Source organism: Scyliorhinus canicula, chromosome 25, assembly GCF_902713615.1.
Source record: "Scyliorhinus canicula chromosome 25, sScyCan1.1, whole genome shotgun sequence".
Taxonomy (NCBI): Eukaryota; Metazoa; Chordata; class Chondrichthyes; order Carcharhiniformes; family Scyliorhinidae; genus Scyliorhinus; species Scyliorhinus canicula.
This window is the reverse complement of record NC_052170.1, coordinates 2464303-2738560: the sequence shown is the minus strand read 5'-3', so window position 1 is coordinate 2738560 and position 274258 is coordinate 2464303. Positions and strand designations below refer to the sequence as shown.

Here is a 274258-nt window from a genome sequence, read left to right as displayed (position 1 = left end):
TTGCTAAAATTAAAACATTGCTAATGCAGAAACACATTTGTAGATAACAGAAATAACACCAACATAAATCAATGACGATAGAAATCCTCCTATCTTGGTCAGTCTATACTGCAGGCTCATGCAATAACCTCACAGAAGTCATTGGATGCCCTTGCAAACAGAAAGTTGTTTCAAGTGGTGTTCCACAGGGCTCTGTATTGGGACCCTTACTGTTTGTGTTATATATTAACGATTTGGGCGTGAACGTGGGGAGCACGATTGGGAAATTTGCAGAGTATGAAGGTTGGCTGTGTAGTGGACAGTTGGAGGATAGCTATAATCTCCAAAAAGATATAGATGGATTGGTGGAGTGGGCAGTAAAGGTGGCAGATGGAATTTAACCTAAGTGTGAGATCATGCTTTTAGGGAGGTTGGACAGTTGGGAGTACACAATAAATGGGGTCGGGGAAGTGCATAATCTTGGCGTAGAGGTACATGGGTCCCCAAAGGCAGCAGTTCACATAGACAAGGTTGTAAAAAAAGCATATGGAATGCTGTCCTTTGTTGGCAGAGGTATAGAATATAAAAGTAAGGATGTAATGTTGGAATTGTATAAAACACTGGTGAGGCTACAACTGGAGTATTGTGTGTAGTTCTGGTCACCACATTAGGTGCTGGAGGTGATTACTCTGGGGTGAGTGCAGAGGAGGTTTACAAGACTATTGCCAGGGCTAGAAAAGTGTAGCTACGAGGAGAGATTGGATCGGTTGGGATTATTTTCCTTGGTACAAAGATGGTTGAGAGATGATTTGATTGTGGTGTGCAAAATTATGAGGGGGAGATATAGAGTGGACAGGATAAAATTGTTTTTCTTGGCAGAGAATTCTGGAATCAGGGGACATAGGTTCAAGTTAAGTGGCAGAAGGTGTAGAGGGGACAGGAAGAAAAACATTTTTACACCGAGGGTAGTGGGTGTCTGGAATTCAGTGCCCGAGTTGGTGGAGGCAAGGATCCTAAATTCTTTTTTAAAATACCTGGATCTGCACCTTGGGTACTCCAAGCAACAGGGCTACGGACCAGGTGCAGGAAGGTGGGATTCGAAAGGGCACCTGGGTGTCCTCGGGCTGGCATAGACAAGATGGGCCAAATGGCCTCCTTCAAAGAAAGAAGAAAAGTACAGCAGAGGAACAGGCCCGTTGGCCCTCCAAGCCTGTGCCGACCATGATTTACTAACTAAAACAAAACCTTAAACCTTCTGTGCTGTAACTCTTCAGTGGTTCTAGGTCTAAGCCATTGATGTGATACTGAATAAAATTTGTTTGTGTATGGTCCCTGTGCAAATTGTTATGGGTCAGGGTTTAGAGAACTCCAAAGTATATCATGGAGATCACCTGGCCCACAACGTTTACTAGATTGTGGTATGGGGAACACACAACCCACTCTACAGGTGTGGTACAGCAGAATTCAAGAAGTATTTTTAAAGCAAAACAATGTTTATTCAATGAACTCAGTTAACCTTTTTAAAACATACACAGAACATCTTGGCAACCATCAATTCAAATACAACTCCCAAAGAATACAACACTCTTAAGTAATCCTTAAACTTTCCTTTTAACACCCATAAGACAAAAAAACCCACATCAGATTTAAATTCTCTACTGAGAGCAGTTATCACTCTGAATTCACCAAATTATCTAGAGATGGTCTTTAGATTGCAGAGAGATCAAAATTACACCTTCTTTGGCTGGCTGCAGCTCCAACTCTAAAACGAAACTAAAAAACAGACACACCCAAGGTTTTTCTCAAAGCTCTGACATCACTGCAGCACTTGAGCAGACGTGATGTGGAGATGCCAGCGTTGGACTGGGGTGAGCACAGTAAGAAGTCTTACAACACCAGGTTAAAGTCCAACAGGTTTGTTTCAAATCACTGGCTTTCGGAGCACTGCTCCTTCCTCAGGTGAATGGCGAGGTACGTTCCAGAAATATTTATATAGATTACATAGATTTATATATTGTGTTTGAAACAAACCTGTTGGACTTTAACCTGGTGTTGTAAGACTTCTTATTTGATCAGACAGACATTACTTAAAGGTGACATTCCCATGACAAAATAATCTCTCACTGTCGCAGTCCCTGCACAGTTATTCTGGTGCCTGTGCAAAGGCCTCTTGGTAATATTGCAAATATTCACACACTTCATTTTTTTTTTAAACATCTAAAGAACTGTTGACAAACAAATTTATGATAAAACTAGGGTTTGCTCATTAAAATATTGTAATATCCTGACAGACTACCAAGTTGATTAACGAGTAAGAGTTTAATGAAGTAATGACTGCACAGACAGTGAAATGTAAGGCATCCACGTTCTAAGCTCCTAATTGACTGGGAAAACCATGCTCAGCCCCCAGAGTTTACCTGCTCCAGCCATGTGACACTCCAGGAAATCACCCTGATGGAGGGGCACACTGCCACATCCCTCTCCCTTTACCATCCTGATTAATTACATTCCTCAATTTGCAAAGAAACTATTTACAAAAATACCCAGTCTCTCAAAACTCATTTTTTTATATGTGCCCAAATCTTTATTTTCCCCAGTTAAGGGGCACTTTAGCGTGGCCAATCCACCTATCCTGCACATCTTTGGGATGTGGGGATGAAACCCACGCAGACACTGGGAGAATGTGCAAACTCCACACGGACAGTGACCCAGAGCCGAGATTGAACCCGGGTCCTCGGCGTTGTGAGGCAGCAGTGCTACCCACTGTACCGCCCCTTCATTACTGTCTCTTATGAGGTAAGTCGGTCAGGGGACTTGTTGATCCTTTAAGAGCGATGCAATTCACTAACGGGTGCTTCAGCAGTAGAGGTAACTTCAGTTTGAACCTCAATGGAATGACGCTCTATTGACGAAGGTGTAGCCATACAGATAGCTTCTTCGGTTCCCCTGGAACTTTACTGTGTTCATCCTCTGGGTAGTTTGCTGTGGCATCACTTTCATTCGTAGCCATATCAGTAACAAGCCGACCCCGGCCAGGTTGTCCCATTGGTTCGGAGTGCATCAGATCCTCCTCAGTTCACATGTTTTTTTTTAAACCTTCGTTCAACATCCACCCGGTCCGACGCTGGACCTGTTTTTGCCAGCACCAAAATTCTTCCCCTAAACCAAATCATCCAGCTCAGACATCCTTTGAGCTTCCTTCATATTTATGGTGCCTTTTCTGTGCATTCTGTTTAACCTCCACTCTCTGACAAGTTGGGAAATATAAGATCCAATTGCGTTCTGCTCATTAGTGGGTGCTACGGTCGCGCAGTGGTTAGCACTGCTGCTTCACAGCGCCAGGGTCCCAGGTTCGATTCCTGGCTTGGATCACTGCCTGTGCAGAGTCTGCACATTCTCCCCGTGGCTGCGTGGGTTTCCTCCGGGTGCTCCGGTTTCCTCCCAAAAGTCCCGAAAGAGGTGCTGTTGGGTGAATTGGACATTCTGAATTCTCCCTCGGTGTACCCGAACAGGCGCCGGAATGTGGCGACTAGGGGCTTTTCACAGTAACTTCATTGCAGTTTTAATGTGAGCCTACTTGTGACAATAAAGATTATTATTATCGTAACGCGATGGGTGTTAACACCTGTGATGACATGAGGTGCAGTTCGACAGGTGAGCAGGAACCTGTTGAATGTTTGGACAACTCTCCCAGCCAGACCATTTGAAGCTGGGTTGGAGGGAGAAATTCAAATATGTTGACTGCTGCTCGTTCTTGTAATTCTTCACAAGTAATTCCATTATCTGAGACCAGAACCTCTCGGAAACTCATAAAGTGGCGAATGTCACTCACAATTTCACAGATTGCCCCTTTTGGAAATTTTTCTTTAAAGTGAACAAACATTATCGAAGGTGATAGCGTGCCTTGACTGATTCCACCAGCTCCTGAAAAGGTTTTGAGTCGGGGGCATCTGTGCAAATCAGACTCCTCATCAGGTTATATGTGAGGAGACCTGCTGGCTGCTGCTTTTATTTCGTCGCTACTGGTGACCACCAAGTTGATTACCGAATAACGGTTTATTAAAGTAATAACAATGCACAGAGAGTGGGATCAAAGCTGCCATGTTCCAAGATTCCTAACTGACTGGGAATCCACACTCCGCCCCCAGCGTTTGTGCGCTCCAGCCCCATTGACCAACTGGATCAGATGACCCTCTGGAAATTGTCCCCTTCCTTAAAATGGCACACTGTGACTGGTATTAAACATGTCAAATTAAATAATTGCCCCTTTGAAACTGAGAATGGTAAGGTAAAGGCTCAATGGTGTAAAAAATGCGGCGGAGGTGCAATGGTTGAATGGTGGAACAGGTTGGAGGGCCAGAATGGCCTCCAGTTGGTTCGAGGAAAGGTTAATCCTGCCAATGGAGGAGTTCAGGAGGTCAGTCTCCGAGTCAGATTTGAATATTTATTTATTTCTGTTTGATATGAGAAACTGGGAAGAGAATCTTAGCTATTTACAAACAATTAGAACCGTTTCAGATCAGACCATTTGAGAATTTCCCTCGGCGTTTGGAAATTCCTTCCCCTTTCAGAGAGTAGGGCGACCTCCCCTTTAAGCGGCGGCGCTGACGTCAGTGGCGGGTCAGCTGACCACGCGGCTGTCATGGCGGCGGCCAGTCTGCGGCGGGGCCTCTGTTGGGCCCTGAGGCTCAGAGCGGCTCCCCGGGGGCCCGGGCCGGGGTCCCCGCTGGGACATCGCCAGGACAGGCGGTTCAGGGCCCCGGCCCGGGATCTCCAAACAGGCCCGGGTGAGAGAGAGAGAGAGAGAGGGGGAACCCCCATTTCTCCCCCCACCCCTCCTCTCCCTCCACCAGGCCGGCACTCCTCCAGCGGGCAGTGCCCATAAAGGAAGGTGGGGAGTGGGGGGGTTGGGGAGTGGGGGAGTGGGGGGGTTGGGGAGTGGGGGAGTGGGGGTTGGGGAGTGGGGGTTGGGGAGTGGGGGTTGGGGAGTGGGGGTTGGGGAGTGGGGGGTTGGGGAGTGGGGGTAGGGGAGTGGGGGTAGGGGGGTTGGGGAGTGGGGGTAGGGGGGTTGGGGAGTGGGGGTAGGGGAGTGGGGTAGGGGGGTTGGGGAGTGGGGTAGGGGGGTTGGGGAGTGGGGGTAGGGGGGTTGGGGAGTGGGGTAGGGGGGTTGGGGAGTGGGGTAGGGGGGTTTGGGGAGTGGGGGTAGGGGGGTTGGGTGAGTGGGGTAGGGGGGTTGGGGAGCCGGTAGGGGGGTTGGGGAGCCGGTAGTGGGGTTGGGGAGTGGGGTAGGGGGGTGGGGAGTGGGGTTAGGGGGGTTGGGGAGTGGTGTTGGGAGTGGGGTTGGGGGGTTGGTTGGGGATGGGGGGTTGGTTGGGGGGGGGGTTGGTTGGGGGAGGGGGGGGGGGGGTTGGTTGGGGGAGGGGGGAGGGGGGTGGTTGGGGGAGGGGGGGTGGGGGTGGGGGAGGGGGGGTGGGGTGGGGGAGGGGAGTGGGGGTTGGGGGGGGGTTAGGGTAGGGGGAGGGGTTTTGGGGGTAGGGGGTTGGGGAGGGTTAGGGGAGTGGGGGTAGGGGGTTGGTTGGGGGGGGGTAGGGGGTTGGTTGGGGGGGGGGAGGGGGGTTGGGGTAGGAGGGGAGGGGGGTTGGGTAGGAGGGGAGGGGGGTTGGGGAGTGGGGTAGGGGGGTTGGGGAGTGGGTTGGGGGTGGGGGGTTGGTTGGGGGTGGGGGGTTGGTTGGGGGTGGGGGGTTGGTTGGGGGAGGGGGGTTGGTTGGGGGAGGGGGGTGGGGGGTTGGTTGGGGGGGGGGGGTGGGGGGTGGTTGGGGGGGGGGGGGGTGGGGGGTTGGTTGGGGGAGGGGGGGAGGGGGGTGGGGGAGGGGAGTGGGGGTTGTGGGGGTAGGGGGTTGGGGGGGTTAGGGTAGGGGGTTGGGGGGGTTAGGGGGTTGGGGGGGTTAGGGTAGGGGGTTGGGGGGGTTGGGGGGGAGGGGGTTGGGGAGGGGGGTTGGGGTAGGAGGGGAGGGGGGTTGGGGAGGGGGGTTGGGGTAGGAGGGGAGGGGGGTTGGGGTATGGGGGGAGGGGGTATGGGGGGAGGGGGGTTGGGGTATGGGGGGGAGGGGGTTGGGGTATGGGGGGGAGGGGGGGGGGAGGGGGGTAGGGGAGTTGGGGTAGGGGTTGGGGGGAGGGGGGTTGGGGGGGAGGGGGGTTGGGGGAGGGGGGTTGAGGGGGAGGGGGGTTGGGGGGGAGGGGGGTTGGGGGGAGGGGGGTTGAGGGGAGGGGGGTTGGGGGAGGGGAGGGGGGTAGGGGGGGGGGGGGTTGGGGGAGGGGGGGAGGGGGGGAGGGGGGTTGGGGGGAGGGGAGGGGGGTAGGGGGGGAGGGGGTTGGGGTTGGGGTTGGGGTAGGGGGGAGGGGGAGGGGGGTTGGGGTAGGGGTGGAGGGGGGTTGGGGGAGGGGTGGAGGGGGGTTGGGGGAGGGGGGTTGGGGTAGGGGGGTAGGGGAGGGGGGTTGGGGTAGGGGAGGGGGGGAGAGGGAGGGGGGTGGTGGAGGATGGGAGTGGGAGAGGAAGGTGGATCTGACCCGGTGGGGGGGGGGGGGGGGGGGGGGCTCTGACCCCGGCGAGGCACCAAAGTTGCAGGTTCCCTCCCCAGGAGCCACGGTCTGACTCTGATATCACCCAGACGATGAGCACTTGCTTCGAGTTGTGCCTGTGGCTGACTTTGACCATTGGTTCTAGTCTCAAACACTGCTCCATTTAGAATGCAGTGAAATATTTCTCTTTGTTTCTGGCCATTCAAATTTACCCAGGCAAAGTATTTAATTCGCTTGTTAAATGTCCGAGTTGAACCGTCACCTGTTGTACAAGTCACTTGTGGCCTGATTCATCTTGGATGTGACTTCAAGCTGCCCTCATTAGAATGCTGACCACATGTATTTGTTGCAGATACCGATCAGTGTGACGACACAAGCCAGAAATCTGAGAATCTGACGGATGTGTAAGTACAGATAGCTAACCTTTGGAGGCTTCCCTCCTGAATATGCTGACTCATGCTGAGATATGATCCCTCCTTTCTTACCTTATGACCTTATTTGCTCTTGGTGGAGAGATCTGATGAGAAATCTGCTTCAATTGATATTGTACATTACTTAATCAAAGGTTCGGAGTTCACAGGGTGGGATCTTGCCGATAGAAGTGATGGTTGAAATGAAGTATCTGAAGGAAGCTTAAATTATTACAGCAAATGTCCCAATCATGGCTGGTGGATAAGTTAGAATATCAACACTTTCAGGAATAAAACTCATTGATTTTTACAAACAACCTTTAATAAATGCATCAAATGATTGTGTTACAGACAATATTTTCCATTGTTTCAGTGTAAATGTAACCTTTATTGACCGATCAGGGCGTCGGATTCCTGTGAAGGGGAAGGTGGGTGACAATATACTGCACTTGGCTCATGAAAATGGGATTGATCTGGAGGGTGAGTACCGATGGAGCAAAATTTTTACCTTAAAGAAAAAGAACAGGTTGGCTTAGAGATGTTAATTATGGGATAAATATTTGACAGGCAGCTCGGTAAAACTCCTCCTGCTGTTCTGTGAATGAGATCTTACCAGAGAAGGAAGATTGTGCCTTGGTAAGAAGCCTCTAATCTGAATTGCAGTATCTTGCAAATCATATTCCACAATTTTGAGAAAGCATATCAGCCTGTCAGCTGTGTATTCCTAATTTTTTTATATCATAAGGGTGTAAATAATGGGGACGGACAGCCTACATGTCTGGTACCTCATGTGGTAAATACACTGCCTGGTGCAATGCTGAACAACACCACAAAGAGACTCCAGGGTTCATCTTTGCTCATCTGGCGGGCAGTAGTTGATCCGAGGGACACTGACAAAATTGATCATTAGCCATTATTCCCTCCCATAGTGTGTGTCCAAAGCCGAAGCATATGCCTGTGCTCTGTGTGGGCAGACACTGAGTCTGCAAGTGTGAGTTGTGCGTGTGTGTATGTCCCTGTTCTTACACCCTAGACCAGACCTCAACTGTTGCTAGGAAACCTGACAGATAGCTTAATATTTCATTTAATTTGTATACTGTGAGGAAAGGATACTTCATTTCAGGAGTGACTCCCCGCACAAAGCAGAAATAGGGATATATGGTGTATTAAAACAAACTTTATTATTATAAATAAAAATTAGAGTGCCCAATTATTTTTTTTCCAATTAAGGGGTAATTTATCGTGGCCAATCCACCTAACTTGCACATCTTTGGGTTGTGGGGGTGAATCCACGCAGACAGTGGGAGAATGTGCAAACTCCACACGGACAGTGACCCAGGGCCGGGATCAAACCTGGGACCTCGGCGCCGTGAGGCAGCGGTGCTAACCACTGCGCCAACCAAAACAAATTTTATTACTAACACATTATTATTAACTTTCATATGAAATGGCTTTCAGTTATCATTAAAACCAATCTTAACAATAACGAGAAACACGAAATCCTAACTGCTAATTTTTTTATCTCCACTCGAGCAAAATCCACCTCCAGTCCAAATCCACTTTTAAATACAGTCAGCCAACCCAAGAATACCTGCTGCAAAGAGATGTCTTGGCTAAACCACTTTGAGCGAGAAATCCTTCTGGAACCAGCTTGGAGATTCTTGCCTGTGTCAACTACTGTTTAACGTGCCAGCCTTTTAGAAACTGTGTTATGTTCACAGGCAAAATCCTTTTCACTAAATTTGTTTGAGAAAAGCTGCTGGTCTGTACACAGTCAAATCTTTAACTGAATTGAAACCCAAAACTTAAACTCAACATCGGACTGCTTCAACCCCTGGATCCTGACATTAACTGTATCATACGAAAGCTAAACACACTAGGGCCAGTTAGCAATGCTGCCTCGAGGCACTGAAGTCCCAGATTCGATCCCGGCTCTGGGTCACTGTCCGTGTGGAGTTTGCACATTCCCCCTGTGTCTGCGTGGGTCTCACCCCCACAAACTGTGGCCAATGTATGTAAAATAACATTTCTTTTTAATGTCCAGGTGCATGTGAAGCCTCACTCGCCTGTTCAACCTGCCACGTGTATGTGGATGAAGAGCATTTCGATAAACTGCCTGAAGCCGTTGAAAGGTACAGAAATGTTTCGACATTCGTGTGTCGGGTTAGAATTCAGGCCCTCTCCCGCTTCGGGTTAGAATTCAGGCCCTCAGCGCTAGTAACGGCGCCGTTGCCGCTCCCTCCACCGAGGTATACCACGAGCCCGGTGGTGGCGGCTACCCTCAAAATTTGGGGGCAGTGGAGACGGCACAGGGGAGAAATGGGGGGCTCGATGGAGGCCCCGATACGGGGGAACCATCGGTTTGTCCCAGGGAGCATTGATGGCGGATTTCTGAGCTGGCACAGGGCAGGGGTTAGGAGGTTGAGGGACCTGTTTGTGGACGGGAGGTTCGCGAGCTTGGGGGAGTTGGAGGGGAAGTTTGGGCTCCCCCCGGGGAGCATGTTTAGGTACATCCAGGTGAGGGCGTTTGCCAGGCAGCGGGTGGAGGGGTTCCCCTTGATGCCCCCACGAGGGGTGCGGGATAGGGTGCTCTCGGGGGTGTGGGTCGGAGGAGGGAGGATCTCGGACATATACCGGGTAATGCAGGAGGTAGACGAGGCCTCGGTGGAGGAACTGAAGGGGAAGTGGGAAGAGGAGCTGGGGGAGGAGATTGAGGAGGGGGCGTGGGCGGATGCCCTGGAGAGAGTGAATTCCTCCTCTTCCTGTGCGAGGCTTAGCCTCATACAGTTCAAGGTGCTGCATAGGGCCCAAATGACTGGGACGAGGATGAGCAGGTTTTTCGGGTGCGAAGACAGGTGTGCTAGGTGCTCGGGGAGCCCAGCGAACCACGCCCATATGTTTTGGGCGTGCCCAGCGTTGGGGGAGTTTTGGGAGGGGGTAGCAAAGACGGTGTCGAGGGTGGTGGGATCCGGGGTCAAGTCAGGCTGGGGACTCGCAATTTTTGGGGTTGCAGTGGAGCCGGGAGTGCAGGAGGCGATAGAGGCCGGTGTTCTGGCCTTTGCGTCCCTAGTAGCCCGGCGGAGGATCTTGCTCCAATGGAAGGATGCGAGACCCCCAAGCGTGGAGGCCTGGATCTCGGATATGGCGGGGTTCATCAAATTGGAGAGGGTGAAATTTGCCCTGAGGGGATCAGCACAGGGGTTTTTCAGGTGGTGGCAGCCTTTTCTGGACTTCCTGGCGGAACGGTAGGGAAATAGGCCCGGGGGGGGGGGGGGGGGGAGAACTGTGCACATGGGTTTGTGGAGGGTGCTATCTCTCTCTCTTTTTTTTTCTCTTTTGTTTTTCTCTTCTTTTTCCTCTTTGTTTTTGTTCTTTCCTTTTGTTTGAAGTTGCTCTTGAAGCTGGGGGGGAACTGTTCATGGGGGGTTACCGCGGTTGTATGTTAACAAAGTTAAGATGTTTATATTTTGTATTTTGTAAAAATTTCAATAAAAATTATTTATAAAATAAAAAGAATTCAGGCCCTCTCTCGTGTGAAACTAATGGATGCTGTGGTGTGAAGAGACAAAAGTCCAGCTCCTTTTCACAAACACCTTTATTTCACTTTAACAGACTCTGCACTAAACTGTATCATCACATCACCAGCTCCAGAGTCCACCTGAAGCCCTTTACATATCAGTGTCAGTCATTGAACACTTAACATAAATGAGACAACTAATTGCAATGTCTCTTAACCCATTACTTAACATCTCGCTTCAGGTTAGAATCCAGACCCTCTCCCTCTTCAGGTTAGAATCCAGACCCTCTCCCGCTTTGGGTTAGAATCCAGACCCTCTCCCGCTTTGGGTTAGAATCCAGACCCTCTCCCTCTTCAGGTTAGAATCCAGACCCTCTCTCGCTTTGGGTTAGAATCCAGACCCTCTCTCGCTTTGGGTTAGAATCCAGACCCTCTCTCGCTTTGGGTTAGAATCCAGACCCTCTCTCGCTTTGGGTTAGAATCCAGACCCTCTCTCGCTTTGGGTTAGAATCCAGACCCTCTCCCGCTTTGGGTTAGAATCCAGACCCTCTCCCGCTTTGGGTTAGAATTCAGGCCCTCTCCCTCTTCAGGTTAGAATCCAGACCCTCTCCCTCTTCAGGTTAGAATCCAGACCCCTCTCCCGCTTTGGGTTAGAATCCAGACCCTCTCCCTCTTTAGGTTAGAGTCCAGACCCTCTCTCGCTTTGGGTTAGAATCCAGACCCTCTCCCGCTTTGGGTTAGAATCCAGACCCTCTCCCTCTTCAGGTTAGAATCCAGACCCTCTCTCGCTTTGGGTTAGAATCCAGACCCTCTCTCGCTTTGGGTTAGAATCCAGACCCTCTCCCGCTTTGGGTTAGAATCCAGACCCCCTCTCGCTTTGGGTTAGAATCCAGACCCTCTCCCGCTTTGGGTTAGAATCCAGACCCTCTCTCGCTTTGGGTTAGAATCCAGACCCTCTCTCGCTTTGGGTTAGAATCCAGACCCTCTCCCGCTTTGGGTTAGAATCCAGACCCTCTCTCGCTTTGGGTTAGAATCCAGACCCTCTCCCGCTTTGGGTTAGAATTCAGGCCCTCTCCCTCTTCAGGTTAGAATCCAGACCCTCTCCCTCTTCAGGTTAGAATCCAGACCCTCTCTCACTTGGTGCCGCAGATGTACCATTGAAAGCATTTCTTTTGGATGTATCACAGCTTGATATGGTTCCTGCTCTTCCCAAGACCACAGGAAACTACAAAAGGTTGTGAATGTAGTCCAGTCCACCACGCAAACCAGCCTCCCATCCATTGACTCTATCTATAATTCCCACTGCCTCAGAAAGGCAGCCAGCATAATTAAGGACCCCACGGACCCCGGACATACTCTCTTCCACCTTCTTCCGTCAGGAAAAAGTTACAAAAGTTTGAGGTCACGTACCAACCGACTCGAGAACAGCTTCTTCCCTACTGCCATCAGACTTTTGAATGGATCTGCCTCGTATTAAGTTGATCTTTTCTCTGCACCCTTGCTATGACTGTAACATTACATTCTGTAGTCTCTCCTTCCCTATGTACGGTATGCATTGTTTGTACAGCATGCAAGAAACAATACTTTTCACTGTATACTAATACATGTGACAATAATAAATCGAATCAAAAGCTTTGGGTTAGAATTCAGGCCCTCTCCCATTTCCTAATTCATGCTAAACCTGATGATATTTTCCATTTGCTGAACTGTATTCTCAAATACTTGCAGTGTAAGGTGAATGTGAGTATAATCGGCATTTATTATGAAAACAAGCATCCACTAATGTGGCAAAGTTTTTAATATTTTATCCACAGATACATGTGTCAGAGTTTGCTAAGGTGAGAGCTACCTGCAGATGAAGATGTGTATGTCTGATTAAATGCAAGTGAATTGTTTTTCCAGGGAGGAAGACATGTTGGACATGGCACCAGTCCTGCAGCTCAACTCCCGGCTGGGGTGTCAGGTCATCCTCACCAAAGAGTTAGAAGGCATGGAGCTGACGCTGCCGAAAATCACCAGGAACTTCTATGTTGATGGGCATGTGCCAAAGCCCCATTGATGGCTAATTGCTGGGACGTGTGGTGTATCGGGAAAATCGCATCATTCCAGTAATGTTTTGAATGTGACGGAGCAGCACCTAATGGGCAGTCAGTTTTACCTCGAGGCGGGGGCAGAGAGGGACAGTGCAATCAATTTGTTAGTGTGCAGTTGGAGAGAAGACGGGCAGCAAGAAATGCAAGGGCAAAAGTCACTCCCAGTATTCCCCCTTCGTTCCCTCCAGTCTCACTCCCCGTCTTACTCCCTCCCACAACCTCTCTGAGGATTTCCAAGCCGTGTGTCTTCTCCTGTCTCACCCCTGTTCTAACCACTGCTATTAGCACCATTAATGTGGCATCCATCAGATGGGACTAAGTTTTGCGATTTGGGAAAGTGCCGTTTGTTCACTTGAGCTTTGTAAAGCCACGAGCAGCAGTACTGGAATCTGGAATGCTGTAAATTGACTCCTTTATGGTGAAGGGGCCAATGGTTCCTGAGCATAAATGCACAAATTAACTTAGAAAGCAGGTGGCTGCAGTGGTTTCTTGAGAAATTTCTTGACACAGCAAAAAGAGTTTTGAGGTCAAAGTTTTTCAGAAGGATAGGGATTGAGCTCTGCTGTCAGAGAGTACAGATCTCTGCAGGGTATCCCAGTGAACTTGTGTGAGTTACGATGCACAGAATGGATTCACTAGGTTCTCTGGGATTTTGGTACCAGACAGTTCAAGGCCGAGACTCGGAATAATTCATCAACGTCCCAAAGTGTGATCCCTCCTCTCCCACTGACCTGTGAACCCAGAAGTGGCCAATATCTCACCCAGGTTGAGCTTTGTAACCCTCTGCAGACTCCTCCAGAGACCAGCTTATCCAAGTCACACTGGGTGTGTGGATAGCCAGCGGAAAGACCTCTCAAACAGCAATGTCCTGACAACGCACACAATTAACAAACTGCTCCAACAGAAATGTTTCAAAACTAAATATATATCTTATAGCAAATGCTGTACTTTTTTTTGCATTACGGTTAGTAAATATGACTGTATTTTAAACATTTGGAATTTATTTAAATTCTTTTACATTAAAATATTGATGCACATAATCTACAATAAAGCCAGAAACATATTTTGACACCCCATGTCTCGCTGTTTTCCTGAAATCGGTGTCTATTTCCTCTGTAGAGCTGTCTAAACAAACACTCCACCCTGTCTGTCTCTGTGTGAAAAGTCTGACCTGTCGTCTATTCCGATGGCGTTTATTCCTGTGGTGGGTCAGGGAAACTCAGTGTGCCGGGAGGCCGGGAGGGGGCAGTGTGCCAGGAGGCCGGGCCGGGAGGGGGCGGTGTGCCGGGAGGCCGGGCCGGGAGGGGGCAGTGTGCCGGGAGGCCGGAGGGGGCAGTGTGCCGGGAGGGGGCGGTGCAGCGGGAGGCCGGGCCGGGAGGGGGCAGTGTGCCGGGAGGCCGGAGGGGGCAGTGTGCCGGGGGCAGTGTGCCGGGAGGGGGCGGTGTAGCGGGAGGCCGGGCCGGGAGGGGGCGGTGCAGCGGGAGGCCGGGAGGGGGCGGTGTTGCGGGAGGCCGGGAGGGGGCGGTGTAGCGGGAGGCCGGGCCGGGAGGGGGCGGTGCAGCAGGAGGCCGGGAGGGGGCGGTGTAGCGGGAGGCCGGGAGGGGGCGGTGTAGCGGGAGGCCGGGAGGAGGCGGTGTAGCGGGAGGCCGGGAGGGGGCGGGAGGCCGGGAGGGGGCGGTTTAGCGGGAGGCCGGGCCGGGAGGGGGCGGTGCAGCGGGAGGCCGGGAGGGAGCGGTGTAGCGGGAGGCCGGGAGGGGGCGGGGTAGCGGGAGGCCGGGCCGGGAGGGGGCGGTGTAGCGGGAGGCCGGGAGGGGGCAGTGTGCCGGGAGGCCGGGCCGGGAGGGGGCGGTGCAGCAGAAGGCCGGGAGGGGGCAGTGTAGCGGGAGGCCTGGGGGAAGGGAGGGGGCGGTGCAGCAGGAGGCCGGGAGGGGGCAGTGTAGCGGGAGGCCGGGCCGGGAGGGGGCAGTGTGCCGGGAGGCCGGGAGGGGGCAGTGTGCCGGATGCGGGCCGGGGGGGGGCGGTGTAGCGGGAGGACGGGCCGGGAGGGGGCGGTGTAGCGGGAGGCCGGGCCGGGAGGGGGCAGTGTAGCGGGAGGCCGGCCGGGAGGGGGGCAGTGTAGCGGGAGGCCGGGAGGGGACGGTGCAGCAGGAGGCCGGGAGGGGGCGGTGTAGCGGGAGGCCGGGCCGGGAGGGGGCAGTGTGCCGGGAGGCCGGGCCGGGAGGGGGCAGTGTGCCGGGAGGCCGGGCCGGAAGGGGGCGGTGTAGCGGGAGGCCGGGAGGGGGCGGTGTAGCGGGAGGCCGGGAGGGGGCGGTGTAGCGGGAGGCCGGGCCGGGAGGGGGCGGTGCAGCGGGAGGCCGGGAGGGGGCAGTGTAGCGGGATGCCGGGCCGGGAGGGGGCAGTGTGCCAGGAGGCCGGGCCGGGAGGCGGATGTTGTGGTTTTGCTGCCGTCAAAATGGCCTCAGTTTCGGGGGAAGCGGCGACGCTGAACTCGCTGCCGGAGAACGTGTTGGTGGAAATCCTGAAATATCTCCCAACCCGGCAACTGCTCCGGATCAGCAGGTACCCGACCCCGGGGAGCGGGCCCAGGTCCCGGGTCTCTCTCTCCCCCAACCCAGGGGGGGAGGCCTGGGCCCGGAGAACTGTACCTCAGGGAGAGTCAGGAGGGAGACTGTACCCCAGGGAGAGGGGGAACTGTACCCCAGGGAGAGTCAGGAGGGGAGGGGGGGGGGGGGGGGGAACTGTACCCCAGGGAGAGTCAGGAGGGGATGGGGGGGAACTGTACCCCAGGGAGAGTCAGGAGGAGGGGGGGGACTCTACCCCAGGGGGAGTGGGGGGGGGGACTCTACCCCAGGGGGAGTGGGGGGGAGGACTCTACCCCAGGGGGAGTGGGGGGGAGGACTCTACCCCAGGGGGAGTGGGGGGGGAGGACTCTACCCCAGGGGGAGTGGGGGGGGAGGACTCTACCCCAGGGGAGTGGGGGGGGGAGGACTCTACCCCAGGGGAGTGGGGGGGGGGAGGACTCTACCCCACCCCAGGGGAGTGGGGGGGGAGGACTCTACCCCACCCCAGGGGGAGTGGGGGGGAGGACTCTACCCCACCCCAGGGGGAGGGGGGGGGGGGGGGAGGACTCTACCCCACCCCAGGGGGAGTGGGGGGGGGGAGGACTCTACCCCACCCCAGGGGGAGTGGGGGGGGGGGGGACTCTACCCCACCCCAGGGGGAGTGGGGGGGGGAGGACTCTACCCCACCCCAGGGGGAGTGGGGGGGGGAGGACTCTACCCCACCCCAGGGGGAGTGGGGGGGGGGGGAGGGCTGTACCCCAGGGGGAGTGGGGGGGGAGGACTGTACCCCAGGGGGAGTGGGGGGGGGACTGTACCCCAGGGGGAGTCAGGGTGGGGGGGGGACTGTACCCCAGGGGGAGTCAGGAGGGGGTGGGAGGGAACTGTACCCCGGGGGGGGGGACTGTACCCCGGGGGGGGGGGACTGTACCCCAGGGGGAGTCAGGAGGTGGGGGAGAAACTGTACCCCAGGGGGAGTCGGGGGGGGGGGAACTGTACCCCAGGGGGAGTCAGGAGGAGGGGAACTGTACCCCAGGGGGAGTCAGGAGGAGGGGAACTGTACCCCAGGGAGAGTCAGGGGGAACTGTACCCCAGGGAGTGTCAGGAGGGGGGGGAGAAACTGTACCCCAGGGGGAGTCAGGAGGGGGGGGGGAACTGTACCCCAGGGGGAGTCAGGAGGAGGGGAACTGTACCCCAGGGAGAGTCAGGGGGAACTGTACCCCAGGGGGAGTCAGGAGGGGGGGGGGAAACGGTACCCCAGGGGGAGTCAGGAGGGGGGGAGAAACTGTACCCCAGGGGGAGTCAGGAGGGGGGGAGAAACTGTACCCCAGGGGGAGTCAGGAGGGGGGGGGGGGGAAACTGTACCCCAGGGGGAGTCAGGAGGAGGGGAACTGTACCCCAGGGAGAGTCAGGGAGAACTGTACCCCAGGGAGAGTCAGGGGGAACTGTACCTCAGGGAGAGTCAGCACATTCAGGAGAGAGCTGGTCTGTATTTTGAAAAGATTATACGTTATGCGAGTTAGTACTGTCAAAATTTTGGAAATGTATTTATCCACATGGTTTGAGAGGGGGCAAAGGAACAATGGCCAGCTCTCTTCACTGCCCCCCTGGAACTTTCATTTCTAGTACATTGTTCACATCAAAGTATCTCCGAATAGTTGAAGCTGAATTATTGTGAAAGGCAGTGAGATATGTATACATGTCGCAGGCCTCTATGGATAACTGAACTGAGAGAATTTTGCCCCTAGGATTGCAGAGTCATTAACAACTGAGATTAATTGGGGTAAATCTATCGAGCGATGTGGAGCTGAGACACAGATCGACTGTAATCTGAACGGTGGAGGAGCCTGAGCGAGCCGAGTGGCCTCCTTCTGTTCCTGTGGACTACTGAAACTCTGGGTGTGGAGGAAGTATCCTCTTTTTGGGGGTGGGGTGGGAGGGCAGGGGCTTGTAATGTGGGAGGGGGTTTGGCTTCAGAAGACTTGTACTCTGAGGGGGGTTTGGGGGGTGGGACAAGTGGTACGTACTCTGGGAGGGAGTTTGCTGTGAGGTTTACATTCTGAATGTTCTGACCCTGAGGCAGGTACGTCATTAAACTGAGGTTTGAGTTTGTGGATACAGCAGCAAGGGTACGCGGGAAATCAGTGGGGAAGCCCAGCAGATCTGACCGTATCTGTGAAGAGAGGAAAAAACAAACAACAATTAGTGGTTCCAGTGCAATATGACCTCTACAGAACCAAAGTTCCATGCGTGAGTCGTCCAGACTCGAAGCGTTAACTCTGTTTCTCTCTCCACAGACGCTGCCAGACCTGTTGAGGCTTTCCTGCATTTTCTATTTTTATTATCTCACATTTGCAGGAAATGCGTTGTTGAGCTAACACATTCATATTTTATGTTTCCACAGAGTTTGCAAAAGATGGAGGAGGTTAGCTTATGACAAAGGCCTCTGGAAAGATGTTAATTTAACTCCATACAAGGTACAGAATACTGACATGGTGGTTAGCATTCTGTTGAATACAGAATACTGACATGGTGGTTAGCATTCTGTTGAAAGATTTTAGATTCTTACAAAAAGGGCATCTTGGCTGCAGTTTAAAATCTGATGTTTCTAAAGATTCCAAACTTCACAATTAAGGATATTAATTCACTATGTGCGTACACAGTCAATAACGAAAAGTTAATACTTTTGTACGGTCTATTCTGTGAGGATGTTTAGAGCCACGATCAGCTTAGCTTTGATTTTAATGTCCAACCCCCGGTTTCTGAACGTTGCCCGATAAATAGTTTTTCTCTCCTATTCCCCATCGCACGGCAGCCCCTGTGATCTACCCCGTAAACATTGCCAATATGTTGTGTTCCTCAGCTCAGAATTTTCAGCTGTTTCTCAAACTAACTCAGTATCTTATTTGAAGGTTTCCCGTGTGAATCACTAATGGTTTGATGCTACTGTTTCAGGTAAACTCACGGATACTCTGGCACCTGGTCAGGCATTATCTTGGCGGCACTCTGAGGACCCTAAGGGTTAAAGGTGTCCTTCATTCTGTCAAGAAGAATGAATCACTGACCGAAGCCTTGCTGTTGGAGATTGGGAAGCGCTGTCCGAACTTGAGCGAGCTGCGGCTGATTGAGATGAATCTGCGAGGTATTAGTTACGAGTGTTTGCCTCCGTCATTGCTCAGTCTGGAGTTAACGCACTGTGAGATTCCCTTGCAATGGTTCAGAGTGGCAGCCGTGTCCAACAGGACTCGTGTCCCACCTCAGATCAAGAATCTGGAGGTGGACAATGTGCCAAACTTCTCGGACCAGCACCTCCAGAACCTGGCGTCACGCACGACCTTGAAGGTGCTGATCCTCTCCGGCACGTACAGGGTAACCGACTCTGGGATTGAGAAATCGGCCGAGTCTCTCTCGGAAGTCGTCCACCTCAAGCTGCACGGCTGCAACATCTCGGACGACTCGCTACGTCACATTGCCCGGCACCTGACTCAGCTCCGCACGTTAGACCTCACAAACTTCTGCTCCATGACTGATGCAGGTCTGACCTGCCTCGGAGGTCTGCGCTCCCTCCAGTCCCTGTGCTTCGAGTATTGTGACCAGATTACCGTCGAGAAACTCCTGGCTGTCTGCACCGGCCTACCATCGCTGAACAAACTCAACCTGAATGGGAATCTATACTCCGAGGGAGACCTGCGCAGAATCCGGCAGAGTTTACCCAACTGCACTGTCACCAACGATTTCCCTGACATGGATTCGATGGCTACATTTTAATAGTGGATTGCTGGCATCCACGATCACGGCACTGGTTTGACTTGTGGCCGGGGAGGTTTTGCTTATACTGATTCCATGTGGTTGGTCAGGGCCCTGGAATATTGTGTTTTAATAGCCCCCTTCGGCCACCAGGTAAATTAACACCCCAAAATCAATGTGTGTACTCTCAACCTTAGCGAGAGAGGATTATGGGTGGCAAGCACATAGAATTACTACCGTGACTAATGAGGTTGAGTTTGGAGTGTATTCAGACCAGGCTCGTGAGCAGTTTCCCAAACAGAGGTGAAACAGGACGAAGGTGATCTACTTTGCCCCCCCCCCCCTACAGATTGGATCCTGGGATCGTTGGCACTCTGTATTATTGTATCTCACTCATTTTCAGGTGGAAGAATATGGTAGGTTGGCTTTCAGCAATTTGTTTGAGGAAAACCGTTTTGAAATATTTCCAATTTCAACTTGCCGCACATTGTAAGATTGGTAACCAGCATGACTGAGATCACAAGAGTGAGTTCACTAGTGTGGCTAACCAATGGTTTACATTTCTAGTTCCTGACAGTCTATGAACAACGCTTAAACTCTTCAGTGATCATTATACAATTAAGCTCAGTAATTTTATTTGGCAGCTTTGTTTCATTGCTATTGAAAATAAACTTTTATCATTTGTAATAATTCATATCTCTATTTCCTCTATTTATTGTAACGGTAGCGACGTCCTTTTATGAACAACCTGATTGGCCAATTGTGGCCATGTGACTTTGAATATTGATGCTTTGAATGAATCCCATTGGCCAATAGTCATCACATGCCCATTGATCCTGTTGCACCTATCCCAGAGCACAACCCAATCTTCACTACTACTATCCCAGCTGCCACGTCATCGTGCCGGTCCCATTCTGTCCAGTCACAGCCAGGGAATCACCGGAAATGGCTTCTCTTCCAGGCCCTGTGCTGTCTCCCAAGTCTTGGCTGCCCCCCCCCCCCCCCCCCCCCCAGCGGATGCCCTTGAACACATCAGAAACGCATATCCGGTTCCACCATGCATGTTCTCCCTCACCACCACTCGTCACCTCGATCCGATTTGCGATTGTTTATCCAGTAACGGATTCGCAGAAATTATCTTCCAATTAAATATTTCCAAGAGTGACTGTCACAAACCTCATCCTCAACTTGGCAACAGTCTGAGGCTCCACCACACTCCTCACAGCCTGTGGCGGAGCTTCTGACCACGTCATCAACTCCACCATGGAGGCCACCTTGGTGATCTAACCTGACTCCACCACCCCCTCAATTCATCTCCTGCAGGAACCCTCACCCATACCTCCTTTACCTTCAAATGTAATTGTACCAACGTTCTCCTGAGCAACTTCCCACTTTGCAGCCTCGAGCGAAAACCCTGTTGTACTGTACCAAGTTCTATTCACTTTATCACACCCCATGTTTGTTGTTCTCCGGGCAGCACGGTGGCACAGTGGTTAGCTCTGCTGCCTCACGGCGCCGAGGTCCCAGGTTCAATCCCAGCCCTGGGTCACTGTCTGTGTGGAGTTTGCACATTCGCCCCGTGGCTGTGTGGGCCTCACCCTCACAACCCAAAGATGTGCAGGGTAGATTGATTGGCCACACTACATTGCCCCTTAATTGGAAAAGCTGAATTGGGTCCTCTAAATTTATAAAGAAAACAATGTTTGTTGATCTCCATCGGCACTATTTCTGATAAAATATTGATGTAAAAGATATGATCCTTGTTTGCAAATTCATTTGTGGCGTCCCCTCCTCTCTACATCAACTCCCCCAACCATCACCACCCTCTCAGCCTCTGCACTGCCCAACCTGCCCTTCAGCACAACCCCAAATTTAACCCTCCCACTACCACCCAAATGGTATCTGTGCGCTTGGTGCTGCAACCCAAGGTGTGGAATCCTCAGTAAACCCCTACCCCTCAACGCACCCCCAACTCAGTAATCCCCTAACCCCCTTCACACACCCCAACCCGGTAAACCCCTACCCCCTCCACACCCCAACCCAGTAATCCCCTAACCCCCCCCCCCCCACGCACCCCAACCCAGTAATCCTCTAACCCCCTCCACACACCCCAACCCGGTAATCCTCTAACCCCCTCCACACACCCCAACCCTGTAATCCCCTAACCCCCCCCACACACCCCAACCCAGTAATCCCCTAACCCCCTCCACACACCCCGACCCAGTAATCCCCTAACCCCCTCCACACCCTGACCCAGTAATCCCCTACCCCCTCCACACCCCAACCCAGTAATCCTCTAACCCCCTCCACACACCCCAACCCAGTAATCCCCTAACCCCCTCCACACACCCCAACCCGGTAATCCTCTAACCCCCTCCACACACCCCAACCCAGTAATCCCCTAACCCTCTCCACGCACCCCGACCCAGTAATCCCCTAACCCCCTCCACACCCCAACCCAGTAATCCCCTACCCCCTCCACACCCCAACCCAGTAATCCTCTAACCCCCTCCACACACCCCAACCCTGTAATCCCCTAACCCTCTCCACACACCCCAACCCAGTAATCCTCTAACCCCCTCCACACACCCCAACCCTGTAATCCCCTAACCCCCCCACACACCCCAACCCAGTAATCCCCTAACCCCCTCCACACACCCCGACCCAGTAATCCCCTAACCCCCTCCATACCCTGACCCAGTAATCCCCTACCCCCTCCACACCCCAACCCAGTAATCCCCTAACCCCCTCCACACACCCCAACCCAGTAATCCCCTAACCCCCTCCACGCACCCCGACCCAGTAATCCCCTAACCCCCTCCACGCACCCCGACCCAGTAATCCCCTAACCCCCTCCACACCCAACCCCAGTATCCCCGACCCCCCCACCCCCAGTAATCCTCCAACCCCCTCCACACACCCCAACCCAGTAATCCCCTAACCCCCTCCACACACCGCAACCCGGTAATCCTCTAACCCCCTCCACACCCCAACCCAGTAATCCCCTAACCCTCTCCACACACCCCAACCCAGTAAACCCCTACCCCCACACACCCCAACCCAGTAAACCCCTACCCCCACACACCCCAACCCAGTAAACCTCTACAACCCCACCACCCCACCCAATAAACACCTTCACCCCCCCCCCCCACCGCACCACCCAACCCAGTAAACCTCTACCCCCCCACCACATTCCCAACCTAGTAAATCCCAAACCCCAACCCCCCCCCCCCACCGCACCCTCCAACATAGTAAACCCCTACCCCCCCTCCACACACCCCAACCCAGTAAACCCCTACCCCCCCCCCCCCCCCACTGCACCCCAACCCTCCAACATAGTAAACCCCTACCCCCCCCACCATGTCACCCAGTAAACCTGACACCAGTCATGGACACATCAAATTGTAATTGTAATTTGACCTTCCTGTGATGTTGGATGTGGTTGATCGCTGCCATGGAACATCCTTTGACCGTTTCTGTACCCAGTGCCTGTTTGGTGATTGAATCCTCAGAGGCTCTGGGCAGCACATTGGTTAGCACTGCTGCCTCACAGCGCTGAGGTCCTGGTTTCGATCCCAGCCCCGGGTCACAGTCCGTGTGGAGTTTACACATTCTCCCCGTGTCTGCGTGGGTCTCACCCCCACAACCCAAAAGATGTGCAGGGTAGGTGGATTGGCCATGCTAAATTGCCCCTTAATTGGGAAAAAAAAAGAATTGGATTGTCTAAATTTATAAAGAGAATCCTCAGAGGCTGGAGCTTGTTCTAACTGAACGTTTGAGAAGATTGAAACCTGGAGTTCTCTCAATACCTGCTGCTTATATACGGGGGGGGGGGGGGGGGGGGGGGAGTTCCTTCTCCCTCCCTCGCCTCACAATCAAACTGTTCATAATCTTAGCCCGTGCTCAATCCAAACAAAGAAGAACGATGAAAGCTACAAAAGGAATCCATTCAGTGATGAGGTGAATAAATCAGAAAGAGACAGAAAAAGAAACAAAAAGGTACGAGGAATAAAGAAAAAGATGTTGAGAGCAATTTCTGAAAAATTGACTTCCAGGTGCATTCCCAAAGGACAGCCATTCGCTCATTTTCACTGGGATTTAATTCCCGGGCTCTCCATATCGGGATGGTTTTGTTTTGAAGACTCTTAACATCAAACTCTTCAGTGACATTTACACATTTTTGACACAGTTAAATCTTGTGCAATGTTACGTCGTTGTAGCTTTTAGTTGTTTTTTGATAGTTGCAATCTGCTCTGATTAAAGCGCCAGAGGAGAAATAAAAATATTTCAATACCAGCCCTTGTCTGGCTTTTCTTTAATGTTATATATTTTTTTTGTTTGTTTTTGGGAAGTGTTGTAACCTCCAAATACCGAGGACAGGGATTCATCAAATCAAATTTATCCTCCTTACACCGAATGTGGCAACTGGGCAGCACGGTAGCATTGTGGATAGCATAATCGCTTCACAGCTCCAGGGTCCCAGGTTCGATTCTGGCTTGGGTTACTGTCTGTGGAGTCTGCACATCCTCACCGTGTCTGCGTGGGTTTCCTCCGGGTGCTCCGGTTTCCTCCCACAGTCCAAAGATGTGAGGTTAGGTGGATTGGCCATGATAAATTGCCCTTAGTGTCCAAAATTGTCCTTAGTGTTGGGTGGGGTTATGGGGATGGGGTGGAGGTGTTGACCTTGGTTAGGGTGCTCTTTCCAAGAGCCAGTGCAGACTCGATGGGCCGAATGGCCTCCTTCTGCACTGTAAATTCTATGAATTGCGTTCTGAGATAATTTTACAGTTTATTGTCACTGAATTGGAATCCCATTTGAATGTAGAACTTGCTGACTGAGGATTGATAACCTGTCCGCTGAGGCAAAACGGAGACTGCAGAAGCTCAAACCACCTGCTGTTGCAAATTTGGAAGACTTCCTAACTGTTGTGCTTTAGTAAACATTCTGGTGGTTTGATGTTTGATACAGCACCTGCAACCAGTCACCCAGAGTCACCGTCAGACTTGTAGCAGTTTCTGCCTGCCTCACTCTGGAGTGCTTCGTTCAATTCCCCCAGCCAAATTTCTTAACATTTTCTTTTGAAAGCTGGATGGAAGGCAGCAAAGCTGAGTGTGCTCCCTGTTTATTTTGAGGGCAGGGCTGTTTCCCAGCTGTCCCATGCTATAATCTGGAAAGCTGCACGGCTGCGAGTGTGGGACTCCCCTCGTGTAGTCTGTTAGGATTAGGAGTTTCCAGGAGGTTTTGTTTTGGGATCAGATTTAATTCGTCTTATTTTTAATTTTCAAAAGTCATAAACCTGGTCAAGACCATGAGCATTATTCCGATGTTAAGGGAAAACTAGATGGTTTTAAGAGATTTATATTTGTATTGGTAAACACTAGACATTAAATAATGTTCTGGATTTAATTTAATGTTTCTGTGCTTGGAAGGATAAAATCTGTAGTTGGATTCATGCTGGACAACGGTATTTGTATGAATGGGGGGAGGGTGGGTGTTTGGTAAGTTCCAACTGAGTTTATCTTGTGTTTAGAGCTGGCTACAGCCTGAAGAGTAAATAGAGGGGCGTTGCTTAGCAACTGGAGGACCTTTTAAGACAAAGAAGCTTTTTTTAGTTTTAGCTGGATATATTGCAGTTGGAGACAGGGCACTGGGGGGTGAGCATCTCTTAAAGCTACCAGGAGAAGCTGGACAGGACAAGGGAGGGGGGAGGGGGGGGGGGGGGTTGCAAAGAGGCAAGCTTCCTAAGGAACTTATTACAGTCCAGATAAGCAGGGAATTGGGACAGAAAGACTGGCTAAGATGACTGGAGTTAAAAGAAGAGACCAAGATATTTTAACAGAAGAATTGAAGGAAGAGTGAACAAAGGGTTCTGAGTTAAAGAGCCAATTGCAGTAAGCAGATTTAAAGTGGGACAGCAGACATCAGAGGTAACTCAAAAGTTTGATGCCATTTTCCTTGAGTCCGAGAATTGACAGTTAATGCAACTGTGATCAGTTTGTATATTTAGTAAAGACAAAGAAATCTTAAACGGGTGGTATAAAATCCCGGACTGGACTCAGTTAAAAGTGGAGTGAAAGCTTTGTTTAAAAAGTTTCATTTGGAAAACCTGGTCTGGAATTCAGAATTTCAGGGTGCAAAGAAAGCACAATTACGAGAGCAGATTTTAAAGCCTTTTTTTGGGAGTGGAGTTTGGAATCCCTCGTGACGATCATCTGGGGGGATTCGGAGGAGACATCCACAGACATTCACTTGAGATTCAGTGTGGAGAGTGAATTTGACCACAGTCGTCTTGTGTGCTTAAAAAAGGACTTTGTGTTAATGAGACCATTGTAGCTTCAAATGCACTTTGTAATCTGTGTTAATCTTAAAATCCAAGTGAAATGGTTGAGCTAAAGGGAGAATAGTTTTTTCATGTTTAATAAAGGTTTTTTTCCTTGTTAAAACTAATTAGCGTTCCTGTGATTCTGTTCCTCTACGTTTTATAAAAAACAGTAAAAGTTACAGTCGTTTAAGGCAGGGCTCCATTCTGGGATCTTCCTGACCAGTTATAACACCAACTGGGATCATAGCACAGAACCATCTGAGGAACACAATGCACCATTAGAAATTCCAGATGGTTAAAAGGACAGTCTTGCAGTGAAATCAATCAGATTTCAGTCCGTGTCTGATGTGCTTTTGTTTCTTTAATCCTGGAGTTGTTTTGCTGCTGAACCTAGGTCTACCCACACTGACACCCCAATGTCTGTCTCCAGGGATGGTTTCCTGAGCTTGGGAAGTGAAAGATGGGTCTTGATAATAATCTTTATTAGTGTCACAAGTAGGCTTACATTAACACTGCAATGTAAGTTACTGTGAAAATCCCCTAGTCGCCACATTCCGGCGACTATTCGGGTACGCAGAGGGAGAATTCAGAATATCCCGTTCACCTAACAGCATGTCTTTTGGAGCCCCCGGAGGAAACCCACGCAGACACGGGGAGAACGTGCAGACTCCGCACAGACAGTGACCCAAGCCAGGGAATTGGACCTGGGACCCTGGCTCTGTGAAGCAATAGTGCTAACCACTGCGTTACCGTGCCAATTTGGACACTGGGAGAATTTCTCTGCTCTTCTTTGAATAATCACAGGGAATCTTTTACCTTCAGCTCAGAGGGAGATAGAGCTTCAGTTTATTATCTTATCTGAGAAACAGCATCTCTGGCAAAGCTGCACTGCAGTGCCTGCATGGATTATGTGCTCAGACCCTGGAGTGGAGCTTGAATATAGAACCTGCTGACTGAGGAGTGATAACCTGTCCGCTGAGGCAAAACGGAGACTGCAGAAGCTCAAACCACCTGCTGTTGCAAATTTGAAAGACTTCCTAACTGTTGTGCTTTAGTAAACATTCTGGTGGTTTGATGTTTGATACAGCACCTGCAACCAGTCACCCAGAGTCACTGTCAGACTTGTAGCAGTTTCTGCCTGCCTCACTCTGGAGTGCTTCGTTCAATTCCCCCAGCCAAATTTCTTAACATTTTCTTTTGAAAGCTGGATGGAAGGCAGCAAAGCTGAGTGTGCTCCCTGTTTATTTTGAGGGCAGGGCTGTTTCCCAGCAGTCCCATGCTATAATCTGGAAAACTGCACGGCTGCGAGCGTGGGACTCCCCTCGTCTGGTCTGTGAATCTCAGCCTTTCCTCGTCTTGTCTGCAAGTCTAGCCTCCCCTCGTCTGATGCAGGCTGCCACTCCCAGTGCAATGCTGGCTCTGGAGGGTGGATTGGGTCTGGCTGTGATGCTTGCTTTGGTCTTGTACCCTCTCTGAATAATGGGAAATGTCTAGCTCTGATTTAACGGCCAGTTATTCTCCTGTGAAGCACCTTGAAGCAGATTATTACTTTTGAAGGTGCTATAGAAATGCAGGTTGTTGTGATGGCAGAAACAATGCCTGTGGACTGGGTTGGGGCTGGCTGCAGGATATATCAACTGCTGGGACAAAGGATCCTGAAAACTACAGACTGGCAGAAATATTGGTGAAAATGTATAGTCATTGGGACTATAATTTAGATTTGTTGTTGCTCCTTGCTTCGGGGGCACAGTGTTTAACACTGCTGCCTCACAGCTCCAGGGACCGGCTCGATTCCAGCCTTGGGTCACTGTCTGTGTGGAGTTTGCACTTCTGCCCAATGCATCACACAAGCTTGCCATCCTCCCATTGATTCTGTACACATCCCGCTGCCTCAGGAAGGCAGACAGCATTGGCAGAAACCCCTCACACCCAGGCTTTGCCCCCTCTTCCAGGCCCTTCCATCAGGCAGAAGGTACAGAAGTCTGAAGATCCGCACATCCAGACATAGGAACAGCTTCTTCCCCACAGCTACAAGACTCCTCAACGACTCCCCCTCGGACTGATCGGTTCCTAAAGGAACACTATTCACGATGCCCTATACTGCTCTTGTTTGGCCCTTGCTTCGCACTGTAACCAATCACTATTTTTTGGTATATCATTGTCAATGTACTCTGTTGATTATTTTTTTGTCTATTTTGTACATACTGTGTATGTTCCCTTGGCCGCAGAAAAATACTTTTCACTGTACTTCGGTACATGTGACAATAAATATCAATCAATCAATGTCTGCGTGGGTTTCCTCTGGTTTCCTCCCACAGTCCAAAGATGTGCAGGTTAAGTGGAATGGCCATGCTAAATTGCCCCTAAGAGTCCAAAAAGGTTAGGTGGGGTTACTGGGTTACAGGGATGGTGTGGGCTAAAGTGGGGTGCTCTTTCCAATGGCTGGTGCAGACTTGATGGACCGAATGGCCTCCTTTTCACTGTAAATTCTATGATTCTTCGAGCTCGGCTTGTGAGAGTGCAGTGAATTCGCACTCAACAATGCCAAAATCACAGTACATACCTGTGCATGGAAATGTCCCATTGCCTTCACAGTATAATCTAATGCATCAGATCAACGGGCTGGATGGACATTGGAACCTTCCTTTCTATCTGCCTGTTGGTCTGACTTGTTCCATCATTTAGAGCTCGGCTTGTTTTGAGCTTTAAACCGACGAACATTAAATATGTCTGGACAATGTGAGCATGCATTCTTCGTGAGGGACTGTGAAACACAAAATTACCACTGCAACTTCTCCTGAACACATTTGACTGTTTTTCCTCAAATTACCATGACTGTGGCCAAGCTGACTGGGTCTGTCAGCTACTCTGCCCATGATTGGCCCCTGCCCGCTGTTACATTGTCTGGTGCCAGCTGTTGTAACAGAATTTGAACTGTTAATGCAGTGTTTAAATGCAGCCAGATGCAGAGGATAAGGTTAACCTCTCGCGTGATGATCTAACCTGAAATAGTCTCAATCCAGGCGTGAGAGTCTACAATATTGTTTTGACACTGGGTTAAGGAATCGCAAGCCAGCTGTTTGTTCGGGAAAGACTGTCGGCTGGTCAGATATTATTCTTATCAACAGGAACTACAAGTCAAGGGGAATCCCCTTGTTCATTGTCACTGGTTTCTCCATATTTTGTGTCTGTCACAAGAGGGTCTGCACTATCTTGTAGCTGCTCATGAGAACTGTGGACAAAAATAATTGGGTTCTCTAAATTTATTTTAAAATATATTCCTTGACCCTGCCTCCACCACTCTCCGGGGATTACAGTTCCAAAGATTCACAACCCTTCGAGAGAGAAAAATATTTTCATCTCCGTGTTAAATGGGAGACCCCTTGTTTTTGCACTGTGTACCCTCGTTCTCCCTCACAAGGGCAAATCCAGCCGGCACCCACCCTGTCAAATCCCCTCAGGACCCTATAGTTTCAATATGTTTAGTGATGCATGTGCCAGGAGTCCCAGATCCCTCTGTACCTCAGAGTTCTGCAGTCTCTTTCTATTTAAATAATTTGCTGTTTGTCTAATCTTCCTGCCAAAGTGGACAAGTTCACATTTTCCCACATTTCCCATACCGGCCTCCCCGAACAGGCACCGGAATGTGGCGACTAGGGGCTTTTCACGGTAACTTCATTTGAAGCCTACTCGTGACAATAAGCAATTTTAATTTCATTCATTTTTTCATTATACACCCACCTGCCAAATTTCTGCCCAATCCCGTAACCTATCTGTGTTCCTTTGCAATATGCCCTGTTTTTGGAAAATTACATCCACTACATCTCCGATCACAGCAGCAATTTATTTTAAGATCCTAGGATGAAGTCCATAAGGAACTGGGGACCTGTCATTTCCCTGGACAACCCCGGCATCCAAGGAATAAACCGAGGAACCTTCTCTGAATTGCTTCTAAAATAAAATTATTCCTTTCACAGAGTTCCAAAGCCAATGTGCAAAGCGGACAGGGCAAGCCCTTAATCCACCTCCTTGCTTTGCTCCAAAAAACAATTCAAATTTAAACCAATTTCTGATTTCCACTCCCTCAAATTCTCATCTAGATTGCATTAATTTTTGCTTCATGACAATTATGGTAAATCAAAAGTAATTTAAACATTTTTTTTAAGAGTACCCGATTCTCTTTTTCCAATTAAGGGGCAATTTAGACTATGCAGCGGGCTTGGAGCAGCATCTCCATCACCACCTCCCGCTGGCCCGGGACCCCGGGAGGGCCCTGAGGAGATCCTGACTGTCGATGATACCGGTGACAGGATCAAGGCTGCCCCTGGTTGGTGGGCCTGTAACACCCACCGCACACAGTGTGGTGGAGGATTCGGACTCGGAGAGCGCCCAGTGTCAGGAGCGGAGGGTGCACATGGGGCTCTCTGCAATGGGGTGCAGGACTCACTCATGCCTGACACTGTGTCGCCCCTCTCCCCCTCTGGGGGACTCCTGGAATCTGGCACATCAGAATTGAAGGTTCATTTGTTTTTCTGCCTCTGTAGATAGTTCATAGTAGATAGGGGCTAGTTTAGCACAGTGGGCTAAACAGCTGGCTTGTAATGCAGAACAAGGCCAGCAGCGCGGGTTCAATTCCCGTCCCAGCCTCCCCGAACAGGCGGCGGAATGTGGCGACTAGGGGCTTTTCGCAGTAACTTCATTGAAGCCTACTCCTGACAATAAGCGATTATTATTATTATTAGTTCAGGCAGTGTCCTATTGGGCCCCCTCCCCATCACACTCCTTTCCCCACTCTCTCCCCATCACCATCCCTTCCTTTCCCTTCTGTTGGTACAGAGGTGAGGATATCTGGTCTCTCCAGCGCAAAGTTTAATGTTTGTACTGTTTGTTCTTTTTGTACAACTGTGTTGTGAACCGCTGTGGCGGCGCTCTCCCCGCTCCTCCCGGGCTGCAGGCGGCGCTGTGGCGGCGCTGTCCCCACTCCTCCCGGGCTGCAGGCGGCGCTGTCCCCGCTCCTCCCGGGCTGCAGGCGGCGCTGTCCCCACTCCTCCCGGGCTGCAGGCGGCGCTGTCCCCGCTCCTCCCGGGCTGCAGGCGGCGCTGTCCCTGCTCCTCCCGGGCTGCAGGCGGCGCTGTCCCCACTCCTCCCGGGCTGCAGGCGGCGCTGTCCCTGCTCCTCCCGGGCTGCAGGCGGCGCTGTCCCCACTCCTCCCGGGCTGCAGGCGGCGCTGTCCCCACTCCTCCCGGGCTGCAGGCGGCGCTGTCCCCACTCCTCCCGGGCTGCAGGCGGCGCTGTCCCCACTCCTCCCGGACTGCATGCGGCGCTGTCCCCACTCCTCCCGGGCTGCATGCGGCGCTGTCCCCACTCCTCCCGGGCTGCATGCGGCGCTGTCCCCACTCCTCCCGGGCTGCAGGCGGCGCTGTGGCGGCGCTGTCCCCACTCCTCCCGGGCTGCATGCGGCGCTGTCCCCGCTCCTCCCGGGCTGCATGCGGCGCTGTCCCCGCTCCTCCCGGGCTGCAGGCGGCGCTGTCCCCACTCCTCCCGGGCTGCAGGCGGCGCTGTCCCCACTCCTCCCGGGCTGCAGGCGGCGCTGTCCCCGCTCCTCCCGGGCTGCAGGCGGCGCTGTGCCGGCGCTGTCCCCGCTCCTCCCGGGCTGCAGGCGGCGCTGTCCCCACTCCTCCCGGGCTGCAGGCGGCGCTGTCCCCACTCCTCCCGGGCTGCAGGCGGCGCTGTCCCCACTCCTCCCGGGCTGCAGGCGGCGCTGTGGCGGTGCTGTGGCTGCTCCTCCCGGGCTGCAGGCGGCGCTGTCCCCACTCCTCCCGGGCTGCAGGCGGCGCTGTCCCCACTCCTCCCGGGCTGCAGGCGGCGCTGTGGCGGTGCTGTCCCTGCTCCTCCCGGGCTGCAGGCGGCGCTGTCCCCACTCCTCCCGGGCTGCAGGCGGCGCTGTCCCCACTCCTCCCGGGCTGCAGGCGGCGCTGTCCCCACTCCTCCCGGCTGCAGGCGGCGCTGTGGCGGCGCTGTCCCCACTCCTCCCGGGCTGCAGGCGGCGCTGTGGCGGCACTGTGGCTGCTCCTCCCGGGCTGCAGGCGGCGCTGTCCCCACACCTCCCGGGCTGCAGGCGGCGCTGTGGCGGCACTGTGGCTGCTCCTCCCGGGCTGCAGGCGGCGCTGTCCCTGCTCCTCCCGGCTGCAGGCGGCGCTGTCCCCGCTCCTCCCGGGCTGCAGGCGGCGCTGTCCCTGCTCCTCCCGGGCTGCAGGCGGCGCTGTCCCCGCTCCTCCCGGGCTGCAGGCGGCGCTGTCCCCACTCCTCCCGGGCTGCAGGCGGCGCTGTCCCCGCTCCTCCCGGACTGCAGGCGGCGCTGTCCCCACTCCTCCCGGCCTGCAGGCGGCGCTGTGGCGGCGCTGTCCCCACTCCTCCCGGGCTGCAGGCGGCGCTGTGGCGGTGCTGTCCCCGCTCCTCCCGGGCTGCAGGCGGCGCTGTCCCCACTCCTCCCGGGCTGCAGGCGGCGCTGTGGCGGTGCTGTCCCCACTCCTCCCGGGCTGCAGGCGGCGCTGTCCCCACTCCTCCCGGGCTGCAGGCGGCGCTGTGGCGGCGCTGTCCCCACTCCTCCCGGGCTGCAGGCGGCGCTGTCCCCACTCATCCCGGGCAGCAGGCGGCGCTGTGGCGGCGCTGTCCCCGCTCCTCCCGGGCTGCATGCGGCGCTGTCCCCACTCCTCCCGGGCTGCAGGCGGCGCTGTCCCCACTCCTCCCGGGCTGCAGGCGGCGCTGTCCCCACTCCTCCCGGGCTGCAGGCGGCGCTGTCCCCGCTCCTCCCGGGCTGCAGGCGGCGCTGTCCCCACTCCTCCCGGCCTGCAGGCGGCGCTGTGGCGGCGCTGTCCCCACTCCTCCCGGGCTGCAGGCGGCGCTGTGGCGGTGCTGTCCCCGCTCCTCCCGGGCTGCAGGCGGCGCTGTCCCCACTCCTCCCGGGCTGCAGGCGGCGCTGTGGCGGCGCTGTCCCCACTCCTCCCGGGCTGCAGGCGGCGCTGTGGCGGTGCTGTCCCCGCTCCTCCCGGGCTGCAGGCGGCGCTGTCCCCACTCCTCCCGGGCTGCAGGCGGCGCTGTCCCCACTCCTCCCGGGCTGCAGGCGGCGCTGTCCCCACTCATCCCGGGCAGCAGGCGGCGCTGTCCCCACTCCTCCCGGGCTGCAGGCGGCGCTGTGGCGGTGCTGTCCCCGCTCCTCCCGGGCTGCAGGCGGCGCTGTCCCCACTCCTCCCGGGCTGCAGGCGGCGCTGTCCCCACTCCTCCCGGGCTGCAGGCGGCGCTGTGGCGGCGCTGTCCCCACTCCTCCCGGGCTGCAGGCGGCGCTGTCCCCACTCCTCCCGGGCTGCAGGCCGCGCTGTCCCCACTCCTCCCGGGCTGCAGGCGGCGCTGTCCCCACTCCTCCCGGGCTGCAGGCGGCGCTGTGGCGGCGCTGTCCCCACTCCTCCCGGGCTGCAGGCGGCGCTGTCCCCACTCCTCCCGGGCTGCAGGCGGGCGCTGTCCCCACTCCTCCCGGGCTGCAGGCGGCGCTGTGGCGGCGCTGTCCCCGCTCCTCCCGGGCTGCAGGCGGCGCTGTCCCCACTCCTCCCGGGCTGCAGGCAGCGCTGTGGCGGCGCTGTCCCCACTCCTCCCGGGCTGCAGGCGGCGCTGTCCCCACTCCTCCCGGGCTGCAGGCGGCGCTGTGGCGGCGCTGTCCCCACTCCTCCCGGGCTGCAGGCGGCGCTGTCCCCACTCCTCCCGGGCTGCAGGCGGCGCTGTGGCGGCGCTGTCCCCACTCCTCCCGGGCTGCAGGCGGCGCTGTCCCCACTCCTCCCGGGCTGCAGGCGGCGCTGTCCCCACTCCTCCCGGGCTGCAGGCGACGCTGTGGCGGTGCTGTCCCCGCTCCTCCCGGGCTGCATGCGGCGCTGTCCCCACTCCTCCCGGGCTGCAGGCGGCGCTGTCCCCGCTCCTCCCGGGCTGCAGGCGACGCTGTGGCGGTGCTGTCCCCGCTCCTCCCGGGCTGCAGGCCGCGCTGTCCCCACTCCTCCCGGGCGGCAGGCGGCGCTGTCCCCACTCCTCCCGGGCTGCAGGCGGCACTGTGGCTGCTCCTCCCGGGCTGCAGGCGGCGCTGTGGCGGTGCTGGCCGGGCTTTGAGCTGAGCCGCCGCTCTCTCCGCCAGCGGTGATATCGGCGCTGCGGGCCCGGCTGTCCGCTCAGAGACTTCGAGGCTGGGCAGGGACAGCGGGAAACTCTCGGGGCCACAAACCAACCGGATCGAAGCTGCTTCAAACCGGAGCGCGGGCCGGGGGAATGGGTTAAGGTGAGAATCTGACATGGAGCAGTTACCGTTACCCCCCCGCCCCCCCCCCCCCGAGCCTCCCCCCCCCCCCGAGCCCCCCCCCCCCCGAGCCTCCCCCCCCCCCCGACCCTCCCCCCCCCCCCGACCCTCCCCCCCCCCGACCCTCCCCCCCCCCCCCCGAGCCTCCCCCCCCCCGACCCTCCCCCCCCCCCCCCCGACCCTCCCCCCCCCCGACCCTCCCCCCCCCCCCCCCGACCCTCCCCCCCCCCCGACCCTCCCCCCCCCGAGCCTCCCCCCCCCGAGCCTCCCCCCCCCGAGCCTCCCCCCCCGAGCCTCCCCCCCCCGAGCCTCCCCCCCCCCCGAGCCTCCCCCCCCCCCGAGCCTCCCCCCCCCCCGAGCCTCCCCCCCCCCCCGAGCCTCCCCCCCCCCCCGAGCCTCCCCCCCCCCCGCGCCTCCCCCCCCCCCCCCCGAGCCTCCCCCCCCCCCCCCCGCGCCTCCCCCCCCCCCCCGAGCCTCCCCCCCCCCCCCGAGCCTCCCCCCCCCGCGCCTCCCCCCCCCCCCCGAGGCCCCCCCCCCCCCCCCCGAGGCCCCCCCCCCAAGCCTCTTCCCCCCCCCCCCCCCCCCCCCACCTTTTTTTTGGAAGAAATGAATTGGGTAGTCTACATTAAAAAACAAATTGTTTCTGATCTTCACCCTAAACATTGGTCCCATGTGCTGATGTCCCAGACCAGGACTCTGGACCACCAGGGTTTCTGCCATCAGATTGTTCCTGCTTCCTCATATCCATCACTGGGATTTATTTCCACTGGTGTATGTTCAGCTGATCAACATGTGAACACTTTGTCCTTCACTGGTTGTGAAGCAACTGCTGTAAGCCTGGTTACTGACACATTCCTCAGCAGGGAATGATATTCCGACAGGTAGTTTGTTCATTGCGGAAAGCCGGGTCAGCCTTTGGTTCTGGAGGTGGCTTTCTTGTTACAGTCGGTGAGGAAGTAAAGTTGTAAGAAAGTCAAGTGGCCCAAAGACACTCGAGAGCCAGGAGAACAGTGGGTGAAAAGGGTCAGTGTGGGTGAAAAGGGTCAGTGTGGGTGAAAAGGGTCAGTGTGGGTGAAAAGGGTCAGTGTGGGTGAAAAGGGTCAGTGTGGGTGAAAAGGGACAGTGTGGGTGAAAAGGGACAGTTCTGCCATGATTAAGAAGGAAGGAATTCTGAGAGAAATGTGGAATCCCACAATTAAAAGATCTTGGAATAAATTTGGAATAGGAGATGGTGCATTGGGCCTTGTTTTCCAAACAGTTAGGATTTAGGGCAGTGGAACGATGGGTAAAGTCACATTTGGATTTTGGGAATGTTGGGAAATGAGGTGGAATTACTTTAAACAGGGTGTGTCCTTCCTATGATATACATTTTTTGTGATGTTTCATTGAGCTGTATTTGACGAGTTTATTATTTGCCAAATTAGTTTTGAAGAACATATGCTGGCTTAAATATGATCTTTTCTATGGTGTGAAAGATTTCAGACGCTTCACTGCTTTCACCTAGTTGTAACTCTGAACTCTTGTGCTCAGTCAGCTTCCTAACCATGTGATTTGCTTGTAAAGTAGACCAAAGTATTAACTTCACTTCTAGTGGATAGCACTGCTGCCTCACGGCGCCGAGGTCCCAGGGCGGCACGGTGGCACAGTGGGTTAGCACTGCTGCCTCACGGCGCCGAGGTCCCAGGTTCGATCCCGGCTCTGGGTCACCTTCCGTATGGAGTTTGCACATTCTCCCCATGTTTGCGTGGGATTCTCCCCCACACTCCAAAGATGTGCAGGGTAGGTGTATTGGCCACGCTAAATTGTCCCTTAACTGGAAAAAATGAATTGGGTACTCTAAATTTCCAAAACACTTTTGAAAAATTAAATTTTAAAAAACTTCACTTCTTATTCACCCTGGTTAGTAGGAATGCACACTGCAGGTGAAACTCATTGTTTGGTGTTGTCCCCTTCAGTTTGAGCATTAGTGAAATTGTTGTTAAAGTACTAACTTGTTATCTTGGTGGTTATTAAAGAGTCGTCATAGTCACTATTCGCAGTCAGACGCTAACTTCTCATTGTGTTGACATCAACCACTTTTGTTTATACTTTTAACACAATAAATCATCCGAAGGTGTTTCACAGGAGTGTTATCAGCCAACATTAGACACTGAGCTATAAAAGGTTTTAGGACATGTAGTGAAAAACTTGGTCAAGAGGTGGATTTTAACAAGCGTCCAAAAGAGCGTTTAGAGCCGCAGATATCTTGAAGCATGATTGGATTAGATTTATTGTCACGTGTGCCGAGGTACAGTGAAAAGTATTGTTCTGTGTACAGTCCAGACAGATCGTTCCATACATGAAAAAACACAATGTAAATACTTAGGCACAGGCATTGGGTGAAGCCTATAGAGTGTAGTAGTACTCAGTAGAGAAGACATTTGAAGATACATGCCTATCAGTGATGGAGTGATTAAAATAGGGAATTTTCAAGAGGGGTTGGGCAGGAGGAGATTACAGAACAGGCGGAGCAGGGGGCAGCACGGTGGCGCAGTGGTTAGCATTGCTGCCTACGGCGCTGAGGACCCGGGTTCGAATCCCGGCCCTGGGTCACTGTCCGTGTGGAGTTTTCACATTCTCCCCGTGTCTGCGTGGGTTCCACCTCCACAACCCAAAGATGTGCAGGATAGGTAGATTGGCCATGATAAATTGCCCCTTAATTGGAAAAAATAATTGGGTACTCTAAATTTATTTTAAAAAAGAACAGGCGGAGCAGAGAGATTACAGTACAGGCGGGGCAGAGAGATTACAGTACAGGCGGGGCAGAGAGATGTTGGACGTGTCAGGCTGGAGGAGATTATATTGATTGTAGAGGGACAAAGCAATTGAGAATTTTGATTAAAAAGCTGAGTTTTTTAAAGTTGAGATGTTGGTGGACTGCTGGGAGTCAATGTAACCCAGGCAGTACAGACTCCTCACACTGTCACCCACTGGACTCGTTTGTTTTTTTCTTCAGGATCTCGGATCTGTGAAATATCTATGGCTCCTTTTTTTAAAAATTCATTTACAGGATGTGGCCTCGCTGGCTAGGCCAGTATTTATTGCCCATCCCTAGTTGCCCTTCAGAAGGTGGTGGTGAGCTGCCTTCATAAACCACTACAGTCCTTGAGGTGTAGGTACACCTACTGCACTGTTAGGGAGGGAGTTCCAGGATTTTGCCCCAGCGGCAGTGAGGAACAGCTGATATATTTCCCAGTCAGGATGGTGAGTGACTTGGAGGGGAACCTCCAGGTGGTGGGGTTCCCAGGTATCTGCTGCCCTTGCCCTTCTAGATGGCAGTGGTCATGGGTTTGGAAGGTGCTGCCTAAGGAGCCTTGGTGAGTTACTGCAGTGCATCTTGTAGATGGTACACACTGCTGCCACTGTTCATCGGTGGTGGAGGGTTTGAATATTTGTGGAAGGAGGAGCAATCAAACGGAGCTGCTTTGTCCTGGATGGTGTTGAGTTTCTTCAGTGTTGGTGGAGCTGCACTCATCCAGGCAAGTGGAGAGTATTTCATTACACTCCTGACTTGTGCCTTTTAGATGGTGGACAAGCTTTGGGGGGGTCAGAAGGTGAGTTACTCGCTGTAGGATTCCTAGCCTTTGACCTGCCCTGGTAGCTGAATACAATTCTGTTGCTGCCGATGGCTGGGATATTGTCTGTAAGGGATGATTCTGTGACCGTGTCAGGCTGTTTGACTAGTCTGTGAGATAGCTCTCAACTTTGGCACAAGCCCCCAGATGTCAGGAAGGAGGCCTTTGCAGAGTCGACAGGGCTGGGTTTGCCGTTGTCATTTCCGGTGCCTGGGTCGGTGTGGGTGGTTTTTTGTGTTTTCCGTAGCGGTTGAATACAACCGAGTGGCTTGCGAGGCCATTTCAGAGGGAATTTAAGAGTCAGCTACATTGCTGTGGGTCTGGAGTCACATGTAAGCCAGACCAGGTAAGGGCGGCTTTTTAAGGCCTGAGGTTCGCCTTGTAAATCACAGAAACCTGAATGATTTTGTCATTCTCCAAATGTTTTCAGTTTTACTCCTGTCCTACACACTGGACCTGGTGGAGGTGACTGTGATCTTTGGCATTTTGAAATTGGAGAATTGATACTGTCACAAATCCAAGGTACTCCTCAGCAAAATTAAAATATAGGGAAGTAAAGCTGAGGCCTTCATTCGGCAAGGCTGAGTACTTAGCCCCTACTATACTCCCTATACACACGTGACTCTGTTGCAAAATTTGGCTCCAGCTCCATCTACAAGTTTGCTGATGACATGGCCGTAGTGGGTTGGATCTCGAACAACGATGAGTCAGAGTACAGGAGTGAGATAGAGAACCTAGTGGCATTGTGCAGCGACAACAATCTCTCCCTCATCATCAGCAAAACTAAGGAGCTGGTCATTGACTTCAGGAAGTGAAGTATCGTACACGCCCCTGTCAGCATCAACGGGGCCGAGGTGGAGATGGTCGACAGCTTCAAATTCACCAACAATCTGTCCTGGTCCAACCTCTTTCACCAGGCAATCTGAGAACTCTTAACAGATTCAGAAACAGCTTCTTCCCCGCTGTTACCAGCCTCCTGAATGACCCTCTTATGGACTGAACTGATCCCTTCATACATCCTCTCCACTGAGTAGTACTACACTCCGTATGCTTCACACAATTCCTGTGCCTAAGTATTTACGTGTGTTCTTTTCATGTATGAAATGATCTGTTTGGACTGTACGCAAACAATGCGTTTCACTGAACCTCGGTACTCGTGACAATAAATCATTTCATTGGTACCCACGTCAAATCTGTAGTGGAAGCACTGAAATTAGCTAAAACATTGAAGGTTAATTATGAGAAGATTTATTGACTGTGGCCGTGGCGGCCCTGACCCCGGCCGCGGCGGCCCTGACCCCGGCCGCGGCGGCCCTGACCCCGGCCGCGGCGGACCTGACCCCGGCCGCGGCGGCCCTGACCCCGGCCGCGGCGGCCCTGACCCCGGCCGCGGCGGCCCTGACCCCGGCCGCGGCGGCCCTGACCCCGGCCGCGGCGGCCCTGACCCCGGCCGCGGCGGCCCTGACCCCGGCCGCGGCGGCCCTGACCCCGGCCGCGGCGGCCCTGACCCCGGCCGCGGCGGCCCTGACCCCGGCCGCGGCGGCCCTGACCCCGGCCGCGGCGGCCCTGACCCCGGCCGCGGCGGCCCTGACCCCCGGCCGCGGCGGCCCTGACCCCGGCCGCGGCGGCCCTGACCCCGGCCGCGGCGGCCCTGACCCCGGCCGCGGCGGCCCTGACCCCGGCCGCGGCGGCCCTGACCCCGGCCCCGGCGGCCCTGACCCCGGCCCCGGCGGCCCTGACCCCGACCCCGGCGGCCCTGACCCCGGCGGCCCTGACCCCGGCCGCGGCGGCCCTGACCCCGGCGGCCCTGACCCCGGCGGCCCTGACCCCGGCGGCCCTGACCCCGGCGGCCCTGACCCCGGCGGCCCTGACCCCGGCGGCCCTGACCCCGGCGGCCCTGGCCCCGGCGGCCCTGGCCGTGCCCGTGGCCACACACTTCTAATTTGAAATTTTATCAACCCAGATTGTACCTGCAGATGGGTTTTCTGCTCAGTAATGTGGTATTTATAAGACAAAAAGGGCTAGAAATACGCACAGAAATATCAGCGTCAGAAAACCGATTTTACCGTTGTGTGTGGCAAGTCTATCGAAATTCTGACTTTCACAACCGCAATGCAGTCAAACTCCCAAATGCGACCAATGAAGCTGGCTCAATAGCAAAATAGACTGGAAAACTCTGGAAATATCTAACAAGTGTTTCTTTCTTCCAGCTGTGTCCTAACCACTGACCCCGGGCACCATCCCTGGGTTTTCTAATTCACAACATATCATAGTCTTGCCACCTCAGGCTCATTGGGGATCTGTTGGCAGCATTAACTCAATAGTATACAAACAGATTTTGTACCAAGCAAAATAAATGTGTCTGCAAAATTACCTCAGTCAAATTGGGCTACCCGCTTGTTCCTTCTGTACTTGGTTGGCTGTAAGTCTTTGCGTTTATGAATTTGATGACCACTATACTCTGCTGGATTTTAACTGCTTCATTTGTATGTGTTCTCCCGCTCTCCAGGTGATTCTTGCTCTAACTCAGATGGCCAAGAGGCAAATGAATGAATGCACTGTCCACCAATGCTGTGTCTTATCACAATTAACTCCGTGACCAATGAATTCCGTCTCGCCTTCCTCCGTTCAGTACATCCAAACCCAGGAAGACCTGCGTCCGTCAGACTCGAAGAGACAATTGCTTCCAGGACCCAGCGATCATGAGAATGGCTGGAACAGCCATTGTAATTCGGCAGAGAGGCCTCAGCAGAATGAGCCAGACGAGGTGGACAAGATTAAAGCGAAGCTGATGACAGCGTGGAACAATGTCAAATATGGTGAGACCCTCTGTCTGCAAAGATGGGAATGTTTCCACAACACCCAGACATTTGTTTCTTTCCTCTTTGTTTCCTGGTCCCATCCTGAAAGTCCTGTCACGTTGGCTACATCAACCATCCCTCCTTCATCGCCATGTCTGTTGAGAGACATTATACCCTTGGTTGACTTTCTTATGTATATTTTCGTTGCAGTTACCAGATCTGAAGTTGAGAGCTCGCAAACTCCCTGATCAACTAAGGGAGATCTATAGACTGGGAATTAAAGCCCTTGGTTCCCTTACCCTCAAGCTTGCTTCTTTTACTTTGATTCTAATATTTATATTTGTTTCTTTAAAATGACAGAGTTGATCGGGGAACTTGCGATGATGTACTGATCCGGACAGTATGAGAGCATTGACTATACATTGTGGAATGATTAGTTTTAATACCAAAAGCAAATACCGTGGATGCTGGAATTTTTAACAACTTCACTCGTGAGATGTGGGCATTTATTAACCATCCCTAATTACCCTTGAGAAATCCGAACTAAAAACAGAAAATGCTGGGAAAAGATCTGGCAGCATCTGTGGAGAAGCAAACAGAGTTAATGTTTTGAGTCCGTTTATTTAATATATGTTTCGCTGCTGATGTTAATCCAGTCATCTCACACTTCTAACTATAATCTCTCTCTTCCCTCCCCCCCCCCCCCCCCCCCCCCCCCCCCCTCGCTCAGCCAGTGTCGCTGTCAGCATTTCTTGTGGGAAAGATTTCCTAAGTAGTCAGCTGTGCTAATCTGATTCTATTCTGTGTCTTCATAGGTTGGGTGGTGAAAGGGAGAACCAGCTTCAGCAAGACATCCCCCATTTTTCTTCTGGGACGCTGCTACTGTTTTGAGTCAGAAGGTATTGTGCTCCTCTCTCGGACTGGGACACACTGTGACTTTGTAAGTCACTGACTGTCGGAACTGTTAATAATGTCACCTGCTTCCTTTTCCCAGCAGCTGATTCACCGTCAATCTCAGACTCTAGTTATGAGACAGGCAACAACCAAAATTCCCCTCCTACCTCGGTGGAATTGTTCCGGAAGGACTTTGCCTCACGGATCTGGTTGACATACAGGCGTGAATTTCCTCAGCTGGAGGGTTCTGTGTGGACCACGGACTGTGGCTGGGGTTGCATGTTACGCAGTGGGCAGATGTTACTGGCTCAGGGACTTCTTGTCCATCTTCTGTCTCGAAGTAAGTCTTGCCCCTTTTTGTTTTATGCTTTTTCTTCTCCTCTGCTGAATGCACTGTCTGTCGCTGAGGTACAGCCCACAGTAATAATTGTCCAATTGACCATTTGTAAACCTGGACGTGTGGGGAATCGATGCCACGCTATTTACCCAAGTGAGGCATTGCGGCTGAACACTATCCTGCTTTTTTACGTCATCTACATAGCGGCGCATCTCGCAGGGATCAGCGATGAGCAGTCTGCCATCAGTAATCCTGCCTGATTCTCTCTCCCAATGCCCCACAGAAACCCTCACCTGGGATACCACAAAAAACTTTAGCCTTATTTGCAGCCCAGTTGAGATTCACCTAAGTCAGATCAGATTTGGTCTATAAGGCCAAGAGATGTAGTGAGCAGAACATTTCCCACTAAAGTAAAAGCTTTTACAACATAATAGTGAATGCGTTTGTCAGCATATTGCAACGGGTAGATAGAGGTCTTGGAGTAACTCTAAAACTGGAATCTAATGAAGGATTTAAATACAAAGGACAAGTGTGATGAGCTGGGATGCAATAAACCTCACCACGTCCAACTTTCCTCCCTACATAGAAAATACATTTTAGAATTGAATATTTGTTTCTCTAGTGCAACAAGAGCCTTGCAGATTAGAAGGTTCAAGGCTCAATCTCTGGGCGGTGTGAGGTTTGCAGTAAAAGTTGTAGAATTGACCTATTGTGTCTGTAAAATCTGACACTTTGACCAGTTTATTAATTGAACGTTTTACCCAGGTATCTTTACTGACTAGGCGAACAGAGGACAATGCAAGTGTATAAATCAAACAACTTTATTCAACAAACAGTAAAACAGCGACCCTTAAATTAATCCTTAAATTATCCCACTAATAACAGCCCCAAAGGGCAGCACGGTGGCCTAGTGGTTAGCACAACCGCCTCACGGCGCTGAGGTCCCAGGTTCGATCCCGGCTCTGGGTCACTGTCCGTGTGGAGTTTGCATATTCTCCCCGTGTCTGCGTGGGTTTCGCCCCCACAACCCAAAAATGTGCAGAGTAGGTGGATTGGCCACACTAAATTGCCCCTTAATTGGAAAAAATAATTGGGTAATCTAAATTTATGAAAAAAAAAATAACAGCCCCAAAATTCTTAATCCTACCCGTGCCGATAAACCCGATCGAGCTGCGGGTCCAACCCTCAGACTCGGTTGTCTCCGGGTCCTTTTACGCGAAGGTGGGTCTCACAAGCGGCTTCCTTCCGTCTCTGGTCACTGGTCTTCATTACCTTTGCAGGGAGTCTTTGCTGCTGGGAGGTTCAGGGGTTTGATTCTGATAGCCTGTCCTGCCAGAATGTACTCCGGCCCCCAGCCAATGTGGGTGGAGTTACTAATGGCCACTCGGCAGGGCATCGAGAATCCGTCCACAGCGTTCGTTTCCTGGTGCAGTGTTTGTATATAACCTTGTCTGCTCAAAACAATCGATCCATGAATAGAGCTTGATGGGTGATCGATCGGGCAGGTCCCGATACATCCTGGTGGTTTGTCCCTGTTTATTGTATTCAAACTCGGCCAAGTTTGGAATTCCCTTCAACTTGCCTGGAGCTGACTGCGCCTTGATTTAAAATGTCCAATTTTTAATTTAAAGTGTCCAATTTTATGGGGCCTAAAATCCAGGCTGTTGCCCATATTACCACAGATTTTGTCTTTGAGCGAAGGAGGAAAATATTTTGCTGCTTCTGTTCGCTGTCGAGCCACTGTTGCTGAAACGTGCAACTGTGTTGGGTGAGGGCAAGGTCAGCTTTGGATGTGATATATCTCTGTCACTATTGAATATCCTACTTTTTATACACTCAGCCTATTTAGTAAAACCTGATAACTTACTGTTAGACAACCTGGTACCGAGGGAATCTTGCCTGCTAGAAAGAATTAATGTTATTTGGGTATTGGCAGCTCTGGTTTGTAAATGGCCTTTTTCTTTCCAGACTGGACCTGGCCTGACGTGTTACTGTCTGTTGAATCAGAAGCTGAGCCCAGATCACCATCCAGATCAAACACTTTAAACTGGCCAATTCTCTCTGAGGTCCTTGGCTCACAACTGGACAGAAGTAGAAGCCTCAGGGATACGCAGAGAACCACCACAACGCAAGCACACGTGCGATCATGGAGACGGGCCAAGGTTGACTACACGATGGACAAAGAGGAGCTGGAGCACCGGAGAATCATCTCCTGGTTTGGAGATCACCCCAAGGCTCCGTTTGGAGTGCATCAGTTGGTGGAATATGGGAAGAAATCTGGGAAGAAGGCTGGGGACTGGTATGGCCCATCCATTGTGGCTCACATAATCAAGTGAGTAAAAACCTGCCGGCAACCACACCAAAGAAAGCACTTGTATTAATGAAGTACGGAGTGCCCAACAGCAATCCATTGTCATGAAAGTATAGTCACCATTAAACAAGGAAATGTAGCAGCCACTTTGTGAACTGTAGCAAACGAGATGAATAAGCTGTTTGTCCAGACTCCGAAAGAGTGCAACCACTTAACCATGCTGACGCTCCACTGACTAGCTAGAGGCATGAAGAGTGGATCATAAACGTCGATACTTAAATGTCAGAAATTAGATATAAACTTTGACCCAGGATTGTCGGACGTTTTACCACCCTTTTACTTATTTCCTGCCATGGGGATTAGCTCCTGTTTAGTTTGTGGGTACGGTCATAGTGCAGTGTGCAATAATGTAAACCCATACTCCTTTCTGTTTGTCACTGTCCTGTGATTACTGCTAGACGTTACCTCCGTCCAGGTCCTGGCATAGGACAGGATCAGGCTGGGACTGCAGCGCGTTCCATCGTTGAGTCACTAGCTTCGGCACAGACACAAAGGAACGCCACTTGGCTGAGGTGCTGAATGGCTGCTGGCGGCCAACCCAGGATGGGTCTGAAGAAAGGGAGCTGCAATAGTTTGCAGCTATGTTTTTATCACTGTAGTTGTTTTAATTGACTCCTATTAACCGAGTTCTCCATTTCTTTCAGGAGGGCGGTAGAAAAAGCTGAAGACTCTGAATCTCTGAACATTGCTATCTATGTAGCCCAGGACTGCACAGGTGAGTGTGTACTGTGGCCCTTACAATAATCTTTATTAGTGTCACAAGTAGGCTTACATTAACACCACAATGAACATTCTGTACTACACTACTTATTACTTACTGACTGTAAAGCTCCTTTTATTGTTTTTGTGAGTTACTGTTGGCGGAGTTAAATTCCTTTATAGTTTTATTTGTGGGACATTTGACAGAAGTCTTCAAAGTCATAAAACTGTTTGCAGTGACGGAAAGGTCGCTAACTAAAGGACACAGATTTAAGGTGATTGGGAAGAGACATGAGGAAACTTTGTTTTTACACAGTGAGTTCTTGTGATCTGGAATTCACTGCCAGATTTGATAACATTGAAACATGGATAGATATTTGAAAGCAAGATAGAAGAGCAGAAGTTTGGACAAATCTCACAGAAATCTAAAAATAGTAGAGGATTACAACTTCCCCAATATTAACTGGGATAGTCAAAGTGTGAAAGGCTTAGATGGGGTGGAATTCTTAAAATTCCAGGAGAGCTTTTTACGCCAGTGCATAGCAAGTCCTACAAGAGAGGGGGCGGTGCAGGACCCAGTTTTAGAGAATGAAGCCGGGCAAGTGGTAGAAGCGTCGGTGGGGGAGCATTTTGGTGACAGTGACCATAACGCAGTAGGATTTAAGGTAGTAATAGAAAGGGACAAAGATGATGGACCAGAAACAAAGGTTCTAAATTGGGGGCGGCCAATTTTAACAGGATAAGACAGGATCTGGCAAAAGTCGACTGGGAGCTGCTACTTGTAGGAAAATCTACATTAGTACAGTGGGATTCATTCAAAAAGGAAATAGAGAGAGAACAGGGCCAACGTGTTCCTGTAAAGGTAAAGAACAAAGAAAAGCATAGCACAGGAACAGGCCCTTCGGCCCTCCAAGCCTGTGCCGACCATGCTGCCCGTCTAAACTAAAATCTTCTATACTTCCGGGTTCCGTATCCCTCTATTCCCATCCTATTCATGTATTTGTCAAGATGTCCCTTAAACGTCACTATCGTCCCTGCTTCCACCACCTCCTCCGGCAGCGAGTTCCAGACACCCACTACCCTCTGTATAAAAAAAAAAAAAAAAAAAAAAAATTTGCATCGTACATCTCCTCTAAACCTTGCCCCTCGCACCTTAAACCTATGCCCCCGATTAATTGACCCCTCAACCCTGGGAAAAAGCCTCTGACTATCCACTCTGTCTATGCCCCTCATAATGTTGTAGACCTCTTATCAGGTCCCCCCTCAACTTCCGTCGTTCCAGTGAGGACAAACCGAGTTTATTCAACCTCTCCTCATAGTTAATGCCCTCCATACCAGGCAACATCCTGGCAAATCTCTTCTGCAGCCTCTCTAAAGCCTCCACATCCTTCTGGTAGTGTGGCGACCAGAATTGAACACTATACTCCAAGTGGGGCCTAACTAACAAGTGGGTTCTATACAGCTGCAACATGACTTGCCAATTTTTATACTCAATGCCCCGGCCAATTAAGGCAAGCATGCCGTATGCCTTCTTGATTACCTTCTCTACCTGTGTTGCCCCTTTCAGTGACCTGTGGACCTGTACACTTAGATCTCTCTGACTGTCAATACTCTTGAGGGTTCAACCACTCACTGTATGTTCCCTACCTGTATTAGACCTTCCAAAATGCATTCCCTCACATTTGTCTGGATTAAACTCCATCTGCTTCTTCTCTGCCCAAGTCTCCAAACTATCTAAATCCTGCTGAATCCTCTGACAGTCCTCATCGCTATCCACAATTCCACCAACCTTTGTGCTGTCTGCAAACTTACTAATCAGACCAGTTACATTTTCCTCCAAATCATTTATATATATTACGAACAGCAAAGGTCCCAGCACTGATCCCTGCGGAACACCACTAGTCACAGCCCTCCAATTAGAAAAGCACCCTTCCATTGCTACTCTCTGCCTTCTATGACCTAACCAGTTCTGTATCCACCTTGCCAGCTCACCCCTGATCCCGTGTGACTTCACCTTTTGTACCAGTCTGCCATGAGGGACCTTGTCAAAGGCCTTACTGAAGTCCATGTAGACAACATCCACTGCCCTACCTGCATCAGCATCTTTGTGACCTCCTCGAAAAACTGTCAAGTTAGTGAGACACGACCTCCCCTTCACAAAACCATGCTGCCTCTCGCTAATACGTCCATTTGCTTCCAAATGGGAGTAGATCCTTTCTCAAAGAATTCTCTCCAGTAATTTCCCTACCGCTGACGTAAGGCACACCGGCCTGTAGTTCCCTGGATTATCCTTGCTACCCTTCTTAAACAAAGGAACAACATTGGTTATTCTCCAGTCCTCCGGGACATCACCTGAAGACAGTGAGGATCCAAAGATTTCTGTCAAGGCCTCAGCAATTTCCTCTCTCGCCTCCTTCAGTATTCTGGGGTAGATCCCATCAGGCCCTGGGGACTTATCTACCCTAATATTTTCAAGGCGCCCAACACCATCTTTTTGGATCTCAATGTGACCCAGGCTATCCACACACCCTTCTCCAGACTCCACATCCACCAATTCCTTCTCTTTGGTGAATACTGATGCAAAGTATTCATTTAGTAGCTCGCCCATTTCCTCTGGCTCCACACATAGATTCCCTTGCCTGTCCTTCAGTGGGCCAACCCATTCCCTGGCTACCCTCTTGCTTTTTCTGTACGTGTAAAAAGCCTTGGGATTTTCCATAACCCTATGAAGTGTGGCAACAACAAGTCTAGAGAACCCCTGATGTCAAGGGATACAGAGGACTCAAAACAGCGGAATCCCTCGAGGAATATAGAAAGTGCAGGAGTTACTTAAAAATCAAAATAGGAGAACGACGAGGGGACATGAAAAAATACTGGTGGGTAAAATAAGGAAAAATCAAAGTGTTTTATAAGTATATTAAGGGCAGGAGGATAACCAGGAAAAGAGTAGGAACTAACATGGTAATCTATGTATGGAGCCGGAAGACGTAGGGGAGGTTTTAACGCTTTTAGCAGGCTTAAAAGTGGATAAAGACCCAGATGAGATGTATCCCAGGTTGCTGTGGGAGGTAAAGGAGGAGATTGCCGAGGCTCTGACTATTTTCTCAGGCCACGGGAGCTCCCAGAGGACTGGAGGACAGCTAATGTACCATTGTTCAAGAAGGGTGGTAGCGATAAATCAGGAAATTACAGGCCAGTGAGACTAACTTCAGTGGTAGGGAAATTGTGGGACAAGATTCTGAGGGACAGAATTAAATCTCCACTTGGGAGGCCGAGATTAAGCAAGGATAATCAGCATTGTCAAAGGGAGATCGTGTCTCACAATGTGATTGAATTTTTCGAGGAAGTGACTAGGTCTGTAGATGATGGTGAAGAAGGTACCAGCCCATGGGATCCAGATTAATTTGGCAAATTGGACCCAAAATTGGCTGAGTGGCAGGAGGCAGAGGGTGATGGCTGAAGGTTTTTATGACTGGAAGCCTGTGTCCAGTGGTGTTCCACAGGGATTTGGGTCCCTTGCTGTTTGTAGTGTACATTAATGATCTAGACGTCAATGTAGGAGGTATGATCAGTACGTTCACAGATGACACGAAAATTGGTAGTGTGGTATTTATAGCGAGGAGGAAAGCCTTAGATTACAGGATTATATAGACGGGCTGGTTAAATGGGCAGGACAGTGGCCAATGGAATTTAACCCTGGAAAGTTTGAGGTGATGCATTTGGGAGGACTAACGAGGCAAGTGAATAGACAATGAACGGTAAAAGCTCCGGAAATACAGAGGATCAGAGAGACCTCTGGGTGCACGTCCATAGATCCCTGAGGGCAGCAGGACAGGTAGATCATAAAATCATAGAATTTACAGTGCAGAAGGAGACCATTCAGCCCATCAAGTCTGCACCAGCCCTTAGAAAGAGCACCCTACCTAAGCCCATACCTCCACCCTATCCCCTCACCTCCACCCTATCTACGTAACCCCACCTAACCATTTTTGTTTTTGGACACTAAGGGCAATTTAGCATGGCCAATCCACCTAACCTGCACATCTTTGGACTGCGGGAGGAAACCGGAGCACCCGGAGGAAACCCACGCAGACACGGGGAGAAACTGCAGACTCCGCACAGACAGTGTTGCTCGTTATGCTTTCCCTTAATTTGCTCTGTTTTAATTACCTTTGCTCAAGAGTCGGCAGGTATCTTTCTGATACCACCACAGGGTTCAAAGCCAAATACTGATCAATGACTCAATACACCAGTTAGTAAGTTTGAAATCAATACACATTTATTTACACACACAGTCAATTATTAGTCATGCATAAACTCTGCTCGCTAAACTACAACTACTACTAAAACCTATACTTAGCTTCGAGTGGCCCACAGGGCCAGAGGAACAATGGCCGTTGTCCGGTTCTGATACTGCTGGCTTCGAACTGGTACGGAATAGTAGCTAGGAGCGTCTATCTCGTAGCGTGCGTTGATCTTAGGCTTACTTGTTCTGGTGCAGCTGCTCAGCAGGAGCCAAGAGTTCTTTCAAGAGCTGCCAAGAGAGCGAACTGAACTTAGGGACTCTGCTTTATACCCCAAGGGGTTTCGCGCCCTTCTGGGCGGATACCCCGGACTTGGTCTCAATTAATTGGACCATGTCCCAATCGTTCCTATTGATTTTCTCCAGTACCGGAGTTGTTCCCTGATAGTTGGGCGGGCCCCATGTGGCCGTTGGCCTGCCTTTGTTTTAGCTCCCACTGGCGCCGGGGAGTCTGTCCTGTTCTCGATTGTTTCAATGTTTCCTTTTTGTCTCCGGAGATAGCTCATTAATATGCTAATGGCTATTGGTTTCAGTTCTGTCTGGGTTCTGCAAATCTTAATCCACAGGAAACCTTGCACCTGCTTGTTTTCCTTGTAGCTGGCCAATTTTCCCGGCAATCTTTGCGGGCATCCATTTTGGAATTGGGGCGTGGCAACCCCAGGTGGCTACAACAAACACCCAAGCCGGGAGTCTAACGTGGGACCCTGGAGCTGTGAAGGAACAGTGCTAACCACTGTGCTACCATGCTGCCCAGGAGGTGGTTAAGAAGGCCTAAGGGATACTTAGCTTTATTAACCGAGGCATAGAATACAAGAGAAGGGGGTTATGATGGAGCTGTATAAAATGCTGGTTATGCCACAGCTGGAGTACTGTGTGCAGCTCTGGTCACCTCACTATAAAGGTGACGGTGAAGTCACCATAGTCCCAGATGACCAGCGGGTTATTTTCCCCTTGGAGGAGGAGAGCTGACTGGTGGTGATTTAACCGGAGGGTCACCATACCTCAGACGAGGGGCAAGGTTGAGAAGGCGGAGCCTTCATGAACACGCACACTATAGGAAGGAAGTGATTGCAGTCGAAAGGGCACAGGGGAGATTCACCGGGACGTTAACTGGGCTGGAGTGTTTCGGCTGTGAAGAGAGACTGGTTAGGCAGGGGTTGTTCTCCCTGGAGCTGAAAAGGCTGAGAGGGGAACTTGATTGAGGTGCACAAAATCATGAGGGGCATAGATAGGGTAGATAGTGAAAAAACATTTTCACCTTTGTGGAGAGATCAGTAACCAGGGGGGGCATAGATTTAAGGTGAGGGGATTTGAGGAAAAGCCTTTTCATCCAGACGGTGGTGGGAATCTGGAATTTGCTGCTGAAAGGGTGGTACAGATGGGAACCCTCCAACATTTAAGAAGCATTTAATTACACAGTAATCTTTGAGCCAAACACTCTGGTGTTTGTTGTGGATATTGACACTGTTCAATGTTGCAGCAAGAGCTTTGCCAGCAATAGGGAGGGTGACGTGTGAGGGTGAATTGCTCCTTTAGTCTTTCCTCTGGTTGCAGTGATGATGAACAATATTTTTTTGACTTGTGTGAAAGGATGCTGTAAAAATAGACACAACTATCTGTTCTCACATTCCAGCAGGAAAAGGCTGTAATTGGATTTCCTGGAGAGCCAGTCATCTGACTCTGTTCCTCGTGCTTTGGTAGAGTTTCTCTGAAGCAACATCCTATCCCAATCCTAATTTGGAGAATTTTCTGGATTCCAATCATTTATTTGTTTTTTAAATTATTAATTCTTGGGATGTGGGCATCATTGGCGACCCAGCATTTACGATTTAGCATGGCCAATCCACCTACCCTGCACATCCTTTTGGGTTACATAGAACATAGAACAGTACAGCACAGAACAGGCCCTTCGGCCCTCAATGTTGTGCCGAGCCATGATCACCCTACTCAAACCCACGTATCCACCCTATACCCGTAACCCAACAACCCCCCCCTTAACCTTACTTTTTTATTAGGACACTACGGGCAATTTAGCATGGCCAATCCACCTAACCCGCACATCTTTGGACTGTGGGAGGAAACCGGAGCACCCGGAGGAAACCCACGCACACAGGGGGAGGACGTGCAGACTCCACACAGACAGTGACCCAGCCGGGAATCGAACCTGGGACCCTGGAGCTGTCAAGCATTTATGCTAACCACCATGCTACCCTGCCGGGGGTGAAACCCACGCAAACACGGGGAGAATGTGCAAACTCCACACGGACAGTGATCCAGAGCCGGGATCGAACCTGAGACCTCAGCGCCGTGAGGCAGCAGTGCTAGCCACTGCGCCGCCCCGAAAGTTTTTTTTCACTGAGTTTTGGAAGCTGCAGGTGTGAATCCTGGAAATATTCTGCCAGATGATCACATACGGATATTGGGGTGGTGAATAATCCAGGTTCTGCTCTCTACGTGTTGTATTTTACATGACTCTATGCTGAAAGCTTCTTCTTGTGGCAACGTGGAAGTTTGCAACTGTTCTTTCCTTTTCTGAGACAGTATATAAAGGAGACGTGCTGAATCTGTGTGAGGCCCCGTTGAAGGGGGGAACCGTTTCTGGCTGTGATTGGAAGTCCGTTATGATCCTGGTGCCTGTTCGACTTGGAGGAGAAAATCTCAATCCCGTGTACATGCAGTGTGTGAAGGTAGGCAATAAAGCTGACAATTTACGTTATAAACCTTTCAGTGTGCTCTGTACCTACATCTCCTGCACGTACTAATTCATAGAACAGTACAGCACAGAACAGGCCCTTCGGCCCTCGATGTTGTGCCGAGCATTGTCCGAAACCAAGATCAAGCTATCCCACTCCCTGTCATTCTGGTGTGCTCCATGTGCCCATCCAATAACTGCTTGAAAGTTCCTGAAGTGTCCGACTCCACTATCACAGCAGGCAGTCCATTCCACACCCTAATCACTCTGAGTAAAGAACCTACCTTTTTTGCTAAGGTTTTCGATGTCTTTATAAAACACTACACCATGTATTTAACTGGGTTTGCAATCACGGCACATCCCAAATGCAGCATCAGTCTCTGCTCTGTCCTCTCCTGTTGTTGGCCAGTTCCCAATGGTGTGCCTCCCTGGTTCACCTTTCATGTGACTTTGCTAGACAAATAGCTCGGCAATGTACCAGGAGTCTAACCCTTGTTTGTTTGTAGGAAATTCTGAAGCTTGAATGTTGTATTGGAATCATCGGTGGGAAACCCAAGCACTCACTTTATTTCATTGGCTACCAAGGTAGGTGTTGAAGTAGTGTCAACCTTTTTTTTTTGTTCTGGGCTGTGGCCAAAGGAAAGTGGTGAGAGCAGAGGTGGGAGTCGTTGCTGAATGCGCATCATTGATGATGACGACCCGGCATTGCCGGGCAGCTGGACACTAATGAGATTTTATTGCTCAGACCATTGGGTGCAAAACGAAAATCACTTTTTAGTTTGGAAGCGGAGGGCAGTGGTGAATCTGGAGCACTGAACTTAGTGTTGGTATTTTGTGAAGGAACTAGGACTTTGCAGAGAGTGCAGGGGAGAACTAACTGGGACAAAATTCAATCTCAAAGTTTTTAGTTATGAGGATTTAGGGTATTCTATACTTCCGTATCGGATTTATTTTTAAATGAAGGGAATTAATGTCTCCCCATTCGATTAATTGATTAATTGGATCCTCTTGGCTGCCACTTACATGTAAAAGCAAAAAATTATATTGAATTCCGAGAAATATATCTTTTTAGTCATCGTTCTACAGAACCGATTTCTGTGGCGTTATTGCGCTACAACTGTTTGAAAAGGAACTGATCAAGTTCCTGAGAGAAGAGGATATTGTCAGTTATAGGGTTCTCGTGATGTGTCACGGGGGTGGGGGGGGGGGGGGGATTTCCCCTACACTGGCCACAGCTTTTCTTGTCTGCCTTTTATTTTTGCTTTTTCCAGGAGTCAGCACAAAAAAGGGGTGGACTGGATTGGGGTGGACTGGACTGGATTGGGGTGGACTGGACTGGATTGGGGTGGACTGGACTGGATTGGGGTGGACTGGACTGGATTGGGGTGGACTGGACTGGATTGGGGTGGACTGGACTGGATTGGGGTGGACTGGACTGGATTGGGGTGGACTGGACTGGATTGGGGTGGACTGGACTGGATTGGGGTGGACTGGACTGGATTGGGGTGGACTGGACTGGATTGGGGTGGACTGGACTGGATTGGGGTGGACTGGACTGGATTGGGGTGGACTGGAGTGGATTGGGGTGGACTGGAGTGGATTGGGGTGGACTGGAGTGGATTGGGGTGGACTGGAGTGGATTGGGGTGGACTGGAGTGGATTGGGGTGGACTGGAGTGGATTGGGGTGGACTGGAGTGGATTGGGGTGGACTGGAGTGGATTGGGGTGGACTGGAGTGGATTGGGGTGGACTGGAGTGGATTGGGGTGGACTGGAGTGGATTGGGGTGGACTGGAGTGGATTGGGGTGGACTGGAGTGGATTGGGGTGGACTGGAGTGGATTGGGGTGGACTGGAGTGGATTGGGGTGGACTGGAGTGGATTGGGGTGGACTGGAGTGGATTGGGGTGGACTGGAGTGGATTGGGGTGGACTGGAGTGGATTGGGGTGGACTGGAGTGGATTGGGGTGGATTGGGGTGGACTGGAGTGGATTGGGGTGGACTGGAGTGGATTGGGGTGGACTGGAGTGGATTGGGGTGGACTGGAGTGGATTGGGGTGGACTGGAGTGGATTGGGGTGGACTGGAGTGGATTGGGGTGGACTGGACTGGATTGGATTGGGGTGGACTGGACTGGATTGGATTGGGGTGGACTGGACTGGATTGGATTGGGGTGGACTGGACTGGATTGGGGTGGACTGGACTGGATTGGGGTGGACTGGACTGGACTGGATTGGGGTGGACTGGACTGGACTGGATTGGATTGGGGTGGACTGGACTGGATTGGATTGGGGTGGACTGGACTGGATTGGATTGGGGTGGACTGGACTGGATTGGATTGGGGTGGACTGGACTGGATTGGATTGGGGTGGACTGGACTGGATTGGGGTGGACTGGACTGGATTGGATTGGGGTGGACTGGACTGGATTGGATTGGGGTGGACTGGACTGGATTGGGGTGGACTGGACTGGATTGGGTGGACTGGACTGGATTGGGGTGGACTGGACTGGATTGGGGTGGACTGGACTGGATTGGGGTGGACTGGACTGGATTGGGGTGGACTGGACTGGATTGGGGTGGACTGGACTGGATTGGGGTGGACTGGACTGGATTGGGGTGGACTGGACTGGATTGGGGTGGACTGGACTGGATTGGGGTGGACTGGACTGGATTGGGGTGGACTGGACTGGATTGGGGTGGACTGGACTGGATTGGGGTGGACTGGACTGGATTGGGGTGGACTGGAGTGGATTGGGGTGGACTGGAGTGGATTGGGGTGGACTGGATTGGATTGGGGTGGACTGGACTGGATTGGATTGGGGTGGACTGGACTGGATTGGATTGGGGTGGACTGGACTGGATTGGGGTGGACTGGACTGGATTGGGGTGGACTGGACTGGATTGGATTGGGGTGGACTGGACTGGATTGGATTGGGGTGGACTGGACTGGATTGGGGTGGACTGGACTGGATTGGGGTGGACTGGACTGGATTGGGGTGGACTGGACTGGATTGGGGTGGACTGGACTGGATTGGGGTGGACTGGACTGGATTGGGGTGGACTGGACTGGATTGGGGTGGACTGGACTGGATTGGGGTGGACTGGACTGGATTGGGGTGGACTGGACTGGATTGGGGGGGGGACTGGAGTGGATTGGGGTGGACTGGAGTGGATTGGGGTGGACTGGAGTGGATTGGGGTGGACTGGAGTGGATTGGGGTGGACTGGACTGGATTGGGGTGGACTGGCCTGGATTGGGGTGGACTGGACCGGGGCGGGCCGGACTGGACCGGGGCGGGCCGGACTGGACCGGGGCGGGCCGGACTGGACCGGGGCGGGCCGGACTGGACCGGGGCGGGCCGGACTGGACCGGGGCGGGCCGGACTGGACCGGGGCGGGCCGGACTGGACCGGGGCGGGCCGGACTGGACCGGGGCGGGCCGGACTGGACCGGGGCGGGCCGGACTTGTTGGATCCAATGGATTTGTGTGTCAGCCGGATGAGGAAGCTCCCAGATTAGGTCCTTTGGCTCGGATTTGCGAGACAAAAATCAGTTGTGGCTCCCTTACCAGTGACTCCTTTTCTTTAAATAAATTTACAGTACCCAATTCATTTTTTCCAATTAAGGGGCAATTTAGCGTGGCCAATCCACCTACTCTGCACATCTTTGGGTTGTGGGGGCGAAACCCACGCAGACACAGGGAGAATGTGCAAACTCCACACGGACAGTGACTCAGAGCCGGGAACGAACCTGGGACCTCAGCGCCCCTGCAAGGCGCCACCATGCTGCCCTTTTACCAGTGACCCCTGACCACCCTACTGCCAAATAGCTCATCAATATTCAGTATCTGGGCCCATATAAGCGGAGTGATCTGTTGGTTTGGCACTGCGTTAGGTTGAACGAATGTTCGGAGGGGGGGCGGATGAATTTACACTGACTTAATACTCTTTTATTTAATTCGCCCATGGGATGTGGGCGTCTCTGGCTAGCCTTGCCTTTATTGCCCATCCTTAATTGCCCTTGAGACGGTGTAGGTGAGTTGCTGCCTTGAACCGCTGCAGTCTATGTGGTGTAGGTACGCCCACTGTGCTGTTAGGGAGGGAGTTCCAGGGTTTTGACCCAGCGACAGTGAACGAATTACACTCTATTTCCAAGTCTGGATAGTGAGTGGCCTGGAGGAGAACCTCCAGGTGGTGGGGTTCCCAGGTACCTGCTGCCCTTGTCCTTCTAGTTGGTAGCAGTTGTGGGTTTGGAAGGTGCTGCTGAAAGAGCCTTGGTGAGTTGCTGCAGTGCATCTTGTAGATGGTCCACACAGCTGCCACTGTGCGTCGGTGATGGGGGACTGGATATTTGTGGATGGGATGTTCATCAAGTGGGTTGCTTTTTCCTGAATGGTGTTGAGTTTCTTGAGTGTTGTTGGAGCTGCCCCTGTGCCTCGTAAATAGTGGACTGCCTTGGGGGAGCCAGGAGATGAGCGACTCGCTTATTGTTTCACGTGAGTCAAGAGTGCAGAATCAAAGCCCAACGGTCTATTCTTTTAGAATCAGCTGGCTGAAGACTGATGTTGGATAATTCACTTTCCAGATAGTGAAGAGAGGCACGATAGTATTGTACAGAAGTTCAGTGATTCCAGTGGAAAACAATGTAATTGAGGAGCCAGATATTCAAAAATCGCCACAAAGCTCTTTTCTGCTTTGCTTGCTGGGTGGAAAATGGCAGTCTGCCCTTTTCAGTTCCATGAGGCAATATTACAGGTTCTAGCAGGTTGGAGGGGCTGTGATGGTTGGAGGTGGATTCTTGAGGTGGTTAACATTTCAACCTTTTGTTAATGAGTTGTAAGAGATTTTGGGATCGTTTTGTCCTCGCAGACGGATCGTCTCCATTGACTGGCCTCAAGAAACGTGAAGAGTCTTTGTACGATTCCTTGGGATTTGATGTCTGTAGTCACAGGGGCAGTTGTGCATCTTTAGAATTAACAATGTCGCTGTTAGTCAGAAGGCAGAGATTTGTGTGAGCAATAACCAGTCATGGCTTCAGTCAGCTTAAACCTTTGTCCAATTCTTTAAAATATTTACGAGGCAGGATGTTACACACGTATTTGAAATAAATATAGAATGAGGTTTTACACATGAAATCAGTCATTTTTGACTTCAGCAATGTGACCAATCTTGTGCTGAATGTCCCAGACGTACGTACGTGAGGAGTCACAGGATGATCATCTGGGACATTCTGCTCGTTTTTAATCTCCTGCTCTCCAGGCGTGGGATTACATTTGGCAGAAATATGAGTTATAGTGAAACAGAATATGAAGTAATTGTGCCATCATTTTTCAGATGATTTCTTGCTGTATTTGGACCCTCACTACTGCCAGCCTGTTGTGGATGTCACTAAACCTGACTTTCTGTTGGAGGTGAGCAAAACTACATTGTTGGTACGGGGTGGGCCTGGGGCTTAACGATTGCAGGTCAAGAGAGACGGACGTATATTTTGATGGCTGGAGAGACCGAATTAACTGCACAGCTTTGAGCTGTCTAATTTGACATTCGAAGGATTAACTTCTTGTTGGTAAAACCAGATGTGTCTATGCGATTTTAGTTTTGAAATTTTGTTTCCAATTAAGGGGTAATTTAGCGTGGCCAATCCGCCTACCCTAGGTTGTGGGGGTGAGAGACCCACACAGACATTGTGCACGGTAGCATTGTGGATAGCACAATCGCTTTACAGCTCCAGGGTCCCAGGTTCGATTCTGGCTTGGGTCACTGTTTGTGCGGAGTCTGCACATCCTCCCAGTGTGTCCGTAGGTTTCCTCTGGGTGCTCCGGTTTCCTCCCACAGTCCAAAGATGTGCAGGTTAGGTGGATTGGCCATGATAAATTGCCCTTAGTGTTGGGTGGGGTTACTGGGTTATGGGGATAGGGTGGCGGTGTTAACCTTGGGTAGGGTGCTCTTTCTAGGAGCCGGTGCAGACTCGATGGGCTGAATGGCCTCCTTCTGCACTGTAAATTCTATTCTATTCCACACGGACAGTGACCCGGTGCCGGGATCGAATCAGGGCCCTTGGCACCATGAGGCAACAGTGCTAACCACCGTGCCGCCATGCTGCTCCAGTGTCTATATTATTTAAAACCAGCTGTCAACTCTATTTCAAAATGACCAATAAAGAAAGAGGAACTTGATGCCCATTTATAACCAGTGCACTATGATTACCCCAAAGGAAATAGAGACTGTTGATCTTTCTTGTAAGAGATCAAAGTGCTGCTTGCTCTGGAAATTGTAGACTTGGTATGATGTTGTCTGATGTTGGGGTAGAATAGAGACAGCTTTGTACTTTTACCTGACTGTCAGCCAGGTATGCCATTTTCCCGCACTGCCCACATATCCCTTGGGAAAAGTTTCGTTTTTCAAAGCAATTGCATTTTGCAAATCCTGCCCAAATAATAGTTTTTGCCGACTTAATTTTGTTTTTGATGGACTTATGGGAATCGAGATGGGCTGATGCGGGGGAGCTGGGATGGGCTGGGCTGGGATGGTGCAACCCTGTCATTGACACCAAATCAGGCCCCAGTGAGAGGTGGGAGCTTTCTGTTTTATTTCATTCATGGGATGTGAGTGTTACTATCTTTCGCCCCTTCAGTCAAGATAGAGCAAATTGGAGGAAGATTGAACTAATGTTGTTACGAACTTCATCATCCAGGTGTACACTGGAGGATGGAGGTATTTCACTTGAAAAGGGAGCTCTTTATTAATGGCTGCTTCTTTATTCCCCAGTCATTTCATTGCATCTCTCCAAGGAAGCTGTCCTTCACTAAGATGGATCCCAGCTGCACCATCGGGTTTTATGCACAGACAAAGGAGGATTTTGAAAACTTGTGTAAAAATGTCACAACGGTGAGTGTCCTGTCTTTCTGAGCAGTATTCGCCATTGCTGGCTGAAATTCTGTGTGAGGAAAAGAGACATTCCAAATGCTGCTCCATATTGAACTGAAAATAAACTTCAGCAGCTTGTATCTGTGTTCCTGCCTATCATGCCGGAGATTTCTCGTGGCGTTGGAACAATGGTATTCCAGTCCATTGCTGCACCACATCAGTACAGGGAGAAAGACCAACTCCACTCTGGAATTACGGGAGAGTGTGATGGGTGTGTGGAATCAGCCTCTACTGTTTGATAAAGTTCCACACACAAGTTAAGCTCAAAGTCGCGAGGAGGTGGGGGAAAACTTGAATTGGCTGCAGAATAGGAAATAAATATTTAGAGGTGATGTGTTGGGCTGTGATGGAGTGGAACATTGAATGGGGAGCCTCAGTGACATGCATTCAGAAACTCCAATATGGGTTTATAGACCATACCAAACTTGGATGGGCAGTGATATTGAAATTACTGAATGGGTTAAACAAAATGTGTAAAGGTGGTCTGTGAAATTCAACACAGCAAAGTGTGAGTGGAGTACAATGAGCAATACTCTCATTCAACGGCATGAATGTGGTACAAACAGCAAAGGGTGAAGTCAAAAGAGACTGAGTAGCTTGATCACATGCAACACTCAACAGACCCAACCAAGTCAGAACAGCAATTAATAAACTCATGATGTTGAGCTACTGTCAAAACACATGTCAGAGAAAGTGATGGTCAAACTGCACAGGCATCATTGGGAATAGGAATAGGCGCTGCCAATCAGCTAGATTGTGCGGGAACCTAGATGCCATTTTCCCGCACTGCCCACATATCCCCTTGATATCCTTCTTATCTAGAAATCTGTATGAGCCTCCACTCTGGGGGGCACATTTCATTATATTTTAGGCTGCGAGAGACAGATTTTTGGTGTCTTGAATCGGGGGATATTGGGAGCAGGCACGAAGGTGGAATTGAAATTCATGATATTGAATGGTGGAGCAGGCTTGACAGGCCATCTGGTTTTCTCCAGCTTTTATTTCTTATGGCCACAGGATCTTTAACATCCACCTGAGAGCGGAAAAGGTGTAACAACTCACCCAACACATGGCATCTCTGACAGTCAGCACTCCCTCAGTACTGACCCTCTGACAGTGCGGTACTCCCTCAGTACTGACCCTCTGACAGTGCAGTACTCCCTCAGTACTGACCCTCTGACAGTGCAGTACTCCCTCAGTACTGACCCTCTGACAGTGCAGCCCTCCCTCAGTACTGACCCTCTGACAGTGCAGCAGTCCCTCAGTACTGACCCTCTGACAGTGCAGTACTCCCTCAGTACTGACCCTCTGACAGTGCAGCAGTCCCTCAGTACTGACCCTCTGACAGTGCGGCACTACCTCAGTACTGACCCTCTGACAGTGCGGCACTCCCTCAGTACTAACTCTCTGACAGTGCGGCACTCCCTCAGTACTGACCCTCTGACAATGCAGCACTCCCTCAGTACTGACCCTGACAATGCAGCGCTCCCTCAGTACTGACCCTCTGACAGTGCAGCACTCCCTCAGTACTGACCCTCTGGCAGTGCGGCACTCCCTCAGTACTGACCCACTGACATTGCAGCACTCCCTCAGCGCTGACCCTCTGACCGTGCAGCATTCCCTCAGTATTGACCCTTTGACAGTGCGACACATCCCCTAACACTGAAATCTCCTTGATCCAGCGCCTTTTATATAATGAATCATTGACCCTGATCAGTGACATTCTCTGTGAGTTTGATTCGTGTTTTGAGGACGAGTTTGTGATCGGGTATATTTTGTTTTTCCCCCCTTAGGTATTGAGCTCCTCGTCTTTGAAAGAGAAGTACCCTATTTTCACCTTTGCAGGTGGCTGTGCTCAGGATTATGGTCTGGATGAACTGTGCACTCACAAACCGGATAAAACTGTGCTAATCTCCAAGTCTGGCCGGCCAGGGAGGTCGAGGCAGAGCAGCAGTGATGAGTTTGTCTTTCTGTGATGAGGAAATGGACTCGATGCGATATGTCTACCTGCTATATTTCAGCAGGGAATAAACTAGGAGCCCCTCAAAGTGTTCCTATATTTATATTCTGTCCTTTCTACAAAGGTGGAGATCAGTAAGATACACACCCTCTGCTGTGCTGACTTTTATTTTGACACTGGTGTTCGCTCTCTTCCTTCCTGACCAAGGTGGGATTTTCTCTCACTCGTAGCAGTGCTGGTGTTGCACATTGAATTCAAATATGTTACGTGTACCAGAAAGTGCCCTGGTGTTGCTGGGATATTTGGGGTAAGGTGGTGACTTGCACTGGGATAGGAGCCTACCAGTGACAGCGAGCACCCTGGTAATTTGCCCAGTCTGTGTGGTGGGTGAGCCTGGAGAGAGAGTGGCAGGGATTTTGTTCCTTGCGGGTGGTGGGGATTAGAGGTGGGCCTGGGTTACTGTCCTCCCCGTTGCAGTCCAGGCTGGGAATCCCGACTTGCTCCTCCTCCTTCCCCAGAGTGACTGAGACTGATTAGTCCCACTGCTCCCTTGGCAGATTGACAAATTCAGCACACAATCACGGATATCCACCTCCTAATTTGCATGTTGCTTTTTCCAAAATTTCACCCCGGGGGGGGGGGGGGGGGGGGGGGGGGGAAACAACAAACTTGCCCAAAGGAGAAGGTGACTTGTGTGTCATTTTTCTCCTTTAGCTCCATACAGGCTCGAACCTTGTGCAAATGTGAACTTACCACCTGCCTCTCCAACAGAACAGAGTGGTGGATTCCTTTGGAAGTTCCCCATTCAGACTCCTAACCTGTTTCAAGGGCTGCACGGTAGCACAGTGGTTAGCACAGTTGCTTCACAGCGCCAGGGTCCCAGGTTCGATTCGACAGTGGGTCACTGTCTGTGCGGAGTCTGCACGTTCTCCCCGGGTCTGCGTGGGTTTACCCCCACAGCCCAAAGATGTGCAGGTTAGGTGGATTGGCCATGCTAAATTGCCCATATTGTCCAAAAAAAGGTGAGGTGGGGTTACTGGGTTAAGGGGATAGGGTTGAAGTGTGGGCTTGGATAAGGTGCTCTTTCCAAGGGATGGTGCCGATTCAATGGGCCGAATGGCCACCTTCTGCACTGTAAATTCTATAAGATAAAGACAGTTTTGTAGCCTGAATATTGTTGGTGCCTCTGAAACAGCATTTCCGGGTGGGAAAACCAGGAGCAAAATGTTGAATTCTGAAAATTGGGATTAATACAAAAGGTTTTTACCAATTATTTTTAAATTCTGACATCTGAAGTACAACATTGAACAAGGGAGAGATCAGTACAGAACTGTCCTGTAAAATTTAATGTTACCTCAGTGCCACATCCACATATGTACAGCTCTCGCGCACTGTGAACTTTTTAACTCCTCATTTGTTTGTTTTTTGACAATTTATTACATGGTGCAAGGGAGCATTGGGCGAGGCACCTTTTACCTCTGGGACCTGGGTTCATATTTATCTGCAAAGAAACCAGGTGGAATTGTCGTTACCCTAACATGGACCGTCTCAAACTAGACAGTAGAGAGCAGCACAAAATGTAACACTAATTGGCACCAAAGACTGTCTCTGACCACGGGGTGTTGGTGTGGGAAATGGAAGCTCTGTGTCAGAGGACGGGGCACAACATTAGAATAGGAAAGAGTTTTGTTCAGCACCTACCCATAGTGTACCTGGTGACCATAGGATGGCCCCCAATCGATATTCTGATCTCTGAGAGTCCAGCACTCTTACCTAACCCAAAGCTGCAACACTTAGAGCTACAAAAGCTTCAAGATTGACTACTAATCCGAATGGCACCTCAAGGTGTCATCTTTCTTAACTAATTGATCAAACAGATAAGAGCTGGCTAACTGCATTATTATTTAGGTTGTTATTTATTCCATTAGGTGCCACTGCTGTTTTGTGAGATGTGGTTGTTTGTGTTTCAGAATAAGCTGTGGTTCTGAAGCAGAGTTGTGTTTATGTCCCTTTTGTCTGACTACACCCTCCCCAGCCCCCAGGAGGGGATCTGTTGCGTATGAATGTAGCACTTTTGATTTTTGGACTTGGTCTGACATGCCAGGATGCTGTTAGGAATCCAGGACCAGTGTAGTTTAACAATGAGGCCACAGATCAGAGATCACCAGAAACCGGTGATCACTGTATGAAATTAGTGCAAACAGTACCCAACTGATCCCAAAGTTTATCCAGGAAAAATATTTTCAAATCCATTTCCTTTTTTGGCAGGGGACCTCAATGCAGCAGTTTTAGATTTGTCGCTCTAGCTGTTGGGTTTTGTATGCTGCCGATTACATCCTTGTAAACTCAAGCCAACCCTGACTCGCCAGGTACAGAACTTGACTGGAAGTTTTAGAATTATGTTTGGGAACTTGAGCATTGCTAGACAGATTGCTAAATCACCTTGACAGTGCCTAATTTGTGTTTGCAGCAGACGAAGAGTGACACGTGCATGTTGTTTGTGTCTAGCAACCTTTAAATGTGTTTGACAGATTGGCTTCATTCCGTCTCGACCTGGTTATGATTGAATCTATGTCTGTCCTGCGGCCCAATCCGGCCGCTATAGATTTTGGGGTGCAAGATCTGAAAGCTTTGTTTTAATTATTGATAGTTTTATTTGGAAGTGTTTGTACACCTTAGTGCCTATCTGTAACAAGAAGCCTTTAGGGATATTACTTGGCTGAAATAAGTGAGCTCCTTGGAGAGAGACAGAGGGGGGGATGGAGTGGGGTGTTGACAAGGGCAGGAAAAGCTCAGACTCCCTGGTGATGCGGATATTGGAGATGTTCGAGTTTCCTAAAGCTCACAGTGAAAGCCGATTTGTAGAGACTGCAGTGACGTCGCGCTGTCACCTCCGTGGACGGGCGCTCAGCCCTCCCCACAACATAGAGTTAGCATTGCTGTAGAAAACCCTTCGAGACATCAATACTTTGTAATAATTGTTCCATTTGGGGCTCATGCTGAAAGAAAAACACTGGACAAACCCATCATCAGAACACGATGGGCAGTCTAACCTTCATGTGAATGTTAACCTCAAATTGTTTCTTTTCGAGAGGGGAGGTGTTTCTAATTGTTTGCACAATCATTTGGACTTTACTTTTAGAGAAGTCATTTTATGTTGCATCGTTATTAATTTTTAAAAGTTGGGACAGTAACAGGAAGATTAAAAAAAGCCTATTTAAGTTTTGATGATCCATCTTTCTTTACTTTAGCTGCAAGGTTAGTGCTTGAACTGTAGCCACTCCCAGTCTGATTTACTAATTGGCTTTACTGCGGGGTGTGTAATACTCAATTCCAAATTACTCAAACTGGCAGGAGGAAATGGGAGTGTAGTCAGTTCTGAATGTATTATAAAAATGGTCACACCCAATCTTCCAAATTCAGATATGTAGTTGTTGAATATTTTGCTAATGACTGTAAATGCACATTATTAAAATGTTTTTCTGATTACCTCAACTATTTCCATGACAACATCCAGTCCTGGGGTTTTTTCTCATTGTAAACTATATGTAAACGCTGCTCCCTTACTGAAGCCTTGCTGTCTGAATATATAAAGATGGTAAGCCCCCTTTTCACTGATACACCGACACCGGCCCTATTGCAATTTGTACCTTTGAATTTCAATCCATCCAAAGTAGGTTGCTTCTTTCCTTTTGAACAGGCTGTTTATAACTGAGAAATTATTGCTTTTTTTATCTGTTCCAACATGCCCCAGGTGCCAGTGCTTGCACTGAGTTGAGGTTGGCTGTAGGATGGTGGAGTGGCAGGAGTTGAGGGTTGGCTGTAGGATAGTGGTCTTGGTAGAATCTTTCCTTGATCTCTCTTCCTGGTGTGATGGGAATTCCCTCAGTTCTGTCCTTGTGGTTTTGTTTCTCTTTGCCCACCGTCCCAAACATGGTCTAATTGCTCGGATAAATATGGTTTCCTGCATCTCTTCCCATTCCGGAATCAAACATATGCACCATATTGTTGAGTGCAGCCAGGCTGTTTATCTTTGGAGAACCTCCTCCCTACATTTCCAACAAGGGTCACCGAATAGCAATGGGGGATCAAGAACTATTGGAAATTCCCCTCTCTCCCGGCCATCACCCTAAAATAGGGCGGAGCAGACTGGACCAGATATAGAAACCATTATGTTCCTCACCCAGCAGGTATCTTCATTACCTCGAACCATTCGGGGAGATGTTCCCTATTTTTGTTTGAAGCTTGATTCAGTGAAGTGAAAATTAGAACCGTAACTCTCTCCCCACCCAGGGCTGGCTATTGGCAGAGATGTGTCTCATCCAAATCATATGTAAATCAAATCGTGCAAGATTGATGAGAAAATCAGGTGTATAATCTCTCTTTGGAGCCTTTGCTGTATTTGTACATTTTAATTCCAATGCCCAACTTTGAAATGAAGAATCACATTAACCTGGAATGGGAGAAGTTGGGATCTATCTCCGGAATGGCCAGTGCAATGGTCGTTATTTAGTTTGAGAGAATATTGAACTTTGTATTTAAATTATGTCTGTATTCCCACTGTGTCATTGAAATCTGTTCATTGTTAACACTGTTGTGCATGTACTACTGAAAACAACTGTCCCAACACTGCTGTTTTAGTGGGGCCTGTGTGTCTATTGATGGTGTCCAAATTACTTTATACCTCCCTTAATTGCATAGTGTTGAATTGTGCAGTCCTGTGCTGCTACCTTGTCATGAATGACGAGGAAAACCCCAAGCTCTGTCCCTGGTCTGTGATGAGCTTTCGAATCTCCGTTGGGGATGTGTCACCTCTGAGATAGTCAGGGTTTCTCGTCCTGATTGCTGCACAATAACTCTGCTGAAAACAGCATGCCAAGAGCATCAGTGGCAGCTGATCAGTCCTGCTTGTGGTTCCTGTGCATGGCTAGCACGAGAACCATATCTCAGTGTGGATCAGCATCATCAGAAGAGAAGGGAGGATCAGGGTAAAATTTGCTGTGAATTTCCCCTTCTGCCGGTTGCTGCTGTACGGTCAGACAGTGATGCTCCTGGCTGCATTCAGCCTAATGCAGAGAAGTCCCATCTTCTCAGCAATACAGGCCTCTCTAAAACAGACACTGTACCCTGCAACTAACACAGTACTGCTAAAGCAGACGTTTTTCACTGTGGGACATGAGGGGGTTCCCAGGAAACACTGGGAGCTTTTAACCCTTTGAGGATGTATTTTTGGTGGAGGAGGAGAGCAAGGAAGTGCATCCCTCCTTCTCCCAGCGTCCTTGCACATCTTGCAGCTGGAGTGGAGTGGAGGAAGGTGTAGAAGGTAGAGTACTCTGTACGTGTCCTCCCCATCATGGTTCGAGCTGTGCAGCCGTAGTCCCTTTTCATCCTAATTTTGCATTAAAGGGGTGGGGCAAGCTATTTTAAATACAACTTCCTTTAAAGATTTACTTTCTCTAAATGTATGTGCAGCTCTGCGTAAACATTACGTAATGTGGAACACGAAGGACCTGTGCATGGGCCTCGAGTTTGAAAGCCGGTGAAAATGTCTGAAGTTGCAGTTTTTTCAGATCAGTTGGACAAGGGGTTAACCACACTCCTCAAAGGATTAAAGCCTCAACCTCTTTCTAATTTATTTTGTTCCGAAATAAACTCTTGTTAACTTGAAGCTGTTTGGCAGTTTTAAATAAATGGAAATATCCACAATTGACAATCCCTATACTTCAGCTCGTATTGTTTATTTAACACTTGAGGATCTAACCCACCCAACTACAGACACCAGATGTAAAATGTGAGGGGAGTTGCTGAAGGTTAAAGGGAGTAAAACTAAAATAACATTAAATACACAAGACAACAGAAGAAAGGGAATATTCGATTGTTATTAAACACAACATGTAGAGCAAATGACAGAATGTTTCTGTACACAGTGCTCAGTAGTAAGACTGGGTTAGTAGCGAGGGTAGTTGAGGACCTTCGGGTCATTTACCAAGCAGATGTTCCAGAGGGGAGAGAGTTCAGATGAGATAAAATCAGATGCCACTGCCTTTCACCCTGTGATATTCATGCAATGAAGACTGATTTTCAAACCATTGTTCTTTGTGAGCCCGACGGTTTGTGGACTGTGTTCGAGGAAATCCCAGACCGACCAAGTTTAACGTTTCGAGTCAGTATGACTGCTTCAGAGGGATCTCTCGCTGACATTGGTTAGGTGCACTCTTCACGTTGGGGATTTGGCTTTGAACACATTGTGTACGGGTCTGTTAGCGTTACAACTTTCTGTCACAAACCAGCATCCACAGTGTTTGGCTTTTATATTAAACATTTTGATGCCAGTTCACCTGCCGCCAAATTGTGGCTCCAAAAGTAAAGTCACTTTCCACCAAAATGGTAATTGCAGCCTGGACTCAGCGGGTTGCCCTGGGTGTTGGGAAGGGGTGACTGGGTCAGACAGCTCCAACCCCAGCCTCCACCACCATGGCTGGAGCAGCAGAAAGAGCAGAACTTTCAGTCTTGTGCTCTGACCTGCTGTTTCACCCCTACTGCTAGTAGATGTGCTTGGCTGTGATTTCCCCCTATGGTTAACTAGCTGCCACAACAGTTGTTAAGCTCACATGACGGAGCATTGCTTGGGCAAGCTGTCTGATGTCAGCCAAGCGGTACTGCTGGGGTCTGGTGAGGAACAAAGAACTTGGCTCCAAAGTTGCTTCCTGTCTCTCTTGGTGTCCAAAGCAAAATGAAATGAAATGAAATGAAAATTGCTTATTGTCACGAGTAGGCTTCACTGAAGTTACTGTGAAAAGCCCCTAGTCGCCACATTCCGGCGCCTGTCCGGGGAGGCTGGTACGGGAATCGAACCGTGCTGCTGGCCTGCTTGGTCTGCTTTAAAAGCCAGTGATTTAGCTGAGTGAGCTAAACCAGTCCCAGAGTGATGTAAATTCCCAGGGTGTGTGTGCCCGAGTCCTGAGAGACTAGAAAACATTGACATCTCAATAAATATACGTGATGTGAGTTTGTGTAATTCATTTTATTAAGTTTGAGGCCCCTGGCCTTTTGCACCTGTCTGCGATGCTGTTCCGGCAGCTGGGTCATTGGATTCAGGGCAGTAGCTGTCAAAAGCTTCGACTGTTCTACCATGTGTCAGTCTGGAGGAAAAGCAAAGGATGGGTAAGTCATGAGCCGCATCAGGGTTCTCCAGATGCCAGAGAGGGGGAAGGGCTTTATTCTCCTTGGTTCTAGATTGGTGTGAGCTTGCGAATGGGGAGGGAGGGCTATTACAATGTACAAACATGTCTAGGGTATTTGAGTGTTTCATTGTCCTCTCCTCTTGTTCCCCTGGGACATTCAAACTAATTCCAAAAGGAACCAGATTGCTTTGTGTCGCCCAGGTCTTACGAAGGGAGAAATGTTGGGGTGGGGAATTGACCATAAACATTATTCAAATTATTGCTCTCATCGTGACAATGAGCAAGATGAATTGCAATGATCTCGGAGAGTGGGATGTGGTGTTTTAGCCTAAAATTGTTTATTGGGGATTGCAGTGGTCACAGGGATAGGGTGGGGGAGTAGACATGTCGGAAATCTAGTTATCAAACTCCAGGATCTCCACTGCTGCAGGGACCAGTGAGAAAGGCACTTGTATATTTCCACATGGGGAACTGTCCGTTTCCACTTGGCAAACACCAAATTGCTATGAAATGCTTTGGGATCCTGACATCTTTAAAGATGATATATAAACAAGTCATTTTTTGTTTCGAACATAACAAAGAGCCTTTGACTCTGCAATGCCATCCTCGCCTCTGAGCCAGAAGGTGGAGGGTTTGAATCCAATTCGAAGCAATCCAGGCAAGTGGAGATCAGAGCATCGATTTGGAAGGCTGGATTGACATTGACAGCAGGATACTCGCATCCAGAGATTTTGGCTGTTCCCCTTTTCATCTTATTAGAGCCCAAGATAATTCCCCCCTCATACAGGATTAGCCTGCCTATCCACTGGTTAAAAAATTGCTAATGGCCTGGGACAGATGTTCAGAGTCTGGTGGAAAACTAGATTAGAGAGAGTCATGGTGCTTGAATCAGGACTAAGATTCAAATCTGTAGACATATATTGGGAAATGGAGGCTCTTTTGCACCAGTGTTGATATCTAACCTCGGCTTGAATATTTTTTTCCCACTTAAGGGGCAATTTAGTGTGGCCAATTTACCTACCCTGCTTTGGATTGTGGGGGTGAAAGCAGAGGCCGGTGTGCTATATGGGGTCGTAAAAGCCAAGCAGTATCCATGTTCCATTCCTGGTCTGTACAGAATCAGCTCGGGGCTAGAATGGAGCCTGGAGCCTGGAGCTGTGATGCAACAGTGCTAACCAGTGTGCTACCATGCTGCCCCGGTGGGGCAGCTTATGGTGGGGGGAGGGGGTTGGCAGCAAGGGTTCCTACTCATTAAGTTGCAGCAGGTCGTGTCTGCGTGGCTCTCACCCCCACAGTCCAAAGATTGGCCACACTAAAATTGCACCTTAATTGGACATTTTAAAAAAAAATAGCAGCAGGTGAGGATCTACAGGGGGAAACGCACGAGTCCCCTCTCCTACAGAAGGTGAACATTACATATTTACCATCTGTGGACCAGAAAAACGTTTGCTAGCCTAACCCCATCTTCCAGCTCATGGTGTCGAGCTCTGTCAGTTACAGCATTTCAAGTGCAGGGTTTTTTCCTCTATCACCCTTTCACGCAGTGAGTTCCCGACTCCCATTCTTCAAATTCTCCAGTCCTGGCAATATCCTCGTACTTAGATTGTGCAGGGTTAGGGGATGGGAGAATGGCTCTAACTGCATTGCTCATTCGGAGAGCTGGCACAGACACGATGGGCAGGAAGGCCTCCTCCTGTGCTGTAACAATGCTGATCCTGTCCCTCCTGTCAGGACAGGACTGTACTGAGTACTGTAGCTGCAGTCTAACAAGTGTTTTATACAGTTCCAGCCTCCAATACAAAAGGATTCCATTTACCATCCTGGTAAATGGTGATTGCCAAATTATCTACCCTGCTGGCTTCAGTGATCTGTGGACAGCACTCCAACACTCATATCGCGAGTTCACACTTTTAGGAAAGATGGGGAAACAGTGGGGCAGGGTGAACAGGGCAAGGGGTGGGCATGCGGTTAACCTGATTAACGTCTAACTCACATCAGAATCTGAGGCATTGGACATGTGTTTCACCATCAGCTCTTTCCTTGTACATTCAATACTTCTACCTGTTAAAGAGAAGTAAGGTTTCATTAGTAATGGTCCTGTGTTGGTTCGATGTTATGGTCAGAAAGGCTAATTGACTTGTGCATTTAACTCGACTCTCAAATGATTTGGCAGGAAGGTTATTTCGATAGCCACATAAACAAATGTTGGGCTCCCCTGCTGGCCCGACTGCAATCAGCTAGGCTGCCACATCACATCTAGGATGCAGCCTTAGAGCATCCTGCTACATATGGGTCAGTGCCAACACACCAATTAGTGCCCTCACCAACTGTGCGGTTTTCACATTCTCCCCGTGTCTGCGTGGGTTCCACCCCCGCAACCCAAAGATGTGCGGGTCAGGTGGATTGGCCACGATAAATTGCCCCTTAACTGGGAAAAAAATAATTGGGTACTCTAAATTTAAAAAAAAGTTAACACAGGGCATCATGAGATATCAGTGTCAACACTGGAAACATTTTTTTAAAATTTAGAGTACCCAATTCATTTTTTCCAATTAAATGGCAATTTAGCATAGCCAATCCACCTACTCTGCACATCTTTGGGTTGTGGGGACGAAACCCACGCAAACACGGGGAGAATGTGCAAACTCCACACGGACAGTGACCCGGGGCCCAGGGATTGAACCTGGGACCTCAGCACCGTGAGGCAGCAATGCTAACCCACTGCCCCATCGCGCTGCCCAACATTGGAAATATTGTTGGTTTGGAGCTAGTCTTTGACTTCTCACCCAAATAAAAATGTCTGAATCAAATACTGGGCCACAGAGAGAGGAGATGCTCGTTTGCTCTTACTCCACATTGGCCAGGGATAGTTCATGGCATGGGGATTAGAGTAAGGATTATGGAGCTCACAACCAGTTTAACATTTAAATGACTTGGAAAAATAAATATATTGTGGATGGGTTTGTGTGAGCTCCTGTTTCCCTTTCTAATAACATGAATCTCAAGTTGGCAGTTATTAAAGGGCGGCACGGTGGCACAGTGGTTAGCACAGCTGCCTTACGGCGCCGAGGTCCCTGGTTCAATCCCGGCCCCGGGTCACTGTCCGTGTGGAGTTCGCACATTCTCCCCGTGTCTACGTGGGTCTCACCCCCACAACCCAAAAAGATGTGCAGGGAAGGTGGATTGGCCACGCTAAGTTGATCCTTAATTGGAAAAGAAATGAATTGGGTACTCTAAATATATTTTTTTAAAGTTGGACGCTATTAAAAACAAGTGATTATAAAATCCATGCTGTTCAGACTGACCTCTCTTAATCCTGGCAATGGTATTGTTTTGTTTGTTGGAATAACAAAGATTCTGAATCTGCTCCTGCATATCAATCATTGCTAATCTGTGTGGAAACACAAGTAGGGAATACAAAACGTTTACAAACTTCCTCACACTCGCTCACTCCACCCTCGGGTTCATTTTCTTGTTGGCTGTTTCTGTACCATTGCTAACCCCTAGGGTGTTTCTTCACCAAGAAGCCATTCTGTGTTACCCCAGCCAGTGAGTGGCAGCAGAGCCCAGCCTAATGCTCTCCTCCTGTCCCAGTAAAGATTACTGGATAGCAATCAGGAGCAGGAACCCAAAGTCTGGGGGGTCCTGCTTGGACCCTTGCTGTTCTGTCTGGATCAGTATTACCCAGGCAGTGTATTTATCATTCCATCCCATTCACCCACAATTTCTGCTTTCCACCCAGTTTCTATGCCACCTACTTAATGTCTTTCAGCTCCTGTTCAGGATCCAGTGACTGCACTTGTCTGCATCTTTGTATTAGTCTCTCTAGAATCTGCACAGGAGGGGGGGTAGAGGGCAAAGAACACAAGATGTTACTGGGACATGCGAATGGCAGCCACAAGACCAACACTTAACCTATCATCACTAATGGCACCATCAAATTGTACATTCCACCCTGTACTCTGCTCAGGAAGCCAATTACTGCGGTCAGTTTGTAACTTGACCCAAGACACAATAGTTCACACTCCTGATCACTTCCTCCGCGGCCCCTGGTGGACATCAGGGATGAGGATAAGATCAGGGCAGTTAGTGGAGGTTCTTCCGCTGTTTCTGGAATAGCAGCCCGAGATCAGGAGGAAGCAGTGGAGAATATTTCAGACTGATCCTTCTCAATTGTTTCCATTCCGCCTCATGGCTGCAGGTCTGGCTGGCACACTGATTAATAAACGTCATTAGTCCAAGGGAAATCCTATTCTACTAACTGAGAAACATTGTGTACATAGAACATAGAACAGTACAGCACAGAACAGGCCCTTCGGCCCTCGATGTTGTGCCGAACAATGATCACCCTACTTAAACCCACGTAACCCGTATACCCGTAACCCAACAATCCCCCCATTAACCTTACACTACGGGCAATTTAGCATGGCCAATCCACCTAACCCGCACATCTTTGGACTGTGGGAGGAAACCGGAGCACCCGGAGGAAACCCACGCACACACATGAAATGGTCCAATTTAGTGCCTGGTGTTTTCAGCAGGACATGCATTCAGAGATCCTAGTACCTCAGGGAGACTTGCCTCAGACTTGCATTCAAAGAGAATTGGCAGCTCAGCTGTAGAGCGTTTGATCCTGGTCAATTAGACCCCTTGGTTTGAATTCTTGACTAAAATGGCTCATTATAAACTGCACTGTTTAATTGTTTAGCCTAAAAAAAGAGTATAAACCACACCGTGCATTGGTGTTTCCTGGCAAGTACTGTCCTGTGTGTGTAACCCTGATTCCCAATTCACAGAAACACATGGGGGTTCTTCCTGGGTTAACATTCCCAGTGATAATGGAGAATTAATGGATGGACTAAGCCAGGTATTGAATTGAGCCAAGGAGATGGATAAAGAGAGATTCATGGTGGCAAATGAATAGTTTAATCCATGATAGAAAGTACTGGTGGGTCTAGAACTCAGGGTTACGCATCTTCCTGATGGAAGCTCCTATGAAGCCAGCAGGATGAGATCTGGGATATGGCTATACTACAGCTCCAGTGTTTGACCAGGGATTGGACAAGAAGGACCTGGAGAAAAATCGATGTTAAAATCAGCTAAAGACAAAATAGTTTATTTTGTCGAACTGCAGTAAGTGGGTTTTAGCAGTAACTATTTGATTTGGTCAGTTAGAAAGTTGGTACAGTAGTTGCTAGGCAACCAGATTGCAAGTAACTTTTTTAAAAAAAACAATGAAGAGCACAGTGCGTGATTATCTTGCTGCTGTACCTGATTATATTTCTTTTGGTTTTGTCTGAGTATCTTGCAATCTGTCAAACTGCTCAACAGATCATCCTCTTGAATAGCTGCAATCGAAAAGGTGAGAGAGACGTGAGTGTCTTTTCAATCTCTCTCGGTTAACTTGGGTCACCCATAATCCCCTGTGGGAGGGTAAACCAGAGCTGATTTGCTTTATTTTTGTCCTGGCCTTTACTTCTTTTAAAATTTATTTTTATTTATTTTTTGTTTGTTAAATTTAGACAATTCTTTTTTGTCCAATTAAGAGGCCTATCAGCCTATCCTGCACATCTTTGGGTGAGACCCACGCAGACACGGGGAGAATGTGCAAACTCCACACGGACAGTGACCTGGGGCCGGGATCGAACCTGGGACCTCGGAGCTGTGAGGCAGCAGGGCTAACCACTGTGTCACCCTGCTGTCAGACACGGCAAACTTCATGAAAACTTCAGACTGCATTTAAACTCGAGGCCCTGTGGTGAAGGGACTAATTCCTAATGTCCTTGTGTAAATTTCCCCTCTCCCTGCTGAATACACCGATAGTTTCCAGAGGACACATTTCAAGCAGTGATCAGGACAAAGGGGAATATCAGCATGATGGCACAGTGGGTAGCACTGCAGACTAACAGAGCTAGGAACCCGGGTTCGATCCCAACCTTGCACGACTGTGTGGAGTTTGCACTACCTCCTCGTGTCTGTGTGGGTTCCCTCCGGGTGCTCCGGTTTCCTTCCACAGTCCAAAGCTGTGCAGGTTGAGTGGATTGGACATGCTAAATTGCCCCTTGGTGTCCAATGGTTAGGTGTGGTATGGGTTACAGGGATAGAGCAGGGGAGAGGGCCTAGGTCGGGTGCTCTTTCAGAGGGTCACTTTAGACTCGATGGGCCGAATGGCCTCCTTCTGCACGGTAGGGATTCTATGGTTGATCAAAACCAAACCAATCTCTGTCCGTGTTCAGCCCCCACGAGTGCTATGTGATTTTGGAGGGAGTGGGGCTGTGATTTGGCAGTGGGGCTGTGATTTGGCAGTGGGGCTGTGATTTGGGAGTGGGGCTGTGATTTGGCAGTGGGGCTGTGATTTGGCAGTGGGGCTGTGATTTGGCAGTGGGGCTGTGATTTGGCAGTGGGGCTGTGATTTGGGAGTGGGGCTGTGATTTGGCAGTGGGGCTGTGATTTGGCAGTGGGGCTGTGATTTGGCAGTGGGGCTGTGATTTGGGAGTGGGGCTGTGATTTGGCAGTGGGGCTGTGATTTGGCAGTGGGGCTGTGATTTGGAAGTGGGGCTGTGATTTGGAAGTGGGGCTGTGATTTGGGAGTGGGGCTGTGATTTGGGAGTGGGGCTGTGATTTGGGAGTGGGGCTGTGATTTGGGAGTGGGGCTGTGATTTGGGAGTGGGGCTGTGATTTGGCAGTGGGGCTGTGATTTGGGAGTGGGGCTGTGATTTGGGAGTGGGGCTGTGATTTGGGAGGGAGTGGGGCTGTGATTGGGGAGTGGGCTGTGATTTGGGAGTGGGGCTGTGATTTGGCAGTGGGGCTGTGATTTGGCAGTGGGGCTGTGATTTGGGAGTGGGGCTGTGATTTGGGAGTGGGGCTGTGATTTGGGAGGGAGTGGGGCTGTGATTGGGGAGTGGGCTGTGATTTGGGAGTGGGGCTGTGATTTGGGAGTGGGGCTGTGATTTGGGAGTGGGGCTGTGATTTGGGAGTGGGGCTGTGATTTGGGAGTGGGGCTGTGATTTGGGTGGGAGTGGGGCTGTGATTGGGGAGTGGGGCTGTGATTTGGGAGTGGGGCTGTGATTTGGGAGGGAGTGGGGCTGGATATGGTGTTCCCTTCATCCTCTCTAGCCCAGAGATGCTGCACCCAGCAGGAGGAATGTTCCACCCTGGCTGCACAGGACACCCCCACTCCCCACATCTGTCTGCCTCAGTCCACACCGACTGAGGAAGCAGTGTTGCTGTTTATTTTTCTTCTTAAAGTTAAAAAAAAACTAAATTTAGAGTATTCAATTCTTTTTTTTTCCCAATTAAGGGGAAATTTAGCACGGCCAATTCCCCTAACCTACACATCAATTGGGTTGTGGGAGTGAGACCCACACATACACGGGGAAGAATGTGCAAACTTGGAGCTTTTCACAGTAACTTCATTGCAATGCAAATCTACTTGTGACAGTAAAGATTATTATTATAAAACACCAGTGTGACATTAACCAGCTGATAAACTCCAGTGTATCATTAACCTGCTGATAAACTCCAGTGTATCATTAACCAGCTGATAAACTCCAGTGTATCATTAACCAGCTGATAAACTCCAGCGTATCATTAACCAGCTGATAAACCCCAGTGTATCATTAACCTGATAAACCCCAGTGTATCATTAACCTGCTGATAAACTCCAGTGTATCATTAACCTGATAAACTCCAGTGTATCATTAACCTGCTGATAAACTCCAGTGTATCATTAACCTGATAAACTCCAGCGTATCATTAACATAATAAACCCCAGTGTATCATTAACCTGCTGATAAACTCCAGTGTATCATTAACCTGATAAACTCCAGTGTATCATTAACCTGATAAACTCCAGCGTATCATTAACATAATAAACCCCAGTGTATCATTAACCTGTTGATAAACTCCAGCGTATCATTAACCTGTTGATAAACTCCAGTGTATCATTAACCTGTTGATAAACCCCAGTGTATCATTAACCTGATAAACTCCAGCCTATCATTAACCTGATAAACTCCAGTGTATCATTAACCTGCTGATAAACTCCAGTGTATCATTAACCTGATAAACTCCAGCGTATCATTAACCTGATAAACTCCAGTGTATCATTAACCTGTTGATAAACTCCAGTGTATCATTAACCTGATAATCTCCAGTGTATCATTAACCTGTTGATAAACTCCAGTGTATCATTAACCTGTTGATAAACTCCAGCGTATCATTAACCTGCTGATAAACCCCAGTGTATCATTAACCTGTTGATAAACTCCAGCGTATCATTAACCTGATAAACTCCAGTGTATCATTAACCTGATAAACTCCAGTGTATCATTAACCTGCTGATAAACCCCAGTGTATCATTAACCTGCTGATAAACCCCAGCGTATCATTAACCTGATAAACTCCAGCGTATCATTAACCTGATAAACGCCAGTGTGTCATTAACCTGATAAACCCCAGTGTATCATTAACCTGCTGATAAACTCCAGTGTATCATTAAACTGTTGATAAACTCCAGTGTGTCATTAACCTGATAAACTCCAGTGTATCATTAACCTGCTGATAAACCCCAGTGTATCATTAACCTGCTGATAAACCCCAGTGTATCATTAACCTGCTGATAAACTCCAGCGTATCATTAACCTGATAAACCCCAGTGTATCATTAACCTGCTGATAAACCCCAGTGTATCATTAACCTGCTGATAAACTCCAGCGTATCATTAACCTGATAAACCCCAGTGTATCATTAACCTGCTGATAAACCCCAGTGTATCATTAACCTGCTGATAAACTCCAGCGTATCATTAACCTAATAAACTTCAGTGTATCATTAACCTACTGATAAACTCCAGCGTATCATTAACCTGATAAACGCCAGTGTGTCATTAACCTGATAAACCCCAGTGTATCATTAACCTGTTGATAAACTCCAGTGTATCATTACCCTGTTGATAAACCCCTGTGTATCATTAACCTGCTGATAAACTCCAGTGTATCATTAACCTGCTGATAAACTCCAGTGTATCATTAACCTATTGATAAACTCCAGCGTATCATTAACCTGATAAACTCCAGTGTATCATTAACCTGCTGATAAACTCCAGTGTATCATTAACCTGTTGATAAACTCCAGTGTATCATTACCCTGCTGATAAACTCCAGCGTATCATTAATCTGCTGATAAACTCCAGTGTATCATTAATCTGCTGATAAACTCCAGTGTATCATTAATCTGCTGATAAACTCCAGCGTATCATTAACCAGCTGATAAACTCCAGTGTATCATTAACCAGCTGATAAACTCCAGTGTATCATTAACCTGTTGATAAACTCCAGCGTATCATTAACCTGATAAACCCCAGTGTATCATTAACCTGCTGATAAACTCCAGTGTATCATTAACCAGCTGATAAACTCCAGCGTATCATTAACCTGATAAACCCCAGTGTATCATTAACCTACTGATAAACTCCAGTGTATCATTAATCTGCTGATAAACTCCAGCGTATCATTAACCAGCTGATAAACTCCAGTGTATCATTAACCTGTTGATAAACTCCAGTGTATCATTAATCTGCTGATAAACTCCAGCGTATCATTAACCAGCTGATAAACTCCAGTGTATCATTAACCAGCTGATAAACTCCAGTGTATCATTAACCTGTTGTTAAACTCCAGCGTATCATTAACCTGATAAACCCCAGTGTATCATTAACCTGCTGATAAACTCCAGTGTATCATTAACCTGATAACTCCAGTGTATCATTAACCTGTTGATAAACCCCAGTGTATAATTAACCTGATAAACTCCAGTGTATCATTAACCTGTTGATAAACTCCAGTGTATCATTAACCTGCTGATAAACTCCAGTGTATCATTAACCTGCTGATAAACTCCAGTGTATCATTAACCTGATAAACTCCAGCGTATCATTAACCAGCTGATAAACTCCAGTGTATCATTAACCTGCTGATAAACTCCAGTGTATCATTAACCTGTTGATAAACTCCAGCGTGTCATTAACCTGATAAACTCCAGTGTATCATTAACCTGATAAACTCCAGTGTATCATTAACCTGCTGATAAACTCCAGCGTATCATTAACCTGATAAACTCCAGTGTATCATTAACCTGCTGATAAACTCCAGCGTATCATTAACCTGATAAACTCCAGTGTATCATTAACCTGTTGATAAACTCCAGCGTATCATTAACCTGATAAACTCCAGTGTATCATTAACCTGCTGATAAACTCCAGTGTATCATTAACCTGTTGATAAACTCCAGTGTATCATTAACCAGCTGATAAATTCCAGTGTATCATTAACCTGCTGATAAACTCCAGTGTATCATTAACCTGTTGATAAACTCCAGTGTATCATTAACCTGTTGATAAACTCCAGCGTATCATTAACCTGCTGATAAACTCCAGCGTATCATTAACCTGATAAACTCCAGTGTATCATTAACCTGCTGATAAACTCCAGTGTATCATTAACCTGTTGATAAACTCCAGTGTATCATTAACCTGTTGATAAACTCCAGCGTATCATTAACCTGCTGATAAACTCCAGCGTATCATTAACCTGATAAACTCCAGTGTATCATTAACCAGCTGATAAACTCCAGTGTATCATTAACCTGTTGATAAACTCCAGCGTATCATTAACCTGATAAACCCCAGTGTATCATTAACCTGCTGATAAACTCCAGTGTATCATTAATCTGCTGATAAACTCCAGCGTATCATTAACCAGCTGATAAACTCCAGTGTATCATTAACCAGCTGATAAACTCCAGTGTATCATTAACCTGTTGTTAAACTCCAGCGTATCATTAACCTGATAAACCCCAGTGTATCATTAACCTGCTGATAAACTCCAGTGTATCATTAACCTGATAACTCCAGTGTATCATTAACCTGTTGATAAACCCCAGTGTATCATTAACCTGATAAACTCCAGTGTATCATTAACCTGTTGATAAACTCCAGTGTATCATTAACCTGCTGATAAACTCCAGTGTATCATTAACCTGTTGATAAACTCCAGTGTATCATTAACCTGTTGATAAACTCCAGTGTATCATTAACCTGCTGATAAACTCCAGTGTATCATTAACCTGATAACTCCAGTGTATCATTAACCTGTTGATAAACCCCAGTGTATCATTAACCTGATAAACTCCAGTGTATCATTAACCTGTTGATAAACTCCAGTGTATCATTAACCTGCTGATAAACTCCAGTGTATCATTAACCTGTTGATAAACTCCAGTGTATCATTACCCTGCTGATAAACTCCAGTGTATCATTAACCTGTTGATAAACTCCAGCGTATCATTAACCTGATAAACTCCAGTGTATCATTAACCTGCTGATAAACTCCAGTGTATCATTAACCTGTTGATAAACTCCAGTGTATCATTAACCTGATAAACTCCAGTGTATCATTAACCTGTTGATAAACTCCAGCGTATCATTAACCTGATAAACTCCAGTGTATCATTAACCTGTTGATAAACTCCAGTGTATCATTAACCTGTTGATAAACTCCAGCGTATCATTAACGTGCTGATAAACTCCAGCGTATCATTAACCTGATAAACTCCAGTGTATCATTAACCTGTTGATAAACTCCAGTGTATCATTAACCTGTTGATAAACTCCAGTGTATCATTAACCTGCTGATAAACCCCAGTGTATCATTAACCTGCTGATAAACTCCAGTGTATCATTAACCTGATAAACCCCAGTGTATCATTAACCTGCTGATAAACCCCAGTGTATCATTAACCTGCTGATAAACTCCAGTGTATCATTAACCTGATAAACTCCAGTGTATCATTAACCTGATAAACTCCAGCGTATCATTAACCTTCTGGTACCTCACCCCCAGCCGCGATTCGTCAATTTTACCGTGCGGTACACATCACAATAGGAGTGGGTAAAGAGTACTGACTTAGCTTTCGGTTAATTTGCTCTATTTCCTTCCTCAGTGATTCACATTCTTCCCATAAAAACTTTTTACTGTTAGGAACAAAAATAATTTAGTTAAATGCCTGAATTTGGACAATATCAGGGAAATATTACATTTCTTTACAACGTGTGAAATAGAAACTCTCCCCACTTGGACCCACATCATCCAGATATCACTCTGGTCTATGAGAATTTTATCTCAGATCATGGGCACATCCATTGTTAATGGCTATAAAACCTTCCCCATCCTTTGCCCGAATCTGTGTTATCGATCAGCAGCATTTGAAGTTTATTGCAGTTGAAGAACTTAAAATCCAGAACAACAGGAGGCCATTCAGCCATCAAATGCACGCAATCCAGAATCCTTGATCATTTTTCTGTCATGCAATTTCCCATCTACATTACGTGCTGAACCCTTACTGTAAGGAACACTGACTTCCTCCCCTCACGTTCCTGGAAAAAATATTCAACAGTGCCATTAATAACTTTCTAACTTTGCTCTTTTTTTGCCTCGTCATCAGGTATTATAGAGCTTCATAGAATTTACAGTGCAGAAGGAGGCCATTCGGCCCATTGAGTCTGCACTGGCTCTTGGAAAAAGCACCCTACCCAAAGTCAGCATCTCCACCCTATCCCCATAACCCAGTAACCCCACCCAACACTCAGGGCAATTTTGGACTCTAAAGGCAATTTAGCATGGCCAATCCACCTAACCCGCACATCTTTGGAGGAATCTTTGTGGGAGGAAACCGGAGCACCCGGAGGAAACCCACGCAGACACGGGGAGAACGTGCAGACTCCGCACAGACAGTGACCCAAGCCGGGAATCGAACCTGGGACCCTGCAGCTGTTGAAGCAACTGTGCTAACCGCTGTGCTGCCGGAGACGGAATCAGCGGTGCTGGTCCTCAGAGGGTGTCCAGAACTTTGCATTAATCTCGGTTTGCGTTTCATCAAACCACGCTGCGAATTGGATTGTGGCTCCATCCAGAGGACTGTCGGAATCCATGGCCACTGAGTTGTTGAGGTGGGATAGCCTTTAGGGCAGCACGGTAGCATGGTGGTTAGCATAAATGCTTCACAGCTCCAGGGTCCCAGGTTCGATTCCCGGCTGGGTCACTGTCTGTGTGGAGTCTGCACGTCCTCCCCGTGTCTGCGTGGGTTTCCTCCGGGTGCTCCGGTTTCCTCCCACAGTCCAAAGATGTGCGGGTTAGGTGGATTGGCCATGATAAATTGCCCGTAGTGTCCTAATAAAAGTAAGGTTAAGGGGGGGGTTGTTGGGTTACGGGTATAGGGTGGATACGTGGGTTTGAGTAGGGTGATCATTGCTCAGCACAACATCGAGGGCCGAAGGGCCTGTTCTGTGCTGTACTGTTCTATGTTCTATGTTCTATGATACGGCTCCACAAACACCAGAGGCTCTGTGACAATGAGCGATGGGAGGTTTCGTGACACGGGGGGACATTGACAACCAAATTGTATCGGAATATCTGATATTGATAAAGAATTGAAATCTTCCTGACCCATCTCTGATCACCTGTGCCTCATGGGGATTGGTCTCTGTGAGCAGATCTCACTGAGCCTTGTTAAGTTTTAAATACATTTTTTGGTAATAGAAACCTTCAGTTTCTCTCTCTTTGCTCTGATTACCTCTCATGTATTTCTGCAGCAAGTTCCTCGGCATGGCTGTTACTCTCTGTTGTCTGCACTTGGTTTTCTGTTTGCTGGACTGGTTCTTGGGTTTTGGTCTGGTTGGACGACAGTTCCTTCTTCCAGTCTTCAATCTTTCTGTCTATCATTAAATTAATCCTGTCCTCTTCTATATTGCTGCTCATGCTCAGTCTCCTCACTTCCGCTGCGTAAGACATAAAGAGTTTAGCAGTGTGATCAAAGCGGGCCATTCCGTCTTGCCTGCTGTCGTACTAATCTGCCAGGTGTCAGTCGGGGATGTGTGGGCCCACCATCTCATAGAGGTGGCATTGTGAGTCAGATCACAAACTGGGCTGCATTCTGGCAATGGGGCACGGATACAATCACTCGCTTTAGCTCACACTGAGTTTCCAATCTCAGCCATGGGGGAGGCGATGATGAGAAACCGAGGAGAGAATCGGAAACGAGGTTTTCCCTCTGTTGGGAGGATCTGAGGGCCTGACAGCAGTATTGGGTGTGGGAGCAGGTTAGCGGGTTGCCCTCAGATTGGAGGATGCTATGAAGAAAATCGAGGATTCAGAAGCGAAAATAAATAAACAAACTGTACCATTCTGGATTGGGTTCACTGTTCTCAGTCAATACGAGCCGAGATACAATTGGAAAGCCCTCATGCGTGAGCAGAATTGCAACAGTTATAATTTCTCTTCACGATTGAATAGTATACGGACACCATCAGGCCCCTTGCCTGAGGTCCGGGAGGATGGGGGATGGGTTAACATCTAGTGAGGTTGGGTTAGCCCTGCTGCCTCACGGCGCTGAGGTCCCAGGTTCGATCCCGGATCTGGTTCACTGTCCGTGTGGAGTTTGCACATTCTCCCCGTGTCTGCGTGGGTTTCACCCCCACAACCCAAAGATGTGCAGGGTAGGTCAATTGGCCACATTAAATTGCCCCTTAATTGGAGAAAATGAATTGGGTAATCTAAATTTAAAAAAAAAACATCTAGTGAGGTTAGCAGAACAAAATTAATAAATAGACTCTCATGCCACACTGAGGGAGTGCTGAACATTCGGACCTTCTGGCTGGGATTCTTCAAAACGGAGGCTCGGTGTTAACACCAGTGTAAACACTGGAATGTTTCACGCCGGCATCCAAGGGCCCCTTGGCCCAGCGATTCCACGGCCCACAGGGGGCCAGCATGGCACCGCAGTGCTCCACGCAGCTCCGGCTGCCGTACGCGGCCCTGCACTGTCGTACGCAGCCCTGCACTGCCATACGCGGCCCTGCACTGCCGTACGCAGCCCTGCACTGCCGTACGTGGCCCTGCACTGCCATACGCGGCCCTGCACTGCCATACGCGGCCCTGCACTGCCGTACGCGGCCCTGCACTGCCGTACGCGGCCCTGCACTGCCGTACGCGGCCCTGCACTGCCGTACGCGGCCCTGCACTGCCGTACGCGGCCCTGCACTGCCGTACGCGACCCTGCACTGCCGTACGCGGCCCTGCACTGCCGTACGCTGCCCTGCACTGCCGTACGCGGCCCTGCACTGCCGTACGCGGCCCTGCACTGCCATACGCAGCCCTGCACTGCCGTACGCGCCCCTGCACTGCCGTACGCAGCCCTGCACTGCCGTACGCGGCCCTGCTCTGCCGTACGCGGCCCTGCACTGCCATACGCGGCCCTGCACTGCCATACGCGGCCCTGCACTGCCATACGCGGCCCTGCACTGCCATACGCGGCCCTGCACTGCCATACGCGGCCCTGCACTGCCGTATGCGGCCCTGCACTGCCGTACGCGCCCCTGCACTGCCGTACGCGGCCCTGCACTGCCCTACGCGGCCCTGCACTGCCGTCCGTGGGTCCGCGCTTCCCCGTCGGCCCGCGCAACATGGTGGACCCACACAGTGGGCCGACACAGAAGAAGGTAGGCCCCCTCCAGATCGCGAGCGGCTGCTGATCGGTAGCCCCCGATCGTGGGCCTGGCCATCGCGGAGGCCCCCCGCCCGGTGACTGATCCTACCGCCCCCACCAGGCGCCCACCGCAGCCCCGACGCCGAGATCCAGCCAGGTGGAACCATACGTGAACCACGCCGGCGGGAACTCAGCCAGTCGACCGCGGAGAATCGCCACGGGGGCCTCTTTCAACGACCCCGACTGGCGCAGCGTCAACTGCGTGCAGGTGACTGTCGCCGATTCTCTAGTCGCTGGAGGTTCGCATCCTGGCGTCGAACCCAATTGCGGGTCTGACGCCCCGGTCTCCGCCCCTGCGCCGAGCACGATTTCGGCTCGGAGGGTCCCGGCCCAGGTTATCCAGTCAATGATCTTATTTCTGTTTGTGGGAGTTCGCTGTCGTCGCCACACATAAGCTTTAAGCGTGAGTTGGGACACTGAGTACGGGTGGCTTTTTAACAATGGACAATCCCACAGCACTATCGCCACTATCTTCCACTCCCCCCCCCCCCCCCCCCCCCCCGGGCCACCCTCTCCCCCCCCCCCCCCCCCCCACCCTGCACCCCCACAACCTGAACGGGGTCCTTCCAGATTTTAGTAGATATTTGCCCTATCGTTAAGATCATAAATATTGGGGCCACCTGTTGGCTCCCCTAATGTGCTCGATCTTGGCCTGGATGGTTCATACCATAATTACTGATGCCTCGAACTGCTGATCCACTGGAACCTCATATAACCGAGATTCACAACTGTCCACCCTCAACCCTCACTGTCCCACCTGCCTGGCCAACATCCATTTCCCTGTCCCACATACCCTCCAGTAGTCGGATCTGCTGCTGATGGTGGCTTCGCTCCTTTGCCAGGAGGCTCACTGTTTGATTCAAGGATTCAATAGTCTAGGAATAGAGTAAACTGTGAGAACAGGGGAAACAGCACATCTGACTATCACTGCGCCGTGGAACCAACCACACGGCAATTGCTGTTAGAAATACATAGGGCACACAGACGGACAGGGTAAGATTCATTAGGAACACGTTAAGAGTTTGTTATATAAGGAACTGTGGCTGTGGGGAACACATTAGATAAGCCAACAGGTGGTGCGGGGGGAGAGATGTGAACACACAACAGATAGTGGTGGGGGAGTGAGAGTAACAGATAGCTGAAGGTTCACAGTGTTGCACAGTAGGTGATGGCTTGCAGGGAGTCTTTCCATTTTCTTTGCTGTGCAACACACACAAGACAAACCATTTCTTCCACTTATTTCCATCCAGCAGACCATGCTCTGGGTTATTTCCGTGATAAAGCCCCGTAATTCACATTCTTTTAATTCATTCATGGGATGTGGGTCTGGTTGGCTCGGCCAGCATTTATTGTCCATGCCTTCAGAAGGACGGGCTTGTGCCTGGCTGGGCTCTGGCTGCCGGATGCAATGGGGAGAGGTTCACTGAACCTGGATGCGGACCCAGCAGGAACTCAGAGGCCAGAGTTCAGCTTTCCCACTGGCTCCTCTGGGGTTCCCTGCGAGGTCTCTGCTGTAATGGGCTGTGTTACAGGAGGGGAACGGGGCTGTGTTACAGGAGGGTAACGGGCCTGTGTTACAGGAGGGTAACTGGGCTGTGTTACAGGAGGGTAACGGGGCTGTGTTACAGGAGGGTAACGGGACTGTGTTACAGGAGGGTAACGGGGCTGTGTTACAGGAGGGTAACTGGGCTGTGTTACAGGAGGGTAACTGGACTGTGTTACAGGAGGGTAACGGGACTGTGTTACAGGAGGGTAACGGGGCTGTGTTACAGGAGGGTAACGGGGCTGTGTTACAGGAGGGTAACAGGACTGTGTTACAGGAGGGTAACGGGGCTGTGTTACAGGAGGGCTGTGTTACAGGAGGGTAACTGGGCTGTGTTACAGGAGGGTAACTGGGCTGTGTTACAGGAGGGTAACTGGACTGTGTTACAGGAGGGTAACTGGGCTGTGTTACAGGAGGGTAACGGGGCTGTGTTACAGGAGGGTAACGGGACTGTGTTACAGGAGGGTAACGGGGCTGTGTTACAGGAGGGTAACTGGGCTGTGTTACAGGAGGGTAACGGGGCTGTGTTACAGGAGGGTAACTGGACTGTGTTACAGGAGGGTAACGGGGCTGTGTTACAGGAGGGTAACCATACAGGCAAAAGGAATAACTTGTAAACTGAGAAAAAAACAATTTTTTGCCTGAGCCGTACTCTTGTTTGGACTTCAATGTGGAACTTGATGACCTCAAGCTCATCCATTAGGTGTTTGTTGTCAGCTGGAGATGCCGAGTGTGTGTCAGTGAAGCTCCGAACTTTATTAAATGTATTCTCTGGAAAACAAGAGGAGTTTACTCAGAGACACGGTCAAACCCTGATTCTCTTGTTAATCTGTAAAACGCTCGTGCTAATGGACAGAATCATCAATACATATATCTGTCTCACCTTTCTGATGACAGCCACCAAACTTCAACGTCTGCTGCAATGGAAAAAAATAATATCAGTGATTCAAAAATAACTTCTGTGGAAGTTGCTGACTGGCTCCAACTTGACTCTGTACTCCACACAGGAATTAACCACTTGCTCCACCAGTCAGCAACACTTACTCCATCGCTTTACATTCATAGCTTTTGAAACTCTTGCTTCCAAAATAACTTATTCAGTTTAAACGACTTCATGAATTTTGGAACCATGGTTCGTATCTTTTTAATGATTTCTGAAGTCTCCGGCCACCTCGCAGTGTTGGCCGAAGCCAGACCAGGAGGATCCGAGGGTTACGCTCCTGTTAACCACAGCCCAGCGGTTCTCCTGTTACCTGAAACAGTAATGAGTAACCAACAGAGGCAATCATCGTGGGTCACACTCAGCCACAGGCACTTCACCTGTCTGCCACCTCCTCTGTTGGGCGACAGTTAGAAGGCAGCTCAATTCTGGAGCTATTATCGGGAGGCCCCGCAGGCTGAGCTGGGGCTAGCTTAGCAACAACCTGGATTTATGTGTCAGCTCAGGCAGCATCTGTGGAGAGAAAGAGAGTTAATCTGGTAAAAGGACCTTTCATTAAAACTGGTGAAAGGCCACCTTGACCGGAAAGGTTCAGAAACCGGAGTTTTTCCAGCATTCCCTGTTTTTATTTCAGATTCGCAGGATCCACAGTATTTAGCTTTTAGATAGAGATAGAGAAATACAGCACAGAACAGGCCCTTCGGCCCACGATGTTGCGCCGAACTTTTGTCCTAGGTTAATCATAGAATTTTGGACAATTTTTCATGGCCAATCCACCCAACCTGCACATCTTTGGACTGTGGGAGGAAACCGGAGTACCCAGAGGAAACCCACGCACACACGGGGAGGATGTGCAGACTCCACACAGACAGTGACCCCCGCTGCTGGCCTTGTTCTGCATTACAAGCCAGCTGTTTAGCCCACTGTGCTAAACCAGCTCCTGATGGAGGGAGCGAGGGATTGGAGGAGAGGTTTAGGGAGGCAAGACCAGACTCAGGGCCTGGACCGCTGGTGGGATTGAGGATGCCCAAGAGATTGAAGGAGCGCAGTGATCTCGGAGGGAGCTGGAGGAGGTTACAGCTCCATCATCTGGTTGGAAGAATTCCATACAGGAATACCATACCACAATCTTTTGAAAGGTTTGTTTGGCACAACTGTAAAATATCAGAGATTGTCCCTTCCCCAGTACTGCCTCGACCCGTCATCGCTCTAGGATTCCATTTGCACAGATCTTGCCCGTTGAATCTTATTGCAGGTGAGCTCACAACTCTATTCACAATGGGACCCAACTCGAGATCGCCTGGCTGGCTACCTTCGTATCCTCTTGGTCGCTGCCCCCAGTTAACAAAGTAGCAAATTGTTTGTTTGGGTTGGGGGTGTCTTGGAAGATGTGGTATTATGGAATATAAATAATGAGCTCTGGGTGATTACTGTACCAGAAACTGGAGCTCTTACCATGATGGGAATGTCAAGGTTATGTGTGAGTATAGCTGTGATTACCCAAGGACATTATACTCACAACAAGGTGCTCCAAGTTTTACAGAATTTTACAGAATTTACAGTGCAGAAGGAGGCCGTTCGGCCCATCGAGTCTGCACCGGCTCTTGGAAAGAGCACCCTACCCAAGGTCAACACCTCCACCCTATCCCCATAACCCAGTAACCCCACCCAACACTAAGCGCAATTTTGGACACTAAGGGCAATTTATCATGGCCAATCCACCTAACCTGCACATCTTTGGACTGTGGGAGGAAACCGGAGCACCCGGAGGAAACCCATGCAGACTCTGGGAGAACGTGCAGACTCCGCACAGACAGTGACCCAAGCCGGAGTCGAACCTGGGACCCTGGAGCTGTGAAGCAATTGTGCTATCCACAATGCTATCATGCTGCCCTGAAGTTAAAGCATATAGCTGAGGGACATAGGGAAAGCTTTGGAATAACATCACAGGACTGGTCACTGGTTATACTTGATTCAGCTCTTCCAACTTGTTCTGTTGTGGCACTGGTAGGTACTGTTTGGATCTGGAATGCTCAGTTATAAGAATTGCTTCATGCGCTTCTCTCTACTCATGAATTCAGTAGTTGCCCTTTTGTTTTCCTATAGTTGGGCAGACTGATCCCATTGTTCCACTTAAAGACCTCAGCCCCCAGATCGCAGGGTCCAAGAACAATGGAAAAGAGGAAAAGGGAAGGAAGATTGTCAATTAGGCTGTTGCTATAGTACTGCGTACACCCCTAGTTATCACATTACAAGAAGGATATGATTCTATGGATTCTGTGTTCACACGAGTGAGGGTACGGAGGAGATTGACCAGCATGTTGCCAGGACTGGATAATTTTGGCGACGAGGAAAGATTGGATTGGCCGGATTGAGTTCAACAACTTTAGACTGTGGCCTTTCTCCTCCATTTAAACAACGCCCCCCCCCCCCCCCCCCCCCCCCCCAGCCCAGCCCCGGCCATCTGTCACTTGTTGTTAGGTTTGCTATATCTTTGTTACAATCTCGCCCGCTCTCATCAATCACTGTTCCAGCTGTTTCATCCTCTCTTATACAATATAATATCCTACAAATGTTCACTCTTAGTTCTGAGGAAGAGACAAACAGATTGGAAACGTTGGCTCGGTTTTCTCCCCGTAGTTGCTGCCAGTCACGCTGCGCTTCCATCGTGCTCGATTTTGGTTCAGATTGCAGCATCTGCAGTATTTTGCTTTGATTTTGGATAGGGGTTGTTCTGACTGGAACATCAGTGGCTGAGTACAGATTTAATTGAGGTGTGTAAAGTTATGGGAGGCCGAAGAGAGTAGTTAGGAACGATCTATACTTATGGCACGGTGGTTAGCACTGCTGCCTCGTGGGGCCGAGGTCCCAGGTTCGAATCCCGGCCCTGGGTCACTGCCCGTGTGGAGTTTGCACATTCTCCCCCGTGTCTGCGTGGGTCTCACCCCCACAACCCAAAGATGTGCAGGGTAGGTGAATTGGCCACATTATATTGCCCCTTAATTGGAAAAAAATAATTGGGTACTCCAAATTTATCTTTAAAAAAGGAATGATCTGTTCTTCTGAGCAGAGAGGCCAATAACCAGGAAGAATAGATTTGAAGGCATTGGTAGAACGATTAGAGGGGAGTTGAGGAAAAAATGTTTGCACCCAGAGGGTGACGGGGGTTTGACGATGCAAAAGGAGATAATTCGACCCATTGAGTCTGTTCTGACCCTCCGATAGAGTACGCTCCCTGGGCCCACTCCCAAGCCCTTTCCCCATAGTCCTACCTAACCTTTTGGACACCAAGGGGCAATTTAGCACGGCCACTCCACCCAACCTGCACATCTTTGGGCTGTGGGGGGAAAGTGGGGCACCCGGAGGAAACCACGCGGACACGGGGAGAACATGCGGAGTTTGCACAGTCACCCAAGGTTGGAATTGAACCCGGGCCCCTGCGCTGAGAGGCAGCTGTACTAGCCAGGGTGCCGACATGTTGAAAAGGTACCTGAGGTAATTTACAGATTAGAAGAGGGAATCGGTAGGAGAGTTATTTTCAGCCGGCACTGAGGCATTGGGTTTACTATCCTCATCCTGTGATTTGATTCTGCAATACATCTTACGTTTAGGTAGTGCAAGCGATTAACTAAAATAAAAACTGGAGTGCATTCTGGTGGGATTAGCGTGGTCGTTCCAGCACTAGCCCGCTATCTAACGCACTGTTATTTTTCTGAGCCCCAGCGGGAAGCGACCCACGGAAATACACTTAGCGGCATTCCCTGCACTGAGGGGCTCTGCTCTGTCAGTGCAGGAAGAGATCGCGGTACCATTTTCATCTCTCAAACCCCCCCTCAACGTGGGCCCCCACCCGCATACAGGCAGGCACCCCCCCCCCCCTGGCCTGATCCGGTGCGGGAAAGACATGCCAGCTTGGTCACCCTGCCAGTGCTCTGTTCCAGCCTGTATCCTTATGTAAGATGCTTCACAGGAACATTGCAAAACAGAGTATTAAAAAACTAAGACCATAAGGAGGAATTAGGGTCAGATGCCAAAAACCCGGTCAGAGAGTTTTAAGGATTGTCTTTATGGAGGACAGTGAGGTGGAGCGGTTATAGCGAGCCTGGGGCCTAAAGAACTGAACACATGGCCAATGGTGATGGAGTAATTAGAATTGGGAATACAAGAGGCCTGAATGAGAGCAGAGGATTGTGGGGCTGGGAGGGATTCCAGAGACCGGGAGGGAGCAAGGCCAGGGAGGGATCCGAAAACAAGGATGAGAATTTCAAAATCAAGGCGGTGTTGGACTGGAATCCTGTGTCGACCAGCAAGCACGTGGCTGATAGGGGAATGGTACTTGGTAAGAGTTGAACCGTGAGCAGTAGGGATTTGAATGGCCTCTAAGTTCACGGCGGGTAGAATGGGGGGAGACCAGCCATGAGGAGTTCAGTCTACAGGAGGCCTGGATGAGGGTTTCAGCAGCAGGTGAAACGAGGCAGGGTGAAGTCGTTACTGAGGTGGAAATAGGCGTTCTTAGCGATGGTACAAATATGAGGTCGGAGGTTCACCCTCAGGGTCAAATATGACATCAAGGATGCGAAGAGACTATGACTAGAATCCGTACTCGTTGTCCATTACAGTCCTCGTGACGCTCACAGCTTAGCACTTCTAACCTTGCACGTTGTTGCCTCAAATTGAGGCAAGTGCTCCCAGATTGAGAAGCGCTGACTTACCATAGTATCCCCATCATTATCTGTCACTATCCGAGACATGAGCGAAATATCAGTATTCATCTCTCAAATTTAGCAAAACTGCAAAAGCAAAGCACAAAAATCCGTCACTGCATTTCAGCGATATTTTCACTATAAATCGTTTCTCTCGTTACTACAATCGCACTGATTTTGTGAAGAATTTCTTCTCAGTGAGAGTCACTGGCAGGGTCAGTATTTTATTGCTCATCTCCAGTTGTTCTGGAGGTGGAGGTGGAGAGCTGCCTCTTGAGCTGCTGCAGTCTGTGTGGTGGAGGTGTTCACACGGTTAGGGGGGGGGGAGTGACCCAGCGGTGACACAGCTGAGAAGGGTCCCAGAACCTCGCAAAGCTTCCCAGATCCTCTCAGCAAATGCACTGCCCAGTAATTACTTTCCATTTCTTTAAAATACAATTAACTCTCACTTACCTTGTTCCTGGTCACATCTAATAAATATATTGAGAACGTTGCACGATTTAGTATGAAAAAGTTCGAACAAACTTTCAGTGCTCTGTGCCGTCTTATCGGAGGTTGTAAAATGAAGAGATTTTTTAAAAATTGACTACAGGTGTAAATTCCGCATCCGATTGTAAAGCGGCCTCTGACACATGCTGCCATCATGTGTGATTGAAATCACTGAAGGTGTATTTTCTAATCTAGAGGAAGGATAAACAGCAGAGAGGCGAGGAGCCAAGTCGAATACCTTCCAAGATGGCTGTTGAGAATTTGTATTGGTGAGGAAGATGTCTATGGTATAGAAATCCTTCAGCTTTCCCAGCAATGCAGGGAACTGGTTTATCGTGTGTTGGAGCTGGAAAAGGTGGTTTTCCTAGATGGTCACATGGTCCACGAGGACACGGTTCAGCAGCAATCCATACTAACCAGGAATCGCATCTTCATCCCTGATCTGGCCCAGTTCGTTTTTTTTAAATTAGCATAGCCAATTATTTCTTTTCAATTAAGGGGCAGTTTAGCGTGGCCAATCCACCTAACCTGCACATCTTTGGGTTGTGGGGGTGAAACCCACGCAGACACGGGAGAATGTGCAAACTCCACACAGACAGTGACCCAGGGCCGGGATTCGAACCTGGGACCTCGGCGCCGTGAGGCAGCAGTGCTAACCACTGTGCCACCGTGCTGGCCCTGGGCCCAGTTAGTTTGATCTCAAGTCATAGCCCACAGTGCACCCATCATAATTACTCACAATATGGGGGTGTCTTCTACTGATTGATAAATTATTTCTCAAAAAGATTACAAGATGGCGGCATGATGATGCAGTGGTTAGCCTCAACGGCGCCAAGGACCCGGATTCAATCAGCTCACTGGGCTAAATCGCTGGCTTTTAAAGCAGACCAGCAGGCCAGCAGCACGGTTCGATTCCCGTACCAGCCCTCCCCGGACAGGCGCCGGAATGTGGCGACTAGGGGCTTTTCACAGTAACTTCATTGAAGCCTACTCGTGACAATAAGCGATTTTCATTTTCATTTCATTTCAATCCCGGCCCCCGGTCACTTTTCATTGCGGAATTTGCACATTCTCCCCGTGTCTGTGTGGGTCTCACCCCACAACCCAAGATGTGCAGGGTAGGTGGATTGGCCAGGCTAAATTGCCCTTAAATTGAAAAAAAAAAGAATTGGGTACTCTAAATTTATTTTAAAAAACACAAGATAATTACAGGAGAGAATGTCCTTTCAGCTCATTTTTTTGTCAATCTGGAAGGAACCGCACACTGGCGACCCCAATCCTGATTGTTCGTTGTTTCTTCATGAATTCAGGTTTTCACCTCCACTGTTTGATCTGGAAATTCACGTCCTTCCGGGGAGACAGAAACTTTCAAAGTTTGTTTTCTGTTAATCTAAATCTTCCTTCACAATGTAGTTTGAAGTTATATTCCAAATCTCTCTTTTCTCATATTATTTACATACTTGAATGGAGCATCACTCAGTCATTATTCAAGGCTGCTGCAGTCTTTCTCAATACCACTGCCTCGTGTCTCTTCTCTCAATACCCCCAGTGCTCCAATGTTTCACCATAAATTAGTGAAAGGACTGGACACTCTATTCAAGGTCGTACAAAACTCTGTACAATTCGAGAAAGGTGCGCTCTGGCTTTACATTTTGGTTCAGCATCCTAGTTGCCTTGGTCAGACAATATGAATTTACGAGACTCGTGTGTACTTTGCTGAAAAGAGAGGCATTGCTGAAGTGTTTCATCTTCCACTTGTCAGGACAGACACAGAGTGCCAAATTTCGAACAATCACAACTATTTATACTGCAGAGGAAGAGGGTTCTGATTGGTAAGTTGACTCTCATTGGCTGAGATACAGCCTTGGACAAAGCAACAGAGAACTACAGGCTCACCAAGCTCCTGGGTAATTAAAAAAAAGCTACACAGTTTAAACATATTCCTTTTGTTAGCAAAGTCAATGAAAATATGTCAATTCTAGCAAGCGCAAAGGAGCCACAATACGAGCTCGTATAACTGTGCGAATCCCAAAGAGTATATAGCCGGGAAGATATGTTAGTAATGGAGAGTAGTGGGAGAACCCAAGAGGGGACTTTTCAACGAGCACATTGAGGAAATGGAGCACGTCAACTGCTCCATATCAAAAGTGAATCTGGATGTGGGCTGGAGCATCGGAAAGTCTGAAAGGACGTTTAAAAGTTGTGAATGTATTACCTACATATCAGAAATGTGTACGGGATAGGAGGTTGGGGCTCATTCCACCAAAAACACATCTCGGAAACAAATGAAAATATTAGTGAAGGCGGATCTAGAGGGGATCCCATGGCTACACCATCTGTTGGGGCAAATATGGTGTCATTAAAACTGAACGCGACTAAATGAGTTACTAAGTTCCTAAATTCAATGAATACAGATTCAGCCATGTTGCCGTGTCCAATATTGCTGTGATATAACAAAGCCACAGTAATGTTGATGGCTTCCTTCAGTGGCTCATTCATAAATAAACGTGCAATGTCAAATAAGCTCGAAGACGAGCGTTGTATCGATAGGTAGGTCGAATTAGTGTTTGCATTAGACCTCAAAGGGGAAAGCAACTCATGGTCATACTGGGACCAAGGCAACTTTACTTTACACTCCCGCACATAGAAAACTTAAAAGAACTGGCTGTAATAATTCACTCAACCATTTAGCCAGTTTATGCTGCACAGAACCGGAATATTGATAAAATAGAGAGTAATGGAATATCACTAGCTAAGGTAGACTGGGGAGAAAGACGTTATGGTGGAACAGTGGAGAACCCTCCAAGCGATTTTTCACGGTGCTCAGCAAAGTTTATACCAACAAAAAGGAAGACGGTAGAAAGAGGGAAAATCGACTTGGATATATTCTACATATCTAAGGAAATAAGGGAGAGTATCAAATTGAAGGAAAAAGCATACAAGTGGCAAAGATTAGTGGGAGACTAGAGGACTTAGAAAACTTTAGGGGGCAACAGAAAGCTACTAAAAAAGCTATAAAGAAGAGTAAGATAGATTATGAGAGTAAACTTGCTCAGAATATAAAAACAGATAGTAAAAGTTTCTACAAATATATAAACCAAAAAACAGTGGCTAAGGTAATATTGGTCCTTTAGAGAATGAGAAGGGAGTTTTAATAATGGGAGATGAGGAAATGGCTGAGGAACTGAACAGGTTATTGGGTTAGTCTTCACAGTGGAAGACACAAGTAACATGCCAGTGACTGATAGAAATGAGGCTATGACAGGTGAGCACCTTGAGAGGATTGTTTATCACTAAGGAGGTAGTGATGGGCAAACTATGGGGCTAAAGGTGGACAAGTCTCCTGGCCCTGATGGAATGCATCCCAGAGTGCTAAAGAGATGGCTAGGGAATTGCAAATGCACTAGTGATAATTTACCAAAATTTGCTAGACTCTGGGGTGGTCCCGGTGGATTGGAAATTAGCAAACGTGACACCACTGTTTAAAAAAGAGGTAGGCAGATGAGCGGGTAATTATAGGCCAGTGAGCTTAACTTCGGTAGTAGGGGAGATGCTGGAATCTATCATCAAGGAAGAAATAGCGAGGCATCTGGATAGAATTGTCCCATTGGGCAGACGCAGCATGGGTTCATAAAGGGCAGGTCGTGCCTAACTAATTTAGTGGAATTTTTTGAGGACATTACCATGCAGTAGATAACGGGGAGCCGATGGATGTGGTATATCTGGATTTCCAGAAAGTCTTTGACAAGGTGCCACACAAAAGGTTGCTGCATAAGAAAAGATGCATGGCATTAACGTGGAAAGTAGTGGCATGGATAGAGGATTGGTTAATTAATAGAAAGCAAAGAGTTGGGAATAAATGGGTGTTTCTCTGGTTGGCAATCATAGCTAGTGGTGTCCCTCAGGGATCGTTGTTGGGGCCACAATTGTTCACAATTTACATAGATGATTTGGAGTTGGGGACCAAGGGCAATGTGTCCAAGTTTGCAGATGACACTAAGATAAGTGGTAAAGCGAATAGTGCAGAGGATACTGAAGTCTGCAGAGGGATTTAGATAGGTTAAGGAATGGGCTAGGGTCTGGCAGATGGAATACAATGTTGACAAATGTGAGGTTATCCATTTTGGTAGGAATAATAGCAAACGGGATTATTATTTAAATGATAAAATATTAAAGCATGCTGCTGTGCAGAGAGACCTGGATGTGCTCGTGCATGAGTCGCAAAAATGTTGGTTTACAGGTGCAACAGGTGATTAAGAAGGCAAATGGATTTTGTTGTTCATTGGGGTTGGGGGGGGGTGGGGGATGTGATACATGCGTCGATACGGTCCTGGGGGGTGGTTACAATTATTATGGGTTATTTTGTTGCATTTCATTGTTTGTCGTTATTTTTTATATTTTCTGTAAAAAATTCCAATAAAAATTATTTTTAAAAAAAAAGAAGGCAAATGGAATTTTGTCCTTCATTGCTAGAGGGGTGGAGTTTAAGACTAGGGAGGTTATGCTGGCAATTGTATAAGTTGTTAGTGAGGCCACACCTGGAGTATTGTGTTCAGTTTTGGTCTCCTTACTTGAGAAAGGACGTACTGGCGCTGGAGGGTGTGCAGAGGAGATTCACTAGGTTAATTCCAGAGCTGAATGGGTTGGATTATGAGGAGAGGTTGAATAGACTGGGACTGTACTCGTTGGAATTTAGAAGGATGAGGGGGGATCTTATAGAAACATATAAAATTATGAAGGGAATAGATAGGATAGATGCGGGCAGGTGTTTCCACTGGCGGGTGAAAGCAGAACTAGGGGACATAGCCTCAAAATAAGGGGAAGTAGATTTAGGACCGAGTTTAGGAGGAACTTCTTCATCAAAGGGTTGTGAATCTATGGAATTCCTTGCCCAGTGAAGCAGTTGAGGCTCCTTCATTAAATGTTTTTAAGGTAAAGATAGATAGTTTTTTGAAGAATAAAGGGATTAAGGGTTATGGTGTTCGGCCGGAAAGTGAGCTGAGTCCACAAAAGATCAGCCATGATCTCATTGAATGGCGGAGCAGGCTCGAGGGGCCAGATGGCCTACTCCTGCCTCCTAGTTCTTATGTTCTTATCTTCGAGAGCCCATATGTGTGAAAGTGAAAGTAATCAGAACCCCCAAGGAATTGAACCCACGCTGCTGGCCTCGCTCTGCTTCACGAACCTCCTGTCCAACTGAGCTAACTGACCTCCATGGATATATGAACCATGAGGATGAATCCTAGTGTGTGCATCGCAAAGCAGCTCATTTCTCTTAACCATGTTAAGAAAAGTTTTGGTAGCTTGCTTTCGAGCAAGACTGTGCTGCCATACATGGTGGCAGCTCCAATAGGTTGCAGATTTGCTTGTGTTATTAAGAATGGTGCATAATTTGTCACGGATTTGTCTCTTCAAACTCGCCCTTCATTATTTTAGTCCCAGTCATGGAGTATATTTTAGCTACTTTCCTCTTCCTGTGTAATACATAATCTTCATCTGTGTTAAGTGTTATCTGATATGGTTCTGCTTATTTGCACGTTTTGTTCAATTGTCCTTCACAATTAACTGAAGCTCTAGTTATTCATAGAATTTACAGTGCAGAAGGAGGCCATTCGGCCCATCGACTCTGCACCGGCCCTTGGAAAGAGCACCCCCCACCCGAGCTCACACCTCCAACCCAGTCACCCCACCTAAACCTTTTTTGGGACACTAAGGGGCAATTTAGCATGGCCAGTCCATCTAACCTGCAACACCTTTGGACTGTGGGAGGAAACCAGAGCACCCGGAGGAAACCCACGCAGACACGGGGAGAATGTGCAGACTCCGCACAGACAGTGACCCAGCGGGGAATCGAACCTGGGACCCTGGAGCTGTGAAGCAACTGTGCTAACCACTATGCACGTAGGCTGCTATTGTTTTGATACAATATATAAACTTCACAAATTTGCAATGTGTTCATAGAAAAGTGAAAGACTTGTGCTTCAAATCGAAATCCCCAGAACATGCTACATGGCACTCATTCCTCTACCATCTGGACAATAACATCTTTAATAGATACCTGCTCTTTTCCATGCCTGGAAACAGGCACAAAGCTCTAAGCTCCCCCTCCTCTTGAACTATGGCCCGCAATGACCCTGAGTCCTGGGCAGCATCCGACCCAGCCCTTGCTCTGCTCAACTCCGGGGGAGGAACTTTCCAGTCCCTGCCACCCCCCCCCCCCCCCCCCCCGCCCTACTCCCCAGTGGGTTTGATGGTGGGCAGGGCGGGGCAGGGGAAGCACTGCAGTGGGAGTTGAAAAGTCTGTTTTCCTGCCAGACAGTATGGTTTCAGACGAAGCCCTGACAGGAATTGTAACCCCCCCCCCCCCCCCCCCCCATCCAATCGTACACAGCGCCAGCAGGATTTCATGCCAGTCAGAACGCATCTGGAACAAGACGTGTACAATGTCGACCCTATCCTGAAGGCGGCCCGGACAGCCTGTGGAGATCGAGATGTAGGAACCTGGTGACCACACACCCTGCACAACATCACACACGGCAGTGGGTGGGCGCAGTTTCAACCACCTGCACCTTCTCAGCATAGTGATATCTCCAGAGCTCAGATCTTCCAGAAACATCTCCCAGAGCTCAGATCTTCCAGAAACATCTCCCAGGGTTCGGATCTTCCAGAAACATCTCCCAGGGCTCAGATCTTCCAGAAACATCTCCCAGAGCTCAGATCTTCCAGAAACATCTCCCAGGGTTCAGATCAACCAGAAACAATCTCCCAGGCTCAGATCTTCCAGAAACATCTCCCAGAGCTCAGATCTTCCAGAAACATCTCCCAGAGCTCAGATCTTCCAGAATATCTCCCAGGGTTCGGATCTTCCAGAAACATCTCCCAGGGCTCAGATCTTCCAGAAACATCTCACAGAGCTCAGATCTTCCAGAAACATCTCCCAGAGCTCAGATCTTCCAGAAACATCTCCCAGGGTTCGGATCTTCCAGAAACATCTCCCAGGGCTCAGATCTTCCAGAAACATCTCCCAGAGCTCAGATCTTCCAGAAACATCTCCCAGAGCTCAGATCTTCCAGAAACATCTCCCAGGGCTCAGATCTTCCAGAAACATCTCCCAGAGCTCAGATCTTCCAGAAACATCTCCCAGGGTTCGGATCTTCCAGAAACATCTCCCAGGGCTCAGATCTTCCAGAAACATCTCCCAGGGTTCGGATCTTCCAGAAACATCTCCTAGGGTTCGGATTTTCCGGAGACATCTCCCAAGGCTCAGATCTTCCAGAAACATCTCCCGGACACTGAGACTTTATCCTGTGCCCAGGTTGGTCTGCTGGATCGGCCTGTTCCTCCCATTATCTGGGTCAGGAACGTCGCTCCAGCAGGGCTTCCAGGGAGGCATCACTGAATCTGGGGGCTGGAGCTCCGTGATTGGTGAGTCACCCTCTCCCTGAACAGTAGTTAGGTTGATGTCTGGGCACCTTTCAAATTTGGTGCCCGGTATGACGGTAGGGTGTGCGCCATCCAGCTCACCCCACCAGGCAAACCGTCGGGAACCCCCCCCCCACCTGCATTATTATGCGGCTAGCATCACGCAATATAGCGTAAATTCCAAATGAGGGCAGGGACAGGAATAAAGGGGGAGGTCAATGCTGCTGTTAACTCCCAAGGGCCTAGCAAAGGTTGTCTGACCTCTATGTGGGGCTGCGTGTGTCTGTGTGGCATGTTGGGGGGGGGGGGGGGGGAGGGGAGGGGGGGGGGCGAGAGGCTGCTTTCAGTGTGTCTGTGTGTGAGGAGGAGATGAGGAGAGGGACTGAAATCCTCAGTGAAAAATGTATTTGACTTGTCGCACATTAAAATTATGATGTCAAGATGGCCTTCAGGGAATCATGTTGCTATTGGTCAATAATGCTGAATGGAAATGAAAATGCGAACATAAACAATATTCACTATTTCCTGGCCAGATCCTTGAGCTGGATCAGTTCAGATGAAGTAATGGACTGGTGAGTGCATAAAATAATAATGATTTTTTCCAAAGCGTACCCAATTCATTTTTCCAATTAGGGGCAATTTAGCATGGCCAATCCACCTAACCTGCACATCTTTGGGTTGTGGGGGTGAAACCCATGCAGACACAAAGCGAATGTGTAAACTCCACATGGACAGTGACCCAGGGCCGGGATCAAACGCGGGTCCTCGGCAGCGTGAAGCATCAGTGCTAACCACTGCGCAACCATGACGCCCTATAAAGTAACAACTTTAAAACCAGATTTTCATTGACATCATATATCATATGTACACACAACTTTAATATTTTTATACTGAGTTTTCGTATGCTGTTTTACTGCTGCCTTCTATTTGTTGGGTTCCATTTTAATTGTCCCATGTTAAAATGGGTCACATTCGAAAATAGTTTGCGAAGTACTGCCTGAGCCACAATCTTATCAATTTCCAATTCTTAATCCGGATTCCCACAACTTTGGATTTAGGGACTTTGTCAAATGCCTTTCGCAATCCTCAGAACATCAAGTTGAGGATATTTTTTCCACTCTTCACTGGGAGGCCATGGCGGTTAATCAGAGTAGATACTTCCCTTCTACGCCCATGTTAACTATTGATCATCGAGTCATTATTGTACAAATGCTCCTGAGGTTTATTGCTGATCATTAATTCGATTATATTAAACTATTGAAGAGTGATTGGTCAGTGATTGGGCCAGCTTGTCACTTGGTATCTGATTGGCCGGTTTCCAAACGTTGCCCCATAGCTGGTTCTCACTGACTGTAAAGAAAAGAATATTCCTGGGAGCGGTGATACAGGCACGGTCTCATTTATTCCCATATCTATTTGCGTAGATGCCTTCTTGTTAAACTGCTATATTTGATGAAGGTGATCCCACATTAGGGAATTCCAAGATTGTGGCCCAGCACAATTGGAGCAGCTTCGGATGCGGTGGTCTTTGGAGATTCCCTCATAATAACTATCAATCTTTCAAAAATCAACTCTTGTCATGAAGATGGACAAATATCAAGCCAATGTCAAATTAAAAAGCTTTACCTTCAGTAATTGCTGTGTAAATATAATCCAACTATAAGTATTATTTATCTTGTAATGTTTCAGTTGCTTCAGGTTCTAAATCAATTTTAAGTACCTTCTCTCTTTAAGCAAAATATTCCCAGATCTAACTTTGCTCTCCTGTCTCATTTACCTGCAGTAGCTTTGCACCTGCACCAAACTTCAAAACAGGTGATTAAACACAAGCGCCTGACGTCCCGCCGGCTGTTTGTTACACAGGAGCTTCCGTAACTGCGTCTGAGGGCGGGGCCTCCAAGCTGTCACTCGGTCGGGGGCGGGGCCTCCAGACAGGGGCGGGGCCTCCAGCTTGTCACTCGGCCGGGGGCGGGAACTCCTGCCCCGGGGCGGGGCCTCAGCCTGTCACTCAGACGGCGCTGGTGACCCCCGCCCCGCTCGGGTCACAGGGGTGCTGACGTCTGTGGGAGTGATGGCGGTTTGAGGCCCGCGGCGGCAGGTCAGAGAGGGAGAGCGGTGGCCGGGGGAGCGGGGCCGGGAGGTGCTCGGAGAGGCAGTACGGGAGCGGGGCCGGGGGAGCTGCCAGCTCCGGGCCGCGGTTTGTTGCGCTGAGGGCCCGGCCCTCACATCGATTTTCATTTTGCCGCCCAACGGTCACCAGGCCCCGCCCCTTCCCACCCCGGTTCCCGCCCCCTTCCCACCCCGGTTCCCGCCCCCTTCCCACCCCGGTTCCCGCCCCCTTCCCACCCCGGTTCCCGCCCCCTTCCCACCCCGGTTCCCGCCCCCTTCCCACCCCGGTTCCCGCCCCCTTCCCACCCGGTTCCCGCCCCCTTCCCACCCCGGTTCCCGCCCCCTTCCCTCCCCGGTTCCCGCCCCTTCCCACCCCGGTTCCCGCCCCCTTCCCACCCCGGTTCCCGCCCCCTTCCCACCCCGGTTCCCACCCCGGTTCCCGCCCCTTCCCACCCCGACTCCGCCCCCTTCCACCCCGGGCCCCGCCCCCTTCCCACCCCGGGCCCCGCCCCGGTTCCCGCCCCCTTCCCGCCCCGGTTCCCGCCCCCTTCCCGCCCCGGTTCCCACCCCGGTTCCCGCCCCTTCCCACCCCGACTCCGCCCCCTTCCCACCCCGGGCCCCGCCCCTATCTGGCCATTCGTCCCATCAAGTCTGTGCTGACCCTTTGAAAGAGCAACTTACCCAGGCCGATTCCCCAGAACACGCACAGTGATCACCGAACCGGCACAGCCCTGGACCTGTGGGAGGAAACCGGAGCACCCGGAGGAAAGCCACACGGACACGGGGAGAACGTGCAGACTCCGCACAGACTGTGACCCAAGCCGGGAATCAAACCTGGGATCTTGGAGCTCTGAAGTAACTGTGATAACCACTGTGCCACTCTTCCGACCCAATCCTGCCTCTTCACCACTGACCCCTGCCCCGCACTGACCCCTGCCCCGCACTGACCCCTGCCCCGCACTGACCCCTGCCCCGCACTGACCCCTGCCCCGCACTGACCCCTGCTCCGCACTGACCCCTGCCCCGCACTGACCCCTGCCCCGCACTGACCCTGCCCCGCACTGACCCCTGCCCCGCACTGACCCCTCCCATACACTGACCACGGCCCCCGCACTGACCCCTGCCCCACACTGACCCCTGCCCCACATTGACCCCTCCCCACATTGACCCCTCCCATACACTGACCCACGGCCCCTCACTGACCCCTGACCCCCATTGACCCATGGCCCCTCACTGACCCATGGCCCCTCACTGACCCCTGCCCCGCACTGACTCCTGCCCCACATTGACCCCTCCCATACACTGACCCATGGCCCCTCCCTGACCCCTGCCCCGTACTGACCCCTGCCCCGTACTGACCCCTCCCATACACTGACCCACGGCCCACATTGACCCCTCCCATACACTGACCCACGGCCCACATTGACCCCTCCCATACACTGGCTCCTCCCATACACTGACCCCTGCCCCGCACTGACCCCTGCCCACATTGACCCCTCCCATACACTGACCCGTGGCCCCTCACTGACCCCTGCCCCGCACTGACCCCTGCCCTGCACTGACCCCTGTCCTGTACTGACCCCTGCCCCTCCCTGACCCCTGCCCCTCCCTGACCCCTGCCCCGTACTGACCCCTCCCATACACTGACCCACGGCCCACATTGACCCCTCCCATACACTGACCCACGGCCCACATTGACCCCTCCCATACACTGGCTCCTCCCATACATTGACCCCTGCCCCGCACTGACCCCTGCCCCACATTGACCCCTCCCATACACTGACCCGTGGCCCCTCACTGACCCCTGCCCCGCACTGACCCTCGGCCCCGCACTGACCCCTGCCCCGCACTGACCCCTGTCCTGATCCCTGCCCCGTACTGACCCCTGCCCCACATTGACCCACGGCCCACATTGACCACTCCCATACACTGACCCGTGGCCCACATTGACCCCTCCCATACACTGGCTCCTCCCATACACTGACCCCCGCCCCGTACTGACCCCTGCCGCACACTGGTCCCTGCCCCGCACAGACCCGTCCCATGCACTGGCCCCTCCCATACACCAACCCCTCTTTCTGCAAACTCATCTTCAACCACTGGCTCTAAACAATAAAACACTACCCTGTGTCACGAATATTTTCATAATAATGTCACCTGTAGAGAGCTCACATTATTAGTGGACACAGCAAAAAGATTTGCCAATCTGGACTATCACTCAACAAAGTTAAATACTGTGGAAACTGGGAATCAGAAATCAAAAGCAAAGCTACAGGTCGGGCAACGTCTGGAGAGAAATAGAGTTAACATTTCACAATACTTTCACTGTACCTCGGTACACGTGACAATAAACAAATCCAAACATGGATGAGTTTTCATCAGAACTGCTAACAGAATTCTCAGCTTACAGTCAGAGAGAGTTAAGAGAATGGCTGTTGTCAGGCAGTGCTGTGAACCGTCCTGATGGAGACTCTGGTAGGCATTCCACACCTTCCACAGCACAGAATCACGCAACAACGATGTCCGTAACACTTTCTATAACCCTACCCTCACCCTCCACCTTGATAATCATGTAGATTCAGTGGCTGCTGGTGCAGAGCGGGCTGTGATGTCAATAATGGTCAGATTGATGATGTATATTCACTATCTTTCACAATGACTGGTATTGTGTGGGAGAGGTCTCCATGTGTAGCAGGCGCACTCTGCGGCACCTTCACATGACTGATGGCAGGGGCAGGATATTTCTGAATACAGCAGCCTTTCGATGAGTCAGTGTCAACGGGAGCAGGAGTTGGGGCAGATATTCTGTATTACCTAATTGTCCAATGCCTCCCATCCGTATTTGCTCGCAGTTTGGAATGTAACCGGAGGACAAGTAGGGGAAAATGCAGAGTGCGGTTTGTGCAGTGTGGACCAGACCATTCTTCACCAGGCGAGTGAATAGACCTCAAATAAAATCTGGCTTAAGCCAGTTGAAAGAAAAGAAAGTGTTAGAGTTGGAAAGTTGAGAAATAGGGTTCATAGTTTTGGAATAAGGAGTTGGTTGTTTAGGACAGAGAATGAGCCAATTCTGAATCTTTTAACTTGATTACCCCAGTGAGATGTGAACAATCTCTGAGTTTCTTCAAGACAGATTGGACACAATGAGAACCAAAGATATGCCGGGGGTTAGTGATGGTCACAGTGGCCTGTGAACGGGTAGAAGCACAGAATTGTGCTAATTACCAGTTAATCTCTTTGATATTAGTTCAAGGATAAATACAAGCCAGGACACCAGGGATAAGTCATGTCACCTGCTGTTGTACAAAATCTATCATGACATCTTTTACATCCACAATGAGGGCAAAAGGAGCTTTAATTTAATGTCAGACCTGAAAGATAAAAGCGTCTGAAAATGCAGCACTCCCTCAGTACTGACCCTCTGACAGTGCGGCACTCCCTCAGTACTGACCCTCTGACAGTGCAGCACTCCCTCAGTACTGACCCTCTGACAGTGCGGCACTCCCTCAGTACTGACCCTCTGACAGTGCGGCGCTCCCTCAGTACTGACCCTCTGACAGTGCAGCTCTCCTTCAGTACTGACCCTCTGACAGTGCTGCACTCCCTCAGTACTGACCCTCTGACAGTGTAGCACTCTCTCAGCACTGACCCTCTGACAGTGCTGCATTCACACAGCACTAACCCTCTGACAGTGCGGCGCTCCCTCAGTACTGACCCTCTGACAATGCAGCATTCCCTCAGTACTTACCCTCTGACAGTGCGGCACTCCCTCAGTACTGACCCACTGACAGTGCGGCACTCCTCAGCACTGACCCTCTGACAGTGCAGCATTCCCTCAGTACTGACCCTCTGACAGTGCAGCTCTCCCTCAGTACTGACCCTCTGACAGTGCGGCACTCCCTCAGTACTGACCCTCTGACAGTGCGGCACTCCCTCAGTACTGACCCTCTGACAGTGCAGCACTCCCTCAGTACTGACCTTCTGACTGTGAGGCACTCCCTCAGTCCTGACCCTCTGACAGTGCGGCACTCCCTCAGTACTGACTCTCTGACAGTGCAGCACTCCCTCAATACTGACCCTCTGACAGTGCAGCACTCCCTCAGTACTGACCCTCTGACTGTGAGGCACTCCCTCAGTCCTGACCCTCTGACAGTGCGGCACTCCCTCAGTACTGACCCTCTGACAGTGCAGCACTACCTCATTACTGACCCTCTGACAGTGCAGCACTCCCTCAGTACTGACCCTCTGACAGTGCGGCACTCCCTCAGTACTGACCCTCTGACAGTGCAGCGCTCCCTCAGTACTGACCCTCTGACAGTGCAGCACTCCCTCAGTACTGACCCTCTGACAGTGCGGCACTCCCTCAGTACTGACCCTCCCACAGTGCGGCGCTCCCTCAGTACTGACCCTCTGACAGTGCAGCACTCCCTCAGTGCTGACCCTCTGACAGTGCAGCACTCCCTCAGTGCTGACCCTCTGACAGTGCAGCAGTCCCTCAATACTGACCCTCTGACAGTGCGGCGCTCCCTCAGTACTGACCCTCTGACAGTGCAGCACTCCCTCAGTATTGGCCCTCTGACAGTGCGGCACTCCCTCAGTATTGACCCTCTGACAGTGCAGCGCTCCCTCAGTACTGACCCTTTGACAGTGCAGCGCTCTCTCAGTACTGACCCTCTGACAGTGCAGCACTCCCTCAGTACTGACCCTCTGACAGTGCAGCACTCCCTCAGTACTGACCCTCTGACAGTGCAGCACTCACTCAGTATTGGATTGGATTTGTTTATTGTCACGTATACCGAGGTACAGTGAAAAGTATTTTTCTGCGAGCAGCTCAAACAGATCATTAAGTACATGAAAAGAAAAGAAAATTTAAATTAAATATAAAGTAGGGCAACACAAGGTACACAATGCAAATACATAGACACTGGCATCGGGTGAAGCATACACGAGTGTAGTGTTAATGCGGTCACTCCGTAAGAGGGTCGTTTAGGAGTCGGGTAACAGTGGGGAATAAGCTGTTTTTTTAGTCTGCGCGTGTGTTCTCAGACTTTTATACCTCCTGTCTGATGGAAGAAGTTGGAAGTGAGTAAGCTGGGTGGGAGATGTAGATAGAGTCAGTGGATGGGAGGCAGGTTCGTGTGATGAACTGGGCTGTGTTCATGACTCTCTGAAGTTCCTTGCGGTCCTGGGCTGAGCAGTTGCCATACCAGGCTGTGATGCAGTCAGATAGGATGCTTTCTATGGTGCATCTGTAAAAGTTGGTAAAAGTTAATGTAGACGTGCCAAATTTCCTTAGTTTCCTGAGGAAGTATAGGGGCTGCTGTGCTTTCCAGTTGGTAGCGTCGACGTGGGTGGACCAGGACAGATTTTTGGTGATGTGCACCCCTAGGAATTTGAAGCTGTTAACCATCTCCACCTCAGCCCTCTGACACTGCAGCACCCTGACCCTCTGATACTGCAGCACCCTGACCCTCTGATACTGCAGCACCCTGACCCTCTGATACTGCAGCACCCTGACCCTCTGACACTGCAGCACCCTGACCCTCTGACACTGCAGCACCCTGACCCTCTGACACAGCAGCAGCCTGACCCTCTGACACTGCAGCACCCTGACCCTCTGACACTGCAGCACCCTGACCCTCTGACACTGCAGCACCCTGACCCTCTGACACTGCAGCACCCTAACCCTCTGACACTGCAGCACCCTGACCCTCTGACACTGCAGCACCCTGACCCTCTGACACTGCAGCACCCTGACCCTCTGACACTGCAGCCTGACCCTCTGACACTGCAGCACCCTGACCCTCTGACACTGCAGCACCCTGATACTGCAGCACCCTGACCCTCTGACACTGCAGCACCCTGACCCTCTGACACTGCAGCCTGACCCTCTGACACTGCAGCACCCTGACCCTCTGACACTGCAGCACCCTGACCCTCTGACACTGCAGCACCCTGACCCTCTGACACTGCAGCACCCTGACCCTCTGACACTGCAGCACCCTGACCCTCTGACACTGCAGCACCCTGACCCTCTGACACTGCAGCACCCTGACCCTCTGACACTGCAGCACCCTGATACTGCAGCACCCTGACCCTCTGACACTGCAGCACCCTGACCCTCTGACACTGCAGCACCCTGACCCTCTGACACTGCAGCACCCTGACCCTCTGACACTGCAGCACCCTGATACTGCAGCACCCTGATACTGCAGCACCCTGATACTGCAGCACCCTGACCCTCTGACACTGCAGCACCCTGACCCTCTGACACTGCAGCACCCTGACCCTCTGATACTGCAGCACCCTGATACTGCAGCACCCTGATACTGCAGCACCCTGATACTGCAGCACCCTGATACTGCAGCACCCTGATACTGCAGCACCCTGACCCTCTGATACTGCAGCACCCTGACCCACTGACACTGCAGCACCCTGACCCTCTGACACTGCAGCACCCTGATACTGCAGCACCCTGACCCTCTGATACTGCAGCACCCTGACCCTCTGATACTGCAGCACCCTGACCCTCTGACACTGCAGCACCCTGACCCTCTGACACTGCAGCACCCTGACCCTCTGACACTGCAGCACCCTGACCCTCTGACACTGCAGCACCCTGACCCTCTGACACTGCAGCACCCTGACCCTCTGACACTGCAGCACCCTGACCCTCTGACACTGCAGCACCCTGACCCTCTGACACTGCAGCACCCTGACCCTCTGACACTGCAGCACCCTGACCCTCTGACACTGCAGCACCCTGACCCTCTGATACTGCAGCACCCTGACCCTCTGACACTGCAGCACCCTGGCCCTCTGACACTGCAGCACCCTGACCCTCTGACACTGCAGCACCCTGTCCCTCTGACACTGCAGCACCCTGACCCTCTGACACTGCAGCACCCTGACCCTCTGACACTGCAGCACCCTGACCCTCTGACACTGCAGCACCCTGACCCTCTGACACTGCAGCACCCTGACCCTCTGACACTGCAGCAGCCTGTCCCTCTGACACTGCAGCACCCTGACCCTCTGACACTGCAGCAGCCTGACCCACTGACACTGCAGCACCCTGACCCTCTGACACTGCAGCAGCTTGTCCCTCTGACACTGCAGCACCCTGATACTGCAGCACCCTGACCCTCTGACACTGCAGCACCCTGACCCTCTGACACTGCAGCACCCTGACCCTCTGACACTGCAGCACCCTGATACTGCAGCACCCTGACCCTCTGACACTGCAGCACCCTGATACTGCAGCACCCTGACCCTCTGACACTGCAGCACCCTGATACTGCAGCACCCTGACCCTCTGACACTGCAGCACCCTGACCCTCTGACACTGCAGCACCCTGACCCTCTGACACTGCAGCACCCTGATACTGCAGCACCCTGACCCTCTGACACTGCAGCACCCTGATACTGCAGCACCCTGACCCTCTGACACTGCAGCAGCACCCTGACCCTCTGACACTGCAGCACCCTGATACTGCAGCACCCTGACCCTCTGACACTGCAGCACCCTGACCCTCTGACACTGCAGCACCCTGACCCTCTGACACTGCAGCACCCTGACCCTCTGACACTGCAGCACCCTGATACTGCAGCACCCTGACCCTCTGACACTGCATACCCCATCGAGCACTGCACTGGATTAAGGGTTCCAGGCAACAGAACAGTAAAGGTTTCCTCACACAAAGCTGTGACTGCCTCTATTGTGGGAGTGGTGGCCTAGAAATCAAGGTCAAGGTTCTGGAGTGGGGCATGAATCCAAATCTTCTGTCTCAGGCAAAAGTATCAACAGCAAGTCAAGACTGATACATGAGAAGTAGCACCCGGATGTGCAGAGCGTGATTGAAGGGGTATAAAACCTACATACCAGGTTTAAATAAAACCTCGGGGCTCACATGAGCTCCTGCTTGCAGAGGCTAGTAAGTTTAACAGCAAGCTGTTGCTATGGCATCGGATAAATCTTCCACGGACTTGTAGTTTCGGTAAGGATGCCAGCTCACAGGAAGCTAATTGGTACCAGGCAGTTACTTACCCCTTACGGGATCATCATAGACACTAAGCAATGGGATTGGAGTCTGGGGGGCTCGGACTCAGGTATATACTTAAACTAATAACTGCCTGAAAACTTGTAGATAAGTAGAGGAACTTTACTTGCGTGCTGATATAATAATACTATACGTGCTTTGATTATGATTGAAAACTATACTCAATGTAATGAATTATGGAATCCCAATTATTAAGTGTGAATGGACATAGATAACTTTTGAACAAATGTATTCTTTTGATTGGTATATGTTAATTACCTGAGATAACACAAAAGTATAGTTGCTCACTTTTTGCTGCGATTGGGTAGTGAGCAGGCCATCTAAGGATAGTTTAGTTCCCCTGCTAGCTTGTAATAAAGTTCTGAACTAAAACTCAACTCTTGTGTCATCTAGTCACTTGGAGAGTGAAGTATGCCATAGTTGAATAACTATCGTTGAAGGTCCCGCAACAGTGATAGGGAGACCTTTCTCAGGGTCACAGATTTTCTGGTCCCACCGATGTGAATGAAGGTTACAAAGACTCTGGCCCCATCACTCCTGCTGGGAAATTCCAGCCATTCTCTCTCCACAGACTCTGCCTGACCTGCTGAGTATTTCCAGCATTTTGTTTCAGATTTCCAGCATCTGCAGTATTTTGCTTTTCTAAAAAAAAAGCTTTTCACTTGCGCTCAGTACCGGAGGGGTGCCAGTTCCAGGAAACATACCCCCCCCCCCCCCCCCCCCCCCCCCCAACAACATTTCATGGCTTTAGAGAGATGAAACAGGGATAAGGAAAATAAAACACTTTGAGTGACGCCTTTTTCCTTTATTTCAATAAAACAGAGTCTGACAAGAATCCAGAATGCCAACAGAGGGAGACCCTACTGCCCTGGTTAAAGCAGCCCACCTGATTATACTGTCTACCTCCTGGGGCATGCAGATATGGGTGTCGTTATCGGGTAAGATGCGGGAGAAAGACAGCAGTACAGAGTTAACCAGCTCACAGCTTTCAAAAACTGTGTTCGGAACCTTCTCATCGACAATTTAAACCTTTCAATCGCAGGTTAACGTTTCGCACAAATTAACAGTTTTTAAATTTACATTATTTTAATACCTTCTTTTACATATTCCTTAATGGCATATTTTATTTGTTTTTTAAAAAAAACATATTACAAATAATTCTGGAGTTGATGATCCCCTGTTCTAGTCCTTCCTGGAATCACTTGAAGGAGCTGTGACTGATGTACAAGGTGATGATCACATCAAAGTTTTCCCCTTACGTGATCATCATAGCTCACCCAATAGGGGCTGGTTTAGCACACTGGGCTAAATAGCTGGCTTGTAATGCAGAACAAGGCAGTGGCGCAGGTTCAATTCCCGAACCGGTCTCCCCGTACAGGCGGCGGAATGTGGCAACTAGGGGCTTTTCACAGTAACTTCATTGAAGCCTACTTGTGACGATAAGCGATTATTGTATTATTACAATAATAAGTGAATCACTAGCGATGGGGGGGGGGGGGGAACGGAATATAGTCAACCTAGCCTGGGAGTTGAAAGCTTATAGGTTCTTAAAGTTTGTTTTAATCCTGTACTACATGGGTAGTTGCAAGATAATTAGGTTTAATTTTATCCAAGATTTTTTACAAGGCAGAGTCTGCTGCTGGCCAGAATATGCAACAACATCATTGCAAAGCAACTGCTCATATACAACCTTTCCATGGTAAATCTTTACACAACACTTTTAATATTGAATGTTGACATACAGCGCCATCTGAGCGTGCAGGTTTTTGGTTTCTGGATTGTTGATGGTTTTTCCCACTTCTTAGTGTCAGACTGTTACCTATAGCCGCAGGTTTCAGCCCATATTGTAGCAAGTGTGGACCAACCAGCTCCTAACAGCACAGGAAAGGGAATCAGAGGGAGATTCACAAGGTGATTACAGATGATCAGATTGTTCTGCCCATCAAAAACACTACTCACCACGCCCTCCTGCAGGATTGAGTTATTTTCACCTCTACCTCTCTGCTGGAAATGTGTTCCAAGTGTTAATCACTTTTTGTGTAAAGAAAGATTTCCTCGACATTAGTTCAAAATTTACCATGTACAGTGTGAATCTTTGTCCATGAGGTACTATCAGAATTTTAAAGCTTTGAAACTGTTCTCTCTCCATAGGTTTTGTTCTGATTAACACCGTTAGCAGACATAATTTTGGCTTAGTTCAAAGAAGTTTGTTTCCTTACTATTTCTACACTGTCCTGGGAGGCTCATTTCTCAACCTGGCTCTTTATGCCTTGTATCATCCACACGAGTTACTCAACAATGATGAAGCTGTTCAGGTAACTCCGAAACAACATGCTGCTAATAACGTAACTTTGTGTCAGCATAGAGTAACTTTAAAGATAGCTGTTTATGTTATTCCAATTGTGTCTCCTGCTCTCCCGACTGCGCTCCCGAAGACTTTGACCATTGCTGCAGTGCTAGTCCACGGTCACCGGTCTGACTTTTGCTCATGTGCTAGAAGACTGTGATCACATCACAATTGACGTGGCCTTCTTTTATTGCCCTTGTCCAATAGCCAGCAGAAATCACTGGCAAGTGAACAGGGTGAGATTCCCAAACGGTCACCTCTTCCCTCCCAGTAAATCCAGGAAGGTTTTTAAAAAAAAAAATTTTAGATTAGCCAATTATTTTTTCCAATTAAGGGGCAATTTAGCGTGGCCAATCCACCTACTCTGCACATTTTTGGGTTGTGGGGGCGAAACCCACGCAGACACGGGGATAACGTGCAAACTCCACACGGACAGTGACCCAGAGCCGGGATCGAACCTGGGTCCTCAGCGCCGTGAGGCGGTTGTGCTAACCACTAGGCCACCGTGCTGCCCTTAAATCCAGGAAGGTTGAGGTCAGTTGTAGTGTTCTCACGAGAGAGGGGAGACGGTGGGGGACATTTTCTGCAATTCACTAACTTTAGCAGTAAAGTGAGCACAATACAAGGTAGATGTGCTGACCAATACATAAACTACAGTGGAGGAAGAAGTCTGTGGAGAAGGATTAGTGAGTTGGAACTGAGATGCGTGATGCCACCTGAATGGAGATCGCTCTCCTCACAGAGCAGAGTTACCGATCTCGGCAGGGTGCGACAGACATGTCTCAGCTGTCGTTTACCCCTTGTGGCCGGTGAACTCCTGAGGTAGGCGTCCAAGCTGTCTTGTGAAGGAGATGAGTGGGTCCAGGGAAACAGACAGTGGCTGGAGATACCTAACAGTAATTTTATTGCCCATTCCTGTTTCCCCACAGATAACATCGTTTTTTATCTGCGTGATCCTCTCTGCATTTAATGCCCAATGGTTCAGTGAAACCACGACACAGATTATGTTGGAGATGCACCAGATCGAGAATGAGCACCACTTGGGTCAGGAGGTGGGGTTTGGAAGCCACCGGGAACTCTACAAGAAGCTGAAGAAGAAAGACCCTAAATATCAGAAACTGAGCCAGCGCTTTGTCAAGTACCATGTCCTCTCCATGGTGTGTAACCTGATCTGTGTTTTCTGTAATGGACTCAATCTGCTTTACACTGCAGCCAACCTGAAAACTATCTAGAAATTCTCGGTTACCTTCCTCTTGAGGTCTGCCAAAATATTTCGTTTGGGATTTCACGATACTGTGGACATTGTCATCTCCTGTGTGTTATCTCCATTTTGATAATTGTGTTTTAATTATGCCAATCACTGGTGATCAACAGAAAGCAGTCCAACTCCTGAAAGCTTTTTACTGTGTGGAGCATTGACTTGTTCCAGCCCCCCCCCCCCCCCCCCCCCCCCCCCCCCCCCCGGTCATGTCAAAGGTAGCAAGTCTATCCCTCACTTGTAAGGAGGCTACATGAGCTGGATTTCTGACACTTCAGCTCCTTATGAGGGCGAGTCCACTGCACAGAACCCTAGTTAACGTTGTGTTGATGAAGTTGTCACGCCCCTGACATTGCAATCTTCTCTTGGGAACATTCACTGTAACTTGTTTTGCAATTCCAGCCTTCTTTTATGTGAAGTGTGACTTGATTCACCAGCTTCAGTTTGGCTCAGGATCTGACAGAGATCAGCACTGGGTAGTGATGTAAAACAGGCTGGTAGAACAGCTTGCGACTTCGAAACACCATCAGAAAGTGTATGGGGATGGTTAGTGCAGACAATGGAAACGTGGGGCACATTCCAATGAAGTTACGGTTAATGCACACGATCAGAGAGCTTTACTCTGACTCTAATGTGGTCTGTATCGTACATGGAACTGCTTGATAAAATTGACAAAGTTGAAAAGAGTTATATCCTAAGGTGCTGATATTCCCTCAATTGCCCAGGCGAGTTGCTTTGTTATTAAATGGTTGGATACAGGAGGTGTCATTTCCATATCTAAAAGTAAAATACTACAGATTCTGGAAATCTGAACTATAAGCAGAAAATGCTGGAAATACTCAGCTGGTTTGGTAGCTTCTGGGGAGAGAATTAATGTCCCATCCTTTTATCATAATGGGGAATGTTAGAAATATAACTGCTTTTATGTAGGAGGAACGGGGGTGGTTGGGTAAAAGACCAGGTCTGTGATAGAAATGTTCACCAGTAACCCGTCAGTGCATGCAGACCACTGATTAGTTGACGGCTTTGCAGAATACCACCCCACTAGCATGACGCTTCAAGTCATTTTCATCTCTCACCCTGCTCGCACACTGAAATCGCAGACTTTGACTGCTCTCCCAGTGAAACCCAACGCAAACTGGAGGAACAAAACCTCGCCTTTCCAACAGGCACGTTAAGCAGCTGTTCAGTATCCTCCCATTTGCACCTCCGCTAGAAACCCGTCCCATTAACACCCCCTTTAACACATCACCAGCAACTCTTCTTATTTAATGCTCTTCTGACTTGTCTCCTTTTTCCATGCCCCCCACCATTTGATCCATATAAAAACAATGAGCTTCCTAACTTTCCCGGTTCAGATGAAATGTCACTGACCTGAAACATTTAACTTGCTACCAGACCTGCTGAGTATTTCTATTTAAATAAAAGCAATCTATTGCGGATGCTGGAATCTGAAACAAAAGAGAAAATGCTGGAAAATCTCAGCCGGTCTGGCAGCATCTGTAGGGAGAGAAAAGAGCTAACGTTTCGAGTCCGATGACTCTTTGTCAAAGCTAACAGAGAAAATGGGAAATATTTATGCTGTGGTGTGAGAAAGAAAGATGTGCCATATCCACAGAAACCCAGGGAAACCGGGTGCTAATGGTAACCTCGCCCCCTCCACTCCCTCCCAGAACAAGGATAGAGTCCCCCTCGTTCTCACATTTCATCCCACCAGCCTCCGTATGCAAATCATAATCCTCCGCCATTTTCGCCAACTCCAGCGTGATGCCACCACCAAACACATCTTCCCTTCACTCTCTCTGTCAGCATTCCGCAGAGACCGTTCCCTCCGAGACAATCTAGTCCACTCCTCCACCATACCCAGTACCTTTCCCATCACCCATGGAACCTCCCCATGCAATCGCATAAGGTGTAACACCTGCCCCTTTACCTCTTCCATGCTTAAGTCACTGTGGAGTTTGCACATTCTCCCTGTGTATGAGTGGGTTTCGCCCCCACAACCCAAAGATGTGCAGGTTAGGTAGATTGGCCACGCTAAATTGCCCCATAATTGGAAAAAATGAATCGGGTACTCTAAATTTAAAAAAAAATAATATAAGAAAGAAAGTAGGCCATTGATCTATGACTGCATCCAATTAGAAGATTGGTGAATGGTGGCACAGTGGTTAGCCACATCCCAGGAACAAATAAAAACTCCGCTCGCCCAAGGTCAGAACTGAACCCAGGGCCCTGGCGCAGTGAGGGTTAAGGGTGCTGCAGTGAGGGTTAGCAGTGCTGCAGTGAGGGTTAGCAGTGCTGCAGTGAGGGTTAGCAGTGCTGCAGTGAGGGTTGGCAGTGCTGCAGTGAGGGTTAGCAGTGCTGCAGTGAGGGTTAGCAGTGCTGCAGTGAGGGTTAGCAGTGCTGCAGTGAGGATTAGCAGTGCTGCAGTGAGGGTTAGCAGTGCTGCAGTGAGGGTTAGCAGTGCTGCAGTGAGGGTTAGCAGTGCTGCAGTGAGGGTTAGCAGTGCTGCAGTGAGGGTTAGCGGTGCTGCAGTGAGGGTTAGCGGTGCTGCAGTGAGGGTTAGCAGTGCTGCAGTGAGGGTTAGCAGTGCTGCAGTGAGGGTTAGCAGTGCTGCAGTGAGGGTTGGCAGTGCTGCAGTGAGGGTTGGCGGTGCTGCAGTGAGGGTTAGCGGTGCTGCAGTGAGGGGCTGCAGTGAGGGTTAGCAGTGCTGCAGTGAGGGTTAGCAGTGCTGCAGTGAGGGTTAGCAGTGCTGCAGTGAGGGTTAGCAGTGCTGCAGTGAGGGTTAGCAGTGCTGCAGTGAGGGTTGGCAGTGCTGCAGTGAGGGTTAGCAGTGCTGCAGTGAGGGTTAGCAGTGCTGCAGTGAGGGTTGGCAGTGCTGGAGTGAGGCAGCAGTGCTGCAGTGAGGGTTAGCAGTGCTGCAGTGAGGGTTGGCAGTGCTGCAGTGAGGGTTAGCAGTGCTGCAGTGAGGGTTGGCAGTGCTGCAGTGAGGATTAGCAGTGCTGCAGTGAGGGTTGGCAGTGCTGCAGTGAGGGTTGGCAGTGCTGCAGTGGGGGTTGGCAGTGCTGCAGTGAGGGTTAGCAGTGCTGCAGTGAGGGTTAGCAGTGCTGCAGTGAGGATTAGCAGTGCTGCAGTGAGGGTTAGCAGTGCTGCAGTGAGGGTTAGCAGTGCTGCAGTGCTGCAGTGAGGATTAGCAGTGCTGCAGTGAGGGTTAGCAGTGCTGCAGTGAGGGTTGGCAGTGCTGCAGTGAGGGTTAGCGGTGCTGCAGTGAGGGTTAGCTGTGCTGCAGTGAGGGTTAGCAGTGCTGCAGTGAGGGTTGGCAGTGCTGCAGTGAGGGTTGGCAGTGCTGCAGTGGGGGTTGGCAGTGCTGCAGTGAGGGTTAGCAGTGCTGCAGTGAGGGTTGGCAGTGCTGCAGTGAGGGTTGGCAGTGCTGCAGTGAGGGTTGGCAGGGCTGCAGTGGGGGTTGGCAGTGCTGCAGTGAGGGTTAGCAGTGCTGCAGTGAGGGTTAGCAGTGCTGCAGTGAGGATTAGCAGTGCTGCAGTGAGGGTTAGCAGTGCTGCAGTGAGGGTTAGCAGTGCTGCAGTGAGGGTTAGCAGTGCTGCAGTGAGGGTTGGCAGTGCTGCAGTGAGGGTTGGCAGTGCTGCAGTGAGGGTTGGCAGTGCTGCAGTGAGGGTTAGCAGTGCTGCAGTGAGGATTAGCAGTGCTGCAGTGAGGGTTAGCAGTGCTGCAGTGAGGGTTAGTGCTGCAGTGAGGGTTAGCAGTGCTGCAGTGAGGGTTAGCAGTGCTGCAGTGAGGGTTGGCAGTGCTGCAGTGAGGGTTGGCAGTGCTGCAGTGAGGGTTGGCAGTGCTGCAGTGAGGGTTGGCAGTGCTGCAGTGAGGGTTGGCAGTGCTGCAGTGAGGGTTAGCAGTGCTGCAGTGAGGGTTAGCAGTGCTGCAGTGAGGGTTAGCGGTGCTGCAGTGAGGGTTAGCGGTGCTGCAGTGAGGGTTGGCGGTGCTGCAGTGAGGGTTGGCGGTGCTGCAGTGAGGGTTGGCGGTGCTGCAGTGAGGGTTGGCGGTGCTGCAGTGAGGGTTGGCGGTGCTGCAGTGAGGGTTGGCAGTGCTGCAGTGAGGGTTGGCAGTGCTGCAGTGAGGGTTGGCAGTGCTGCAGTGAGGGTTGGCAGTGCTGCAGTGAGGGTTCGCAGTGCTGCAGTGAGGGTTAGCAGTGCTGCAGTGAGGGTTAGCAGTGCTGCAGTGAGGGTTAGTAGTGCTGCAGTGAGGGTTAGCAGTGCTGCAGTGAGGTTTAGCAGTGCTGCAGTGAGGGTTAGCAGTGCTGCAGTGAGGGTTGGCAGTGCTGCAGTGAGGGTTGGCAGTGCTGCAGTGAGGGTTGGCAGTGCTGCAGTGAGGGTTGGCAGTGCTGCAGTGAGGGTTGGCAGTGCTGCAGTGAGGGTTGGCAGTGCTGCAGTGAGGGTTGGCAGTGCTGCAGTGAGGGTTGGCAGTGCTGCAGTGAGGGTTGGCGGTGCTGCAGTGAGGGTTGGCAGTGCTGCAGTGAGGGTTGGCAGTGCTGCAGTGAGGGTTAGCAGTGCTGCAGTGAGGGTTAGCAGTGCTGCAGTGAGGGTTAGCAGTGCTGCAGTGAGGGTTAGCAGTGCTGCAGTGAGGGTTAGCAGTGCTGCAGTGAGGTTTAGCAGTGCTGCAGTGAGGGTTAGCAGTGCTGCAGTGAGGGTTGGCAGTGCTGCAGTGAGGGTTGGCAGTGCTGCAGTGAGGGTTGGCAGTGCTGCAGTGAGGGTTGGCAGTGCTGCAGTGAGGGTTAGCAGTGCTGCAGTGAGGGTTGGCAGTGCTGCAGTGAGGGTTGGCAGTGCTGCAGTGAGGGTTGGCAGTGCTGCAGTGAGGGTTGGCAGTGCTGCAGTGAGGGTTGGCAGTGCTGCAGTGAGGGTTGGCAGTGCTGCAGTGAGGGTTGGCAGTGCTGCAGTGAGGGTTAGCAGTGAGGCAGCAGTGCTGCAGTGAGGGTTAGCAGTGCTGCAGTGAGGGTTAGCAGTGCTGCAGTGAGGGTTGGCAGTGCTGCAGTGAGGGTTAGCAGTGAGGCAGCAGTGCTGCAGTGAGGGTTAGCAGTGCTGCAGTGAGGGTTGGCAGTGCTGCAGTGAGGGTTGGCAGTGCTGCAGTGAGGGTTGGCAGTGCTGCAGTGAGGGTTGGCAGTGCTGCAGTGAGGGTTGGCAGTGCTGCAGTGAGGGTTGGCAGTGCTGCAGTGAGGGTTAGCAGTGCTGCAGTGAGGGTTAGCAGTGCTGCAGTGAGGGTTAGCAGTGCTGCAGTGAGGGTTGGCAGTGCTGCAGTGAGGGTTGGCAGTGCTGCAGTGAGGGTTAGCAGTGAGGCAGCAGTGCTGCAGTGAGGGTTAGCAGTGCTGCAGTGAGTGTTAGCAGTGCTGCCTCACTGCGCCAGGGTCCTGGGTTCAGTTTTTATTTGTTCCTGGGATGCGGGCGCCGCTGGCTGGGTCAGCATTTATTGCCCATCCCTGATAAGACCCGGGTAAGGATGGCAGATTTCCATTCCTGAAGGACATTAGTGAACCGGAAGTGTTTTTACAACAATCGACAATGGTTTCATGGTCATCATTAGACTTTTATTGAATTCAAATTTCACCATCTGCAGTGGTGGGATTTGAACTCGGGTCCTGAGATCATTACTCTGGATTACTAGTCCAGTGACAATACCACTACACCACGTTCTCCTTGTCTGTGTGGGTTTCCTCCTGCATTGTAGGGATTCTATGGTTCTATGAATGTCCGCAGGTTTAATGTTATCACACTGAGTCTGGCAACTTCCACAAGACAGGAGTGAAAATCACGGGAAAATGGAAGTGACCTTCCGATGTCTTGTATGAGCGAGTGCCTTTTGGCAGAGTCACTGCTCAGTCCTGTTCCCTTCATCGTAAATCAATGGCATTTCCATACAAGGCACAATGGTTTCACACTGTAGCAGTAAAGCTGTAGCAGATACGAGGTATGTAAGTGCCTTATGTTAGGTGCCTTAAGTGCCATGAGAGGTGATGTACACTGTTAATTTTTCCAGTTCTAAGCTAGAAAGTGGTCACCGTAAATCTGATCTGCCTGTCTGAAGCCAGCAAAGAAGTATAGGTGAGTGTATCCATCTAGTACCTGAAGTATAGGAGAGAGAATATGTACAGGAGAGAGTCTATAGGAGAGTATTGTAGCCATCTGGGATGGCCACTTACAACTAGGAACACAGAAACTCGCAAAGCCCAGTGGGTAGAATGGAGAGAAGGCAAGGCTCAGAGCCTGGCATGTATATTTGTCAGCAAGAAGTCCAGACGGTATCGAAACTCTGACCAATGGGGCCGATTAGCATGTTAATAGGGCCGATTAGCATGTTAATGGGGCCGATTAGCATTTGATGGCCCATCTCCACCAAGACCAAGGACTGGTACTCGAGCGACCGGTACAGTCCCAGACATTTCGGCGCCACTCCCTGTTCTAGGGAAATGTAAACAGGGTCAGTGACTGCTTGAGACACGCCCAGCCATCCAGGCCCCCGCCCATTTATTGGTTAGGAATCGAACAGAGTGATCAGGGATCACCCAATTAGTGGGGTCCAAACTGAAGGACTGCCCAAAAGAGTGCGAAAACCCCCAAGTATAAGAAGAAGAGTTCGCCATGTGTTCATTCTCTCTTGGACCTGGCGCCCTGGTCACGACCATCTCCAATTGCAGCAACACCAGAAGCAAGTCCAAGTTCAACGCTTGCTACCAGACGGATGAGCCTAGCTGAGCAGTAGTTACTTCTCCAGACTTGATAGATCCAGAATTGGACAGCGGCCACTGTTCCTCTGACCTAAGCCGGGTGCCTGAAGTTAAGTACAGGTTGTCTTGGTCGATAGGTGTAGTTAACTAGTAGTGTTTATGTTGCATGACTAATTGTGTGTAAATAAAGTACCCTTGAACTAACTAACTGGTGTTTGGCTCTTTGAACGATAGCCGGTTGAACCGTGTGGTGGTATCATTTGATACCTGCCGATTCTGAGCATTAGAACCTAGATATCAAAAGAAAGGAGGGCAAACTCACATAGCCATAATTGGAACAGAGCCATAGGAAAAGACAGAGGAAAAGAAAGCACAACAGTATGGAAGTGAGTATGTATAGGCAAGTATGGGAGAGTATGTATAGCAGAGAGCCTATAGGAGAGTGTATCTACGGGCGAGTGGGGAATAGACGGGCGGTTCTGCGGGCGTAATCGAGACTCAGGATGGTATGTTGCCTCCCTGGTGCAAGGGTCAAGGATGTCTCGGAGCGGCTGCAGGACATACTGAGGGGGGGGGGGCGAGGGTGAACAACCAGCTGTCGTGGTGCACATAGGCACCAACGATATAGGTAAAAAACAGGATGAGGTCCTACAAGCTGAATTCAAGGAGTTAGGAGTTAAACTAAAAAGTAGGACCTCAAAGGTAGTCATCTCAGGATTGCTACCTGTGCCACAAGCTAGTCAGAGTAGGAATGTCAGGATAGATAGGATGAATGCGTGGCTTAGGAGATGGTCCAAGAGAGAGGGATTCAAATTTCTGGGGCATTGGAACCGGCTCTGGGGGAGGTGGGACCAGTACAAACTGGACGGTCTGCACCTGGGCAGGACTGGAACCGATGTCCTAGGGGGGGGGGAGGGGGGGGGGGGTTTGCTAGAGCTGTTGGGGAGGGTGTGGCAGGGGGATGGGAACCAATGCAGGAAGTCGGATGGTAGTAAACAAAAGGCAGTAAGGGGGAAAGTGTAAGGCAAAGAAGCCATAATCAAAAAGAGCGACAGTACAAGGTACAGTGACTGAGGGGAGCTCAGTGAATAGGCCCAGTAATACTAAAAGGAATAAAACGGGAAGTAAAAAACATAAATGGTAAGCGATGCGGCAGGTTGTTACATGAAGACGTGTTCAACAACAAGGAAAATTAGGAGAAAAGTTAAGAGGAAATATAACTTAGGAGAGGTTACGATCGAGGTGTTAAGATTCAAAACAGAGGTATAAAAGCCAACATAAGTGTACTTTACCTGAATGCTCGTAGTATTCGGAATAAGGTAAATGAGTTGATGGCGCAAATGACTATGATTTAGTGGCCATTACTGAAACATGGTTAAAGGATGGTCACGACTGGGAGTTAAATATCCGAGGGTATCAAACTATTCGGAAGGACAGAGTGGATGGTAAGGGAGGTGGTGTTGCTCTGTTATTTAAGGATGACATCCGGGCAATAGTAAGGGATGACATCAGTGCTATGGAAGATAAGGTTGAATCCATTTGGGTGGAAATCAGGAATACTAAGGCGAAAAAGTCACTGATAGGAGTAGTCTATCGGCCACCAAATAGTAACATTATGGTAGGGCAGGCAATAAACAAAGAAATAACTGACGCATGTATAAATGGTACAGCAGTTATCATGGGGGATTTTTTTTTTTGTTTTTGTTTTTTTGACCCAAGTATTTTTTTTTAAATATAATTTTTATTGGAATTTTTTTTTTTTTTTTTTTTTTTTTTTTTTTTTTTTTTTTTATAAATTTAGATTACCCAATTATTTTTTCCAATTAAGGGGCAATTTAGCGTGGCCAATCCACCTACTCTGCACATTTTGTTTTTGGGTTGTGGGGGCGAAACCCACGCAGACACGGGGAGAATGTGCAAACTCCACACGGACAGTGACCCAGAGCCGGGATCGAACCTGGGACCTCAGCGCCGTGAGGCGGTTGTGCTAACCACTAGGCCACCGTGCTGCCCTATTGGAATTTTTTACCGAAAATATAAAACGTAACGACAAACAATGAAATGCAACAAAATAACCCATAATAACTGTAACACCCCCAGACCGTATCGACGCATGTATCCCATCCCCCACCCCCCAACCCCAATGAACAACAGAAGAACTTAAAAATAAATTTAAATAAACAAACATAGTCATCGTCCGCCCCCCCCCCCCCCCGACCTTTTCCCTCCCCCTTCCCCCTCCCACCCCTCCGGGTTGCTGCTGCTACTGTCCCCGTACCCTATCGTTGAGCCAGAAAGTCGAGAAAAGGTTGCCACCGCCTAAAGAACCCTTGTACCGACCCTCTCAGGGCGAATTTGATCTTCTCTAGCTTAATGAAACCTGCCATGTCATTGATCCAGGTCTCCACGCTTGGGGGCCTCGCATCCTTCCATTGTAGCAAGATCCTTCGCCGGGCTACTAGGGACGCAAAGGCCAGCACACCGGCCTCTTTCGCCTCCTGCACTCCCGGCTCCACCCCAACCCCAAAAATCACGAGTCCCCATCGTGGCTTGACCCTGGATCCCACCACCCTCGACACCGTCCTCGCCACCCCCTTCCAGAACGCCTCCAGTGCCGGGCATGCCCAGAACATATGGGCATGGTTCGCTGGACTCCCCGAGCACCTGACACACCTGTCTTCACCCCCAAAGAACCTACTCATCCTCGTCCCAGTCATGTGGGCCCGGTGCAGCACCTTGAATTGGATGAGGCTAAGCCGCGCACACGAGGAGGAAGAATTAACCCTCTCCAGGGCATCAGCCCATGTCCCGTCTTCGATCTGTTCCCCCAGTTCCCCCTCCCACTTAGCTTTCAGCTCCTCTACTGACGCCTCCTCCGCCTCCTGCATAACCTTGTAGGTATCAGATATCTTCCCATCCCCGACCCAGACCCCCGAAAGCACCCTGTCGCTCACCCCCCTTGCGGGAAGCGAAGGGAATCCCTCCACCTGCCACCTAGCAAATGCCTTATCATGGGGGATTTTAATCTACATGTCAATTGGTTTAACCAGATCGGTCAAGGCAGCCTTGAGGAGGAGTTTATAGAATGTATCGGCGGTAATTTCCTAGACCAGTATGTAATGGAACCTACGAGGGAACAAGCGGTCCTAGATCTGGTCCTGTGTAATGAGACAGGATTGATTCATGATCTCATAGTTAGGGATCCTCTCGGGAGGAGCGATCACAATATGGTGGAATTTAAAATACAGATGGAGGGTGAGAAGGTAAAATCAAACACTAGTGTTTTGTGCTTAAACAAAGAAGATTACAATGCGATGAGAGAAGAGCTAGCTAAGGTAGACTGGGAGCAAATACTTTATGGTGAAACAGTGGAGAACCTTCCAAACGATTTTTCACAGTGCTCAGCAAAGGTTTATACCAACAAAAAGGAAGGACGGTAGAAAGAGGGAAAATCGACCTTGGCTATCTAAGGAAATGAGGGAGAGTATCAAATTGAAGGAAAAAGCATACAAAGTGGCAAAGATTAGTAGGAGACTAGAGGACTGGGAAATCTTTAGAAGGGAACAGAAAGCTACTAAAAAAAGCTATAAAGAAGAGTAAGATAGATTATGAGAGTAATCTTGCTCAGAATATAAAAACATCACTAAATTTCTACAAATATATAAAACAAAAAAGAGTGGCTAAGGTAAATATTGGTCCTTTGGAGGATGAGAAGGGAGATTTAATAATGGGAGATGAAGAAATGGCTGAGGAACTGAACAGGTTTTTTGGGTCGCTCTTCACAGTGGAAGACACAAATAACAAGCCAGTGACTGATAGAAATTAGGCTATGACAGATGAGGACCTTGAGATGATTGCTATCACTAAGGAGTTAGTGATGGGCAAGCTAATGGGGCTAAAGGTAGACAAGTCTCCTGGCCCTGGTCCCGGCGGATTGGAAATTGGCAAACGTGACACCACTGTTTAAAAAAGGAGGTAGGCAGAAAGCGGGTAATTATAGGCCAGTGAGCTTAACTTTGGTAGTAGGGAAGATGCTGGAATCTATCATCAAGGAAGAAATAGCGAGGCATCTGGATGGAAATTGTCCCATTGGGCAGACGCAGTATGAGTTCATAAAGGGCAGGTCATGCCTAACTAATTTACTAGAATTTTTTGAGGACATTACCAGTGCGGTAGACAATGGGGAACCAATGGATGTGGTATATCTGGATTTCCAGAAAGTCTTTGACAAGGTGCCACACAAAAGGTTGCTGCATAAGATAAAGATGCATGGCATTAAGGGTAAAGTAGTAGCATGGATAGAGGATTGGTTAATTAATAGAAAGCAAAGAGTGGGGATTAATGGGTGTTTCTCTGGTTGGCAATCAGTAGCTAGTGGTGTCCCTCAGGGATCAGTGTTGGGCCCACAATTGTTCACAATTTACATAGATGATTTGGAGTTGGGGACCAAGTGCAATGTGTCAAGTTTGCAGATGACACTAAGATGAGTGGTAAAGCAAAAAGTGCAGAGGATACTGGAAGTCAGCAGAGGGATTTAGATAGGTTAAGTGAATGGGCTAGGGTCTGGCAGATGGAATACAATGTTGACAAATGTGAGGTTATCCATTTTGGTCGGAATAACAGCAAAAGGGATTATTATTTAAATGATAAAATATTAAAACATGCTGCTGTGCAGAGAGACCTGGATGTGCTAGTGCATGAGTCACAGAAGGTTGGTTTACAGGTGCAACAGGTGATTAAGAAGGCAAATGGAATTTTGTCCTTCATTGCTAGAGGGATGGAGTTTAAGACTAGGGAGGTTATGCTGCAATTGTATAAGGTGTTAGTGAGGCCACACCTGGAGTATTGTGTTCAGTTTTGGTCTCCTTACCTGAGAAAGAACGTACTGGCGCTGGAGGGTGTGCAGAGGAGATTCACTAGGTTAATCCCAGAGCTGAAGGGGTTGATTACGAGGAGAGGTTGAGTAGACTGGGACTGTACTTGGGGGATCTTATAGAAACATATAATATTATGAAGGGAATAGATAGGATAGATGTGGGCAGGTTGTTTCCATTGGCGGGTGAAAGCAGAACTTGGGGGCATAGCCACAAAATAAGGGGAAGTAGATTTAGGACTGAGTTGAGGAGGAACCTCTTCACCCAAAGGGTTGTGAATCTATGGAATTCCTTGCCCAGTGAAGCAGTTGAGGCTCCTTCATTAAATGTTTTTAAGATATAGATAGATAGTTTTTTGAAGAATTAAGGGTTATGGTGTTCGGGTCAGAAAGTGGAGCTGAGTCCACAAAAGATCAGCCATGATCTCATTGAATGGCGGAGCAGGCTCGAGGGGCCAGATGGCCGACTCCTGCTCCTAGTTCTTATGTACCTGTGGGAGAGTGTACCTGTGGGAGAGTGTACCTGTGGGAGAGTGTACCTATGGGAGAGTGCATCTATGGGAGAGTGCATCTATGGGAGAGTGCATCTATGGGAGAGCACCTATAGGAGAGTATTTATGGGAGAGTGTACCTATGGGAGAGAGTATGGGACAGAGTATCTATCTGGCTGATCTGTTCTGACATGGCAGTCTTTGCTGAACATGCTATCTTCAGACTTGCTACGTGTCAGTGACAGTCATTGATTTCTTGCTGAAATGTTTTTACTTTTTTTCTGTCACAAGAAAGTCACAAGAAAACGCTCAATTTCTCATCTCTTCCCACTGATGTGATCTGCAGAATTGTGAATTAAATGGCTAATTGAAAATCTTGAAGCTGACACATTTGATGAGGAATTTTTGATTTATTCTGTGCAGCAACAATAATTCTGCTTAATCACAGATTGTCCAGTCACAGCTTTTCACATATTGTCCTTCACTATTACCACACTTTCTTAATGGGATTAGACAGAGAGTGGGTGAGGCAGAAAAGCCCAGGTTAGTGCTGCTGTCAGTCAGGAGAGAGCTGGGACTATAGCTGATCTCAGTGCTAGTGGGTGAGAGCAGAGATGTCAAACACATTTTCTGTTGCTTGTCCGAAGTCAAACACATTTTCTGTTGCTTGTCCAAATGAATCAATATATATGTTTTGGTGTTTTGAAGGCATCACACATGATGACAAGGTGATTAAGTGAAGTTAGACCTGAATGCGGGGAGGTGTCAGAGGGTTGGCGGATGAGGGGGTTGGGTGAGTGGGTGAGGGGATTGGTGAGGGTGGGGTTGAGTGAAGTTGGGTGCAGTGAGAGGAGAGTTTTGTGGATGAGGGTGGGGTTGAGTGTGGGTGAGGGGATTGGTGAGGGTGGGGCTGACTGAGGGTGAGAGGAGGGTTTGGTGGGTGAGGGGATTATGATAAGGTGGAGAATAGCCCCTATCCATTCCCCAGTCGCATGTTCCGCTCAGTCGGAAAACTACAGAAATGTGTGTACATTGAGCCAATAAGTCTGTGTGTCGGAGTCAATCACTGAGTTTATGTTTGTGGTTACAGCTGTCAATATTGGACAAACCCTGTGGGTAAGAATTTTAGGCATGTTGTATTTAGCTGAGGTAGTTCCACAATCTGCACAAAGGACAAACAACTGGTACCTTGCCCAACTGATGAACCATCAATCGAATGCGAGACGAGTTGCTGTACAAAAGTTAAGCTTTAATAAGCTAGAAGTTAGCCCCGCAGTCGACTACAGTAAATGGACGACCGCTGGGCGTTCTGGGTATTTATACCTCGCTCTGGAGGCGGGATTAACTCAGCCTCTCGACCAATCGGGGAGCTGTCACATGACTGGTCTCAACCAATCGGTCGAGAGGCACATGACCGACCAGGGCCAATGGTAAGCCAGTGTTCTGCACCAATGGCAGACAGCTATGCAAATCATACCACCACATTCACCCCTTGCGGAGAAAGAAGCCGGGGGGGGAGGGGGGCCACACCCACATAAATACGAACCATTCTCAGAAACACATGATCACCAAGGTCTGATCAGGGTTTTCTGAGCCACCTCTCCCTGGCCACATCTTTGTGGATCTTTATGGAATGTTTTGGTGTTTGCGCTGGGAAGAATGAATCTGATTAAAAGTCACATGCTGCATATTCTAAAGAAATGGTGTCATCAGACCCCTCCTCAAGAAAAAAACATCCTCAGCCCCCTTCCTAGGAAAACACTGCTCCATCTCCAACTTCCCGATCCTTGTCCATTTCCATCAATATCTTGTGGTGTAGGTATATCCACTGTGCTGTTAGGGAGGGAGCTCCAGGATTTTGCCCCAGCGACAGCAAAGGAACGACCCAAATCCTTCCCCATGATTCTCATCATTGAGTTTTTGCTCCCATATTTTCCTGATCAGAAAAGTCACATGCCCCACAACATTACTGATCTCTGCTTCTACCTCTGCATTCTACTGAAACTTTCATCCATGTTTTTATCAGGTTCAGACGCCACTGTTTGAAAGCCCATCATTTACCATTTGTGCTATTCAGCTCAATAACTCTAGTGCTTGTATCATATCACACCAAGTCCCAATGGAGCAGCATTTCTTTTTTTACAATAAATTTTGAGTACCCAATGATTTATTTTCCAATTAAGGGGCAATTTAGCGTGGCCAATCCACCTAACCTGCACATCTTTGGGTTGTGGGGGTGAGACCCACGCAGACACAGGGAGAATGTGCAAACTCCACACGGACAGTGACCCAGAGCCGGGATCAAACCCGGTCCCCGGCGCAGTGAAGCAGCAGTGCTAGCCACTGTGCCACTGTGCTGCACTTGTTTACCTCCATTGCCTTGCAGTCTGACAGCTCCAATTTTAAATTCTTAATTGGTTAATTAAATCAGTGCATGGCCTTGCCCCTAAGATCTTTGTAACTTAAATACCAACAACATTCACCCCTTCCCAAACTCTATTCCTCTAACGCTGCCTTCTTGAGAACCCCCTTCTCTAGCCATTGTAACTCCTTACACTCTAGAATTTCTGTCTGGAAACAACCACTACACTCTTCGCCTTCATTTTGACTAAATCTTTGCTCCTGTTCCATAGACTCCCTACAGTGCAGAAGGAGGCTATTCTGTCCATCAAGTCTGCATGACCCTCCAAGAGAGCACCTTACCTAGGCCCACACCCTTCCCAGTGCCGTAAGCCCACGTAATCTGCACATCTTTGGACTATGGGAAGAAACCGAAGCACCCGGAGGAAATCTGCGCTGACATGGGGAGAACATGCAAACTCCACACAGTCACCCAAAGCCGGAATCAAACCCAGGTGCCTGGCTCTGTGAGGCAGCAGTGCTAACCATTGTGCCACCGTGCTGTCCACCTTTTCTGTTCTTATGCCTCTGGAGCAAGCTGGGACTTTTTTCATCCACACTGAAGGTGTTGTACAATTGAGACTGATGCAGGAAGTGCTTCATTGTCCCACCTACTTTAACATCATGATAAAAAAGTTCATGATAATGACAAACTCCTCTGTCCATGTCAAAAGGCTAGGAATCCTACAGTGAGTAACTCACCTCCCGCACACCCCCCCCCCCCCCCCCCCCCCCCCCCCCCTCTGCAATCCTGTCCATCACAAACAAGGCACACGTCAGGAGTCTAATGGAATACTCTCCACTTGTCTGGATGAACGCAGCGCCAACAACACTTAAGAAACTCGACACCATCAAGGACAAAGCAGCCCACCTGATGGCTCCCCCTTCCACAAACATTCAAACCCTCCACCACCGCCGAAGACTGGCAATCATGTGTACCATCTACAAGATGCACTGCAGTAACTCGCCAAGGTTCCCTCGATAGCACTTTCCAAACCTACCACCACTACCATCTAGAAGGACAAGAGCAGCAGATACCTGGGAACCCCACCACCTGGAGGTTCCCCTCCAAGTCACTCACCACCCTGACTTGGAAATATATCGGTCGTTCCTTTGCTGTCACTGGGGCAACATCCTGGAGCTCCCTCCCTAACAGCACAGTGGATGTACCTACACCACAAGGAATGCAGCGGTTCAAGAAGCCAGCTCACCACCACCTTCTCGAGTGATTGGGGATGGGTAATAAATGTCAGCCTAACCAGCGACGCCCACATCCCGTGAAAAAAATACAGAGATGGGAGGGATCATTAAACAATGAAACCGGAGTTCTTTATTTTACAGCTGGTATGACATTTTTTCTGTCATACCTATTGCAACATGAATTATAAGGATCAGTTCTGAAGGAACCTACAGACTAAATGTAAGGAAGATGAAAATATTGTCTTTTCACATAAAAATAAATTCATTCCTGGGTTGTGGGTGTTGTTGGCTGGATTGGCATTTATTGCCCATCTCCATTGCCCTTGAACTGAGTAGCCATTTAAGAGTCAGCCACGTTGCCGTGGATCTGGAGTCACATGTAGGTCAGACCAGGTACGGATGGCAGATTTTCTTCCCTGAACCGTATTAGTGAACGAGATGGGTTTTTACAACAATTGACAATGGTTTTGTGGTCATTATTAGACTTTCAATTCCAGATTCTTTTTTAATTTAGAGTACCCAATTCTTTTTCTTCCAATTAAGGGGCAATTTAGCATGGCCAATCCACCTGCCCTGCACATCTTTGGGTTGTGGGGGTGAGACCCACGCAGACACAGGGAGAATGTGCAAACTCCACACGGACAGTGACCCAGGGCCGGGATTGAACCTGGGTCCTCGGAGCCGTGAGGCCACAGTGCTAACCACTGCGCCACCGTGTCGCCCACAATTCCAGATGTTTAATTAATTCAAATGTCACCATCTGCCGTGGTGGGATTTGAACCCTGGTCTCCAAAGCATTGCCCTGGGTCTCGAAATTACTAGTCCAGTGGCAATACCACTGCCTCCCCCTAATCCAGCCCAGGCTGATTGGAACTGTTTTATATTATTGGATCCTAAGAAGGCATATTGGACTCAAAATGTTAACTCTGCATCTCTCTCCACAGGTGCTGCTACACCTCAAGTTTCTCCAGCAGTTTCTGATCGTGTACCCTTTCTCTGTTGAAAGAGCCTGAATTTAGTTTCCAGTTGGTGAAAATCCGCAGATCAAAACTGTGGAGTTTTTGTGCCAAAATTGCTACTTTGGGAGATTAACAGTTGATCACAATGGGAGACTGTGTATAGCTCGTGAAACTAGGAGACTCAAAGAAAGATTAGGAGAAAATACTTTTTCCTTTTCGTAGGAGATTGTGTCACGATTTGATCATTGAAATGCTTTTAAAAATAAATTTAGAGTGCCCAATTCACTTTTTCCAATTAAGGGGCAATTTGGCATGGCCAATACTCTGCACATCTTTGGGTTGTGGGGGTGAAACCCACGCAAACATGGGGAGAATGTGCAAACTCCTCACTGACAGTGACCCAGAGCCAGGATCGAACCTGGGACCTTGGTGCCATGAGGTAGCAGTCCTAATCACCGTGTGGCCCTAATCATTGAAATGTTGATGTGAAAGATTAAGTTGTGATTGGAGAAAGTTTGAAAATAGGAGCCCTGTGTGGCCCAGAAAGATTAAATCCAGCTCTGCTTCGAGTAAAACTGCACCAATGAGAGAAGGAAACTCGGGTTCAAAGAGGAGAAAGGTTACTATCAGAAAATCCTTCACACAAGCAGTGATTAACCACATGAAGAATGAGTTTTCAGTTAGAGTTATGGAAGGCGAAAACCCTGGAATCATTTTAGTGTTGTACTGGTGATGGGCCATCAATTGTACGAGAGACGAGTTGTTTTACAAAAGTTAGGCTTTAATAAACTAGAACTTAGCCCTGCGGTCGTCTACAATAAACTGGACCACCGCCGGGTGTTTGACTATTTATACCTCTGGTTAACTCAGCCTCTCGACCAATCAGTCGAGAGGCACATGACCGACCAGGGCCAATGGTAAGCCGGTGTTCGGCCCCAATGGCAGACAGGTATGCAAATCATATCACCACAACTGGGAAGGTAAGAGAGATAGATGGGCTGAATGGACTTCTGCACCCACAGTAATCTGGTCATTTAAGAAGCAGTTGAGATGTAGACTGAGTTGGAAAGGGTTAACAATTGTTCACATGGATTATTCCTGTGGTAAACCTGTAACTGGAGCGGCCACGCACAGACACACCAAAAACTTTCCAAAATTGGAATGTTATTGGGCAAATGCTGAGCTCCCTCAATGTGCACAAACATTTAGTAATATATTTACAGCGTCTTTGAGAGCCTTAAATTTATCCCTACATTTATATCGATTCTTTTAGTTTCGAAACAAATTAAAGTAGTTTTGGATTAGTGTATTTACAAGATAAACGTCGGGATTTGCAACAATTGTGGGTGACTTTTTGTGAAGATTGAAGATTGAGGAGCTACTTGATTTCCAATAGGGGAGGGATTCTCCTGACTGAGCTCCCCCGGCTTTGAGGAACCACCTTATTCTCGGGTATTCTCAGGTTACCAAAGATTCAGGTGTTGCAATCGGAATTATGGGCTAGAGGTGGGGCAAGAACTCTAGAGACGGAGGGAGGGAAGAGCTGGAGAGTCAGCCTCGAAACTCCGCCTGCAGCCAACTAACTATCTCATCAAACCTTCACACATTAAAGCTGGGGGCTTGGAAACTTCAGCAAAGTTGGAAGTTTCCTTTTGTTAGTTTCACTCGGTAAGTTTCACTCGGTAAGTTTCAGCCGGCGCCCCCGGGCTGTGTACCTGCAACTCAGGAAAACTCGGCGTTAGTCCTGTGATCACCAGCAATCGAAACTTTCAAATGTTTCTTTTAAAGGTTGTTGGGAGCTCAGGTTGGTGATGAACCGTTTTTGGGGATTGTTAAGAATCTGGGAGGCACTGAATTCAATTCTAACAGACTGTGTACCTTTGAAGTGTTTGTGTGTCGGATTGTGTGTCTGATTGTGGGGATTGTGTGTCGGATTGTGGGGATTGTGTGTCGGATTGTGGGGATTGTGTGTCTGATTGTGGGGATTGTGTGTCTGATTGTGGGGATGGATGGATCACATTACATTCCTAATGTTACCTCGCTGTCTTCCTTCACAGATGCTGCACAGACCAGCTGAGTTTTTGAAAAATGTCATATCTCCAGCATTCCAGCTTTTGTTCTGGGCGTGAGATTCTGTGTTTGCAGTCTATGGGGATAGGATGTGTGTATCTCTGGGTTAGAACGGTGCCTCCTGAATCTGTTTACGGATTGTGTGTGTGTGGGTGGGGGGAGGGATTAGGGATAGTGTGTGGGGAGGGGGATAGGGGATGGGGGGGGGGGGGGCGATTGGGGATAGGGGACAGTGTATGTGGGGAGTTTGGGGATAGTGGGGGTGGGGGTAGGGGACAGTGTGTGGGGGGGATTGGGGATAGGGGACAGTGTGTGTGGGGGGATTGGGGATAGGGGACAGTGTGTGTGGGGGGTTTGGGGATAGTGTGTGTGTGGGGGGTTTGGGGATAGTGTGTGTGTGTGGGGGTGGTTTGGGGATAGTGTGTGTGTGGGGGGTTTGGGGATAGTGTGTGTGTGGGGGGTTTGGGGATAGTGTGTGTGTGGGGGGGGGATTGGGGATAGGGGACAGTGTGTGTGGGGGGTTTGGGGATAGTGTGTGTGTGGGGGGTTTGGGGATAGTGTGTGTGTGGGGGGTTTGGGGATAGTGTGTGTGTGGGGGGTTTGGGGATAGTGTGTGTGTGGGGGGTTTGGGGATAGTGTGTGTGTGGGGGGTTTGGGGATAGTGTGTGTGTGGGGGGTTTGGGGATAGTGTGTGTGTGTGGGGGGGATTGGGGATAGGGGACAGTGTGTGTGGGGGGTTTGGGGATAGTGTGTGTGTGGGGGGTTTGGGGATAGTGTGTGTGTGGGGGGTTTGGGGATAGTGTGTGTGTGGGGGGTTTGGGGATAGTGTGTGTGTGGGGGGTTTGGGGATAGTGTGTGTGGGGGGTTTGGGGATAGTGGGGGTGGGGGTAGGGGACAGTGTGTGGGGGGGATTGGGGATAGGGGACAGTGTGTGTGGGGGGTTTGGGGATAGTGTGTGTGGGGGGTTTGGGGATAGTGTGTGTGGGGGGTTTGGGGATAGTGTGTGTGTGGGGGGTTTGGGGATAGTGTGTGTGTGGGGGGATTGGGGATAGTGTGTTTGGGGGGGTTTGGGGATAGTGTGTGTGTGGGGGGTTTGGGGATAGTGTGTGTGTGGGGGGTTTGGGGATAGTGTGTGTGGGGGGTTTGGGGATAGTGTGTGTGTGGGGGGTTTGGGGATAGTGGGGGTGGGGGTAGGGGACAGTGTGTGGGGGGGTTGGGGATAGGGGACAGTGTGTGTGGGGGGTTTGGGGATAGTGTGTGTGTGGGGGGTTTGGGGATAGTGTGTGTGTGGGGGGTTTGGGGATAGTGTGTGTGGGGGGTTTGGGGATAGTGTGTGTGTGGGGGTTTGGGGATAGTGTGTGTGTGGGGGGTTTGGGGATAGTGTGTGTGTGGGGGGTTTGGGGATAGTGTGTTTGGGGGGGATTGGGGATAGTGTGTTTGGGGGGGTTTGGGGATAGTGTGTGTGTGGGGGGTTTGGGGATAGTGTGTGTGTGGGGGGTTTGGGGATAGTGTGTGTGTGGGGGGTTTGGGGATAGTGTGTTTGGGGGGGATTGGGGATAGTGTGTTTGGGGGGGTTTGGGGATAGTGTGTGTGTGGGGGGTTTGGGGATAGTGTGTGTGGGGGGTTTGGGGATAGTGTGTGTGTGGGGGGTTTGGGGATAGTGTGTGTGTGGGGGTTTGGGGATAGTGTGTGTGTGGGGGGTTTGGGATAGTGTGTGTGTGGGGGGTTTGGGGATAGTGTGTGTGTGGGGGGTTTGGGGATAGTGTGTGTGTGGGGGGTTGGGGATAGTGTGTGTGTGGGGGGTTTGGGGATAGTGTGTGAGACACGGTCTCCCTTTGACAAATCCATGCTGACTATCCTTGATTAATCCTTTCCTCCCAAGTGCAGAATATTCCTGGTGTCTCAGAATTCTTTCCAACAATGTCTCCCCCACTGAAGGTAGAATTTTCAGTAACTTCATTGTTGTGTTTAATGTAAGCTGATTTGTGACAAAATAATAAAGATTAAATTGAGAGGAGATAGATATAGGACAGATGTCAGAGGTAGGTTGTTTACTCAGAGAGTAGTAAGGGCGTGGAATGCCCTGCCTGCAACAGTAGTGGACTCGCCAACACTAAACGCATTCAAATGGTCATTGGATAGGCATGTGGACGATAAGGGAATAGTGTAGAGGGACTTTAGAGGGGTTTCACAGGTCGGCGCCACATCGAGGGCCGAAGGGCCTGTACTGCGCTGTTATGTTCTATGTTCTATTATTAAAACCGATCAGATGGCCCATTTCTTTTCGCTGTTTGGGGGATATTGCTGAGTGAAAATTGGCTGTGATGCTTCTAGACTGGGAAAAGTAATTAATTAGCCACCAGGTTTTTTTGGGAATGTTTTCTCTCTCTGGGACCAATATATTCCACGTTTTGTTTCAGATTACCAGCATCTGATTTCCAAATGTTGTGCCTGTCACCAGAGATAGCTTGAGAATAAATGAGTCACTCATAGTCAGGCATCAGCTTTGACAATACATTTTAATTACTTCTTGTAAGTTCACAAACACACCAGAGAATGTTTAACCTCAGCTTTTTTCATTCGGAAGAGTACCAGTATATCAGTTTGAATGTGGAGTGGTGCTGGCCCCTGGGTGCTGGGGCTAGGTGCTGGCGTGGGCCCCTTGCTGGGTGCTGGTGTGGGCCCCTTGCTGGGTGCTGGGGAGGGTTGCTGGGGGCTGGGGAGGGTTGCTGGGTGCTGGGGCAGGTTGCTGGGTGCTGGGTGCTGGGGAGGGTTGCTGGGTGCTGGGGAGGGGTGCTGGGTGCTGGGGAGGGGTGCTGGGGAGGGTTACTGGGTGGTGGGGAGGGTTGTTGGGTGCTGGGGAGGGTTACTGGGTGGTGGGGAGGGTTGTTGGGTGCTGGGGAGGGTTACTGGGTGCTGGGGAGGGGTGCTGGGTGCTGGGGAGGGGTGCTGGGGAGGGTTACTGGGTGGTGGGGAGGGTTGTTGGGTGCTGGGGAGGGTTACTGGGTGGTGGGGAGGGTTGTTGGGTGCTGGGGAGGGTTACTGGGTGCTGGGGCGGGTTGCTGGGTGCTGGGGAGGGTTGCTGGGTGCTGGGGGGGGGTTGCTGGGTGCTGGGGAGGGTTGCTGGGTGCTGGGGAGGGTTGCTGGGTGCTGGGGAGGGTTGCTGGGTGCTGGGGAGGGGTGCTGGGTGCTGGGAAGGGGTGCTGGGTGCTGGGAAGGGGTGCTGGGTGCTGGGGAGGGTTGTTGGGTGCTGGGGAGGTATGCTGGGGAGGGGTGCTGGGTGCTGGGGATGGGTGCTGGGTGCTGGGAAGGGGTGCTGGGGAGGGTTGCTGGGTGCTGGGTGCTGGGGAGGGTTGCTGGGTGCTGGGGAGGGTTGCTGGGTGCTGGGGAGGGGTGCTGGGTGCTGGGAAGGGGTGCTGGGGAGGGGTGCTGGGTGCTGGGAAGGGGTGCTGGGGAGGGTTGCTGGGTGCTGGGGCAGGTTGCTGGGTGCTGGGGAGGGTTGCTGGGTGCTGGGGAGGGTTGCTGGGTGCTGGGGAGGGTTGCTGGGTGCTGGGAAGGGGTGCTGGGTGCTGGGGAGGGTTGCTGGGGAGGGTTGCTGGGTGCTGGGGAGGGTTGCTGGGTGCTGGGGAGGGTTGCTGGGGCTGGGGAGGGTTGCTGGGTGCTGGGGAGGGTTGCTGGGTGCTGGGGAGGGTTGCTGGGTGCTGGGGCGGGTTGCTGGGTGCTGGGGTGGGTTGCTGGGTGCTGGGGAGGGTTGCTGGATGCTGGGGAGGGTTGCTGGGGCGGGTTGCTGGGGCTGGGGAGGGTTGCTGGGTGCTGGGGAGGGTTGCTGGGTGCTGGGGAGGGTTGCTGGGGGGGAGGGTTGCTGGGTGCTGGGGAGGGTTGCTGGGTGCTGGGGGGTTGGGGTGTGGGGCAGGTTGCTGGGTGCTGGGGAGGTTGCTGGGTGTGGGGAGGGTTGCTGGGGGCTGGGGCGGGTTGCTGGGGCTGGGGAGGGTTGCTGGGTGCTGGGGAGGGTTGCTGGGTGCTGGGGAGGGTTGCTGGGTGCTGGGGCGGGTGCTGGGTGCGGGCAGGGTTGCTGGGTGCTGGGGAGGGTTGCTGGGTGCTGGGGAGGGTTGATGGGTGCTGGGGCGGGTTGCTGGGGGGGGAGGGTTGCTGGGTGCTGGGGAGGGTTGCTGGGTGCTGGGGAGGGTTGCTGGGGGCTGGGGAGGGTTGCTGGGTGCTGGGGAGGGGTGCTGGGGCGGGTTGCTGGGTGCTGGGGTGGGTTGCTGGGTGCTGGGGAGGGTTGCTGGATGCTGGGGAGGGTTGCTGGGTGCTGGGGAGGGTTGCTGGGGCTGGGGAGGGTTGCTGGGTGCTGGGGAGGGTTGCTGGGTGCTGGGGCGGGTTGCTGGGTGCTGGGGCGGGTTGCTGGGTGCTGGGGCAGGTTGCTGGGTGCTGGGGAGGGTTGCTGGGTGCTGGGGAGGGTTGCTGGGTGCTGGGGAGGGTTGCTGGGTGCTGGGGCGGGTTGCTAGGTGCTGGGGAGGGTTGCTGGGTGCTGGGGAGGGTTGCTGGGTGCTGGGGAGGGTTGCTGGGTGCTGGGGCGGGTTGCTGGGTGCTGGGCAGGTTGCTGGGTGCTGGGAGGGTTGCTGGGTGCTGGGGCGGGTTGCTGGGTGCTGGGGCGGGTTGCTGGGGCTGGGGAGGGTTGCTGGGTGCTGGGGAGGGTTGCTGGGTGCTTGGAAGGGGTGCTGGGGCGGGTTGCTGGGTGCTGGGAAGGGGTGCTGGGGAGGGTTGCTGGGTGCTGGCACAGGGCCCTGGGTGCTCTGACTCCCCGAAAGTTGACGTGGCTCCCGGGGATGTTAACTGCCTTCTGGAATTTCAAGTCCTTCCAACCGATCTAAACATCGACAAGTTATTTAACCGAAGTGGGGACATCAGCAATTGGTCCAACTTGAAGGTCTAAAGAAGTCTCCTCTCTGTAGATCACTGGAGATGAATCGAAGCTGCGTCTATGATTCCCTCCCATCTCCCCTTTTTCCCTCAGGAATGAAAATGATTATTCTGTCACAATCATTTTATAACTTTGAATATTATTATTTTTTTGGAGTCAGGAGGAAGCTAAATTCTGCCTGATTTGGAATATCCTCACATCAGCTTTTCGAGGGTGTAACCACTGTGACAACAGTGCACCTGTCAGAGAATCATCGTCCATCCTGGTAAAGGTGCTACAAAGCTGATCTTCTGGAAGCTTCTACCCGAGAGGATTTGAGGAGTGTGATCTGTTTTTTGGACTAGTGAAGATCTGCAATGTTCAGAACTGTATGAGTGGAGTTTCTGGAGGGGGCTGGAGGGGTGAGTTGGCGATTGTTGATGCTGCGATGGAGAGGATCCACAATCTTCTGGTCATCTCTCTGCTGGCCACCATGATTGGCGACAGGAGCTTCGCTCAAGTTGGTGAGTTGATTATTTTTCACAACTTTGAGGGCTGTGCCCGGTTAACACTCTGTGACAGGAATATGGGTGATGCTCTGTGACAGGGATATGGGGGACGCTCTGTGACAGGAATATGGGGGATGCTCTGTGACAGGGATATGGGGGATGCTCTGTGACAGGGATATGGGGGATGCTCTGTGACAGGGATATGGGGGATGCTCTGTGACAGGGATATGGGTGACGCTCTGTGACAGGGATATGGGTGATCCTCTGTGACAGGAATATGGGGGATGCTCTGTGACAGGGATATGGGGGATGCTCTGTGACAGGGATATGGGGGATGCTCTGTGACAGGGATATGGGGGATGCTCTGTGACAGGAATATGGGTGACGCTCTGTGACAGGGATATGGGTGATCCTCTGTGACAGGAATATGGGGGATGCTCTGTGACAGGGATATGGGGGATGCTCTGTGACAGGGATATGGGGGATGCTCTGTGACAGGGATATGGGGGACGCTCTGTGACAGGGATATGGGTGACGCTCTGTGACAGGGATATGGGGGATGCTCTGTGACAGGGATATGGGTGACGCTCTGTGACAGGAATATGGGTGATGCTCTGTGACAGGAATATGGGTGACGCTCTGTGACAGGGATATGGGTGACGCTCTGTGACAGGAATATGGGTGATGCTCTGTGACAGGGATATGGGTGACGCTCTGTGACAGGAATATGGGGGATGCTCTGTGACAGGAATATGGGTGACGCTCTGTGACAGGAATATGGGTGACGCTCTGTGACAGGGATATGGGGGATTCTCTGTGACAGGAATATGGGGGACGCTCTGTGACAGGGATATGGGGGACGCTCTGTGACAGGAATATGGGGGACGCTCTGTGACAGGAATATGGGTGACGCTCTGTGACAGGGATATGGGGGACGCTCTGTGACAGGAATATGGGGGACGCTCTGTGACAGGAATATGGGGGATGCTCTGTGACAGGGAATATGGGTGACGCTCTGTGACAGGGATATGGGTGACGCTCTGTGACAGGAATATGGGTGACGCTCTGTGACAGGGATATGGGGGACGCTCTGTGACAGGAATATGGGGGACGCTCTGTGACAGGAATATGGGTGATGCTCTGTGACAGGAATATGGGGGACGCTCTGTGACAGGAATATGGGGGATGCTCTGTGACAGGAATATGGGTGATGCTCTGTGACAGGGATATGGGTGACGCTCTGTGACAGGAATATGGGGGATGCTCTGTGACAGGAATATGGGGGATGCTCTGTGACAGGAATATTGGTGACGCTCTGTGACAGGGATATGGGTGACGCTCTGTGACAGGGATATGGGGGATGCTCTGTGACAGGAATATTGGTGACGCTCTGTGACAGGGATATGGGTGACGCTCTGTGACAGGGATATGGGGGATGCTCTGTGACAGGAATATGGGGGATGCTCTGTGACAGGGATATGGGGGACGCTCTGTGACAGGAATATTGGTGACGCTCTGTGACAGGGATATGGGTGACGCTCTGTGACAGGGATATGGGTGACGCTCTGTGACAGGAATATGGGTGACGCTCTGTGACAGGAATATGGGGGATGCTCTGTGACAGGAATATGGGGGATGCTCTGTGACAGGGATATGGGTGATGCTCTGTGACAGGAATATGGGTGACGCTCTGTGACAGGGATATGGGTGACGCTCTGTGACAGGAATATGGGGGACCCTCTGTGACAGGAATATGGGGGATGCTCTGTGACAGGGATATGGGGGATGCTCTGTGACAGGGATATGGGGGATGCTCTGTGACAGGGATATGGGTGATGCTCTGTGACAGGAATATGGGTGATGCTCTGTGACAGGAATATGGGTGATGCTCTGTGACAGGGATATGGGGGACGCTCTGTGACAGGAATATGGGGGATGCTCTGTGACAGGGATATGGGTGATGCTCTGTGACAGGAATATGGGGGACGCTCTGTGACAGGGATATGGGTGACGCTCTGTGACAGGGATATGGGGGATGCTCTGTGACAGGAATATGGGTGACGCTCTGTGACAGGGATATGGGGGATGCTCTGTGACAGGGATATGGGTGACGCTCTGTGACAGGGATATGGGTGACGCTCTGTGACAGGAATATGGGGGATGCTCTGTGACAGGGATATGGGGGATACTCTGTGACAGGGATATGGGGGATACTCTGTGACAGGAATATGGGGGATGCTCTGTGACAGGGATATGGGGGATGCTCTGTGACAGGAATATGGGGGACGCTCTGTGACAGGGATATGGGTGATGCTCTGTGACAGGGATATGGGGGATGCTCTGTGACAGGAATATGGGGGACGCTCTGTGACAGGGATATGGGGGATGCTCTGTGACAGGGATATGGGGGATGCTCTGTGACAGGAATATGGGGGATGCTCTGTGACAGGGATATGGGGGATGCTCTGTGACAGGGATATGGGGGATTCTCTGTGACAGGGATATGGGGGATGCTCTGTGACAGGGATATGGGGGATTCTCTGTGACAGGGATATGGGGGACGCTCTGTGACAGGAATATGGGGGATGCTCTGTGACAGGGATATGGGGGATGCTCTGTGACAGGGATATGGGGGATTCTCTGTGACAGGGATATGGGGGACGCTCTGTGACAGGGATATGGGGGACGCTCTGTGACAGGAATATGGGTGACGCTCTGTGACAGGGATATGGGTGACGCTCTGTGACAGGAATATGGGTGACGCTCTGTGACAGGGATATGGGTGATGCTCTGTGACAGGAATATGGGGGATGCTCTGTGACAGGAATATGGGGGATGCTCTGTGACAGGAATATGGGGGATGCTCTGTGACAGGAATATGGGGGATGCTCTGTGACAGGGATATGGGGGATGCTCTGTGACAGGGATATGGGGGATTCTCTGTGACAGGGATATGGGGGACGCTCTGTGACAGGGATATGGGGGATGCTCTGTGACAGGAATATGGGTGATGCTCTGTGACAGGAATATGGGGGACGCTCTGTGACAGGGATATGGGGGATGCTCTGTGACAGGAATATGGGGGATGCTCTGTGACAGGAATATGGGGGATGCTCTGTGACAGGGATATGGGGGATGCTCTGTGACAGGAATATGGGGGATGCTCTGTGACAGGGATATGGGTGACGCTCTGTGACAGGAATATGGGTGATGCTCTGTGACAGGGATATGGGGGATGCTCTGTGACAGGGATATGGGTGACGCTCTGTGACAGGAATATGGGGGATGCTCTGTGACAGGAATATGGGTGATGCTCTGTGACAGGGATATGGGGGATGCTCTGTGACAGGAATATGGGGGACGCTCTGTGACAGGAATATGGGTGACGCTCTGTGACAGGGATATGGGGGATGCTCTGTGACAGGGATATGGGTGATTCTCTGTGACAGGGATATGGGGGATGCTCTGTGACAGGAATATGGGTGACGCTCTGTGACAGGAATATGGGGGACGCTCTGTGACAGGGATATGGGTGACGCTCTGTGACAGGGATATGGGGGATGCTCTGTGACAGGAATATGGGGGATGCTCTGTGACAGGGATATGGGGGATGCTCTGTGACAGGAATATGGGTGACGCTCTGTGACAGGGATATGGGGGATGCTCTGTGACAGGAATATGGGTGACGCTCTGTGACAGGAATATGGGGGATGCTCTGTGACAGGGATATGGGGGACGCTCTGTGACAGGAATATGGGGGATGCTCTGTGACAGGAATATGGGTGATGCTCTGTGACAGGGATATGGGTGACGCTCTGTGACAGGGATATGGGGGACGCTCTGTGACAGGAATATGGGTGACGCTCTGTGACAGGGATATGGGTGACGCTCTGTGACAGGGATATGGGTGACGCTCTGTGACAGGAATATGGGGGATGCTCTGTGACAGGGATATGGGGGATGCTCTGTGACAGGGATATGGGGGATGCTCTGTGACAGGGATATGGGTGATGCTCTGTGACAGGAATATGGGGGATGCTCTGTGACAGGAATATGGGGGATGCTCTGTGACAGGGATATGGGGGATGCTCTGTGACAGGGATATGGGTGACGCTCTGTGACAGGGATATGGGGGATGCTCTGTGACAGGGATATGGGGGATGCTCTGTGACAGGAATATGGGTGATGCTCTGTGACAGGAATATGGGGGACGCTCTGTGACAGGAATATGGTGACGCTCTGTGACAGGAATATGGGTGACGCTCTGTGACAGGGATATGGGTGACACTCTGTGACAGGAATATGGGGGATGCTCTGTGACAGGAATATGGGGGATGCTCTGTGACAGGAATATGGGTGACGCTCTGTGACAGGGATATGGGGGATGCTCTGTGACAGGAATATGGGTGATGCTCTGTGACAGGAATATGGGTGATGCTCTGTGACAGGAATATGGGTGACGCTCTGTGACAGGGATATGGGGGATGCTCTGTGACAGGAATATGGGGGACGCTCTGTGACAGGAATATGGGGGACGCTCTGTGACAGGATTATGGGGGATGCTCTGTGACAGGAATATGGGGGATGCTCTGTGACAGGAATATGGGGGATGCTCTGTGACAGGGATATGGGTGATGCTCTGTGACAGGGATATGGGGGATGCTCTGTGACAGGAATATGGGGGACGCTCTGTGACAGGAATATGGGGGATGCTCTGTGACAGGAATATGGGGGACGCTCTGTGACAGGAATATGGGGGATGCTCTGACAGGAATATGGGGGATGCTCTGTGACAGGAATATGGGTGACGCTCTGTGACAGGAATATGGGGGACGCTCTGTGACAGGAATATGGGGGATGCTCTGTGACAGGAATATGGGGGATGCTCTGTGACAGGAATATGGGGGACGCTCTGTGACAGGGATATGGGGGATGCTCTGTGACAGGGATATGGGGGATGCTCTGTGACAGGGATATGGGTGACGCTCTGTGACAGGAATATGGGTGACGCTCTGTGACAGGGATATGGGTGATGCTCTGACAGGGATATGGGTGACGCTCTGTGACAGGAATATGGGGGACGCTCTGCGACAGGGATATGGGGGATGCTCTGTGACAGGAATATGGGGGATGCTCTGTGACAGGGATATGGGGGACCCTCTGTGACAGGGATATGGGTGACGCTCTGTGACAGGAATATGGGGGATGCTCTGTGACAGGGATATGGGGGATACTCTGTGACAGGAATATGGGTGACGCTCTGTGACAGGAATATGGGGGATGCTCTGTGACAGGAATATGGGTGACGCTCTGTGACAGGAATATGGGGGATGCTCTGACAGGGATATGGGTGACGCTCTGTGACAGGGATATGGGGGACGCTCTGTGACAGGAATATGGGTGACGCTCTGTGACAGGAATATGGGGGATGCTCTGTGACAGGGATATGGGGGATGCTCTGTGACAGGAATATGGGGGATGCTCTGTGACAGGAATATGGGGGACGCTCTGTGACAGGGATATGGGTGATGCTCTGTGACAGGAATATGGGGGACGCTCTGTGACAGGGATATGGGTGACGCTCTGTGACAGGGATATGGGGGATGCTCTGTGACAGGAATATGGGGGATGCTCTGTGACAGGAATATGGGTGACGCTCTGTGACAGGGATATGGGGGATGCTCTGTGACAGGAATATGGGGGATGCTCTGTGACAGGAATATGGGGGATGCTCTGTGACAGGGATATGGGTGATGCTCTGTGACAGGAATATGGGGGATGCTCTGTGACAGGAATATGGGGGATGCTCTGTGACAGGAATATGGGGGATGCTCTGTGACAGGAATATGGGGGATGCTCTGTGACAGGAATATGGGGGACGCTCTGTGACAGGGATATGGGTGACGCTCTGTGACAGGGATATGGGGGATGCTCTGTGACAGGAATATGGGTGATGCTCTGTGACAGGAATATGGGGGATGCTCTGTGACAGGAATATGGGGGATGCTCTGTGACAGGAATATGGGGGATGCTCTGTGACAGGAATATGGGTGACGCTCTGTGACAGGAATATGGGGGATGCTCTGTGACAGGAATATGGGGGATGCTCTGTGACAGGAATATGGGGGATGCTCTGTGACAGGGATATGGGGGATGCTCTGTGACAGGAATATGGGGGATGCTCTGTGACAGGAATATGGGGGATGCTCTGTGACAGGAATATGGATGATGCTCTGTGACAGGAATATGGGGGATGCTCTGACAGGGATATGGGGGATGCTCTGTGACAGGAATATGGGGGATGCTCTGTGACAGGGATATGGGGGATGCTCTGTGACAGGGATATGGGGGATGCTCTGTGACAGGAATATGGGGGACGCTCTGTGACAGGAATATGGGGGACGCTCTGTGACAGGGATATGGGGGATGCTCTGTGACAGGAATATGGGGGACGCTCTGTGACAGGAATATGGGGGACGCTCTGTGACAGGGATATGGGGGATGCTCTGTGACAGGAATATGGGTGACGCTCTGTGACAGGAATATGGGGGATGCTCTGTGACAGGAATATGGGGGACGCTCTGTGACAGGGATATGGGGGACGCTCTGTGACAGGGATATGGGTGACGCTCTGTGACAGGGATATGGGGGATGCTCTGTGACAGGAATATGGGGGACGCTCTGTGACAGGGATATGGGGGATGCTCTGTGACAGGAATATGGGTGACGCTCTGTGACAGGAATATGGGGGACGCTCTGTGACAGGGATATGGGGGATGCTCTGTGACAGGAATATGGGTGACGCTCTTTGACAGGGATATGGGGGACGCTCTGTGACAGGAATATGGGGGACGCTCTGTGACAGGGATATGGGTGATGCTCTGTGACAGGAATATGGGGGACGCTCTGTGACAGGGATATGGGTGACGCTCTGTGACAGGGATATGGGGGATGCTCTGTGACAGGGATATGGGTGACGCTCTGTGACAGGAATATGGGGGATGCTCTGTGACAGGAATATGGGTGACGCTCTGTGACAGGAATATGGGTGACGCTCTGTGACAGGAATATGGGGGATGCTCTGTGACAGGGATATGGGGGATGCTCTGTGACAGGAATATGGGGGATGCTCTGTGACAGGGATATGGGTGATGCTCTGTGACAGGGATATGGGGGACGCTCTGTGACAGGAATATGGGGGATGCTCTGTGACAGGAATATGGGGGACGCTCTGTGACAGGGATATGGGTGACGCTCTGTGACAGGAATATGGGGGATGCTCTGTGACAGGAATATGGGGGATGCTCTGTGACAGGAATATGGGTGACGCTCTGTGACAGGAATATGGGTGACGCTCTGTGACAGGGATATGGGGGATGCTCTGTGACAGGGATATGGGTGACGCTCTGTGACAGGGATATGGGTGACGCTCTGTGACAGGGATATGGGGGACGCTCTGTGACAGGAATATGGGTGACGCTCTGTGACAGGAATATGGGGGATGCTCTGTGACAGGAATATGGGTGACGCTCTGTGACAGGAATATGGGGGATGCTCTGTGACAGGAATATGGGTGATGCTCTGTGACAGGGATATGGGGGATGCTCTGTGACAGGAATATGGGTGACGCTCTGTGACAGGGATATGGGGGATGCTCTGTGACAGGAATATGGGGGACGCTCTGTGACAGGAATATGGGGGATGCTCTGTGACAGGAATATGGGGGACGCTCTGTGACAGGGATATGGGTGATGCTCTGTGACAGGGATATGGGGGATGCTCTGTGACAGGGATATGGGGGATGCTCTGTGACAGGGATATGGGGGACGCTCTGTGACAGGGATATGGGGGATGCTCTGTGACAGGAATATGGGGGACGCTCTGTGACAGGAATATGGGGGATGCTCTGTGACAGGGATATGGGTGACGCTCTGTGACAGGGATATGGGTGATGCTCTGTGACAGGAATATGGGGGATGCTCTGTGACAGGGATATGGGTGACGCTCTGTGACAGGGATATGGGGGATGCTCTGTGACAGGGATATGGGGGACGCTCTGTGACAGGAATATGGGTGATACACTGTGACAGGGATATGGGTGACGCTCTGTGACAGGGATATGGGGGATGCTCTGTGACAGGGATATGGGGGACGCTCTGTGACAGGGATATGGGGGATGCTCTGTGACAGGGATATGGGTGATGCTCTGTGACAGGAATATGGGTGATGCTCTGTGACAGGGATATGGGGGATGCTCTGTGACAGGGATATGGGGGATGCTCTGTGACAGGAATATGGGTGATGCTCTGTGACAGGAATATGGGTGATGCTCTGTGACAGGAATATGGGGGACGCTCTGTGACAGGAATATGGGTGACGCTCTGTGACAGGAATATGGGGGATGCTCTGTGACAGGAATATGGGGGATGCTCTGTGACAGGAATATGGGGGATGCTCTGTGACAGGAATATGGGGGATGCTCTGTGACAGGAATATGGGGGACGCTCTGTGACAGGGATATGGGGGATGCTCTGTGACAGGAATATGGGGGATGCTCTGTGACAGGGATATGGGTGACGCTCTGTGACAGGGATATGGGTGACGCTCTGTGACAGGGATATGGGTGACGCTCTGTGACAGGAATATGGGTGACGCTCTGTGACAGGGATATGGGTGATGCTCTGTGACAGGAATATGGGGGATGCTCTGTGACAGGAATATGGGGGATGCTCTGTGACAGGAATATGGGGGATGCTCTGTGACAGGAATATGGGGGATGCTCTGTGACAGGAATATGGGGGATGCTCTGTGACAGGGATATGGGGGATGCTCTGTGACAGGAATATGGGGGATGCTCTGTGACAGGAATATGGGGGACGCTCTGTGACAGGGATATGGGTGACGCTCTGTGACAGGAATATGGGGGATGCTCTGTGACAGGGATATGGGGGATGCTCTGTGACAGGAATATGGGGGATGCTCTGTGACAGGGATATGGGGGATGCTCTGTGACAGGGATATGGGTGACGCTCTGTGACAGGGATATGGGGGATGCTCTGTGACAGGGATATGGGTGACGCTCTGTGACAGGGATATGGGGGATGCTCTGTGACAGGGATATGGGGGATGCTCTGTGACAGGAATATGGGGGATGCTCTGTGACAGGGATATGGGGGATGCTCTGTGACAGGGATATGGGTGACGCTCTGTGACAGGGATATGGGGGATGCTCTGTGACAGGAATATGGGTGACGCTCTGTGACAGGGATATGGGTGACGCTCTGTGACAGGGATATGGGGGACGCTCTGTGACAGGGATATGGGGGATGCTCTGTGACAGGAATATGGGGGATACTCTGTGACAGGGATATGGGTGATGCTCTGTGACAAGCTGACAGAGTAAATATTGGAGGAGGATTTTCAATGTGGAGCTTCAATGTGGAGCTGGTGTATCAGCATTTCCAGCAGGGAGGGGGAAAGTCATAAGGAAAAGGTTCAGGAAATATTCAAATATTTTATACAATTTACAAACAGTTGGCGACTCTTTATCTGGTGTCATGTGACCCATATAAACAGCCCAGCCGAGGAATCATCCGGAACTTTGAACTCTCACTCTGAGTTCCTGAAACTGCTTTAATGTTTTATAGTTTAACAATTTCAAGCAACATTTCCCAAAAAGACAAATTGAGAGTGGCCGAGTCGGATTTGACCGAACTGTTGTCGGTTTCTGGACATCAAACCTGGTTCTGTGTTTACCCACCAGGGGCACAGACTTATTTATCTCTGAGCAGGGTGGCACAGTGGTTGGCACGGCTGCCTCACAGCACCAGGGTCCCAGGTTCGATTCCCGGCTTGGGTCACTGTCTGTATGGAGTCTGCACGTTCGCCCCGTGTCTGCGTGGGTTTCCTCCGGGTGCTCCGGTTTCCTCCCACAGTCCAAAGATGTGCAGGTTAGGTGGATTGGCCATGATAAATTGATCTTGGTGTCCAAAGGTTGGGTGGGATTACAGGGATAGGGCGGGGGATTGAGCCTGAGTGGGGGGCACTTTCAGAGGGTAGGTGCAGACTCGATGGGCTGAATGGCCTCCTTCTGCACTGTAGGGATGCTATGCTATGATCATGATGCGATCAGTGTTCGTAAATTTCTTGGAGTGAAGATGATGAGGATCTACTCCGCTTCCGGTTTCTCATGTTCCCCCAGCCTGACACTAATCCTAAAGCTTTGTCTTCCTTGGCTGTCTCCATGGCCTTTGTGTTGCTATTTGTAATTGTTCAGAGTAACTTGTTTTGGAATGACTGCTGAGTTTATCTCTCCATCTCCAATTCCTTTCTTTCTTCTTCTACTGCATTGTGGTGACCGCTCCCACCCAATCCAGCTGTCAATTTAATGTATGTTTCTGTGCGAAGACTAAGAACAGGAAGAGCCCATCCAGCTCCTTGAGCCAACTCTGCCATTCAAGGAGATTGTGGCTGATCTTCTATTTCAACTTCATGCACTTTGCTGCACTATCCCCATCTCCCTTTAATTCCTTTTAGTGTCTAAACATCTGTTGATTAGTATCTATTATATATTTAGCAGCTGAGAATCCATAACCCTCGGGATAGAGAATTCCAAAGATTCACAATCCAATGAAAGAAGAAATCTCCGGGCCAACATCTTTAGATTCGTTCTCTCCATCCACAGGAAACATCCTGAATAAAATAGATTTTCCTCAAATAATAATTATTCCACAGGGAGGAGTTGATTTGGATGAATTGAGATTTAAAGTGGGTTAGAAATGGAGACAGTTTGTCTTTCTGCTGATTGTTGGTTAATCATTAGCAAATGGATCTGTGAACGGGAAATGGGAGTGAATTGATGTTTGTTCTCTCTCTGTGGTGCCTCATGGAACATGAAGACAGAGCTACAGTATCGGAGAGCAAGGTTGCTTTTTGTGCCCCAGAGTTATTCATTAACGTGTCTCGGGACTATTTGTTCAGTACAGGGTCAACTAGACCTGGCTGTTGGGGGATGGGATAAGATTCAACCACCTGTACAGGCTGGAGGGGAAATCAGGAGAATTGGAGTCGGAGAGATTTTCAGAATCTGCTCAGAGGGCCGGTCAGTTATCCTCATTCCCCCCCTCCACCTCCACCCACACCTCCCTCGGTGATCGAGGGTATGAAACGGGCCAGATTAGTCTGGTCAGTGCTTTAGTTTCTGATTGTGATGGTGCTGAGTAACTTGGTGAGTGTGCGCTGCATTGTTTTGGAATGATCTTCAAGGTGCTCTTGTTGCTATAGTAACAGGTTTTGGCTCCAATCAGTGTTTTGAGTCAGGCTGGCAGCCAGTTGAGGCCGTTGACAACTTTACTTTTGTTATCACTCCTCGTGCATTTACCAAGTTTTATTTGGTAGTTTTTCCTGGTCTCCCTTTTTTTTCAAATGTTGAACACCAGCCGGAGGAAGCACTCGGGATTATTGGTGAAGTTTGAAGGAATAGAGTGCTGGCACAGTGGTTAACACTGCTGCACCCCATCGCCAGGGACCCGGGTTCAATTCCGGCCTCGGGTCTATGCAGAGTTTTCACGTCCTCCCCGTGTGTGCGTGGGTTTCCCCCGGGCGCTCCGGTTTCATCCCACAGTCCAAAGATGTGCAGGTTAGGTGGATTGGCCAGGCTAAATTGCCCTTTGTGTCCAAAGGTTAGGAAGGGTTTTGGGATAGGACGGGGTTTGGGCCCAATTGGGCCTTTTTTTGGAGGATGGGTGCACATTCGATTGTGTGTGAGACACGGTCTCCCTTTGACAAATCCATGCTGACTATCCTTGATTAATCCTTTCCTCCCAAGTGCAGAATATTCCTGGTGTCTCAGAATTCTTTCCAACAATATCTCCCCCACTGAAGGTAGAATTTTCAGTAACTTCATTGTTGTGTTTAATGTAAGCCGATTTGTGACAAAATAATAAAGATTAAATTGAGGGGAGATAGATATAGGACAGATGTCAGAGGTAGGTTCTTTGATTCTAAAGCAGAGAGTGTCTTTCCAGGAGGGCGGGGGTCTCCCGTCGGACGGGGGCGGGGGGGGGGGGGGGTCTCCTGGCCTAGGGGTGGGGGGGAGGTTCTCCTGGCCTGGAGATGGGGGCGGGGGGGGTCTCCTGGCCTGGGGACGGGGGGAGGGTCTCCTGGCCTGGGGACGGGGGCGGGGGGAGGGTCTCCTGGCCTGGGGACGGGGGGGGGGAAGGGTCTCCTGGCCTGGGGACGGGGGGAAGGGTCTCCTGGCCTGGGGGTGGGGGGGTCTCGGCCTGGGGGGGGGGGGGGGGAGGGTCTCGGCCTGGGGGGGGAGGGGGGGAGGGTCTCGGCCTGGGGGGGGAGGGGGGGAGGGTCTCGGCCTGGGGGTGGTGGGGGGGAGGGTCTCGGCCTGGGGGTGGGGGGGGAGGGTCTCGGCCTGGTGGGGGGAGGGTCTCCTGGCCTGGGGACGGGGCGGGGGGTCTCCTGGCCTGGGGGCGGGAGGGAGGGTCTCGGCTTGGCCTGGGGGAGGTCTCCTGGCCTGGGAGGTTTATTCATGCACAGCATGAAATATTCTCTGTAGCTTCAGTTTGGGGAACTGTGTGCTTTCTGCAATAACTTGTGTGTTTAACTTCAGGAACCATTTGTCTTTCAAGTTTCAAATGGTTTTCACAGGAAGTATTCTCATTGTCTAGCGGTTCGTTCAACTTTTGTATTTTTTTTGGAAATAAAATTCCTTTGCTATTTCCCCTCTGTAGGTAACACACCAGGCTCAAATTCCACCGAGGCACCTGGATCAGACGTGCCAGTAAGTGATATCTTCCTTTCTTTTAACTGTGCCATGCTGGTTGGTGTGGATTGAGTTTGTGTATCAGGAATATTTACCGGTCTCTGGCGTCCCGATTGGATGGGACTTTGTCGAAACCTTTCTGAAAATCCAAATAAACCACATCGACTGGCTCCCCCTCATCAACTCTACTAGTTACATCCCCAAAGAATTCCAGTCGATTTGTCAAGCATGATTTCCCTGTTATAAATCCATGCAGACTCTCTCCGATCCTGTCAATGTTTTCCAAGTGCTCTGCTGTTCCATCTTTTTTGATGGACTTGAGCATTTACCACACTGCCGATGTCCAGCTTCCCGGTTTATAATTCCCTGTTTTCTGTCTCCCTTTTTAAATAGTGAGGTTACATCAGCTACCCTCCAATCTGTAGGAACTGTTCCAGAGTCTATACAATCTAGGAAGATGACCACCAATGCATCCACTATCTCTAGGGCCACTTCTTACTGCTCTGGGATGTAGATCAGCTGCCCCAGTGGAGGTGTCCCTCGCAGGATTGGCTGTCTCTGCTCCTGGAAGGTGAAAGAAGGCCCAGAGCCTCACTCTGTATTTATCAGCTGCCCCAGTGGAGGTGTCCCTCGCAGGACTGGCTGTCTCTGCTCCTGGAAGGTGAAAGAAGGCCCAGAGCCTCACTCTGTATTTATCAGCTGCCCCAGTGGAGGTGTCCCTCGCAGGACTGGCTGTCTCTGCTCCTGGAAGGTGAGTGGAGACAGTCGGTTTCTAGGAACAGGGTGAGGTGGAATGAGCCATGTTTCTTTTTCCGTTGCTACTCGGTGACGGCTGTGCACTGAGTATAGTGCATATACTAACTATATATTGAATTGACAACCTGCTCTCCCTATGCTCAGATCCAAACATGGGCATTGGAAGTAGATTATTGGAGAGTTTTAGTTTCCTGAACTGCGATGGAGATAGAACACGTTCAAGAGCAGGGACGGGATGTTAGAAACTTAGTAATAGACCATAGAAAGATTGTGGCACAGAAAGTGGCCAATCAGCCCATCATGTCTATATGGCGGAAGAAACTCGCCGTTCATTTTAATCCCACTTTCCCCCACCTGATCCATGTCTGTGCAGGTTCCAGCACTTCAGACACAGCCAGATACCTTTTTAAATGAGTTGAACATTTCAGCCTCAATCACCAAATGGGGCAGCAAATTGCAGACACGTATCCCCCCCCAGGTGAAAATGTTGTTCCTCACGTCTCCTCTAATCCTTCTACCAATCACCTTAAATCTATGCCTGCTGGTAACCGACCTCTCTGATCGGGGAAACAGGTCTTTCCCGTCTACCCTGTCGAAACCCCCTCATAATTTTGTACACCTCAATTAGGTCACTCGCTCCACCTCCTCTGTTCTAAGGAAAACAACCCTATCCTATCCAATCTCTCCTCACAGCAGCAATGTTCCAGCCCTGGCAACATTCTTGTAAATCTCCTCTGCAATTACCTCCAGAGCAATAAAGTCCTTCCTGTAATGTGGTGACCAGAACTGTACACAGTACTCCAGCTGTGATCTAACCAGTGTTTGATGCAGTTCCAGCATTGCACCTCTCCTCTTGTGTTCAATATCTTGCCCAGTAACGGAAAGAATTCCATGTGATTTCTTTACAACCTTTTCCACCTGTCCCGCCACCTACAGGTGCATGCAACCTAAAGTGCCTCACTTCCTCAACCTTCTCAATATCCTGTTGTTTATTACGTATTCCCTTGCTTGTTTGCCCCCCTCAAATGCATTGCGTCAATATTTCCAGATTGAATTCCATTTGCTACTTCTCTGCCCACTCAACCAACCATTGCCATCATCATGGAGATGGCCGCTACCCTCTTCACTATCACCTACAGTCGATTTTTGTGTCATCTGAAAAAAATTCCCAGTCGTGATTCCCACATTTAAGTCCAAATGATGAAGGTGTACAGTGAGGGCAAAGGCCCCAACACTAAAGCTTGTGGAACACCACTGGAAACCGCATTCCATTCACAATAACATCCATTGATCATTACCCTTTGTTTTCTGTCGATGAGCTAACCTTGGATCCAACCTGCCATGTTCCCTGTATCCCATGAGCGTGTGCTTTTCTGACCAGTCTGCCATGTGGATCTTTGTCAAATGCTTTGCTGAAATCTATATAGACAACATACACTGCACTGCCCTCATCAATCCTTCTCGTTACTTCCTCAAGATCTGTCTTTCCCCTGAAAAAATCATGCCGACTATCTCTGATAAATCCGCGCCTTTCTAAATGACAATTTATCCTGGTTCCCAGAATTGATTCTAATAATTTGCCCAACACCGAAGTCAGACTGACTGATCTATAATTATTTGGCCTACCCGTTGCGATCTTTTAAAATAATGGGACAGACTGCATCTAGTGAGGATTGGAAAATGATCCTTCGAGCATCTCCTATGTCTTTACTGGTTTCTCTATTAACTTGGGATACAATCTATCCCAATTAGGGGCAGCACGGTAGCATTGTGGATAGCACAATTGCTTCACAGCTCCAGGGTCCCAGGTTCGATTCCGGCATGGGTCACTGTCTGTGCGGAGTCTGCACATTCTCCCCGTGTGTGCGTGGGTTTCCTCCGGGTGCTCCGGTTTCCTCCCACAGTCCAAAGATGTGCAGGTTAGGTGGAGAGGCCATGCTAAATTGCCCTTAGTGTCCAAAATTGCCCTTAGTGTTGCGTGGGGTTACTGGGTTATGGGGATAGGGTGGAGGTGTTGACCTTGGGTAGGGTGTTCTTTCCAAGAGCCGGTGCAGACTCGATGGGCCGAATGGCCTCCTTCTGCACTGTAAATTCTATGACTATCCAATCTTGGTGATTTACCCACCTTCAAGGTTACTAGTCTCTCCAGTACTTCCTTTTTCACTGTTTATTGTATCAAATGTTTCACACGCCTCCGCTTTAACTAGAATGTCTGCACCCCCCCCCCTCCTTTGTCTTCACAAAGTGCTGATTGAGAACCCTGCTCACATATTCTGCATCAATAAATAAGTTACATTGTACATTATTGATAAACTGTATCCTTGATTGGTTATCCACTTGCTCTTAATAGACAGAGGATTAATTTTACCTGCCAGTATATTTTCATATCCTCTTTGCTTTTCTGATTTCCTTTTTTGATTCACTCCTGTATTTCCGACACTCCTCTAGTCTTTATAACAAATACACTTTTGTGATTGTCATAGCTTCCTTTTTTCCCTTTTACCTTGCTCTATGCTTCTGGATAACCAGGAGGCTGTAGATTTACAGTCCCGCCCTCTGGGTAGGAATAACTGCATTGCTATTGACCGTCACATTGTTCTAACAGATTGCTGCCATTGTGGCTCCCTGTGTGATTGGTGGTGTCCTGCTTTTCATCATCATCCTCGCTGTGGTCTTGATAAAGCTGAAGGGAAAGCGGAGGGATGAAGGGACGTATAACCCCAGCCAGCAGGAGCAGATTGGGACACACACGCAAGTCAACCACACCCTGAAGCTACCCCCGGAGGAGAGGCTGATCTAACCGGTCTCACACTGTCACCGTCGTGCCAATGGGACGATAACTAACGAAACAGCAATAATCTGCCACTGTTGATTCGCAGAGTGATTTTGAGACCAATTACCCTTTTTACTTGATGTTAATCTTTGTTGGGTTAAAGTGAAGGATATTCTGTGGTGGGTGATTACAAGACAGTATCTCGCTTGTTATTTCAGGTGTATACTACATTACTATTGGAAGGATCCAGTTACACATTACACTGATACTCCAAGGATATCTCTGGGTCAAGTGGAAACTCAGACATGGCAACCAAATTCAGCCCCATGTGCCAAGCAACAATCCCACCTGTATCGAACTATTAACAGACTGGTGACCCTTTGTCAGTTGCTGGCAATGAGGTTACTCAATCCTACTAAATAAAGACGCTAAGGCTAGTGTGCTCGAAGAGATTTCCCACCTGAGATCCTTTTTTTTCAAAGAAACAAATTTGTTTGGCAAGGAGCTAACTTGCATTGTAACTGGGTCCATTGTAGTGCACACTGTCGTCCTAAATTCGAAATAGAGCCAACATGAAGCACCTCTCGCAATTAAATCTACCATGCAGTAAAATTAAAGTTAGTGTTCAGCAATCAGCAGTAGCCACTTAGCAATTCAGCTGGTTTTCTTGTTATCCCGCTGTTTTTTTTCTCCTCCCCATATTTAACGCAGCAGGCAATCTCCTGAAACCTTTGGAATATCAATGAATTAACACATCTGGCTACGGTACAAATGTCAGTCACACAGGCGACATCATGAGGCACCTTGGCTACCTTCGGTGGGTTTAGTAATTTAAAAGAATTTTTAAATTAATTTTTAGATTGTGTTTTTATAAAAAGAACCTTGTGTAACTCCTTATCTTCCATCAATAGATCAATAACCTTCAAGATGTTGAGGTGTATTTGACTTTGGAATACAAGGCCTTTCCTAGTGTAGGGGCTGACTTCATGTTGCCCTGACCCACAGGACATCTCCATTTGAGACTCACAATAGACTCTGTATCGTTAAGCCAAGTGCATCTTCTATGGCAGAGCCCATTGGGACACTGAAAGATATGGAGTGGGATTCTCCATCCCGGCACTCGGCCAATGGGGTTTCCCATCCACCCCCACGTGGTTGGGAAATCCGTGGGTGTGACTGTGCTGCCGGCAAAGTGGAGGATCCCGTGGACAGAGAATTCAGCCCATGGCGGTTTAGTGTCGGGCTGAGTGAGAAAGGGCACAGAATTTGTATGAAGCCTGCTTCCTGTCAAAGACGGTGTTTTCTGGATTTATTTTTTCCCCTAGGAAATTTGATGCAAATATTTTTAACCCTTTCTGCAGCTGATCTTAATGTAACTGTCTTGTACTAGAAAAAAAAGAGATCTAACCTATCAAATGTTCCTGGATCACGGTAAGTTGGAGGTTCTGCTGTTTTCTGAAGGCCCAGGATTTTTATATAATACAAGAGTGTGTAAATATGTTTCTCTTCAAAGCTGCACTGTCAAATTGCAGTTAAGTAAACACTGGATGAATTTATATCAAGGCCAAGAGATTGCTGCTGGTAATAAACACTGGGAGAATTTATACAGAACATCGAGAGAGATGACTGGTGTTTGTGTCCGTAGAGAGAGCTCCTTTCTCATTATACTGGGAGCACACACACACTATATAAATTGTATTTGCAACAAACACTTCCCACATTCTCAGATTTTTGTCATCCACTTCCTATGACCATTGTAAGTTCTTGTGACCAAATTTATCATTGAAACAGCCTATGTAAACTTGTCATGTAGTAATTCACCTCCCCCCCTCCCCCCCAATGGAGGGGAGGACTGTAATGTCTCTCCCACCTTCTCTACCCATATACAAGAGAAACTAGTCTATGCTTTACTCCAATAACTTTTAGTTTAGCTATTTAATATTATACTTCCAATGATGTATTATGGACTTTAAAATGGGCACTGAATTAGGATAAAGGATTCTGCTCTAGTTTCCCACGGATGTAACGTGGGAAATCAACAAGTTTCTTAGACTATAAAACAGAAGCTGAAGCTTCCGATACAACATCTCCGTACATTTCCAAACACCTGGATCAGAGCGCATTTGTCTCCGATTATAGCCATGGCAACCAGAAAAAGATTATGCATTAGGTTTTGGGAAACTCCAGTGTAAAATCCCAGGAGAAATGTCCCCAAACACTAATATGTAATCCTAGGATACATGTCCACCATCATGTTGTGTTTGAATTTTTTTTTAAAAGTGAAGAGTTTGCAGAATTTTATCCCTGGAATATGCAGTGACTTTAGGATTGTGTAGGAACAGGAAAAGCTATTTGCCTCTTGAGGTGATTCTATCATTTTCACAACTCCTCTCTCTGATCCCAATCCCAACTCCTCTCTCTGATCCCAATCCCAACTCCTCTCTCTGATCCCAATCCCAACTCCTCTCTCTGATCCCAATCCCAACTCCTCTCTCTGAACCCAATCCCAACTCCTCGCTCTGATCCCAATCCCAACTCCTCTCTCTGAACCTAATCCCAACTCCTCGCTCTGATCCCAATCCCAACTCCTCTCTCTGATCCCAATCCCAACTCCTCTCTCTGAACCTAATCCCAACTCCTCTCTCTGATCCCAATCCCAACTCCCCTCTCTGATCCCAATCCCAACTCCTCTCTCTGATCCCAATCCCAACTCCTCGCTCTGATCCCAATCCCAACTCCTCTCTCTGATCCCAATCCCAACTCCTCTCTCTGATCCAATCCCAACTCCTCGGTCTGATCCCAATTCCCAAACTCCTCTCTCTGATCCCAATCCCACTCCCCTCTCTGATCCCAATCCCACTCCTCTCTCTGATCCCAATCCCACTCCTCTCTCTGAGCCCAATCCCAACTCCCTCGTCTGATCCCAATCCCAACTCCTCTCTCTGATCCCAATCCCAACTCCCCTCTCTGATCCCAATCCCAACTCCTCTCTCTGATCCCAATCCCAACTCCTCTCTCTGATCCCAATCCCAACTCCTCTCTCTGATCCCAATCCCAACTCCTCGGTCTGATCCCAATCCCAACTCCTCTCTCTGATCCCAATCCCAACTCCCCTCTCTGATCCCAATCCCAACTCCCCTCTCTGATCCCAATCCCAACTCCTCTCTCTGATCCCAATCCCAACTCCTCTCTCTGATCCCAATCCCAACTCCCCTCTCTGATCCCAAACCCAACTCCCCTCTCTGATCCCAATCCCAACTGTTCTATGTTCTATGTTCCTCTCTCTGATCCCAATCCCAACTCCTCTCTCTGATCCCAATCCCAACTCCCCTCTCTGATCCCAATCCCAACTCCCCTCTCTCATCCCAATCCCAACTCCTCTCTCTGATCCCAATCCCAACTCCTCGCTCTGAACCCAATCCCAACTCCTCTCTCTGATCCCAATCCCAACTCCTCGCTCTGAACCCAATCCCAACTCCTCTCTCTGATCCCAATCCCAACTCCTCTCTCTGATCCCAATCCCAACTCCCCTCTCTGATCCCAATCCCAACTCCTCTCTCTGATCCCAATCCCAACTCCTCTCTCTGATCCCAATCCCAACTCCTCGCTCTGAACCCAATCCCAACTCCTCTCTCTGATCCCAATCCCAACTCCTCTCTCTGATCCCAATCCCAACTGTTCTATGTTCTATGTTCCTCTCTCTGATCCCAATCCCATCTCCTCTCTCTGATCCCAATCCCATCTCCTCTCTCTGATCCCAATCCCAACTCCTCTCTCTGATCCCAATCCCATCTCCTCTCTCTGATCCCAATCCCAACTCCTCTTTCTGATCCCAATCCCAACTCCTCTCTCTGATCCCAATCCCAACACCTCTCTCTGATCCCAATTGCACATCTCCCCCCCCCCCCCCCCCCCCCCGCAATACAGCAGATATTTCCCAAGTAATGAGATTCTCAAATAACTTGTACAATTCCTCTTCTTTTTATTCTGAGACGGCAATTTATACTTAATTGTATTAATTCAGTCAGTTCACAGTGTTCATGGTTTATCGGAATTAATATATTACACCTGACCGTATGTAGATGGTTTGGAGAATACTGTACATGACGTCAGCTAATTCCATCATTTAAAATTCCTTTCCACAGTTTCAAAATGGAGGCTTCAGTCACTGCTGAATCTGGGACAAAGTGACCGTCTGTTTGTTGGGAGTGTTGTAGATGGTGAGGAAGTTGGGCTTTACCCTCTCAGATATGGACCAGGAAAGATCATGGTTCAATCCCCAATCCGCACTGTGCAATTGTCCAATTTACCTCAATACCCCTGGGCTTGGGGTAGTGGGGGGCGGGGGGCACACTTGTTGTAAAGTGACCTGGGGTATCATGTGATTGTGAAAGATGCTGCAAGTCATTCCTTTCGTCCCTCTCAAACTGAAGATTTCCTGTCTGGAGATTGCTGGAAATTGTTCATCAATATTGGAACATCGCTCTCCCCTGGCCAAGGGCTGGTACTGCAGCACACACGCGCACACACATCTGACATTCACTCATCCTCTGAGGATTAGTCATATAGCACACACAGGCCATTCAGCCCATTGAGCAACCCGTTCTCTTTCCACAGGCCTGCCATTTTATATCTTTGTTTATTTACGCAATGTCCTTTGGAAAGTTACTATGGCATTTAATCCAATCCCTTTCAAGCTGATCATAACTCGCTGCATTTTAAAAAAAAACTTCATCTCCCATCTTGTTCTTTTGCCCATTACCTAACACTCTTACTCCCCTCATTACGGATCCTTCTGTCAATGCAAATTATTTCCCCTTATTTACTCTATCAATAGGGTTCATGATTTTGACCATCCCAAATCTCCCTTCACCTTCCCTGCTCTGAGAACAATCCAGCTTCTGCGGCCTCTCCACATACCTGAAGTCCCTCCTACCTGGTCCCATCCCAATAAATCTCCTCTGTATCCCCTCCCACCCCCACCACAACACCCTAAAGTGTGGGGCCCCAGAGCTGAACACACCATTGTTTTCAGGGCCAAGTGGCTATTTACTAAGGTTCAGCATAGCGTCCGTGCTGTACCTCTGTATTAATAAAGCCAAGAAACTGAATTCCTTTTAAAACCGCTTTCTCAGCTTGTCCTTTCAAAGATCTGTGCATGGACATTCTTAGTCTGTTAACCCTCCCCGCCCACCATTAAGTTCATGTTGCCGCTCTCATTCTTACTATAAAAATGAATCACTTCACACAATTAAAAAAAATATATTTCTTGCAGACTGGCTAAGCTGATTGTGTGTAAGGACCCTATCCGCAGCCATTCCGGCTCCGTTGGACAAATGTCCCTCCCTTAAATTTGGAAAATGTTGAACTATTTTGTCATAATGTGTAAGCATCAATATCCCCCCTGCCACCCACCACACTCCCCCTCACCAACGCCAGCCCCCCCCCCCCCCCCCCCCAAACATGCTGCTAAGTGCTTAAGCTCAAATTCTAGTCCAAGAAGGCATTTTTTGAGTGGGAGATGTTAATGGGCAATTGAAAAGCCTCCTCTTTAAGATATCCCAAAGGTTGCCGCTCAGTTTTTCGGCATATTAATCCCGGTGAATGGGAAACCTCCGTGTGGCCCAGTACCGTGTATGATGGGATGTTTGTGACCTCAAAGCAAAGATCCGATACCAACTTTCAGCATTCAGTTAGGAGTGCCAACTATTCAAACGTGTGTATATATAAATTCAGTCATTTGCTAGGATTCAAATCTCTTTTTCAGCTCTGAAACCTTTCTCGGGGTTGTGAGATCTGGGTCTCCGTCTGACTGTGTTGCTGATTCTGGTTTCTGATCCTCGCCTTCTGGGCTTTCTCTGACTGACCTGCCATTCGTGGGGGTAGGAGGCTCAGATAGCGCCCGCTCTTGGCTGTGTTCCTCTCTCCAGTCGGTTTTGCTACAGATACCGAGGGCCCCAGCTGTTGAGGGGGGCGACTGCTGGACCTTTCCTTTCACAGTCTCAGCCTTCTGTTCCCCTGATCGGGCTTTGAAATAGGAGAATGCAGACTGGACGCTGGGAGCTGTTGCCTCTTCAGGAGCAGGAGCAGGGAGAGTGTTGTCTGTCCTCAAACTCTGTTCCTCAGATCCCTCTTCCTGACCACTTGAACTTCCCTCCTTTATGTCACTGCTGTTTAGTCCTTTGTTGCCATTAAGGTCCTGCTCTCTCAGTCCTACTGCTGATGTTTTAGGAGCTGTTGGTGGTGGGGATTTTTCAGTGTTACTGCTCTGGTCAAGTCTACTCTCTGTGCATGTTCCTGAACTAGAATGATCCACTTCTTCTCCTTCGTCATTCTTGGATTCACTGTTAGGTTTTAGTTCATTGATCTCCAAAGTCTCGTTTAAGACTCCATCCCATTTCTCGCTCACCTCCAGTTGCGTGTCTCCGTTTTCAGCTAATATTCCATTGGGCTGGGCCAGGAAGGATCCTTTATCCCAGTGAATTCCTGTACCCTTTTCAGATGGGGAATTAGCTGAAGCTCCGTCCATTGACCCAAGGTCCTTTGCATTGCTGTTATTTGGAGTGTTGTGTTTCAGTATCTCTGCCCCGGACGCTGTGATGTTTTCTTCGTGACTGCTACTGGAGAGACTGCCAGAATCTCCAAGGTCGGCTTGGCTGTTGGACACGGAGGATAAGCCGGAAGACTCGTCCAAGGAGGCTGAGAGGGACTTTACACACTCGGCCGAGCCACTGAAACCCCATGACCTGTGTCTGACTGGTTCCGATTCCCTCCTGCTCTTACAATTCAGATCCTCCTCGCTGGGGTTGATGTCTTTGATCTGCAAACATGGGGACGATAAATTAACAATTTAATCAATCCAGTAATGTGAATGTTCTGCTGAGGAATGCTGTCCCTGGGGAGGGTGAGATATTTTGGCTCTATGTTTCTGTATCAGGCATTTCCTGGTGCAATAGGGTGCCTGCTACATTGATCATAAAGAAAATCAAGTGCGGAACAAGAGATTCATTCAGACAGATCTCTCACACACACAGCTTTTAACACACTGACTCACCTTTGCATGCACTGACTGTTGCATACGGACATTTCTTTTAACATTCAGCAATGCAATAAACACAAGACGTGCAGAATGATAACAGAGCAGTAACGTTACTGGGCCAGTAATCCTGAGAATGCAAGTTCACCCTTACCGTAGATGTTTAAGAACGTGTTCATATTAAGATATAAAAAGCTAGTGTCCTTGTCAGTGAACATGAAGTTGAACAAATTGTGATTAAAAATTCACTGAGTCACTGTTTGGGTTTTTAAGGAAGAAAGATTTTTAAAAAATTTAGTGCCCAATTCATTTTTCCAATTAAGGGGCAATTTAGCGTGGCCAATCCACCTCCCCAGCACATCTTTGGGTTGTGGGGGTGAGACCCACGCAGACACAGGGGGAGGATGTGCAACCTCTACGCGGACAGTGACCCAGGGCCGGGATCGAACCTGGGACCTCAGTGCCGTGAGGCAGCAGTGCTAACCACTGCGCCACCGGCTGCCCAGTTTAAGGGAAAAAGTTTATGTCCTGATCGGCTGTAGGAGATGGTCCACTGAACTACCTTCTGAAGTTGTATCAATTAGAAAACCATCTCGCAGTGACCAGAAATGGGCCACAAGACCATGCTCCCAGAGTGTCAGGGGGAGGTGGTGGAGTTGCTGGCCTAATAATCCAGAGACCCAGGTCAATGCTCTGGGGCCATGGGTTGGAAGCCCAACACGGCAAATGGTGAAATTTGAATTCAATAAAAAGTTTAATGGCGACCATGAAACCATGGTCGTTAAAAACAATTTGGCTCTCCAATGCCCTTTGGTGAAGGAAATCTACTTGTGCCTAACAACACTCAGTACAATGGCAATTAGGAATGGCCGCACATCCCATCGATTGAGAGGGCAAATGGGGGCTTAAATTTAAACTGCATCAAAAAGATGGCAGGCGGTATTCTCCAATAATGGGGCGATGTCCCCACGCCGGCGTGAAAAGTGGCGCCAACCACTCTGCCGTGAACGTTCCCCAATAATGGGGAACGCTCCCCTTCGTAGGCGGCTAGGTTGGTGCCGGAGTGGTCCCACGTTCCCCCCTAGGGATTCTCTGACCCTGCACCACTGACAGTGCAGCACTCCCTCAGTACTGACCCTCTGACAGTGCAGCACTCCCTCAGTACTGACCCTCTGACAGTGCGGCACTCCCTCAGTACTGACCCTCTGACAGTGCGGCGCTCCCTCAGTACTGACCCTCTGATAGTGCAGCACTCCCTCAGCACTGACCCTCTGATAGTGCAGCACTGCCTCAGTACTGACCCTCTGACAGTGCGGCACTCCCTCAGTACTGACCCTCTGACAGTGCGGCACTCCTTCAGTACTGACCCTCTGACAGTGCGGCACTCCCTCAGTACTGACCCTGTGACAATGCAGCACTCCCTCAGTACTGACCCTCTGACAGTGCAGTGCTCCCTCAGTACTGACCCTCTGACAGTGCGGGGCTCCCTCAGTACTGACCCTCTGACAGTGCGGCACTCCCTCAGTACTGACCCTCTGACAGTGCAGCACTCCCTCAGTACTGACCCTCTGACAGTGCAGCACTCCCTCAGTACTGACCCTCTGACAGTGCAGCACTCCCTCAGTACTGACCCTCTGACAGTGCAGCACTCCCTCAGTACTGATCCTGTGACAGTGCGGCACTCCCTCAGTACTGACCCTCTGACAGTGCAGCATTCCCTCAGTACTGACCCTCCGACAGTGCAGCACTCCCTCAGTACTGACCCTCTGACAGTGCGGCACTCCCTCAGTACTGACCCTCTGACAGTGCGGCACTCCCTCAGTACTGACCCTCTGACAGTGCAGCATTCCCTCAGTACTGACCCTCTGACAGTGCGGCACTCCCTCAGTACTGACCCTCTGACAGTGCGGCACTCCCTCAGTACTGACCCTCTGACAGTGCAGCACTCCCTCAGTACTGACCCTCTGACAGTGCGGCACTCCCTCAGTACTGACCCTCTGACAGTGCAGCACTCCCTCAGTACTGACCCTCTGACAGTGCAGCACTCCCTCAGTACTGACCCTCTGACAGTGCGGCACTCGCTCAGTACTGACCCTCTGACAGTGCAGCGCTCCCTCAGTACTGACCCTCTGACAGTGCAGCACTCCCTCAGTACTGACCCTCTGACAGTGCGGAGCTCCCTCAGTACTGACCCTCTGACAGTGCGGCATTCCCTCAGTATTGACCCTCTGACAGTGCGGCACTCCCTCAGTACTGACCCTCTGACAGTGCAGCGCTCCCTCAGTACTGACCCTCTGACAGTGCAGCACTCCCTCAGTACTGACCCTCTGACAGTGCAGCACTCCCTCAGTACTGATCCTGTGACAGTGCAGCATTCCCTCAGTACTGACCCTCCGACAGTGCAGCACTCCCTCAGTACTGACCCTCTGACAGTGCGGCACTCCCTCAGTACTGACCCTCTGACAGTGCGGCACTCCCTCAGTACTGACCCTCTGACAGTGCAGCATTCCCTCAGTACTGACCCTCTGACAGTGCGGCACTCCCTCAGTACTGACCCTCTGACAGTGCGGCACTCCCTCAGTACTGACCCTCTGACAGTGCAGCACTCCCTCAGTACTGACCCTCTGACAGTGCAGCACTCCCTCAGTACTGACCCTCTGACAGTGCGGCACTCGCTCAGTACTGACCCTCTGACAGTGCAGCACTCCCTCAGTACTGACCCTCTGACAGTGCGGAGCTCCCTCAGTACTGACCCTCTGACAGTGCGGCACTCGCTCAGTACTGACCCTCTGACAGTGCAGCACTCCCTCAGTACTGATCCTCTGACAGTGCGGCGCTCCCTCAGTACTGACCCTCTGACAGTGCGGCACTCCCTCAGTACTGACCCTCTGACAGTGCGGCACTCCCTCAGTACTGACCCTCTGACAGTGCAGCACTCCCTCAGTACTGACCCTCTGACAGTGCGGCACTCCCTCAGTACTGACCGTCTGACAGTGCGGCACTCCCTCAGTACTGACCCGCCGACAGTGCAGCAGCCCCTCAGTACTGACCGTCTGACAGTGCGCCACTCCCTCAGTACTGACCCTCTGACAGTGCGCCACTCCCTCAGTACTGACCCTCTGACAGTGCGGCGCTCCCTCAGTACTGACCCTCTGACAGTGCGGCACTCCCTCAGTACTGACCCTCTGACAGTGCGGCACTCCCTCAGTACTGACCCTCTGACAGTGCAGCACTCCCTCAGTACTGACCCGCTGACAGTGCAGCAGCCCCTCAGTACTGACCGTCTGACAGTGCGGCACTCCCTCAGTACTGACCCTCTGACAGTGCGGTGCTCCCTCAGGATTGGAGCAGTTTGGACTTAGTGCTCGAGCTATTTGAGTGAGGTTTGAACGCAGAACATTCTTACATTCTGGTACATTCGGAATGTTTTCAGCAGCTTTCTGGGTTAAGAGTCTTTGGATAAAAATGAGAAAACGCAACAAGATTGATGTGGGAGATTCCTCACCCTGTGGATGTCCTCCGTTGAATCTAAGTTGTAGAAGTCGAGGCTCCGAGTCCCATAGAGCAGACCCTTGTCATGAGCAGTCTGGGTGCTGAGTGTGTCAAAGATCTCTCCGAGCAGATCCATATCCTCGTCCTGCAGGAGATTACCGTCCAGAAACTCATCGTCAATGGTGTCCAGGGAACTGTCCGGCCCCAGCTCCCCAGCCGTGGATCTGTGAACGACAAACGAGTAACTTACAGCAAAACCCAGGCTCCGATGTGGTTGTTTACGTCACTGCTGGACGAGGGAAATGTAACAGCCCCAAACTGGGGGCTTACATGGGAAAGACAAGGAAACTGTCAAACCGAGCAGGAGTGTGGTGGGGGTTTCTCTCAGGGCTCAGGAAGTTTGTATTCTACAGAGTGATAGACTTGGAGTCAGGGGGTGGGGTGCAGTATCACCAGCCCACATGGGGATGGCATCGAGGGGGGGGGGGGGGCAATGTAAAGACCCCACATGGGAATGGGCAGTGTTAATAATCCCACATAGTGATAGGTGCCTATACTAGGGGGGGGGGGGGGGGGGGGGGGTTTGCTTTGGGGGTTGAGAGGGGTGAGCGAACCATCCATACACAGAGTATGTCAAGAATAGACCCAGAGGGTGGGTTTGTTCAGGGACCATTGGTTGGATTCTGTAGACTGGTGCTGATGCTGGTGTTGACAGTGGCATTTTACCCTCGACAAAAGCTGCCCCGATCCTCCGTCTGGGGGGTTAGCAGGGAGGCAGCGTCAATCCCCCGGCTCTGGCTGCCGATACGGCCGGAGAATTGCCGGGTCCGTGGCCGGGCGGGTGCATGACGGCGGCGCGAGGACCCGGCCTGTACACACTGTCCCCCCAGTAACGCCATTCCTGCACCACCCCCCACCAGTGCCCCCAGCCCCTGCCAAAGCCTCCCCCCCCCTGCCCGCGGAACGGCTTCCCCACCGACCGTGGCAGCGCTGGACTCAATCCGCAGCCGTCACGCCGGGTTCACGGAAAGGAATAGCACACGTGTCCCACGCCGCCGGGGACCCGGCCCATCGGAGCATCGGGGGAGGGCCTCGGGTGACAGTTTGAAGGGGCGGAGCATCGGGGGAGGGCCTCGGGTGACAGTTTGAAGGGGCGGAGCATCGGGGGAGGGCCTCGGGTGACAGTTTGAAGGGGCGGAGCATCGGGTGGGGCCTCGGCTGACAGTTTGAAGGGGCGGAGCATCGGGGGGGCCTCGGGTGACAGTTTTGAAGGGGCGGAGCATCGAGGGAGGGGGGAGGGTGACAGTTTGAAGGGGCGGAGCATCGGGGGGGGCCTCGGGTGACAGTTTGAAGGGGCGGAGCATCGAGGGAGGGGGGAGGGTGACAGTTTGAAGGGGCGGAGCATCGGGGGGGCCTCGGGTGACAGTTTGAAGGGGCGGAGCATCGGGGGAGGGCCTCGGGTGACAGTTTGAAGGGGCGGAGCATCGGGGGAGGTGGGAGGGTGACAGTTTGAAGGGGCGGAGCATGGGGGAGGGCCTCGGGTGACAGTTTGAAGGGGCGGAGCATCGGGGGTGGGGCCTCGGCTGACAGTTTGAAGGGGCGGAGCATTGGGGGGCCTCGGGTGACAGTTTGAAGGGGCGGAGCATTGGGGGGGCCTCGGGTGACAGTTTGAAGGGGCGGAGCATCGGGGGGGCCTCGGGTGACAGTTTGAAGGGGCAGAGCATCGGGGGGGGGGCCTCGGGTGACAGTTTGAAGGGGCGGAGCATCGGGGGGGCCTCGGGTGACAGTTTTGAAGGGGCAGAGCATCGAGGGAGGGGGGAGGGTGACAGTTTGAAGGGGCGGAGCATCGGGGGTGGGGCCTCGGCTGACAGTTTGAAGGGGCGGAGCATTGGGGGAGGGGGGAGGGTGACAGTTTGAAGGGGCGGAGCATCGGGGGTGGAGCCTCGGCTGACAGTTTGAAGGGGCGGAGCATTGGGGGGGCCTCGGGTGACAGTTTTGAAGGGGCGGAGCATCGAGGGAGGGGGGAGGGTGACAGTTTGAAGGGGCGGAGCATCGGGGGGCCTCGGGTGACAGTTTGAAGGGGCGGAGCATTGGGGGAGGCCTCGGGTGACAGTTTGAAGGGGCGGAGCATCGGGGGAGGCCTCGGGTGACAGTTTGAAGGGGCGGAGCATCGGGGGGGGCCTCGGGTGACAGTTTGAAGGGGCGGAGCATCGGGGGGGCCTCGGGTGACAGTTTGAAGGGGCGGAGCATCGGGGGGCCTCGGGTGACAGTTTGAAGGGGCGGAGCATCGGGGAGGGGGGAGGGTGACAGTTTGAAGGGGCGGAGCATCGGGGAGGGGGGAGGGTGACAGTTTGAAGGGGCGGAGCATTGGGGGGGGGCCTCGGGTGACAGTTTGAAGGGGCGGAGCATCGGGGAGGGCCTCGGGTGACAGTTTGAAGGGGCGGAGCATCGCAAAAGCAACACTGCCCCCGATTTCGGCACAAAGGGGAATCTCCGGGTGCGGGTTAGGTGGATTGGCCAGGCTAAATTGCCCGTAGTGTCCTAATAAAAGTAAGGTTAAGGGGGGGGTTGTTGGGTTACGGGTATAGGGTGGATACGTGGGTTTGAGTAGGGTGATCATGGCTCGGCACAACATTGAGGGCCGAAGGGCCTGTTCTGTGCTCTACTGTTCTATGTTCTATGTTCGGACGTCTTTGACCCACACTGGGGGGGTGACTGACCCACACACACCCACACGGGGGGGGGGGTGACTGACCCACATACACCCACACGGGGGGGTGACTGACCACACACACCCACACGGGGGGGGGGTGACTGACCCACATACACCCACACGGGGGCGCGCGGGGGGGGTCTGACCCTCACACACCCACACGGGGGGGTGACTGACCCACACACACCCACACGGGGGGGGGGGTGACTGACCCACATACACCCACACGGGGGGGTGACTGACCCACACACACCCACACGGGGGGGTGAATGACCCACACACACCCACACGGGGGGGGGGGTGACTGACCCACATACACCCACACGGGGGCGCGCGGGGGGGGTCTGACCCTCACACACCCACACGGGGGCGCGGGGGGGGGGGGTCTGACCCACACACACACACACACTGGGGAGGGGGGTGTCTGACCCACACGGGGGGGGGGGTCTGACCCACACACACACTGGGGAGGGGGGGGGGGTGTCTGACCCACACACGGGGGGGGGGTCTGACCCTCACACACCCACACGGGGGGGGGGGGGGTCTGACCCACACGGGGGGGGGGGGGGGGGGGGGGGGTCTGACACACACTGGGGGGGGGGGGGTCTGACCCACACACACACACACACTGGGGGGGGGGGGGTGTATATGTGCTGGGAATGTTACCTGACAGTTTCAGTGGGAAGTGCTGCATCTGGATTGGTGTAGCGCCGAGCTGGTCTGCGAGGACGAGACTGGAGGAGAAACAATGAATGTGTTAAATATGAATGAGGCCCAGGATAGGCAGAGACTCTCCCTCATGTGTCCACCCAATCAGTCCCCCAGCCAACCCCTCAAACAGCCGTCACTCTCGGCACAAACCCGCAACACAATAAATACCGGGTATTGCGTCCTGGATTGAGAAAGGGAGAAGTTTTATCCTGAGACTCCACACGTCAATCGGTGTAATGCAGACTCCAGTCCTTCCACAGGACCCTTGTTCCGAGACTCCAGCTCACAATGTGACGGAGACGTGACTGGAAACCGTAAACGTGGTCATACGGCCGGCACGGTGGCACAGTGGTTAGCACTGTTGCTTCACAGCGCCAGGGTCCTGGGTTCGATTCCCAGCTGTGCAGAGTCTGCACGTTCTCCCCGTGTCTGCGTGGGTTTCCTCCGGGTGCTCCGGTTTCCTCCCACAAGTCCCGAAGTTCTATCTCTGTACCCGAACAAGGTGGCGACTCGGGGATTTTCACAGTAACGTCATTGCACTGTTAATGTAAGTCGACTTGTAACAATACAGATTATTATTATTAAGCTGCCTCGAGTGTAGGTGTAGGAATGAGATGGAGCAAGAGGGATGGATGTAGAGAAAGGAGCAGTTGTTTTGCCACTGACCAGCTCTGGGACATCTTTCCTCTTGATCTGCGTGTTTTCATCCACTCCTTTGTGTTTATTTTCTGTTGTTGGAGAACCGTATCCCTATTGAGGCACATTGTTTGGATTCTTTTTGCCTTGTTATTTTGATGGGTGTACCTGAATCTGACGGCTTTGTCGAGGTTGGTTCAATTATTCGGGTTTTTTGTTTGTTGTTCTGCACCCCATCTCTGTATTGTTTTTTTTCCTTAACTTTAACAAGGTTTTGTCTCCTTAATCTCCTCAATCCCTCTCTGGGTTCCTGTTCTCTCTTTTTCTGATTCACTTCCTTTTTATAGTCTCTTTTAAAAAAAATAAATTTAGAGTACCCAATCGTTTTTTTCCCAATTTAGCGCGGCCAATCCGCCTCCCCTGCACATCTTTTTTGGGTTGTGGAGGTGAGACCCACGCAGACATGGGGAGAAACCTTTTGAAAGCTTTGGGCTGTAACAGACGGGGGCCTTGTCAGGGATCACTCGGTTTTGCTGGATTCTGTATAATTGATGATTCATTTATGTGTGTTCTCCTCTCCGGGAGAGGGAGCGGGGCCGGGGGGGGGGGGGGGGGGGGGGGGGGGAGCGGGGCCGGGGGGAGGGGGCGGGGGGTGCCGTTCCGTCTGGCAGCCTCTCACTTTAGATATTTGGGGGTGCAGGTAGCCAGGGATCGGACAGGTCTCCGGAATTGTGGGGTGGGTGAGGGCCGACTTGTTGTGGAGGGACAATCTCCCTCTCTCATTGGCAAGCCGGGCAGTAAAGATTAATATTTTGCCGGGATTCTTGTTTCTGTTTCAGTGCCTGACGGTCTTTTTGCCCAATGTTTTTTTCGGGAGGTGGTCAGGCTGCTCTCCCCGTTTGTCTGGACGGGGTATGTGGCTAGGATTAGGAGGGTGATATGGCTGAGGGGACGGTAGGCCGGGGGGGGGGGGTTGGGGGGGGGGGGGGGGGGTGCTGGGCCTCCCAAATTCGATGTTTTATTACTGGGCGGCGAATGCAGAGGATTCAGGGATAGGGAAGGGGGGGGGGGGGGGGCTTTGTGGGTGAGGATGGTGGCGGGCTTTTGCAGGGGGTCAGGGCTGACCGCGCTGGCAATGGCGTCACTCCCCATGGCCCCAGGGAAGTATTCGGTGAGTCCGATGGCGGGGGCCATGCTGATTATCTGGAGGCACTTTAGGCAGAATTTTAGTTTGGGAGCTGGGTTGGGGAGGGGTGCCGGGGGTGTGTGGGGGGGAGGGTGAGGGGGGGTGGGGGGCGATATCGATTAGGGGGAAATCAGGGGTTTGGGCCGGGGAGGATGGGTCTGAGATTCCAGGGTTGGGAAGAGAGGGAGATGAAGGAAATGGAGGATGTTTCTGGGAGGGCGATTTGCCAGTTTGGAGGAGCTGGGCGAGAAGTTTGGGTTGGCGTGGGGGGTGAAAGTTTCAGATATATGCAGGTTCGGGACTTTGCAAGGAAGGTCTTCCCAACCTTCCCAATTGCCGCTGCCTGCTCGTCGTTGGAGGCGGTGCTGTCAGCGGGGATTGGAGAGGGGCGTCGTCTCCACGATTTACAGGAGGATTTTCCAGGAGGATGGGGTGTCGATGGAGGGGGTTAAGAGGGAGGAAGAGTTGGGGGCGGAGCTGGAGGAGGGACTGTGGTGTGAGGTGCTGCGGAGAGCCACAACTGATCTCCACCCTCCAAAGCGAGGATGGGAGAAAGAATGAGGAAGGGCTGATTGGTCAGCATCCCCAATACTTTGTGAAGCCAGGGTGAAGCTCAGTTAAGATGCTCTCTGTAGTTCAATAGCTTGCTGCTACTTGGTGTCTTGGGACTGGTTGTGGGAGTGAGAAGCAAGGATGCACCATTGTATCTGTGCTGTTGCCCTTGTGGGCTCCTCCTTTGGGCCATTGTATGGCATCATCCATAGGGGAACATGTTGGGGCCTGTATGGGGCTCTGCCCATGGCTCCTCCCCTTGAAGGGAGGTAGAAAGAGCAGTCGACCTGTAGGCGGCTCTCAGTGTTGGATCAGTCGCAGGCAGGCACTGTTTTAAGTTGATTAGAGCCACAGTTTATTTCTACTCTTGTCTCGAGTGAATTGACGGTCGCATCAGGAACCCAGTGTTTTGGGCCTTGTCACCAAGGCTGCTCCTTACCTGGCCAAAATGCTGGGTGATTGGCAGACGATTCTGTAAACACTCTGACTGCATTCGCCTCTGATGGGAGGAGCCGCCAACGGGTTCATATCTCAGTGACCCTCCACGGTGAACCCCTCCATCCTCACCCAGGCCCTGGAAACAAAACACGACCCATCATTCTGCTGCAAAGCTGCAAGGTGAAAGCCTTTGTACAATGGCGCATGTGCAATGGTGCCAGCCTGGACTTACACCAACAGTGTAAACTTTCTCAGTCACACGCTCATACTTGCTTCCAAAATACAAGGATTGATACTTCTGAACAAACAAGCGGTTAGGGTCTCACTGAGTGATCTCAGAACGAGAGGTCTTGGAGGATGATGTGGTTGATGAGCAGCTTGGATAAGGGGAAATAATGCACAATGGTGACATTATTGAGGTTGTAAGTTTTGATTTTAATTGGGGTCCTTCAGAGTTGTGCAAAGGGCAGAAACCTGATTCAAATGTGGAGCTTCAGGAAGGATAGGCAGAGACTTGGGAGCTTCCGACATGTTAATGACTTGGGACCGTGTCTGCGTGGGTGTCACACTCACAACCCAGCTAGATGTGCAGGGCCAGTGAATTGGCCAGGCTAAATTGCTCCTTAATTGGAAAAAAAAATAATTGGGTACTCTCAATTTCAATTGAACAGAAAGTTACTGACTTTGGAGAGGAAAATGAGGTTGGCAATGGGGCAGGAGTTTGCAAGGACAAAAGAGGGGGTTACTGATGGGTGGCTGATCATTGAATTGGTGGCCGAGGGAAAGGAATGATTTACAATGTCAGGTAGTGTGGGACTGGGAAGCTAGGTTGGGAAGTTGGATGGTCAGCAGTTTAGTGGGAATGGAAAAAGGGAGGGGGGAGGGGGGGGAGTCAGGGCAGCGGGAGGTGTAATGGACAAGGTGAGTTTGGAGGGGGAAAGCCAGGAGAAGTAGAGAAAGATCCAGACTTTGGGCTGGGATGGAAGGGCAGGTTTAGATTGATGGGGATGGGAAGATCCAGGCTTTGGGCTGGGATGGAAGGGCAGGTTTAGATCGATGGGGATGGGAAGATCCAGGCTTTGGGCTGGGATGGAAGGGCAGGTTTAGATTGATGGGGATGGGAAGACCCAGGCTTTGGGCTGGGATGGAAGGGCAGGTTTAGATTGATGGGGATGGGAAGATCCAGGCTTTGGGCTGGGATGGTTTAGATTGATGGGGATGGGAAGATCCAGGCTTTGGGCTGGGATGGAAGGGCAGGTTTAGATTGATGGGGATGGGAAGACCCAGGCTTTGGGCTGGGATGGAAGGGCAGGTTTAGATTGATGGGGATGGGAAGATCCAGGCTTTGGGCTGGGATGGTTTAGATTGATGGGGATGGGAAGATCCAGGCTTTGGGCTGGGATGGAAGGGCAGGTTTAGATTGATGGGGATGGGAAGATCCAGGCTTTGGGCTGGGATGGTTTAGATTGATGGGGATGGGAAGATCCAGGCTTTGGGCTGGGATGGTTTAGATTGATGGGATGGGAAGACCCAGGCTTTGGGCTGGGATGGAAGGGCAGGTTTAGATTGATGGGGATGGGAAGATCCAGGCTTTGGGCTGGGATGGTTTAGATTGATGGGGATGGGAAGATCCAGGCTTTGGGCTGGGATGGACGGGCAGGTTTAGATTGATGGGGATGGGAAGATCCAGGCTTTGGGCTGGGATGGACGGGCAGGTTTAGATTGATGGGGATGGGAAGATCCAGGCTTTGGGCTGGGATGGACGGGCAGGTTTAGATTGATGGGGATGGGAAGATCCAGGCTTTGGGCTGGGATGGTTTAGATTGATGGGGATGGGAAGACCCAGGCTTTGGGCTGGGATGGACGGGCAGGTTTAGATTGATGGGGATGGGAAGAGGCAGGAAAACAAATAAAATCAGTACCAATTGGGGTTGACTGGAGTACTCCTGATTCTCGTTCCTCAATTCATTAGAGTATCATTGTAGGCTCTGCAATATTGTTTCAAATATTACAATATTTTGTAAATCCAACAACTCAATCAATAACGTGACTTCCCTATACCAGGATTCCAAAAACACAGCAAACTTGGTGAAGAGGCGTCTGAGGATGGATCTTAGAGAAAGGGGGCCGGAAATCGCGTTTGGCCACCGGTCGGAGAATCTAAATTCCTGACCAAATCGGGGGCGGCGCCGCTTTCGTGTTGCTCTGCCCCCTCCAAAGCTACATACTCGCAGAGTACGCTGCGTATCGGCGGCCTCAGGGCGTTGCCTGATCCCCCCCCCCCCGATGCCCCGCCCCCGACTGGCCGAGTTCCCGGCGGCGCGGGTCTCTCATGATCTCACCCGTCGGGAACTGGGTGTGGCGGCTGCGGACTCAGTCCAGCGTCGCCACAGTCGGGGGAGGGCCGATCCGCGGGCAGGGGAGGGACATTATTCGGGCCTGGGGGCAGTGTGGGGGGTGGTCCGGGGCGTGCGAGCTGGCCAAATGGGGGGACTATTTCACAGGCCAGGTCCGCCGGCCGCCTCCGCCATGAAGCACGGCACAGCCACTGTAGGCCGCAGCCGTGCACATGCGTGGCCACGGACCCGGCAATTCTCCGGCACGTATTGGTAGCTGGAGGCAGCTGCTCTACACTGCTGGCATGCTAGCCCCCAGCAAAACGGGGAATGGGTGGACCTTTTGTGTCGGCATGGGGACATAGCCCCGGAACTGGAGAATCCAGGATCTAAGAAAGATTGGTAAAGTTTATCTGAAACCCAGGCCAAAATTCTCCCTGGAAATAATTTGGGGACAGGGAATGCTTCTTCCTGTGGAGGCTGATGGGAAACCACACACTATCCTTCTGCCCCAATGTAATTAATTATGCATCCAGAGGTTTTCTCCCACAGTCCCAAGATGTGCAGGTTAGGTGGAGTTACGGGGATCGGGTGGGGGAGTGGGCCTGGGTCGGGGGCTCTTTCAGAGGGTCGGTGCAGACGCGATGGGCCGAACGATCTCCTTCTGTACTGTCGGGATTGTAAGGACATTTCCAAGTCAGGATGGTTAGTGAGTTGGAGGAGAACCTGTTTGCTGTGATGGGTTTATGTTCTGGTAAATGGCCTCCCTCACCTGCGTCTCATTCCTGTGAACTATTTCAGAGCAGCGGGAGAAAGAGATAAACGATGAAAGAAGCAGTTTGTACCTTGTGTTTCAGTCGATTTTTCATCCCTTTGAAGCCCAATTTAGCCTGACCTTTAGCCTGAAAGTGAAAGATAATCAAAGTAAGTGAGTATTGCAGGATCTTGAACACCATTCTCTCCCAACCTCCTTACTACCTAAATCCAAACTGTTCAATCTTTCTCTGTTCTGCCGCTATATCAGACTGACCCCAAGCTTTAACAGACTAAATTGTCCTGCGCTGCTTCACAAACAAACAAAACTAAACACCAGTTTGGTCAAAGAGGTAGATATGAAGGAGTGTCTTAAAGAAGGAAGAATTGGATAGGTGGAGGGAGGAAATGCCAGAGCTGATTGGTCCAGGCAGCTGAAGGCACAGCCACCAATGGCTGTTTAAAATCAGGGATGCGTAAGGGCAGCACGGTGGTGCAGTGGTTAGCACTGCTACCGATGGCACCGAGGCCCCGGGTTCGCTCCCGGCTCCGGGTCACTGTCCGTGTGGAGTTTGCACATTCTCCCCGTGTCTGCGTGGGTCTCACCCCCACAACCCAAAGATGTGCAGGGTCGGTGGATTGGCCAGGCTAAATTGCCATTTAATTGGAAAGAAATAATTGGGTACTCTAAATTTATAACAAAAAAAAAAATCAGGGATGTACAACAGACTGGAGTGGCGGAGAATGGAGATCTGGGAAGGTTATAGATTTAAGGAGGAGGGATTACGGAAGGTATATAAGTAGGGACAAGGATAACCAGGAGCTTGATTGGACTCGGGAGGTACAGGTTGTGTCAGTAAGATTGTGGACAGGCAATGTGAGCTCTGCATGAATTGTTTAATATTTGTCATTCCTCAGACAAGCGGTGACATATTTAAATTGCAGCCGGGCTGTTTCCGTTCTTATAATTCTCAATGTTGATAGCGCCAAGCTGAGAGTAAAGAATCTGTCAGCCTGTCTCGACAGCTCATTAATACTAACTCTCAGAGATCAGAGTGACCCCAGGATGCAGGGAGTGCCCTTTAACTCTGTACTTACATATTTATACATGTTCTTCACAGCTGGGTTAGTTTTGCTTCTGACTGACTGAATAAGGGCTCCACCACCTTTCTGGAAACAGAGTGAAGAGTTAAAACATCAGATAGTCCCACTCCATCGCAGCCCTCCAAATTCATCTCCTCACACCTTTGCCTTGGAGAACCCAGGCAGGCGCCGTTCAGTGCTGGGCCCCAGGAAAGGGGACCAGAGGGAACGGTACTTGGATGTGGTCTCCCAGGGGATCAGAGGCCCCCAGGTGGTTGCTCTCTGGGCAGGGTGGCACCAGCAGCGCCCCGTTGGCACTGCCAGGCTGGCATTTTACCCGTGTCGGGGCTTGGGCCCAGGAGTGCCCTGCCCATGTGGGGTGGGATGGGGAGGGGCCCCTCGATGACCCCATTATGAGTGAGTGGGAGTCGAGAGATCAGGACGCCATTTTGCCACCCTGACCTCTTCTTGCACGGAGCAGTTCCTCAGTGTAGGATACGGGACAAAGTGAGGCCTGGGCGGGAGCTTCCCCATTGATGTCCCGGATTGCCACAAAGTCCTGATAGGGCGGTGTTTCGCGGCACTGTGAGAGAAGGGAAACAGCCGGCTATATGCGCCCATCACCAGGCTTTGTTGCAATTTGATTAGATTGCACCCCATAACTTCCCGTACCAGCCTCCCCGAACAGGCGCCGGAATGTGGCGACTAGGGGCTTTTCACAGTAACTTCATTTGAAGCCTACTTGTGACAATAAGCGATTTTCATTTTCATAACTTTACCATCTCCTCCAGGCTTCGGTACCAGGAGAAGCCTTGGGTACCTCATTGACCCCCAGAGCCAGACTTACCCACACCCCTGTGCCTCGCCCTGTGCTTTGCTCTGTTCTCCTAAAAGGGAACAAAGTCCCCTCGGGACTCGTGTTGACTAAGGGGCCTGAACGAGTTCCGCTCGCTGGAACTCCCCATTGCAACGAGAGATCGGGACGTCATTTTTAAAAGGAGTCCCAGTCTCTGAGGCCCTCAAAACAATCCCCTCCAGCCTGATCGCAATATGGGATGGTCCCTGGCCCGCATCCCCCCCCCCCCACAGGGCAGGTCCCGGCCCGATCGCACACATGCACAAGATGCTAACTTGGAGCCTTGGCAGTGCTACTTGGCACCCAGGTAGCACCAGCATTGCCAGCGTACCAAGCTGACAATGTGCCACGCTGACATTTTTCTGCACACACGCAATCAGACTGGGGTTGCCCACCATGGGTGTTGAGGGGGCGCGGGGGGCCAGAGGAACCTCTGCCATGTTGCGTTCAGGCTGGGGGAGGTCAGACATTCTTTTCGGGGCCTCGGAGATCGGGCCACCATTTAAAAATGGCATCCCCATCTCTCGCTACAACGGGGAGCGCCGGCGAGCGGAACTCCCAATTGTGAAAAACAGAGCTATGTGAGCAGGAACGGCCGCGCGCTCCCGTTTACGCCGCTTATTCAAAGCGAGTCGCGTTGAGTGGCCCGTGACCCTCGACGCTGCGAGTGGCGGGTAACATGCGGCTAAACGCGCTCGCTTGTGAACTTTGTTCCCTTTTGGGAAGATCGTGCCCTATGTGTGGGTTAAACCGGTTAGAAACTCCCCAGGGCCCAAAAAAAGTGACTAAGTGTCATTGGATAGCGGTGGGGAATAGGCCGTCAGAGCAGGCGCGAAAATCCCTGGAAAACCCGCCAGAAATTAACTTCGAAATTTTTGGGGAGAATCCTTCATCAAAAGAAACAGTTCTTTCTATATTACCTTAAAGTGTTGCATCCACAGCTGGTGTGACTTGGAGCAGCCTGGGGGGGGGAGAGAGAGAGAAGTGAATGCCTATTGGTGAAGGAGTGAACAGCTTAGTGTCTGTGTTGGATACAGAGAGTAAACCTGGGATTCCAGGCCATTACCTGATGAAAAACCTCCCAGGTTGACTTCTTCCTCGAATATATCCGTTAATCCTTTCCCTTGATTAAGCTTTTCTAGACGAGAGTCTATAAACTATATCCAAACGGGGGGAAGAATAAAACAAATTATTTCCAACGCACTGAGGCAAAAGAGGAAACTTAATGGAGGTGTTAATGGGGTGAATTGGCAAGATTTCCAGCGGGGAGGAAAAGAGTGCTGGGTGTGTGCGTGAGTGTGTGTGTGCGGTGAGTGTGTGTGTGAGTGTGTGTGCGTGAGTGTGTGCGCGTGAGTGTGTGTGCGCGGTGAGTGTGTGTGTGAGTGTGTGTGCGTGAGTGTGTGTGCGGTGAGTGTGTGTGTGCATGTGAGTGTGTGTGTAAGTGTGCATGCGTGTGAGTGCGTGCGTGTGAGTGTGTGTGTGCGTGCGCATGTGAGTGTGTGCACGTGTGAGTTTGTGTGTGCGTGTGTGTGTGCACGCGTGTGAGTTTGTGTGTGCGTGAGTGTGTGTGTGTGGTGCATGTGTGAGTGTGCATGTATTGGTGTGTGTGCATCTGTGAGTGAGTGTGTGCACGTGAATGTGTGTGTGAGTGTGTGTGTAAATGTGCATGTGAGTGTGTGTGTGTGTGTCAGTGTGCGTGTGCACGTGTGAGTGTGCGTGTGTGTGTGCACGTGTGAGTGTGTGTGTGTATGTGTGTGAGTGTGTGTGTGTATGTGTGTGAGTGTGTGTGAGTGTGTGCACGTGTGTGTGCGCGTGAGTGTGTGTGTGTGTGTCTGTGTGTGCACGTGTGAGTGTGTGTGTGTATGTGTGTGAGTGTGTGTGAGTGTGTGCACGTGTGTGTGCGCGTGAGTGTGTGTGTGCGCGTGTGAGTGTGTGTGCGCGCATGTGAGTGTGTGTGCGCGCGTATGAGTGTGTGTGCGCACGTGTGAGTGTGTGTGCGAGTGTGTGTGTGTGAGTGTGTGCGCGCGCGTGTGAGTGTGTGTGTGTGAGTGTGTGTGCGCGGCGGGGGGGGATGTCATTGATGGCATGCCATCAATTTCAAACAGATGTTAAGAGCTCAGAGAGGCGTCAGGATAAATTAGACAGGAATTGATGAAGCAGGAACTGTTTTTCCACAGGGATTGGGTGAGGGTGAGACAGTTGTATCTTTGAAAGGAAGTTTGGATAAATATTTGAAATGGAGGTCGACTCAGAGTTTAGTAAGAAAGAGTTTAGTTTGGGATTACTGCGGGAGCCATGGAATAGTCAGGTTGGCTGAATGGATACTTTCTCTGCTGTAAACTTCCAAGGTTTTTTTAAAAATGTGGAAAACTAAATGAAAGAAAGCTTGGAATATCTGCCCTTGACATTGAGGATTATTCGGCTGAACAAGAAGATGGTTTCATACCTGACACAGGCTCCCCGCCCAGTCTCACCTGTTTGAAGAGTTGAAGGTGTACGGCGTGTTGCAGGAAATTTTTCATCAAAGTAGATTTGTGATTCAAAAATGTCTCCTCGCAAAACGTGACTGGTTCATCCTATACACATAGGGAAACACAATCTATCAAACAGTTTGTTTCCCCCCCCTACGTTTTTTTCTTTGGCTACTTGAGCTGTTGCGAGTCGTAGAGACCAGCGAGATGCTGATGTAGTGGTTGGACAATAATCCAGGGGCTCAGGCTAATGATCTGGGGTCAGGGGTTGGTGGAATCTAACTTCAATCTGTAATATAAAGCTTGTCTCAGTAATGACATCCATTGTTTGCTGAACCCATCCTGGTTCACCCATGTCCCTTTGGGGAAATGTTATATTGCCATGCAATCGACAGGGCAATATTGAAACACAAAAGAGGTTTATTGATCTAAGATAATCTCTGTTCACTGGACGCAACGACTGATACCCAGGTCTTGTTCCCATGGCTCTCGGGCCAACTCTGACCAAACCCCCCCATGGCCAGAAACACGTCCTAACTCCAATTAGCCTGATGTACGTGCTGTGTCCCCATAGGCTCTAGGCCTGTCTCATGGCCCACAAAGTATTGTCCCTTAAAGGGGTCTTGCTACCACATTCCTCCCCCTTAAGTCCCCTGTAATATAGAAACAGAAAAACTCTTATTTAATGTTAGATACATACAAAGGGTTACAGTAAGGGAGCTTAAAACAAAGTTCATAAAATAAGTCAATCAGCGACTTCCTGACTCCTACCGAATGTCTCAACTCAGCCACTGGCTCTTCCTGATTAGGAGACTCTGTGTCTTCAGCAATGTTGGGCAGATATGTAGCGTTCACAACAAGGGTTGTATGGATGACCACATCAGCTCCCTCGATGGATCTTGATGAATCCCCATTGGACAAACCCGGTTCTAACACCACTGCTTTGTTACACGGGTAACTGGGATTGGCTCCACCTGCCCCTTCCTGGGGATGTTGGATTCTCTCCTCAGGTAGTCAATGAGCTTTCTAGCCTCACGACCCTCTAGGTCTATGACCGTAGGTTACTGGCCCAGTCCTTTTATCAACTCTGCCAGGTAACCATTTGTTCCTCCACCAAAATTCCGCACGTAAACTAAATCGTCTTTTGGAAGACTTGTCCTTCTTGGCTGTATCGTGGTGGCTTTTCCGGGCGGATTGGAAATTTTGAATATAAGGCTGAGCCAGGTCCTGAGACGCCGGCTCATTAAGAACTCAGCTGGAGTAACCGAGTGGTGGTATGCGGGATTGTGTTGTACCAGAGCAAGATGTCCGAGTGAAGCAATAGTGGCCAATGAGCTTGTTTCTTCACTGATGCTTTGAAAGTTTGGACAGTTCTTTCAGCCAGTCCCCATAGCCTTTGATCCCCTTCGCCCCTAAGTGCTAGACCTAACTGCTTCTTGAAACCATACACTGTGTTGGCCTCTACTACTTCCTGTGGTAACGAATTCCACAGGCCGGTCACTCTCTGGATGAAGAAATCTCTCTTCATCTCTGTGCTAAATGGTCTACCCCATATCCTCAGACTGTGACCCCTGGTTCTGGACACACTCACCATCGGGAACATCCTTCCTGCATCTACCCTGTCCAGCCCTGTTAGCATTTTATAGATTTCTATTTCGACATTTAAAAGCTAACCTTACCAGTTAATTACCACATCACAATTTCCTTCATTGTCCTTTTTTGTTAATTCACTCTTTTCCTTCCCATTGCTGTCCACAGTTGGGGTTTTTCATCCCCAACCCCAGCTGAGGCGTTTCAGGCTCCTCAGGGGGAGATGAGCAGTGAAGGGGGAGATTAGTGTTTTCAATAAGGAGTGAGTGCGGGAAGGAAGCCTCCATAATGAATACTGACACCAAGAGTGTGTAGTCAGAGAGGATGTAGGTGGAGGAGATGGAGTTGAGTCTGACAGACCGGTGACACTCACAGAGTTAAATTTAAGGGCGTCCTGGTAGGTTCCAAAGATTGCGGCCTGTGCTCTGAGGAAGGCCCGGGCAACCACATCGCCAGTAACTGCTGAATGTTTCTTTAACTTCATCTTCAAAACGGACACCTGCAATGAATGAACACACAGAGGATGAAACATCATTGAGGCAAAGCCAGTACAACTTCAGGTGTACACCTGTACCTCCTCCAGCCAAGTGACTTCACCAGCCGTTAACTAGACTGGCCCCTTCACCATTCCTCTAACTACACTGCCCCTCACCCTCAAACTTTCTGTGCATCACTCCTCACACTGACTCACGTGGGCCACAATGTGTACCATTCCCACGTCACAAACCAATCATCACAGAGAAACCTGCTCTCTGTACTACAACAGCAAACTGGTTATTACACCACTCCCCGTACTGCTCATTCCCCTCTCCCCGTACTGCATGCTGCTCACTCCCCTCTCCCCGTACTGCATGCTGCTCACTCCCCTCTCCCCGTACTGCATGCTGCTCATTCCCCTCTCCCCGTACTGCTCACTCCCCTCTCCCCGTACTGCATACTGCTCATTCCCCTCTCCCGGTACTGCATACTGCTCATTCCCCTCTCCCCGTACTGCATGCTGCTCACTCCCCTCTCCCCGTACTGCATACTGCTCATTCCCCTCTCCCCGTACGCATACTGCTCATTCCCCTCTCCCCGTACTGCATACTGCTCATTCCCCTCTCCCCGTACTGCATACTGCTCATTCCCCTCTCCCCGTACTGCATACTGCTCATTCCCCTCTCCCCTACTGCAACTGCATACGCTCCATTCCCCTCTCCCCGTACTGCATACTGCTCACTCCCCTCTCCCCGTACTGCATACTGCTCATTCCCCTCTCCCCGTACTCCATACTGCTCATTCCCCTCTCCCCGTACTGCATACTGCTCATTCCCCTCTCCCCCGTACTGCATACTGCTCACTCCCCTCTCCCCGTACTGCATACTGCTCATTCCCCTCTCCCCGTACTCCACACTGCTCATTCCCCTCTCCCCGTACTCCATACTGCTCATTCCCCTCCCCGTACTGCATACTGCTCATTGTCCCTCTCCCCGTACTGCATACTGCTCATTCCCCTCTCCCCGTACTGCATACTGCTCATTGTCCCTCTCCCCGTACTGCATACTGCTCATTCCCCTCTCCCCGTACTGCATACTGCTCATTGTCCCTCTCCCCGTACTGCATACTGCTCATTCCCCTCTACCCGTACTGCATACTGCTCATTCCCCTCTCCCCGTACTGCATACTGCTCATTCCCCTCTCCCCGTACTGCATACTGCTCATTCCCCTCTCCCCGTACTGCACACTGTTCATTGTCCCTCTCCCCGTACTGCATACTGCTCATTCCCCTCTCCCCGTACTGCATACTGCTCATTCCCCTCTCCCCGTACTGCACACTGCTCACTCCCCTCTCCCCGTACTGCATGCTGCTCACTCCCCTCTCCCCGTACTGCATACTGCTCATTCCCCTCTCCCCGTACTGCATACTGCTCATTCCCCTCTCCCCGTACTGCATACTGCTCATTCCCCTCTCCCCGTACTGCATACTGCTCATTCCCCTCTCCCCGTACTGCATGCTGCTCATTCCCCTCTCCCGGTACTGCATACTGCTCATTCCCCTCGCCCCGTACTGCATACTGCTCATTCCCCTCTCCCCGTACTGCATACTGCTCATTCCCCTCTCCCCGTACTGCATACTGCTCACTCCCCTCTCCCCGTACTGCATACTGCTCATTCCCCTCTCCCCGTACTGCATGCTGCTCATTCCCCTCTCCCCGTACTGCATACTGCTCATTCCCCTCTCCCCGTACTGCATACTGCTCACTCCCCCTCTCCCCATACCGCATACTGCTCATTCCCCTCTCCCCGTACTGCATACTGCTCATTCCCCTCTCCCCATACTCCATACTGCTCATTCCCCTCTCCCCGTACTGCATACTGCTCACTCCCCTCTCCCCATACCGCATACTGCTCATTCCCCTCTCCCCGTACTGCATACTGCTCATTCCCCTCTCCCCGTACTGCATACTGCTCATTCCCCTCTCCCCGTACTGCATGCTGCTCATTCCCCTCTCCCCGTACTGCATACTGCTCATTCCCCTCTCCCCGTACTGGCATACTGGGCTCACTCCCCTCTCCCCGTACTGCATGCTGCTCATTCCCCTCTCCCCGTACTGCATACTGCTCATTCCCCTCTCCCGGTACTGCTCACTCCCCTCTCCCCGTACTGCATACTGCTCATTCCCCTCTCCCCGTACTGCATACTGCTCATTCCCCTCTCCCCGTACTGCATACTGCTCATTCCCCTCTCCCCGTACTGCTCACTCCCCTCTCCCCGTACTGCATACTGCTCATTCCCCTCTTCACCGGTACTGCATACTGCTCATTCCCCTCTCCCCGTACTGCATACTGCTCATTCCCCTCTCCCCGTACTGCATACTGCTCATTCCCCTCTCCCCGTACTGCATACTGCTCATTCCCCTCTCCCCGTACTGTATACTGCTCATTCCCCTCTCCCCATACTGCATACTGCTCATTCCCCTCTCCCCGTACTGCATGCTGCTCATTCCCCTCTCCCCGTACTGCATACTGCTCATTGTCCCTCTCCCCGTACTGCATACTGCTCATTCCCCTCTCCCCGGACTGCATACTGCTCATTCCCCTCTCCCCGTACTGCATACTGCTCATTCCCCTCTCCCCGTACTGCATACTGCTCATTCCCCTCTCCCCGTACTGCATACTGCTCATTCCCCTCTCCCCGTACTGCACACTGTTCATTGTCCCTCTCCCCGTACTGCATACTGCTCATTCCCCTCTCCCCGTACTGCATACTGCTCATTCCCCTCTCCCCGGACTGCATACTGCTCATTCCCCTCTCCCCGTACTGCATACTGCTCATTCCCCTCTCCCCGTACTGCATACTGCTCATTGTCCCTCTCCCCGTACTGCATACTGCTCATTCCCCTCTCCCCGTACTGCATACTGCTCATTCCCCTCTCCCCGTACTGCATACTGCTCATTCCCCTCTCCCCGTACTGCATACTGCTCATTCCCCTCTCCCTGTACTGCATACTGCTCATTGTCCCCTCTCCCCGTACTGCATACTGCTCATTCCCCTCTCCCCGTACTGCATACTGCTCATTCCCCTCTCCCTGTACTGCATACTGCTCATTGTCCCCTCTCCCCGTACTGCATACTGCTCATTCCCCTCGCCCCGTACTGCATACTGATCATTCCCCTCTCCCCGTACTGCATACTGCTCATTCCCCTCTCCCCGTACTGCATGCTGCTCATTCCCCTCTCCCCGTACTGCATACTGCTCATTCCCCTCTCCCCGTACTGCATACTGCTCATTCCCCTCTCCCCGTACTGCATACTGCTCATTCCCCTCTCCCCGTACTGCATACTGCTCATTCCCATCTCCCCGTACTGCACACTGCTCATTCCCCTCTCCCCGTACTGCATACTGCTCATTCCCCTCTCCCCGTACTGCATACTGCTCATTGTCCCCTCTCCCCGTACTGCATACTGCTCATTCCCCTCTCCCCGTACTGCATACTGCTCATTGTCCCCTCTCCCCGTACTGCATACTGCTCATTCCCCTCTCCCCGTACTGCATGCTGCTCACTCCCCTCTCCCCGTACCGCATACTGCTCATTCCCCTCTCCCCGTACTGCATGCTGCTCATTCCCCTCTCCCCATACTGCATACTGCTCATTCCCCTCTCCCCATACTGCATACTGCTCATTCCCCTCTCCCCGTACTGCATGCTGCTCATTCCCATCTCCCCGTACTGCATGCTGCTCATTCCCCTCTCCCGGTACTGCATACTGCTCATTCCCCTCTCCCCGTACTGCATACTGCTCATTCCCCTCTCCCCGTACTGCATGCTGCTCATTCCCATCTCCCCGTACTGCATGCTGCTCATTCCCCTCTCCCGGTACTGCATACTGCTCATTCCCCTCTCCCCGTACTGCATACTGCTCATTGTCCCTCTCCCCGTACTGCATGCTGCTCATTGTCCCTCTCCCCGTACTGCATACTGCTCATTGTCCCCTCTCCCCGTACTGCATGCTGCTCATTCCCCTCTCCCGGTACTGCATACTGCTCATTGTCCCTCTCCCCGTACTGCATACTGCTCACTCCCCTCTCCCCGTACCGCATACTGCTCATTCCCCTCTCCCCGTACTGCATGCTGCTCATTCCCCTCTCCCCATACTGCATACTGCTCATTCCCCTCTCCCCGTACTGCATACTGCTCATTCCCCTCTCCCCGTACTGCATACTGCTCATTCCCCTCTCCCCGTACTGCATACTGCTCACTCCCCTCTCCCCGTACCGCATACTGCTCATTCCCCTCTCCCCGTACTGCATACTGCTCATTCCCCTCTCCCCGGACTGCATACTGCTCATTCCCCTCTCCCGTACTGCATACTGCTCATTCCCCTCTCCCGGTACTGCATACTGCTCATTCCCCTCTCCCCGTACTGCATACTGCTCATTCCCCTCTCCCCGTACTGCATACTGCTCATTCCCCGCTCCCCATACTGCATACTGCTCATTCCCCTCTCCCCGTACTGCATACTGCTCATTCCCCTCTCCCGTACTGCATACTGCTCATTCCCCTCTCCCCGTACTGCATACTGCTCATTCCCCCTCTCCCCGTACTGCATACTGGTCATTCCCCTCTCCCCGTACTGCATACTGCTCATTCCCCTCTCCCCGTACTGCATACTGCTCATTCCCCTCTCCCCGTACTGCATACTGCTCATTCCCCTCTCCCCGTACTGCATACTGCTCATTCCCCTCTCCCCGTACTGCATACTGCTCATTCCCCTCTCCCCGTACTGCATACTGCTCATTCCCCTCTCCCTGTACTGCATGCTGCTCATTCCCCTCTCCCCGTACTGCATACTGCTCATTCCCCTCTCCCTGTACTGCATACTGCTCATTGTCCCTCTCCCCGTACTGCATACTGCTCATTCCCCTCTCCCGGTACTGCATACTGCTCATTCCCCTCTCCCCGTACTGCATGCTGCTCACTCCCCTCTCCCCGTACTGCATACTGCTCATTCCCCTCTCCCCGTACTGCATACTGCTCATTCCCCTCTCCCTGTACTGCATACTGCTCATTGTCCCTCTCCCCGTACTGCATACTGCTCATTGTACCCTCTCCCCGTACTGCATACTGCTCATTCCCCTCTCCCCGTACTGCATACTGCTCATTCCCCTCTCCCTGTACTGCATACTGCTCATTGTCCCTCTCCCCGTACTGCATACTGCTCATTCCCCTCTCCCGGTACTGCATACTGCTCATTGTCCCTCTCCCCGTACTGCATACTGCTCATTCCCCTCGCCCCGTACTGCATACTGATCATTCCCCTCTCCCCGTACTGCATACTGCTCATTCCCCTCTCCCCGTACTGCATGCTGCTCATTCCCCTCTCCCCGTACTGCATACTGCTCATTCCCCTCTCCCCGTACTGCATACTGCTCATTCCCCTCTCCCCGTACTGCATACTGCTCATTCCCCTCTCCCCGTACTGCATACTGCTCATTCCCATCTCCCCGTACTGCACACTGCTCATTCCCCTCTCCCCGTACTGCATACTGCTCATTCCCCTCTCCCCGTACTGCATACTGCTCATTGTCCCCTCTCCCCGTACTGCATACTGCTCATTCCCCTCTCCCCGTACTGCATACTGCTCATTCCCCTCTCCCCGTACTGCATACTGCTCATTCCCCTCTCCCCGTACTGCATACTGCTCATTCCCCTCTCCCCGTACTGCATGCTGCTCACTCCCCTCTCCCCGTACCGCATACTGCTCATTCCCCTCTCCCCGTACTGCATGCTGCTCATTCCCCTCTCCCCATACTGCATACTGCTCATTCCCCTCTCCCCATACTGCATACTGCTCATTCCCCTCTCCCCGTACTGCATGCTGCTCATTCCCATCTCCCCGTACTGCATGCTGCTCATTCCCCTCTCCCGGTACTGCATACTGCTCATTCCCCTCTCCCCGTACTGCATACTGCTCATTCCCCTCTCCCCGTACTGCATGCTGCTCATTCCCATCTCCCCGTACTGCATGCTGCTCATTCCCCTCTCCCGGTACTGCATACTGCTCATTCCCCTCTCCCCGTACTGCATACTGCTCATTGTCCCTCTCCCCGTACTGCATACTGCTCACTCCCCTCTCCCCGTACCGCATACTGCTCATTCCCCTCTCCCCGTACTGCATGCTGCTCATTCCCCTCTCCCCATACTGCATACTGCTCATTCCCCTCTCCCCATACTGCATACTGCTCATTCCCCTCTCCCCGTACTGCATGCTGCTCATTCCCATCTCCCCGTACTGCATGCTGCTCATTCCCCTCTCCCGGTACTGCATACTGCTCATTCCCCTCTCCCCGTACTGCATACTGCTCATTCCCCTCTCCCGGTACTGCATACTGCTCATTCCCCTCTCCCCGTACTGCATACTGCTCATTCCCCTCTCCCCGTACTGCATACTGCTCATTCCCCTCTCCCCGTACTGCATACTGCTCATTCCCCTCTCCCCGTACTGCATACTGCTCATTGTCCCTCTCCCCGTACTGCATACTGCTCATTCCCCTCTCCCCGTACTGCATGCTGCTCATTCCCCTCTCCCCGTACTGCATACTGCTCATTCCCCTCTCCCCGTACTGCATACTGCTCATTGTCCCTCTCCCCGTACTGCATACTGCTCATTATCCCTCTCCCCGTACTGCATACTGCTCATTCCCCTCTCCCCGTACTGCATACTGCTCATTGTCCCTCTCCCCGTACTGCATACTGCTCACTCCCCTCTCCCCGTACCGCATACTGCTCATTCCCCTCTCCCCGTACTGCATGCTGCTCATTCCCCTCTCCCCATACTGCATACTGCTCATTCCCCTCTCCCCATACTGCATACTGCTCATTCCCCTCTCCCCGTACTGCATGCTGCTCATTCCCATCTCCCCGTACTGCATGCTGCTCATTCCCCTCTCCCGGTACTGCATACTGCTCATTCCCCTCTCCCCGTACTGCATACTGCTCATTCCCCTCTCCCGGTACTGCATACTGCTCATTCCCCTCTCCCCGTACTGCATACTGCTCATTCCCCTCTCCCCGTACTGCATACTGCTCATTCCCCTCTCCCCGTACTGCATACTGCTCATTCCCCTCTCCCCGTACTGCATACTGCTCATTGTCCCTCTCCCCGTACTGCATACTGCTCATTCCCCTCTCCCCGTACTGCATACTGCTCATTCCCCTCTCCCCGTACTGCATACTGCTCATTCCCCTCTCCCCGTACTGCATGCTGCTCATTCCCCTCTCCCCGTACTGCATACTGCTCATTCCCCTCTCCCCGTACTGCATACTGCTCATTGTCCCTCTCCCCGTACTGCATACTGCTCATTATCCCTCTCCCCGTACTGCATACTGCTCATTATCCCTCTCCCCGTACTCCATACTGCTCATTCCCCTCTCCCCGTACTGCATACTGCTCATTCCCCTCTCCCCGTACTGCATACTGCTCATTCCCCTCTCCCCGTACTGCATACTGCTCACTCCCCTCTCCCCGTACTGCATACTGCTCATTCCCCTCTCCCCGTACTGCATACTGCTCATTATCCCTCTCCCCGTACTCCATACTGCTCATTCCCCTCTCCCCGTACTGCATACTGCTCATTCCCCTCTCCCCGTACTGCATACTGCTCATTCCCCTCTCCCCGTACTGCATACTGCTCATTCCCCTCTCCCCGTACTGCATACTGCTCATTGTCCCTCTCCCCGCACTGCATACTGCTCATTCCCCTCTCCCCGTACTGCTCACTCCCCTCTCCCGGTACTGCATACTGCTCATTCCCCTCTCCCCGTACTGCATACTGCTCATTCCCCTCTCCCCTTACTGCATGCTGCTCATTCCCCTCTCCCCGTACTGCATGCTGGTAATTGCTGCTCTCTCCGTGAACTCACCACGTCTGGTGGGACCTTTTCCAGGTCATTAAATGGCGACTCGAGGGTGTTTGTGTCAACGTTTAATATAACCACATCCTCCAGGTTTTTGCTTCTCGCTCTCTGCAAAGCAAAATGATTTCTTCAGGGTACAAACTTTCTTTTCTCTCATTCTTATTAGCCTTGAGGAAGGCAGGCATGTCTCAGGGTGAACTCGAAAAAGTGTGCAATCCTACTGGCTTCTCCACAATCACTTCTGATACCTCAGTCTAGACATGTGAGAATGGCCATTGTATCACAATTCACCCTCTACTGGAAAACTATAGAGAATGAATACTCAAAATCCCTTTGGGACAAGTCACCTCAATGTGTTTCATGTTATTTGTTGGGTTTGGATATGTAGTGGCAATTTATTATGTAGCTATATAAGGAGGCCATTTGTGCATAGCAAGATCCCATGGACAGCGATGCAATTCATTTTATTGTGCTGTTGAAGGGACTGACTTGGATACTGGGAGAAAACCTGCTCTATTATTTTAAAAAATAAATTTAGAGTACCCAATTCATTATTTCCAATTAAAGGGCAATTTAGCGTGGCCAAACCACCTACCCTGCACATCTTTGGGTTATGGGGGCGAAACCCACGCAGACACGGGGAGAATGTGCAAACTCCACACGGACAGTGACCCAGAGCCGGTATCGAACCTGGGACCTCGGCGCCATGAGGCAGCAATGCGCCACCGTGCTGCCCCAATCTGCTCAATTATGAGGGATAATGGGGTTTTTAATATTACCTGAATCATTGGGACATGTTCAGAACCCCAGAAGAGTAGTTCAAACCCACAGCTTTGTTTTTCTATCCCTCTTTATTCTGAGCGGGGTTCTGCATTTATCTACTCTATCATGCTTATTACCCTGGTGTGACAGTGGGAGGAAGCAAACTAACTATTTAAAAAATCTTTTCCAATAAAAGGGGAATTTAGCGTGGCCAATCCACCTACCCTGCACATCTTTGGGTTGTGGGGGTGAGACCCACGCAGACACGGGGAGAATGTGCAAACTCCACACGGACAGTGACCCAGGGCCGGGATCGAACCTGGGACCTCAGCGCTGTGAAGCAGCAATGCTAACCACTGTGCCATCGTGCTGCCCAAAGCAAACCAATTATAAGGACAAGGAATATGTTCCAGATATAAGTTCAGAATATGAAAGTTGAGGGCAGCACGGTGGCACAGTGGTTAGCCCTGCTGCCTCATGGCACCGAGGTCCCAGGTTCGATCCCGGCTCTGGGTCACTGTCCGTGTGGAGTTTGCACATTCTCCCCGTGTCTGTGTGGGCCTCACCCCCACAACTCAAATATGTGCAGGGTAGGTGGATTGGCCATTCTAAATTGCCCCTTAATTGGAAAAATTCAAAATAAGAATATGAAGGTTGACTGGACTGTTTGAAGAAAGAAGATTGTCAGCACTTCCAATTAGTGAGATAGTGATAGGCGAATCGTACTGACACACACACCTCCATCAAGCTGTAGTGAATCCCGATGAGGAAAGGCATTGGAGCACTGTGAGAGACAACAAGAGAAAGGGTTAATAGGCTGACCTTTCACCTCCAGTATCTGCACTCAAATCCAGCCATTATTGAGGAGTCCACTGTTTACCGCCTCTGTCTCCTCAACTAGTGGCAACGAGTAAAGGAAAGGATTTCTTACCAGCAGTAATCAAGGAGATGTGGAGGGAGAACTGGGATGAAGATATGCTGCCAGAACATGGGATAGAGCATTGCAGCTGAACCGTGTACACAGGCAGTTAGCTGTGGAAGACAAATAATAGAGACTTGTAGATAGACTGTCATCGCAGATCGCTGTAGATAGACTGTCATCGCAGAACCCTGTAGATAGACTGTCACCGCAGATCCCTGTCGATAGACTGTCACCGCAGAACCCTGTAGATAGACTGTCATCGCAGAACCCTGTAGATAGACTGTCATCGCAGAACGCTGTAGATAGACTGTCATCGCAGAACGCTGTAGATAGACTGTCATCGCAGAACGCTGTAGATAGACTGTCATCGCAGAACGCTGTAGATAGACTGTCATCGCAGAACGCTGTAGATAGACTGTCACCGCAGAACCCTGTAGATAGACTGTCATCGCAGAACGCTGTAGATAGACTGTCATCGCAGAACGCTGTAGATAGACTGTCACCGCAGAACCCTGTAGATAGACTGTCACAGCTGAACCCTGTAGATAGACTGTCATCGCAGAACGCTGTAGATAGACTGTCATCGCAGAACGCTGTAGATAGACTGTCACCGCAGAACCCTGTAGATAGACTGTCACAGCTGAACCCTGTAGATAGACTGTCATCGCAGAACCCTGTAGATAGACTGTCACAGCTGAACCCTGTAGATAGACTGTCACCGCAGAACGCTGTAGATAGACTGTCACCGCAGAACCCTGTAGATAGACTGTCACAGCTGAACTCTGTAGATAGACTGTCACCACAGAACCCTGTAGATAGACTGTCACCGCAGGACCCTGTAGATAGACTGTCACCGCAGAACCCTGTCGATAGACTGTCACCACAGAACCCTGTCGATAGACTGTCACCACAGAACGCTGTAGATAGACTGTCATCGCAGAACCCTGTAGATAGACTGTCACCGCAGGACCCTGTAGATAGACTGTCATCGCAGAACCCTGTAGATAGACTGTCACAGCTGAACCCTGTAGATAGACTGTCACCGCAGAACCCTGTAGATAGACTGTCACCGCAGGACCCTGTAGATAGACTGTCACCGCAGATCCCTGTAGATAGACTGTCACCGCAGATCCCTGTCGATAGACTGTCACCACAGAACCCTGTAGATAGACTGTCACCGCAGAACCCTGTAGATAGACTGTCACCGCAGAACCCTGTAGATAGACTGTCATCGCAGAACGCTGTAGATAGACTGTCATCGCAGAACGCTGTAGATAGACTGTCACAGCTGAACTCTGTAGATAGACTGTCACCACAGAACCCTGTAGATAGACTGTCACCGCAGGACCCTGTAGATAGACTGTCACCGCAGATCCCTGTAGATAGACTGTCACCGCAGATCCCTGTCGATAGACTGTCACCACAGAACCCTGTAGATAGACTGTCACCGCAGAACCCTGTAGATAGACTGTCACCGCAGAACCCTGTCGATAGACTGTCACCGCAGATCCCTGTAGATAGACTGTCATCGCAGAACCCTGTAGATAGACTGTCATCGCAGATCCCTGTCGATAGACTGTCACAGCTGAACCCTGTAGATAGACTGTCATCGCAGATCCCTGTCGATAGACTGTCACAGCTGAATCCTGTAGATAGACTGTCACCGCAGATCCCTGTAGATAGACTGTCACAGCTGAACCCTGTAGATAGACTGTCACCACAGAACGCTGTAGATAGACTGTCATCGCAGAACCCTGTAGATAGACTGTCATCGCAGAACCCTGTAGATAGACTGTCACCGCAGAACCCTGTCGATAGACTGTCACAGCTGAACCCTGTAGATAGACTGTCACCGCAGAACCCTGTAGATAGACTGTCACAGCTGAATCCTGTAGATAGACTGTCACAGCTGAACCCTGTAGATAGACTGTCACAGCTGAACCCTGTAGATAGACTGTCACAGCTGAACCCTGTAGATAGACTGTCACCGCAGAACGCTGTAGATAGACTGTCACCGCAGAACCCTGTAGATAGACTGTCACCGCAGAACGCTGTAGATAGACTGTCACAGCTGAACCCTGTAGATAGACTGTCACCGCAGATCCCTGTAGATAGACTGCCACAGCAGAACCCTGTAGATAGACTGTCACCGCAGAACCCTGTAGATAGACTGTCACAGCTGAATCCTGTAGATAGACTGTCACAGCTGAACCCTGTAGATAGACTGTCACAGCTGAACCCTGTAGATAGACTGTCACAGCTGAACCCTGTAGATAGACTGTCACCGCAGAACGCTGTAGATAGACTGTCACCGCAGAACCCTGTAGATAGACTGTCACCGCAGAACCCTGTAGATAGACTGTCATCGCAGATCCCTGTCGATAGACTGTCACCACAGATCCCTGTAGATAGACTGTCACCGCAGAACACTGTAGATAGACTATCACCGCAGAACCCTGTAGATAGGCTGTCATCGCAGAACCCTGTAGATAGACTGTCATCGCAGAACGCTGTAGATAGACTGTCATCGCAGAACCCTGTAGATAGACTGTCACAGCAGATCCCTGTAGATAGACTGTCACAGCTGAACCCTGTAGATAAGACTGTCACCGCAGATCCCTGTAGATAGACTGTCACAGCTGAACCCTGTAGATAGACTGTCACCGCAGATCCCTGTAGATAGACTGTCACCGCAGAACGCTGTAGATAGACTGTCACAGCTGAACCCTGTAGATAAGACTGTCACCGCAGATCCCTGTAGATAGACTGTCACCGCAGATCCCTGTAGATAGACTGTCACAGCTGAACCCTGTAGATAGACTGTCACAGCTGAACCCTGTAGATAGACTGTCACAGCTGAACCCTGTAGATAGACTGTCACCGCAGAACGCTGTAGATAGACTGTCACCGCAGATCCCTGTAGATAGACTGCCACAGCTGAACCCTGTAGATAGACTGTCACAGCAGAACGCTGTAGATAGACTGTCACAGCTGAACCCTGTAGTGAGTGTTAAAGGTGTTTTATACCAAAGTTGAGAAGTGGTGCCGGAGTGGTGAGGTATAACACCGGTCTGTCACTCACCGTGCTGAGCTTGCTGCAAGTGATGATAATGCGTCTCTCATGTAGCATGCTAGCGTAGAGATGTAACATGCTATTCACATCTACAGCAACTACATATTCTGTCAGGTTTCGCTGTAACACACAAACACGTATACAGAACTGGGCAACAAAGAGCGAACATATTGTATAATAATAATAATCTTTATTATTGTCACAAGTAGGCTTACATTAACACTGCAATGAAGTTACTGTGAAAATCCCCTAGTTGCCACATTCCGGCGCCTGTTCGGGTACACAGAGGGAGAATTCAGAATGTCCAATTCACCTAACAAGCACGTCTTTCGGGACTTGTGGGAGGAAACTGGAGCACCCGGAGGAAACCCACGCAGACACGGGGAGAACGTGCAGACTCTGCACAGACAGTGATTCAAGCCGGGAATCGAACCTGGGTCCCTGGCGCCGTGAAGCAACAGCGCTAATGACTGTGCTTCCGTAAGGCAGCACGGTGGCCTAGTGGTTAGCACAGCTGCCTCATGGTGCCAAGGTCCCAGGTTCGATCCTGGCTTTGCGTCACTGTCCGTGTGGAGTGTGCACATTTTCCCCGTGTCGCCCCCACAACCCAAAGATGTGCAGAGTAGGTGGATTGGCCACACTAAATTGCCCCTTAATTGGAAAAAATAATTGGGTAATCTAAATTTAAAAAAAAGAAAATAAATGACTGCTTCCGTGCCCACATAAAGTTTCTTGATATCTTACTGCCACAACTGAATCCAATGGAAGTCTTGTCCAACAGAGCAAGGAACAATTCCCTCTTCATTGCCTCAATTGAGCAAATACTCCCTGTGGTGATATGATCTGCATACCTGTCTGCCATTGGGCCAGAACGTCGGCTTACCATTGGCCCTGGTCGGTCATGTGCCTCTTGACCGATTGGCCGAGAGGCTGAGTTAACCACGCCTCTATTAACGAGGTATAAATGGTCAGACGCCTGACGATCGTCCTTTCCATTGTAGACGATCGCAGAGCTGTGTTCTAGTCAATTAAAGCCAGACTTTGGTAAATCACTCGCCTCGCGTACAATTGATGGTACATCACTCCCCAGTCAGGTGTTACTATAAATAAGCCTTTGAATCTCCCATTAACATTACCGAATACAGTGTCTTAATGTCATAGGGCTGAATTGTGTAGTCCCCTGTGGGTGGGATTGCTGTAAAACTGTTGCTACCTTCCCCATGTCCTCGCTGCCTTATCCAGGACAGGCCTTGATTTAACGGGTTGTGGGCGGGATAGGGCGGGAACCGAATTCTCAGGCCTCCTCTTCTGATCGGTGGTCCCCACCTGATGTGCCTTTTCCCCAAACCTGTGCACATTCCCCCCCATCCCCAGGCCTCCTCTCCTGGTTCTACCAAGACCCCCACCCCCCCCATTTGCCTGCTTTCTGGCTCTTGCCTTTTCTTGTTCAGGACTGATTACAGTCCCAGCTGTGGCCAATGTTCCTGGTGGAGCTGCAGGAACCAGCAAATCAGATTGACTGGCAGCTCCCGAGGTGGGACTTCCTCCACAGATAGGGGGGCAGACGGCAATTAACACTCCTCAGAGCATGAAATGGCTGGGGGACAGTCCATCAGAGAGGGGCAAGTTTTACAACAACTGTTCCTGCAGTGTGGCAGAGAACCCCAGTGGCCAAGCTTAAAATCCAGACCAAAATCTACTAACCATTCTCGGAAATGTTTGTCCAATTGCTTTCTACTTGCTGATGGCAACCAACAATTATATTTCACTAGCCGGGATGGATGACGGCAGTGGGGAAGCTGGCTGATCGCTATTTGGTGACGCCTGCTCAGAAAGTGGATGTATCTGTATTTGTGTGTGTGCATATATGTGGTTGTTGGTCTGAGTCTGTGTCAGTGTATGTGGGTGTATGTGTGTGTATGGGTGTGTATGTGGGTGTATGGGTGTCGCAGTTTGTCTGTATACTTGTGGATGAGTGTGTGTGTGTGTGTATTAGTGTGTGAGTGTAAGCATGTGTGTGCGGGTGTCTGTGTATGTGAGTGTGTGCATTTTGTGTGTGTGGGAGAGTGTGTGAGTGTGCATGAGTGTGGGAGAGTGTGTGAGTGAGTTGTGTGTGCATGTGTGTGTGAATTGTGTGTGACTATGTGAGTGTGTGTGAATGGATGCATGATTGTGTGAGTGAGTGAGTGTGTGAGTATGAGTGTGTTTGTGTGTGTGTCTGGATGCCTGATTGTGTGTGTGAGAATGTATTTGCCTGTGTGTGTGTGTGTCTGTGTGTGTATGGATGTCTGATTGTGTGTGTGTATTTGTCTGTGTGTGTGTGTGTCTGTGAGTGTGTGTGTCTGTGTGAGTCTGTGTCTGTGTGTGTCTCTGTATGTGAGTGTGTGTGTCTGTGTGTATGGATGTCTGATTGTGTGTGTGTGTATTTGTCAGAGTGTGTGTGTCTGTGAGTGTCTGTGTATGTGAGTGTGTGTGTCTGTGTATGTGAGTGTGTGTGTCTGTGTGTATGGATGTCTGATTGTGTGTGTGTGTGTGTGCGAGTGTCTGTGAGTGGGCGTATGTGTGTGAATTTGTCTGAGTGTGTGTGTCTGTGAGTGTGTGTGTCTGGGAGTGTGTGTGTATGTGAGTGTGTATGTGAGTGTGTGTGTCTGGGAGTGTGTGTGTCTGTGTGTATGGATGTCTGATTGTGTGTGTGTGTGCGAGTGTCTGTGAGTGTGAGTATGTGTGTGAATTTGTGATTTGTGTATGCTGTGATATTCTGCAGGTAGTTTGTCAAACACAGAACATGACATTGATGGTCAACGGGAAGTGCAGCCAGATTTCGCACCGAGATGGTCCTGAGCCATCAGCAACCCCCCCCCCCACAACCCACACTGAGTCATACTTACACTCTCTGGTATTGTGGGTAAGCTGTTGGTGTCAGGGGCAATAAAGTACGAAAGCTGGAGAGAAAAAGAGATCAACGGTTTATGTTTGTTTTTATATTTATGACATGCATCTATTTGTGTTCATTTGTGAGAGATGAAGTCACAAAGAGATTAACATTCAGGGATCCAGGTCCCACAAGGGATTAACTACAATAATGATCAAGGTGGTTAATAGGGCTGCAAGGCAAACAAGATTGACTCCTTCCCTCACCTCCTCTAGCCTTTCCCTAACTCCCTTGTCTCCACTCACCCTCTCCTCCACCTCTCCGGTTCCCACACACCCCCTCCTCCACCCTCTCCTTGACACCTCCCCAGAAAGAGCCAATGGCATTGTCGAGGGGCACTTGCTGCATAGGGAAATGGGAGCACTGGACTAGCCAGTGTGACCGCCTGTTCCAGTGATGGTTTGTTCTTTTCTAATGGACATTTTAGTTCTCTCTGAACCGAGGTCCTGACTCACCGCTACCTTCCACTAAATCAGGTCAAAATTTTCAGATGGCGACTTACCCGATCTCTGAAGTTCAACAATGTGAAAATTATGGTCTTTAGTCGGCTGCCTATAGGAGGCCCGGAGAGAAACTGTCTCCAGTGGTCGGCACACACGGAACAACCCTGCCTGGGGTCAATGGACTTGGTGGGCTGAGCCTTTACGTCTGCATCTTGGAGCAGGATTCTACCTCAGGATTCTACCTCAGGATTCTACCTCAGGATTCTACCTCAGGATTCTAACTCAGAGTTCTAACTCAGAGTTCTAACTCAGAGTTCTACCTCAGGATTCTAACTCAGGGTTCTAACTCAGGGTTCTAACTCAGGGTTCTAACTCAGGGTTCTAACTCAGGGTTCTAACTCAGGGTTCTAACTCAGGGTTCTAACTCAGGGTTCTAACTCAGGGTTCTAACTCAGGGTTCTAACTCAGAGTTCTACCTCAGCGTTCTACCTCAGCGTTCTACCTCAGCGTTCTACCTCAGCGTTCTACCTCAGCGTTCTACCTCAGCGTTCTACCTCAGAGTTCTACTTCAGAGTTCTACTTCAGGATTCTAACTCAGCGTTCTACCTCAGGGTTCTACCTCAGGATTCGAACTCAGGATTCTAACTCAGGATTCTAACTCAGGATTCTAACTCAGGATTCTAACTCAGGATTCTAACTCAGGATTCTAACTCAGGATTCTAACTCAGGATTCTAACTCAGGATTCTAACTCAGGATTCTAACTCAGGATTCTAACTCAGGATTCTAACTCAGGATTCTAACTCAGGATTCTAACTCAGGATTCTAACTCAGGATTCTAACTCAGGATTCTAACTCAGGATTCTAACTCAGGATTCTAACTCAGGATTCTAACTCAGGATTCTAACTCAGGATTCTAACTCAGGATTCTAACTCAGGATTCTAACTCAGGATTCTAACTCAGGATTCTAACTCAGGATTCTAACTCAGGATTCTAACTCAGGATTCTAACTCAGGATTCTAACTCAGGATTCTAACTCAGGATTCTAACTCAGGATTCTAACTCAGGATTCTAACTCAGGATTCTAACTCAGGATTCTAACTCAGGATTCTAACTCAGGATTCTATCCCAGAAGTTCTATCCCAGAAGTTCTATCCCAGAAGTTCTATCCCAGAAGTTCACCTCTGGAGCTCCACCCATGGGAGTTCTATCTCAGGGACTCCACCTCAGGGTCTCCCGTCTCAGTGTCTCCGTCTCAGGGTCTCTTTCTCAGTGTCTGTCTCAGGGTCTGTCTCAGGGTCTCCGTCTCAGTGTCCCCATCTCAGTGTCTGTCTCAGTGTCTCTTTCTCAGTGTCTGTCTCAGTGTCTGTCTCAGGGTCTGTCTCAGTCTCTGTCTCAGGGTCTCTGTCTCAGGGTCTCTGTCTCAGGGTCTCTGTCTCAGGATCTGTCTCAGGGTCTCTGTCTCAGGGTCTGTCTCAGGGTCTGTCTCAGGGTCTGTCTCAGGGTCTCTGTCTCAGGGTCTGTCTCGGTATCTGTCTCAGCGTCTGTCTCAGGGTCTCTGCCTCATGAAGTGACTCTAGAGAAAGACTCCATCCTTCAAATGATAACGGCTGAATTCTAGAGTAACGTTTACTGAACGGAAAACTCTTGTTAATAATGTGAAGATAGACAATCTGCACAGTTAGAGAATGGGTTAGTCTGCAGAGAACAAGTATTTTATACTCAGGTCAGCACAGGTTGCTAGTTAATTTGATCAACATGCAAGGGGTGGAGGTCAGTGTTGTTTAGTCATTGGGTTAATCTGGTCAGTTCCAGTTTAGTGGTTTTGGTTATCGGGTTTTGCCCGACTCACCGATGGAATACCATTACTAGGATCCATCTTGTGATCTTTCAGAAACCGTCCTGTTGTAACTCCCAGCAGCTGGGCCTTGGGAGACAGTATTGTGCAATTATATTTCATTCCAAAATACCACAGTACATTGTATTTCTTTATCTTAATGTGAAGGAAAAATCTCGCACTTGCTATTGTCAGCCGTGGATCAATGATTAACACTCTTCTTTCCAAGTCAGAACTGTCACGAGGTCATGTCCTACTGACAGCATAATCCAGGCCCAAGCTCTGAGGGAATGTTACACTGTTCAAGGTGCCATCTTCCCAATGAGATGTCTACCCTCTCAGGGTATCCATGACAGTTTTTCGATGAGGGCTAGAGGAATTCTCCCCAGTGCCGTGGTCAAGATTTCCTCAACCAACATCACAAAAACAGATCATCTGATCATCATCTCATTGTGGTTTGCGGGAGTTTGCTTTCTGCAAATTGGCAACTGAATTTCCTGAATTACAACAGTGACTACAAAAAAATACTTTTCATCACAAAACATTATGGACCTGAAATATGAACTATGTTTTTCTGTCTCTCCACAGATCACAGAATTGGTATGGCGCAGGAGGACATTGTGTCTGCAGTGACTCTCCGAACGAGCATCATGACTTGGTGCCATTGTCCTGCCTGTTCCCTGTACCCCTACACATAGAACATAGAACAGTACAGCACAGAACAGGCCCTTCGGTCCTCGATGTTGTGCCGAGCAATGATCACCCTACTCAACCCCACGTATCCACCCTATACCCGTAACCCAACAACCCCCCCTTAATCTTACATTTTAGGACACTACGGGCAATTTAGCATGGCCAATCCACCTAACCCGCACATCTTTGGACTGTGGGAGGAAACCGGAGCACCCGGAGGAAACCCATGCACACACGGGGAGGACGTGCAGACTCCGCACAGACAGTGACCCAGCCGGGAATCGAACCTGGGACCCTGGAGCTGTGAAGCATTTATGCTAACCACCATGCTACCGTGCTACCATGCATCCAGTTTCCTCTGTTCTTGGATCCCTTTAAGAATTTTACCCCTTATTTTACATTGTCTCTCCATGTTCTGACTACCAGAACACATCACCTCACACTTCTCCACATTGAACTTCATCTGCCACCTCTCTGCCCACTCCACCGACTTGTCAATGTCCTTTTGAGGTTCTACACGGTCCTCTTCACAGTTTACAATACTTTGATGTTTTGTGTCATCCGCAAACTTTTAAATTGCCTCCGAAACACTAAGAGCTAGATCATGAATATAATATCAGGAAAAGCAATACCAACTCCCGGAGAACACCACTATAAACCTTCCTCCAGCCTGAAAAAATATCCATTGACTATTACTCTCTGCTTCCTATTATTCAGCCAGTTTTGTATCCACATTGTCAATGTCCCTTTTATTCCATGAGCTATAAGGTTTCTCACCAGTCTGTTGTGTGGCACTATATCGAGTGCCTTCCGAAAGTCCATGTACACTGCATCAACAGCATCACCCTCATCAACCCTTTCTGTTAACTCCTCAAAAAACTGCAACAAGTTAGTTAAACATGATTTCCCCTTTAGAAATCCACGCTGGCTCTTCCTAATCAAACCACATTTTTCCACCTGACTACTAATTCTATCCCAAATAATTGTTTCTAAAGATTGCCCAGTACTGAAGTTAACTGACTGGTCTGTAATATCTGTACAACCTTTTTTGAACAAGGGGGTAACATTTGCAATTCTCCAGTCCTCGGGGCCCCTCCCCTGAGTCTCGAGAAGACGGGAAGATTATGGCCAGCCTCTCCATTTCCATCCACACTTCCTTCAATATCCTTGGGCGCATCTCATCTGGTCCTGGCGTCTTGTCAACTTTCAACACCGACAAGCCATTCAACACTTCCTCCTAATCAATTCTGAACCCTTTCTAAGGCCAGAGTTACCTTGTCTGTCACCATGTCCTGGGCACATCTACCTCCTTGGAAAGATAGATGCAAAGTATTCATTTAATTTTTCAAACAATTATTGCTTTCTCAGAGTTACAAAGTCAATGCGCAGAGTAGACAGGGCAAGCCCTTAATCCACCTCCTTGCTTGCTCGAAAAACCGATTCAAGTTAAAATTGAATCTGATTCATGGTCTTACAGAAGATCCCAGCTGACAATAGCAGGCATTAAACCTGATCTGGGACTTGATCGTATACTTGATCTTAACTAAAAGGCCAATTTAATATCTCAGCCATGCTACCGAGACGGGTGTAAATCCCTTTTCGGTCCTTAATTGGCCCTACTCTTCCTTTTTTTCACCCTTTTACTAGTCCACCGGGGCGGAAGGCCAAGGGGCAAACAGTTGCTCATGGCCCACATGCTACAGAATGGTTCCAGATATCCTGTGATCGTGAAAGGTGTTAAATAAGTGCAGGTTATCTCTTCTTTCTCTTACAAATTCAAGATTGAGTGGAGAATCTGGATGCGGAGGTGGGTGAGTGTACAGAACATTCAAGAGCTCTTTTACTTCACTTTCCTACAGAGACAAAAAGAGAGACATATTAAATATACCCCGCACAGAGCAGAAACAGGAGCACAGTCCCCAAACCATCAGCCAACACAGACATATTCAATATACCCCACACAGAGCAGTGACAGGAGCACACTCCCCAAACTATCAGCAAACACAGACATATTCAATATACCCCACACAGAGCAGAAACAGGAGCACACTCCCCAAACTATCAGCCAACACTGACATATTCAATATACCCCACACAGAGCAGAAACAGGAGCACACTCCCCAAACCATCAGCAAACACAGACATATTCAATATACCTCACACAGAGCAGAAACAGGAGCACACTCCCCAAACCATCAGCAAACACAGACATATTCAATATACCTCACACAGAGCAGAAACAGGAGCACACTCCCCAAACCATCAGCCAACACAGACATATTCAATATACCCCACACAGAGCAGAAACAGGAGCACACTACCCAAACCATCAGCAAACACTGACATATTCAATATACCTCACACAGAGCAGTGACAGGAGCACACTCCCCAAACCATCAGCAAACACTGACATATTCAATATACCCCACATAGAGCAGTGACAGGAGCAAGTTAACCCAAAACATCAGCAAACAAAGAGGCCAGAAGCATTCTGAATGGAAACGGTGCAAGCGAGGACAGTTCTCATCAAGTTATAATGTTTTGTTTGGACAATATAAAGGGAGCTTTACTCTGTATCTTACCCCATGCTGTACCTGTCCTGGGAGTGCTTGATGGGGACAGTGTAGAGGGAGCTTTACTCTGTATCTAACCCCATGCTGTACCTGTCCTGGGAGTGTTTGATGGGGACAGTGTAGAGGGAGCTTTACTCTGTATCTAACCCCGTGCTGTACCTGTCCTCGGAGTGTTTGATGGGGACAGTGTAGGGGGAGCTTTACTCTGTATCGAACCCCATGCTGTACCAGTCCTGAGAGTGTTTGATGGGGACAGTGTAGAGGGAGCTTTACTCTGTATCTAACCCTGTGCTGTACCTGTCCTGGGAGTGTTTGATGGGTACAGTGCAGAGGGAGCTTTACTCTGTATCTAACCCCGTTCTGTACCTGTCCTGGGAGTGTTTGATGGGGACAGTGTAGAGGGAGCGTTACTCTGTATCTAACCCTGTGCTGTACCAGTCCTGGGAGTGTTTGATGGGGACAGTGCAGAGGGAGCTTTACTCTGTATCTAACCCTGTGCTGTACCAGTCCTGGGAGTTTTTGATGGGGACAGTGTAGAGGGAGCTTTACTCTGTATCTAACCCCATGCTGTACCTGTCCTGGGAGTGTTTCATGGGGACAGTGTAGAGGGAGCTTTACTCTGTATCTAACCCCGTGCTGTACCTGTCCTGGGAGTGTTTGATGGGGACAGTGCAGAGGGAGCTTTACTCTGTATCTAACCCCGTGCTGTACCTGTCCTGGGAGTGTTTGATGGGGACAGTGTGGAGGGAGCTTTACTCTGTATCTAACCCCGTGCTGTACCTGTCCTGGGAGTGTTTGATGGGGACAGTGTAGAGGGAGCTTTACTCTGTATCTAACCCCGTGCTGTACCAGTCCTGGGAGTGTTTGATGGGGACAGTGTAGAGGGAGCTTTACTCTGTATCTAACCCCGTGCTGTACCTGTCCTGGGAGTGTTTGATGGGACAAAATGGATGGATCTGTACCGCTGTCACTCGGTATGTAGCAAGCTCTGAATGAACCTACTAATTCTAATTAGTGAATGATATGTACTCCGATCCTACAGCACAGTGCGGTATACAGCCATGTAATAATTAATGTGTAATATTTACTGTGTAACAGCCGTGTAATATTTACCTGTGTAATATTTACCGTGTAACAGCCGTGTAATATTTACCTGTGTAATATTTACCGTGTAACAGCCATGTAATATTTACCTGTGTAATATTTACCGTGTAACAGCCGTGTAATATTTACCTGTGTAATATTTACCGTGTAACAGCCGTGTAATATTTACCTGTGTAATATTTACCGTGTAACAGCCGTGTAATATTTACCTGTGTAATATTTACCGTGTAACAGCTGTGTAATATTTACCTGTGTAATATTTACCGTGTAACAGCTGTGTAATATTTACCTGTGTAATATTTACCGTGTAACAGCTGTGTAATATTTACCTGTGTAATATTTACCGTGTAATAGCCGTGTAATATTTACCTGTGTAATATTTACCGTGTAACAGCTGTGTAATATTTACCTGTCCCTTTGCTAAACAGTCAGCTATATTGTTTAGGAGTTTGTAGAAAACTTCAAACCAGGGCAGGAAACTGGAAGATAAATGAAGGCGCAAATGAAAAAGCTGCAACACCTGAGTATAAAGGAATGATGGACAGAAATTGTTCCACTTGACAGCTTTCATTTAAGTATTTATTTGATTATTTATTACCGTGTTGCGTACTTTTTCAATGGGTTTAGGTTTAGGTCGACTGTGGTAAAGGACAAAGAACAATCCTGAGTAAGAAAGGTTAACTGGGGGAAAGCCGGTTTTAATGGGGTAAGAATGGATGTGGGCTGAATGAACTGGAGTCATTGGGCTGCAATGTCTGGCCCTCCCCATGGTGGGATTTCCCCACCCCCCTCCCCACGGGGGGTCCCCCAGTGGTGGGATGGGTGAGCCACGCACAACACCTTAGACATCAGAAGGAGCGATAGATCCCGCCAGCAACCAATGGTAAACACGGCACGGAGAGCAGAAAATCCCACCCAAAGCTCGGCAAGAAACACAGTAACTGAGTAACCTGCAAAGAGGAGATAAAGATTAAGGTGAAGACGTTTGTTTATGACAGATGTCAGGTGGATGATATAATAGAGACTCAGGCTGAATACTGAAGGTTTAGCGGGGAAGTGAATAAGCAAAGAAGAGAAACAAAGAGAGAGTACAAAAAGAGGCTGGCAGTAAAGACAAAGAGGCTGGCAGTAAAGACAAAGAGGCTGGCAGTAAAGACAAAGAGGCTGGCAGTAAAGACAAAGAGGCTGGCAGTAAAGACAAAGAGGCTGGCAGTAAAGACAAAGAGGCTGGCAGTAAAGACAAAGAGGCTGGCAGTCAACATTAAGGGAATCCCAAAGTCTTCTAAAGGAATATAAATAATGATTTCCGGTGGTGACAGGTGCGTGGAGGTCACACATTGGGTGGGTCTTGCTGGAACTTTCGGATTTTGGCCCTTTTCCCCTTTTGGGGGGAAATTTTATCGGATTGATCTCCAGGGAACTAAACTGCAGCAACTAAAGGAAATAAACAGAAATAAAATACAGGATGAACAGGTGCGAGCGATAGTCTGCCTGAGAGCTCAGGTTCGGGTCAGAGTTCTGCGGGAGGAAAGATGGCGGGAGCGAGCTTGCCGGGTAGGGCAGCGCCCATTGTGGTGGATAATGATGGCCTCGCTGGTGGATGGCACACTCGCCCCGATAAAGGAGACCCTGGGAAAGATGTTGACGGCGGTGCAGGAGCAAGGAGAAGTGTTGAAGGGGGGGAGGCAATAGTCGCCGCACAGCGACCAGTTCACCTCGATGGGTGAGGAGCTGTGGAAGGTGTAGGATAGTAACAAAGGGCTGAGAGCACCTGGAGAACAGATCACAAAGGCAGAATCTGGGAATTGTGGGGATACCCGAGGGGCTGGAGGCGGATGGGGTATTTTGCCGAGATGTTTGCCAAGATGTTGGGGGAGGAGGAGGACCCCTGGACAGGGCTCACCAGTCACTCTGGCTGAAACCAAAGGCGAATGAATCACCGAGAGCTGTGATAATCCGAGAGCTGTGATAATCCGAGAGCTGGGATAGTCCGAGAGCTGGGATAGTCCGAGAGCTGGGATAGTCCGAGAGCTGTGATAATCCGAGAGCTGGGATAGTCCGAGAGCTGGGATAGTCCGAGAGCTGTGATAATCCGAGAGCTGGGATAGTCCGAGAGCTGTGATAATCCGAGAGCTGGGATAGTCCGAGAGCTGGGATAGTCCGAGAGCTGTGATAATCCGAGAGCTGGGATAGTCCGAGAGCTGTGATAATCCGAGAGCTGGGATAGTCCGAGAGCTGGGATAGTCCGAGAGCTGTGATAATCCGAGAGCTGGGATAGTCCGAGAGCTGTGATAACCCGAGAGCTGTGATAATCTGCTTTCCCAGCTACCATGTGAAGGAGAAGATGCTGAGATGGGTGAAGCAGAATCGAGGAGTGAGGTAGGAAGGCAATGGTATTCGTAAATACCAGGATCCTCCGGCAGAGCTGGCAAGAGGGCGGGCAGCCTTTGGCAGGGCAAAGGCAGTGTCGTACAAGAGCAACATGCGGTTTGGGGTGGTCTACCCGGCAAAGTTAAGAGTTATACACAACTCCAGGGACTATTACTTTGAGACAGTGGAGGGGACGGAGGTTTGTGAGGGCTGAAGGACTGGGACTGAATTGAGTTTGCACTTTGCTTTTCTTCATGTTGCGGTTGGGACGGGCTGGGTTTGGGACGTTGGGGTAATAGGTTTGAATTTGTTTCCCTTTGTTTGGGGTGTGGTGGGATGTTTGGATGGACGGGATTGGTACAGATAGAGGCGGTACACAGAGTGCACCCGACAAACTCGGGGATGAGCCGGTTGTTTGAAGGGGTGGAGGATATTTGTGGGCGGTGTGGGAGGGGCCTGGCCAATCACGTACATATGTTCTGGTCCTGTCCGAAGATGGAGAAATTCTGGAGGTTATTTTAGTCTTCTAAAGTTTTAAATTTAATGGGTTTAGTCACGGCAGGAGGGCTCAAAGGCATGGTTTGCACCTCTTGCTCTATGTGGGAATCCGGGAACATTTCCAGTCCCCGGGATCAGCATGTGTGCAGGAAGTGTGTCCATCTGCAGCTCCAGGGAATTCGGGTTTCAGAGCTGGAACGGCGGCTGCGGACACTGTGGAGTGCCCGCGAGTCTGTGAGTATCGTGGACAGCACGTTTAGAGAGGTGGTCACACCACAGCTGAAGGGACTTGAGGAAGGAAGGGAATGGGTGACCACCAGGCAGTCCAAGAGAAACAGGCGGGTAGTTCAGCAGTCTCCTGAGGTCCCGCTTGCAAATCGGTATTCTAGTTTGGAGGCTGAGGAGGCTGGTACCTCCAGCGAGTGCAGACAGAGCTAAGCTACTGGCATCACTAGCAGCCTGTCTGCACAGGAGGCCGAAGACAGGAAGAGTAATAGTAATGGGGGATTCTATAGTCAGGGGGAAATAAGGCGCTACTGTGGCCGTCAATATGACTCCAGGATGATGCGTTGCCTCCCTGGTGCCAGGCTCCAGGCTCCGGGATGTCACTGAATGGCTACAGGGCATCCTGAAGGGGTAGGGTGATAAGGCAGAGGTCATGGTGCATGTTGGTACCAATGACATAGGTTGAAAGAGGGATGAGGTCTTGGATCAAGACTTCAGGGTGTTATAAATAGACTAAAAAGCAGGACCTCTGGAGTTGTAATCTCTGGATGACTCCCAGTGCCATGTGCTAGCGAGTACAGAAGTAGGAGAATAGCACAGATGAATGTGCGGCTTAAGAGTTGGTGCAGGAGGGCAGGGATTAGATTTTTGGACATAGGGGCAGCACAATGGCACAGTGGTTCGCACTTCTGCCTCACAGCGCCAGGGACCCGGGTCTGATTCAGGCTTTGGGTCACTGTCTGTGTGGAGTTTGCACTTTCTCCCCGTGTCTGCGTGGGTTTCCTCCGGGTGCTCCGGTTTCCTCCCACAGTCCAAAGATGAGCAGGTTAGGTGGGGTATGGTGGTAGGGAGGGGGAGTGGGCATGTGTAGGGTACTCTTTCGGAAGATTGGTGCAGACTCGATGGACCGAATGGCCTCCTTTTTCACTGTAGGAATTCTATGACTCTAATTCAAAAATGATGTTTGGGATCAAATCTTGTTTACTGGAATTGGCAAAGTGCCAGTTCCATGAGGCCCAGAGTCCTGGTCCTTACCTGAGGATGCAGAGGCACGTCTTTGATCCACCAGTCAGCCGGCAAAAGCCAAACCGCTGATTGCCATCGATATCTGTCAACACAAAGGTGAACTGCTGGACCATCGAACTCTCCCACACCCTGTCAAAGAGAAACATGTTCATCGTCCAGCAAACACAATTCAAATCCAGTAACCAGCTGGGCTCTGTGCTGACCCAGTGACCAGCTGGGCCCTGTGCTGACCCAGTAACCAGCCGGGCCCTGTGCTGACCCAGTAACCAGCTGGGCCCTGTGCTGACCCAGTGACCAGCTGGGCCCTGTGCTGACCCAGTAACCAGCTGGGCCCTGTGCTGACCCAGTAACCAGCTGGGCCCTGTGCTGACCCAGTAACCAGCTGGACCCTATGCTGACCCAGTAACCAGCTGGGCTCTGTGCTGACCCAGTAACCAGCTGGGCCCTGTGCTGACCCAGTAACCAGCTGGACCCTGTGCTGACCCAGTGACCAGCTGGGCCCTGTGCTTACCCAGTAACCAGCTGGGCTCTGTGCTGACCCAGTGACCAGCTGGGCCCTGTGCTGACCCAGTAACCAGCTGGGCCCTGTGCTGACCCAGTAACCAGCTGGGCCCTGTGCTGACCCAGTAACCAGCTGGGCTCTGTGCTGACCCAGTGACCAGCTGGGCCCTGTGCTTACCCAGTGACCAGCTGGGCCCTGTGCTGACCCAGTAACCAGCTGGGCCCTGTGCTGACCCAGTGACCAGCTGGGCTCTGTGCTGACCCAGTGACCAGCTGGACCCTGTGCTGACCCAGTAACCAGCTGGGCTCTGTGCTGACCCAGTGACCAGCTGGGCCCTGTGCTTACCCAGTGACCAGCTGGGCCCTGTGCTGACCCAGTAACCAGCTGGGCCCTGTGCTGACCCAGTGACCAGCTGGGCTCTGTGCTGACCCAGTGACCAGCTGGGCCCTGTGCTGACCCAGTAACCAGCTGGGCTCTGTGCTGACCCAGTAACCAGCTGGGCCCTGTGCTGACCCAGTAACCAGCTGGGCCCTGTGCTGACCCAGTGACCAGCTGGGCCCTGTGCTGACCCAGTGACCAGCTGGGCCCTGTGCTGACCCAGTAACCAGCTGGACTCTGTGCTGACCCAGTGACCAGCTGGACCCTGTGCTGACCCAGTGACCAGCTGGGCTCTGTGCTGACCCAGTGACCAGCTGGGCTCTGTGCTGACCCAGTAACCAGCTGGGCCCTGTGCTGACCCAGTAACCAGCTGGGCTCTGTGCTGACCCAGTAACCAGCTGGGCCCTGTGCTGACCCAGTGACCAGCTGGGCCCTGTGCTGACCCAGTAACCAGCTGGGCTCTGTGCTGACCCAATGACCAGCTGGACCCTGTGCTGACCCAGTAACCAGCTGGGCTCTGTGCTGACCCAGTAACCAGCTGGACTCTGTGCTGACCCAGTGACCAGCTGGGCTCTGTGCTGACCCAGTAACCAGCCGGGCCCTGTGCTGACCCAGTAACCAGCTGGGCCCTGTGCTGACCCAGTAACCAGCTGGGCTCTGTGCTGACCCAGTGACCAGCTAGACCCTGTGCTGACCCAGTGACCAGCTGGGCTCTGTGCTGACCCAGTGACCAGCTGGGCTCTGTGCTGACCCAGTAACCAGCTGGGCCCTGTGCTGACCCAGTAACCAGCTGGGCTCTGTGCTGACCCAGTAACCAGCTGGACCCTGTGCTGACCCAGTGACCAGCTGGGCCCTGTGCTGACCCAGTGACCAGCTGGGCCCTGTGCTGACCCAGTAACCAGCTGGGCTCTGTGCTGACCCAGTAACCAGCTGGACCCTGTGCTGACCCAGTGACCAGCTGGGCCCTGTGCTGACCCAGTAACCAGCTGGGCCCTGTGCTGACCCAGTGATCAGCTGGACCCTGTGCTGACCCAGTGACCAGCTGGGCTCTGTGCTGACCCAGTAACCAGCTGGGCCTTGTGCTGATCCAGTAACCAGCTGGGCCCTGTGCTGACCCAGTAACCAGCTGGGCCCTGTGCTGACCCAGTGACCAGCTGGGCCTTGTGCTGACCCAGTAACCAGCTGGGCCCTGTGCTGACCCAGTGACCAGCTGGGCTCTGTGCTGACCCAGTAACCAGCTGGGCTCTGTGCTGACCCAGTAACCAGCTGGGCCCTGTGCTGACCCAGTAACCAGCTGGGCCCTGTGCTGACCCAGTAACCAGCTGGGCCCTGTGCTGACCCAGTGACCAGCTGGACCCTGTGCTGACCCAGTAACCAGCTGGGCTCTGTGCTGACCCAGTAACCAGCTGGGCTCTGTGCTGACCCAGTAACCAGCTGGACCCTGTGCTGACCCAGTAACCAGCTGGGCTCTGTGCTGACCCAGTAACCAGCTGGGCTCTGTGCTGACCCAGTAACCAGCTGGACCCTGTGCTGACCCAGTGACCAGCTGGGCCCTGTGCTGACCCAGTAACCAGCTGGGCCCTGTGCTGACCCAGTGATCAGCTGGGCCCTGTGCTGACCCAGTAACCAGCTGGGCCCTGTGCTGACCCAGTAACCAGCTGGGCCCTGTGCTGACCCAGTAACCAGCTGGACCCTGTGCTGACCCAGTAACCAGCTGGACCCTGTGCTGACCCAGTAACCAGCTGGGCCCTGTGCTGACCCAGTGACCAGCTGGGCCTTGTGCTGACCCAGTAACCAGCTGGGCCCTGTGCTGACCCAGTAACCAGCTGGGCCCTGTGCTGACCCAGTGACCAGCTGGACCCTGTGCTGACCCAGTAACCAGCTGGGCTCTGTGCTGACCCAGTAACCAGCTGGGCCCTGTGCTGACCCAGTAACCAGCTGGGCCCTGTGCTGACCCAGTAACCAGCTGGGCTCTGTGCTGACCCAGTAACCAGCTGGGCCCTGTGCTGACCCAGTAACCAGCTGGGCCCTGTGCTGACCCAGTGACCAGCTGGACCCTGTGCGGACCCAGTGACCAGCTGGGCCCTGTGCTGACCCAGTAACCAGCTGGGCCCTGTGCTGACCCAGTAACCAGCTGGGCCCTGTGCTGACCCAGTAACCAGCTGGGCTCTGTGCTGACCCAGTAACCAGCTGGGCCCTGTGCTGACCCAGTAACCAGCTGGGCCCTGTGCTTACCCAGTAACCAGCTGGGCCCTGTGCTGACCCAGTGACCAGCTGGGCCCTGTGCTGACCCAGTAACCAGCTGGACCCTGTGCTGACCCAGTAACCAGCTGGGCCCTGTGCTTACCCAGTAACCAGCTGGACCCTGTGCTGACCCAGTAACCAGCTGGACCCTGTGCTGACCCAGTGACCAGCTGGGCTCTGTGCTGACCCAGTAACCAGCTGGGCTCTGTGCTGACCCAGTGACCAGCTGGGCCCTGTGCTGACCCAGTAACCAGCCGGGCCCTGTGCTGACCCAGTGACCAGCTGGGCTCTGTGCTGACCCAGTAACCAGCTGGGCCCTATGCTGACCCAGTAACCAGCTGGGCTCTGTGCTGACCCAGTGACCAGCTGGGCCCTGTGCTGACCCAGTAACCAGCTGGGCTCTGTGCTGACCCAGTAACCAGCTGGGCCCTGTGCTGACCCAGTGACCAGCTGGGCCCTGTGCTGACCCAGTAACCAGCTGGGCCCTGTGCTGACCCAGTAACCAGCTGGGCCCTGTGCTGACCCAGTAACCAGCTGGGCTCTGTGCTGACCCAGTAACCAGCTGGGCTCTGTGCTGACCCAGTAACCAGCTGGGCTCTGTGCTGACCCAGTAACCAGCTGGGCCCTGTGCTGACCCAGTAACCAGCTGGGCCCTGTGCTTACCCAGTAACCAGCTGGGCCCTGTGCTGACCCAGTGACCAGCTGGGCCCTGTGCTGACCCAGTAACCAGCTGGACCCTGTGCTGACCCAGTGACCAGCTGGGCTCTGTGCTGACCCAGTGACCAGCTGGGCCCTGTGCTGACCCAGTAACCAGCTGGGCCCTGTGCTGACCCAGTAACCAGCTGGGCCCTGTGCTGACCCAGTGACCAGCTGGACCCTGTGCTGACCCAGTGACCAGCTGGGCCCTGTGCTGACCCAGTAACCAGCTGGGCCCTGTGCTGACCCAGTAACCAGCTGGGCTCTGTGCTGACCCAGTAACCAGCTGGGCTCTGTGCTGACCCAGTAACCAGCTGGACCCTGTGCTGACCCAGTAACCAGCTGGGCTCTGTGCTGACCCAGTGACCAGCTGGGCCCTGTGCTGACCCAGTAACCAGCTGGGCTCTGTGCTGACCCAGTAACCAGCTGGGCTCTGTGCTGACCCAGTGACCAGCTGGGCCCTGTGCTGACCCAGTGACCAGCTGGGCTCTGGGCTGACCCAGTAACCAGCTGGGCTCTGTGCTGACCCAGTAACCAGCTGGGCTCTGTGCTGACCCAGTAACCAGCTGGACCCTGTGCTGACCCAGTGACCAGCTGGACCCTGTGCTGACCCAGTAACCAGCTGGACCCTGTGCTGAATATTCGCAACATCATGTTGTGCTCAATATGCCATCACATGACATGAAAGGTCTACCCTCTGATAGACACAAATCAGGAAACGCATGCTGTTGGGAGACACCTGCAGATGGATTTTCCGTTGCTGAGACTAAGTGTTGACAGAGGGACAGGATTCGTGGAGTTCCACGGCATCAAAGACGGTGCTGCACCTGGACCAATTTAGTGACTGTTAAGGGGGTTAGCTACGGCGTCACGTCAAATGGGAACTGGTGAGGGATTCAGCGGATTTGTGATTGACACTCAGCAGGCTGACAAGCTGCATCCGCAGATACACACTTCACTCCCCACACACACTGCACTCCCCACACACACACTGCACTCCCCACACACACTGCACTCCCCACACACACACTGCACTCCCCACACACACTGCACTCCCCACACACACTGCACTCCCCACACACACACTGCACTCCCCCCACACACTGCACTCCCCACACACACTGCACTCCCCACACACACACTGCACTCCCCCCACACACTGCACTCCCCACACACACACTGCACTCCCCCCACACACACTGCACTCCCCACACACACTGCACCCCCCCCACACACACTGCACTCCCCACACACACTGCACTCCCCACACACACTGCACTCCCCACACACACACTGCACTCCCCCCACACACTGCACTCCCCACACACACTGCACTCCCCGCACACACTGCACTCCCCCCACACACACTGCACTCCCCCCACACACTGCACTCCCCACACACACTGCACTCCCCCCACACACACTGCACTCCCCCACACACACTGCACTCCCCACACACACACTGCACTCCCCCACACACACTGCACTCCCCACACACACACTGCACTCCCCACACACTGCACTCCCCACACACACTGCACTCCCCACACACTGCACTCCCCCCACACACACTGCACTCCCCACACACACTGCACTCCCCCCACACACTGCACTCCCCACACACACTGCACTCCCCCCACACACTGCACTCCCCCCACACACTGCACTCCCCACACACACTGCACTCCCACACACACACTGCACTACCCCCACACACTGCACTACCCCCACACACTGCACTCCCCACACACACACTGCACTCCCCACACACACTGCACTCCCCCCACACACTGCACTCCCCACACACACTGCACTCCCCACACACACTGCACTCCCCACACACACTGCACTCCCCCCACACACACTGCACTCCCCCCACACACACTGCACTCCCCACACACACTGCACTCCCCACACACACTGCACTCCCCCCACACACACTGCACTCCCCCCGCACACACTGCACTCCCCACACACACACTGCACTCCCCCCGCACACACTGCACTCCCCCCGCACACACTGCACTCCCCCCACACACTGCACTCCCCCCACACACTGCACTCCCCACACACACTGCACTCCCCACACACACTGCACTCCCCACACACACACTGCACTCCCCACCTAACTGCACTCCCCACACACACTGCACTCCCCACACACACTGCACTCCCCGCACACACACTGCACTCCCCACACACACTGCACTCCCTACACACACTGCACTCCCCCCACACACTGCACTCCCTACACACACTGCACTCCCTACACACACTGCACTCCCCGCACACACACTGCACTCCCCGCGCACACACTGCACTCCCCACACACACTGCACTCCCCACACACACACTGCACTCCCCACACACACTGCACTCCCCACACACACTGCACTCCCCGCGCACACACTGCACTCCCCACACACACTGCACTACCCCCACACACTGCACTCCCCACACACACTGCACTCCCCACACACACACTGCACTCCCCACACACACTGCACTCCCCACACACACACTGCACTCCCCACCCAACTGCACTCCCCACACACACTGCACTCCCCACACACACTGCACTCCCCCCGCACACTGCACTCCCCACACACACTGCACTCCCCACACACACTTCACTCCCCACACACACACTTCACTCCCCACACACACTGCACTCCCCCCACACACTGCACTCCCCACACACACACTGCACTCCCCCACACACACTGCACTCTCCCCACACACACTGCACTCCCCCCACACACACTGCACTCCCCACACACACTGCACTTCCCCCACACACACTGCACTCCCCACACACACACTGCACTACCCCCACACACTTCACTCCCCACACACACTGCACTCTCCCCACACACACTGCACTCCCCCCACACACACTGCACTCCCCACACACACTGCACTTCCCCCACACACACTGCACTCCCCACACACACACTGCACTACCCCCACACACTTCACTCCCCACACACACTGCACTCCCCACACACACTGCACTCCCCCCCACACACTGCACTCCCCACACACACTGCACTCCCCCCCACACACACTGCACTCCCCGCACACACACTGCACTCCCCGCGCACACACTGCACTCCCCACACACACACTGCACTCCCCCCACACACACTGCACTCCCCACACACACTGCACTCCCCACACACACACTGCACTCCCCCCACACACACTGCACTCCCCGCACACACCGCACTCCCCACACACACTGCACTCCCCACACACACTGCACTCCCCACACACACTGCACTCCCCACACACACTGCACTCCCCACACACACACTTCACTCCCCCCACACACACTGCACTCCCCACACACACTGCACTCCCCACACACACTGCACTCCCCCCCACACACACTTCACTCCCCACACACACACTGCACTCCCCCCCACACACTGCACTCCCCACACACACTGCACTCCCCACACACACTGCACTCCCCACACACACACTGCACTCCCCACACACACACTGCACTCCCCACACACACTGCACTCCCCACACACACACTGCACTCCCCCCCACACACTGCACTCCCCGCGCACACTGCACTACCCCCACACACTTCACTCCCCACACACACTGCACTCCCCACACACACACTTCACTCCCCACACACACTGCACTCCCCACACACACTGCACTTCCCCCACACACTGCACTCCCCCCACACACTGCACTCCCCACACACACTGCACTACCCCCGCACACTGCACTCCCCCCACACACACTGCACTACCCCCGCACACTGCACTCCCCCCACACACACTGCACTCCCCCCACACACTGCACTCCCCGCGCACACTGCACTTCCCACACACACACTGCACTCCCCCCGCACACTGCACTCCCCACACACACACTGCACTCCCCACACACACTGCACTCCCCCCACACACTGCACTCCCCACACACACACTGCACTACCCCCACACACTTCACTCCCCACACACACTGCACTCCCCCCGCACACTGCACTCCCCACACACACACTGCACTACCCCCACACACTTCACTCCCCACACACACACTTCACTCCCCACACACACTGCACTCCCCCCACACACTGCACTCCCCACACACAAACTGCACTACCCCCACACACTTCACTCCCCACACACACTGCACTCCCCCCGCACACTGCACTCCCCACACACACACTGCACTACCCCCACACACTTCACTCCCCACACACACACTTCACTCCCCACACACACTGCACTCCCCCCACACACTGCACTCCCCACACACACACTGCACTACCCCCACACACTTCACTCCCCACACACACTGCACTCCCCACACACACTGCACTCCCCACACACACTGCACTCCCCACACACACTGCACTCCCCACACACACTGCACTCCCCCCCACACACTGCACTCCCCACACACACTGCACTCCCCACACACACTGCACTCCCCACACACACTGTACTCCCCACACACACTGCACTCCCCCCACACACTGCACTCCCCCCACACACTGCACTCCCCCCACACACACTGCACTCCCCCCACACACACTGCACTCCCCACACACACTGCACTCCCCCCCCCACACACTGCACTCCCCCCCACACACTGCACTCCCCACACACACACTGCACTACCCCCACACACTTCACTCCCCACACACACTGCACTCCCCACACACACTGCACTCCCCACACACACTGTACTCCCCCCACACACACTGCACTCCACACACACACTGCACTCCCCACACACACTGCACTCCCCACACACACACTGCACTCCCCACACACACACTGCACTCCCCCACACACTGCACTCCCCCACACACTGCACTCCCCACACACACTGCACTCCCCACACACACACTGCACTCCCCGCGCACACTGCACTCCCCGCGCACACTGCACTCCCGCGCACACTGCACTCCCCACACACACTGCACTCCCCACACACACTGCACTCCCCACACACACTGCACTCACCACACACACTGCACTCCCCGCACACACTGCACTCCCCACACACACACTGCACTCCCCCCCACACACACTGCACTCCCCGCACACACTGCACTCCCCACACACACACTGCACTCCCCACACACACTGCACTCCCCACACACACTGCACTCCCCACACACACACTGCACTCCCCACACACACTGCACTCCCCACACACACTGCATTCCCCACACACACTGCACTCCCCACACACACACTGCACTCCCCCCGCACACACTGCACTCCCCCCAGGCACACTGCACTCCCCCCAGGCACACTGCACTCCCCCCAGGCACACTGCACTCCCCCCACACACACTGCACTCCCCCCACACACTGCACTCCCCACACACACTGCACTCCCACACACACTGCACTCCCCACACACACTGCACTCCCCCCACACACTGCACTCCCCCCACACACTGCACTCCCCCCACACACACTGCACTCCCCCCACACACACTGCACTCCCCACCACCACTGCACTCCCCCCCCACACACTGCACTCCCCCCCCACACACTGCACTCCCCACACACACACTGCACTACCCCCACACACTTCACTCCCCACACACACTGCACTCCCCACACACACTGCACTCCCACACACACTGTACTCCCCCCCCCACACACTGCACTCCCCACACACACACTGCACTACCCCCACACACTTCACTCCCCACACACACTGCACTCCCCACACACACTGCACTCCCCACACACACTGCACTCCCCACACACACACTGCACTCCCCACACACACACTGCACTCCCCCACACACTGCACTCCCCCACACACTGCACTCCCCACACACACTGCACTCCCCACACACACACTGCACTCCCCGCGCACACTGCACTCCCCGCGCACACTGCACTCCCCGCGCACACTGCACTCCCCACACACACTGCACTCCCCACACACACTGCACTCCCCACACACACTGCACTCCCCACACACACTGCACTCCCCGCACACACTGCACTCCCCACACACACACTGCACTCCCCCCCACACACACTGCACTCCCCGCACACACTGCACTCCCCACACACACACTGCACTCCCCACACACACTGCACTCCCCACACACACTGCACTCCCCACACACACACTGCACTCCCCACACACACTGCACTCCCCACACACACTGCATTCCCCACACACACTGCACTCCCCACACACACACTGCACTCCCCCCGCACACACTGCACTCCCCCCAGGCACACTGCACTCCCCCCAGGCACACTGCACTCCCCCCACACACACTGCACTCCCCCCACACACTGCACTCCCCACACACACCATCCCAGCCAACAAGGTGGAGGTGAGGAGAGAAGCCCCGAGATTCACAGGCGTTGAGCTTGAGCCCCTCCTGGCAGCCGTAAGGGAGAGGCAGGTGACTCTGTACCCCGGGGTGGGAAGGGAGCTGCCAGGCCCTGCCATTCGACAGGCCTGGGCGCAGATGACAGAGGCGGTCAGCGTCATGGGCAACACCGTCTGACAGGCCAGCTGGAAAAAAACTGCGTGACCTCCTCAGGGTGGCCAGGGTGAGCAGGCAGCACTGTGCCCCAGGTACCAACACTGTACCACGCACCCGTAATCCACCCCCACCTGGAGGGCCCTCGAAACCCCACCCTCTGCCACACGCCGGCACCCACGCCACCAGTCATGGCTGGGTGCTCTGGCCACTGAAGCCACTGGGTACCCACCCCCTCGACTGTCTGCGTCGGACTGTCTAACACTACATTTTCTGTTTCCCCCCCCCCCCAGGAGAAAGCTGCGCACAACCGCTGAGAGTGGGAGAGGTCTGGAGGGAGTCTGACGGATCTGCGGCCCCTCAATGCAGCCGGACAAAGGGCACTCAACATGGTCGGAGGGCTTGAAGGAGCCAATCTGTAGCCAGCGAGTGTGCGTCAGGAGAGTTGAGATTACCACTCACTCAGGGCCACCTCCCTGACAGGAGGTGAAGCAAGAAACATTGACAGTATAACTTAAATGGCTCTTTGTTACAGCAATCTAAGACGATTCCCACATTCCTGTCCTATTCAATCTCAAAGCCCTGCATCATCCTCTGCTTCAAATAGCAATCCAACTTTCCATTAAATAATGCAGTGGCTCCTTCCTCAACCAATCCCTGTAACAAAGCAAACACAACTTCAAAAAGCAATGTTTTCCTTCTCTCCTCCTCTTTGTTTTCCCCCTTCTCATTCTCCCTTTCTCTCCCCTCCACTCCTCCTTGCTCCTGTCTTTCCCTTTCACTTCTCTGCCCCCTCATTCCCCCCCTTGACAATGTGAAATTGGGGAACCCTGGCTTCAAGGTTCAATGTCTTCTGGTTGAACACGAACCAGGAAAATTCCTTTAGAGATAAAACAGTAAATAAAGGAGTGTTGCATTAATACTGGCGAGAATATCAAAGCCTGCTTTAACCTGTCACCATGTGCTCTGTACCAACCAGGAACTGAGTCAGTGCCGAGCTTCAAATTAATTTCAATTTGGAACTGAAGCTGAACTCAGATTTTGGACGCCCGACAAGAGCGGAGGGAGAGGCATTCAGTCCCAAATCCATAGGTTAGCTCTTACCTTTCCAAGTCAAAGGGGAAGCAGAATTTGGGCAGGCTCTGTAGAGATTCCTGTGAGAAGAAAAGTAGGCATGTCTCAGTAATATATCAGCTTGGTTATTTGTTTCTGGGTCACTTTGAGCTACACCGCCAGGAGATCCCTGGGATTGATCCCTGAGCCCCCACTTCCGTTTACTGTCTAGTGGCTTCCGCTGCAAGGCTGCAGATGCAGTGCAGGGTGTTATCATAGAATCATAGAATTTACAGTGCAGAAGGAGGCCACTCGGCCCATCGAGTCTGCACCGGCTCTTGGAAAGAGCACCCTACCCAAGGTCAACACCTCCACCCTATCCCCATAACCCAGTAACCCCACCCAACACTAAGGGCAATTTTGGACACTAAGGGCAATTTATCATGGCCAATCCACCCTAACCTGCACATCTTTGGACTGTGGGAGGAAACCGGAGCACCCGGAGTAAACCCACGCACACAGGGGGAGGATGTGCAGGCTCCGCACAGACAGTGACCCAAGCTGGGAATCGAACCTGGGACCCTGGAGCTGTGAAGCAATTGTGCTATCCACAATACTACCGTGCTGTTAGAGGCGTTACTGACATCTCCATTGGTTACGGAGTCTGCTGACACTCTAACTCATCCAAAACCTGTCCAGTTCCAGAGTCAAATCTGGGCACTTGAAGGTGAACTTGGCTGAGTGAACTGGGAAGAGTTTCAACAAAACTGGGTGGAAGGAAATGAATAAAACTGAAGAAGACAAACTGTTCCCACATCAGCAATCAGGGCGGCACGGTAGCACAGTAATTAGCACAGTAGCTTCACAGCTCCAGGGTCCCAGGTTCGATTCCTGGCTTGGGTCACTGTCTGCTTGGAGTATGCACGTTCTCCCCCGTGGGTTTCCTCAGGGTGCTCCGGTTTCCTCCCACAAGTCCCGAAAGATGTGCTTGTGAGGTGAATTGGACATTCTGAATTCTCCCTCTGCGTACCCCAACAGGTGCCGGAATGTGGTGACTAGGGGCTTTTCACAGTAACTTCATTGCAGTGTTAATGTAAGCCTACTTGTGACACTAAGAAAGATTATTATTATTATGTTGTAAAGAAATAATAGATGACACTGAGGCACCAGTCAGGCACTCACTTGCTGTCTATAGCAGAACCCATAACAATGCCATGAATGCTGATTTTTCTCAAAGGCAATAAATGCTGGCCTAGCCATGAATGAATTTTTAAAATTTGGATTACTTGTTTATTTGTATCGTCATTTGACAAGTTGGCATCTGCCACAATGAGGATTTTTCAATAAACCAAGTATCTACCTATCTACTGTGTACATGTGATAAACCAATTCATACCCAGCGCAACAAAACAGTCAATAAATATTTAACATGGCCGAAAATAATTATCTGAAAATCCACTGTGGAGCTCCTACTCAGATTTAACTCCCATCATCTAAACAAGGAACTCAAAGTACGAATGAATGAGAAGGGGAATTGTTCAGCACCCACCATGTCTGCACCTGTCACTGGTCTACTTGTTAATTAGCTCACTGATGGGTTAGTTCGATTTTCCAGCTGCAAATTACTGAGTGACATAGAAAGTACAGCTTACCTGGTCATTGTAATCTTCCGGAAACTGCCTCAGTACTGCGGGGTCTGGAAGGGGAGAACAAGTCCAGTAAATAGTCATCTGTCTCAGCACTCACCTTGCACACTACCGTCATTGAGCCTCCTGATTTGCTGCTTTGTTAACTACCCTGCAAACACCGTGAGATGTATTTTTGCAAGAAAGAAGAACTGAAGGTCAGTGAAGAAGCTGCTGATTCATTTGATGGAGATACAGTTGGGAGTTATCTTGGCTAAACACAGGAGATGTAGTGAAGGTGCAGATTTCCTGTGGAGTTCATCATCACATTGAAGGGGGAAAAGGGTATCTGCAAAACACAGTCTCTGCCAACCTGGAGGCAGACTATCAGCACTGCAAAGTGTTCCCAAGACAGGAGGATAAGGCCAGAACAGGCAGAATGGGCCAAATGGCCTCCCTCCATGCTGTATCAGCCTATCACTCTGGGAGTGAGGCGAGTCGAGAACATCTTTCTTTGGGATGGAGTTTAGTGAGTCTTCAACAGACTGGAAATTATGCTGCCCAGTGAAATTTATGTAGAACTTCCAAGATTCACTCCCAATCTATTTTGCTGGCTAGGACTTAGAACATAGAACATAGAACATTACAGTGCAGTACAGGCCCTTCGGCCCTCGATGTTGTGCCGTCCTGTGAAACCCCTCTAAAGTCCCTCTACACTATTCCCTTATTGTCCATATGTCTATCCAATGACCATTTTAATGCATTTAGTGTTGGCGAGTCCACTACTGTTGCAGGCAGGACATTCCACGCCCTTACTACTCTCTGAGTAAAGAACCTACCTCTGACATCTGTCCTATATCTATCTCCCCTCAATTTAAAGCTATGTCCCCTCGTGCTAGACATCACCATCCGAGGAAAAAGGCTCTCACTGTCCACCCTATCTAATCCTCTGATCATCTTGTATGCCTCAATTAAGTCACCTCGTAACCTTCTTCTCTCTCGAACGAAAACAGCCTCAAGTCCCTCAGCCTTCCCTCATATGATCTTCCCTTCATACCAGGCAACATCCTTGTAAATCTCCTCTGTACCCTTTCCAATGCTCCCACATCCTTCCTATAATGTGGCGACCAGAACTGCACGCAATACTCCAAATGCGGCCGCACCAGAGTTTTGCAACATGACCTCATGGCTCCGAAACTCAATACCTCTACCAATGAAAGCTAACACACTGTACGCCTTCTTAACCTGGGTGGCAACTTTCAGGGATCTATGGACATGGACACCGAGATCTCTCTGCTCGTCCACACTACCAAGAATCTTACCATTAGCCCAGTACTCTGCCTTCCTGTTATTCCTTCCAAAATGAATCACCTCACACTTTTCTGCATTAAACTCCATTTGCCACCTGTCAGCCCAACTCTGCAGCTTATCTATGTCTCTCTGTAACTTGTAACATCCTTCTGCACTGTCCACAACTCCACGGGTTCAAATCCCACATTGTGAAATTGAATTGACCAAAGCAGCCTAGTAACCGCCAGCCAATGGGATTTGGATCATTCCACCAGCAGAGGACTTGAACATACGTCTGTTATCAGCATTATTCAGTTTCCTTTATAACCTGATATTCCCTCCCTTACAACCCTGACCAGCCTGTATATTAGTCAACCGTACGCCCCCATTCCTCTACATCACCGACACCTCTTCACACCTCTCTAACTTGCTTCTCTCTGTAATTGTCCCTCAATTCTACTCTTCTCCCCTGAATACCATATGCCTCTACCTTGCACCCCCTACCTCGCTCCGGTCTCTATAGATTTGTGATTTCAGTGCAATGATCGGTCCCCCAAGTGTCGAGTCAGGCAAGAATCTAATTCACACCAATCAGGACCCATAAGATTCAGGATCAGAGGAGGGTTCCGAAATCTCAGCTTAACTACAGCTGCCATCACTGCTCACAACTAGCCCGTTCAACCTATCATTCAATCTTCAAAATCAGTAGCTTTGTTCATTAAGCACACAATGAAAGGAAGACTGCCATTGGCAGTAACTGTGAAAATACGTCCCTGTGCCGTGCTTGTGGATTGCATCCTCTTTAAACACCATTAATGCGGGGGGGGGTCTGGGTCTCAGGGATTTCCAGTCACGGTGCATCTGTCTGTAGCGAGAGTCAGCACTTTCAGGAGAGTAGGGAAGACAAGGGGTAAAACTGTACGCAGCTGTCGAGCGTCCGTGGCCAATCCCTGCACTGTACCAGCAGAGAGTTGGCCTGTTTCCTAGCAGACAGGATGTGGTTTAATACAAGATGGGGCTGCTCAGTAACTGGAACGTGATTCTGTTTTTAAAAAAAATATATAAAATGTCTGATCTACACATCCTGCCTCATCACCTCGTCCCCTGTCAGCACATGGCCCTGACTCCAGTTCCAAACATTTCTCTAAGCTGTCTCCTGAGTTATAGATATTATGTTTTGTGCGTGACTTTTCCGCCCATTGCACGTTGACCTGGTGATGAGCTCGGCAGGAAACCTTTGCCACAACTTTTTCAAAAACTCCAGTCACTGAGAGAGTCTGAGCCCACAATCACAGGACCCGAAACCACCTCTTCTGATGCCTTCACATTGTGCTTTTCCTCTTCCCAAGGCACTGACCTGTGGCCATTCGAGATTTGTAAACAAGCATTAACTGGCTGTTTGAGGGTGGCACATGGCACAGTGGTTAGCACTGCAGCCTAAGGCGCTGAGGACCCGGGTTCGAATCCCGGCTCTGGGTCACTGTCCGTGTGAAGTTTGCACATTCTGCCCCGTGTCTGCGTGGGTTTCACCCCCACAACCCAAAGATGTGCAGGGTAGGTGGATTGGCCATGCTAAATTGCCCCTTAGATGGGAAAAAAAATAATTAGGTTATCTAAATTTTAAAAAAAAAATTTAAACTGGCTGTTTGACTACAGGAGGAATCGCGGCTAAAGAATTCCTGTCCACACACTTCTGCGTCCCAGCGCTTATTACAGTTCTCAGGATTGTGAACTTTGGGCTTTGGCGGCCAATTGCAATGAAGTCACTTGCTCTGCCTCTGCTCCCACCCTGGCCGAGGTCAGCTTAACTCAGCAGAGAGAGGGATTGAAACTGCAATCTTCCTCGTTTGTATGTCACAACAATCATTTATACCAGCAGCGTAAAGCATTTTCACCAGACTGTTAACAAATAAAATTTGACACTGGGCTACATAAAGAGGTTGAAAATGGGAGACAAAGCGGAGTTTTAAGGAGTGTTTTAAATTAGGACGGAGCAAAGAGGGTTTTAGAGAAGGAATGCTGGAGCGGAGGGCCCAGGGTGTTGGAGACACGGACACTAATGATGGGCCACTGGAAATTGGGGCTACGTAAGAAGCCAGAATGGGAGGAGCTGGCAGAGATTACAGAGATGGGGAAATGTGAAGACACAGAGGGATTGTAAAACAAGAGTGATCATTTTAAAATCACTGAAGGGGGAGAGGTTAAGACAGTGGGGCCCACTCTTTATTAGGTTATACCAATCATTTCCAAACTCAGGGTCACGACCCACGGTCAAGGGTCTATCAGTCGTGACGTCCCCGGCCGTCCCGCGCCTGCCCCCTCAGCAGTGCGCAGACCCGGTGCCCAGCGGGACAGACCTCCTCCTCCTGACATCAGCATGCTGACCCAGGAACACAGTCTTTTTAAAAACCAATGGAGACCAGGACCAGAAGCAGAGAACAGGTCACGTGCCCCATACAGTGACGGCACGCGCTCTGGCCAGGATTGAGATTCCTCCATTTTGTAGCTGCCAGCAATGCTGGGGGGAGCTCCAGGGCCTCTGGTGAACAACCCATCAAGAAGAAGCTAAAATCGGGAACAAAGCAGAATAAAGATGATATCTTGAGGTATGGGTTTACTAATTATGCCAATGCAAATCAGGATGCAAAGCCCATGTGTGTTACATGCAGGGAATTACTGGCAAATGAATGATTGAAACCTTCAAAACTTCAAAGGCATTTGAAGACCAAGCATGGTGACTTTGAGGACAAACCTCTTGATTTTTTTCAAAGGATGCAGTGAGAACTTAAATCACCAGCTATAGTCCTTCGAAGAACTGTAGCATTGAATAATAAAGCAAGTGAGATCGTGCGGACCAAGCAGGCTCACCGGTCGCATTAAAAGTAAGCGAAAATGGTGGGTCACGAATTCGAGCAGAGTGGGCCGCAAAGGTCGGCTGCTGTGAGTACCGAAGGATGCTGGGTGGTAAAAATGGGTCCTTTGAAGAACACTGGGTTATCCACCAGTCAGCTTCAAACCTCTTCCCTTCCCCACAAGCAAGGTCAGAGGTCACAGGTTTCCCCTTGCAATCAAAGAATTTACAGTGCAGAAGGAGGCCATTTGGCCCATCGAGTCTGCACCTGCCCTTGGAAAGAGGACCCTACATACTCCCACACCTCCACCATATCCCCGTAACACGACAACCCCACCTAACCTTTTTTGGACACGAAGGGCAATTTATCATGGCCAATCCACCGAACCTGCACATCTTTGGACTGTGGGAGGAAACCGGAGCACCCGGAGGAAACCCACCCAGACACGGGGAGAAGGTGCAGACTCCGCAAAGACAGTGACCCAAGCCGGGAATCGAACCCGGGACCCTGGAGCTGTGAAGCAACAGTGCTAACCACTGTGCTACCGTGCCACCCCGACAGACAGGAGACTGTTCCACTGAGTGCTGACCTGGGCAGACGCAGCCATGATACTAATGGGAGGAATGCTGCAGATTGCAGAACATGCTGTTCATTAGTTTTGTGTTTCATAAAGTGTTGATGTACGGTGAGGACAGGACAGGACAGGACTGTGAAGCCTTAGACATGAAGAAAGGGCAAGGTAGCACAGAATGTGCACGACCTACAGAATACATTGAAGGGAGCGTGTGGTCAAAAATATATTGACAGTGAGCTGCCCCTTTAAGCTGCCAGTTTGGACATGATTATTTCAAAAAATAGTAAATTTAAGACAACTTCGAACATGATCAAGAGAGGAAAGAGTGCATTTCGAGAATGCTGAGGCCATGCAAATTTGTTTCCTGTTGCATTTGGTAATACCTCAACCACAGTAGCTCCGCCCACTTGACCTCATCGTGTCAGGCGTAACAGGCTGAGGCAGTTTAATGGTGAGATCAGGCCAGACTTGGGTTGTGTTCCCTCGAGTTTAGAAGATAGAGAGTGATCTGATGGAGGTATTTCAAATGATTAAAGGATACAATGGAAATGAAATGAAATGAAAATCGCTTATTGTCACGAGTAGGCTTCAATGAAGTTACTGTGAAAAGCCCCTAGTCGCCACATTCCGGCGCCTGTCCGGGGAGGCTGGTACGGGAATCGAACCGTGCTGCTGGCCTGCTTGGTCTGCTTTAAAAGCCAGCGATTTAGCTCAGTGAGTGGGGCAGATAAGAGAGAAACAATGTCCTCTTGTGGGGGAAATATTAAAATTAGAGTTAGAACCCAGAATAGGGAAGTACTTTTTTCACACATGAGGGAAGCGGAAATCTGGAATTCTCTCCCCACAGGGCTGTGAGGGTCAAGATTCTGGAGTTTTCAAGATTCAGAAGGATGGATTTTGTTAGGATAGGGAATCAAAGGATATGGAGCTAAGGTGGGTAAGTGGAATTGAACTCTAAATTAGATATGACCTAGATGCGGCCCATGTCCGTAAGAAACTACAGAGAGTCGCGAACACAACCCAGTCCATTACGCGAACCCGCCTCCCATTCATTGACTCTGTCTACACCTCCCACCGCCTGGGGAAAGCGGGCAGCATAATCAAAGACTCCTCCCACCTGTGTTATTCACTCTTCTAACCTCTTCCATTGGGCTGGAGATGCAAATGTTTGAGAACACGCACTAATAGACTCAAAAACAACTTCTTCCCCGCTGTTACCAGACTCCTGAGTGACCCTCTTATGGACTGAACTGATCTCTTCACACATCCTCTCTACTGAGTAGTACTACACTCCGTATGCTTCACACAATGAAAATGAAAATCGCTTATTGTCACGAGTAGGCTTCAATGAAGTTACTGTGAAAAGCCCCTAGTCGCCACATTCCGGCGCCTGTCCGGGGAGGCTGGTACGGGAATCGAACCGTGCTGCTGGCCTGCTTTAAAAGCCAGCGGTTTAGCCCTGTGAGCTAAACCAGCCCCTGCTATGTGCCTGTGTCTGTGTATTTATATTGTGTATTTATGTATGTCCTATGTTTTTTCATGTATGGACCGATCTGTCTGGTCTGTACGCAGAACAATACTTTTCACTGTACCTCGGTACACGTGACAATAAATCCAATCCAATGAAAATGCTGGATGAACTTAACGCTAGACTTACCTCTCAGAGAGAAGTGAGAGACTGCTGTGTGCTCTATTAAGATGCAGCTGCTGCTTTCTAGACATCTGTCTGAGGCAGCAGGTGTAAGGCACTGGTGAGTGAAAAAAGTCGTGGTTTCTTTCACTGTTTCTGTCTGGACTGCTCTTCACTCTCCAGACAGGAGTGACTGATGGGGGTCGGGGGGGTCTCTACTATGGGGAGGTTCTCTGATATGGTGTGTCTCTGATATGGGGCGTCTCTGGTGGGGGTCTTTGGTGGAGGGCTGGGGAGGTGGACAGGATTTGTATTATGGTGGGCCCTCCAATGCACTATGGGGGCACCTACCTAATACTTGTTCCACTGTAAGATCCTCCACGCCAGGGCCATGCTGGCAAATACTTGTTCCAATTCATGCCCACATGAATCCTGGCCCAAAGAACCGCAGTATCACGGAGAAGTGGAGAATCCGGTGCCCAGTCCGTGGGTCAAAATGACCCATTTGCATCTTTCCACTGGCCGAGGTGCAAACCTTGATTCCACCGCCAGCGGGGGCCTGGAGCATCACGAACGGGATGCCAATCCCGATTTGGTCCCCCACACAGGATTCTCCACTGCCAAGAACTCTGCTACCAGCGGCCGCTGGAGGCGAATCCAGCCCATATTCTGTTAGTATAGGCACGTAAACGTTTCAATAGTTCTTGGATCAATGAGAGCACCTACTGAGCCTAAGCTTTAGAAACCCAGCCAAGCATTCATGAAACATATGTCATAACAAAAGCTTCCACCTCCACTGACAGAACAGGAATCGATTTCCCTTTCATCCAGAGTCCGTACCGATAAATGGAGGTGGAGCAGGTACAGACCATTTGTTCAACTTTCAGAAGCTGGGTTTCTTTTTAAAAACATCCAGATTGCCACTCCAATTAAATCAAAGCACAAAACATGACATCAGAGGGCATTTAAAAAAGATACATTGGGTGCGATCCACTGTCCGCGTTACGTTCGTGCTCGGGTGCGGTGCGACCAGTGAATGCCGGGAGAATCCTCTCGTGGGCTTCCCGGAAGTCTTCACACCTGGCGGGATTCACTGAAGTCCCGCGAGAAGTCGGAGTCAGAAACCCGCCCACAGGGAAGGGGCCAAACGGCATGCTCCGAAGCTGGTTTTAAACCGGTTTTGGCAAACTTACCCAGGGTCCACCAGCCTCGGGGGTCCACCGCCCTCTCCAGGGGGGCTGCAGCTGGGCGCCAATCAACGCTGGCACACACAAACATGGACCAGGTGCAATGGCACCCGGGGGTGTCTCCTGGGCCACCGGAGACCCCTGGGTGGCCAGGGTCAGTGCAGAGTGGCACCCTGGCCCTCCCCCTGGAACATGGGCAACTTGGCACCCCTACCGTGTCACTGATGCCCGAGTGCCAGGGTGGCACTGCCAAGGCTCAGGGGCCGAGGGGGGCTATATCCAAGAAAGGAGGGTGGAGGGGGGTTTTGAAGGGTGGGGGTGTGCAGGGCAGGTAGGTAGGTAGGTCCTCCGGGAGGTTGGAGGGTGAACATGTGGGGTCCTTGAAGGGAGGGGGTGCTCAAAGGGGGCTTGTGGGGCCTGAAGAGGTGGACCCCAGGAACCTCATAGAGGGGTGTCCTCACTTGGGGGGGGGGGGGGTGTAGGGTAGTGTCCATGTGTGTGGGGGTGACATTGCGCATGGGTGGGGGGTGTAGGAGACCCACAAGCTCACTTAGAGATCAGAGCACCCTTTCAAAATGGCGGCCCGATCACGGAGACCAGCTTCCCAGCGCTGAACAGAAATCTGGGCTAAACCAGTGAGAAACTCCGCAGGGCCCAATAAAGTGACTGTCATTGAACAGCGATGGGAAACTCCCTGAAAAACCCACCACAAATGAACTCAGAAATGTTTCCGGAGTAACGCGCCCATTAGGGGCTGTTTAGCACACTGGGCTAAATCGCTGGCTTTGAAAGCAGACCAGGGCAAGCCAGCAGCACGGTTCGATTCCCGTAACAGCCTCCCCGAACAGGCGCTGGAATGTGGTGACTAGGGGCTTTACACAGTAACTTCATTGAAGTCTACTCGTGACAATAAGCGATTTTCATTTCATTCATTAAGTTGCTTTCTCCATCGGGAAAGCATCATAATGCACGTGAACAATTAGACAAAGCTGGTCAATAGAAGGGTCCACGTATCATTGGAAGGCTGATCCCAGTGATGAATCAGATCTACACCATAATACAGCACCTCACAGTGACATTCAAAGGTGTCAAAACATTTTAGACGGACCTTTCAAAACGTTCCAGACTCCTCGGCAGACTTCCCATTTTCTTCATGAACTCCGTGTTTTTGATGGACTTCCAGAACCCCATGGGGAACACCACCTCAGTGGGGACGGCTGGAGCGGCTTGTACACTCGGCATTCCCAATTTGCAAAATGGCCAGAGGAAAACAGGGTGGGTTGGGAATGCAGAGGAAAATCGGATATCCTCGAAACAAAAAGGGTGGCCATTTGGGTCTCCACACCCAGATGAAAACTTATCCCCAGAGAGTCGGGATAAAAGGTTCATTCTCAGAGAATCGTATCTTTACGTTTGCAGATGATACTAAGTTAGGAAACAAGGTAAATGAGAGCAGGAAGTTGCAAAAGGATTGAGACAAATTAGGGAGTGGGAAAAGCAGATGGAATCCAATATAAGGAAGTTTGAAGTTAAACTGAGAAAAGAAGTTGGAATGTTTTCTGAATGGTGAGACTATGGAGGAATGGAGGGATTTGGATGTCCAGTTACACAAGTTACTAAGAAGTAGAGTACAGGCACAAGACAACATTATAGGTCCAATGGAACATTAGCCTTGATCTCAAATAGGCTGGGATTTAACAAACCAGAGGAAATGATGTTCGGGTTATACAGAGCCTTAGTCAGACTCCATTGGGAATATTGTGCTCAGTTCTGGACAGTGCACTCCAGGGTATAATATTGGTGTCAGAGGGTACATTGTGCATATTCACTGAGATAATACCAGGGCTTAAAGGATTAATTCATGGCTCTTATTTCGTTGGGTTTAGAAGAGAGGTGATCTAATTGAGGCTTTTCAAAATGAGAAACAGAATAGATCCAGAGAAAGTATTTCCTCCAGCGAGTGCAGAGGATTCTGAACAAGATACAATCTCAAAATTGAAGTTTCAGTCAGGAAGCACCTCTCCACACAAATCATAGAATTAACAGTGCAGAAAGAGGCCATTCGGCCCATCAAGTCTGCACCGGCTTAGTAAAGAGCACCCATGGGGCTAGTTTAGCACAGTGGGCTAAATGACTTAATTGAAGTATACTTGTGACAATAAGCAATTATTATTATTATTAATAAGTCCACACCTTCACTCCATCTCTGTAACCCAATAATCTCACCAACCTTTTGGTCACTAAGGGGCAATTTATCATGGCCAATCCACCTAACCCGCACATCTTTGGACTATGGGAGGAAACCGGAGCACCCGGAGGAAACCCACGCAGACACGGGGATAACGTGCAGACTCCGCACAGACAGCGACCCAAGCCGGGAATCGAACCTGGGACCCTGGCGCTGTGAAGCAACAGTGCTAACCACTGTGCTACCGTGCCGCCCAAATGGCAGTGGAAACCTGCAAATATCCCTCCCCAAAAAACTGTGGATGTGTGAGCAGTCAGAATGTTGAAGACGAAGGTCGATATATTTTTGTGAGGTAAGGGTAACGAAGCAGATGAATAAAAGAGAGGCAAATGTTTTAATTGAAAGGCAGAAGCAGGTTGAGGGGCAGAATTGTGCCTTGTTGGAAAGTATGACATAGATGGGAAGCAGAGGTGGAGGTCATTTTTCGCGAGGGTGAGTTGGATTGGATCAAATGCTCTCTTCACCAACTTCACCTCATAAGGACATTTGAAGATAAATTTAAGATTGAACAACTTTTCAGCACTTCTATTTGGTAATTGTTCTCACTCACCAATGTCTGATTTTGGACACGAGGCCTCGATGAACAACTCAAATGTCCTCTCTGGGCTTTCTCTAAAATAGAAATTGAAACGACAATTGGTTAAGTCATAGTAAATCTGGAAGGTAAGTCTTCTTTCCTGAAGCACTGGCCCACACAGGGTATAAAGCAGCCCTATGATAGTAACTAGGCCTAGTGGCCAGCCATTGTGATCCATTGCGATCACTACCTCCACCTCCCTACCTTCCGGGGGCATCGTGATCACGTTTAACCACCTTCTTACATTGGGCACCAATTGCCTACCCCTAACAAACCCCGTCTGGTCCACCCCAATAACGTCCGGAACACAATCCTCAATCCTGGAGGACAAAGTCTTTGCCAGCAGTTTGGCGTCCACATTCAACAAGGATATCGGCCTGTAGGACCTACCCAGCTCCGGGTCCTTGTCCCACTTCAGGATCAGCGAAATCGTGGCCTGTGACATCATCGGGGGCAGCACCCCTCTTTCCGTTGCCTCATTGAACATCCTTATCAACACCGGCCCCAATATCCCAGAGAACTTTCTATAAAACTCCACTGGGTACCCGTCCGGCCCCGGGGCTTTACCCGACTGCATGGCCTTCAGACCCTCCACTATCTCTTCCAACCCGATCGGGGCCCCCAGCCCTTCTACCAGCTCCCTGTCCACCTTTGGGAAATTCAGCCCCCACCCCCAGGAAGTGCCTCATCCCCTCCGGTCCTGTTGGGGGTTTCCGACCCGTACAGCCAACTGTAAAACTCCCTAAACGCCTTATTCAGCCCTGCTGAATCTCCAACCAGGTTCCCATCTCCGTCATTTACTTTCCCTACCTCCCTGGCAGCCTCACTCTTTCTAAGCTGCTGTGCAAGCATTCTGCTGGCCTTCTCTCCATACTCATAGATCGCCCCCTCGCCTTTCTCAGCTGCTCCACTGCCCTCCCTGTGGCTAACAAGCCAAACTCCGCCGGTAGCCTCTGCCGTTCCCTTAAAGCCCTGCCTCTGGGGTCTCCGCATATGTCCTATCGATCTGTAGTAACTCCTTTACCAGTCGGTCCGTCTCTGCCCTGTGGGCCCATATCGAGATCAGCTCTCCCCTGACCACCGCCTTCAGTGCTTCCAGACTACCACTGCTGAAATTTCCCCCGTGTCATTGACCTGCAGGTAGCTCTGAATACATTTCCTTAGCCGCTCGCACACCCCTTCGTCAGCCAAAAGTTCCACATCTAACCTCCAGTGCGGGCGCTGGTTACTGTCTTTACTAACCTGCAGGTCAACACATTGAGGAGCATGGTCTGAGATTGTGATCGCCGAGTACCCCGTGTCCACCACCCCTGCCAGTAAAGCCATGCTCAAAATAAATCAATCAATCCGGGAGTAAACTTTGTGCACGTGAGAGCAGAAGGAGAACTCCTTCTCCCTCGGCTGCCCAAATCTCCATGGATCCCCCCCCCCCCCCCCCATCATCTGCTCCATGAACCCTTTTAGTTCCTTTGCCATTGCTGGCACCCTGCCCATTTTCGAGCTTGACCGGTCCAAGCCAGGGTCAATAACTGTGTTGAAGTCCCCTCCCATGACCAACCTGTGCGAGTCCAGGTCCAGTATCTTCCCCAGCATCCTCTTTATAAACTCCACATCGTCCCAATTTGGCGCATACACATTTACTAATACCACCTGCACCCCCTCCAGTTTCCCACTGACCATAATGTACCGGCCTCCCACATCCGAGACTATTCTACCCGCCTCAAACACCACTCGCTTATTGATCAGGATCGCGACCCCTCTAGTCTTTGAGTCTAGTCCCGAGTGAGAGACCTGGCTGACCCAGCCTTTCCTCAATCTAATCTGGTCCGTTACTCTCAGGTGCGTCTCCTGCAACATTACCACGTCCGCCTTCAGTCCCCTAAGATGCGCAAATACGCGTGCCCTCTTGACCGGCCTATTTAACCCTTGAACATTCCAGGTGATCAGCCTAGTTGGGGGGGGGGGGCTCATTGCCCCCTCCCCTTCGCCGATCAGCCACCCCCTTTTTGGGCCAGCCTCCAGCCCGTGCTCTGCGCCTCCACCGGCCCGCCCCCAAGCAGCCTCTGCCCCCGACCTCCTCTCTGTCCCTTAGCACAAGTCCCTCACTCGTCAGCAGAACATCCCCCCCCCCAGTAACAACGCTCTGTAACCCAACCCCTTTGATAAACCAAACATATGCACACCCCCCACTGCACTTCCGTGAGCTAGCCCACCCAGCTAGCTTGGTGGCCCCCATCCCTGGCACCAGATAGTCTCCCACCTATTGTTCCCTCCCCACCCTCCCCCCGCTCATACATACATACTCCAACATCAAACAATCCCAACACAGAAAAACACCAAAATCTAAACAAACACACCTCCACCCCCCAACAGTGCAAATGAAAACCTTAACTCACTCAGCTCTACCGCTGGTCCCAAATTAATGCAAAAGGCATTACAAACAGCTTCCACTAAACGAAAAACGAGAAACTTTTTTTAAAGAACAAAAAAAACAAACAAAAAAAACATGAACGTTGCAGCAAAGTTCAAAAGTTCTCAGTCCCCCACCAGTCCTTTCCTTTTCACGAAGTCCAGCGCGTCCTCAGGCAACTCGAAATAAAGGTGCTGTTCCTCGTACGTGACCCAGAGACGGGCTGGATACAACAGTCTGAACTTCACCTTTTTCTTAAAAAACATTGACCTAATCTGGTTGAAGCCTGCTCTTCCCCTGGCCACCTCCACACTCAGGTCTTGGTAAACCCGCAGGATACTGTTGTCCCACTTACAGCTCCGTGTCTGCTTGGCCCTCTGTAGAATGCGCTCCTTATCCAAGAACCTGTGGAATCTCACCACCATTGCCCTCGGTGGGGGGGGGGCTCTCCTGTTCGCGGCTTCCTCGTGAGTGCTCTGTGAGCCCTGTCCACCTCCAAGGGTTGGGAGAATGCCCCATCCTCCAGCAGCTTCTCAAACATATCCGCGATGTATGCCCCAGCGTCCGCTCCTTCGGACCCCTCCGGGAGCCCAACGATTCTCAAGTTCTGCCGGCGGGACCTATTCTCTAGGTCCTCCACCTTCTCCAGGAGCCTTTTCTGCTGGTCTCTCAGCATCCCCACCTCCAACTCCACCGCAGTTTGATGTTCCTCCTGGTCAGCCAGCGTCTTCTCTACCTTCTGGATCGCCCGATCTTGGGCATCCAATCTAAGCTCCAGCTGCTCAATCGACTCTTTAATCGGGTCCAAGCAGTCCCGTTTCTGCTTGGCGAAGCCGTCCTGGATAACTTGCATCAGCTGCTCCGTTGACCACTGGGTCGACAAGCCAGATCCGGTCCTCCCCCATGCTGTCTCCTGCTGCAGCTTCAGCCCAAGCCTTCTCTGCCTTTTTGTTTCTGCCTTTACGAGCACTTCTAGTCCTTCTCTCCACACACTGATGTGGGAATTCAGGACACAATTGCCTCTGTCACCAGTTTTACAATTCAATTCCGGTAGAAAATCAGGGGAAAAGGACCAAAAGTCGGACCCGAGCGGGAGCCACCAAATGTGCGACTTACTCCTTCATAGCCGCCACCAGAAGTCAATTCCAAATATTTTTATTATATTTAAATTTCATCATATGCCCTGGTGGGATTCGAACCCAGGTCCACAGAGGGACACCGTGACTGGAGGCAGGGTCACTCGGAACACGGCCTTTGTCTGTAAATATGGAGACGGGGCACTTTGACTGCCAGGTGTGGTGTCGGAGGGAACGGGACTGATCTCCGACAAAGTTAGGATTCAGGAGAGAGTTTAATGGAAGCACTTGGCCAACCTCAGGAATGGGGAGCCTGCGCTCCGCGACACCCAACCGGCAACATTGACATCCCCTCCGTGCCAGGAACCACCCCCCTCAGCCAAGGGTCCCAATCATCTATATCCCAGTGCCCGGTCCAGCAGGAGGAGGATGACCCCGGCTCAGAAATGGACACGGATGTGTCCGTGCAGACGGGGGGGATGTCGTGTCCGGGACCGAGGTTCCAGCAATAACACTTTGGAGGTCGGACAGAAAAGGGCAGTCGACAAAGAAATGGTCAACGCCCGACCCAGAGCCGCCACAAGCTGAGGTAGAGACTCGGGCGAAGCGGCGCAGAGCGCCCCCGCTGTTGGCGGCTGGAACTTTCAGACTGGGGGGGGCGGTGGTGATGTCATAGCCCCCAGGAGGACCACAGAGAACCATTGCCGATCTCCTTGTGCGACACGTGGAGTATGAACTTCCCAGGCAGGAGGCGGAAGCCACCCAGCTGGAGCTCGTTAAAGACATAAAAGCCGGCCCCAGCAGGGCCCAGGGTTGTTGGCCATTCTGACAAGGATTGGATTGGGAGAGAGTTACTGCCATGGGCAGAGTATTGTACATAGTTCAAATAAATACTTGTTCCACTACCACTGGCTTCCTCAAGTTACTGAAAAAGATCAGCTCTCTGTGAAAGGTAAACCTAAGAACAGGTTACCACCTGGCCCTGCGGGTGTTGTGGGCTGGGAACAAAATGGAGAACAGAGTTCATGGTCTGAATTTGTTGAATTCAATGTTCAGCTTAGAAGGCTGGAAAGTGCCTAATTGGAAGAGAAGGCATTTTTCTTCCCAGTTTGTGTTGGGTTTTACTGGAACATTGCAGAATGCCAAGGATAGAAAAGTGGACTTGAGAGCAAGCTGGTGGATTGAAATGGCAAGTGGCAGGAAGGTCAGAGTCGTGTTTGGGGACTGAGAGGAGTTATGCAAAGCGGACTCGCAGTCTGTATTTGGTCTCCTCCAACTTAGAGACTGCATTGTGAGCAGGGGTCTGTAAGTTCCAATGTTAAAACCGTGTGATAATTAGGACCACACGAGGAACGGCAGGGGTGAACACATTGGCAGAACTTTGTTAAAAAAACAATCGGACACAGATGGACTAAAGAATCCAAATGGGAAGTCGCCAAGCTTGGACTTGCTGGAGTAAGAACTATTCTCAGAAAGAAGACTTCTGGTCAGATTGAGCCAGTATTCTCATGAGATTCTGTCCATTCATCAGTGATACAATTACACTGATTAAATAGAAATAGATTTCATAGAATTTACAGTGCAGAAGGAGGCCATTCGGCCCATCGAGTCTGCACCGGCTCTTGGAAAGAGCACCCTACCCAAGGTCAACACCTCCACCCTATCCCCATAACCCAGCAACCCCATCCAACACAAAGGGCAATTTTGGAAACTAAGGGCAATTTATCACGGCCAATCCACCTAACCTGCACATCTTTGGACTGTGGGAGGAAACCGGAGCACCCGGAGGAAACCCCGCACACACGGGGAGGATGTGCAGTCTCCGCACAGGCAGTGACCCAAGCCGGAATCGAACCTGGGACCCTGGAGCTGTGAAGCGATTGTGCTATCCACAATGCTACCGTGCTGCCTAGAAATGTCCAAATAGAATGGACATTAGAAACAGGAAAAGGTAAAAATGTTTCTGCTTCCTCCGTGCTCAGGATCTTTTATTCTCAATCTTTACAGATTTAGCTCGTCGATGTTGGGTTTCCATTAGTTAAGCAGTGTTCTGTAAAAGATTTAGAGATAGTATACAACAAATTAGATAGTATCTACAAGCCCCACCATCGAAATTGGGTGAAATTCAGTCCGGTGGTGGTGGCCACGTTGAAAATATGGAGGCAATTTCGGCAGCATTTTAGGTTACAGGCGGGGTCGAAGTTGATGCCTATCCGATTGGGTTTCACACAGGGAGACATTTGGGTTCACATGGGGAGAGGTTTTCAGGTACACGCTGTAATGATATGTATATATGCAGATAACTAAAGGGTTAATTATAACATCTAACTGTAACACTATCAATAGAGGGCATTACTAGATCCCACTATAAGTGTCAGCTCCCAGAGGATCTTGGTCTCTTTCAACCCAGGAGTGACTAGACAGCAGTGCTGTTTGAAAGATAGATCACAGCATAGTTAGCACGTGTAGTTTTGAATCAGTTAATACAATAATATTTAATTACTTGATTATTAGTGATAGTTCTGCAGAGTGTCGAACTCAATTATAATGAATTGTTATTTAATAAATTAGTTTGCTTTAAGTTGAAGACCCGTGGTTATTTTCAGGATCACACCATCAGACCTTTTGGATATACAGCAACTCGTAATGATACATATTACTGAACCCGGTAATATAACACATGCAGGTGTGGGACTTCGTGAAAAAAGTTCCCCCAATTTTTCTGGTGGCACCATCTCCTCTCTGTTGGAGGGGGTGCTGTTGGTGATGGGGAGGGGTCGTCATGGCGATCTATGGGAGGATTTTGGAGGAGGGTATGGCGTCTCTTGATTGGGTTAAGGCCAAGTGGGAGGAGGAGCTGGGGATGGGGCTGGAGGAGGGGCTGTGGTCTGATGGTGTTGGGGAGGGTGAATGCCTCAACCTTGTGTGTGAGGCCGGGATTGATACAGATAGAGGTAGTGCGTAGAATACACTTGACAAAGTAGAGGATGAGCCGGTTGTTTCAAGGCGTGGAGGGTACTTGTGAGCGATGTGGGATAGGCCTGGCCAATCACGCGCATGTATTCTGGTCCTACCCCAAGTTGGAGAAATTTTGGTGGTTGTTCTTCAGCACCACGTCGCCGCTCCTGCACGTGGAGTTGGAGCCAGTCTCCTGGGGGCCATATTTTGGGTGTTGGGCTTACTGGACGGGAGTGGGGGCAGATGTTTTAGCCTTCGTCTCACTGATGGCTTGCAGGTGGGTCCTGGGGTGGAGGGGGGTGTAGTTCTCTGCCCTGTGCCTGGGTGTGGCTGGGCGATCGAATGGAGTTTCTGTATCTGGAGAAAGTGAAATTTGCTTTGAGGGGGGGGGGCGAGTGAGGGATTCCACAAGAGATGGATTCTGTCGGTACTACATTTCAAGGAGCTGGTTACCTTCCGCAATGGGGAGGAGAGCAAAGTGGGGTGTTTGGTTGAGGTTACTGGTAGGGAGGGGGGTGTAGGGGGTTTGTACCCTTTGTTTTTTTGCAATGTTTTGTGCTTTAAAATGTTAAATTGTCAAAAACTTGAGTAAAAATTTTTCAACAAAGAAATTGAGTGAAACAGTTTCTTACAAACTACCCACTGAGTTTGTTCAACATCCGCTCTCTGTGCTATTCGAAAGCTTCTTACTTTCTGACTGATGGTTTAGATTTGTGAAGAACAAGTTTCTGTCAGATTATTGAGTGTAATCGGTAGAAGCTGGGATGAAACGATGACACACAGCAGTAGACTTGAGAATGATCTGCATCCATCAGGTCACAAACCTGTGTTAGGTTTTCACCTCACACTAACTTCCTTTATAGCAACCATTTTGTTATCACTTAATCTCTTGTGCAGACTTAATCACAGGTGCACAGGCAACATTACCCTCTCCCAGCCCTTGCCCACCATATTTGTTAAGAAAAGTTAAAGCATTGTCAAACGAGTTAAAAGTGAGACTAAGGAGATCATTATTTAAATTCACTTCAACTCTACAAAGCCACCTGTTGACTCGAGCATCAGCGAAATTGTGGTTTCAGCTCCTTCCTTTCAAGCCCCGATTTCTCTTCAAACAGCAAACGCGTCACACAAGCAGAAACGAAGCAGAGCAATAGCAGAGAAGGAAAGAAATGCAACAGATAAAATAAGGAAACTGTTGCAATCTTGTAATCGCATTGAATCTCTTACTTGATTCTGGAGCCCATGGTTGCCTACATGGCCAGCATTCCCAGCTGTAATGAATCCTACTCTGGATTTGGACAGATCATGGAGTTTGGGAAGAGTTGGAAGTGGGTGACAGTGCGGAGCGCCCAGTGTCCAAGTTGTTTGATTTGACAGCGTTTTGTGCCAGTATACAATGCTGCGATGCTTCCGTTGTGCTGTAGGAAGTGTGTGACGTGCCACTCGGAGCAGTGACTATATATAGCGGTACCACAGGTTGAGTATTCAGAGCGTTATTATTAACAGTGGGGGCCATGGCTATGACACAGGTTACTGCACAATAATTATTCTCCCAACTTGTCCTTATTTTACCAGATTTTTAAAGAAAGTATATTTATTGAGGTTTTATACTTTAATGAACAACGCAAAGAAACCCCCCCCCCCCCCCCCCCCCCCCACAGGAATGGTGCAAACAGCGAAAAAAAAAGATGAAGAGAAAAAACTGCTGATTCAAAGAAGAAAAAATCCTGATCATAAGGGCGGGCGTCAGTCTATCAACCAAAATACAGGCCCCGGCTCAAACCCCCCCCCCCCCCCACCGTGCACAGAACAGTCCATTAGTCACGGATATCCCCAAAACTAAGCCCAGCCTCTCAGGCTGTCCCCTAATAAGTGGCTTTGAGAAGGGACATCCTGGGCTCCAGGGGGTAATAGGATCAAACAGGACCATAGCACCAGACCAGACCCAGCACATCCTGACACCCAGGAGGCAGTACCCCCAGGACATCCCAAAACCTACATCCCAGCCGGCACTGCACCTCACCAAACACACCCAGGAGGCTGTACCCCCAGCACATCCCAAAACCTACATCCCAGCCGGCACTGCACCTCACCAAACACACCCAGGAGGCAGTACCCCCAGGACATCCCAAAACCTACATCCCAGCCGGCACTGCACCTCACCAAACACACCCAGGAGGCAGTACCCCCAGCACATCCCAAAACCTACATCCCAGCCGGCACTGCACCTCACCAAACACACCCAGGAGGCAGTACCCCCAGCACATCCCAAAACCTACATCCCAGTCGGTACTGCACCTCACCAAACACACCCAGGGCAGGACCCCCAGCACATCCCAAAACCTACATCCCAGCCGGCACTGCACCTCACCAAACACACCCAGGGCAGTGCACCATCCCCACTGACACGAACAAAGATTACGCCAGCCCCAGCCAGGGAGGGCAAATCACCAATTTGTCAAGACTCCCAATAATTGAACCCTGGGAGGGGTGGTCTCTCCTCCCCCCGACACAATAAGAGGAAATTCCCGTAGACCATCGGACCAGACCAGGATTTAAGGCAGCACATCTCACCCAAATGAAGAGAAGGGGAAAGACCCCTGAAGGAAGTGTCATAACCCCAGTGAGGCCCACGTGGGAACAATCGTTGATCTCCCCATGGGACTCGTGGAGTACGAGTTCCCCAGGCCGAGGCCTACCACCTGCGGCTTTTTATAAGCAAGGTGTAAAAGCAGGCCCACCTCAGGGCCTGGTGAAACAAGTCCTCCCAGCTAGGATTGCACTGCCAGTGAGATGTTGCCTAGACCATAAGACACAGGAGCAGAATTAGGCCACTCGGCCCATCCAGTCTGCTCCGCCATTCAATCATGGCTGATATTTTTCTCATCCCCATTCTCCTGCCTTCTCCCTATAACCCTGATCCCCTTATTAATCAAGAACCTATCTATCACTGTCTTAAAGACACTCACAGTGAATTGGCCCCCACAGCCTTCTGCGGCAAAGAGTTCCACAGATTCACCACCCGCTGGCTGAAGAAATTTCTCTTCATCTCTGTTTTAAAGGATCGTCCCTTTAGTCTGAGATTGTGTCTTCTGGTTCTAGTTTCGCCTACAAGTGGAAACATCCTCTCCACGTCCAGGCCTCGCACTATCCTGTAAGTTTCAATAAGATCCCCCCTCGTCCTTCTAAACTCCGAGTACAGACCCAGAGTCCTCAACTGTTCCTCATACGACAAGCTCTTCATTCCAGAGATCATTCTTGTGACGTCGCAATCTGGCTCCCGCTTATTTAAATGAATTTAGAAACCCACTGAGCCGTGCTGACACTGGATCGAACAGCCACCCAGCCCAGCGCCGATCAGCCTTACCGAGAGACCCCAGCCGGGTGCCGATCAGCCTTACCGAGAGACGCCACCCAGCGCCGATCAGCTTTGCCAAGAGACCCCAGCCAGGCACCGATCAGCCTTACCGAGAGACCCCAGCTGGGCGCCGATCAGCCTTACCGAGAGACCCCAGCCAGGCGCCGATCAGCCTTACCGAGAGACCCCAGCCGGGCATCGATCAGCCTTACCGAGAGACGCCAGCCGGGCGCCGATCAGCCTTACCGAGAGACCCCAGCCGGGCACCGATCAGCCTTGCCAAGAGACCCCAGCCAGGCACCGATCAGCCTTACCGAGAGACCCCAGCTGGGCGCCGATCAGCCTTACCGAGAGACCCCAGCCAGGCGCCGATCAGCTTTACCGAGAGACCCCAGCCGGGCACCGATCAGCCTTACCGAGAGACCCCAGCCGGGCGCCGATCAGCCTTACCGAGAGACCCCAGCCAGGCGCCGATCAGCTTTACCGAGAGACCCCAGCCGGGCACCGATCAGCCTTACCGAGAGACCCCAGCCGGGCGCCGATCAGCCTTACCGAGAGACCCCAGCCGGGGGCCGATCAGCCTTACCGAGAGACCCCAGCCGGGTGCCGATCAGCCTTACCGAGAGACCCCAGCCGGGCACCGATCAGCCTTACCGAGAGACCCCAGCCAGGCACCGATCAGCCTTACCAAGAGACCCCAGCCGGGGGCCGATCAGCCTTACCGAGAGACCCCAGCCGGGCGCCGATCAGCATTACCGAGAGACCCCAGCCGGGGGCCGATCAGCCTTACCGAGAGACCCCAGCCGGGCGCCGATCAGCATTACCGAGAGACCCCAGCCGGGCACCGATCAGCTTTGCCGAGAGACCCCAGCTGGGTGCCGATCAGCGTTACCGAGAGACCCCAGCCGGGCACCGATCAGCCTTACCGAGAGACCCCAGCCGGGGGCCGATCAGCCTTACCGAGAGACCCCAGCCAGGCACTGATCAGCCTTACCGAGAGACCCCAGCCGGGCACCGATCAGCTTTGCCGAGAGACCCCAGCCGGGTGCCGATCAGCCTTACCGAGAGACCCCAGCCGGGCGCCGATCAGCCTTACCGAGAGACCCCAGCCAGGCACCGATCAGCCTTACCGAGAGACCCCAGCCGGGTGCCGATCAGCCTTACCGAGAGACCCCAGCCAGGCGCCGATCAGCCTTACCGAGAGACCCCAGCCGGGCACCGATCAGCCTTACCGAGAGACCCCAGCCGGGGGCCGATCAGCCTTACCGAGAGACCCCAGCCGGGCGCCGATCAGCCTTACCGAGAGACCCCAGCCGGGCGCCGATCAGCCTTACCGAGAGACCCCAGCCGGGCACCGATCAGCCTTACCGAGAGACCCCAGCCGGGCACCGATCAGCCTTACCGAGAGACCCCAGCCAGGCGCCGATCAGCCTTACCGAGAGACCCCAGCCGGGTGCCGATCAGCCTTACCGAGAGACCCCAGCCGGGCACCGATCAGCCTTACCGAGAGACCCCAGCCGGGCACCGATCAGCCTTACCGAGAGACCCCAGCCGGGCACCGATCAGCGTTACCGAGAGACCCCAGCCGGGCACCGATCAGCCTTACCGAGAGACCCCAGCCGGGTGCCGATCAGCATTACCGAGAGACCCCAGCCGGGCACCGATCAGCCTTACCGAGAGACCCCAGCCGGGCACCGATCAGCCTTACCGAGAGACCCCAGCCGGGCGCCGATCAGTCTTACCGAGAGACCCCAGCCGGGCACCGATCAGCCTTACCGAGAGACCCCAGCCGGGCACCGATCAGCCTTGCCAAGAGACCCCAGCCGGGCACCGATCAGCCTTACCGAGAGACCCCAGCCGGGCATCGATCAGCGTTACCGAGAGACCCCAGCCGGGTGCCGATCAGCCTTACCGAGAGACCCCAGCCGGGTGCCGATCAGCCTTACCGAGAGACCTCAGCTGGGCGCCGATCAGCGTTACCGAGAGACGCCAGTCGGGCACCGATCAGCCTTGCCAAGAGACCCCAGCCGGGCACCGATCAGCCTTACCGAGAGACACCAGCCGGGTGCCAATCAGCCTTACCGAGAGACCCCAGCCAGGCACATTAACACTGCAATGAAGTTACTGTGAAAAGCCCCTAGTCGCCACATTCCGGCTGCTGTTCGGGTCACAGAGAGAGAATTCAGAATGTCCAATTCACCTAACAGCACGTCTTTCTGGACTTGTGGGAGGAAACCGGAGCACCCGGAGGAAACCCACGCAGACACGGGGAGAACGTGCAGACTCTGCACAGACAGTGACACAAGCCAGCAATCAGTACAGGACAACTGATTGACAGAGAAATGAGAGAAGAGGTAACATCTATCTGAGGATAAAACTTTCAAGTCAGCTGCACTTTCAGTTCAAAAGAAGAAAGCTATTCATTTCCTGCTGAGTCTTTCTAACTTGATGCTCAGGGGTTTACAAACATAAATAAACCTTCACATTTCCCTCACTAAACACAATTGCAAGGGCTTAGCAAATCAGCTTGACTTTAAGGATTAGGTCTATTCATTCCCAGCAATATTGTACATTATTCTTGTGACCGTCCAACTTGTCATCAGCAATGCCACGGGAAATCTGCCAGAACGGTGATTTATCCTGAAGATCTGAAGGAACATCCAGAAGATTTTATTCGTTAGAACGTGGGCCTTGCTGTCAAGGTTGGAACGTTTTATTTTCTCCTCTCCTGACTTCTCTGGAGACAAGGTTCCGCAAACACCAAGCCACTTCCTCTGTCTCACCTGACTTCGCCATTTGTGACGATAGACACCATTGTGAGAAGGATATTGTACTGTAGGGATGTACAGGTGAGCTCAATGCTGTCCACACACACTCAGCTCAGAGGAAATGCTACTTGATTGCAGTCATGTCTGGGAGCTTCAATGGGATTTCCCTCCTCTGAGCTCGGAGGGTGACTGCACCCTTGTCATTCTTAAACTAATGTATGAGGTGTGGGTGTCACCAGCAAGGCCAGCACTTATTGCCCCTCCCTACCGAGGTAAGATCAGCTAACTCAGAATAAGCTGGGGATGGAGCTGGGAAGTTGTGTGTAGCTGAGGTTTGTCACTGATTGAATACAGCAGATATACCCAAATCAGAGTGTGGTGACATGGTGACATCTAGCGCCACTCTATAAATTACACTGAGGCGATGAAGGAAATTAACTCCAGATCACTGAGCACTTCAGAGCCAATGAAATGCTTTTCATCAGTTCGTCACTGTTGTAATGTAGTCAGCTCAGCAGCCTATTGGCAGACAGTAAGGTCCCACAAACAGCATTGACATAAAGGTTCCATTATCTGATTTTTAGGGATATTTGCTGAAGTGTAAATGTTGGTCAGGACATTTGCTCTTTTCAAACAGTGACACAAGTGTTTTATTTATTTAAATATATTTTTATTCAAGGCTCTTTTGATTATATACAGAAAGATGGAAAAAACTGTGGCAGTAACCATCCTGCACAAACCACTCCTAATTCCCATACCCCTCCATCCCAGCCCACTCCCCGCCCCACTGTCTGACTATAGAAAGCTTCCCAAAAGAACCCTCCATATCTCCCACCCCCACCATTCTTTAAAGGAATCGATGAACAACTTCCACCTCAAGTAGAACTCCTCATCTGTGCCTCTAAGAGCAAACCTTATCTTCTCTAGGTGCAGAAACTCCGCCAGGTCGCTCACCCACATGCTCGCTTTTGGCGGCTCCAGTTTTGCCACCCGAACAATATCCGTCTCCGGGCTATCAGGGAGGCAAAGGCCAACACATCGGCCTCTCTCCCCGCCTGCATTCCCGGATCCTCCGACACTCCAAATATTGCCACCCACAGGCTCGGAGCCACCCCCAGAATCTTTGACATGATTCCCTCAAAGGCCTCCAACTTCGGGCATGCCCAAAACATGTGTGGGCATGATTCGCTGGTCTCCCTGCACAGCGCCCGCATCTATCCTCAACTCCTGGAATGAACCAACTCACCCTCGACATTCTCCCCGTGTTTGTGTGGGTTTCACCCCCACAACCCAAAGATGCGCAGGGTAGGTAGATTGGCCACGTTAAATTGTCCCTTAATTGAAAAAATTAATTGGGGACTCTAAATTTTAAAAAAGAACTCATCCTTGACACCGTCATGTGTGCCCGATGCACCACTTTGAACTCGATCACTCAATCTCGCACACGAGGAGGACGAGTTTTCCCTTCGCAGTGCCTCACTCCATAGCCCGGCCTCTAGAACGCCACCCCCCCCCCCCAGCTCAATTCCTCTTCTAGGACCGCATCTCCAAAAATGCCCTCCTAATCTGCGGTACCTTACCCACCCATATACATTCTGTGATCATCCTAATGACCCTGCCAAAAGAAGATCTGGGCACAATAATTGGGAGAGTTTGGAACCTCAGTAGCACCGTCAGTTTAACTTTCTGGCACTGCAGCGTCACGGCGCCGAGGTCCCAGGTTCGATCCCGGCTCTGGGTCACTGTCCGTGTGGAGTTTGCACATTCTCCCCGTGTCTGGATACGGATTCCTGGATACGGACCCAGGAAGTGGAGAAGATTTTAGTTTAGACGGGCAGCGTGGTCGGCACAGGCTTGGAGGGCCGAAGGGCCTGTTCCCGTGCTGTACTTTTCATTGTTCTTTGTCTGTGTGGGTCTCACCCCCTACAACCCAAAGATACGCAGGGCAGGTGGATTGGCCACCATAAATTGCCCCTTAATTGGAAAAAGTTTAAAACATTTTTAACCGTCCAGACCCTGCCAGCTAACAACAGCGACAGAACATCCCACCTCTTAAAATTGTCTTTACCCCTCCACCAGATTCACCAAATTTAGCCTGTGCAACTGGGCCCAATTATGCATCACTCATATCCCCATGCATCGGAGAAAGTCGTCCCGACCAGCCGAAACAGCAACCTGTCCAAACCCTTCCCATCCACATTGACCGGGAACACCTCACTCTTCCCAATGCTGAGCTTATATCCCGAGAATGATCCAAACTCCGCCAATATCCCTACGATCCTATCAAAGCTCTCCACCGAGTTTGTAATATACAACAAAAGAACCACTGCTTAATGAGTTCCTCCAGGCCCACATCCCGCCCACCTCTTGGGCCTCCTCAAGATGGCAGGCGCCATCACCCCCCCCCATCACCAACTGCGCCACGCCCACACCATCCATGTCAGGAGCCCATCCCCCACCCGGGTCCTCAGCGCTGTAGGCAGCAGTGCAAACCACTATGCCACCGTGCTGCTCCTGTAGGTCCTTCTTAACATCCCCCGCCAGATTGGTCCGATTACACTTGTAGATCTGTGTCCAGTCATGGGCTAACTGGATCCCCAGGTAGCGGAATTTGTTTTGGGCTAGTTTGAATGGTAGCCCCTCCAGCTCTGTCTCTCCCCCGTTCGGATTCACCGGGAATGCCTGGCTCTTGCCCAGATCGCATTTGCAGCCCAAGAAGGCTCCGAACTCTTCCAGAAGTTGCATGATTGTTTTCAGGGCAGTCTGAGGGTCTGAGATAGAACATAGAACATAGAACAGTACAGCACAGAACAGGCCCTTCGGCCCTCGATGTTGTGCCGAGCAATGATCACCCTACTTAACCCCACGTAACCCGTATACCCGTAACCCAACAATCCCCCCATTAACCTTACACTACGGGCAATTTAGCATGGCCAATCCACCTAACCCGCACATCTTTGGACTGTGGGAGGAAACCGGAGCACCCGGAGGAAACCCACGCACACACGGGGAGGACGTGCAGACTCCACACAGACAGTGACCCAGCCGGGAATCGAACCTGGGACCCTGGAGCTGTGAAGCATTGATGCTAACCACCATGCTACCGTGAGGCCCCTAATGTGGATGTGGAGGGTTGCCCACTTCTGACCAACAGGAAACAGGCTCTGGACTTAGCATCACTGCTCCAACCCCTTACGCCAGAGGGGTCATTAATCAGAGTGTAATCCAACATTTGCACATACCTAAACAGCTAGCATCTTGGGGGAAGATGGTTACAATGTGCTCTATTACGTTGTTTGTCTCTCGATGTCATAGACCAGCTCCTGCAAGGTCAGTTAAATGGCTCTAAACAATAATGGAGCAAGGTTCAATCCAGCCAGTTACTCGGCAACTTCTGCAACCTTAGTGACCTCTGCCACCAACTAGAGCAGGGGTGGGCAAACTTTTCCGTGCAAGGGCCACATTCAGAAATTCACAATTTTAAAGGGCCGCATAGTATATTAAGTAAAATAATTACTTCACCCGGTTATGATTCTGGGCGCCTCATATAGAACATAGAACAGTACAGCACAGAACAGGCCTTTCGGCCCTCGATGTTGTGCCAAGCAATGATCACCCTACTCAAGTCAACGTATCCACCCTATACCAGTAAGTAACCCAACAGCCCCCCCCCCCCATTAACCTTAAAAAAAAATTTTTTTTTTTTTTAAATTAATTTTTTTTTTTAATGACTTGGTGGGCCGCATAAAGACCTTTGGCGGGCCGCATGCAGCCCGCGGGCCGTAGTTTGCCCACCCCTGAACTAGAGCATCAATGTTGTGTACGCACTTCTCCAATTTCTCTACCACACCTTCCTGATTTGCATATATATGGCCATTTCTTTTCATTGCCGCTCCATCAATATTCTTTACCCAACACAACTCTGGAAGCAGTAGGGATCTCAAACTCATTTCAGTGCTGTTAGACGACGGTAGCACAGTGGTTAGCACTGTTGCTTCACAGCGTCAGGGTCCCGGGTTCGATTCCCGGCTTGGGTCACTGTCTGTGCAGAGTCTGCACGTTCTCCCCGTGTCTGTGTGGGTTTCCTCCGGGTGCTCCGGTTTCCTCCCTCAAGTCCGGAAAGACGTGCTTGTTCGGTGAATTGGACATTTTGAATTCTCCCGCAGTGTACCCGAACAGGTGCCGGAATGTGGCAACTAGGGGCTTTTCGCAGTAACTTCATTGCAGTGTTAATGTAAGCCTACTTGTGACAATAATAAAGATTATTATTATTATGAATTAATAGCAAATTCCTGACACCCATTTATTAGGGCTTGAACTAAAGGATGAGCATGTCATCGTCAATATTCAACATTTAAAATGGAAAACGTAAACAACCGCCCCTTAAACATGAAAGCCCAAGTAAAATAAATTCCTTTACGATAAATCAGATGGAAGGCTCGGACTGAAAAGAAAGAAATCCCTGGGGATAAATGGTACTTCCGGAGTATTGAGAAACGAAGATAAAACTTTCTGAAACATTGCCAACCATTATGAGAGAATGACTAAGATAATGGATAAGGCAGGTGGATTGGAAACAGGCTAATGTCACAGTCACACACATAAAGGGCGGCAAAACAGACAACTGCACATCCATTAGTCCAAGTTCAATTCCTGGTAACGTAGACAATTATCGGGAGTAAACGTAAGGATCTTCTGTACAACATTAGCTTTGACATCAGCTTGGACAAAGGGTCATCTGGACTCGAAACGTTCGCTCTTTTCTCTTCTACAGATGCTGCCAGACCTGCTGAGATTTTCCAGCATTTTCTCTTTGGTTTCTGTACAACATTAACCCAGTTAACGAGGGGATGATCACCCCCTTCATGATCCTGCGAAAGTGACAACCTTAGTGGGTAGAGCTACAGTGTACCTCATTATCAAACTCAGAACTAGGATTCAGGTCAAACTCTTGGATTCTGGTTGAACAGGAAACCATGAGTACTCACATTTGAGGGGTTATGGGGGAGAGGTTAAGTACTGAGTGAGATGCCTCAGGGATAAATGCTGGGGACAAAATCATTAATTACACCCCCCACCAGGAGCGAGAATTTTGATACAAAATGTTTAAATTTGCTGATGAAACCAAACCAAACCAAGAGGGTCCGAGGAATTGGGGGAGGCGGGGGGGGGTCGGAGCCAGTGCTGCCAGAGCAGAGAGGGGAAGGGGGTTGCCAGAGTAGGGAGGGGGAAGGGGGTCCAGCAAGTGAGGGAATCGAGAGGATGCTGCGAGCCGGGGGGCAATGAAGTGGGTGCTCCCAGAGCAGGGAAGGGTGCTGGTGGGACGTGGAGGGGAGGGAGGTATTCTGTCAGAATGGAGAGTGGGAATAGGGCTGTTGCTGGGTGGGAGAGGGGGGGGGGGGGGGGGGGGGGGGGGGGGGGGGGGGGGGGGAGAGCCTCTGGGGGAGGGTAACGGGTCCTGTGGATGGGGGGGGGTGCGCTGATGGGGAGGGGGGAAAAGGGGTTCTACGGGGTGAGGAGGTGCCCTGCTGGGGAGGGGGAAAGGAAAGGGAGTGGGTACTGTGGGCAGACCCAGAGAGAGTGGGTACTATGGGCAGACACAGGGAGAGAGTGGGTACTGTGGGCAGACACAGGGAGAGTGGGTACTGTGGGCACACAGGGAGAGTGGGAACTCTGGGCACACACAGGGAGAAAGTGGGTACTGTGGGCACACAGGGAGAGAAGGGTACTGTGGGCAGACACAGGGAGAGTGGGTACTGTGGGCAGACACAGGGAGAGTAGGTACTGTGGGCACACATAGGGAGAGTGGGTACTGTGGGCAGACACAGGGAGAGTGGGTACTGTGGGCACACAGGGAGAGTGGGTACTGTGGGCACACACTGGGAGAGAGTGGGTACTGTGGGCACACAGGGAGAGTGGGTACTGTGGGCACACACTGGGAGAAAGTGGGTACTGTGGGCAGACACAGGGAGTGTGGGTACTGTGGGCACACAGGGAGAGTGGGTACTGTGGGCACACACAGGGAGAGTGGGTACTGTGGGCACACACAGGGAGAGAGTGGGTACTGTGGACAGACACAGGGAGAGAGTGGGTACTGTGGGCAGACACAGGGAGAGAGTGGGTACTGTGGGCAGACACAGGGAGAGAGTGGGTACTGTGGGCACACAGGGAGCGAGTGGGTACTGTGGGCAGACACAGGGAGAGTGGGTACTGTGGGCAGACACAGGGAGAGTGGGTACTGTGGGCACACACAGGGAGAGAGTGGGTACTGTGGGCAGACACAGGGAGAGTGGGTACTGTGGGCACACACAGGGAGAGAGTGGGTACTGTGGGCAGACACAGGGAGAGTGGGTAGTGGGCACACACAGGGAGAGTGGGTACTGTGGGCACACACAGGGAGAGTGGGTACTGTGGGCACACACAGGGAGAGTGGGCACTGTGGGCAGACACAGGGAGAGTGGGTAGTGGGCACACACAGGGAGAGTGGGTACTGTGGGCACACAGGGAGAGTGGGCACTGTGGGCAGACACAGGGAGGGGCACTGTGGGCACACACAGGGAGAGTGGGTACTGTGGGCAGACACAGGGAGGGGCACTGTGGGCACACACAGGGAGAGTGGGTACTGTGGGCACACACAGGGAGAGAGTGGGTACTGTGGGCAGACACAGGTGGCGAGTGGGAACTGTGGGCAGACACAGGGAGAGTGGGTACTGTGGGCACACAGGGAGAGTGGGTACTGCGGGCACACACAGGGAGAGTGGGTACTGTGGGCACACATATGGAGAGTGGGTACTGTGGGCAGACACAGGGAGAGTAGGCACACACAGGGAGAGTGGGTACTGTGGGCAGACACAGGGAGAGAGTGGGCACACACAGGGAGAGTGGGTACTGTGGGCACACACGGAGAGTGGGTACTGTGAGCACACACAGGGAGAGTGGATACTGTGGGCAGACACAGGGAGAGTGGGTACTGTGGGCAGACACAGGGGGAGTGGGAACTGTGGGCACACACAGGGAGAGTGGGTACTGTGGGCACACACAGGGAGAGTGGATACTGTGGGCACACACAGGGAGGGAGTGGGTACTGTGGGCAGACACAGGGAGGGAGTGGGTACTGTGGGCACACAGGGAGAGTGGGAACTGTGGGCACACACAGGGAGGGAGTGGGTACTGTGGGCACACAGGGAGAGAGAGGGTACTGTGGGCAGACACAGGGAGAGTGGGTACTGTGGGCACACACAGGGAGAGTGGGTACTGTGGGCACACACAGGGAGAGAGGGAACTGTGGGCACACACAGGGAGAGAGTGGGTACTGTGGGCAGACACAGGGAGAGTGGGTACTGTGGGCACACATAGGGAGAGTGGGTACTGTGGGCAGACAGAGTTTGAAGGGCAGGATGAGCAGCGTTCTGGCAGTCGGGGGCCCGGGTCGCAGGGGGTGGCTGGGCCCCACTCTGAGCCCCGGGGGGTCGCTGGGCCCCACTCTGAACCACGGGGGGTGGCTGGGCCCCACTCTGAGCCCCGGGGGGTCGCTGGGCCCCACTCTGAGCCCCAGGGGGTGGCTGGGCCCCACTCTGAGCCCCAGGGGGTCGCTGGGCCCCACTCTGAGCCCCAGGGGGTCGCTGGGCCCCACTCTGAGCCCCAGGGGGTGGCTGGGCCCCACTCTGAGCCCCAGGGGGTGGCTGGGCCCCACTCTGAGCCACGGGGGGGTGACTGGGCCCCACTCTGAGCCCCAGGGGGTGGGGTACGGGGGGGGGGGGGTGACTGGGCCAGGGGGGGATGACTGGGCCAGGGGGGTGACTGGGCCCCAGGGGGTGGCTGGGCCACGGAGATGGGGGGGTGACTGGGCCCCACTATGGGCCCCGGGGGTGGGGTACGGGGGGGTGACTGGGCCCCACTCTGAGCCCCAGGGGGTGGGGTACGGGGGGGGGGGGGTGACTGGGCCCCACTCTGAGCCCCAGGGGGTGGCCGGGCCCCACTCTGAGCCCCAGGGGGTGGCCGGGCCCCACTCTGAGCCCCAGGGGGTGGCCGGGCCCCACTCTGAGCCCCAGGGGGTCGCTGGGCCCCACTCTGAGCCCCGGGGGGTGGCCGGGCCCCACTCTGAGCCCCGGGGGGTGGCCGGGCCCCACTCTGAGCCCCAGGGGGTGGCCGGGCCCCACTCTGAGCCCCAGGGGGCAGCAGCAGTTCCCGCCTAAAGTCTGATCATTACTCACTTTGGAATCAGAAGGCACAACATCCACACACTGCGCATGTCAGAAACCCTCCAATGGGATCTGACTTACCTGGGGGCGTGGTTTCCAGGGGGCGGTGCCTCTCAGTGGGGACGGGACCTCACGGGAGCTGGGCCTATCAGTAGACGGCATGGGGCCTGATTGTGGGCGGGGACGATCAGAAGGCGGGGCGGGGCCTAACTGTGGGCGGGGCGGGGCCTAACTATAGGCGGGGCGGGGCCTATCTGTGGGCGGGGCGTCGTATTTAAATCCAGTTTGAATTATCGGACAAACGGCGCGAGGAGCTGGCGGATCGATGGCAGCGGAGGAACCGCCTCACAACCGGCTCAGTAAGCCCCCCCCCCCCCCCCCCCCCCGGGGGGTAATACACCGACAGGGGAGGGGACAGAATATTCACCTCAGAACCCGGGACGGGATCCCCCCCCCTCAGTAAATTTAACCGAAAGGCGGGAACCACCGGCAGAGGCAGCGCGGCGGGAAGATCCAGCAAAGCGTCTGTCTTACCCCCCCCCCCGGGACTGTCTGTCAGTCTGACCCCCCCCCCCCCCGGGACTGTCTGTCAGTCTGACCCCCCCCCCCCCCCCCCGGACTGTCTGTCTGACCCCCCCCCCCCCCCGGGACTGTCTGACTGCCCCCCCCCCCCGGGACTGTCAGTCTGCCCCCCCCCCCGGGACTGTCAGTCTGCCCCCCCCCCCCCCCCCGGGACTGTCAGTCTGCCCCCCCCCCCCCGGGACTGTCAGTCTGCCCCCCCCCCCCCCCGGGACTGTCTGTCTGACCCCCCCCCCCCCCCCGGGACTGTCTGTCTGACCCCCCCCCCCCCCCCGGGACTGTCTGACTGCCCCCCCCCCCCCGGGACTGTCTGTCAGTCTGACCCCCCCCCCTCCCGGACTGTCAGTCAGTCTGCCCCCCCCCCCCCCGGACTGTCAGTCTGACCCCCCCCCCCCTCCCGGACTGTCAGTCAGTCTGGCCCCCCCCCCCCCCCCCCCGGACTGTCTGTCTGACCCCCCCCCCCGGGACTGTCTGACTGCCCCCCCCCTCCCGGGACTGTCAGTCAGTCTGCCCCCCCCCCCCCCCGGACTGTCTGTCAGTCTGACCCCCCCCCCCCCCCCCCCCCGGGACTGTCAGTCAGTCTGACCCCCCCCCCCCCCCCCCGGACTGTCTGTCAGTCTGACCCCCCCCCCCCCCCCCGGGACTGTCAGTCAGTCTGACCCCCCCCCCCCCGACTGTCAGTCTGACCCCCCCCCGGACTGTCTGTCTGACCCCCCCCCCCCCCCCCCCGGGGACTGTCTGTCAGTCTGACCCCCCCTCCCCGGGACTGTCTGTCAGTCTGACCCCCCCCGGGACTGTCAGTCTGCCTCCTCCCCCCCCCCCCCCGGGACTGTCAGTCAGTCTGACCCCCCCCCCCCCCCCGGGACTGTCTGTCTGACCCCCCCCCCCCCCGGGACTGTCTGACTGCCCCCCCCCCCCCCGGGACTGTCTGTCAGTCTGACCCCCCCCCCTCCCGGGACTGTCAGTCAGTCTGCCCCCCCCCCCCCCCCCCCCCCCCCGGACTGTCAGTCTGACCCCCCCCCCCCCTCCCGGGACTGTCAGTCAGTCTGGCCCCCCCCCCCCCCCCCCCCGGACTGTCTGTCTGACCCCCCCCCCCCCCCCCCCGGGACTGTCTGACTGCCCCCCCCCCCTCCCGGGACTGTCAGTCAGTCTGACCCCCCCCCCCCCCCCCGGACTGTCTGTCAGTCTGACCCCCCCCCCCCCCCCCCCCGGGACTGTCAGTCAGTCTGACCCCCCCCCCCCGGACTGTCTGTCAGTCTGACCCCCCCCCCCCCCCCCGGGACTGTCAGTCAGTCTGACCCCCCCCCCCCCCCGACTGTCAGTCTGACCCCCCCCCGGACTGTCTGTCTGACCCCCCCCCCCCCCCCCCCCCGGGGACTGTCTGTCAGTCTGACCCCCCCTCCCCGGGACTGTCTGTCAGTCTGACCCCCCCCGGGACTGTCAGTCTGCCTCCTCCCCCCCCCCCCGGGACTGTCAGTCAGTCTGACCCCCCCCCCCCTTCCCGGGACTGTCAGAACACCCCCCCCCCCCCCCCACCGGGACTGTCAGTCAGTCTGACCCCCCCCCCCCCCCCCCCCGGGGACTGTCTGTCAGAACCCCCCCCCCCCGGACTGTCAGTCTGACCCCCCCCCCCCCCCCCGGACTGTCAGTCTGTCTCCCCCCCCCCTCCCCTCCCCGGACTGTCTGTCTGACCCCCCCCCCCCCCCCCCGGGACTGTCTGACTGCCCCCCCCCCCCCCCCCCCCGGACTGTCTGTCAGTCTGACCCCCCCCCCCCGGGACTGTCAGTCAGTCTGACCCCCCCCCCCCCCGGACTGTCAGTCTGACCCCCCCCCCCCCCCCGGGACTGTCTGTCTGACCCCCCCCCCCCCCCCCGGGACTGTCTGTCAGTCTGACCCCCCCCCCCCCCTCCCCGGGACTGTCTGTGAGTCTGACCCCCCCCCCCCCCCCCGGGACTGTCAGTCAGTCTGACCCCCCCCCCCCCCCCTTCCCGGGACTGTCAGAACACCCCCCCCCCCCCCCCCACCGGGACTCAGTCAGTCTGACCCCCCCCCCCCCCCCCCCCCCCCCCGGGACTGTCTGTCAGAACCCCCCCCCCCCCCCCCCCCCCCCCGGACTGTCAGTCTGTCCCCCCCCCCCCCCCCCCCCCCCCCCCCCCTGGACTGTCAGTCTGTCTTCCCCCCCCCCCCGGGACTGTCTGTCAGTCTGACCCCCCCCCCCCCCCTCCCCGGGACTGTCTGTCAGTCTGACCCCCCCCCGGGACTGTCAGTCAGTCTGACCCCCCCCCCCCCCCCCCTCCCGGGACTGTCAGAACACCCCCCCCCCCCCCCCCCCCACCGGGACTCAGTCAGTCTGACCCCCCCCCCCCCCCCCCCGGGACTGTCTGTCAGAACCCCCCCCCCCCCCCCCCCCCCGGACTGTCAGTCTGTCTTTCCCCCCCCCCCCCCCCCCCCCCCCGGGACTGTCAGTCTGTCTCTCCCCCCCCCCCCCGGGGACTGTCTGTCTAACCCCCCCCCCACGGGTCTGTCTGTCTGACCCCCCCCCCCCCCCCCCTCCCCCCCCCCCTTCAGTGAATGACAGAGCCGAGAGGTCTGACATGCTGTTTTGTGTTCCCAGGTGGCTACCCCGGCAGGATGGAGGCGCAGTTGGAGGAGCTGAAGGCGCTGACCGATGAAATGTTGATCATCCTGTCTGGCTGCCACGGCGAGGTTTTGCTGCAGAAGGCCATGGCGGATAAAGCCGAGACCTTGAACAGGTACCTGGAATATGAAACGTCGGCGAGGCAGATGCTGGCAGGTGAGCAGGAAATGAAGAGCTTGAGGACTCTGGGTCTGAAGGCAGGAGAATGGAGATGAGAAACATATCAGCCATGATTGAATAGTGGAGCAGACACGATGGGCCGAGTGGCCTAATTCTGCTTCTATGTCTTATGGTCTTAAAAATTCAGGATTTAAGCCAAACGAACTGAGATCTTGCGTGTTAACCTGGTACAGATGGTTCAAAAAGAGCTGCAGATTGAGATTGGGTGGTAAATAGTGAGGCAGGTAGACATTGATTACAGGAGGCTATAGACGGGCTGATTAGCGGCACATGGAATTCAATCTGTATAAGTGTGGGGTGATGCACTTGGGCAAGATAAACAAGGCAAGGGAATATGTGATAAACGGCAGGACCCTGGGAAGTACCGAGGATCAGAGGGATCTTGTACATGTACATCGGTCCCTTCGGGTAGCAGAGCAGGTGGATACAGTGGCTAAGAAGGCATATGGTATACTTGCCTTTATTAGCCAAGGCATGGAGCAGGGAGGTTATCCAAAACTATAAAGTGTTGTTCTGGAATGCACATTTTCGGAGGGATGTGATCGCACTGAAAAGGAGGACATTTACCAGGATGTTGTCTGGCCAGGAAAGTTTTAGTTAAGAAGAGAGAAAAGATAGACTGGGTTGTTTTCCTTGGAGCAGTGGAGACTGAGTGGGGGACGGTGGGGTCGGGGACATGATTGATCTTGAGGGGCATTGTGTAGACCGGAAGGAACTTTTCCCTTGTTGGAGGATTCAGTGACCAGGAGGGTTAAAGGGGGTGTGAGGCTGGTGGAGGCAGAGACCTCATAACAAGTATTTAGATGTGTACTTGAAATGCTAAGGCATACCAGACTGGGTCAAGTGCTGAAAATGGGATCAGGATGGTTTTTGACTGGTGCAGAATGGATGGGCTGAAGAGCCTTTTCTGTGCTTTAGACCTCTATGGCTCAGATTCTCTTATTGTCAATAGAGGGGAATACAGATATTAAATAACTTTCCTTATTACTTGAAATAGAAACCACACTAACAACTCTGGAGGCAAACTACATTGTGCAGCATCTGTTGAAAAATCAGTGCAGGTGGATTAAAAAACAAGAATTGCATTTCTGTCCCCTAGACTTTTTTGAACTGACCAGGATTGTCAAGTCGTGATCGTTTGGAATCTCCCAATTCTCAGACAGCACAAACACTCCCGTTTTGTGTTGCTGAGTGACCTGCTTTATTTCCTTTGAAATTAACTTCAACTGTTATGAGTTAGATTCCAGTGATTACTTTTTTTATGCTGTGCTGGTGTAGCAGTCATTGCTTTTAAATTGAGTCCCCGGGTTGCAATGTCTTTGGAAATAATCATGGCTGAATTCCGTATGTTTGAAAATTAAATCATGGTGATTTCAGAGATACAGCAGTCACGAGAAAAAGTGGCACTGAAAGTTATAGAAGTTGAAGAAGAACACAATAAACAATTTCTGGAGGTGGAGAAGATTAAGGAAGAGTGGAAAAACCTTCAACAACAGAATTCTGAGAAAGAAGCAGAACTCAAATATCCTTTACTCTTTTTCAGTGTTTAATTTGAAGTTCAGAAAACTAACGCTGGCAAATTACTACAGTTCTGAAGAAAGGGCCTTGACCTGAAATATTAACGCTGTTACTCTGCACAGGTGCTGCTTGGCCTGCTGAATATTTCCAGCATTTTCTATATTTATTTAAGACCGTTTGCATTATTGTTTTTTTAACTCGCTGGTGCTGGACATTCATTTCTAGTATGCTTGATGCAGGATGGACTAATTTCACTTGGGCTTTGAAGTAAATATTTTCCACACAGGTTGGTGCTCAAACATTTTGGTTTTCTGCATTAAACAACTCTGGGACTGCATTTATGACATATCCTGCATCTTTGAATCAAATTCTTGGACCAGTATGTCCATTTCATATCAGCTGGTATGGGAACCGAGACTATCTGCTTTGAGCCACTGTCCCTTATTTGCTGTGCTTTGGGTAAGTTGGCCCAGTTCTTGCTTCTGCATGAGCTGGAAATGGATGTCTGGTGAGGTGAGGGAGCAATCATGCATAGCTGTGATGTTACCTGTTTAGCAAGCAATTTGTGTTAAGTTGGCAGTATGAAGGTGACCACGGGTGATATACTTAGGTGTGACATTGTTTTGATTAATCCATTTGTAGGTGATATTTTCATGCTGTTTGTTGGACATTGCTGCCCCAAAGTAATTTGCCTGTAAATCAATACAATATAAATGTAATTCAACTGCTTTAGATATATTGATGATGTGATAAACACTAAGTAAATTCAAGTCTAAGTTTTACTTGCACCGCAGTGTATCCAAAGCAGGAGCAATGTGATAATAACCGATCTATATACTCTTCCTTTCCTTAATCTACAAACCCAACGCTGCTACGGAAAGAGCTGGAAGAGCTTGAAAGGACTGGAAAGCAAATTTCCAAAATGGAAGAAGAAGTAACTGAAGATACAACAGTGGTTATTCCTTCTTCTAAGTGAGTTTCAAAGCAACACAAGTTTAGTTTGAGATAGTCATGTCTCCATCTCTATCTATGCTAGATATATTTATGCTATATTGTATCATGGAGCGGTAGAAAATCAAATTCTTTAACTCTGTCAGGCTATTCGGTGACAGAGGGAGATTAATTGGATGTTTCTCCACAGCATGGAAGGATGAACATCTATCTTTTAAGAGAACTTCTGAGCGGCTGACATGGTAAAAGAATATTTGTTTCCAGGCCATCTAATATGATGGTGAGGGTACAAATTATGAAAACTGGTTGGCAAGAATATGTATAATTAACTGGTGCAATTAAAATACCATCAGATTCTCAGTAGATGCACTGCCAACCTACACTCTTGACATTTGCCAATGGTCTTTTACACCAATCACTATAATTTTATATAGGAAGTACAACGGTTCTTGATCTTTTTTTTTCCCCAAGCTATTAAGAATCGGAGGGTGAAAAATATTTCTTTAACTTGGCTGAGATACATTTTCTACGTGTGCCAGAATCCCATTTTGGACGTGTCAGAATTTAGGGAGTTGGGAGATAAGTTTAAAAAGAAGGACTTCAAAGGTAGTAATCTCAGGATCGCTACCTGTGCCACGAGACAGTCAGTAGAAATTCAAGAATAGTTGGAATGAATACATGGCTTGAGAGATGGTGCAGGAGGGAGGGGTTCAGATTTTTGGGACATTGGAACGGGTTCTAGGGGCGGTGGGACCATTACAAATCGGATAGTCTACACCTGGGCAGGACTGGAACCAATATCCTAGGGGGTGCTTTTGCTAACACTGTTGGGGAGGTTTTAAACTAATATGGCAGGGGGATGGGAACCAGATTAGGAAGTTAGAGGTCAGTAAAGAAGCAGCAACTAAAGCCAGTAAGGTACTAGATAATAAACTCATTGTGACTAAGGGGAAGAGTAGACAGGGAAGAGATGATGAACACAAAGGGACAGGTGGTCTGAGGTGCATTTGTTTTGATGCGAGAAGTGTAGCAGGTAAGGCAGATGAACTTCAGGCTTGGATTCACATCTGGCAATATGATATTGGTATTACTGAGACTTGGTTGAGGGAAGGGCAAGACTGGCAACTAAATATCCCAGGGTATAGATGCTTCAAGAGGGATAGAGAGGGAGGTATAAGGGGTGTTTGAGTTGCATTACTGGTCAGGGATGATATCACAGCTGTGATTAAGGAGGGCACAATGGAGGATTTGAGCACTGAGGCAATATGGGTAGAGATAAGAAATGGGAAGGGTGCAGTAACATTGTTGGGACTTTACTACAGGCCTCCCAAAAGCGAGTGTGGAGTAGAGGTACAGATTATATAAAAATGTAGGAGCAATAGGGTGGTCGTGATGCGGGATTTTAACTTCCCCAACATTGAATGGGACTCGTGTAGTGTTGGAGGCATAGATGGAGCAGAATTTGTAAGGGGCATCCAGGAGAGTTATTTTAATATATTTTTTAGAGCAGTATGTAAATAGTCCAACTCTGGAAGGGGCCACACTGGGACCTGGTATTGGGGAATGATCCCGGCCAGGTGGTTGAAGTTTCAGTCGGTGATTATTTTGGGAATAGCGATCACAATTGCGTAAGTTTTAGAATACTCGTGGACAAAGATGAGTGGTCCTAAAGGACGAGTGCTAAATTGGGGAAAGGCCAAGTATAACAAAATTCGGCCGGAGCTAGGGAATGTGGATTGGGAGCAGCTGTTTAAGGGTAAATCCACATTTGAAATGTGGGAGTCTTTTAAGGAAAGGTTGATTAGAGTGCAGGACAGACATGTCCCTGTGAAAATGATAGAAATGGCAAGATTAGGGAACCATGGATGACGGGTGGAATTGTGAGGCTAGTTAAGATGAAAAAGGAAGCATACATAAGATCTAGGTGACTTAAAACTGATGAAGCCTTGGAGGAATATCAGGAAAGTAGGACTAATCTCACACTCTCAATAAAGAGGGCTAAAAGGGATTGAGATATCTTTGGCTAACAAGGTTAAAAAGCCTTTTATTTGTATATAAGGAGCAAGAAGGTAACTAGAGAAAGGATTGGCCCACTCAGACAAAAGAGGGAATTTATGCGTGGAGTCAGAGGAAATGGGTGAGATTCTTAATGAGTACTTTGCATCGGTATTCACCAAGAAGAGGGACAGGACGGATATTGGGGCTGGAGATGGATGTTTAAATACTCTAGGTCAAGTCGGCATAAGGAAGGGGGAAGTTTTGGGTATTCTAAAAGGCATTAAGGTGGACAAGTCCCCAGGTCCGGATGGGATCTATCCCAGGTTACTGAGGGAAGCGAGGGATGAAATAGCTGGGGCCTTAACAGATATTTTTGCAGCATCCTCGAGCACAGGTGAGGTCCCGGAGGACTGGAGAATTGCTAATGTTGTCCCTTTGTTTAAGAAAGGTAGCAGGGATAATCTGGGGAATTATAGACCTGAGCTTGACGTCAGTGGTAGGCAAACTGTTGGAGAAGATACTGAGGGATGGGATCTATTCACATTGGAAGAAAATAGACTTATCAGTGATAGGCAGCATGGTTTTATGCAGGGAAGGTCATGTCTTACAAACCTATTAGAAGTCTTTGAGGAAGTGACAAAGTTAATTGAGGGAAGGGCTGTAGATGTCATATACATGGACTTCAGTAAGGTGTTTGATAAAGTTTCCCATGGCAGGTTGATGGAACAAGTGAAGTTGTATGGGGTTCAGGGTGTACTAGCTAGATGGATAAAGAACTGGCTGGGCAACAGGAGACAGTAGTGGTGGAAGGGAGTGTCTCAAAATGGGGAAAGGTGACTAGTGGTGTTCCACAGGGATCTGTGCTCGGACCACTGTTGTTTGTGATATACATAAATGATCTGGACGAAGGTATAGGTGGTCTGATTAGGAAGTTTGCAGATGATACTAAGATTGGTGGAGTTGCAGATAGCGAGGAGGACTGTCGAAGGATACAGCAAAATATAGATAGATTGGAGAGTTGGGCAGAGAAATGGCAGATTGAGTTCAATCCAGGCAAATGCGAGGTGATGCATTTTGGAAGATCTAATTCAAGAGCGGACTATATGGTCAATGGAAGAGTCTTGGGGAAAATTGATGTGCAGAGAGATCTGGGTGTTCAGGTCCATTGTACCCTGGAGGTGGCAACACAGGTCGATAGTGTGGTCAAGAAGGCATCCAGCATGCTTGCCTTCATCGGGCAGGGTATTGAGTACAAGTGGGTAGGTCATGTTACAGTTGTATAGCACTTTGGTTAGGCCAACATTTGGAATACGGTGTGCAGTTCTGGTCGCCACATTACCAGAAGGATGTGGGTGCTTTAGAGAAGGTGCAGAGGAGGTTCACCAGGATGTTGCCTGGTATGAAGGGTATAAAGAAAGGTTGAGTAGATTAGGATTGTTTTTGTTGGAAAGACTGAGGTTGAGGGGGACCTGACTGAGGCCTACAAAATTGAGGTATGGACAGGGTGGATAGCAACAAGCTTTTTCCAAGAGTGGGGGTGTCAATTACAAGGGGGTCACGATTTCAAGGTGAGAGGGGGAAAGTTTCAGGGAGATGTGCGTGGAAAGTTTTTTACGCAGAGGGTGGTGGGTGCCTGGAACGTTTTGCCAGTGGAGGTGGTAGAGGCGGGCACGATAGCATCATTTAAGATGAATCTAGACAGATATATGAACGGGCGGGGAACAGAGGGAAGTAGATCCTTGGAAAATAGGCGACAGGTTTAGATGAAGGATGTGGATTGGCGCAGGCTGGGAGGGCCGAAGGGCCTGTTACTATGCTGTAGTTTTCTTTGTTCTTTGTGTTTAGCCGGATGTCTCCTGGCACTTGCAGCTATTAAATGGGACTCTGAGCCTTGGTGAGGATCTCCCTGCTGAGGCTGCACTTGGGTTCATAACGAACACACATGCACGTGTATACACACACGTACGTACACACATGTTGAGCCACACCCAGAGCCCAACCACCCAAGAGGTCCCGATTTCCCCAGGGCTAAATGGCACCTGCTTGAGGTCTCTGAGGCAGGGCAGTTCAATCCCATGCCTTGGGTAACTCTGTCACAGATATAATTCAGGTGAGACTAACTCATCACTTGAATATGCAAATCTGGATCCAGAGCACTAAGCCTCGTCATGTCCCAAGTCGGCTGCAACAAAGCCATTCAACTGTGCCCTACAATCCTACTGAAGTGTGGCATGGCATACAAAATTGGTCTTGTCTCAGTTTACGCATGAATTATTTACATTTGTTTATGATTTCCTGCAGGTACTTGGCTCATATCTACCACAAGGTAACTAAGATCATTTGGGACTATGACAGTGACCCTTCTCTTGTGAGAGGCGGTATCCTTTCATTTGTGAATTTTGAGAGAAGCAGTGAGCCAGATGTGGGACCACTGATGTTTACAATGATAGAAATAGGTGACCAACAAGTAATGTCATAGTGTTGAAGATTTTTGCATAATTAAAGACTGGAGTTCCATTCTATGAAAGACTGGGAGAAAAGGGAGCTTGAATAAATCATGATTGAATTCAAGACTCATACTATGTGAGGAAAAATAAAGTCCCTCCACTCCAACCCATACATTTTGCATTGTCAGTTGTTGAGGGAAAAGTGTGGGAGGAGTTCTTGGAAACAATGAAACAGTAGGATCAGGGTTAGGCCATTTAATGCCTTTAAATTGTTGCCTGCCATTCACTCAAACAATCCTAACTCCATATGCCTTATCCTAACTCCTTCCATCTCCCATGGCTCCATAATCTCAAACATGCAACGTTTATTTAAAAAAAAAAAAAAAATATTCAACCTCCAATTTAAATTGTTAATTTAAATAATATCTACTGATTTTACTGGGCAAGATTTCACCTTTAACCATGGTTTGTTTCTTAACCTCACTCCTTAGTCATAGAATTGACAGTGCAGAAGGAGGTCATTTGGCCCATCGAGTCTCCACCGGCTCTTGGAAAGAGCACCCCACTTAAGCCCACGCCTATCCCTGTAACCCCACCAACCTTTTTGGACACAAAGGGCAATTTATCATGGCCAATCCACCTCACCTGCTCATCTTTGGACTGTGTGAGGAAACCGGAGCACCAGGAGGAAATCCATGCAGACACTGGGAGAACGTGCAGACTCCGCACAGACAGTGACCCAAGCCAGGAATCGAACCTGGGACCCTGGAGCTGTGATGCAACTGTGCTAACCACTGCTGCCCATGATTGGGCTGGCTCTTATTGTAGCTTACAGTCTCTAGTCTTGGGGCTCATCCACAACAAAACATTTATCACTATACCATATTTTCAAAACCCTAAACGGCTCAAATCCTCCTACTGTGTTCTTTTTTTACTCTGTGGTTTTTTATGTTCAAAGAAAAGTACAGCACAGGAACAGGCTCTTCGGTCCTCCAAGCCTGTGCTGACCATGCTGCCCATCTAAACTTAAAATCTTCTACGCTTCCTGTGTCTGTTTCTCTCTTCCAATCCTATTCATGTATTTGTCAAGATGTCCCTTAATGTCACTGTCGTCCCTGCTTCCACCTTTAAATGTCACTATCGTCCCTGCTTCCACCACTTCCTCTGGCCGTGAGTTCCAGGCACCCACTACCCTCTGTGTATATATTTTTAAAAGAAACTTGCCTCATACATCTCCTCTAAACCTTTCCCCTTGCACCTTAAACCTATGCCCCCTAGTAATTGACCCCTCTACCCTGGGGGGAAAAAGGCCTCTGACTATTCCAGTGAATGTAAAGCATAAATCTCTTGCAATCTAACCCTTGAAGTTCTGGTAATATTCTGGGGAATGAGGCACTCTTTCCGATGCTGATGTCCCCTTTGCAAGGTTTGATGCTCAGAACTGCACATGTTACTGCAGATTTGGCCAAAGAGGGCTTTGTATAGTCTCCCTTTCTGTTCCAGCCAATCCATTATAAGGACTAACATTTCATTAGCTTGATTCTTTTTTTTTGTACATTACTACATTTTAGTGTTTTTGTGTATGTGGACTTCTGAATCTCTGTAGACTGTCACTGTTCCCAGCTTGTCATGTATGCAATCAGCCCTTTTGGTCCAAAATTGATGACTCACACTTGCCTGCATTGAAGTTTAACTGGTGATGTTTTGCCCACTAATCTATTAATATTTTGCATCATATCTTCTATTTACTATGCCACTAATCTTTATCATTGGCAGAGAAAGATTAATGGCTCTCTATTGTGTCTCTTTATTGAGTCATTAATAAATATAGTAAATAGTTGTTTAAGGCGGTGGAAACTGCTAGTCACTTCCTTTCAATTTGAGTAAATATATTTAATCCCTACTACCTTCTGCGTGACCAAGCTCTTCGATTTTACTCCATTCTTATAATCTATGATCTTTTAATTTTAGCTAACAGTCTCTTACATGGCGACTTCATAAATGCCTTCTTGAAGTCCATGTGACCTACATCCATAGATATTTCCCTATCCAGTACTTTCTTGAAAATCAATTCAGTTTATGACCTACCCTTTATAAATCCATTTTTCTGTAATTAGCTCAAATGTGCATGGTCAATCTTGTCCTTAATTATAGATTCCAATATCTATCCTGCAACAGATGCTATACAAGGGGTTTATAATTACTCTTTTTTTTTTTAAATGGCAAAAATGTGACCATTTAACTTGAATTGAAGACGAGAATTCCAATGAATAAAGAAAACTGTTTTGGATAAACACAAATTGGTCGCCTTCTCGACTGAAACTTTTTTTTCTAACTATGGGTGATTATTTGAACTTTCAAAATTGAAGCAGTGAAAATCTCTTTTTTTTTAAATAAAAAAATATTTTTTTTTGAGGCATTTATAAATATATACATCAACCCCCACCACCTCACTGCTGATGTCTTAACTATCTTTGAAGAAGTCAATAAACACCCTATCATCACCACCACCACAGACCCTCTCAAGGCGAACTTGATTTTTTTTTTACAGCTTAAGGAATTCCGCAAGGTTGCTCACCCACAACCTCTTCTTCAGTGACTCGGAGTCCCTCCATTCGAGCAAAATCCGTCTCTGTGCTACCAGGGAGGCAAAGGCCAAGGCATTAGCCCCTCTCGCCCCTGGACTCCCAGGTCTTCCGACTCTCCGAAAATCGGCACTTCTGGGTCGGGACAACCTTCTCCCTTCAGTACCTCAGACATAACGTCAGCAATCCCCCGCCAAAATCCCTCCAGCTTTGGACGAGCCCAAAACATGTGGACATGGTTTGTGCCCGTGCACCGCCCACACCTATCCTCCACCCCCTCAACGAACCTGCTCATTCTGGCCACCGTCATATGTGCCCTTTGAACCACTTTGAATTAAATAAGGCCTAGCATACGAAGAGGATGCATGCCTTCTCCACCTCCCTCCCACTTCCGTTTAACCTCTCCTATCGGGGCTCTCCCAATCCATTAATTCCTTATAAATCTCTGACACCCTACCCATCAGCAACTCCTGTTTTTGACACCACCTTGTCATATAATACCGAGGGCGGCAGATTGAGAAAGGACGGTACCTGCTTCCTAACATCATGTACCTGTAAGTACCGTAACCCATTCCGGCTGGGCAGCTACTACTCATCTTACAATTCCTCTAGGCTGCCCCCCCCCCCCCCCCCCAAACAGGTCCCCCAAACCGCTCGATCCCTACCTGCCGTCACCCCCGGAACTCCCTCCAGAGCAAATCTTATGATTCCCACAGATCGGTGGTAAGGTTACACTGTTTTTTGGATAAGGATTTTGCGGTGGGCCAGGCAGACGAGATGTATCTGGGAAGGCAACTGACTCCGGGTATATCAGGACCTGGGTGCAGAACTAGCAAAGAGGAGAGCCGGATTCAACCGGGTCAAGGCTGCCCTCTTTAAGAAGGGAGTGACCCACATGGCTGCCACCGGAAGACGAAGCAGTCAAAATCCTGATGGAAGTATAACCTTGGTGGGTGGGCATGAGAATTTGGGGGGAAAAAGTGCATAGTGTCAGATCCGTGAAAAGCAATCCATGGTAGTGAGAAAAGAATGATCAATGGTATTCAAAAGCAGTTTGCTTTTATGATTACTAATGAATTGAGCATGCTGAAAAGCATGTAGTGATCTTCAATTAAGCCAGAATAATTTGTTTGCCTGGAGATAGCAGAAAATGAGATGGGTCGCTATACCAGAAAGTAATTCAGAGATATTTTATGGCACTCTGTTGAGCCATTTATTTTCCCTTCCGATGAGTTTCCAAAATTGACACACATTTCGTGAAGGATTATAGTAATTTTATTCTTTTGTGTGTTGAGGGCATCACTGGCAAGGCCAACATTTGTTGCATATCCCTAATTGGCTACGAATGGAGTGGCTTGCTAGGCCATATCACGGGACAGTTAACAGTAAATTAACCACAATGTTGGAGTCACGTGTAGACCAGACCAGGTAAGGATGGCAGATTTCCTTCCCTAATGAACTATTTGAGCTTTTACAAAAATTATGATCACCACTAAAATTAGCTTTTCAATTTCCGATTTAGTAATTGAATTTAAATTCCGCCAGCTGCCATTGTGAGATTTGAACTCTTATCCCCTGGCCATTTGCCTGGGCCTCTGGATTACTAGTTCTGTCATCGCCCCAGATCTGAAATTTAATTCTGATGTTGCACCCTGGAACCGTAACTAAACATTATGGGGTTTTTAAAAATACAAAGAACTGTGAAGCCTCTCTTCAAACAAAATATTAGTGGATTTTTTAGGTGTTTACCCATGTTGGGATCCCAGATGAGAATCCAACTATTTACAATTTGTGAAGCTGAGGCAATGTGACTGCACCACTGGTGATAACACTTGTGTTAGCACCGACTTTAATTAATTACATTAGCAACGAAGTATATGGGCCGAGACCTTGAAGAAAACCTTTCAGGAGCCAATTTGCGATACTTCTATTCAAGTTCAAATCTTATGGCAAACTGAAACTACAGACAGATCTGGCTCCTCTCCTTAATTACAGCACCTTTACAATTAAGCAAAAGGCATTCTACTGTCTCCTCTCACAAGATGTCCCATTGGCCTGATTAGCTAGGACCAATTTACAATCCGTCATAATTTAACTATAAGAGCAAATTACTGTGGATGATGGAATCTCGAACAAAACAGAAAATACTGGACAGTGCGTGTGGAGAGGGAGAAGGGAGTTAACATTCCGAGTCTGAATGACTCTTTCTTTTTGTCAAAGCTTTGATTAAATTATATATACTCCAGGGATCCTGCAAAACCAAAACAGTATTCCATTAGCCCACTATCTGTAAACAAGTAAATGGTTAAAATCACTAATTACTTGCGTCACTTTTACAGCCCCATTAGTCACAGCTTTAGCAGACATACTGGCTGTATGCATCTCATCTGTTCATTAATAATGTTCTTGCTGTTGTTTTATGGTTGGGGTATGTGAAGATTGAGATGGGGGGGGGGGGGGGTGGGGGGAAATGTTTATTATACCATGTTGATGTCATTGTCTATGTTACTTAAAAATATATATTTTAAAAATAACATTCAAATATGAAATATCACAGTTTCTTACATTCATCACACTTTTAATTGACCAAACTCTCACACAAGAATTTATTTTATTCATTAAACTCCATACAAGTGGTAAAAAGTGGGAATGTTATTTGTGGGGATTGATTTGTATGCAATGTTTTCCTTGACTTTTTCTCAGTTCATTTTGGGATGGGTATACCACAGCCAATTAACATCGACTCTTCTAAGCACTCGGACAGTTTCATCTGTGATTATCTGTGGAATTTGGTGAGCACGGATTGGTAGATTCTGAGCAAGTAACACGAATGTGAACTGTTAATTTTGAGGCACTTGTTTTTTTTTCCACGACCAATCTCTGAGGCCATTTTGGAAAATCTAGTGTTCATGTTTAACTTTGAGTATTATGTAAGGGTTCATATGGACATTGTGCTTTAACAAGTTATGCCCTAACTCTTACTCAGTGCTATAAGAGATGACTACAAAAAGGGTGCGAGTGACTACCAGGATGACGTATGTCTGACTGTTTTTCCGAATGGCATCTGTGAAATTCTTCCCTCTGATGGCAGTAGAATGGTGTAAATGTTCAATTCCAATTTTTGCAAAGAATTCATATTGATGTCAATTTTTACATTGAAATGGTTGATCCAGTTGCTAGAATAGACCCATGAATCAAGTGTTCTGAATCTTAAATGTCAATTTCTATTGGATAAATATTGCCAATTTTTTAGTAAGGTTGTAGATTTGCAAACATTAAATGAAAATATTAGGCTTTACTTCTTGAAGACTGATTGCCTGGCTTCCTTACGATGTTTGTCAAGACTGTTTCTGCAATCTCCCACAAATAGCAGCAAATTGGACAGTTCAGTTTTGATATGGAATATGTCTATAATTTCAGGAAATGGTGACTTGTAGAACCTGGTTATGAACCATGGTTGTATATGTCTTTGTATTGCAACAATTGATAGTTGCATCTGTCTCCTGTCTACCATTTTTTTCTGCCTTGAAATTATTTTCTTCTGTTCAAATAAAATGATTTATTACATTTTTCTATTGTGGGACTAATCTGTTATCATTAAGAGATCCAACAAAAATAATGTAATGTATGTAGAATATTTGGAACCATGAATCAAGCTCTTCCAAAGAGTGCGTTTTTAGCTGTGATTCAGATTTACTGCAATTTTATCAATAACAGTCCAAGATTCAACAGCTAAAAGCACAAGCTAATATTGTTCTGCCAGCCCATCGATTCACCTGGCATCTAGGTTTTTAAATTATTTCCTAACAGGAGCACACGCCAATCATGAACTCAATCCTTCCAATTTAATCATTCATTTGTCTCTACAGAACAGAAAATAGAAAGGTAATTTTGAGAAGGCGCCTATCCAAGGTGGGACATTGGGGGGGGGGGGGGGGGGGGGGGGGGGGGAGGACGCATGGAGAAGTATGGGGGGGGGGGGGGGGGTGGGGAGAGGAAGAACGCACAGAGAAGTTAGTTACTAAGGAAACAACCTGGATACATACAGGACATGGAAGGCATTCACCAACTTGTTCCAAGATCTGTTCATAACCAGTAGACTGGGTGGGGTTGACAGAAATGAGCCACGGGACAAGGAGAGAAAGGGAATGACGGGGGGTGGGTAGGGGGAGGGAAGAGGTTGAGAGGGGACCAAGCCGTAGGGGACTGGTCTGTGGGCAAGCTGAAGCCCAAACTTAAACTAAATAGCTGTAAATACATGCTTTAGCCATACTCTGGATTGTAACAGATGTATGCTGACTAAAGGGGGGCTATGGCCACAGCAGGAGAGAAAACAATTGCTTGTAAATATGTGCTGATTTCTGTTTCTATTTGTCTTTTTTTAAATCCTTTTTGGAGTGGTTTTGTAATATGTAACTTAAGAGTTCTGGTGTCCGAAAGAAGGGGGAAGCGTTGCATTATGGCAGAAGTAACAGGATTGTATGTAGGCCTGATTCCCTTTACAATGCCTGCCCACTGGACACAGATTGTGGCAACTAAAGGCTGGGATGTAGTCTAACCTCATCCTTAAATTACACATTGGCATCCAACCTCTGACCAATGGAAAACACTCCATTCTTTGCAAAGGAGTGACATTAAATTACACGGCAGGGGTTTTCCAGTGCATAGAAGGTTTTACATGGTCTTTTTGTTGCATTGCACTTCAGTTTGATAATTTGTTGAAGTAGAATTTAAAAGAGCTCTTTATTGAAATGAGATAAATTAATTTGAATATATTCTTTGTAATAGGGGAGATGAGGGCAGTGCAATTTCATGCTGTGGCTGTGCACTTTCAGTAAGTATTTCATTTATTAGCAAAATTACAGCTCCAGGGATTAAAGGGATGGTGGCAGTGTGAAGACAAAATTTAATAAGGAGCTAGAAGCAGAGAGTAGTATTGAATAGTTGTATTGTTGGGAAGTATGCTGTGGTGGCACCCTGGCACTCTCACTTTGGTACTGCTGGCATGGCATTGGAAGTGCCAGGCTGGCAGTGTCGGGGTTCTAGGTTGGTATTGCCAGAGATAGGCATTGGGTACATTGCCAATTGTTGGGGGGGGGGGGGGGGGGTTGGGTGTGAGTGAAAGATAGGGGTGGGGAGATCAGGCAGCCAGACAAAATGATGCCCCGAGCGTGCCAGCAGGAAAAATGACTTGTGGTCTCGGTGCACAGGCAATAGAGAGATTTCTTGGTGCTTTAGCCGCCATGACGCATCCCGTTTAAACGTGACCAAATCTGGACATAGATTTATTTTCCTGTCAAATCACGGCCAGTGTCTCAAATTATCTGCACCCCAGAGATCTCCAAACCAAAACAATATTCCATTGGCCACCTTTCTGTAAACAAATAAATGCTTCTCGAGTCTTGCAAAATCCAGGATTACCTCACTTGACCACCCCCCCCCGGACAACTTTTTTTAGCAGACATAGCATTTTAAACCCGTTTTCTAATAACATTACTGCAACAAGTATAAAATATAATGATTTGTTACATTCATCGCAATTGACTTGAAATGGGCAGCATGAGGCGGATGGAATTTAACACAAGAACATACAGTGCAGAAGGGGGCCATCAAGTCTGCACCGACCCACTTAAGCCCTCACTTCCACCCTAGCTTGAGTTTAATAAGGGTACAGCTGAAAAAAATATTGTAAAAATTAATAGGGCACCACATGCAGTGTCCAAGCTTTTGGAGAGGCTGGAGCAGGAATATAGAAGTAGGACTTCAAAATGGCATGTTTAACAAAGAAAAACATCACAAAAGAAAAAATTTGTGTCACTTTAAAATATTCTGCTATGCTATTTACTTATTGTATAAAAATAACTAGGCAGCCAAGCCCAAAGTTTATTTTTAAAAATGCTGGAACTATGCAGCAGGTCTGTCAGCATTTGTAAAGCAATGGCATTTTTGGTGTCATTATCTTTCAGAATAAAAGTTTATTTTGTTTTACGCTTGTATGCTTCATAACCAAGTCTGTTGCAATTCAGAATTATTTGGCTATTTCTCACAGAAGATTTTGGCATGAGTGGTGTGAAGATATGCTTCACTTGTAGCTTTTCTGAACGAAGTAAGGCTCTAAAGCTGGCCCCATGCTGAGGTGTAGGCAGAATCTGCCATTTTACATTGCAGCTATCAGATTCAACAATCCTTAGTCATTGCTGGTTATGTGGAGAGACACTTTACACCTTGGTGTTGGCAACTTTGGAAATCAATGAAAAAATGGGCAAATGTATGATAGGCCTGGTATTTTTACACACCCATGTAAGCTGAAAGTGTCACTTAACATCAGACTTTGTTTTTTTTAATACATAATCGCTACATGACTATAGGATATTTGACCCAACCAGTTGTTGTTGGTATTTATTCTGAATCTGCGAATGACTGGAATATCGTGGAAAAACCCATTAGTGCTGCAGGGCAGTGCATTGCGAAACCATAACCTCTACCAGCCCGAAGACTGAGGGCAGCAGATGTATGGGAACACCATCACCTACAACCTCTCTATCAAGTAATCTCCCAATCTGACTTGGAACCGTACTTCCATTCTTTCACGTGTGCGCGTGCGTACAAAACCTGGTACCTGTGCCCCAATAGCTGTGCGCGTAATTACAGCATGCACTGCAGTCGTTTAAGAAAATAACACTGTCTTAAGGGCGGCCAGGACTGGAACATGTTTGTCTTGCTGATTACGCTCGTGTCCCAAGAATGAATAAATAAAAGGAAGACGTGGCGGTCATGGATTGTTTATAGTGTAAAAGATGCCAGGTGCTTCCTCTTCATTTGGCCTTGATCGTCCTGGTACATTTCTATGACATGCAAACATACGTGGTAGGAGAAGGAGTAGGCTACTTGGCCCTTTGAGCGTGCTCCATTATTCAATAAGACCATGATTGATCTGACTGTCACCTCCTGCCTATTCCTGCTAACCTTTCACCACCTTGTTAATCAATTATCTACCTACCTCTGCCTTGAAAACATTTGAAGAGTGTTTCTGCTACCTGTTGAGGATGGACTTACTACCCTCCAAACTTATCTGCACTCAAAACTTCCCCTAAGTCTATTCCATTCAGCTTCCAGGTACTTTTCCTCATCTAACTGTTAACATTTGCTGCCTAATGTGCTTATGTCCCCTCAGTGCATCTAAACTATTTGCTTCAACTGTTCCTTGTTATAATAATAATCTTTATTATTGTCACAAGTAGGCTTACATTAACACTGCAATTAAGTTACTGTGAAAACTAGTAGTGAGTTTAACATTATCACCATCTATGGGTAGCATTTTTTAAATCCGAATTCCCTGTTGAATTTCTGTGATTATCTACAGTGGTGGCCTCTAGTTTTGCTCTTCCCACAAGTCAAAACATTGGGTGGGATTCTCCGGCGGCCGACACCTGAAACACGATTGGGTGGAGAATCCGTTTTGATGCCACAATCGTGGCGGGGGACTGGTTTACCCCAAATTGCAATTCTCCAATGCCTCGACAGCTGCATTAATGTGTTCTAATCTGCATGAAATGAAAATTGCTTATTGTCACAAGTAGGCTTGAAATGAAGTTACTACGAAAAGCCCCTAGTCACCACATTGTGGCGCCTGTTCAGGGAGGCTGGTACGGGGATTGAACCGTGTTGCTGGCCTGCCTTGGTCTGCTTTCAAAGCCAGCTATTTAGCCTACTGTGCGAAACAGCCCCTGCATATACTGTAAACTGTGTTGGCATAAAATTAGCTGGCCTGACCCGGTATTCTCTGGGGCCTCTGCGATGCTCCACCTCCACCGGTGGGAATTCCTGATGGTGAAGTTCACTTATGCTTTTAAAAATCGGGAAACGGGTACTGTGGCTGATGAGGGAAAGAGAGGAGGTAGGAGGCTGCTGGTCCTGGCACTGGCGGGAGGTGGGCATCTGTGTTGTCACAGGGCCCTATTTGCCCAGTCGGCAAAATACACCCATTTCAATGTGGACCGAGACCACCAGGATGCCCAGGCAGCGGGGTTCACTGCCATCGACGAAGTGGCTGGGATCCTGGGGATGATAGATGGGATGCATGTCGCTGTTCGAGCACCTGCAGATGACAGGCCACTTTTAACAAACTGAAAGGGGTTCCACTCGATGAACGTGCAGCTGGTGTGTGACCATGAGATGTGCATCATGCACGTCTGCGTTTGATACTCTGGCAGTGTGCACAGCGCCTTCATCCAGCACATGCGGCGATTCTTGGCCTCTTTGAGGCGCATCTCTGGCTGGGGATTGGCTCCTGGGCAATGGGAATTATCCACTATAGTCGTGGCTGATAACACCTATCCGAAGGCTGCAAACTGACATGGACACCCACTCCAATGACAGCAATACAAACACGTGATCGAGTGGTGCTACGGCATCCTGAAGATGCAGGTCAGGTGCCTGGAGCCATGCGTCTTGGGGCCATGCGTCTTGCTTCCATTTTGTTGACTGGGATGGTGTGTGTGGGGGGAGTGAAGTGTGTATTTGCGGCTGTAGCTTGTCAGCCTCCTGAGTGCCAAACCCGGTGAATACGGCACCGTTTCCATTGGAATCGATTGTGTTCCACGTGGATCTTGTGCTCGTCCCTTAATGGTCAGTGAATCGTTCCAGGTGCGGCGCCAGTTTTGCCGTCGTAGAAGTCCACGAATCCTGCCCTGGCATCAACATTTATTCTCAGGAACGGAGAATCCGGCCCATTGTCTCCATCTACACAATCAAAACCTTTCATAATTTTAAAGACTTCTTAATGTCAGCCCTCCGCATTCTATTTTCAAGATCACATATCAAAAGTGTTTTAAGGTAATATCAGTGTTATAGTTCAGACACCGTAGTCAATTTGTGCACAACAGCATCCCATAACGTGTATTGTGATTAAATTACCAAATAATCTGTTAGTTGAGCGTCTTAAAATATGTAAGATTGCTGTGTAAGTGTAAGTGGAGGTAAAAAATCCTATTGCATTAGTCAGGATTTTGAAGCTGGACCCGGAGAAACGAAAAGGAGTGATATGCAAGGAAAGAAAGGCCATTTGAGGACTACATACTGGCTCCAAGAATTGTCTTGAATAATTTGAGCAATATTGGAACCTTAGCTGATCATATTTTTCCTCTATTCTTAGCCCTGGAGGATTGGCGTTTTAAAAAAAAAGTATTTTTATTGAGTGTTTACACTTTTACAGATATCGCAACAATAAAACAAAAAGAAAATAGTTATCAGTGCACAACAGATACAGCACAGAACAAGAATCATTGCAAACATAGGAACGTACAAGACAGGATGAGTATCCCCAACATATTCCTTCCATGGATATAAGACCTGTCTGTGCCAATACACGATGTAGACAACAACATAGGAGTTTACACCTTCTCCCTGTGTCTGCATGGGTCTCACTCCCACAACCTAAAAGATGTGCATGGTAGGTGGATTGGCCACGCTAAATTGTCCCTTAATTGAAAAACAAGAATTGGATCCTCTAAATTAAAACAAAAGACAGCAACATAGATCTACATCAGACCCAGTACGACAAAAGGCAAACCATGAGAACCCCACCATTAAAAGGAAATTATATTTATACTCTCAATACAATCCAACCCTCAACCAGCCCCAGGACAGAACCAACATCAATCATATGACCACCAAATTATGAAGAGAGAACTGGTGAGAACAAGCCTAAGTTATTCTCAGACTCAGGGTCTCTCATAGAAGGGGGAAAACAAACAAGAACCATCAGAACTAATCACTCGGATAACTGGAAATCGGCATCCAACCCAGACCCCCACCCCCTCGAGCAACCGCTTGACGTTCACTGACAAAGGAGAGACAGCCGTCCAAACAAGAGGACATCACACTTACCCCAGGGAAAAAGAACAGGATATCTACTAGACCCAGCGCTCAGCCCATCCCAAAGTCTCCACACTCCCAGTGCCAAAGCCAGCCACTCTGGGCTCTCCCTGCAGGCGTCTTCAAAAGAGGGCACCCCCATACCTCAGGGACAACAGGATACCGACAACAGCACCAGACCTGGCCTAGCCCAGCGCTGTCTTGAGAGGGAACTCGGACCCTGGGATCTTTCACACAACACCTGCACCCCGCCGAAGCTGCATCTACCCAACCCCAACCAGCGCAAGGCACTACTCCTTCCTGCACAGAAAGGAAAGGGTAAAAACCATAGCCAGGAAGGGACCCCAGACCGTCAAGACACCCATCTACTGTGCCTCCAAGGAGGGAGGGCCAGCACTTCCCCCTGACATCCAAGAACCCCCAACCATTTTACCAGGCCAGACCTGGAGTAATTCCATGCCCACCCAGAGGGGAAGAGGAATAAGGACCCTCCCCCCCCCGAGGGAGGGGACACCCATTCGAATTGTGGAAACCATCACTGTACAAAGGATATTCAAGGCTGCCCTTGGGGGCAGTATCACTTGACTGGTTCGGCCACCTCCAAACCCTCACGATGAACATCAGGAACAAGGCAAAACATGACCAGTGACTGGTAGGCCAAACTGACCCAAGCCTCGGATACTAGATATATTGTGCTCCATCAAATTTAATACGTTCAGCCTCCAAATCCAGATTACCGAAACATGCCAGCCAAAATTCAAAGTCGCTCGGGAACTCTTACACTACCTCTTGCTGAGGACCGGGCTTGGTATCACACCCCTCTCGGTCTTTCTCTCTCTCCCAAATCCGTCGGGCTGGATGACAAGCTATGTAACAGGATCTCGACAGTGCGGAGGCGAGCCCTCACCAGGGACAGCGCTTTATTGCAAGAACTTCCTTGTGCCCCTTCATTGCCTCCATAAAAGTACCCTGCAATTCTTGGAAACGAGCCCTGATGTCCTGCACTAGAGCCGAGATTTTCAGCCAGAATAACATCTTCATTGGCAGCCACAATCCATCGATGGACACGGCACCGTCAGAACGGGGACCCGCTCAATAGCAACCGTATTACTGAAAGCAGGGCCCCACCCCAGCCCACTCCAGCCAGCATGAACAAATAAGGATTTAAGCATTTTATCTCAACTCTTTCATGCAAAGACACTGACTAAACACTTCTTGGAACATAGCACAAGCCATCCAAACCAAGAAAAGAAAAGTCAAAACCAAACTGTGCACCAGGATGAAAAGACAGATTAAAAGATGAGCAGAGCTGTGGCTCGCAAAAATGCAACCGCTCCCGCACACATCACATGATCTCCTGGAGGACTACTTCTAATTGCAGAGGTCACACTGCCATCCCAAATGAGAATGGGTAATAAGTACAAGCTGACTAAGTACAAGTACAAACCCCCTACTGTTCTCTATAGTTCAGTACCGCGCCACCTAGTGAATTTATCTACTGAACCATTGGTCTATTTGCTCCTCCAATATTTAAATTGAAGAGAGCAAAAATAAACGGCTGTCTTTGCTTCTGATGCCCTTGCCACAAAAATGCCCTTCAACAAAAATACCCTTCACTTATCCAGTCCTTAAGGGGTGCAGATTTGGGTGATTGTGGCACATAATGATTCGTTAGCCACCATGAAGAATAAAGGGATTAAGGGTTATAGTGTTCGGGCCAAAAAGTGGAGCTGAGTCCACAAAAGATCAGCCATGATCTCATTGAATGGCGGAGCAGGCTCGAGGGGCCAGATGGCCGACTTCTGCTCCTAGTTCTTATGTTCTTATGAGCCCTGACTGACAGGCTTCATTGTCCTTCGAAAACAACTGGATCATTCTGTAGAGTGAAGGCAATTGTTCTGTACTCCACTGCCTATTCTACTCTATTCTAACAATATTCTAACAATGGATTGTGGATTTGTCATCAATTAAGATACACATCATCTATTCAAATTTTTTCATCTTTCCCATTGTTCATCAAACTGATTTCCTAATCCCTCCCCAGCCCTGGACCCTGCCTTGCTAGACAGGTACAAGAAGGAGAAAGGAATGTTAATCAGTTTAGCTTAAGAAAATTGGAAGGCGATTCCTGTGGAGCATAAACCACTTGAGCCAAATGGCCTGTTTCTGTGCTGTAACATTCAATATAATTTGGGACTTTTCCATCTCCCACCTCTTTAACCAACTTTCTTGGGTCATCCTTCCTAATATCTCCTCCACCTTTGGCATGGCATCCTTTCTGCCGCTTTTACATTGGGATGTTTTTCTATGTCAGAGGAACGCTGCAAAGTATTAGGCAGGCTTCTCCTTCCCACCCCAAGCGGCGCGCCCCAGCCGGCAGTGGGATTCTCTGTTCCGGTGGCTGGCCAATGGAGTTTCCCATTGTGG

The 274258-nt window shown here is 50.9% G+C and overlaps 8 protein-coding genes across 26 annotated transcripts; 6 read left to right on the top strand and 2 right to left on the bottom strand.

The window, feature by feature from the left end:
• Nucleotides 1–4602: 4602 nt before the first annotated feature.
• On the top strand, nt 4603–13652 carry LOC119957169 (ferredoxin-2, mitochondrial-like). 2 transcript variants are annotated; one of them, XM_038784957.1, is made up of 6 exons: nt 4606–4679; nt 4743–4766; nt 6911–6962; nt 7342–7448; nt 9013–9100; nt 12388–13652. In XM_038784957.1, the coding sequence occupies exons 1-6, from the start codon at nt 4622–4624 to the stop codon at nt 12542–12544; spliced, it is 486 nt and encodes a 161-aa protein (XP_038640885.1). In that variant the 5' UTR covers nt 4606–4621; the 3' UTR covers nt 12545–13652. The 2 variants fall into 2 exon arrangements, with proteins under 2 accessions (XP_038640884.1, XP_038640885.1); XM_038784956.1 differs by having other exon boundaries at nt 4603–4766.
• Nucleotides 13653–14990: 1338 nt separating this feature from the next.
• Nucleotides 14991–19577, top strand: LOC119957178 (F-box/LRR-repeat protein 12-like). Its single transcript, XM_038784976.1, has 3 exons — nt 14991–15137; nt 17541–17613; nt 18092–19577. The coding sequence occupies exons 1-3, from the start codon at nt 15031–15033 to the stop codon at nt 18902–18904; spliced, it is 993 nt and encodes a 330-aa protein (XP_038640904.1). The 5' UTR covers nt 14991–15030; the 3' UTR covers nt 18905–19577.
• A 13792-nt stretch (nt 19578–33369) lies between these two features.
• On the top strand, nt 33370–60781 carry atg4da (autophagy related 4D, cysteine peptidase a). Of its 2 annotated transcripts, none has more exons than XM_038784709.1 (11): nt 33370–33523; nt 39665–39974; nt 40772–40855; nt 40954–41190; nt 43156–43519; nt 44203–44273; nt 51102–51247; nt 51759–51837; nt 56583–56659; nt 58017–58136; nt 59969–60781. In XM_038784709.1, exons 2-11 carry the CDS (start codon nt 39758–39760, stop codon nt 60149–60151), a joined length of 1578 nt encoding a protein of 525 aa, XP_038640637.1. In that variant the 5' UTR covers nt 33370–33523; nt 39665–39757; the 3' UTR covers nt 60152–60781. The 2 variants fall into 2 exon arrangements, with proteins under 2 accessions (XP_038640637.1, XP_038640636.1); XM_038784708.1 differs by having other exon boundaries at nt 40951–41190.
• Nucleotides 60782–67140: 6359 nt separating this feature from the next.
• On the bottom strand, nt 67141–102706 carry LOC119957073 (myosin-13-like). 10 transcript variants are annotated; one of them, XM_038784711.1, is made up of 12 exons: nt 99794–99969; nt 90115–90191; nt 85346–85379; nt 85115–85233; nt 83713–83794; nt 80949–81153; nt 79283–79350; nt 72591–72667; nt 71078–71151; nt 70625–70710; nt 69313–69380; nt 67141–67277 (listed from the first exon to the last, which is right to left on the bottom strand). In XM_038784711.1, exons 2-12 carry the CDS (start codon nt 90172–90174, stop codon nt 67263–67265), a joined length of 888 nt encoding a protein of 295 aa, XP_038640639.1. In that variant the 5' UTR covers nt 90175–90191; nt 99794–99969; the 3' UTR covers nt 67141–67262. The 10 variants fall into 10 exon arrangements, with proteins under 10 accessions (XP_038640639.1, XP_038640641.1, XP_038640638.1 ...); XM_038784713.1 differs by having other exon boundaries at nt 85346–85376; XM_038784710.1 differs by having other exon boundaries at nt 99737–99810.
• On the top strand, nt 99986–111782 carry LOC119957074 (transmembrane protein 205-like). 2 transcript variants are annotated; one of them, XM_038784722.1, is made up of 4 exons: nt 99986–100114; nt 109008–109123; nt 110337–110500; nt 111462–111782. In XM_038784722.1, exons 2-4 carry the CDS (start codon nt 109027–109029, stop codon nt 111762–111764), a joined length of 564 nt encoding a protein of 187 aa, XP_038640650.1. In that variant the 5' UTR covers nt 99986–100114; nt 109008–109026; the 3' UTR covers nt 111765–111782. The 2 variants fall into 2 exon arrangements, with proteins under 2 accessions (XP_038640650.1, XP_038640651.1); XM_038784723.1 differs by lacking the exon at nt 99986–100114 and adding an exon at nt 102797–103057.
• Nucleotides 111783–129438: 17656 nt separating this feature from the next.
• On the top strand, nt 129439–153834 carry LOC119957075 (protein crumbs homolog 3-like). 4 transcript variants are annotated; one of them, XM_038784724.1, is made up of 4 exons: nt 129439–130108; nt 135592–135934; nt 148663–148712; nt 152056–153834. In XM_038784724.1, the coding sequence occupies exons 2-4, from the start codon at nt 135802–135804 to the stop codon at nt 152248–152250; spliced, it is 378 nt and encodes a 125-aa protein (XP_038640652.1). In that variant the 5' UTR covers nt 129439–130108; nt 135592–135801; the 3' UTR covers nt 152251–153834. The 4 variants fall into 4 exon arrangements, with proteins under 4 accessions (XP_038640652.1, XP_038640653.1, XP_038640654.1 ...); XM_038784725.1 differs by having other exon boundaries at nt 135588–135934; XM_038784726.1 differs by having other exon boundaries at nt 129439–130122.
• A 3850-nt stretch (nt 153835–157684) lies between these two features.
• LOC119957070 (DENN domain-containing protein 1B-like) lies at nt 157685–249130 on the bottom strand. Of its 2 annotated transcripts, XM_038784706.1 has the most exons (23): nt 235960–236143; nt 228262–228323; nt 217958–218001; nt 216357–216406; nt 204941–205060; nt 201222–201291; nt 198908–198988; nt 196458–196532; nt 194120–194173; nt 191241–191351; nt 188168–188268; nt 187975–188020; nt 186481–186582; nt 178450–178575; nt 176490–176591; nt 175082–175172; nt 174936–174976; nt 173175–173246; nt 172169–172225; nt 168989–169123; nt 166131–166198; nt 162765–162975; nt 157685–159043 (listed from the first exon to the last, which is right to left on the bottom strand). In XM_038784706.1, exons 1-23 carry the CDS (start codon nt 235974–235976, stop codon nt 157967–157969), a joined length of 2913 nt encoding a protein of 970 aa, XP_038640634.1. In that variant the 5' UTR covers nt 235977–236143; the 3' UTR covers nt 157685–157966. The 2 variants fall into 2 exon arrangements, with proteins under 2 accessions (XP_038640634.1, XP_038640635.1); XM_038784707.1 differs by lacking the exons at nt 196458–196532; nt 235960–236143 and adding an exon at nt 249072–249130.
• Nucleotides 249131–249319: 189 nt separating this feature from the next.
• Nucleotides 249320–265525, top strand: spc24 (SPC24 component of NDC80 kinetochore complex). Of its 3 annotated transcripts, XM_038784947.1 has the most exons (7): nt 249320–249418; nt 252253–252432; nt 253834–253979; nt 254843–254946; nt 259225–259301; nt 264659–264747; nt 264942–265525. In XM_038784947.1, the coding sequence occupies exons 1-7, from the start codon at nt 249385–249387 to the stop codon at nt 264954–264956; spliced, it is 645 nt and encodes a 214-aa protein (XP_038640875.1). In that variant the 5' UTR covers nt 249320–249384; the 3' UTR covers nt 264957–265525. The 3 variants fall into 3 exon arrangements, with proteins under 3 accessions (XP_038640875.1, XP_038640874.1, XP_038640876.1); XM_038784946.1 differs by having other exon boundaries at nt 253834–253978; nt 254842–254946; nt 264659–265525; XM_038784948.1 differs by lacking the exon at nt 264659–264747.
• The last annotated feature ends 8733 nt before the right edge of the window (nt 265526–274258 follow it).

Excerpts from the sequence above, each read along its gene's own strand:
- LOC119957169 (XM_038784956.1), top strand. The coding sequence starts at position 4,622 with ATGGCGGCGGCCAGTCTGCGGCGGGGCCTCTGTTGGGCCCTGAGGCTC. Across the intron at positions 4,767-6,910 it reads GGATCTCCAAACAGGCCCGG|ATACCGATCAGTGTGACGAC; the intron begins GTGAGAGAGAGA and ends TATTTGTTGCAG. Across the intron at positions 9,101-12,387 it reads CTGCCTGAAGCCGTTGAAAG|GGAGGAAGACATGTTGGACA; the intron begins GTACAGAAATGT and ends TTGTTTTTCCAG.
- LOC119957178 (XM_038784976.1), top strand. The coding sequence starts at position 15,031 with ATGGCCTCAGTTTCGGGGGAAGCGGCGACGCTGAACTCGCTGCCGGAG. Across the intron at positions 15,138-17,540 it reads CAACTGCTCCGGATCAGCAG|AGTTTGCAAAAGATGGAGGA; the intron begins GTACCCGACCCC and ends ATGTTTCCACAG. Across the intron at positions 17,614-18,091 it reads TTAATTTAACTCCATACAAG|GTAAACTCACGGATACTCTG; the intron begins GTACAGAATACT and ends CTACTGTTTCAG.
- atg4da (XM_038784708.1), top strand. The coding sequence starts at position 39,758 with ATGAATTCCGTCTCGCCTTCCTCCGTTCAGTACATCCAAACCCAGGAA. Across the intron at positions 41,191-43,155 it reads TGTCCATCTTCTGTCTCGAA|ACTGGACCTGGCCTGACGTG; the intron begins GTAAGTCTTGCC and ends TTTTCTTTCCAG. Across the intron at positions 58,137-59,968 it reads TGTGTAAAAATGTCACAACG|GTATTGAGCTCCTCGTCTTT; the intron begins GTGAGTGTCCTG and ends TTCCCCCCTTAG.
- LOC119957073 (XM_038784711.1), bottom strand. The coding sequence starts at position 90,174 with ATGAATACTGATATTTCGCTCATGTCTCGGATAGTGACAGATAATGAT. Across the intron at positions 85,234-85,345 it reads TGGTGGCTGTCATCAGAAAG|AGAATACATTTAATAAAGTT; the intron begins GTGAGACAGATA and ends CTTGTTTTCCAG. Across the intron at positions 70,711-71,077 it reads CAGGAGCTGAAAGACATTAA|ATTAGCAATGATTGATATGC; the intron begins GTAGGTGGCATA and ends GTTTCCACACAG.
- LOC119957074 (XM_038784722.1), top strand. The coding sequence starts at position 109,027 with ATGCCAACAGAGGGAGACCCTACTGCCCTGGTTAAAGCAGCCCACCTG. Across the intron at positions 109,124-110,336 it reads GATATGGGTGTCGTTATCGG|GTTTTGTTCTGATTAACACC; the intron begins GTAAGATGCGGG and ends CTCTCTCCATAG. Across the intron at positions 110,501-111,461 it reads ACAATGATGAAGCTGTTCAG|ATAACATCGTTTTTTATCTG; the intron begins GTAACTCCGAAA and ends GTTTCCCCACAG.
- LOC119957075 (XM_038784724.1), top strand. The coding sequence starts at position 135,802 with ATGAGTGGAGTTTCTGGAGGGGGCTGGAGGGGTGAGTTGGCGATTGTT. Across the intron at positions 135,935-148,662 it reads CAGGAGCTTCGCTCAAGTTG|GTAACACACCAGGCTCAAAT; the intron begins GTGAGTTGATTA and ends TCCCCTCTGTAG. Across the intron at positions 148,713-152,055 it reads CACCTGGATCAGACGTGCCA|ATTGCTGCCATTGTGGCTCC; the intron begins GTAAGTGATATC and ends TTGTTCTAACAG.
- LOC119957070 (XM_038784706.1), bottom strand. Across the intron at positions 205,061-216,356 it reads TTCCCCTTTGACTTGGAAAG|GGTGTGGGAGAGTTCGATGG; the intron begins GTAAGAGCTAAC and ends TCTCTTTGACAG. Across the intron at positions 172,226-173,174 it reads TGAAGAACATGTATAAATAT|GCTAAAGGTCAGGCTAAATT; the intron begins GTAAGTACAGAG and ends TTTCACTTTCAG.
- spc24 (XM_038784946.1), top strand. The coding sequence starts at position 249,385 with ATGGCAGCGGAGGAACCGCCTCACAACCGGCTCA. Across the intron at positions 252,433-253,833 it reads GGCGAGGCAGATGCTGGCAG|AGATACAGCAGTCACGAGAA; the intron begins GTGAGCAGGAAA and ends TGGTGATTTCAG. Across the intron at positions 254,947-259,224 it reads GTGGTTATTCCTTCTTCTAA|GTACTTGGCTCATATCTACC; the intron begins GTGAGTTTCAAA and ends GATTTCCTGCAG.